General features: G+C 43.3%; 2 protein-coding genes, 1 long non-coding RNA gene and 1 pseudogene across 5 annotated transcripts; 2 read left to right on the plus strand and 2 right to left on the minus strand.

The window, feature by feature from the left end:
* Positions 1–5,146: 5,146 nt before the first annotated feature.
* Positions 5,147–7,256, minus strand: TXNDC2 (thioredoxin domain containing 2). 3 transcript variants are annotated; one of them, XM_054537627.2, is made up of 3 exons: positions 7,112–7,186; positions 6,716–7,037; positions 5,147–6,415 (listed from the first exon to the last, which is right to left on the minus strand). In XM_054537627.2, exons 2-3 carry the CDS (start codon positions 6,822–6,824, stop codon positions 5,178–5,180), a joined length of 1,347 nt encoding a protein of 448 aa, XP_054393602.1. In that variant the 5' UTR covers positions 6,825–7,037; positions 7,112–7,186; the 3' UTR covers positions 5,147–5,177. The 3 variants fall into 3 exon arrangements, with proteins under 3 accessions (XP_054393602.1, XP_002828078.4, XP_054393603.1); XM_002828032.6 differs by having other exon boundaries at positions 6,716–7,256; XM_054537628.2 differs by having other exon boundaries at positions 6,919–7,223.
* Positions 7,257–30,230: 22,974 nt separating this feature from the next.
* RAB31 (RAB31, member RAS oncogene family) lies at positions 30,231–184,679 on the minus strand. The gene is made up of 7 exons (XM_024235838.3): positions 184,461–184,679; positions 116,717–116,796; positions 100,118–100,199; positions 78,205–78,276; positions 77,072–77,178; positions 46,947–47,056; positions 30,231–33,570 (listed from the first exon to the last, which is right to left on the minus strand). The coding sequence occupies exons 1-7, from the start codon at positions 184,497–184,499 to the stop codon at positions 33,473–33,475; spliced, it is 588 nt and encodes a 195-aa protein (XP_024091606.1). The 5' UTR covers positions 184,500–184,679; the 3' UTR covers positions 30,231–33,472.
* LOC129051502 (uncharacterized) lies at positions 180,425–197,151 on the plus strand. Its single transcript, XR_008515816.2, has 3 exons — positions 180,425–184,198; positions 188,924–189,034; positions 195,882–197,151. It is a non-coding gene; the product is annotated as an uncharacterized LOC129051502 (long non-coding RNA).
* A 7,326-nt stretch (positions 197,152–204,477) lies between these two features.
* On the plus strand, positions 204,478–214,590 carry LOC112129971 (keratin, type I cytoskeletal 18-like; annotated as a pseudogene).
* Positions 214,591–271,657: the final 57,067 nt, after the last annotated feature.

Genomic DNA, 271,657 nt, shown 5'->3' on the forward strand with positions numbered 1-271,657 from the left:
AGTCTGGGCAACAGAGGGAGACCCTGTCTCAAAAACATTTTTAAAAACTCCAACTGGCCGGGCGCGGTGGCTCATGCCTATAATACCAGCACTTTGGGAGGCTGAGGTGGACGGATCACGAGGTCAGGAGATCAAGGCCATCCTGGCTAACATGGTGAAACCCTGTCTCTATTTAAAATACAAAAAATTAGCCGGGCGTGGTGGCGGGCACCTGTAGTCCCAGCTACTCTGGAGGCTGAGGCAGGAGAATGGCCGAACCCAGGAGGTGGAGCTTGCAGTGAGCCGAGGTGGCGCCACTGCAGTCCAGCCTGGGTGACAGAGCGAGACTCCGTCTCAAAAAAAACAAAAACAAAAACAAAACAAAACAAAAAAACTTCAACTAAATTTTCTTCTATTTTTTAATCATTCCATATTTTGTTTTTTACCATTTAATTCAGCTTATATTTATTTTAGTGTCTGGTGTGGGATTGGAATATAAATTGATTTTTCCCCTCAAATATTAAAATTTTGCCAATTTTTTGAAAGAAATCCACTCACTGTCCATCAAATTGAAATGTTTCCTTGTCATATATTACTACTTACATGCCAATGTGTGGTTCTTGCTTACTATTATGTTTCATTGCTCTCTTTTCCCTTCATTAATATTGTTTTATAATTAATGTACCAACTACACATGTAACTCTCTGATAGGGCACATATCTCTTCATTACTTCTCATTTGAGACTTTTCCTACCTATTCTTGTCTATTATTATCAGTGAAGTTTTAAATATTTTGTCAAGTTCTATCAAATATCCCATTGAGATATTGGTTGGAATTACATTGTCTACTAATTAAGTGGAAAGCATCACTGTCTTTCAGTCTTTTCTCCAATGAGAAAAATGGACTGTCTCACTTTATTCAAACCTACTTATATACATCTCAGAATGTTTTAATTTACTCTTAATCATCCTTACTTCTCATTAGGACTATTGCTAGACATTTTATTTTGTTGCTATTGTGAATAAGACTTTTTTTTCACAGATTCCCAATTATTTGCCACAGAATCACATGGAAGCTGTTGATTTTTAGATATTACTCCAATTACTGCCACTTTGTTGAGTTTTCTTGTTAATTCTAACAGATTTTCCATTGATTCTTAAGGCTCTGGTTAGATTATCATTGTTCACAGCTCATACGATTATCTGGGATCTTCTCATTAGAACTGCTTCTTATTTGTCCTTCATGTTAAATATCAGAGATGAAAACAATTGCTTGGTTGATTTTTTTTTTTTTTTTTTGAGATGGAGTTTTGCTCTCATTGCCCAGGCTGGAGTGCAAGTGACTTGATCTTGGTTCACTGCAACCTCCGCCTCCCGGGTTCAAGCGATTCTCCTGCCTTAGCCTCTTGAATAGCTGGGATTATAGGTGCCTGCCACCATGCCCGGCTAATTTTTTTGTATTTTTAGTAGAGATTGGGTTTCACCATGTTGGCCAGGCTGGTCTCAAACTCCTGACCTCAGGTGATCCACCTGCCTTGGCTTCCCAAAGTGCTGAGATTACAGGCGTGAGTCACCACTCCCCGCTTGGTTGATTTTTTATTAAGTGCGTGCATCTTTCTTACTCAGCAAAAGAAAATGTCCATATGCAAGCCTTCTGCCAGAGAACATAACTTTGACCTGGCTGCTGTTCAACTATTATCCAAACAGTCAAAAGAAGTGGTTCTCACAATGGGTAATTTGAAGGGCACAAATTGATTATCTGCTAGTTTAGATTTTATCCCTGGATCAAACTAGATCATCAGAGAGCCACACACTTGCGTTGCTTTTTCTTGGCCCTACAGAATGCCTTCATAGAATTGTGCTTTGCCTCCTCCTTTGACTTATGTTAAGAATACTATTAAATCATCTTAAGAATCTACTATCACAATAATTTTTAAGGATATTTTGAGCTCATTGTCAATGACATCACTTAGTAACCTAAATATAAAAAGGGACCTTCGACAGAAATGTCTTTAATATTATGGTACCAGAAAAAGCAGTTAGTATAAGTCACTGATGTTAGATTTCAGGGGCCCTGGTCCTTAAAATTGCACAGTCTAAAGTGTCGTGGGAGGCTGGGTACAGTGGCTCATGCCTGTAATCTCAGCACTTTGGGAGGTCTGGGTGGGAGGATCTCATGAGATTAGGAGTCTGAGACCAGCCTGGGCAACATGGCAAGACGCCATCTCTACTAGAATATATATATTTTTAAATTAACCAAGTGTGGTGGCTTTATCTGTAGTCTCAGCTACTTGGGAGGCTGAGGCAGGAGGATCACTTGAGCCTAAGACCATAGTGAACTATGGTCATGCCACTGCACTCCAGCCTGGGCAACAGAGTGAGAATATGTCTCAAAATTAAATTTAAATTAAAAGTGTTGTGAGGCTCACTAAGTTATCCAAACAGGACTCTGGTAGCACAATGTTTGGGTTAACTGGTTAAAGTCTAGGCCTATATGTCTAGGCTGGTAGAGTCATGTTGAAGCTAACCTTGTTCATTATGGAAAATAAGAACAAATTTGATTGAAAAAGTCAGAAGAAGGTCTCTCTATCAGAGGGAAATAACAGGTGGATATATGCACTGTCACTAAAAGCCCATTTCTATGAAAATGCAGTACACTTGAATCTACAATCCTCTCGTTGAAAAGCCCTTTGCCATTATGGCTTCAGCTTTTACTAAAGAGTCTTACCAAGAATATCCACATGAAAAACTGTCCTGAATTTATTACAGAAAAATCTTGTCAAGAACTTCATTCATCATCAAAGTCTCAAACTTAGGATTCCAGATGAGAAATGTCATTCAGGAATTTAGTTAAGGAAAAGCTTTGACTCTTTTGCAAATTCCAAAGCCTGCTTATTTTTGGTGATGACATCTGGGTATTATTGAATTTATCTTTTCTCTCTCACTTGACAAGAGTTCAGAACAAAATTTGCTGCTCTATCAGAGCCATGATACGAGCCCACAGAGTTGACACGTTACTCACTTCGTGGCTCTGATTGCTCTTTCTGGTTCGTTAGCTTCATCATTAATCCTTTTGTAGGCAATTCCAAATCTTTTTTGGAAAAAAGGCCAAGCATATAGCGTATTTCATTTTGTTTGCAGTTGTTAGGCCATTGTTAAGGGTGCAAATGAAGCCTACAACTGAGGTACCACTAAGGAGAGTCACAATAGGCACATGATGGAAGGAGATGGGGCAGTCTCGGTCCTTTTTTTTTTTTTTTTTTTTTTGAGACACAGTGTCACTCTATCGCCCAGGCTGGAGTGCAGGGGCACGATCTCGGCTCACTGCAACCTCTGCCTCCCCGGTTCAAGCGATTCTCCTGCCTCCTCAGCCTCCTGAGTAGCTAGGATTACAGGTACCCCCCACCACACCTGGCTAACTTTTGTATTTTTAGTAGAGACAGGGTTTCACCATGTTGGCCAGGTTGGTCTCGAACTCCTGACCTCAGGTGATCCATCCACCTTGGCCTCCCAAAGTGCTGGGATTACAGGTGTGAGCCACCGCGCCCAGTCCCAGTCTTGAACTTAAGATAGGGATTGCAATTCAGCTGGCTAAGTGAAGAAGCCAGCCAGGTTCTGCAGCAGAAGACTGGAGAGAGTGCGCCCTATCAGATGGAGGCAGCTGCCGCTCAGACCCCAAGGTTAGATTGGTTTTCTTGAGGTAAGTCAAGCCTGGATTGCCAGATCTTACAATTTTTCAAGAAAAGCTAGACATCTAGATTTTTTTAAAAAAATCCTGATGTTTGAAATGTTGGCAACAAATTCAAATTTTTAAAAACACTCTGGACCAGCAAAAAGTAGAATGGTGACTGCGAGAGGGTGGGGGAAGGGGCAACGGGGAGTTGTTCGATGGGTGTTAAATTTCAGCCACACGGATGAGTAAGTTCCACGGATCTGCTGTGCGGCATCATGCCCCTAGTTAACAGTACAGTACTGGGCACTTAAAAATGTGTTAGGAGAGCAGATCTGTTAAGTGCTTTTACCATGATAGTAATAACAATAAAGCACAGTGACACAAGGAAACTTCTGGAAGCAATGAAGGTGTTAATTACTTTGATGGTGGAGATGGCAATCAAGGGCATATGCAACACGTCCAAACTCATCCAACTCCCTCCATTAAATATATGCAGTTCTTTGTATATCAATTATACCTAATGAAGCTCGTTTTATTCATTTTTAAAAACCCACTCTGGACTAAGCCTCCATCTATGGTTCAGACCTGGGACTTTGGGCTCATAGACACCTGGGGCTCACTAAGTTGTCCAAACAAGACTCTGGTAGCACTGTGATTAGGTTAATTCATTAAAGTCTAGGCTTATATGTCTAAGCTGGTAGAGTCATGTTAAAGGCTGGCTTGTTCAATATTGAAAATAAGAACAAATTTAAGTAAAAAAGTCAGAGGAAGGTCTAGGTATTAGGAACCCAGTTACCAGGGAGACGAACCAGGAACTCTGCCATCAGGGCACTGATGTCATAAAGGCAGCAAAGATCCAGAGGACTTCAACCTCCGAGAAACCTGAAGTTCTGAGCTCTTGTCTGAGATTTTGTGAGCGTAGATTACAGTAGGTAGAGCCCTGGACTTGAAATCTGGAAGCAGCCTTGATCTCACTTCTGTCACCAACAAATCAGGTCTTGGAAAACCCACTGAATTTCCCAAGGCCTCCATAGCACTTCCAGCACAAGAAGGAGGTTAGCTAAGACGTGAATCTTTCAAATTCCTTATTTCCAAACATATCTTATCAGAATCCCCAAAGATATGTGAGCATGAGAAAAGAAGTCTCCATTCGCCTTTCAGTCATCTACCTCTATAGAAAAATTATCTAAATTTTCAGTCTTGCTGCAAACACTAAATGCGTGGAATTTTCAAAGACAAGTGAAAAAGAAATACATATCAAGATTGAAAAATAGGAGACCATGGGACTTAGCAATCTTCACCAGAGGAATTTCTAATTTTATACTCTCCCACCAACAGAAACACAGTCACAATGTACTTTAATGCTTGGACTGTTTTTTGAAAAGGGTAGAGTTAATATTATCATGTACAAGCAGTGCCATTTGGACATACACTTTTGTTATACCTGATCACTTTGTGTAAATAATAAAAGAGAACTCAAAAGCTATAAACATCTGACTGTCTGCAATGTTTTCAGAATACATGTTTACTTTAATTCTGCAATGACTGCTTCAAGTTTTTCCTTAAGGGCGCCGCAAAGCTCATCCACCTTTTCTTCTTTTTTATAAAACTGAAAGGTTGGGACACACATGATAGCGCAGTCTCTCACCACCTCCTCACAGTTGTCAGCGTCCACCTCCAGGAACACCACGTCCTCATGCTTCACAGACAGCGCATGGAAGAATGGTCTGATGGTCCTGCAAGGCCCACACCACGTGGCCGAGAAGTCCACAGCCACCAGCCTCTCCCCGGCCTCCTTCAGTGATACCTCAAAGTCCTCCTTGCTCAGGATCACTTTCACCTTGTCCCCCTCCAGGAACTCCGTTGTTTCTTCTTCAGGCTTTAGGATGTCACCCTCCTTGGGTGGGGTGGCTTCTTCTAGGGACTTGGGGCCGTCATCCTCCTTGGCCTGGATGGTTTCTTCTGGGGAATTTGGGATGTCAACCTCCTTGGGTGGGATGGCTTCCTCTAGGGACTTGCGGATGTCACCTTCCTTGGGCTGGATGGCTTCTTCTGGGGACTTGGGGATGTCACCCTCCTTGGGCTGGATGGCTTCTTCTGGGGACTTGGGGATGTCACCCTCCTTGGGCTGGATGGCTTCTTCTGGGGACTTGGGGAGGTCATCCTTCTTGGATTGGATGATTTCTTCTGGGGACTTGGAGATGTCACCCTCCTTGGGCTGGCTGGGCTTCACTGAGGCCTTGGGAATATTGCCCAGCTTGGGCTGGATGGGCTTTGCTGAGGACTTGGTGATGTCACCCTCCTTGGGCTGGATGGTTTCTTCTGGGGACTTGGGGATATCACCCTCCTTGGGCTGGCTGGGCTTCACTGAGGTCTTGGGAATATTGCCCAGCTTGGGCTGGATGAGTTGTGCTGAGGACTTGGGGATGTCACCCTCTTTGGGCTGGATGGCTTCTTCTGAGGACTTGGGGAGGTCCTCCTTCTTGGATTGGATGGTTTCTTCTGGGGACTTGCGGATGTCACCCTCCTTGGGCTGGATGGTTTCTTCTGGGGACTTGGGAATGTCACCCTGCTTGGGATGGCTGGTGTTTGCTGAGGACTTGGGTAGGTCATCGCCCTCCTGTGGGGCATCAGACTCCTCTGTGCGCATGTGGAACGTGTGGCTGACCATGGGGAGAAAGGCCTTCTCTTTGGCCTGGGCTGTGTCCAAGAACTCTAGGGCCAGGAGAGGCACGTTGCTGGACAGGACTTGTAATGAACTTTCTGTACCAAAAAACATAAAATAAAATAAAATAAATCAAATAGAAATGCAAAAGAAGAACCAAAGAAATTCTCTTCATATTCCAAGGAAGACTGACGTCACTCTTCGAGATCACGAATGAAGTCTGATGAATGATGTATTAATCTGAATAACTCATTCAGCAGAAGGGCAAACAGCGTGTGGTTACACGTATCTTCTGTATACATGTTCTTAAGCTACAACTTTCCCTTCTTCGTTCAACACCCTGCCCGCTCCCTAACTGCATAGGTCTTTAAGGCAACCCTCTTTCCTCCCCTACTTACCATTAGCATCACCTTCATTTGTTTCTTCCTGAGTGCCCAGCCTCATTTCTGGTTTTCCAGAGGCTCCAGCGTTAACACTTTCCATTACTAGTTCCTTGTCTACATCCATTCCTGATCCTTCATAGATGCCTCATAGTAAAGGCCGTACCCTCCAACTTTTTCCAAGCTATCCATCCTAACATCAAAATATGAGTAAAACTTACATTTGGGTAGCACGTTACAGTTCGTTTTCACTCTCTGTATTCACAACAGTGATATTTGAGAGCTTCAAGGTGGCTGCTCTGTGCTGAGGCTGGGACTACGCATTCACTGGCATCATTTCCTAGAACACAACAAACCACTGAGGTCAGAACCATTATGATGAGTAGTTTACACATGAGAAGCTATGTAGCTCACTTAAGGTGACAAAGCTAGGATGGCGGCAGTCTCCAAAGCTCATGCTCTGCACTGTGAGGCTGTGCTGGACTGCTCGCCACAAGTCCCGTCCAGCCTGGGTTCTGTGAATCAACCTTCTTATCATCTCTCTCCAGGATCCCCCAGCCTCCAACTTTCTCTTTATGACTCACCCATTGTGACCAGCTCCTAAGTATCTCCTCGAAACCATGTTAACCTCCTCTGCAAAGTGTCCCACAATGTCAAATGTTCAGCTCCTGCCAGACAGCTTCTTTCCCCACCTCCCCCACCTCCCAGGCCCACCAGCCCAGCCTGTGCCCTCCCCCATGCAGACACATCCAAGTTCACGGCTCTTCCAGCCTTTACATACAGGAGAACAACCTCTTTGTGAATAATCCTGGTTCCATAAGCCATATCTACCCCATCCTGTGGAATGGGAAGCCATATACCTGTCCCCCAGGGAGACTTATTTTATTAGTTCAGGACCACTGGCTCATTTTCCACCCTCACTCTGCACAACACATCCAGTCCAAGGCGGGAAGAATCAGTGTGGAATTTTGCCTTCTCTACATATACTTTGAACAAATCCTCATATGTTTCAGTTTCACCCCAACAATATAAGTGTTGAAGGTGGTCAGGCATGGTGGCTCACACCTGTAAACTCAGTACTTTGGGAGGCCAAGGTGGGAGGATTTCTTGAGCCCGGGAGTTCGAGATCAGCCTGGGCAACATAGCAAGACCCCATCTCTAGAAAAAATACAAAACCTAGCCAGGCACAGTGGCGCACACCTGTCCCAGCTACTCGGGAAGCTGAGGTGGGAGGCTTGCTTGAGCCAGTGAGTTCAAGGCTGCAGTGAGCCATGATCACTACATTGTACTCCAGCCTGGGCAACAGAGCAAAGCCCCGTCTCTAAAAACTAAAAATAAAAGTGTTGAAATCTAAATGATAAGACCTCCACATTGTCAATAGAAACCTCGAAACATCTAATGGCAATGGTTCAATTATCTGGATTTTTATACCAAAACACATTTTACTAAGGGGTAGAGAGACTATTGGCCTTAGCAAATCCATAGTTCCTTTTTTTTTCTTTGAGACAGTCTTGCCCTGTCACCCAGGCTGGAGTGCAGTGGCACAATCTCGACTCACTGCAACCTCTGCCTCCCAGGTTCAAGCAATTCTCTTTCCTCACCCTCTCGAGTAGCTGGGATTACAGGCATTCACCACCACACCCGGCTAATTTTTGTATTTTTTTAGTCGAGACAGGGTTTCACCATGTTAGCAAGGCTGGTCTCTAACTCCTGACCTCAAATGATCCACCTGCCTCAGCCTCCCAAATTGCTGAAATTATGGGCGTGAGCCACCGTGCCTGGCCCAGCAAATCCATAGTTCTTGATGACATGAATCCTATTCCAGGAAGAGCTCATTCTTCCACTCTGTTTCCTCAGATATTGCCAAAGAAAGCTCTTCCCTCTCTCACTGGGAGACTTGGGGACTTTCTTACGTGATACTTTAAAGGACGGGAGATTGTCTTCACTCTCCAATGCCAACAGCTTCCACAGCTGACACGACTCTTTTTCATTGTGCCCTATTTTAAAGCAGAGGATGAAAATAAACATCAGGCACTTATCCGGGTAACGTCTTCTTTCTTAGTAAGTGTTAGGAGAAAGGAGGTGAAGCAGGGAGGATGGGCATCATTTGCAGAAATCATCATGAGCAGATTTTATTAGCACAAAGTGGGCAGCATCTTTGGCCCTTGCTCATTGGTAAGTTAATTTACTTCCTGGGACCGTATCTTGTACAGAGTCCCTGCTGTTTGGAAGGGAGTGGATGAGGACACAGAGGAATTCCATCACTGAGAGGCAGAAGTGAAAATATCACCCCTGCCATCCCAGTAGATGTGGAGGCAAGGGGACAGATGCCTGTGTCCCGGCCTCCTTTCTCCAGGTTGATTGCCAGCACAGATGATCAGATGTGCAGCCAGGCGCAGTGGCTCACATCTGTCATCCCAGCACTTTGGGAGGCCGAGGCAGGCAGCTCACCTGAGGTCAGGAGTTCAAGACCAGCCTGGACAACATGGCGGAACGCTATCTCTACTAAAAATACAAAAGTTAGCCGGACATGGTGATGAATGTCTGTAATCTCAGCTACTCAGGAGGCTGAGGCAGGAGAATCGCTTGAACCTGGGAGGCAGAGGTTGCAGTGAGCCGAGATGGTGCCACTGCATTCTAGCCTGAGCAACAGAGCAAGACTGTCTCAAAAAAACAAAAGAGAAAAAAAGACTTGCAGCTGAAAGCAGAGGGGCATCTGCCTCCTGCTCCACCTGGAAGGCTAGGATGAGCCCACGTGGACTCCACATCCAACACAGCACTGTCCTCGTGCAGCATGGCCCCTAGTAGAGGGTAAGAATGGATGTGTGGACCTGGGGCAGGCCCCACAGCCTGCAGGGAGGAGGTTAAGGATCTAGCAATCATGTACACCCTAGAGAGTGGCTGGGAGTACTCTGAGACTGGTGAAAGATAGAGGCCTAGAGGAAGAAGACATAGAGGAGGAGGATCTGTGATCAGAGGCAAGGACTGGAATCACAGACTCCAGCAGTGAGTAACATCACAATGCCCCTGTCCTAAATGGAATCAGTGAGTCCTTCAAGAGATCTCAGGGTGGGGACCAGGCCAGACCAGCCAATTCACATGGGAAACCAGCACGGGACGAGAGCACCCGGTACATTTATCCACATAGCCCTGGGCATCCAGACACTATGGAGAAACTGAGAACTCTGAAAGATTGCACCGCTACACCATGGAAAAGGGTTCTTTGAGCCAAAATTCCACAAACAGGCAAACTTAATTCGGTTTCCCTGCTCCTCACCATCCCACCCCAAAATCCATTGAGATAAGGCTCATGGGAAGAATGAGCCATTCTAGAGAAATGTATAAGTGATATTGTACTTGAATGTCTTAGTAAAAGAGAGGAAATCTGTGATCCTGTTACATTTATACTTGGAGATCTTCGTTGTGTTTTAGGTTTGGAACTTGTTCCTGATATTTTTACTCTTCCTTCTGCAATTCAGATGAATTCCAAGCAACTTGAAATATTAATTCTTCCATTGACTTGTCATAAAATGTATGTTTTCCTTCAGCAGAAGCTCATTCCCAAATAGCTCATGAGCCCTTATGTCAGTCAGGTTGTGTCTCAGGAAACAGAAACAACCAGCTATTTTAGGCCTAGAATGATTTGGGCAATTATAAAACTGCTGGCGAGGCTGCCTGTTTAGGCTAGATATCCCAGAATGATTCCCAGAACACTGAGCAGTGATACAGAACAGGCTTGCCAGGATCACTACAACCTCCAGGATATCAGGAAGATACGGAATTAGAAGGCCACCACCCAAACTGTTAGCTTTAATAACCTTCTGCTACAGCCACCATCCAGGGATGAGTCTGCCCCAGCCCCAACTCCCTCTGAGCCCAGAGACGGAGATGAGTTCTGGTGATCTGTTCCAACCCCCACTGAGCCCGTGCAGACAGAGGCAGAGCTGATACTGTGGCCTCCTTCTCAAGAAGGTTCATCTACTGGTGGATGCTAATTCATACCCAGCGACTCAGCTGCAAGGGAGTCAAGAAAACGTGACTTTTTGTTCCCAGAAGGAACAAAGAAGGACACCAGAAGGAAGTTGGAATAAACACCGCATGTAAAGCCATTTCTACCACACCCTTACAAGGACAATATTATGCACAAAAATTTTTGTTTTTTGAGATGGAATTTCACTCTTGTCGCCCAGGCTGGAGTGCAATAGTGCAGTCTCGGCTCACTGCAACCTCTGCCTCCCGGGTTCAAGCAATTCTCCTGCCTCAGTCTCCCCAGTAGCCAGGATAACAGGCGCCCGCCACCACGCCAGGCCAATTTTTGTATTTTTAGTAGAGACGGGGTTTCACCACATTGGCCAGGCTGGTCTTGAACTGCAGACTTCAGGTGATCTGCCCAGCTCAGCCTCCCAAAGTGCTAGAATTACAGGCCTGAGCCACTGTGCCCAGCCTATGTATGAATTTTTTATATCTTTTGCTGGCATACATTTTTGGTTTATAATTACAAAAATAATGTGTTCATAATATAAAAATTAGAAAACAGATAAGTAAAAAGAGAATAAAAATTACTCATAGTGCTTCATACCTCAGGAATCATTGCTATAATAGTGTGATGTACATTCTTTGTCTTTTGTCTATTCACATGTAGTTTTTTTTTTTTTTTTTTTAAGAGGTAGGGCTCACTGTGTCACCCAGGCTGCAGTGCAGTGGTGCCATCATTAGTCACTGCAGCCTCAAACTCTTGGGCTCCAGCAATCTTCCTGCCTCAGCCTCCCAAGTACCTGGGACTATAGGTGAGGACCATCATGTCCAGCAAATTGTTTTTTGTTTGTTTGTTTGTTTTGAGACGGAGTCTCACTCTGTTGCCCCGGGCTGGAAGGCAATGGCGCAATTGCAACCTCTGCCTCCCGAGTTCGAGCGATTCTCTCACCTCTGCCTCCTGAGTAGCTGGGATTACAGGCACGTGCCACCATTCCTGGCTCATTTTTGTATTTTTAGTAAAGATGGGGTTTCACCATGTTGGCCAGGCTGGTCTTGAACTCCTGACCTCAAGTGATCTGACAGCCTCAGCTTCCCAAAGTGCTGGGATTACAGGTGTAAGCCACCGTGCCCAGCCTGTTTTGTTGTTGTTGCTGTTGTTGTTGTTGTTTTAAAAAAATTTTATAGATACAGGGTCTCACTATGTTGCCCAGGCTGGTCTCAAACTCTGGGTTCAAGCAGTCCTCCTGCCTTGGCCTCCCAAAGTGCTTAGATTACATGTATGAGCCACCGCACCTGGCTGATATTTTCAGATGAGATAATTTTCCAGAAAAGATACTATTTTGTAATCATTTTCGCTTAAGAATGTGTTTCCATGTTTCCTCCAGTGAAGGTCACCGGGCGCCTGCATGCCGGTAGGGCAGGGAATGGGGAGGGCACCTCAGGGCCTTGGGCCTTTCCTCAATTTTTCCTCCCTTGTACCTTGAGTCCCTCGGTCTATGCTTGTGCAGAGAACACAGTGCTTATTTTATTATGAGATGTTATTTCTGAATTTTGGCGAAAATCCTTAGGCTTAACCTATTGGCGTCAAAAACACTGGGCAGTTGTGTTATGTGTCTCCCTCCTTATTACTTATTTTAGTCATTGTCCAGGAACTGGCCAATGTGTTTGGAATTAACATGACGAGTCCCTCTCCACTCAACTCCATTCATGCAATCACAGATTACTGAACTAAAAATCAACAGTGGAAGAAATACCAGGAAGAGGCCATCCCAGCATTAAGAGATACCCTTATCATCAAAGTAAACCAAATGTTCTTTCTTGCAGCCAAATAACTTTTTTTTTTTTCTTTTTTTGAGACAGAGTCTCACTGTATCACCCAGGCTGGAGTGCAGGGGCGTGATCTCGACTCACTGCAACCTCCACCTCCTGGGTTCAAGTGATTCTCCTGCCTCAGCCTCCCAAGCAGCTGGGATTACAGGCACGCGCCACCACACTCCGTTAATTTTTCTATTTTTAGTAAAGGCAGGGTTCCACCATGTTGGCCAGGCTGGTCTCAAACTCCTGACCTCAGGTGATCCACCCGCCTTGGCCTCCCAAAGTGTGGGGATTACAAGCATGAGCCTAAAAATACAAAAATTAGCCAGGCATGGTGGCAGGCACCTATAGTCCCAGCTACTCAGGAGGCCGAGGCAGAAGAAGCGCCTGAACCCGGGAGGTGCAGGTTGCAGTAAGCCGAGATCACACCACTGCATTCCAGCCTGGGCGACAGAGCAAGACTCTACCTCAAAGAAAAAAAAATTAATTTGAACTTCTCCTAGATTAAGTCTCATTAATATTGTAAATGTTCTCAAATATTAGTTAATAATGAACAGAATAAGTGAAATATTATATTACCATAAAAATAAATGTTTTTGGCCCAGCAGGATAGCACATGCCTGTAGTCTCAGCTATGCTGGAGGCTGAGGCAGGAGGATTGCTTGAGCCCAGGAATTGGAGTCCAGCCTAGGCAACATAGCAAGATCCTGTCTATAAATAAGTAAATAAATAAATGTTCTTTAGAACAGATTTTGAGTATTTTTCATGTCAAAACATGCTCACCTATAGCAGGAGTCAGCAACTTTTTCCGTAAGGAGCAGGTAACTATTTCAGACTTCACAGACCACACTTCTGTCAGAACTACTCAACTCTGCTGTTGAGTACGAACACATGAAACAGTAGCACAAAAGCAGCTAATATGGGTTCAACGTGTCTCCCCAAAATTCATATACTGGAGTCTTAATCCCCAGTACCTCAGAATGTGACCTTGTTTTTGGAAATAGGGTGATTGCAGATATAACTAGTTAAGATGAAGTTATAGAAGAATAGAGTGGAGCCCCTCATCCAGTATGACTGATATCCTTATAAAGAGGGGGAAATGTGGACGCAGACATACACAGTGAGAAGACAACGTGAAGAGGCATGGGGAGAAGACAGCCATCTACAAGCCAAGGAGAGAGGCCTGGAACAGATCCTTCACTCACAGCTCTCAGAACACCTTCATTGGATTTCTAGCCTCCAGAACTGTGAGACAATCCATTTCTGTTGTTGAAGCCACCCCATTTGTGGTGGTTTGTTACAGCGGCCCTAGCAAACTAGCAGCAAATATAGAAGCCACACACAGTACATAAATGGATGGGCACGGCTGTGTCCCAATAAAACTTTATTTACAAAAAAGGGCAGCTGACCAATGGGCCATAGTTTGCCAACCCCTGACCTATATAACCATTTTTAATGGCTGATTAGTGTTCTTTTGAATGGATGAATTATAGTTTATTTAAATAATTTTCTATTGTTGGGTAAAAGTTGGTTTTGATTCTTTACTATTATAAACAATATAGTAATAAACATATTTATGAAGAAGTCTTTCCACATACTAATTTTCTTCTTAGAAAAATTATAAAAATGGAATCCCTAGATCAACTGGCAGACATTCCAGAGACTTTTTGATAGATATTGCCAAAATATTCTTAAGAAAAGCTGTTCTATCAGCAAGGTATTAAAGTGCAAGTGATGGACAAAAAAGTCGTCATTATTAACAATTTGCATTTCTTGATTGAACATTAGTATTAGTAACAATTTGCATTTCTTTATTGAAATTTTAAAAATATTTATCATCAATTTCCATTTCTTTCTTTACAAATTGCTATATCATGGCCTTTGCTTAATATTTCTTGAAGGGAAGGCATATCCATATATATTAATTTTCTTAATATATGTAATTATATATAATTTCCTTTTACCAGTCATTGTCATAGTTTTTTTCTCAGTTTCCCTTTTAATTTCGTTGATGATATTTTGGGAACAATACATAGATGCTTCCATTTTTGTGTAGTCAAATCTATCAATTTTTTCTGATTTCTCCTGGTGATATATTTAAATATAAACTTCTGAACTTTTGATTCTGAGACTGCCTCCTTTACAGCCCCAAACCAGTAATAATAGTAACATCAATAAAAATAATAGTACTAAAACTTTGGAGGATTTAATTCAATGAGAATTCTATTACGAGGAAATGGTTTAAAGTGAAGTTAGTCTACAATTCACTCCTTTTGCTAACTTATTAAAAATTCAACCATCTCAGAGAGTTAAAGAGAGCATGTTTATACATTAAGGGCTTTTTTTTTTTAGTACTACATATACTCCAGTGCCCACCAATTTACTGTGGAATAATAAAAATATTCTCCCTATAAAGATTCAGACTCTTGGTTATTTAGCCTAATGGATAGGCAATGGGGAGGGGGAAATTTAATATGGATCACCACTAATCAACACAGTAAGATGCAAAGTGGGTGCATTTTGTGGAATTTTGTAAGAAAAGAGCCCTGCTAGAAATCATATCTCCAAATTAAGATTTGGAGGTAAAAGAATCTTAACCCTATTATCAAGTAAAAAAGAGTAATGTCTGATGCGCTAGAAGGCAGTACTATGAAAAAGCAAAGCTTTTTATTGCAAGTCAACTAGCAAAGAGACCAACCCAGCTCAAATTTGTCTCCCTGTGCTGGTTTCAAGGCAGTAATCTTATTAGGAAAGGATTAGGGGGTGGATTCCGGGATTAGTAGATAATTGGTGGAAGGAAAGGGGAGGTCTGGAAACTCCTCGGACATGCACAGTTATCTCTTGATAACTGCCACCTCACGAGTTGCATGTATAAATTTCAGGGGGAGTTAGTAGGAAACACGTGGTGGAAACATGGGCTGTGACATCAGCAAGCTTGTTCTGTGCAAAATCCAGTTGGCCATTTTGGTTCCAACCGACTTCAGCCAGTTTTGAAATCTCACAAGCTGAGGGAGTTTCAGCATTTCAACAAATGGTTTCTTTTATCTGCCATCCTGCAAACTCAAGAATTTCTGTTAGTCACTGGTTTCTTACTCTTTGGGGCGTAGTTTCAGTTTAAACTTTGTTTCTTTTCTTATCTGCTATCCTGTAAGCCCAAGAATTTCTGTTAGTCATTGTTTCTTTAACTCTCTGGGGGCAGTTTTAACCCCAAGCTCTCTATCCTAGTTACAGTACTAACTGGGGCACACAGGCAGCTGTCCCTTACCTCTGACATTCCTTCCAATCTTTACTCCAGAGAGAGGCAGCCCTTTGGGCATAATAATGTGTTTTTACATAAACTTTTAATTTTAGAATACACATGATCATAGAAAAGTTTCAAGGGTAGTACAGAGTTCCCATACACCCCACATCCAATTTTCTCCATTGTTAACATCTTAGATTACTATGGTATGTTTGTCACAACTAAGGAACCAACACTGACGTATTAGTATTCAGTAAAACCCGTACTTTATTTGGATTCCATCAGTTTTTCCCTAACATCATTTTTTCCTTTGTTCCAGGACCCCATCCAGGACCCCATCCAGGACCCCATCCAAGATACCAACTTATATTTCATTGTCATGTTTCCTTAGGCTTCTCTCAGCTGTGACAGCTTCTCAGACTTTCCTTTTTTGATTGTCTTGACAGTTTTCAGAAGTACTGGTCAGATAGTTTGAAAAATGTCCCTCAACTGGGGTTTGTCTGGTGCGTTTCTCATGGTTAGACCAGGGTTACATGTTTTTAGAAGGAAGACCACAGAGGTAAAGTGTCATTTTCATCAACTTCATCATAAATTAAACATATCAAGGGTTGATACTATCAACATGACTTATCACTGATGATGTTGACCTTGACCACTTGACTGAGGTGGTGTTTGTCAGGTTTCTTCAGAGTGAATGATTTTACTGTGAATAATTTTACCGTTTCCTTACAGTATGTACCCTTTGGAAGGAAATCACCATGCACAGCCCATGCCCAAGGGTGGAGATTATGCTCTACTTCTTCGAGGCAGGAGTAGCCACAGAAATGATTTGGAATTCTTCTGTTTGGGAGATTTGCCTCCCCCCAACAATTTATTAATTCGATTATATATTAATATCAGTGTGGATTATGGGTATTTATTTATTTATTTATTTGAGACAGAGTCTCACTCTGTCGCCCAGGCTGGAGTGCAGTGGCACAATCTCAGCTCACTGCAAGCTCCACCTCCCGGGTTCAAGCAATTCTCCTGCCTCAGCCTCCCGAGTAGCTGGGATTACAGGCGCCTACCACCACGCCCGGCTAATTTTTTGTACTTTTAGTAGAGATGGGGTTTCACTGTGTTAGCCAGGATGGTCTCAATCTCCTGACCTTGTGATCCGCCCGCCTCGGCCTCCCAAAGTGCTGGGATTACAGGCATGAGCCACCGTGCCCGGCCGATTATGGATGTTTATTTTGTACTTTGGGTTATAATCCAATACTATGTTTTTATTTTCTGCTCAAATTGTCAGCTTTGGTCATTGAGAGCTCTTTCTGATGGCTTCTATGTCTTATTTGATATATACCTGCTGATTTGCTTTGTAAGCACTTCCTTACTTTCTGGCTCTGCAGGATACTCCTGGTTCATCCTGTATATTCACTGCCCCAGCCATAGAATCATCCATTTCTAGGTTTTCTAAAACTGGAGAATAGTATTTAGAAACCAAGACCTAGGCTAGGTGTGTTCATTGATGCTGGGTATCGTTGTCTCTAGACCCTCCCAGTGAACATGATTAGGAAGTATATACATATGTGTATGTGTATATATATGTATATATAGTAACCCTTGCATACACACAAATTATAATTACTTCTATATCTGCCTATCAGTATCTATATTAAGCCAAACATGAGTTCATACGATGTCCTCAAGTCTAATTCAGTACCACGTGGCTTCTTTCAGCCTTTCTCTCTTGCTTGTCTGTAACCTTCTACTCCAAAAGTGACTTGGTTCCCACCATCCACCAACCATTTACCTATTTGCCCAATCCCAGTATGCATGTAGAAAGGTTTCAGAATAGTTAACCTATACCTCCACGGTTAGCAACTTTATCAACTAGAGCACAGTACTTGTATATATAGTTCCTTTTATCTTTAGTTTTATAGTTTCCAGCATTTCCAAAGTTACTTAACGTCAGCATTTCTTTCTCCCGACACCTTTAGTGAAGTTATATCACACATTTGTAATATAGTTAAAGTCATGCACCACATAATGACATTTGGTCAGTGATGGACCGCACATACAACAGTGGTCCCATAAGATTATTACAGAACTGAAAAATTCCTATTAGCCAGTGGCATCATGGCTGCCCTAATGTCATGGCAAAATTATTTTTAAAATAAATTTGGTGTAGACTAAAGGTACAGTGTTTATAAAGTACACAATAATGTACAGGCATGTCTCAGGCTTTTATGTTCACTACTCACTCACCGACTCACCCAGAGCAACTTCCTATGTACGGAAAGTGCCCTATGAAGGTGTGCCATTTTATTTATTTATTTATTTTTTTGAGATGGAGTTTCGCTCTTGGCATCCAGGCTGGAGTGCAACGGCACGATCTTGGCTCACTGCAACCTCCACCTCCCAGGTTCAACTGATTCTTCTGCCTCAGCCTCCCAAGTAGCTGGGATTACAGACGCCCACCATCACACCTGGCTATTTTTGTATTTTCAGTAGAGACAGAGTTTCACCATGTTGGCCAGGCTGTTCTTGAACTCCTGACCTCAGGTGATCTGCCCGACTCTGCCTCCCAAAGTGCTGGGATTACAGGAGTGAGCCACCACGCCCGGCCATTTCAATCTTTTATAGCATATTTTTACTGCATATTTTCTATGTTTACATATGGGTTAGGCACACAAATACCATTAAGTTATAATTGCCTACAGTATTCAGTATGGTAACATGCTCTAGGGGTTTATAGCCTAGGAGCAATAGGCTCTACTGTCTACGTTTGTGTAAGTTCACTCTATGATGTTCACGCTATGATGAAATCACCTAATGACACATTTTTCAGAATGTATCCCTGTCATTAAGTGATGCATGACTGTATATTCTTTTTTGTTTTCTTTTTTTGAGACAGGGTCTTACTTTGTTGCCCAGTCTGGAGTGCAGTGGTGTGAACACAGGCTCACTGTAGCCTCAACCTCCCAAGCTCAAGCAATCCTGCCACCTCAGTCCCCCAAGTAGCTGGGACTACAGTTGTGCACCACTATGCCTGGCTAATTTTTGTATTTTTTTTGTAGAGACAGGGTATCGCTATGTTACCCAGGCTATGACTGTATATTCTTTTGTCACAATCTTCATTACATCCTAGAATCCTGTTCTGTTGGTTGATTTTTTTCAAATTTGCATATATTATTTTGTGCTGTGGAGTCCTTTGGGTTTTGACAAATGTATGGTTTTTTGTTTGTTTGTTTGTTTTTTGTTTTTTGTGGGTTTTTTTGTTGGAGTTTCACTCCTGTTTCCCAGGCTGGAGTGCAGTGGCATGATCTTGGCTCACTGCAACCTCCACCTCCCAGGTTCAAGCGATTCTCCTGCCTCAGCCTCTTGAGCAGCTGGGATTACAGGCGTCTGCCACCACGCCTAGCTAATTTTTTGTGTTTTTAGTAGAGACAGGGTTTCACCATGTTGGCCAGGCTGGTCTCGAACTCCTGACCTTGTGATCTGCCCACCTTGGCCTCCCAAAGTGCTGGGATTACAGGCCTGAGCCACTGCTCCCAGCCAATAGATGGTATTCTTCACCACCACTACAGTACCATACAGAATAGTTTCATGGCCCTAAAAAAATATGTGCTTCACCTAGTCAACCCTCATCCTTCTGCAAACCCACAGCAACCACTGATTTGCTCATTGTCTCTATAGTTTTGTCTTTCCAGAATGTCAAAAAATGGAATCATATAGTATGCAACCTTCTCAGATTGACTTCTTTCACTTAGCAATACGCATTTATGGCATTCCCATGTTGTTTTGTGTATTGTTTATTTCATCACTGAATAAAAAATTATCCACTTTAGTTAAACTCTGAAAAGCAGATCCTAAGACAAAAATTTGAGTGCAAGTAGTTTATTTGGGAGATAATCCCAGGAGACATTGGAGGGGGAGTTGGGAGGTGATCAAGTCAGTTGCCACTGTGCACAACTGAAGCTCACACCCAAGGCAAGCTGGGAGGGAGTAATGCCAACTCTCTAGCCTTCATTGGAACACTTTGTCTAGGGGCAGTAAGCCTGGCACCTCTGTTTGCCCTAGGCACAGGCCCTGCATGTCCCCACAACCACCCTGAAAGAACCACAGGTGTTTGCAGTGAGCAGTCATCTGAGAATAGAGGCCAGTGCTAAGAAACTGTGTTTGGAGAGGGTACCTGCAATGTCTATTACAAGAGGTGAGCAGTATTAGCAGAAGAAAGATTTCTCTTCTAGATTCCACTCTAAAGAGTCTGAAAATCTAACTGAGGATCCATGGGTACCCTGCCAAGATAGAGCTGTGAGCAGTGGTCCTACTCTGACCACTTCTGACTTTCTAGTGTAATGTTTAAAGTTCTCTGGTGTGAGTATTTACCGAAAAATTCCGTTTGGAGCTGCTTTGGTAAGATTCAGGGTAGGTGTAAGTTTGTTGATGTTTTAATACAAATATGCTACTAAAAAGACTTATCAAATGCACCATAGTTCATGGTGTAAAGACGTTGCTTTCTGCATGCTGTTCTTTGAATACCAACGCCCACCTTCTAAAGAAGCCAGACAAGTGAGCAGACTACTAAAGGCTACACCTGCCTTCAGAACAAATGGCGCCACAGTGGGGTGGAGCAGGTAGAAAGAAGCAAAGCAGCAGGTCCCAGTAATCATCTTTTAGTGTATTGTAGCTTCAACGTTCAGACAATGTTTAGATATTCAGACAGATGGTCAATACCTTCCTTCCTGGGAAGGGTCCAAGCTCATTCTTGCCGTAAGTGAATGTGGCATTCAGTGGGCCCTTAATGCATGAATGAATAAAGGCGTGGATGGATTACAGCTCGTATAATGGAAAACAGTTGAAGAAGGTTTATACTAAAACACTTAATTTAAAAAATATTTTTGCTGAAATAATCTTTATGAACATCTGGCAGACCACCATCTCCACCTTAGCCTCTGAGTAAAGAAAAAGGAGAATCACTATATATTGTATGTATCAAAACATCACTATGTACCCCAAAAATTTGTGCAATTATTATGCGTTAATTTTAAAAAATAAAGGAAATTGGAGAGAGGTGAAAGGCACTATTCCCATGTTTCCAATACATCCAAAGTTTAAAATCATAATACTGAAAAACAAATGTTTTAACCAAAAAAAGAGTAAAATGTCACAGATTAACACAGTCCTGTCAGCACCACACATTTCATGAAATGATGTTATATGGTACAAATCTCTCTTTCCCAGTCCAAATATAGGCTTCTTGAGGGTAAGATATGCCTTGGTATCTGCAGTCTTTACAGCCCAGTGTGGAATAACCCAGACACTCAATGAAAACTTGCACGATAGGATCAAAGTGCCCATATCTTGTGAGTTTCTCTTTTTTGACTCACGAAGGTAATCACAATTAACTTCCTGGTCTCCTGTTACAACACTGAATGTAGAGAAGAAAAATGACATTTTAATACTAGACTCATGATGTTTAGTGCAAAAAATGCACTATCTCTGGTGAACACGATTTGACCCTAATTTATAGGCTAACCTGCTGCCCCTAATTCTATGTGACTATGATTCCTCCTGGGGAGATCCAGGAAAGCCTCCTAAAATTGCTTCCCAGCCTCCGACACAGGGTGGTATATTGCCAGGCAGAGAGGAGCAAAGGGGGATGGGCTTCCAGTTAGGAGAAAGCAACCAGGGTGTGACACGGGCAGGAGCAGGGACCCTGGGCAGCGATGGGGCCAGGATGGAGGCTGAGCTAAATGAAAGGGGCATTTCACCACAGGTTACAGAGTTGCAATTTTACTTAATTTGCAATAAGAGTCTCACGGAAAGTTTTCAGGAAATGGTATGATTTGCTCTGTACCTATATCACTCACTGCTAGCATATTCTATGCTAGCTCTGAGAGCCAAAGATAACATTCAAAGAGATCTATTGAGAAACTATCACTATAATCAAGATGGAACATATTAAAAGCCTATGCTAGGACAGTGGAAAGAAGGTGAAAACGTTTGAGAAATTCAGAAATAGAATTTCCATGGTTTGGTCAGTGCTTGAAAGGAGCTGAAACTGGCTCTCAAATTTGAAGCCTGAGCCTCTGAGAGACTGCAGGGCAGGAATGGCATTGTTAACAAGGTGCAACACTATTTGCATGCAAGAGGGGACTTCAGTACACCCATTCCGCAGCTGGAAATCAAGCTCTGATCTCTGGAAAGCAGTCAGGCTAGACAACAGTTTAGAAGCCAGACACCCAGAGGCAATAGTTGAAGCCATAAAGTTGGATGAAATCAGAAGGAAGGTGGTGTACTGAGGAGGAATAGGAACACACATTTGCAGGAAGTACCTGCATTTAAGCTCTAAGAAGAGCCAGCAAAGGAAAATGAAAAGGGCAGTAAAAGAAGTGCAGAAACCACAGAGCCAGCTTCTGGACTGGAGAAGGAGTGTCCAGGAGGGAGGGAGGGGCCCACAGCTTCACCTGCCTTCTGGGAGTGGAGAGTGGAAAGAGGGGATAGGCTTTGAAAGTGCAGAGCTGGGGGAGGGACTGAATTCAGGGGAGCAGTGACTAGATGATCGAGTACATCATGATTCTCATTTAAGAATTTCTTTAGTGAGACGGGAAGAGAGGGTAGCTTGGAGGAGGAAAAAAAGACAACTGATCAAAACTAGAGAAGATTTATGCATATAGGTAGGTTGATGGGAGGGGTAAAACAGTGCATGGGTGATTTTAAGATGAAAATAAAAACAAATAAACAAAAGGCTTGGGGCATGCCTTAGCAATGAGAGAAAAAGTACGCATACATCCAGAGAGAAGTGAAGTGAAGGAGAACCGAGAAAGCTGCCACCTATGGTCTGCCAGGCCCACCTGGGGACACCAGTTTGGGCACTGGGTTCTCAGAAGCTAATTCAGGGCATCAGGCCCTACAAAGTCAAGATGGCTGGACCTTGATGCATGAGTCATTTCAAAAAAGCCAGTTAAGAACTTCACTGAGGGTTGAGTAATGGTTTCAACATCAAGGTCAGGGATACAGAAAAGATAAATCAAGCTGGCCAAGCAGTAGGGTCAAGGAGAGTCACCCCAGCAGTTTTGGATCAGACCTTCCCATCAAAGCAGCGTCTCCTTTAATTGGGTGATTCAGCACTTCCAGCCTGAGCTGGTTAACCCTTAACTCCCCTGTCAAAACTTCCTCTTGAGATGCAAGAATGGGTTTTGGAATAGGACATAGGACGGACCTCGGCATGAATGCACTTGCCCTCGTTACGTCTCTTAAGCTCTCCATGCTCCTTCTGTAAAAGGAGAACAGTTTCACATCTATCTCAGATTTGTTTTGCGGATAAAATGAGATACAGTTTGAAAGTAGCTCCAGAGAAATTTTCATTAATCATGGATCTCCTTTTCTTCATTCTTTTATTATGTGCAGCACTTATAATGAGAGGAAAGAAAGGAGAAAACAGTAGTAGCTAATCTTCAACTTCTGTCTCTCTTGATCAGAAAGTCTTGGGTAATTTACTTAACCTTCTGTGTCTGGGTTTCCTCACTTGTAAAGTGGAGATAATAGTGTCTGCCTCATAAAGGCTGTTGTAAAGATAAAAAGAGATAATATGATGTAAAGCCCCTAGAACTGTGTCTGGCACATAGCAAGCCCCTGTATTCATGTTGGCTGTTACTGTTTTTGAGCGCTTGCTGGGTGCCAGGGCCATAACAATTCTTCTGTAGCATAAACCCCATGGCTCCACTTGGGAGGCACCATGAGTGTGTCACCTTCCATGTGAATAGCATTCCCAAGAGCTGCCTGGGGCTCCCCGTGTGAAAGCCTCATCACACGCACCCTCTCACTCGGTCCTCAGGACACACCTGAGGGTAAATACCACAGGCTGACAATACTTTATACTTTGAGGGCAGATGTTTTCAGAACTCAGAACTTTGGATTTTACAAAGTAACATAGTATATCTATCACAGAACATTCCAGCAGTCAGCGGGAGGATCCTATCATCAAACACAGTAGTATTTCTGCAGCTAGATATACAAATACTCACTCCTGGTTGGATAAATAATGATTATAAATAGCATCACGTCAGTTCAGGTTTGGTCCTGCTGCCAAATGAGTCCATGTCAAACCCAGGAAAAAAAATCTGTTTACAAAGCTTTTGGATTCTAGAAGTGTGTATGTGTGTGCATAAGAATTACTACCTGCATTTTGCATATGAGGAAACTGAGGCTTAGAGGGACCAATCTGCCAGCAGTCTCACTGACAGCAGATTACAGAGCTGGGAGTCAGACATGGGTGGTCTGACTCTAGATGTCTTACTCTGCACAATGCATTGCCTCCCAATAAAAGAAAAAGGAAGAGAACAAAAAAGAATATAGCAACTAAAAACCACAATGAGATAACATCTCACGCCAGTCAGAATGGTGGTTATTCAAAAGTCAGGAAACAATAGATGCTGGCGAGGCTGTGGAGAAATAGGAATGCTTTTACACTGTTGACGAGAGTGTAAATTACTTCAACCATTGTGGAATAGAGTGGGACGATTCCTCAAGAATCTAGAACCAGAAATACCATTTGACTCAGCAATCCCATTGCTGAGTATATACCCAAAGGATTATAAATCATTCTACTATAAAGGCACACACTCACCTATGTTTATTGCAGCACTATTTACAATAGCAAAGACTTGGAACCAACCCAAATGCGGCTGGGCACGGTGGCCCACACCTGTAATCCCAGCACTTTGGGAGGCCGAGGCGGGCGGATCACGAGGTCAGGAGATCGAGACAATCCTGGCTAGCGCAGTGAAACCCTGTCTCTACTAAAAATGCAAAAATAAAAAATTAGTCAGGCGTGGTGGTGGGCGTCTCTAGTCCCAGCTGCTCGGGAGGCTGAGGCAGGAGAATGGTGTGAACCAAGGAGGCAGAGCTTGCAGTGAGCTGAGATTGTGCCACTGCACTCCAGCCTGGGCGACAGAGAGAGACTCTGTCTAAAAAAAAAAAAAAGAAAAAGAAAATGTGGCACATACACACCATGGAATACTATGCAGCCATAAAAAAGAATGAGTTCATGTCCTTTTCAGGGACATGGATGAAACTGGAAGCCATCATTCTCAGCAAACTAACACAGGAACAGAAAATCAAACACTACGTATTCTCACTCATGAGTGGGAGTTGAACAATGAGAACACATAGACCAGGGAGGGGTACAACACACACCAGGGCTTGTTGTGGGGTGGGGGGAAAGGGGAGGGTCAGCATTAGGACAAATACCTAGTGCATGCGGGGCTTAAAACCTAGATGGTGGGTTGATAGGTACAGCAAACCACCATGGCACATGTACACCTATGTAACAAACCTGCACATCCTGCACATGTATCCTGGAACTTAAAGTATTAAAAAAAAAAAAAAAAGAAAGAAAGAAAAGAAAAGAAAGAATGTAGCAACTAAGAGGACAGGGAAAAAGAACCCTTCTCAGCTTCAGGGCAAAGGCTGAAACCTAGGACATCATCATAGCCACTCAGTTCCCTGTCGTAAGTGTCTTGCAAACAATGATTTCACTTCACGTTGACATTAACCCGTGATGTGGATACTATTCCCATTTTATAAGAGGTAACTGAGGTTCAGAGAAACAAGTAACTTGCTCAGAATCATTTGATGAATAAGGGGTGGGGCTGACTCCCCAGTCCCTGGTTCCTACCCATGTGGTCAGAGTGCCTCCTCCAGTCATGCTGCCCTGTCTGCAGTTGAATGAATGCCTCATTCTTGCCATTCTCAGTTGTCTTGTCTTTTCCCTTCTCTTCCTTCCCTCCTTTGTAAGCTTGGTAATTGCAGAAATCTCATGGAGCATGAAAAATTAGTTCACCAGCCAACTCATAGTAGCACCCAATAAACACTTGTTGGATGGATGGATGGATGGACAATTTTACAAAGATAGGTGATAAGGTGCTTACCCAGGAACTCATGAGTTTTCTGTCCCCCAACACACCCTCCCCCATTGCCAGATGTGTAGAAGGTTAGACCAGAATTATCCCACATCCCAGTATGCTCAGAACTACCCTTTACACTTACTGTCCCAGCAGCCCTTTTCACTCTCTAAAGTGCCCCAGACTAGGGAAAGAGTCTGGAACTAAACAGAAGATTCAGGAACCTAAAAGAGCAAGACTGGGTGAAGTTGCTGTAAAGACATACTCCACCCACCACCCTCCTCCCACTGGCTGCAGCAAGAAAAGCACTGGAGAGGCCCAGGCAGCTGACACTCAAGACGCCATCTAGGTGAGGCCCTGGAAGGCAGGCCCAGCCCCAGCTCTTCAAAAGGGATTCAGTCCCAGCTCTCCACTACCTCCTGGAACGGGGCCCATCTCTAGCTCTCCACCACCTCCTGGAAAGGGGCCCATCTCCAGTTCTCCACCACCTCCTGGAAAGGGATCCAGCCCCAGCTTTTCACCACCTCCTGGAAGGGAGCCCATCTCCAGCTCTCCACCACCCCTTGGAAGGTGACCCATCTCCACTTCTCCACCACCTCCTGGAAGGTGACCCATCTCCAGCTCCCCACCACCTCCTGGAAGGGGACCCATCTCCAGCTTTCCACCACCCCCTGGAAGGGATGCATCTCCAGCTCTCCACCACCTCCTGGAAGTGATCCATCTCCAGCTCTCTGCCACCTCCTGCAGGGGACCCATCTCCAGCCCTCTGCCACCTCCTGGAAGGAGACCTACATCTCCAGCTGATATGGTTTGGCTTTGTCCTCACCCAAATCTCCTCTTGAATTGTAACTTCCACAATTCCCATGTGTCATGGGAGGAACCCAGTGGGACCTGACTGAATTATGGGGGCAGATGTTTCCTGTGTTGTTTTCATGATGGTGAGTTGGTCTCATAAGAGCTGATGGTTTTAAAGTGGGAGTTTCTTTGCACAAGCTGTCTCTTTGCCATCCACATAAGATGTGACTTGCTCCTTGCCTTCCACCATGATTGTGGGGCCTCCCCAGCCATGTGGAACTGTAAGTCCATTAAACCTCTTTCTTTTGTAAATTGCCTAGTCTCGGATATGTCTTTATCAGCAGCATGAAAATGGACTAATGCAAAGAATTGGTACCAGGAGTGGGGTGCTGCTGAAAAGGTACCCAAAAATGTGGAAGTGACTTTGGAACTGGATAATAGCAGAGACTGGAACAGCTTGGAGGGCTCAGAAGAGGAAGGGAAAATGTGGGAAAGTCTGGAACTTCCTAGAGACTTGTTGAATGGCTTTGCCCAAAATGCTGATAGCAATATGGACAATAAAGTCCAGGCAGAGGTGGTCTTAGATGGAGATGAGGAACTTGTTGGCAACTGGAGCAAAGGTGACTCTTGTTATGTTTTAGCAAAGAGACTGGCAGCATTTTTCCCTTGCCCTAGAGATTTCTGGAATTTTCAACTTGAGAGAGATAATTTAGGGTATCTGGCAGAAGAAATTTCTAAGCAGAAAAGCATTCAAGAGGTGACTTGGGTGCTGTTAAAGGCATTTGGTTTTATAAGGGAAGCAGAGCATAAAAGTTTAGAAAATTTGCAGCCTGGCAATGTGATAGAAAAGAAAATCCCATTTTCTGAGGAGAAGTCCAAGCTGGCTGCAGAAATTTGCATAAGTAATGTGGAGCCAAATGTTCACACTCCCACCCAGTATCTCCCAGGTACTCTAAATGGGGCATGGAAGTGAACCTAGGGAGCCAAATGTGTAAGATGGGGGGACAGAAGAGAGACCACTGTGGACCCTGTGACCAGAGGTGAGAGTGGGCATGGGGCTGATCACCAGAGACCAGGCTGGATGAGTCAGACCTTCACAGAAGGCAAGAGGTGCCAATGAGGGGCAGCAATTAGATACATCCCCTCCCTGTGGGTGCAATAAGCCCTCCGGAAGCTTCAACACATCCTTCTTTCCCATTCAGTCATCCTGGAAGAAAGAGCAGAGGGTTAAATCCTGACAACAAGTTGAAGCCTAAGACAATAGAAGCCACTGTGAACAGCTGGAAGACTACCTTCAGCTTTCTGCATCAGACAGAATGGGGCTCATGCCACATCACGAGGCCATGAAGCAGCACATGGAGAGGCCCACCTGGTGAGGAATGGAGGCTTCCTGCCAACAGCCAGTGAGTGAGCCACTTCAGCAGCAGAATCCCAGCCCCAGTTCAGCCTTCAGATGACTGTAGCCCCAGATGACATCTGAAGACCCCTAGCCAGAACACTTAGCTAAGCCATTTTCAACTTCCGCCCCTCAGAAACTGTAAGATAATAATTGTTTATTGTTTTATGCCAATTTAAGTTTGGGGCAAAACAAATGTGTTTTGCAGTAATAGATAATATTTCTGTTATACAGACACACATAAAGGTAAAATTAATTTCCAGAAATAGAAAAGTAGAATTAGTGTTGGGAGGCCGAGGCGGGCGGATCACGAGGTCAGGAGACTGAGACCACCCTGGCTAACACGGTGAAACCCCATCTCTAATAAAAATACAAAAGATTAGCCGGGTGTGGTGGTGGGCACCTGTAGTCCCAGCTACTCGGGAGGCTGAGGCAGGAGAATGGCCTGAACCCGGGAGGCAGAGCTTGCAGTGAGTGGAGATCGCGCCACTGCACTCCAGCCTGGACAACAGCATGAGACTCTGTCTCAAAAAAAAAAAAAAAAAAAAGAAAGAAAAATAGAATTAGTGGCTTATAGGATATGATAATTTCAAATGTTTTTGACATACATTTCCAAGCTGCTTTCTAGAAAGATTACACCAATTTATACTCTGACCAGCATATATGGGACTGCCTATTTTCAGGATATCAGGCAACACTTGGTGTTATCTTTTCAGTTTTTTAATAGAACACTGGAACGGAAGGGAGAAGATGGCTTCACATATGTACAAAAAGCCAGTTGCTGCAGTTGTGTCTAGAAACTTGAGAGGAGACACTCTTGGAGATGAATGCTCATGAAATTGGGATGAAGTCTCTCTCCTCTTCCAACCTGCAAATCTTGCTCTCTGGACAATACCTGCCAGAACAGGAACTATTTGAAGGAACAGGAACTATTTAGAGCAACCACAGGGAATGCTGGAGTCCAGCTGAACACAGCCTGAGCTCCTTGTCCTTGCTCTCCAGGGCGCCCTCAATCCACCAGAGTTGTTTTGTAAAAATGTGCAAGTTGCCATGAAGGCCTCCCAGCCTCAGGGCATAACTCCTCAGACACTGGTTCTATTAAATACACCTTGAGGTGGGACAAAACAGTCGTGCGGGAGGGGGTGGTAGAAACCGTGTGCAGAGTGCTATTGACATAGAAGTCTGGGCTGCACAAAATCTGCCATCTGAATCCAATCACGGGATTATTTCCAAAAACATCTCCCAAAGTTGCTATACACAGGTAACTGCTTCTTAGTAAATGCAAAAGAAAGGCATGTTTTCTCATAAAATTGGGTCTCTTGTTGGTGATGGTGGGTGTTTCTACTTTGATTACATATTGGAAGCATTTCCTAGCAGGGGCCTCAGACAGCGTCTCCAATGCTGAGAACATGAAGGTGCTGCTTCTCTCCTCTTCACCTCCCACTTTCCCAGTCTTCGAGATGTCGAATGAAGCTCTGCAGAGAAAACATAAACCCCACAAGGGCATGAATGTGAAAGTGTGTGTGTGTGTGTGTTTGTTGGTGTCAGGTAGTGGGGGCTGAGACAATGGAGGAGACGGGATGGGAGTGAGTATACCTCATCAAAGTAACTGACTTGGCAAATACACTTATGATGTCTTTCTTGCATATTAAAGAAGTCACCCTCATCCTTTATTATTTTTCTTGTCTCCATTCCCCTTCCTCTTTGAAAAACAAAACACACAGAAAAATATAAAGGCTAATAAAACACACACCTTGAAATAACCAAATGTTATCCTTTTGTCGTATTGGCTTCAGATTTTTCTATCATGAAGTAAATACAAATGACAGATAGTTACATCTCCTTTGTTCTCCCTGATCCTGTTCACTTCTCTCCCTCCCCTCAGGTAAGGACCATGATGAAGTTCGTGTTTTACTTTCTAATTCTTTTAGCACACAAACACATTCATAAACAATGTGTGAATTATTGTTCTGTGTGAGTTGACATGCATTGGTACTTATTCAGCTTGCTGTATTCACTCAGCCAGGGCCACAGGTTGGTTGCCCAGGCGATGCACTGCACAGTTCCTGAGGGTTGCATTCATACAGGCCACTATGATGGCTCCCTTGGGGATGTGCAGGATGGCAGCCTGCACTCCAAACTCTGTTTTTGAGATCCATGTTGATGCATGATAGTGAGTTCATTTTCATTACCTGATAACTTTCATCATGTGGCTGGGCCGCATTTCATTTTTCCACTTCCTTAGTGGAAGGCAACATTTTGCTACTGCAAACAGTGTTTCAGGGAACATCCTTATGCATGCATGTCTGCATATGTTCAGGTGCACACATTTCCCTGGGGAATCATCATTCTCTGTTTGAATTAACTGTGATTTTTAAAAAATGATTCTACTGAACAGTGTAATAAGAAAAAGACAAACGATAAAACTTAAAATATTTATTAGTATGAATCAGTGTGTGTTAAACAAAAAATAACATACAATTGGGCATTGTTGATGGAAATGCTTTACTACAGAATAGAATACATGGTGGAAAGGTCCTAGCTGACTGCAGTGGTGTCTTGTATGTGCAAGAACTGGGTCCAGCCCAGACGGAAGCTCTTTACAAAAACACGAGAAAAGGGAGCAGTTTGCACAACAGGGCAGCGCCACTGGATTACGGGGTCTGGTTTCAACAATAATGTTAAAACAGTAAGCTAGATATCCAGTCGGTCTGAATACAGTTCAGAGCTCTTTAGTTTATAAGCTAGCTCACCATTCAACTTGCCATGAGCATTGCAGAACAGTGAGAACTAGAGCCCACACAAAAAAGCTCAGTTTCAGCCACCACATGCCAAGGTCCTTGACTGTAGAGGAGATATTTCACTCATCCAAACCTTTCTCAGAAAATGAACTTAGTTCCCATTGGGGCACAGCCCTTATTGTTAGCTAAAAGTTAGTTTCGGGTCTTCAACCTTTTAATCTGCAAGGTAACGTCATATTCAACAGCCTAATGTGCCATTTTTAACCATAAAATGGCAAGTCAATTATGTGGCGATGTAAAATGCTTGGACAACTCCACTGCCATTCTCAGAGATTTCCATTGGGAAGCCATCCCTCTGAGAAGCCATGCCTACCTTATATTAACACATGGCTAGGGGCCGAACTCAGCCAGTGAAATGGATTACATGTCGGAGTAACACATATACAATCATATTTACACAGATACACACTCATGCCACACATGAAAGAAAAAAAAAGGGAGAAGGAACAAATTTTGGAAAATGATGCCAAGGATGCTACATCACATGAAACTACCTGAATTTTTTTAGCAACAGTAATTTCCAGGCCTTTACATAATATTACATGGTTATGGTTCAATTATTAGACAGCCAGGAAGTAATCCCGAGCCAAAACAAAGGAAGGTTGTAAAGCCTCGTTGTAGACAAGGCCTGAGCATCCACAGAGAAGATACAATGTTTATGTGAATCCTGGTGTGCCCAAGTGTGATCTACTCTCTTCACTGACTACTCTGAGTGCTGATGAGAATATATATATTATCCTCTGACTGGCTTGAATAGCTAAGGCAATACAGAAAGGTAACACAGTGGTTTCACACCCTCATGTGCTTTTGAAATAAAACCATGGGCTTATTAGTGGGTAGCTCACTATGTGTGGCTAAGACTAGACATTTTATGCAAAACACAACCACCGCAAACCCAGCCCAAAGATGCAAAACTCTCAGCTAGGATACTTACCCCTCAGCTAAAAAACCTGAACAGCTGTCTAGGGATAAACCCAGGTTCTCAGGGAAAACTGGATGAGGAAAGGTTACAAAATAAGCCTGCACGTCAGCTGGAAAGAGGTCACTTCAATTTTCAACTCAATTTTTTTTTTTTTTTTTTTTTTACCTTTGGCAAGGGGTATGATCATTTCTTGGCCTGTAAGCACAATCATGCCAACCATTAATGTGGACAATGTGGAAAAAACCCTAAAAATCCCTGCAAAGGCCCTGTCAAAACATCCAAATGCCACTTGCTAACAGTTTTTGAGGTACCTATTTGGGAGAGCCAAGTGGAACTCTTGAAGCAAAATAAATGTTTCCCAGCCTTCACATCCTAACACTGTCAATGAACTCTCTTAAGTTGAGTGAAGTGGAAGCGTGCTGAGTTACTGAAGTGCCAGGTCTTTAATCCAATCAGCTCACGACCTCTTTCCTGACTTTCGCAATATAGATTGTCAACAAAGGTTAGCTGTCCCTTGAATGCTCATGGCAAAGAAGGTACCAACTGGCCCTGGTTAGCACACAGCATGATTAACCATTTCTGAGCACCAATCCTAATGTCCTTTAAGAATCACCCCCTAATATAAGCCCTGGCAGGAAATCAACTGCTTCTTGATCTCAACTTTTTGTGAAAGTTAGAATGGTAAGAGAATTTGAATTTTCAGTAGGAATCAGTTCTCTTCCTTCCCACGCTTTTTCTTCCTTGACTTCCTTTGGCTTCAAACATCTTTAATTAATTGAGCAGACAGGGAATCTGAAAAGGAAGGTTTTCATCGGAGCCCATTCTCAGTTCCTTGGCATTCCAGGGTCGGACCTCTGGTTAGCCCTAAAACCCTTCTCCTCAAGCTAGAAATATAAAAATACTTTTTCTGATTTTGTAGTTTTTTTGGGTCTAGAATTTTAAAGTGCTGATACTTCCTCTGGCTGACTTTCCTGTAACCTATTATTAATTGCTATTATTAGAAGTTTGCCCAATGATTTAGATTCAAACATTAAATTTAATTCTAGTTCATTCTCTTCCCCTAGACATGACACCAAGAGATATTCTCTTAGTAAAATAATACTAGGTGCATTAAACTTCTCTAAGAGAGGAGGAATGTATTCCTGCGGAGGAGATGCATGTCAGGTGGTCTCTTGAATAATGTGTATATCCTGCATCTCTCACCACTTACATAGTGATTACTTAAATCACTCTTTCAAACTAGGCCACCCAATCCTAAAATTATATGGAATAATTTAGTTCGATTTGGTTTGTTTGGGTATATATGACCATAACTTAGAAAAATGTTCACCAATTAAAAGTGGTGTAGACCACAGTTTCTAATACACTTTTCCTGGCTTCTGTAATAGCTCAAGTCTCAGTCTGCGTGATGGTCCATTGACACTTCTCTGATTTCCTTCCAAAAAGTAATAAATAAAGGCTTACTTCCAAAGCTAGCTAAAAACTAATCTCCTGAACTAAATTTGCCTTTCAGTGAAGGTTGGTTAGGTAACAAAGGCAATGACACTGAAGTAGTTACTGGAATTTGGATAGGTAGCACAGGAAATCCGAGTGGAATGCCACTTTAGAATCTCATACACATAATAAGGCAGTAAGACTTTTGTACACATCCAAGAATTTTTAAAGGTATTTTTTTAAGCAAAAATGCAACTACATCCCTTCCATGTGCATTTCATACACTAAAGGCCATTTTGTGGTGGTGTGGTGGGTTTTCCCAGGGTTTTCTAAAATCCTTCTCAGGAACATTTCCTGTCCCGCCCCCTGCAGGTCTTCCAGGATGCAAAGCCAGTGTGCTCACTCTTCTCAAAGTGAGGTGCCAGGCCACTGAGCGTAGGGTCCTTCAGCAGCGCACAGGATGTGGGCTCTGGCTTCTTCAAGTACCATGGACCACGGCCCTTGGGTCAACAGCACCGGCGGCTGGCTTGAGTGGTTGGCTTCTCAACTTTGATTATTCCATTGTTTCCATTTTCATGGGGGTCCAAGGGTGGGATCTGGCGGCCTGGAACAAAAAGGAGGCCAAAGGTGAGTTCCCTTTCTTACAGCCAACACTGCACACACAGATTTTCACCCTGCTTCAACACTCCTGCTTAATATTTGGGCTGTGCAGAAAATAAAGGTGTTCCCGGAGGGGGTCCTTTCTCCTTCCTTCCTTTCCTCCCTCCCTTCCTTCTTCCTATTCTTTCCTCCCTAGTTCTGCTGCATGAAGCCCAATTCATGGGCTTAGGAAGTTCAGGTAAGGAACAGTCCAGCAGTTTCCTGATGGTGTGGAATTTCTGGGCTAGGAAGATGCACTCCTGGGGGCAGTTCCCATCCAGCCTCCGCTCATCAGTGCACTCTTCCCTCCCTGCCTTCCCAGAGACCCATCCTGATTTAATGAGCGGCTTTCATGGTACCGTGACTCCAACAGTAACAGTGAGTACTCATCCATCTTTTCTGCTTCTCAAAATAGAAACAGATTTGAATTGTAATCTTCCTAGCAGTGTCATTTATTAACACTTAGCCCATCATCCCTCATCCTGCCAATGCATTTAGATCATTAACTGGAAAGCCCTATAGAGACACCTTTCATAGGAAACAGTATTTTAATGTCATCCACAAGTAATCTTATTTTTACTTAATTTAATTTTAAAAATTATCAGAGAGTCTCTATAAATAAACACGAAATAAAAATTAAACAGGCAATGGAAGGGGCCAGGGAGATGATAGCTAAAGGGTATGGGTTTCTTTATGAGGTGATTTTTCTAAAATTGACTGTGCTGATGGCTGCAAAGATCTGTGAATATACCAAACACCACCGAATTGTACACTTGAAATGGGTGAAATGTATGGTATGTGAATTTTATCTCAATAAAGTTGTTTTCTGAAAAAAGGCAATGGAATCTGGAAATAACCTTAGTAGCTCCCAGTTTTCAAAGATTTTCACAAACACCATCCTCACCTCCCCCTGTGAATTTGATGTAATGGTCGTTATTATCACCATTTCACCGTGACTCGAGAACTTGAGCGCTTTGCTGAAGGTCCCATCAATAACAGGCAGTAGCATAGCTGGTGCTTTGATTATAATCTACGCCTTGACTTCCTGATGGGTCCCAAGGCCTGTGCTCTTCCCACTGAACCACATTAGCTCTCTCTGCTACTTTTCTATCCCCCTTGAAAAAGGCATGAAACACTAGCTCTAAAATGAGGATTTTGTTTTATTCTTGAGACAGCGTCTCACTCTGTCACCCAGGCTGAAGTACAGTGGCTTGATCATGGCTTACTGCAACCTCAAATTCTGGGGCTAAAGGGATCCTCCCACCTCAACCTTATGAATATCTGTGACTATAGGCGTGTGCCACCATGCCCCGATACATTTTTTTTTTTGGTAGAGATAGGGTCTTGCTATGTTGCCCAGGCTGGTCTCAAACTCCTGGCCTCAAGTGATCCTCTCACCTTGGTCTCCTAAAGTGCTGAGATTACAGGTATGAGCCACCAGGCCTAGGCTAAAATGAATATCTATATCTATCTATCTATCTATCTATCTATATATTTTGTTATTGGCTAGTTAGTGTGTTCATTTGCTAAGGAACCAGTAATTAGAAGTGGAAGGGAAATTGGTTCTAAAGACAAAGTCTTTTTTTTTTAGTTGTGGTATCTATTTATTTTTCCCCAGCACATCTTAAAAATCACACATGGGCATTTGCTTAGAGAACAGTACAGTCTAAGAAAACCAGTAAGAGGAGAATCTGAACACACACTGAAAGCACGGAATACTGACTATGTGTTGGGCCCTAACAAAGTCTTTTAATGCAAGTGGATGTTACCTAATGACCATATAGAGCGCCAAAACACCCCAGCAGAGGTGCATTTCCACAACGGACAAAAAGAGTTGATTTCAAAGGTAATAATACATTGTGTAGATCAGATGGTATAGACAGTCACCAAAGCTTAAGCATAAAGATTAAGGTCACCAGCATTTAACTCCAAACTCAAAAGTAATAGTAGAGATCTTCATTTGATGATGAAGCAAATGAAAAGTTTGCAACAATTTCTGCAGCTGTGGCTTTTGCCATTTTGTGTAGCCAACAGAGATCTACAGAGTTTTTGCAGGCCATCCCCAAAACACTTCAGTCCTAATCCCGGAGCAAAGGAGACCGTAAGTATGAATTTTCCTTTTCTGGACATGCTATTCTTTTAAATTTATCACAATTAAAAGGGAGTAAACAAAATGCCTCTTCTACTTGGTCAACCTTAAGTGATAAATAGAGAAGGAAGTCTCCAATGACTACCAGTACTCTTTAAATATCTAGCCAAGTCAGATCTTGCCAATAAAGTTACTTACTCCTGAAGAGAAAGGGGTGACAGTGTCGAGTTACATCATTATTGAAGTTAGTAATATTTCAGGAGCCTCCTGAGTGTGTTATACACTGCAATCAGGACTTTTGCTTTTGCACCTGAAATAATTTTGGACAGTACTATAATTCTCATGGGTCCAGCTGTTGCCCTAGTTAGCCAAGAGCTGTTTACTTATCAGTAAAAGGAGTTGACATTTTAGCATTTTTTACTGTATCAAAATCAACATCCTATGTTAACGTCAACTTTGTGGTGTCCTTATGCTAACTCTAATGTTAGCAAAACAGCATTAGCTTTTTAGCTCTCCATGACTTTACTTCCCTCATGTCTTGTTTTCATAAGTTTTTTGCTTTGGAAAGTACACAAATTAAAGAAAAAGTTTATATGTAAGACAGTTATTAAAGTGACAAAAGTATAGTGAAAATCTAGAAACAAAGAGCGTACAGATAGCAAAGTAGGATGCCAGGAAGGTCTGTCCACACCTTTCCTCGCTTTCCACCACCTCCTTCCACTTTGCTCTTCTCATTTCTCTCCCCAGTCAACAATGAGCACTGATGCATAGAATGCAAATTGAGGAAGGCTTGGCTCTGTCTCAAGGAGACTCCCCTCCTGCATGTTGTGAACTCTTAGCAGCACTCCTAAATCAGCTGTTGAACATGGCTTCTTAGGAGTGCCACGTTCTTTTATCTTCAGAATATTCAAAATTTCACTTATTAGAGTAAAATATTTCTCAAACTTCATTTTTCTCCTTTGGTAGAAAGAGTTTTGAGATGTGAGAGAGTCAGCATTCCAGTTCAATGAACTTGGACCAGTTATTTAAAACCTCCGAGCCTTCCTTTCCTCACCTATAGAACGAATGTGGGAAAGGAACACACACAGCCGTCACTAAAAGGGGAGGAACCAATGATGATGGAGGGAGTTCCCAGCAGTTGAGGGCTTCTGGGCATGGCTCATGGGTTTTGCATGGCGGGGAGAAATGCTGTGTGATTCATGGTCACGGTCAATTCTCAGGGTTCAGTTAGTGGACCGGGACCCACCCTGCTCATCTACAAAACTCTCAGCCTGGGATGAGTCACACACATGCCAACCTCAAACACAGGGAGAAGGAAATGCTTCCACACAGGGAAAGAGAAAAGCCAGATCATAACAATGAGGCCGGCACCTTTAAAAGGAGAAGGGAGCCTGCACCAGGAAACCAGAACGCAAAACCAGAAAGCAAACCCCGATCTTAGGGCCTAAGGTATTCAGAACTTACCGGAAGGTTCAAGGCACTTACACAAAGACATGGTTTTGGAAAATGGCCATGGCATTCTGTACCAAGGTGATCACCTTGGAACACTGTTGAATCAGTATTATTTACACAGGCATAGAGCAGGACAAAAATATATACACAAACATCTGAAAAGGCTCTGAGCCTCGTCTGTAGGTTTCCACTCTTATAAAATGTGCTCTAAGTAGTCAGCCTCCAGAACAAGTTGTCCTTGAGCACCAATTTGAGGCCAGAGTGTTTATTTTAATAGGGTTTGGATTTTGTAAGATGCTGTCTAGGAGAAGTTTAAAAGACTTTTTTTTTTGAAGTTCAGTTTTCCTGAAAGTTGACAGTCTAGAGGAAACGCAGGTTTTAGAAATGATTCCACAGGAACACAGTATGTGAAAACAAATTCCTAGCCTGTAAGTTTTATCCTGGCTCTGAACTGGGCTTTCATGCATTTACACACAACAAAAATAAAACAGCAAGCTTAGCTGGGGCTGTTCCCTTTCCCTGTGGACCAGCCATTTCCTGCGCGAGCGCTGATTCTCCCGCTAACCATTCCGCTGTATGTAATTCTTCTCTCCTTTCATTCCAGTTCCAGTATTTACCTGGCTTGGTTATCTTTTGTTTGGTGTTAGCAATGCTGGCAGTTGCTGTGTAACATCCATTTCTTGATCTGATTTTCTGACTCATCCAGATGAGTAACTTGACCAAGTTTGCTAGGACTTGGCAGTACTCACTCTTGATAATGACCTCTAGCCTCTAGCCTCTAGCCATGTAGAGAGGGGGTCTCTGGAACACAACAATGACTCACGATCATGGAACATTGCCCTAATAACGTAGAACAGGGGGACACACACATGCTACTTGAAGTTATTCCCTATCACTCTCCTCTTGCTGCCATAAAGAAGCCAATATTAGGATTACTAGAAGGCCCTGAATATTAGGATAAAGAGGAACGCGCTACCTGCTATAAAGGACCGGAATGGATTCTCAGGTGGGAAGCTCATTGGGTCAGGAGGCCTGGAAAGCCCAGGTCAGGGGTTAGGTGAGCCTTAAGTGTGCCACGGGGAAGCAGGAAGCACAGATGGAAAGGGACACTGTGGAAGATGCTTGGCAGGAGGTGACAACTGCCTGGAGGCGGGAGAGTCGAGACAGAGACCAAAAAACCTGAAGTTAAAAGTCTAGGGAGGTAAAGAAGTGGTGATGCACCTGCACGAGGGGAAACAGGGGAGGCCACGATTGCTCCAAAATGCTGAGGTGTCCAACACAGAGGGACTTAAGCTACTTTAAAATCATTAGGCTTCCCCCCTCATTCTCAGCAAACTAACACAGGAACAGAAAACCAAACACCACGTGTTCTCACTCATAAGTGGGAGTTGAACAATGAGAACACATGGACACAGGGAGGGGAACATCACACACCAGGACCTGTCGAGGGGTTGGGGGCGAGGGGAGCGAGAGTATTAGGACAAATACCTAATGCATGCAGGGCTTAAAACCTAGATGATGGGTTGATACGTGCAGCAAACCACTATGGCATATGTATACCTGTGTAACAAACCTGCATGTTCTGCACATGTATCCTGGAATTTGAAGTTAAAAAAAAAAAAAGAAAAGAAAAGAAAAAAAGAAAACCTTTAAAAAAATCATTAGGCTTCCCTACCACTCAAAGGCACCTTTCCCTTTCTCTTTTTAATTGATAAACTTTATTTATTTATTTTTTGAGCAGTTTTTGGTTTACAGAAAAAAATTGAGTGAAAAATAGAGAGTTGGCATATACCTTCCTCTCCTCATCTTCAATTTCTCCCATTTTTAACATCTTGCTTTAGTGGAACATTTGTAACAACTGATGAACAAACATTTGCTGAAGACATTACTATTAAGGATAGTCTATAGTTCACAGGAGGGTTCACTTTTGGCACTGTATATTTTATGGGTTTTGATAAACGTATAATAATATGTATCCTCCTTTATAGTATCAGACAGAACAGTTTCACTGCCCCAAAAATCCTGTGACCTACCAATTCATCCCTCCCCCAACAACCCACAGCAACCACTGATCTTTTCACTGACTCCACAATTTTGTCTCCTCCAGAGTGTCATGTAGTTAGAGTCACACAGTATGTAGCCTTTTCAGATTGGCTCCTTTCACTCAGCAATATGCATTTAAGGTTCTTCCACATTTTTTATGGTTTGATAGCTCATTTTCTTTTAATCCCTTATAATATTCCATTATATGGATGTATCCCTTTATTTTTTTAACACTTAGAAATTATAAGACAGAAAAAGCACAAATCAAAAGGGAAAAAATCTGACAAACTACACTTCATCAATAATTAACCTCTTTTCTCCAAACAACACTGTCAAGAAAATGAAGACAAGCCACAGCCTGGGAGAAAATAATTGAAAAACAAATATCTGATAAAAAATATGTATCCAAAATATATAAGTAACCTTTAGAACTCAACAATAAGAAGACAAACGACCCATTACAAAATGGGTAAAATTTGAAGAGGCTCTTCACCAAGTTATACAAATTGAAAACAAGCTCATGAAAAGACACTCAACATTACTAGTCATTAGGAAAATGCAAACAAAAATCACAAGGAGATACCACTATACTTCCTTTTGAATGGTTAATATTTTACAAACCGACAGTACCAAGTGTTGACAAGGACTTGGAGCAACTGGAACTCCCACACATTGGTGGTGGTAACATACTGTAGTAAAACCACTTGGAAGACAGTTTGGCATTCTAATCTTAGAAAGTTAAAAACACACCTACCAGATAAACCAGCCATTCCATTCCTTAGTACTTATACACACAAAGACTTGTACATGAATACTCATAGCACCCTTACTGGTTATCACCCAAAACTGAAAACAATCCAAATGTTAGGTGAATAGATTAACAAATTGTGGTTTATGCATGCAATGGAATACTATTCAGGAAAAAAAAAAAAAGGAACTCAGCAAAATCCATATTGTCTTAAACTCTGCAGGAAAACTGATCTAATTTCTTGGATAAACAAATTGCATAAGGGGAAAAAAAGAAAGATGGAATGGAAAGCTATTGCTTAAGAGAGGCCTAAAAGACACACCAACTAATTCCAGCATGTGGAGATTATTTCCATTCTGATGTAAACAAATGGTAACATGCAAACAAAGAAACCACTTATGACAACTATGAGCTTTTCGGAAATTTGACCACCAACTGTTTATTTGATGATAGTAATTAATATGATAACAGCATTCTGGTTATTAATATGAGAACATAGTTGTCATTGTTTAAAAAAATTATGGACAAAATATTTACAGATTAAATTAGATGTCTGAGATTCTCTTCAAAATAATACAGGTGGTGAGCACAGGATGGGATAGAGATGACACAAGCTTGGTTTTGAGTATACAATGGTTCACTATATTATTCAGTGTACTTGTGTATATGTTTGAAATTTTACATAATAAAGTGTTTTTAAGTTCCCTGGAATCTGACCATCATGAAACAACCACTGTTAACATTTTGATATGTGTCCTTCCAAGAAGGATATATTCTTGGAATAATATTTATCATTACATATATTTCATATATTATGAAATATATGAAATATATTGAAATAGATGATGAAATATTATGAAATATGAAATATATTATGAAATAAGGATATTATATGAACTGCTCTGTAACTTCCATTTCACACTCAATGACTGATCTTTTTATGTCAGTAAACAAAGATTTATGTCATCCTTTTGAATCACTTGTTTATATGAGTGTACCACGATTTCTTAAAAACTATTTCCTAACTTTTGGACAGTTCAGTAATTTCCTGTTTTCTGCTATCATGAATAATGTTACAATAAACCACGCTGTGCAATGAGACATGATATAGACAAGCTAAGAGCATGTGCCCCAGAGCCTGCCTGCCTCTCACTTATTAGCTGTGTGCCCTGGGGAAAGTTACAAGCTCTCCAGGCCTCAATTTCCTCACCTGTAAAACAGGGATGATAGCAGTGCCTACTTCATAGGATCAAGGGTGCATTAATGAGCTGAGTATATATTTCAGCAATTGCAACAAAAGCACAGAATCAGAGCTCCATACATATTAAACCTTGTTATTATGCTTGCACATCTGAACAATTTCTTCTTTAGAATTGCTGGAATAAAAGACATGCCTTTTGAGACCCAACTTGCCCATATGCTGAAATGACATTATTTTACATTCACTAAATTAACTTTTTTGGGGTAAGAAAGTCTGTCCATTTTCTTAAGTGGATTGCATTTGGTAAATTAACCTTTTTTGGGGTAAGAAAGTGGACAAACTTTGTCTTTGTCCTTTCCTTGTCCCTCAACTGCTAAACTTACCTTCACCTGACAGCTTGCTGTACTATTATAAAATCTGCAAACCTTTTGCTTTGCTTTAAAATTTCTTTAACCTGCTATTAACCAAAGATGCCTAGAGCACAACACTCTTGTGAACAAATGTTTCCAGAACAAGACATGATCGCTACCCACAAGTCTTAACTTGTTGTCTTTCATATTAACACCCTATTCCAATTTTCCAAGCCAATATGCTTGTACCTCTAAATATATTTACCTTATTTATTCATTTATTTTAGAGATAGGATCTCGTTCTGTTGCCCAGGCTGCAGGGCGGTGGCACAGTCATAGCTCACTGCAGCCTCAAACTCCTGGGCCCAAGTGATCCTCCTGCCTCAGTCTCCAGAGTAGCTGGGACTACAGGTGCACACCACCATGCCCATATATTCACCTTAATAAAACAAATGTTTCTCACCTTGCTCTCAAACTAACAACAAATATAAAACCTAGTCTAATGTCTCTAGTGTCTCCAAGTGTAATTTTCAGGAGAAAGTCCTGCTTTCTCTGCCACAGTCAACATTTAAATTAACTGGAGCAAAATGCATAGCTATTTTGCTGGGTTCCACCCAATCCAGACATTTTTCTGCTGAGCCTGTAGCTCCATGGGACTCTCTTTGCCGTCAGGAAAAGTTAAAACACTTCTAAAGAAATATTTGAGTTGAGTAATTAAAATCCACAAACCAGCTGGCCATGGTGGCACACACCTGTAATCCCAGCACTTTGGGAAGCCAAGGCGGGAGGACCACTTGAGCCCAGGAGTTCAAGACCAGCCTGGACAATACAGCGAGACCTCATCTCTAAAAATAAAAAAATAATAATAATCTACAAACCAAAACGTGGGTTCACCACATCCAGAATCCTATATGCTAGGCTCATAACCAAATCCAGCCCAGAGCACTTGTTCCTATGCCAATCCTCCTCATTCTGGGAAACAGAACCCGGGGATGACTCTTGGTAACGCTGTCTTCCTCATTCCCCATCTCCTTCCAGTGTTATTGGTTATTCTTCCAGAAGATTTCTGAAATCCAGCTCCACTTCCTCCACCCTCGTCCAAGCCACTTCTCTCCCTGATTATGACAATCGCATGCCAACTGATTGAGACATGTGGAGACTTTCCTCCTTCTAAGTGTGATCTTTTTTGTAAATGTAAATTGGACACTCTGCACTCCTGCTTTAAAAGCTTGAGGGGCTTCCAATTGTTTCAGAGTATCACCCTGACACCCACGGCAAGGCCCTGCTGAGTCTGTAACCACAACTTCCCACGGCACTCCTTGCTCTTCCTCAAAAGCACCACGCCATTTCCTGCCTTGGGACTTGGCTCCTGCAGTTTGCTCTGCCTGATAGCTCTTTGCCCACTGGCCTTTTCTCGTTTTTCAGGTCCAGCTTAAAATCATTTCCTCAGGGAGGCCTTCCCCACCCAATCTAAAGCCACTCCCTCGCCCCACAGTAACCTCTCACAGTCCGCTCCTTCGCCGGGCAGCACTGATTACCAAGAGTCACCAGACAGCGATCTGACTGTGCCCACAGCTGTCTCCCCCTCTCCACTGTCACTGTGCTTTGTCACCGTGCTGTCCCCAGGGTCTAGCATGGCACCTACCCATAAAAGAGTACAGTATATATTTGTGAATAAACGAAACAAGAGTAAGTAGGCTTGTCTAATTTGCTGTTCTTCAACCTTAAATTCCCAGAGAAAAGTGAATACATTTCACTTTATATCATGAGATGAGGACGGAGATCCAAATTCAAAGCCCCGAATTTAGCACCATTCCATTTATTAGTCTCAGCTTTATAGGTAATACAAAAGACAAGCTCCCAAAGAACTTGCAGTCTCCCTAGAAGAACAGACACATACCTAAACGCTTGGAGAATCATTTAAAGATAGAATATGTTTAAGTGTCAAAATGGCAGAACAAACCAAAAGTAACCTCAAGTTTTTACTTTTCTTCCTTGGGTGTAAGAACCCAAGGAAAAAAAATAAACAAACCCTGGGTAGAAATGCATGGAAGAGAATTAGCCACATGCAGGCAGATAAAGTAGGTCTAAAAATGTGATTTAGAAAAGGGTGTCTGGAGGAATACCAATCAGACGACAATATATTATATGAGGAGGACAAACTGCACAGATCACCCCAAACAGAGAAGCACCTAAATCCTTTACAGGGTAGCTTCAATCTTTAAAAAGATAACATATTTTTGTAAGCAGTCTCTGGTTAGACACTGTATTTGCCAATGTTCAGAAAACACAGTTGTCTCATTTCTGGTTTATGAACACTATGGGACTGTAAAAGAGAAACATTCATCTCTTCATCCGAGTCAATGTGAATTAATTTTGTTTAAGCACACCTTTTTAAAGGGCTTTTATTTTCACAGCTCCTTAACTTTTTATTGCATCTTTTCCCCAGGCATAGGCGACTGTGGAACATTGCTTTGGGGAGCTTAGGTGTCAGCAATATGTAGTTCTATTTTAAGCTCAAGGAGGGGCACATGTAATATAAGTAGGAACAGGGAAAAGAAAAATAAATGAAAATTCTGCGCAATATATTTAGGTGTACTTGGAATTGTCTTTTAAATTAACCTGCAATTAGGCTACAGAACCCCATTCTGAAGAAATTCACCTGAAGGAGAAAAGAGGCAAAAGATAGGCACCAGTGCTTACACATGCAGACAGACAGGCGGACAGATGGACAGATGGACAGACAGACGGATGGATAGATAGACAGATGAATAGACAGATGTACAGATGAATAGATAGATAGACGGACAGATGGATAGACAGACAGATGGACAGCTAGAGAGATGGATATACACACAGATGGACAGAAGCACAGACAGAGACAAATGGGCAGATGGACAGATAGACAAATGGACAGATGGACAGACGGATGGAAAGATGGATAGACAGACAGATGGATAGCCAGACAGATGGACAGACTGAGGTTTTGCCATGGCTGTGTATTTACAAGCTTTCTTTGTCAAGGCAGTTACAACCAAAGTATAATAAAACAGAAACAAACAATTGCTTATGTGACATGAAAGATGAGGTGATATGGGTATTTGATGGCTTATATAGGAATTAATTACTTTGAAACCATAATTACCCATGTTTAAGCAAAGCACTTGTTTTTTCATAAAGTAGACCACCAGGATCTGAGGAATTAATCTGTTCAAAGTCCCTGTCACACACAAGAAGGGATTTAGACTGGATAAATGTCTTTTAAGTTATTACTACAAGCCATGTGTGGTGGCTCACACCTGTAATCCTGGCACTTTGGGAGGCCGATGGGGGAAGACTGCTTGAGCTCAGGAGTTTGAGACCAACCTAGGCAACATGGCGAGACCTTGATTCTACTAAAAATCCAAAAATTTGGCTGGGTGTGGTGGTGCACACCTGTAGTCCCAGCTACCCAGGTGGCTGAGGTGGGAGGATTGCTTGAGCCCAGGAGGTGGAGGCTGCAGTGAGCTATGATTGCACCACTGCACTCCAGCCTGAGCAACAAAGACTCTGTCTCAGAAAAAAAAAGAAAAAAGATATTAGTACAGTACTTCCTACTCAGGCTTCTTTTCCTTCGGGTCCTTATTTGATATTTTTAAATTTTAATAATGACTTTCATAAACTTCAGAAAGACTCCCAGCTGGTGCAGAGACCTCAAGCTGAAGTTCAGGTCATACAAGGCACCAGGCTCCCCTGGCTGACCACTGCTATCTGTGCTGGGGGTCTTCCAAGGCCAGGGAGCTAAGGAAGAGGAGGGGGCTCTGCGGAATACGTGGGGCTGTAAGGACGGAAGGTGCTAAGGCAATCGTCCTCAGGAGCTATCTAGCTTCATTCGTTAAAACCACCTGTAAAAATAAAATGTTTCACAGCTGAACATAGCAGAAGAGCCTCACGCCACCAGAAGAGAATGAGTTTAATCTGAGGAAATGTGAGGCTAATGTAATGAGTTTGAGCCCAAACTTAGATGTCACCCAGAGTGACACAACTCCAGAGAGCACCTGCACCCACTGACCATGATGGAGAAGGGAGAGGAATGTGGGGACATGGGGTTTCCCACATGAAATTCCAGCCCCAGCCTGCTAGAGTTCAGCCATTCAGGGCAAGGAGCCTGAAACCATTCTGTTGAGAGTAAGAAATCAAAGGAGGAAAGAAAGGGAAGGTGGAAAGAGGGGAAGGGGGTGAGGAAACCAGTGAAGGAAAGGGCCAGCGGCTGGAGAGGGGAGGCTCCAAGCCATTCTTTTGCACATTTCTTTTGCATATCTCTGCATAGTGTAGGTAAGGCAGGCAGAATTCCCCATCTCCAGTGAATTCTCCATCAAGTCAACATAAACAAAAGATTCCCTCCTGTGGGTTCTTGGAGCCTAAAGCAAAGCACTCAAACCAGTTAAACAGAAATCAAAACTGTTCTGGGAAGCCACGGCTTCTCTGACTTTGAGAGCTCTGCCAAAAAGGATCTCAGGCAGGAAAGAGATCAAACCATCAGTTTCCCTTCTGGAGTTGTCTGGAGCTAAGATATTTGAGGACAATTACTGTTTTGGGGTTCAACTTCTCCTAAGGTGGATATTCCAGGAACTTCAAGGCTAGCATTTCATCAAACACCTGTACTTCTCCCAATGTCCCTGATAATGCTCCGGTCGAACTTTCCTGAGGGTGTCTCAGAGCACTTTTCCCAGATGGCTGTCAGCAGGGACTTCTCTGGCAGAATCCAGAACAGAATGACACAACCAGAGAACTTATGAAGGTTAAATCTGTTAAGCTGGAAGCCTCACAGCTGCAGATAGATGTGTTGGCAGGGCCACTAGCTGGGAACCAGCTCTGGTTGATAAGGTTATTGCCGGGGAGCCGGTATACAGTGAGCATAACAGGACCCAGCACTGGGACCTGGAAGGAGGCTATCACCCTCCCTAATTAGCTCACCAGACACAAGGGGTACCTGTACACACCAATCCTGTATCCAATTCCCAATTTCAGGTCGCACAGGATGGAAACATTACTTTTTGTAGGAGATTATCAGGCAAAAAAAGTTACTGGAAGGTTCCCTCAGTTTACCTAGAGTCATCCCATCTAATGGGTGACCTTGAGTTCTATACCTTGTCTATTTTATCTCTCCTCCTAACATAAAATGCTACAGAATGCATAATTTTCAATTAAAATAAATTTTATTTTTGCAACAGGATTACTTCATTTTAATTTACAGAACTCAGAGTGAACAGGTTCCAGTACAGAATCATGGAAATCTAGAATCGAGAGGATAATAGAAGTGGGTATTAACAACTGCACAGCTGTAGATTTTGTATCCATGGCATCCGATAAATTCACACAGAGGAAAAGTTCACTTCAGAGTTCTAAAATGTTATCCTTTGGCTCCCAGAAGCATAAAAATGCAAGTTGGGCTGAAAACCCAATTTCAGGTACTTACTGATTCCTTGAAAGAGCTCTTCGATATTAATAGCATTTTTTGCACTTGTCTCAACCACGATGGCACCTATGGATTCAGCGTATTCCTTAGCATCCTTCAGGGGAACCTCCCTGGAAAAGAGGTCAAATATAGACAGGAAATGAATGCTTTTTTTGTAAAATACAAATCACCCAAAAGACCAAACAGCTTGTGCGGCAACAGCTCCCTTATCTTCTTGTAGAATAATAATTCAATCACCTAGTATGGTGATCGAATGGACACCTAGTATGAGTGAGACTTTTTAAAGTTTGAAACCCAGTCTCTGGCATCCATGAAGAAAAGACATGCATATATAAAATAGTGTTCCTGCTCCCTCAGAAGAATTCCAGAACAGCAGGGAAAACCACGATGAATATGGCAGTACACATTTCAGCTTTCAGAGCTACAGCTGATTTCAACTTTTTTCCCCATTACCTGACTCAATATTAAAAAACACCAAACCTCTGTTAGTATGTTTGTGCACACATGCTTTTGTGAAACTTTTTACATCTTATCTTTCACAAATCAGAGAAAATATGTAATGTGCTGTGACAGTTTAGAAACGAGCATAGTTATACCGACCATGGCTACAATACAGGATGGCATATCTGGACTTCATCTGTAAAAGGATGTTCTCGCAAAGGTTTTAGGGCATGAACTCTATTTAAATGAACAATTAAAAAAAAATCTCCTCGGGAGGCTGAGGCAGGAGAATGGCATGAACCCGGGAAGCGGAGCTTGCAGTGAGCCGAGATTGCACCACTGCACTCCAGCCTGGGCAACAAGCAAGACTCCGTCTCAAAAAAACCAAACCAAAACAAAACAAAACTCACCCTGAATGCACCCGATTTCATCTGATCTTGGAAGCTAGGCAGGGTCAGGCCTGGCTAGTACTTGGATAGGGTCTACGGCCATACCACCCTAAAAAAATCTATTGACCTCTTTTCAATGTGAAAATGCTGTGGTGGATCCAAAGATAAAAAAGATGCAGTTCCTATTCTCCAGCAGCTGCTGCATGCCAGTCCCTCTCCCAGGGGCCAGGGAAAACACAGGTTCTGCCTTCTGGCACCTGTGCTTTAGAACACAGACAAACAGGGCTCATCCAGGGGCACTCTAATCCACAACACTGCCACATAAAGTGCTTCAGGAGCAGAGGGGGAGAAAGTGATGTGTTCTGTTCAATGGCCCCCAGGAAGATGCCCAGAGGTGGTCACCTTAAGTGTGGCCATGAAGGCTAGGCAAACGCAGGTCAGAATCTGGGATGGGACAGCCTGAGCAGAAGCCCAGAGACAGGAGAGTACACACATTCCCGGAGATTATTAAAAGTTGATTCTGCACCCAGCACTGCTGGGGGTGTTATGGTGGATTTGCAAATGAATAACACGGGCCTGATTGGAGAGAATGTCAGAGTGGTTGGAGCTGAGAGAGGGAGGCACACCATGTCTGTCTATACCCAGAGGCCACTGAAGGACAGGAAGTAACAGGGTCAGCTCCACAGTCTAGGAAAAAATGGTGCATAGAATGGATGCAGGTGAGGAGAAGAATCTGGAAGTTCCTCTAATGCTGCAGGCAAGAGGTAACACAATCCTCGACCAGAAGGATGGCTATTGGAAAAGAGAAGAAGGAGGACACAAAATCAAAACAGAGACAGAGAGTGATGGGACAGTGCCCACCTCCCCGCCCCTTCCTCTACCTGCCTCAGAGCCTGTAAATGGCTTCAAGAGGTTTAAAGTTACCAAGGAAATTCTACTTTGGCATTCAAATTCCTATGGGACTCAAATCATATGCAGGGAAGACCCTTCAGTCCTAGCTGGAAAAAGCACCTAACTAGGGTCTACCATGTTAAAGGCGATGGCCCCGGCCTCTCAGCCAAAGGAAATATGTCCCTGGAGCCAAGTCAGCGGATACCTGTGCTTTCAAACTGCAGGGAAAAGTACACCCCAACATTCACTCTCTTGTTTGTAACAGACAAGTCCTAGGCCTGTCACAGGGATTATGCTTGAGTTTTTCTGGCAACAGAACTTTTATATTTGAAAGATTACAGAAAAGTGCTTTTCTCTGTGCAGTTTGGCATGATATCTTTTTTTTTACTTCCTCCTGAAGTTTTTTTTTTTTTTTTGACAGTGTCTTGCTCTGTCGCCCAGGCTGGAGTGCAGTGGCATGATCTCGGCTCACTGCAACCTCCGCCTCCTGGGTTCAAGCAATTCTCGTGCCTCATCCTCCTGAGTAGGTGGGATTACAGGTGTGCACCACCACGCCTGGCTAATTTTTGTATTTTTTGGTAAAGACGGGGTTTCGCCACGTTGCCCAGTCTGGTCTTGAACTCTTGGCCTCAAGTAATCCGCCTGCCTCAGCCTCCCAAAGTGCTGGGATTACAGGCTTGCGCCACTGCACCCAGTCTCTTCCTGAAGTCTTTATCAAAGCACAGATAAAGGGTGGGGCTCATCTCTGCCCACAATGTGGTGCAGGAGGAGATGTCACCTACTACCCTACTGGGGGTGGGGTGAGGAGCACCTGGCAAGCAAGGATGCCTCTGGGCCCGCAGGTGAGAGGAAATCACATTCACAGGTGAAGCACTTCCTCAGCCCCTCTAATCAGTCCAACTGCAGGACAAGGAGGAGCGGCACAGGTTCACCAGGCTTACAAGAGAGCAGTTATCATGTACCACAGCCCATCATCTCCATCCTGAGGATGACCATGGCCAACAGGCTAATTCCTTCACAGTCTACAACATAGATATGGAGATGGGAAGATAAGAAAAGCACACCCTCAGACTCCTTCCACGACTAGAGGTGGGTCTCATTAAATCATCGGCCTGCCAAAGTGACAAGCCTAATGAGAGGTGAGACAGGGCTTAACCCAAACCCGTCAATCTGTCCACCTCCCTCTCATGGGGCTACAATGGCACAAGCACCCACCGGCACCACATGCCAGAGGCTGTTATTTCCATCTTGATAGACACATGCGGGGCTCAAAATGTTTCAAACTGTCATATGCACTGGAGTTGGGGTGGAGTGGGGCAGGAGCCTACTCCATCCTCCTAAAGAACAGGTGCTTACAGGAAGAATCTGGAGGGCCAGTGAAACTCCCTCTAATGTGAACTAAGATTAGAAGGACCAACCACTCTTGAGTCTGCCAAAATATGTCCCCATTACTGTGGCATAATAAAAAATACAGATTCGGTCTTTGCCCTGGTTCCCAGCACAGTTCTCCCCAAACCCTCAGAGTTTCCTGCGTGATAGGAGTGTCTTCTGGTATCCTTGAAAAGCCCCTTCAACCATGCCTGAGTTTGATAGGGTGTGGCCCTAGACCATCCTGTGGCCTCTTCAGGATGAGCCTGATTGCTGGAGGAATCAACCACATGGTTAGAGGGTTGAACCTTTCAGCCCCAACCCCGGCCTCTGGGGCTGGAGATTTAATCAATCTTCATTAGTCATCTAAGTAAGGAAGCCTCAATACGAACTACTGAACACAAGGCTTGAGAGGGTCCGGGCTGCTGAGCACACTGGTGAGCTGGGAGTGGTACCCCCGAGAGGCTGGAAACTCCTTGTCCCACTCCCACCCCTCGCCCTCGCTGTCTCTTCCATTTAGCTACTCCTGAGTTGTGTTCATAACAACAGAACTGTATGTCAAATTAATATTATAGGAGGCCTTTGCTTCGGACTAAGCTCCTGCATTAGGTCCCACGAGACCAGACTGAAAATAAAAGCAGTCACCCATGCTTAAGTTCCCCTTCACCAAACCCAAACTAAGTAGTTACCTGACCTTCTGAGAAGTCACAAGAGGTAACAGCCAATTTCCCAAATAGGCCAGCTGAAATCTTCAGTAGCCATGGAATGAAGTTCCCTTCGCTTTAATCCTTACATAAAATGTTAACTAATCTGATATTCCACTGTTCTGTTTCCCTGTCCCTCCCTCTGCCTGTCCCCCAAGAAAAGTATCTTTGAAACGACTAGCAGGCTACTGTTCCTTGTTCCTGCTTTCTTCAGCCCTTCTCTGTCTATAAAGCCCCTCTGCTTAGCCCATGGGAACACTTATTCTATTTTATGGAATGATTCATTGCCAATTCTAGAATCATGAATAAAGCCAATTGATTTTTTTTTTTTTTTTTTGAGACAGAGTCTCGCTGTGTCGCCCAGGCTGGAATGCAGTGGCGCGATCTCGGCTCACTGCAAGCTCTGCCTCCCAGGTTCACGCCATTCTCCTGCCTCAGCCTCCCAAATAGCTGGGACTACAGGCACCTGCCACCACGCTCGGCTAATTTTTTGTATTTTTAGTAGAGACGGGGTTTCACCATGTTAGTCAGGATGGTCTTGATCTCCTGACCTCGTGATCCACCCACCTCGGCCTCCCAAAGTGCTGGGATTACAGGTGTGAGCCACTGCGCCTGGCCCAATTGAGATCTTTAAACTAAATTTGGGCCATGCACAGTGGCTCCTGCTTGTAATCCCAGCACTTTGGGAGGTCAAGGCAGGAGCATCACTCCAGAGCAGGAGTTCATGACCAGCCTCAGCAGCATAGCAAGGCCCCATCTCTACAAAAAATAGGAAAAATTAGCCAGGTGTGATGGTGTGTGCTTGTGGACTCAGCTACTCAGGAGCTACTGAGATGGGAAGATTGCTTGAGCCTGGTGAGTTTGGGGCTGCAGTGAGCTATGATTGTACCACTGCACTCTAGCTTGGGTGACAGAGTGAGATACTGTCTCATTCATATTTAAAAATAAATTTATTGTAATTCCTTCCTTTGACAGTAATCATAATTCCTTCCTTTGACAGTACACTGCTTTCCTGAGTTCTGTGAGTCCATTCTAGTGAATTACTGAATTTGAGGGGAGGTCATAGGAGACCCCAAATTTGTAGTCTGTTGGGCAGAAATGCAGATAACTTGGGGATACTGGAAACTTGCAGCTCTAGTCTGAAATGGGAGGCAGTCTTGCAGTATTGAGCTCTTAACTCGCAGGGTCTACACTAACTCCAGGTAGTCAGTGTCTGAATTGAACTGAATAGTAGGACATCCAGTTAGTGTCAGATAAATTGCTGTCGGAACAAGTGGTGTGACTACAATCTGTGAGGGGAGTTTTGCGAAGGTGAGAATTCACTTCCCAGAATGTCTTGCAAACATGTAAAACCAGGAACACTTGAGAACTCCAGCTGCACTTCGGGAGAGGCCACTGCACAGACCCATGAGGCAGAAAGACTGCCACCACAGGCCTCCTGTCATTACGATTATGGGAGGGTACGGCATCCAGTGACTTTTGTTTATTTTTTTTTTCAACAGGTGTATAGTGTTTACTATATGCTGGGCATTGGGCTAGGCGTTGAAACAGGTAAACTGAAACGAGTTCACCCAAGCCAAGATATAAACACGCAGAGAGTTAGTTTTGACGGTAAAGACTATTTTTAGACTTTCTAGACCAACCTATATGCAGAAATCACTGAGAATTACTGCGACTGCGGGAAGTGTGGATGCAGATCCCCTCAGGCCAGCCCCGGCCCCTGGCTGCTCCTTCACAGACGTTCCCGGAGCTGATCATAGTCTGCGTGGCCCATCAATATCAGCATTACTCAGGGTTTCGAAACTCCCTGACTATCTGAAGCCCACCCCCATCCCAAAGCAGCAGCGGCGGCCAGCTCCAGGCAGGCCGAGTGGTCAGGATGGAGGGTGGAGTCCAGAACCCAGCTGGAGTCCCTCCTGAGCCACTGCAGGATGGGGTGAGCGGGAGAACTGGGAAAGCTGGAGACCGCAGGAACAGCTGCGGGACCACAAAAGAGACCAATCAGGCTCAGGTGATGGGGATGAAAGCACTGAGTCAGGATGAAGGATGGGTGACTGCCTCCCACGGTGGACACTGTCCTGCAGAGCATCTTAGGGACCTGCTGTTCATGCTGTGTGGTTACAGGCTTGGGGGCCACAGACTCCACCCTTTCTCTTCCACGTCTGGACACATCTGCCCATTGAGCTAGCTAGCTGCTGCTCATGGCAAATGGACTTCACAAATGCAACTTGTCAAAGCCGCACCAACCACCTCTCACCCACGGATCTGCCACTCTTCTCACAAACCTGCTGCTTCCCAGGCCAGAAACCACTGAGTTCCCCCGCACAGCTTCTCCTCTAGAACACCTCAGTGCTCTGTGATAAAGCCTGCTTATCCTCCCTCCAGCCTCACTGCCAACCTGCTGCCTCTGCTGCAGTCACCCCCTCTTCGCTTCTCACAGGGACTCCCGCAGTTGCCTTTCCTGGTCCTCTAGCCTCCTGCAATCCATGTGCCCACGGTGGGGACTCTTCAAACTGCGAATCTACCAAGTATTCCTATGAATAGGATTCTCCAACATCTTCTGATTGCTGGAGAATCAAACCAACGCCTTAGCAGGACGGGGCTTCATGCCTTACTCTTCCCCTGTTCACCCCCGAAGCCACAGCCATTTTAAATCAGCTGCTGGTGGTGGAACTTTGGGTTCTTGCACCCACTTCTCCCTGTTCAGGTGGCAACATCTCACACAGCCTCCTAGAGAGCTCAGTCTGGCAACCCCTCCACCAGGCTAGATGCTCTTCCCCTCTTCCTGTCATACTCCTATCATCATACAATCTCCTTGTGAAGCTGTCTCTCTGTTCAAACAGGCTGTGGATGTCTTCGGACCAGGACCATGGCTTTTGTTTTCACGTCCAGGGATCCTCACTACCTGGCTCTCGGGAGGCAATCAGTAAGCATCTGCTGAACGACTAGATGACAAAAATCACCCCAAGTCGCCTTCAGCAGAAAAGAGGAGTGGGTAGTGGAGGGACCTATGGACTTAGTGGGAAGTGTGGTGAGTGCTGAGACAGTAAACTGGAAAAGATCTGGGACTAGAGGCACTAGAGGCTCACCCAGCCTTCCAAGTGGGCTGAGAGGGAGGCTTCAAGGGTGAAAACAACATGAAAGGAAGCCTCCTCCAAGTCCCAGGCTCTGATGTTAACCAGCCTGTATTCCAGCGAGGTCCAGGCAGTGCCCTGTCGTGTCTCTTGGACACAGGAGGAGCCCTGAGCTGGTCCCTGGCACTCAGAGGCTTCTCAGCAGGGGAGGGGATCAGGAAACAACATTCTTGTGGGCTCCAGCATTTCCAACAGGCCTGTGCTACCCAATAGGGGTGCTTGTTTTGTTGTTTGTGGAAGTAACCTGGCAACATGGCAGCTGCCTCGATCTAATTTCAGGGCTGGTTAAATTCTTTGTGGTCCTCCTTCACTGATGGCTGGGGGAAAGGAAGACAGGTACACCAGAAGGAATCCTGAAGCCCTGCCTGTGAGGGAAGGGAATCAAATCCACAGGCTAAGGGTAGAAGAATGCTTTTCTCTATGGAGGTTTGCTGGGAAGGTTCCTTTGGAGAGAGATGAGCTCCACCTCCACTCCCGTCTGCCTGAGTACACTCAGGCATCCTGGCCGTGGGTTTTGGCTCAGAGTCGTTCCCAGGTGGCCCAGATGAGCACCTCACATGAGAGGGTAAATACAGGCGGCAGCCCAAGTGCACTGCTCACAGAAAGAAAGCGATCGTCTCCACCAGTAAATACCCTTCAGTGCTCACCTCCCTCAGGTCTATGTCATCCATGCATTCCACGAGGCTGGGTGGACATTTTACAGCAATGCTCAGTGTTTACGTAAGGGAAAAGGAGGTTGATATTATAAAGTGCTCAGAATAATGCCGGGCACACCATAAGTGTTATATCAATGTTTCTTAAATGAATCTTTGCAAAGCCGTCTCAGCGAGGATGACAGCATGGCACTATTTTCTTACAGAATGCCAAAAAGACTGAGGAAATGATGCGAGTAGAAGAAACAAGTAAAGGCCCTTCATAGTGTTATCCGACTCAATCCCTTCATTTTATGCCCAGGAGAGCTCCCAGTCCAATTATCAACATTCCACAGAAGCATGAGGGGAGCACAGGCCAGATCAGCCAACTTGACAAGTATATTAATGTTCATAAGTCACCCCAAGAGTAGAACTGCATTGTACTTTGAAGTCCTTTCTCAATGAAAAAAATCTGACATTAATCCTGAGAAACTTTTATTCAAGGATGGTGAATAACTTTTTAGAAGCCATGAGTGTTTCTTGTTCCATGACATTCTTGTACATGTTCTCTGCCCAGGTTGGTTTTGGATTATTTGAGGGTTTTTTCCTCTTATTTATTTGTAACTGTTCTTTGCATATTATGGAACCTAGCCCCTTGTAATACATTTTCCGAATTTTTTTCAACCTGCTATTTGTATTTGATTCCTGTTTATGGCATTTATGCCACTCAGAAGTTTTCATATAGTCAGGCTTATTCATCATTTTCAGCCATGGCTTCTGAGTTTTGTATCATGATTAAATAATTCATTCCATTTTGAAGATTATTTAAAAAATTATTCATCTTCTGTAAGTCTCATGATTTCATTGTTTTACATTTAAATCCTTGTTCCATTTTGAATTTATCTTCTCTTATTTTTCCTTCTTGTATTTATTCCACCACTATTTACTGAATTACCTCTTTTTTGCACAGATTTCAAATATTTTTATATACACTAAATCTCCCTATGTATTTCACACCGTTCCTCAAACTGACTCTCTTCATGTTTTCCCCGTTCCTCACATACTGAATCTCCCTGTGTGTCTCACCCCGTTCCTCACACTGACTCTCCGCAGGTGTCTCACCCCATTCCTCACACTGACTCTCCCCGTGTGTCTCACCCCGTTTCTCACACACTGAATCTTCCCCATGTTTCCCCCTGTTCCTCACACACTGAATCTCCCCATGTGTTTCACCCCATTCCACACACAGACTCTCCACTTCGTGTTTCACCCCGTTCCTCGCACACTGACTCTTCCCGTCTATTTCACCCCATTCCTCCTGCTGACTCTCCCCATGTGTTTCACCCCGTTCCTCACACACTGAATCTCCCCATGCTTCACCCTGTTCCTCACACACTGACTCTCCCTGTGTGTTTCCCCCCGCTCCTCACACACTGAATCTCCCCATGTTTCACCCTGTTCCTCACACACTGACTCTTCCCGTCTATTTCACCCCATTCCTCCTGCTGACTCTCCCCATGTGCTTCACCCCGTTCCTCACACACTGACTCTCCCCGTGTGTTTCACCCCGTTCCTCACACTGACTCTCCCCGTCTATTGCACCCCGTTCCTCACACACTGACTCTACCCATGTGCTTCACCGTTCCTCACACTGACTCTCCCTGTGTGTCTCACCCCATTTCTCACAGACTGAATCTCCCCATGTTTCACCCCGTTCCTCACACACTGACTCTCCCCATGTGTTTCACCCCATTCCTCACACACAGACTCTCCCCTTGTGTTTCACCCCGTTCCTCACAAACTGACTCTTCCCATGTGTTTCACCCCGTTCCTCACACACTGACTCTCCCCATGTGTTCCACTCCATTCTTCATATACTAAATCTCCCCAGACCTACAGAATCGGAATGTCTACTGGGCAAGCCCCAGAAATCTACATTGTAGCAAGCCTCCCAACAGCTCTCAAGCCTGCTAAAGATGGAGAACAATTCTTGTAGGGGGGACTATAAAATTCAAGTCTGATATTTTTTCACTCTATCCAATTCATAATCTGACACTATGAAGCCAGTAGTTTGGAAATCTGTATCAAGATGACTATACCTAGGGCACAATAAAATATACACTGCTCAGGCACCATTTTACAGTTAAAAAATAAAAATAAAAATAAAAAGAAGAGTGGACTCATTAGCGCTTCCTAAAACAAATTCTCTGGTGGTTCATATGTGTTCCAGCATGCATATTATAGTTCTAAAATACTGTAACAGAAAAAACTAAGTATGTTATATTCTGCCAGACTCCTGGAATGTAACATTTAACATCTCATTAAATTTTTTTTGCATTATCTTTTTACTCTGTCCCCGATCCACAGCCCCCTTCCAAGGTCAAGCATAAAAGACCAACTAAGCCGGCCACGAGCAGCACAGCAGCGGTGAGCGGGAGATGGCTGTTAACTGTGTGATAGAATTATTTTCTGTCAAAACCATCCCACATGTTTAAGGTATTGCAGCCAAAAGCAAGGGAAATCATTCACAACATTTCATCAAAATCAAGCAGAGGAGGGCTGCAGGGCTGTGTGTGCTCTGACGCATTCTCACAGCAGGCCCCGTTCCGGCAAGCACCCACTGAAATGAATAATCAGAGTTTGTTATGCTCCCCCTAGCTCATATTTTCTCTAAATACCCAAGATGTCTATGTAACACACAGATGAGGCAACCATTTTAACAATAATTAAAGCAGCAAAATCTCTGTTTAAAATGCTAGTTCTTACAGACACTTGGATTTTTACCTGTGAGATGGAAAAAAACTTCTTTGAAAGAAAATAAACTTCTTTGAAAAAAACAAAGAATAGCCACTCCCTTCACAGCAAATATCTGAGACAATAACACATTGCAATGATCTAAGCACTTACAGCTAAAGCACTTGACAACCGTGTACCCGGGAAGAATTTCTGCTCCCAAGGGGCCTCACCTACTTAATAACACATGTCCTTAACTGCTATTCACCTGGGGCTAAATTCCTGGTGTCAAGTTCAAACGAGCAGTGTCAGGTTCTCGCCACAGATTTAAATGGGTTGTTTCTCATGGAAAACATACCAGAATTTGGAATCCAACAGGGACTGGGCAGAAAACAGGTTCTCTAGGGGACTTGGTCATTTCTTTGCCTCTTAATCCCCTTCTCCCGAAATTCAGCCTAGTCCTGAAGAGGCCAGAGAAAGAACCACTGGAAAGAGTTGTCAGCTGCAAATCCTCTGAGCAGGATCACATCAGCTGCCATTTTCTCTTGGGGCAGTTTGGGAGTGTTCCTGTTTGTACTGTGGGTCCTGTTTGTACTTCTCAGCAGATGCAAGATAACATGACGGTCAAGAACACAGGCTCTGGGATAGACCACTTAGGTCAGAAGCTGGACCCTACACCATCTTAGCTACAGGACCTAGGATGGACTCCTTGACCCACCTGTGTCTCGGTTTCCTTACTGATAAGATAGGAAAAGGATAGTAACTTCATGGGATGGGAGGATTGACATGAACTACACACATGTACACAGTAGGCACTCAGTTAGGGTTGGCAGTGATAATAAATAACTTGTTTACAACCCACTTCCTAAGTAAACAGGAGACAGATCAACTATAAGTAAAAATTGTGCCATTTGAAAGTAATCACTAAGATAGTTGTAGTTCTTAATATTAATATAAGTTACATTATGAAATGCTGAAACTTCCGGGCAGTATGTGAAGTGAAGGCAAAAGAGATTACTCTGTCTTGGAAGAAAATCCCCAGGAACAGAAGCTTACCATTCTGTTTAATGATTCAGTAGTTGATGGCTTTTAACATCCTTTCCCCACCGCCAAAGGTTAGAATAGGGCCTGTGATTCTGGATTAGAGTTAGAGGCATCAATAAGAACTTATGTTCATTCTTTTTTTGAACTTTGAATATTTCTTTATGACTGCTTTTTTTATGTCTCTGTAAATATTGTCTGAAGTTGGTAGAAGCTTCCCCTTCAACCCCAGAAGAAATTTATTGCTAATTGTCACAATAGGACTGACAGCTGAATTAGTGAGGACATCCACATGACTATAGGAAAGGTGTTTTTGAGCCTACCACCTGCTGTTCAGGTTTGTCCCCTTATTAAAAGGCTGCATAGTGGGCTGGGCACAGTGGCTCAAACCTGTAATCCCAGCACTTTGGGAGGCTGAGGTGGGTGGATCACCTGAGGTCAGGAGTTCAAGACCAGCCTGGCCAACATGGCAAAACCCCATCTCTACTAAAAATACAAAAATTAGCTAGGCGTGGTGGCGGGCGCCTGTAGTCCCAGCTACTAGGGAGGCTGAGGCAAGAGTTTTGCTTGAACTTGGGAGGCGCAGGTTGCAGTGAGCCAAGATTACACCATTGTACTCTAGCCTGGGCAACAACAGTGAAACTGCATCTCAAAAAAAAAAAAAAAAAAAAAAAGGCTGCATAGTGGAGAACTATTTGTTGGACAAAAGACTATATTATTTGTTCAACGTATCTACCACTGAATCTCAAGAACTTCCCTTAAACCTCATTAATTGGCTCTATTCCAGACGGTCATATCTCTATCAGTATCCCATCTGTCTCATAAAAAGCATGAAAGGATTGACTTTACCCTATTTATAAGTCAATAAAATCATCTGATATAGTCAATGGATGCTGACAGAAGACCCAAGAATTCTGGGTCAGAGACAAAGAATTTTATGACACTTTTGGCACTGTTTTAAAACCAAAGTTTATTCCAGCCAATTTACTGTACTATTTTCTAATAACAGCTCATAGATCAGATATGGCCTATGTCTTCCTAACCATAACAAACACAATGATGTTGAGGTAAAAGAGGCCCTTTTTCTAAATGAAAATGAAATACTTATCCTGCGTACTTATGGAGGGTCCAGAGATGTGGAAATTGTGTATTGGCAAGAATTATATTAAACAATCTTTATCTGAAAAATAGTACCTTACAATCCTAATGCCATCTATCAAACATCAATATAAGCAACTTCAGCATCAACCAATGAACTAAACTAACAAGAGATCAATCAAAAGTGCCTTAAAGGGAGCAGCACTGGCTGATGTTCTGCTGAGGCTCTGGGCGTTCAGGACCTGGTCAGGGAAAACAGAATCAAACCAGCAGGTACTCTGGACCCAAACCCTCACATTGTGACCTGCCTCCCTTCTGGAGGCCCTGTCGGCCCATGGTCCCCCTGACACTTCTGGGCCCTTGTGGGCTGCGCGCAGAACCCCAGGAGCCAAAGCACCACCCCAGAGAGGCTGGAACTTGGCCTCAAAATCAGCCGGCTTCTGCCTGCTGTGGTCGTTTTCTTCCCAGAGCGCCTGGAGCGGTGTCTCAGTGGACACAGCGACCATCCAGCTTTCCTGGGCCATTTTCTCACAAAAGAAGATCTCCCTCTGAAAATTGGAAGTGTCTTTTTTCGATTCCTGGGCCAAGTCTTGGGCCATCTTCTTGCAGTGGTTGCAAGTCTGACACGCGCGGTTCACGTTTTCGTGCACCTTTCGAAGTCTCTGGTCGAGGTCCAGACAGTAGGCGTCCTCCTCCGTGGACTCCCGTGAGACCCCACCATGGGTTCTCGGTGCAGTGTAGGCAGCGGGAACCCTCAGCTGCGGTTTTGGGAGCTCCCTCTCCAGCTGAGCCCTTGTGCCCTGCAGAGAGGCCTGCCCGCTGGGCAGACTTTGGACTTCCGCTGTGAGTTCTTTACACCTTTGGATTTCTTCCCAGGATTGCATGTCTGCTTTTCCGATCTCCCCCTCAGGATATTCAAAAGACACACCTAAGTCACCATCATCATTCACTCTTCAGAGTGACTTCTGGCCGGGATGCTGAGGGACTGCCATGTCCTGATTCCCTGTTCCCCACCATTGCCAAGTCCTTGTCCTCCATGTGGTCCCTACTGCCCTCGAGCAGATGTTCGGAGGGGTGTGGGCCAGGAAGGTCTGCACTTCACTCTAACATTTGCAGCCTGTTCCACTCCTGCCCCTGCCTGCTCCGGCCTTTCCTTCTTCTTCTCCTTTGCCTGCAAGCGTTGCTTCCGTCTGGTAATTTCTTGGCCAGGCAGCTCTGCAGGTGGCTGACGGTCCGTGCCATCAATCAGATCGTCCGCGGTTTGCCCCGATGATCTTTGTGCTGTGAACCGTGTGGGGTGTACTTTGCATCGGTCATTCCAGGATGTTCGGGAGGTTGTTTTGTCATGCTTTTTTTCAGAAGCTCATCTGGGCCCTGATGGGAAGACCTGCTCATTTCCTTTTGAACCCTTGAGCAGAGGGTTTGGAGCAATCGAGGACTGACCTCTGGCATAGGTGATGTGAGGCCACCACCGGCCTGGGGTGCTGGCTGCATCTTGGCCCTGGCCTTTCCGTGGACCTCACCCTGGGCTGAATCCCTTTGGGCCAGTTCTTCCCTTCTTCTCACCGCATGTCGCCTCCTGACCATAAAGGCCACCACAGCAGTGCACACCCAGATCACTCAGCGTATCCACAGAGTCATTGGCACTAGTCCCAGGATTCTGTACATCACTAGCACTGCTGTCCACAGGGGGCCAGTAACAGCGGAGTAGGCATTTTGTGACGGATGGCAGGCCCTCTATGGCTCCTGAGGGCTCCACAGCTCTGCCTCCACTTGCCAGTGGACTGTGGGCCACAACTGACCACTCAGAATCCTGCAGAGCGTTCTGTCTCTAACACAAACAAGGGCCCACCACCCAGGGTAGACCATCATGGGCTGCAGGGAGGGGAGGCACCCCATGTTCTAGAAAACTGTGTCCCTGATTTTGCTGTGCAAGTAGAAAGTGACATTACTTATGCAATGCCCTGGGGAGTGAAAAGAGTTCACGGCAGTCCCCAGCTCAGGCCACTCCAGGCTCCACCTGGCCCTACAACATAGCTAGAGGGTCAAAGCAGGGCCATGCCACAGCGCTGTGCCCACACACGATCCTCTCAGGGCAGCGTGGTGGCCCGTCCCTGCTGAGGCTCATTACCCTGATTTCAAGTTCCCTTCTGCTGCAGGGAAGCCTGGTCCTGCCTACAAAGAAGCTGTCTACTGCTAGGCTGAGCTCCTTGAAGAAGGGACTGTGTTTCCTGTGGAGTCCTAATTAGGGAAAAGGAGTCAGGCTGACTATAGGGCCAGAGCCAAAAATATTCAAGATAAATCTGAAACAGCTTGTTGTGGCAGAAAGTAAGGAAGTGCTCAAAAACCAAAATGATAGGCATATGTCAAAGGGACAGATGAGCCAACAGAAAGAAACCCCAGTGGCCAAAGTTGGAACCATTTGAGCAATGAAATAGATAACATAGTTCTGCGTCATAACCCAAAGTACAACATAAGCCCAGTCTCCACCAGACCATAACATGTCCACACCCACACTTCTATGTGCTCATAAAATCTTTTCTGGGGCCCACAAGTATTGATTAAAGATCCCAGAGCGTAAGTCCAGACTGTTTATCAAGACTCACAATAAAGGTGTCATAATTAAGTTAGTGCAGTGTTGATTTAAGGATGGCTAAGTCAGCCGATGGAAACGAAGAGACAGCCCAAGAAACACTGTGCACATGACACGCGACGTACGACAGCTAATACTACAGGTCAGTAGGAAAACAGTGGACTTCACATCCAATAATACTGAGACAACTGGGTGTCTACATAGGAAAAATTAAGCAGCATACATATCAAAATCCATTTCAAGTGATTTGAAGACAGATAGGAAAACCAAAACTGTAAAGCTTATGAAAGATAGTTAATATTAGGGGAGTAAGTTAATATTAGGGGAATAACTTCCTGATCTTGGAGGTATGGAAATATTTTTAAAATAAGATTTCTTAAAATTAGGCTCTTCCCCCCAAAATAAACCATAAAGAAAAAAACTGATAAATCATGTTACATAAAAATTAAGGACTTCTGATGATGAAAAAACAACACAGCCAGGCATGGTGGCATGCACCCGTAGTCTTAGCTACTCGGGAGGCTGAGGCAGGAGAATCACTTAGCCTTAGAGTTCTGGGCTGTAGTGCACTATGTCAATTGGGTGTCTGCACTAAGTTTCATGGCAATATAGTGACCTCCAAGCGGTGACGGACAATCAGGTTGCCTAAGGAGGGGTGAACTGGCCCAGGTAGGAAATAGAGAAGGTCGAAACTTCAGTGCTGATCAGTGGTGGGATTAGGCCTGTGAATAGCCACTGCACTCCAGCCTGGGCAACATGGCAAGACCCTATCTCTTAAAAAATGAAAAAAAGAACTGAGTGCGGTGGTTCATGCCTATAATCCCAGAGCTTTAGGAGGTCAAGGTGCGAGGATCCCTTGAGGACAGAAGTTTGAGACCAGCCTTGGCAACATAGCAACATCCCCATCTCTACAAACACATAAAATTTTTTTAAAAAATTGGCTGGGTATGGTGGTGCACACCTATAGTCCTAGCTACTTGAGAGGCTGAGGCAGGAGGATCGCTTGAGCCCAGGAGTTCAAGGCTGCAGTGAGCTATGCAGTCCAGCTGGGCAACTACATAAGACCCTATCTCTAAAATAATAATGATAATAATAATATTTTTTAAAAGCAAAAGACAACATAAAGAAAATGAAAAGATAAGACCTAAATTTGAAGATGATAGCTTCAACACATAGAGATAACAAAAAATAGCATCAAGTATATATTTTTAAACATCCTAAAAATAAACAAGATTACAGTAAACAATCCAATAGAAAAAAATGGCAAAGATTTGAGCAGGCACTTCACAGAAGAGGAAACTTAAATGGCCAATAAATATATAAAAAGATGACAACTTTATAGGTAATTAGGAAAATGCACATTGAAATGACTGTCAGATAGCACTATATGCCCTGAAGGATCACAATTCTGAAGCCTGGCAAGGGTGCAGAGCCACAGAAGTCTCACAAACGATTGGCATATTCCATGCCGCCGTGAAAGACATTGGCATTACCTAGTAAGACTGAGGGTGTGCACACCCTGTAACTCAGCAATTCAACTCTTACCTACCCCAGTCCAGAGAAATGCTTACACATGTGCAAGAACGTTCAAGCAGCAATGTTCATAATAACACCATGCCAGAAATAACTCAAATATCGACCAATAGAATGAATAGATAAACTGTGTTCCACTCATAAAACAGAACAGTAGACAGCAATGAATATGTAGAAACCACAGCTAACCCCTATCAGGTGAATCTGACAGGCATGCTGAGTGAAAGACACGTCATCACATGACACATACAGTCTCATTCCGCTTACAAAGTTCAAAAACGGGCAAATCTACTGCTTGGGAAATGCAAACTTAGGTGTAAAGCATAACAAAAACAAGTGGTTATCACCAAAGTCAGCAGGGTGGTTACTTCTGGGTGGAGAAAAGGGGATATGATTGGGGAAGGGTGCTCTGTGGCACAGTTACACGGCTGTTCATTTTATTACCACAATATTCCTTACGATATGCATGTTTTATATATTCTTCTTTAAGAATGTTTTTAATTAAGAAAGAGAGATTCCAGATGCCTTTGATGGGCTCTCTGGGCAGCTGAGTCTTCAGCTCCCTCCCTCCTCCTGTGATAGTAGCAGGTAAATGGGCGGGGCCACCCGCACCACATCAGTCGCAGAACACGGACAAGCACATCTCAGAGCACACACATTTTAACAGCACAGACTGTATTCTTCCTCGTTATCTCACATAAGGAAAACGCATTGTGCATTTAACACTTGCCATGATTTTTTAGGCCTTTTGATGTTCACTGGCTTTAGTGCTTTCAGTATTTGGAATAAATTGGATTTTTAAGGTCCAGCATTTCAAATTCTGTTATTTGGTTTGTATAATTTCTAAGAAATTCCCCTACTCAACTGCGGCTCACTATCAGGACTGGAATGAGTTTGAGAGTCACATGTAAGAGATGAAAGCAATGTAATTTATTATTCTTAGTAAAAAGTATTTATTTCCAAATATATTTTTAATCTGCTAAAAACCACAACTTTATCCAAAAATGTAAAACAAGTGAGGAGATGGCTGGTGGTGTTTCTAACTTGACTTTGTACACTGTGGAAGTACAGGCCCACCCTGGTTTCCAGCTATAGATTGCACAGGAAATTGCATGAATCACGCACTTACTCAAGGCACTAGAACGGCTCCCACAGCCTCCCTGGAGGATGGCCAATAGGTTTGATCTCTTTAACTGGTAGTGGCTACCTGAGGCATTGCATTAAGGAGGAGCCTGGGGCCACAACAGGCTCAGAAGAAAACAGTGTTCTGACTGCCTGGCAACGGGGAAGCCGAGGCAGGCGCCATCCTGGCCAGCACATCAAGCCCACCCACTCTGCATGCTTTTGAGACCCACACCATCCCGCCGTCTTTCCCACTATTCCCCAGGGCAGCCACAGGGTAGATATTCTTGAAGGCCCCTCCCTGCCAACACGTGCCAAGCTTACTCCCACCTCCAGGCCTTTGTCCCAGATCTTCCCCCTTCCTGGAATTTCCTCCTCCAACACATCCGTAACTGCCTGTGGCACATACCTCACCTGGGACACATGTCATTCCATGCCTTTCCTAGTCACAACAGATGATTCTGACCTCTCCCTTTCCTGAACTCCTCTGTCCTTTCTGGACTGCATCAGACCAACTGGAACTTCATTAAATACAGTCTTATATTGCTCATCAGATATTTCCCCACCCCCTTTCTTGGCTGCCCAAATAGAAGTAAACATTAATAGCTCAAAGGAAAAGATTGTCTCTTTTCTATTCTCACAGCACTTTGCTGCCACAAAAGAACCAACAAAACGTATTTGCTAATCGAATGACTGAGAGCTGATAGGACTAATTTCCTTCCTCCTACCCTACCCTACCCTATTTTCACTTCTAACCCTAGATGCCCTTTGTCTTGGTGTACAACCTCTACTCCAGGAAGGAATTCTGGACTCCCTGGCAGCAGTCCCACCCATCCCTCCCAGTGTTTCTGTAAGAGGCACCAGAGTGCTTCCGTAAGATGTTAGAGACCACGATTCCATCCCTCAGAAGAGTGCTTCCGTAAGATGTTAGAGACCATGATTCCATCCCTCAGAAGAGGCGAGAGTGCATGAGAACAGCCCCTGATCATCTCCTGGGTTATATTTATGGGGAGGGTAGGAGGAATCTTGGGCAGAGGCAGCCAGTGACAGCAGAGCCATCTCAAGGTCATTACCCACCACCTATGAGAAGAAAGTTCTCCCACTTCCCAACCCAGCCCCCGTCGTCACTATTGTTGGGTAACTTCCCACTGCTACCACTTGTAAGATAAAATAAACTAGGTCTGAGGGGTCTTCTCCCATCGGCACTTCCTGATCCCTCCCTCATCCTTCTGATTCATTCGTGGCCCTAAATACACCAGTGAGAGGTGGAATTTCAAGGAAATGCCAACAGGAGACTCCTGAGCTTGAAAAGCAGTTCCATCAGAAGCCATGAAATGAAGGCCAATGTCCAAAAATGACCAGGAAAGCCTGAAAGAGTTTCAAATTGGGAAGAGTCAAAGGGGATTTGTGTAGAGCCAAGAATTCAAAATCAGGAAAACAAGATCAAGCAGAAGAAATGTAGAACTAGAACCTGCTATGTGGAATGTATGGGGTTGGAGTAATTTCTCCCAAGAAATGACTTATTATGGCAGCTATAGGTTGCCCATGCTTGTCAGAGGAAGTGTGAGGGAGCGATTCTTGCTTAAGGGCCAGGGTGGGATAGGATATGCTCTTCTTCCTCTGACCTTCCCTCCTTCTCGGAGGATCCTGGCCACATGGCCCTAAAGCAGATGGGTCCTGAAATACCTGCAGATCCTCTCACAGAGGTGCCAAAGCCAGGTGACCTTAACCCCTTACCCAAGCCAAAGGCAACCAAGCACAGGCTGGATATAAGGGAGTCGAACCATCCAGAAGGGGGATCATACATTACTTCAGTTTCACAATAATTTGAGTAGAGGAAGATTTTGTTTAGGGTTGTTCAAAATAGGAAAATCTTTCACCAAGATCAGGAACCTAGAAAAAGATCCAAGCTAAATAGGGTAGCCTCATATTAATTTGAACCCAATCACATCTCTTCTCCTGGTGATTATGAATGTGGGGTGTGAAGAGGTCGGGGCAGAGAAGCCCTAGAAATGTTTGGAAGAGATTAAAAACGAAGGGCCAATGGTGTCACTTTTGTGTTTTGTGTGTTTGTTTTTTTAAATAATTTCAACTTTTTTGTTTGTTTGTTTGTTTGTATTTTGAGACAGAGTCTCGCTCTGTCACCCAGGCTGGAATGCAGTGGTGCGATCTCAGCTCACTGCAACCTCTGCCTCCTGGGTTCAAGCAATTCTTGTGTCAGCCTCCCAAGTAGCTGGGATTACAGGCGTGTGCCACCACACCCGGCTAATTTTTGTATTTTTAGTAGAGAGGGGGTTTTGCCATGTTGGCCAGGCTGGTCCTGAACTCCCAACCTCAAGTAAGCTGCCCACCTCAGCCTCCCAACATTTTGGGATTATAGGTGTGAGCCACCCTGCCCAGCCAATAATTTCGACTTTTATTTTAGATTCAGAGGGGTACGTGTGCAGGTTTGTTACATGGGTATGTTGGGTGACGCTGAGGTTTGGGGTACAATTGATTCTGTCACCCACGTACTGAGCACAAGAGGAAGTTTTGCAACCGTTCCCCACTCCTTCCTGCCTCTGAAGCCCCCAGTGTCTGTTCCCATCTTTATGTCCATGAGTGCCCAATGCTTACTTCCCCTTATAAGTAAGAACATACAGTATTTGATTTTCTGTTCCTGGATTAATTTGCTTAGGATAATGGGTGACACTTTTGAATCCTGAAAGATGATGAGTCATTGTTTTCATTCTCCAGGAGGCCTGAAGGGCAAGAGAGAAGCCCAAACAGTGCAGCCTGCAGTTAGAGACCTGGACAGATGCCAGGATAGATTCTGGGACTTCCTCATTCTTCTCTACCATAAACTCCTACTGCTGAAAGCAATGCTTTTCCGAGAATGACCCTTGGACCACTTGTAAAAGGATCACTTTTTAAAATGCACATACCCTCGCCTCACTCTTCCTATTGAATCAGAATCTCTGGACCTGGTTCCTAGAACTGGAATTTTTAACAAGTACACTATGGTTTCTTGAATTCATGAAACTTTTAAAACCACTGAGGCAAGGTTACAACCTATTTCTCTTTTTTTCTTTGCAAGACTCAACTGCCCTGTTTTTTCCGCCAGACCCAGGAAAAGGCTGTGCAGTGTCCTGCTGGGCTCCCCAGACTTTCTGAGACAAAGCTTTCTTTTCTATTTAGACCCTAGGCCAATCTGCTCTCCTAGAATAGCACAGACCTTGAATTAGCCCCATGCCATGTGCTACTTGTTCAGAAACTTGCTGCCAGCCCCAGCTCAGCACACAGACTAGGTTCTCCTGCCATCTTGACCAGGCAAGTCAGCTGGTACCCCAGATCCTGTGGATTCAATCCATTTGAGGTTCTTATTTTCTTGCAACTCTGTCAATCCCTTAAATGTCCCCAACTTTGCAAGCCTAACTCCAGCATCAGCAGATGGTGGAGAGAACAGAATGGCCTGCCCCATCAGGAACTGCACAGTCTCCACCCCTGGGAGCTGTGACCAGAACATTCATGGGGAGGGAGAAGAGCGGCAGGAAGGATGGGGGGTTACACCCCTGAGCACCTACTCTGTGCAAGTCCAGGACAGTCTTCTCACATTCCACTTTGCTTTCATGCCTTGAATTCAGAGGGACCATACATTACTTCAGTTTCACAATAATTTGAGCAGAGGGAGATTTTGTTTAGGGTTGTTCAAGACAGGAAAATCTCTCACCAAGATCAGGAACCTAGAAAAAAATCCAAGCTAAAAATCCTGAGTGTACCTGACCGGATGCCTCTGAATGCCTTCCACTCTGGGAGTGGGGCGGACCTTTATACCATCTTCTGGAACATGCAAGAAGATGAAACACACTGAACAGGCATCTATGCCAAGTACTTCTGCACTCAAATGCCTTAAGTGGGCTGAGCCAAGGTTGGAGGGCTAATTCCATTTCCATCCAGCACATTCTCAAAATAGGCCAGGCAGAGCTCCTTCCAAGAATTGACAAGCTTACACAACCAAAGTGTGTTGGATGAGATCAGTTCCACCAACACACACACACCCCTACACACACACTCATACACACACACCTACACACACACTCATACACACATACATCTACACACACACACATCTACACACACATTCATACACACACATCTACACACACATACACATCTACACACACACATACACACACATCTACATACACACATACACATCTACACACACACACATACACACATACATCTACACACACACATACACACACTCACATACACATACATCTACACCCACACATATCTACACACACATATCTACATACTGTCCTGCTACAACCCCCAGTTAACCAGTTAAAAATCAAATACAGTTTTCTGGGAATTACAGGCGAGCAAAGTACTTTGGGATTAGAGTAAAAGAAGGTCAAGCTCTGAATAAGGTCTGGGGTTTAGAGGTTTGGCTAACTCCCCAGAAAAATTTTATCAGCAGGCAGAATCTGGAGCAGCCAGATTGCTGACCAAGAACCAATTCCCCCACCATAAAAACTTGTCAACCGGCAACTGTCAACAAGCCGGTGCCCACTAGGTTCCCAGGCCCTATCACTTACCGACTATTCCTGTCTCACAGGAGACAGACACTCTGGGCAGAGACCCAGGCAGCAGGCTTCCCTTTCCCTCTTTCCTAAATGGGAATTTTTAATGCTGTTACCCTGTTTATCTTTTGTACCTTGGGTGTGCTGGAGATGGTTAATTTAATCATTTGGCCCAGTGTGTTTACAAAACTTTTGTCAAATACATCCCCCTTGGTAATTTTTGCCATATGTATATAATATATATAATGCATATATATTACACATACCCTCACCTCACTGTTCTAATATTTATTATTTTTATCTAAATCAACTTTTTGTTAATCAGATTTTTTACTGAGATAACCGTAGATTCGTTTACATGCAGTTGTAAGAAACGGTACCAAGCGACTCCTCATACACTTCGCCCAGTTTCCCTAATGGTCACATCTTGAAAAACTATAGTATAATATCACAAAGAGGACATTGTCATTGATGCATTCTATCTTATTCCGATTTCTCCAGTTTTACTTGTATGCACTTATGCATGTGAGTTAAGCTCTATACAATTTTATCACCTGTGTAGGTTCCTGTGTCCACCACCACAGAGAAGATACCAAGCAGTGCCGACACCACAGGGTCCCTTATGTTGCTCTTTCAAATCCATGCTCACTTTCCTCCCCGTCCCCCACCCCTACTTCCCCTTACGATAGGCCCTGGCAATCAGTAATCTATCCTCTATTTCTAAAATGTTATATAAATGGAACCATGCAATGTGAAACCTTTGGGACTGGCTTCATTCACTCAGCATGATTCCCCTGAAGATGCATCCGAGCTGTGCTTCCTTTTAGCGCTGAGTAGTAGTCCACGGTATGGGTGCACCACAGTTTGTTTAGCCATTCGTAGCTGAAGGACATCTGGGCTGATCCCAGTTTAGGACCATTACAAATAACGTGTCTATGAATATTCATGTGCAGGTTTTGTGTGAACACAAGTTTTCATTTCTCCAGGATAAATGCCCGTGAATGTGATTGCTAGGCCATATGGTAACTGCATGTTTAGTTTTATAAGAAACTGCCAAACTGTTTTCCAGAGCGGCTGTGCCATTTTGCATTCACACCGGCAACGTATGGATGACTCAGTTTTTCTATATCCTCACCAGCATTAGGTGTTGTCGCTGATTTTTATTTTAGCCATTCTGATAGGTTTGATGATGATATTGAATGTCGTTTTATATCCTTCCTCACCATCTTCCTATTCTCTCAGGTGAAATGTCTGTTTATGTCTTTTGCCATTTTCAAATTTTTTTCATGTAAATTTTGTGAGTTCTTTATATAGTCTGCATACTAGTCCCTTATAGATATATAGTTTGCAAATATTTCCTCCTAGTCTGTAGCTTGTCTTTCATCCTCTTCACACATCAATATTTCACAGAGCAAATATTTTTAAGTTTTTAAATTTTAAGGGTGTCCAATTTATCAGTATTTCCTTATATGAATCGTGCTTTTAATGATAAGTCTAAGAAATCTTTGCCTAACCCCAGATCTTTAAATTTATTTTCTTTTAAAAGTTTTTCTAAAAGTTTTATGGGTTAACATTTTACATTAAAGCCTGTGATTCATTTTAGACTAATTTTATATAAGGTTGAGGTTTGTTTTTGTTTTGCCTATTGATGTCCGATTACTCTATTTGTTGAAAAGGTCATTGGTTGAATTGCTTCTTCCGTTGAACTACCTTTGCATCTCTGTCAAAAAATCAATTGAGCATATTTGTGTAGATTTATTTCTGGGTTCTCTATTCTGTTCCATTGATCTATGTATGCACCCATCTCACTGCCAATACCATACTGTCTCGATTACTGTAGCTATATAGTAAGCCTTCATATAGAACAGAGTGATTCTTTCCATTATATTCTTCTTTGTCAATATCGTTTTAGCTATTCAGTGTCTGTGATTTTCCACATAAATTTTACAATAGGCTTATTTATGTTTACAAAAAACCTTGCTAAGATCTGACAAAAATTTCATTTAAACCTATAATTCAATTTGAAGAGAATGAACATCTTTACTATGTTGAGACTTTCAATTCATAAACATAATATGTCTCTCCATTTATTCAACTCTTACATGACTTCTTTCACGAACATTTTGTACTTTTCAGCATACAGCTCCTATATATGTTTTGTTAAATATATGCCCAAGTATTTCATTTTCTTTGGAGCAATTGTAAAGAATATTGTGTTTTAAATTTCAGTTTCTGCATATTTATTGTTAGTATTAATATATAGATATCTGATTGATTTTTCCACGTTGCTTTTGTATCCCACAACTTTGCTGAACCCACTTGGTATTTTTAGAACTTTTTTGGTATATTCTTTGGGCTTTTCTGTGTAGATAATCATGTCATGTGCATAAATCAACTTTTTTAACATTTTAAAAGAAATTTGATATCACTGTCATAAATGCAACACTAGTGTCAACTATCATAAAAAGAACGTAATCCTAAAAAATAAATATGACAAAGACAAAATATAATTAAACTCTAGTTAGATACAGTTGTCTGCAGAGGGCCCTCAACCTTAGACTTTCTCTCTCTCTAAGGGAGAATAGCAAGTATAAAAATAGGTGTCAAAAACTTAGTGTCATCGGGCTCACTTGGAACATTCCCCAGACAGACCATATACTAAGCCATAAAACAAGCCTCAATAAATGTAAAATAATTAAAATCATACAAAGTATGTTTCAGATTACAATGGAATTAAATTAGAAATGATCAAAAGTCAAAATTTGGGAATTGCATATGCTATTAAATAAATAATCGGTTAGAACACAAATTAGAAAATATTTTGAGGCTAGTTAAAAACAACATATCAAAACCTAGGAGATGCAGCTAGAGCAGTGCTTACAGGAAAATTTATAATTATAAATGCCTACATTTAAAGAGATCTCGAATAAATATGCTAACCTTTCTCCTTAGCGAATTAGAAAAAGAGGAACAAAGCAAATCCAAAGCAAACAGGAGGAAGGAAATAACAATTAGAGGATAAATAAATGAAAGAGAAAAACAATGAAAAGAAATAAACCAAAAACACTGGTTCTTTGAAAAGGTCAGCAAAACTGACAAACTATCGACTAGACTGAATGAGAAAAAAAGAGAAAAGTTTCAAATTTCTAAAATTAGGAATGGAAAAGGAGACATCACTACTGACCTTACACAAATTAGAAGTATTATTTAATTGGTCATGGGATTAAGAAAAAAAGATTATAAGATAATACTATGAACTACACAGCAAATTAGATAACACTTATAGAACTGACATCATGGAGATCAAGTTGACGTAGAAAAACAAAGAGAAATCACACCAATCCTTCACAAACTCTTCTAGAAAACAGAGGAGGTGGGAACACTTACTAACTCATTCTACAAGACTGTTATTGCCCTGATACCAATGCCAGACAAAGATATTCTAAGAAATGGAAACTACAGACTAATACCCTTTATGAATATAGACATAAAAATCCTTAACAAAACACTAGCAAACTAAACCCAGCAATGTATAAAAAGGATTATGCATCATGACCAACTGTGATTTATCCCAGCAATGCAAGACTAGTTTAACATCCAAAAATCAATTAACATATAATTACATATGCAAAAATTTTTTTGAAAAAATCCAACATTCGGTCATGACAAAAAACCTTCAACAAACTAGGAGCAGAAGGGAATTTCTTCAACAGAATAAAAAGGATATATGTAAAACCAGTTAGTGTGATATTTACTGGAGCAAGACTAAATGCTTTATCCTTAAGATCAGGAAGAAACAAGAATGTGCACTCTCATTACTTTTATTCCAGGCTGTTTTAGAGATTCCAGCCAGAGAAATTCGTCAAGAAAAAGAACTAAAAGGCACCCATATTGGAAAGGAAGAAGTAAAATAGTCTTTATTCTCAGATAATATAATTTTGTATATAGAAAACTCCGGATAATTTACTAAAAAACAACTAATAGTATAACACTGGTGTCAGGACAGATGTGTAGATCAACTAATAAATGAGTTCAGGAAAGTTATAGGATACAAGATAAACATACAAAAGTCAATTGCATTTCTACACACTAACAACAAGCAATGCCATAAATAAGAAAACAATCCCATTCACAATACCATCAAAAAAATCAAATACTGAAGAATAAATAAAACAAATGCAAGACTTGTAAACTGAAAGCTATAAAACATTGCTAAAAGAAATTAAAGAAGACCTAATAAAATGAAAAGACATTTCACATTGATGGATCGGAAGACTTAAAATTGTTAAGATGGGAATAATACCTGAATTGGCCTAAAGATTCAACACAATTTCTATTAAAATCAAAGTTGCCTTTTGTTTTTCAGAAATTAAGAAATAGATCCTAAAATTCATATGAAAATGTTAAGGGTCCAGAATAGTCAAACAATCTTGAAAAAAAGAACAAAGTTGAAGGACTCACAATTTTAAATTTCAAACTTACTACAAAGCTACAGCAATCAAAATAGTATAACACTGGTGTCAGGACAGACGTGTAGATCAACTAATAAAGTTAAGAGCACAAAAATAAGACCCCATTTATGGTTGACTACTTTTGGGCAAAAGTGCCCCCAAAAGATTCAATGGGAAAGAAACCATCTCTTCAACAACTGGTGCAGGGGTAATTAGATATCCACATGGAAAAAGATGAATTTGGACCCGTATCTTACATTACATACAAAAAGTAACTCAAAATGGATGGCAGACCTAAATGTAAGCACTAAGAAAACATTAATAAATATTTGTGATGTTCAATTAGCCAATCACTTGTGAACAAGAGATAAAAGAAAAGCATGATAAGCTGGACATAAACTTTTGCACACGGTAAAAATTGTGAAAAGATAATCCACAGAATGAGAGGAAATATTTGCGAATTATATGTTTGATAAGAGACTTTTATTCAGAATACATAAAGAACTCTTAAAACTCGATAATAAAAAGACAATCCAACTAAAAATTAGGCAAAAGATTTGAAGAGACATTTCTCCAAAGAAGATATACAAATGGCCAATAAACATATGAAAAGATATTTATTAACATCATTAGTCATTAGGAAAACCACAATGACACAATCTCACACCCACTAGGATGCCTATAATCAAAAAGACAGGCAATAAATGTTGGTGAGGATGTAGATATCTTGCAGTTACTTTGGAAAACAGTCTGTGAGTTCCCAAAATTATTAAAAAGAGTTATCATATGACACAGAAATTCCACTCCTAAGTACATATCCTAGAGAGATGAAAACATACATCCACACAAAATTTGTACATGATTGTTCATAGGAACATTTTTCATAATAGAAAAAAGTAGAAATAATTCAAATGTTAATGTGTTAATGAATAAATAAAATGTGGCATATCCATACAATGAAATATTATTCAGCCATAAAAATGAATGCATCACTGACATTTGCTTAACTGAAAGAAGATGGTCACAAAAGACCACATATGGTACGATTCCATTTATGCAAAATGTCCAGAAAAAGCAAATTTAGAGGAAAAAAAAGGTAGATTAGTGACTACCAGGGCTGGAAGGAGGTGGAAATTGAGAGCAAGTATAAATGGGCAGATGTTCTTCACAGAGTGATAGAAATGTTCTAAAATTAGATATGAGATGATTGTACAACTCTAAAAATATACTAACAGTCGTTGAACTGTATACACTTAAAACAGGTGATCGTGATGTTTTGTAATTTACCTCAATACAACATATTAAATGTTTAAAAATTAAAAATGAATTAGTGTACAACTAGTCTTTCTCATTGACCTAATCAGAGTTTTAAAGGCAGTCAGCTTCTAGTTGCCTGATTCAATAACAAGTACCATCTAAAATAACTGTGTATAACAAAAGATATACATGCCACACTTTAAAACACAACTGCAGGATCTTGAGGAGCCACATTCAGACCTCACCAAGGCCAAACAAGAGGAGAAAAGATACTACCAGGGAGGCTGGATGCATATGGGACAGTGGCCCCATGACACTACCACTAGAGGTAGCAGCTGGATGGCCCTGCATTTTCTCCCACTGGGGATAGAGAGGCTGTGAGTAAATTCACAGTTGGAAGTGAGATGAATAGATTGTGTTAGCTGGGGCACTATGAAAATTGCACATATAAGAATCAGCTGAGCACAAATCAGGACACCCATCAAGAAGAATGCCGTACCTGTGCATAAAAGGCAAATTCCACCCCGAAACACAGCATATCTTTGGGTGCTGGTAGCCACATCTATATGTCACAGATATGTTTTATCTGGCCAGGCTACACTTTTCTAGGAACTGTCCCTCTTCAAGACCACCTGCCTTCCCATTCTAATAGTAATGTTGGGAAATATCATCTCGTACTACCAATCCCCTCTTGGCCACACACGCCTGTTCTTAACGTGGGGAATTCCTCCCTGGCATTTTAGACTGGAAATGAAGAGAATGCCAGGCCAGTATCTCTCCAGAGACTAACTCTGGAACATGTCAAATGCCAGAGCTGAGGGCAGTTCTGTTTTTACCATGTGGATACCAGTACCTTCCAATAAATTCCCCTTTCTTCTGAATTTCAGTTGTGCTTTGGTTCCACATAACCAAGAATCCTAAGTGATACTATTCAAGTTTAAAGCGTTTTCTGCTTAAATTCTAGTCCACCAGCATTCCCACAATACATAAGACTTGGTTCTCCTTAAAGGCGCACATTAGTCCCATAATTAGGGGGTTTTAGTGATAGCACCTTCTCTCAGCAAAGGTCGTCTCTACCCACCCACCTCACCCTTCCCATGACAAAGGTTAAGGTGATTCTGCTGGGAACACTAGATGAGTAAGCTGTTTGAGAATTACAGTAAAGAAGGGAGATATCTGAACTAAGTCTGGGAAGTTTGAAGATTTGTCCAAATCCCAGAAAAACAAACGATTAAGTGGTGTTTATGGCTGTTATTATAAACCAACCAGATGCAAGTTGATACAAACTTTTGAAATCCTAAAGAAACAGAACAATTTGTTAAATGCTACGTTAAGAGCTTTTGCAAGATCCACTTCCATCCATTATTTATTTTGCTTTGGTTTAATCACATTTTGATTAGCAAAACCAGAAGCATGATGTAGTTGTATTTATGAAAATCAACTACTAGAATTCCTGAGAATTAAATTAACCAAGAGAATGGAGATACCACAAATTCACTATTTCCTTTTTTAAATAATGTATTTATTTAGTAAAACAGCTAGCTTACCAGGCTAGGTAAAGCTATCATCAAATCTCTAATTCATGTGTACTGGATCCCCACAACCTCCTTCCAGATACAAGAAGTTCAATAACCCAATACCACTGGGGGAAGTCAAGGTACTCACATACAATGTGTCGTATTCTGATTTTAGAACGAAATAGTGAGATTATGTACTTGACTCTATCCTTAAGATAAAATCTAGAACTAAAACAAACAGGTATGCTATGAAAAATATTAAGAATTCTAATGGTCATTACCATAGGAAAGTGTTACTAAAATTGAGCTAGTAGTCATAATGATAATAATAATGGAAAAAGTAACAACAGAAATAATAAAACCATCTAGCCTAAAGATATGTAGAGTCAGGGATGTAACTGTGTTATGTACAGGAGTTATAATTTTAACATTTATCATTGTATGATACATCAGATCTGTATTTCCCTATCATTTTCCCTTATTTCTTCTCTGGTTGAATCAATGCCACATTGACTACCACAAGTGAAAGGCCATTAATTAAGTTATTACACTGAGGGCAGACATAACAAAGGCGTGATACCTTTGTACACTCAGGGATGACATTCAGGGATGGAGGATAATATCTACACAAAAGAGATTTAAATGCATCTTACCTAATATCTGAGAGGTCGCACTTGTTTCCAGCGATGGCCATTACAATGTTTTCTGGACCATGTTCTTTCAGCTCCTTGACCCATTTCTTCAAGGTATAAAATGAATCCTAAACCAACAGTATACACGAATCATTAGAAAGACCCCTCAATATAATATTTCAACTAAGCAGAAATACAAGCCCAGTACAATTTAATGGAAAAAAATATTTTTAGGTGACTCATGCAGATTAACATACTACCTCTGCCTAGGCACAAAAGTTAATGTTAGCTGAAATATACTTAAATAGACCATATAAAGTTTTCTAAAATTAAAACGATCTAGTTAAGAAAATCATATCAGTGATTTTTCTCCTATAAATAACATTAATTTAAAATGATAGCCTGGGCTCCACATGAATAAGAATAACAGGACTAAGTAAATGCTCATGCTTACACCAAGAAAGAAACATATATATTTAGAGTCCTGTCTTCTTGTTGGCCCTTCACTCACAATTGTCCTCTAGAAAACAGGCCAAGGGCAACACACCACATTGAGGTAGAAGTGGTCAGGAACTTGTGGAAAGTAACAGTGATGGGTCATTAAACTAACAGTCTTATGTGCTGAGTCAACACTCCAGAGAAAAAAAGTAAATAATTCAATTTGCAGGAGTGGGAAAAAATGTCATCAAACTACTGCAGTTATTTGTTGATGGAAGTCTAAGACCTTCAACGTGATAACTAAAAATATACTTATATTATATATACACACACACAGATTTACTTACATACACACGAATGTTATGCTTGGCATTTTAAGTATGTAGTATGATTGAAACAGTAACAAAAATAAGTATTCTGTAATTATAAAGCATGCAGAAATTAAAAATGATTTTCCTTTTCTTTAAAAGCTGACATTCTGCAGAATAGTACTAGCAGGCATGACTTTGCCTCTACAGTCAATTTTAAGAATGAATGGTCATTATTGTTTAATTTAGCAGATAAATATGGGATGCTTTGTTACATATACATAAAATAAACTCAATATATAGTGGCACGCTACTGGCAAGATGCAAGCAGTGACGTCTCTGCTCCAGTCTCTCTAAGTGAGAGAACCACCATAAATGACATCTAAATTCTGAAGGAGACATTCTTACCTGCTTGGTAATATCATACACGATAACAGCTGCAGCTGAGCCTCGATAGTACATGGGAGCCAATGAATGAAACTGTTTAAGAACAATGAACAGTTTTAGGCCAAAGTGAACAGACTTTATTCAATCCCAAATTAAACATAAACGTTTTATCCTACATCATCCTTATAGGATCCCTAAATTCCTTCCCTATATAATTTTTCCATGGTTCATATTATTTATTTATTTATTTATTTATTTATTTATTTATTTGAGATGGAGTTTCACTCTTGTCACCCAGGCTAGAGTGCAATGGCATAATCTTGGCTCACTGCAACCTCCACCTCCTGGGTTCAAGCGATTCTCATGCCTTGGCTTCCTGAGTAGCCAGGATTACAGGCATGCACCACCACATCTGGATCATTTTTGCATTTTTATTAGAGACAGAGTTTCACCATGCTGGCTAGGCTGGTCTCAAACTCCTGACCTCAGGTGATCCACCTGCCTCAGCCTCCCAAAGTGCTGGTATTACAGGTGTGAGCCACTGCACCCAGCCCCAGAGTTCATATTAAATAATAAATTTTCCTCCTCATCAACACATATATATGCTTGTGGTTTATTGACCATGAAATCTACTCTTGGGTAAAGGCCAAAAACAAATTTTATTTTAAATGTTACCATCTTGTGAATTTTCTTTTCTCTGCTGCTCATCATTTCTCTAATATGACTGACCGACCCAGGGCAATCTCATTAGAATTATGCAGCAGTAAAGGAGAGATGTATGGCAAGGAGAGGGAAAGGGAACACTGGCAAAGATCACAGGACCCTTGCTGAGCCATTAATGAGGACCAGTCAGCAAGGGCAGCCTTGGCAGCAGCTGCCTCAGGTCTGGAGGGGCTGCCACCTCTCCAATGCGGGGCTTCCTCACCTACCTAAGGTCCACAAATGACAAGACAGCAGAGGAGCTCCATTCCAAAATGTCAACAAAGCAAGTGCCGCTGGTCACTAGCGTCGTTCATCCCCAGACAGGAGAGCTCATTAGTCTCAGAACGCATACATTTTATGTATATTTTGGAGAAGGGTCCAGTCTTAATCTGCATACTTTTTTAAATTAAAAAGTATCCTGGAGGGGCCGAGTGTGGTGGCTCACGCCTGTAATCCCAACACTTGGGAGGCTGAGGCAGGCAGGATCACCTGAGGTCAGGAGTTTGAGAACAGCCTGGCCAATATGGTGACACCCGTCTCTACTAAAAATACAAAAATTAGCTGCGCATGGTGGCAGGCGCCTGTAATCCCAGCTACTCGGGAGGCTGAGGCAGGAGAAACGCTAGAACCCGGGAGGCAGAGGTTGCAGTGAGCTAAGATTGCAAAACTGCACTCCTGCCTGGAAGACAGAGTGAGACTCCATCTCAAAAAAAAAAAAAAAAAAATAGTATCCTGGAGGGGTTTTGAAAGTCAATAAGAAAAAGATGGCTTAATAGAAAAATGGACAAAGATATATATAAAGGTAAATCACAGAAGACATATAAATTGCCAACAAATATTTTAAAACATGTTCAATTAGAATTGGAAGAACACCAATAAAAATGAGGAGACACTTATAAATTATTAAATTGTAAAAAGATTTGTGCTGTTCAGTGTTGGTGTAGGTTTGGGAAGGGAGGCACACATACTCTACATGGAATGTGCTGAATATCTTCTTTCAAAGCAACTGTTGGTAATATAATCAAAAGTTGAAATGTGCGTCCCATTTGACCCAGCAATTCCACTTAGAGGAATATATACTGGAGTGACCATCACACACAGGAAGACACATCCCTGTGCTGTTTATGGGAGCAAACGGGAATTGACTCATGGTATAATGTTATGAACTGAATGTTTGTGTCTCCCCTAAAATCCATGTATTGAAACCCTAACTCCCAACGTGGTGGTATTAGGAGGTGGGGCCTTTAGGAGGTAATTAGGGTTAGATGAGGTCACAGATGGGACTAGTCCCTTATAAGGAGAGAAGGAGACCAGATCTCTCTTCTCTCCCTGCCCTGCCCTTATGGGAGATACAGCAAGAAGGCGAGCATCTGCATACCAGAAAGGGGGCCTTCACAGGCACTGAATCTGCCAGCACCTTGATCTTGGACTTCCCAGCTCCCAAATGGTAAGAAATCAACGTGTGTTGTTTAAGCCACCCAGTCTATGTTATTTTGTGCACAGATTAATACATATATGTATGTAATGATATTCTATAGCCATTAAAATGATGATTTTTATTTATAGGAAAAGAGATCTTTGACATACCGTTAGATGAAAAATAGTCTCAAAACAGCACATATAGCATATAATTTATCATTTATTATGTGGTTAATTTATCATTATATGATAATATAATGTACGGTAAAATGTATGTGGGAGTGTGTCTCTGTGAGCAGGAATAACAGGAGGTTCCTCTAAATCTTAACACGTGGGATTTCCAGCGATTTTTACATTTTCCTTATAAGCATCTGTATAGCATAAATTTTTACAATGAGTTTTAAATAATATGGTTTTTAAGTTTTGAACAAAGCAGCTGTTTTTATTGGGCAGCGGGGAGAGAGCAGGGAGGAAGGAGAAGTGGATCCTGAAGCTTTTCCGGCAAGCGACAAAACCCTAACTCATTATTTTCTTTCCCACGATACTCATCATTGGATCAATGCTTGCCAAACTGAAATGATGGTATTTGGAAATCTGAGTCCCCAGGTTTCCCTGTTACTGCACTGAGGAATGCCAGTGAGGCACTCACGACAGTGTGGAAAGGAAGTGGGCCACCCTCCCTGCCTCCAGTCCCTCCATGCAGGTCTCCATCCTGAAGAGAAAGGACTCTGGAGCCTCTGCGGGTTTCAGAAAAGGGAGAAGGTTGGACAAAGCTCAGGGTGAACCAAGGAGTTCACAGCTGAACTGTGCAGTGGCCGAAGATGCTGAAGGGCCGGCGCCACCCACTGCCCCCATTCCAGAACACACTTGGGGACAGCGACATTTGCCATGCATGCCTTTCCGTACTCACTGACTGCCCAACACTGTGTTTGGCATAATTATTAGGCATCCATAAATCTATTTTTAACCCACCATTTGGCAATCTACTCCTTACACTTAAAAAACAAAATCAGAATTCCTTTCCAAAGGAAGGAAAAAGCAATAATTTTTTTGAAACATTCCTACTTTTCAAAGGGTAAGGACCGCAGATAAAGTCTCCTTTTACCCCAATTATACAAAATGCCCATTTTTTTCAAAATAGCCTCCATATAAGAGTGGTTCACGTAAACACACAAAGTAGCAGTCAATACAAACTTTATTTCCCAAAAGTAAAGATATTCATGGACTCAAGCTCAAAGAGGAGCAAACTGCGGGTGTCTTCTAAGACAGAGAGAGTTCATTTTAGGCTAAAACACCATGAACTGAATCTAAAATGGTCACTGGCGTGGAGGTCTCATGAATTATTGAAGAGATCTTGGTATATAATGCATTACTCATTCTTTCCTTCCTCCAAATGGAATCACTTTGAAATAAATCTCTGTTGGTGAAGCCACTTAAATGACTTTATTGCTGGGGACTTGACGGTTTTAATGAGTTAGAAGTTCACGTCTCAGTTCCAAACCCAATAATGCATTGACCAAAGGGTGATCTTGGTGGAGGACAAAAAGATAAATCACTTCTAGTCTACAACGTTTATGCTTTTCCCCCTTACAAATAGAAAACAAAAGCACCACAATCAGCCTCAGTCCTCTACATGACATAATTCAATTCCTGTGGGGTCAGAATTAAGACTGATGGAATGCTCACATAAAAAGATTCTTCTAGAAATAAAGTTTACAGTCACGGGAGGCTGATAAAACTTTATTTTTACATCTTACCTTGAGAGGTTATTTGAAAATTAGCACACCAGATGCCAATTCAAAATCCCTTCTTCTCTGACTACCCAGAAAAACATCTAGAAGACCAAATTAAAATGTTGACAAATTTTTCAGATGTCATTCAATTATTTAGACACGGCACAGGGAACTGTGAAAACCCAGTGTGTCTCCTCAAAAGAAATAGCTGTTTATGTCCTTAGTGTGTGTGATTATTTGTTTTCTAATTGCTGGAGGTCCCTGTGGTAGGGGAGACGGGAATGGCCTTCTTCAGGCTCTTGGAGCTTCTCAGGCTGCTCAGCTTTCACAGATGGACATTAACCCTGCCCGCAGCTGGTAGAAAATAAACGAGCATGACCTTTCTGGAAAGCGGCTGGACAATGTGTTTCAAGAATCTTGCAAATGTTCAGATACTTTGATTTGACAATTCCATCTCTTAAGGGAATAATCAGAGATGGTTACAAAGTAACCAGAATTCATTTGAGAATTATCAATGATGCTGAAAAATTGTAAGCAATCTCAATGTTTGACAATTAAGGAATGGACACATAAATTTTGGCTTAGCCATATGATGGAATATCCAGCAGCAATTAGACTTAGGTGTTTGTAAAATATTAAATGGCACATGAGGCAAGACAGCCTAGTGTGGTATTTTCCTGAGGGTCTTCTGCAGAGCACTAGGCCACGTAGAGGTGGCTAGGAAAAAAGGTTTCCTGGCCAAATAAGTTTGAGAAACACCACATATAATAATGCTTCCCTGGAGGTTTACAAAGCATAATTAGTGCCTTAAAGGCTCTGAAAATTTTCTACAGTAAAGAAACCTATTTATTTTGGTTTTAGTTCAGAATTCCAACTCATTTTTAAAATCTCTTTTTCAAGTAGTATTTATTAACATCTAGGGACTAAGCGTGATCAAGAATCACCTTAGGGGAAGTGAAGAGAACTGGACTCAAAGAGAGTCCTGAGGCTTGGCTTGGCTCTATCCTACTTTTCTTATTTTGTGAAACTGGTGCAGTGGGTGGGGTCAGAGACAAAGCTGAGGTTTTTCCAGCTCTGTGACAACCCTCCAGAGTTCACGGCCAAGGTGAAAACAGGCTCAGGATGGAGGCTCTCGCCTTCCCTGTAGCGCACACCTCTTGTTTTCCCATCCTGTACTGCCCTATGTGCGCGCACGCACACACACACACACACACACACACATACACCTCAGCAGCACAGTGGAAAGTCTTATTCCAGGAAATCTCCTAATCCTTTAGGCCACCTACTCTGCCAAACGCAACATTCCTTAAATGCAGGTTTGTGGCATCATAAATTCTACAGCAGCAAAATCCTGCAAGGTGGGAATGAGCAGTGGTGGAAAATACATGAAGTTTCCCAACAAGCACAGCTCCAGCTGGGCTCTGCCTCCCAGATGAGAATTATCCAAGCCAGAATGCTCTGGCATCAGGTCCAGGAACTCGGAGTGATGGGCTTTGTATTATGATTTCCAGAGGACGCTCTGTCCCTGTTGAGTCGCTCAGGCTCAGCCTGGGCGCCTATGCTGCTCTGTGGCGGGTCAGGTGCAAGGCCACCATAAGGGAGAGTCAAGGGCAGATGCCAAAAAGAGCCCAAGGTCCACTGGGATTCAAACAAAGAGAGAAGGGGTAGAAGAAAATTCCTGAAATTCTCAACATTCTCAGCTGGCAAAAGTTGAATGGAAAAACACATTACTGAATGTTCTTTCTGTGCCATTCAGAAGAACGCTTCCGACTTTTACATAGACCCTCTCTCTCCACAGAAAAGCAGAGGCCTAGTTAATATGCCTACTCAGATGTCCTAAAACCCGAGTGTATGCAGAGTTGAATGAAACGGGACTGGGAGACAATACATCGAACTGTTAAGATGTTCTCTCTAAATAATGGCAGTACAGACAAACCACCTCTTGCTTTGCTGTTTCTGAATTATTCAAAAAACGTTTCTATTATATCATGATACATTACTTCTGCAATGACAGGGTTATCTTTTTCTTTTTTTCCCTTTCTTTCATTTTTCTTTGAATGTGTTGTTAGAGCCAAAAAGCCTTCTCAGCATTCAGAGATCCAAGGGTTGAAGCAACAGTATCAGGAGGAAGCTGGGTTTTAGAAGAGACCTGATGAGCACCTGACTCCTTTCTGACAAATGTGCTGCAAGCCTTATTTAGCAGAAAATGACACAACACAAATCCAAACATCTTTCCACAAAAATGATGTTGGGAGGAAGGCATGGATTACTTTTATTGATTGACTGGGACAGGGTCTCGCTCTGTCATCCAGGATGGAGTGCAGTGGTGCCACTACGGCTCACTGCAGCCTCAACCTCCTGGGCTCAAGTAATCCTCTCATCTCAGGTACCTGAGACTACAGGTGTGTGCCACCATATCCGGTTAATTTTTTAAAAAAGTTTTTATAGAGACAAGTTCACGCTATGTTGCCCAGGCTGGCTTCAAACTCCGAGGCTCAAGTGATCTTTTTGCCTTGGCCTCCCAAAGTGCTGGAATTAAAGGCATGAGCCACTGCACCCCGCTGGATTAGTGTTTTTTTAAAAGATAATATAATGAACTGGAATATTCCAATCCCTAGAATAATGTATAAAAAAGAAATCAATGATTTAATATGCTGTAGAAATGCATTTTTTCCCACCCATGAAATTGTCCAAGGGCAGTGAATCTCAGCTCATATACCTGCATGTTGGCAAACAAGTGGAATTTCCTAAAACTCCAGAACTATGCCCCAACCCACTCCTAGGTATGTCTATTCACATCATACACAGCTACCATGCTACGCATTTGCGGCGAAAGCCAGGATGGCCACGACGATCATAGAAAGTTAGTCTCATCTTGCCTTCTCTCCGCTCTGCCCAGGTTGGTTTGGTCTCTCCCATCCTTAGCCTCAGGGTCACAGTAAGCGTACCATGTTCAAGACAAGACCCCACTGTGTGGGACAGTATCTTCGCTGCACAGCCCTGAGGAGGCCTCCAAACAGGCCCCATCACACCAGATGCACTCAAAAACATACAGTGTCATCTACCCCAATGTGCCTAGAGCCCCAGACTCTGCACTTTGCTGTGTGCCAACCCAGGCTAGCTAGCACGGCCTTCAGACCCAGCCCCAGCTCTCACGCAGCCGCACCTCCCTCCTGTCCAAGCAAAGTTCGTCTTGCCTTGACTGGACGTCCAAAGTTTCCACAAGAGCCTTCAGATATCCAGTGAGCTCCAAACTGGCCACACAGCCACCAGAGAGATCCTGTTTTGAAGTGCTGGATTACGATATTTATTTACACTGACCACAGAATGTATTTATTTTTAACTTTCACTGTGGAAATTTTCAAGCATATCCACAAGCAGAGAGACTAGAATAATGGACTTCCATCTTCTCATTCCCTGACTTCAAGATCACCAATAACACATGGACCACTGGCTTCCTTTCCACCTCGTCTCACCTCCCGCTCCATTCCTACCCCTGGAGTCTTTTGAAGCAAATACTTGACATCATCTTATGTTAACTGAACATCAGAGTGATTGATTTCTTCCTACAGAAATCCAATTGTTTCACTTCCCTGTTCAGAATCCTTCAAACTTAGTATAAAAGCCAAGCTCCATTCTGTAGCGTCTTGGGTGGGCCTTGGTCCCTTCTCGGGCCCCCACCGCTTGTCTCCAGCCCCTGCCTTCTTGCTGCTCCCTAAACACAGGGGCAGGCCCACCGAGCCTCCGCACCTTCCCTGATGCCTTCTAGCAGCCTGGACCCTCCTCCACCAGCATCCTGAAGGCCCCTCCCTCACTTCTGTAACACCTTTAATCAACTGCCACCTTCCCTGAGAATCCTTCCCTGAATCCCTATCTGGACCATAGCAAGGACTCAACAAATATTTAATGACTGAATGCATGTAATAAAAGTCAATAACCCTGTGAAACCAGGGAGAGAAGACAGAGTTGTTCCTGTTATTCAGATGAGAAAACTGAGGCTCAGCATGGTTAAATGAATTGCCCAAAGACACACAGCTCTTTTTTTTTTTTTTTTTTTTTTGAGATGGAGTCTCTCTGTGTTGCCCAGGCTGGAGTGCAGTGGCGTGATCTGGGCTCACTGCAAGCTCCGCCTCCCAGGTTCACGCCGTTCTCCTGCCTCAGCCTCCCAAGTAGCTGGGACTACAGACACCTGCCACCACGCCTGGCTACTTTTTTTATATTTTTTTAGTAGAGATGGGGTTTCACCGTGTTAGCCAGGATGGTCCCAGTCTCCTGACCTCGTGATCTGCCCGCCTTGGCCTCCCAAAGTGCTGGGATTACAGGCGTGAGCCACCGTGCCCAGTCGACACACAGCTCTTAAATGGTGGAAAAGACTTTGAACACGGGTCTTGACTCCAAATTCCACGCATTTTCCATTCCTGTGTTGCTTCTCTGAAATGAAACATTGCTTCAGTTGATATGATTAAGACACAGGTTTACAGCAAATGTATTCATTCATTCAACAAACAGTATCTCGCTGTTTGAACACTCAGTAGGTGGCAGGCACTGTTCTGAGCAGCAGAGAAACTGGAGTGTGGTGGGCAGAATAGTGTCCCCCAAAGAGGTCCATGTCCTAATCCCCATCACCTGTGACTATGTTAGGGTACATGGGAAGGGGAATAGGGCTCATCAGCTGACCTTCATATGAGGACATTATCTTGCATTCTTTGGGTGGGCCCAGTGTCCTCACAAGGCTCCTCAACAGTGAAAGAGAGAGGCAGGGGAGTGGGAGAGAGATTTAAAATGCTACTCTGCTGGCTCTGAAGACAAAGGAAGGGGCTACAAGCCAAGGAATGCGAGTGTTCTCTGAAAAAGGCAAGGAAACAAGATTCTGCCCTTGTATCTCCAGGAAGGATTAAGGCCTGCAGATATTTTAATCTTATTCCAGTGATACCTATTTCTTTTTTTTTCAATCTTTTTATGTTTTTGTTTTTGTTTTGAGACAAGGTCTCATTCTGTTGCCCAGGCTGGAGTGCAGTGGTGCAATCTCAGCTCACTGCAGCCTCAACCTCCTGGGCTCCAGTGATCCTCCTGTCTCGGTCTCCTGAGTAGCTGGGACTACAGCTGCATGTCACCACACCTGGCTAATTTTTAAAAAACTTTTTGTAGAGATGGGAGTCTCATTATGTTGCCCAGGCTGGTCTTGAACTCCTGGGCTCAAGTGATCCTCCCATCTCAGCCTCCAAGTAGCTGGGACCACAGGCATGAGACCCACTTCTGACTTCCGACCTTCATAGCTCTAAGGGAGTCTCTCTGTGTTGTTTTAAGCCACCGAGTGTGTGGCAATCTGTTACAGCAACAACTGGAAACAAAAAGAGAAAGTGAAGACGGTAACAAGGTCCCTGCCCTCAAAAAGCGTCCTCTTTTCTTGGAGTGAGGGGGAGTCTGGCACCTTCCACGGGGCCACTCTGGATGCAGAGGTCTTCCTACGGCAGGTCCGTGCTCACTGCAGCCCAGCTGCCTCTGTTAGGACAGGCTGTCAGCGCCTCAGAAGCAGGTTCTTCTGTTACCAAAGTCTATTTGCTAATTTCCTATTCAAGAATGACGCTCATAGGCTTTATGGGGCTTTTCTACTGTATTTTAGCCAGACTTAGGAAATTAGCTCCATAAAAGAAAAGAAGAGGACAGAAGGGAAAGGGAGGGGAAGGGAGGAGAGGAAACAAAATTAGTTGAAGTGCTTCTTAGATTCTCGGCAAATCCACCTCCGGACCCCCTGAAACTCCTGTCTCAGCGGTGCTGTGTCTTGGCCCCACGTCCTCTGAGAGTTGGCAGAACGGAAACTTGGCCTCCACCCAAGAGGCACAGACAGTGCCTCATAATTAGAAGCTACTCGGGGCATCCCAGACTAAAACACACGCCAGCAAAATGTCATTGCCTGACCTGGGAGGGTGTTCATCTAGCGCAGTCACTGTACCTCCCAGAGCAGCCTGTCCCCACCAAGGAGGGGGCATATGGAAGAAGGGGACACGCACTGGAGAGTAAAGGCAACAGCAGGGTCTCCAGTGACAAAAGAACCCCCGAGGGGCAAGAGCAGGGCGGGAGCCTGTGTGTAAGCAGAAGAAGCCTGTCCACGCAGCTCTGAGGCTTTCCCCTCTGCCCACCTCTGTGTCCCCACAGCCCAGGCCACCTCCCTCACTGCCAGCATGGCCAACTCCCTCACTGCCAGCATGGCCACATCCCTCACTGCCAGTATGGCCACATCCCTCACTGCCAGCATGGCCACCTCCCGGGCTCAGGGCAGAGTTGTTTACAGTGTTTCCCTAAGAACTCCCGAAAGATATCTTCGTATATGAACATGTCCTTCCTCCTTCTCTCCTGTCACTGGCATTCTGACACCCAGGAGGGCTGTTCTGCACCTAGATTCCTATTTTCTTACAGGACACAACCCCCACAAATGGCACGACAGTTCTGGGGGCCACGTCTGTGGACCGAGGCAGTCCCCGCTCCACCTGCACAGCTGCCGTCAGGGTCCCCTCATGCCCCTCTCCAATACCTCTGCTCATACTTCGCTTTTGTAGTTTCCAGCACCAATTTTCAAATATCAATGAAACTCTTCAGCTGTAAAGCGCTTAATGAAGGATTCCTGGGGCTTCTCCTTAAAGGAGCTCAGCAGGCATGGCCCTCACCACAGCTGTTTATCTCACTTTAACAGCATAAACCCTATCTTCAAGCTCCAGGCCTGCCTCCTCCCCACACAATCGTCACTCAGTTTTCTCTTTCAAGAGAGTTACTAGGGGCATGGAGGAAGGGAATATTTCCAATGCCGGGATCTCAGTTTGCATTGGTTGAAAGCACAGTCATCCCAGCCTGGACAGTATAGTGAGACCTTGTCTCTGAACAAAAAACAAGCAAAAAATATTAGCCAGGCATAGTGGCTGGTGCCTATAGTCCCAGCTACTCGGGAGGTTAAGGCAGGAGGATTGCTTGAGTCCAGGAGGTCAAGGCTGCAGTGAGCTATGATCGCACCACTGCATTCCAGCCTGGGTGACACAGCAAGACCCTGTCTTAAAAAAAAAAAAAATGAAAGGAAAAAGAGAAGAAAAGAAAGCACAGTGCTCTTGTGAAAGGGGTGGGAGGAGAGCAAAAACTCGTATATACTCTATCCTCTCCCATGAGGAGGAATGCCTACAAAAACGTTCTATCGTAGGCTGGTGGGGATGGTGCAGGTCAGGAGCAGGATTCCGGGCTGTGCTGCTGGCTGGTGTTGCAGCTGGGACTGTATTTCCAATGCCTTCAGGAGAAAGAAAGGAGCTGCTCATTCTGAGCTTGTGAGAGGCTCCATTCTTCAAGAACTTCCAAAGGTCAAAATTTCCTCTGACTTTACTAATGGCCTATGAATAGTGAACCACTTTTTTGACCATAGATGCTGGGGCCCTGAAGAAAGCAGGAAAGACAGCAAAAGAGTTTCTTTGGATGTCTGTAAAGCCTGAATTTGACCTCAGCTATCTGCTGCTTCCAGTTCCTTTGCTTTCTCAAGGACCCATTCAGACCCAGCGATTCCACACAGCTTTGCGCCAGTGCATCCCAGCCCTCTGGGCACATGATCTCCAAACACCTAACCTTTCAAACCATGCAGACTGGCAGTCACTTGCAAAATTAATCTGAAGGAGGTGAACAAGTGGTATGGCTGAACAGCCTGGGGTGGCCAGATCTCCTGACTGCATGCATTAAGCCGTGGGCTCCTGGACGATGTGAGTGTGGCTCCCTCTTACAGGCATGCACCACCACACCCAGGTAGTTTTTTATTTTTTGTAGAGAGAGGGTCTCACTACGCTGCCCAGGCTTATCTTGAACTCCTGGGCTCAAGCTGTCCTTCTACCTTGGCCTCCCAATGTACTGGGATTAAAGGTATGATTCACTGTGCCTGACCTAACTCTTTATTCAAAATTTTTTCTCTGAGGTCAGCATTTCTAACCTACATGTAAATTCCAAAGAGTTGAAAGACAGCTGGCAACTTGCTTATCGTTGATAATTTACAGGTTTAAGGAGCAGGTAACCCCAAAGTCATCTACAAAGTCAACATAATCCTGACCAAAATCCCAGTTGGATTCTTTTGATAAATATTTACAAGCTGATCCTAAAATTCATTTGGAAATGCAACATACACAGAATAGCTAAAACAATTTTGAAAAAGAACAAATTTGGAGAACTCACATTTTCCAATTTGAAAGCTTACTACAAAGCTACAGTAATCAAGACAATGTGGTATTGGCATAAGGAGAAAAAATGTATATCAAAGGAATAGAACTAGGAGTCCAGAATCAGAGCCTCAAATTTATGGTCAGGTGATTTTCAATAAAGGTGCCAAGACAATCGGGCGAAGAATAGTCTTTTCAATAAACTGTGTTGGGACAACTGGACAGCTGCCTGCAAGGAATGAAGCTGGATCCTGTCCTTACAACATGCACAGAAATTAACTCCAAATGCATCACAGGGATAAAAGTGAGAGCTAAGACTATAAAACTCTCAGAAGAAAATGCAGGAGTAAACCTTTACGACCTTAGGTTAGGCTAAGACAAGTGTTGGTGAGAATATGGAGAAACTAAAGCGTTATACACAGCTGGTTTTCCACTTTGGAAAACAGTTTGGCAGTTCCTCTAAATGCTAATCATAGAGTTACCATATGACCCATCAATTTCACTTCTAGATACATACCTAAGAGATTTTTAAAAACATACATCTGGACGGGCACGGTGGCTTACGCCTGTAATCCCAACACTTTGGGAGGCCGAGGCAGGTGGACCACCTGAGGTCAGGAGTTTGAGACCAGTCTGGCCAACATGGTAAAACCCTGTCTCTACTAAAAATACAAAAAATTAGCCGGGCATGGTGGCAGCTGGCTGTAATCCCAGCTACTGGGGAGGCTGAGGCAGGAGAATCGCTTGAAAGCAGGAGGTGGAGGATGCAGTGAGCCAAGATCATGCCACTGTACTCCAGCCTAGGCGACAGAGAAGACTCCATCTCAGAAAAAAAAAAAAATACATCTACACAAAGAATTGTACGTGAATGTTCACAGCTATTCATAGTAGCCAAAAAGTTGGGGGAAAGTGGATATCCATCAACTGATGAGTGGCTAAACAAAATGTGGTCTATCCATACAATGGAATATTATTCTGCCATAAAAAGGAAATACTTTTATGACCCACACCACAATGTGAACCTTGATAATCTTATCCTAAGTGAAAGGATCCAGTCACAAACAACCACAGGTTGTATGATTCCATTTGTATGAAATGTCCAGATTAGGCAAATCTAGAGACAGAAAGTATCCCAGGGCTGGGGGATGTAGAGGGAGAACTGGGAGTGACTGCTAATTCATAAGCATTTCTTTCTGGACTGATAAAAATGCTCTAAAATGGATTGTGCTGATGGTTGAACAATTCGGAACACATCAGAACCCACCAAGGTGCGTACTTTAGATGGATGAATTGTATGGTACGTGAATCAGATCTCAGTAAAGCTGTTTTTAAATAAAGAAAAGAGGCTGGTAATACTCCACATACTGATAGTCAACACAGAAACAAATGTGGACAAAAGCAATTTTCAGTGAATGTGATTTCTAACTGCTAAAGCTCCAGAGTGGGTTATCCAGAAAAGATGAAAGTTGGCTCATCTGCTTCCAAGGCCGACAGAGAATGAGGACAGAAAGCACAGAGACAGAAGCTTGAGTGGGTCTAGAACAGGTAAGAAGGGGGTCAGGGAAAGAACTCCCTGCCAAGGAAAAAGTACAGAGAATTCCACTACTGCTGCTTCACTGGGCTCTTTTTAGAAACCATTTTCCAACATGGGGAGGGGCCGTCTGAGCCCAGAGGAAGGAATAAATATATCTTCAGAGCCATGGAAAGTCAAACATTAGCTCTACAGCTTCAGGTTTTTTAATGGGAAATTTGTGTTGGAATGTCATGAACTATGTAAAAGTATAGCACGGTGGAAAAAAATGGAAGGGAGATGGCTAAAGAAAGTTTCAGGTTGGAAGAAGTCAGTCCTCCATGGTATATAGAGAAAGAGAACCCAGGAGGGGCCTCTGGCAGATTAAAGTATTATCCCCAGCTCTTTACCTCTCCATGAACCCATGCCTTATTTATGCCAATGTTGCTTTTCAGTTCCTCTCGCTAAAAGCCACTCTATGTGTTGACTCTAGGCTCCTGCAGGGAGCTGGGCAGGTAAATTACCTTCTGTCGGCTGTGGACCGCTCTAGGCACGGCTCCTGTGTACATCCTTGCAAAGGTGCCTGCTGACCTGCTACTCTGTACTGTTCACAGCTTGGTGTGAAGCAGAAACCAGCACAATAACCCATTCCAAGAGGACAGGATAAAAACTTCCCAAAGGCTACACTGATGGTACAACAGAGGGAGCCCAATGGCACTCTTCCCCTCTTCATAGCCTTTGGTGGTACCAACACACCATGCACAAATCTTACTAATGTCAAGCTTCCAACAAATGGGATTCAACTGGGAAATGGTTAAATTTTTCAAAAAACATTTTTGTTAATAGACGCACCCTATGAATTACCATATCGCCACTGAATGAATGAGATAGGATGCCCATGACACACAGTTGGATTAAAAAAGCAACATTCAGACAGAGTATCAAGAATGAATAGGCTGGGCACGGTGGCGTGCCTGTAGTCCCAGCTACTCTGGAGGCTGAGGCAGGAGAATCGCTTGAGCCTAGGAATTCAAGACTACAGTGAGCTATGACCATGCCATGGCACTCCAGCCTGGGTGACAGAGTGAGACCCTGTCTCTAAAATAAATAAATAAAAATAAATAGAACGAATACTCTCTTATACAAAGAGAAGGAGGATCCTTTGAGATTCCTGTGCTCAGGAGAAGAAAAAACAATTTTCCAAGAGTACAAATTTGTACCACAAATATAAGACAGAATTATTACTGGGCAGTAAGTAGGGCATTAACCAGAATTCTGTGTATGTTAGGCAGAACTTGGTGCAATCATTCCACAAATAAATAAATATTGAATCATGAACACAAGCAAAGCACTGAGTGGAGCTTTCTTCCTTTAAAGACACAGAAATCTATGTCTTTGGCCAGGCTTGGTGGCTCACGCCTATAATCCCAACACTTTGGGAAGCCAAGTGAAATGGATTGCTTGAGGCCAGGAGTTCAAGACCAGCCTGCACAACATAGCAAGACCTCATCTCTACCAAATTTTTTTTTTGAGATGGAGTCTTGCTCTTTCACCCAGATTGGGGTACAGTGGTGTAATCTCAGCTCACTGCAACCTTCACCTTCTGGGTTCAAGTGATTCTCTCACCTCAGCCTCCCAAGTAACTGGGACTACATGTGCCACCACGCCCAGCTACTTTTTCTATTTTTAGTAGAAATGGGGTTTCACCATGTTGGCCAGGCTGGTCTCGTACTCCTGACCTCGTGATCTGCCCGCCTCGGACTCCCAAAGTGCTGGGATTACAGGCGTGAGCAACCGTGCCTGGCCCAAGTTTTTGTTGTTTTTTTTTTAAATTAGCTGCGCATGGTGGCATACACTGGTAGTCTCAGCTACTCAGGAGGCTGGAGCAGGAGGATTGACTAGGCCTGGGAGTTTGAGGTTGCAGTGAGCTATGATTGCATCACTGTACTCCAGCCTGGGTGACAGAGTGTGACCCTGTCTTAAAAAGATAAAATAAAATAAAATAAGAAAGAAAAAAAGAAATCTGTCTTTATATTGTCAAATCATAAACCCAAAGTGATTGTTTGTTTAAAATTATGAAAACTAAAAGAACGATAACATTTCTATGATGATAAAGAGGGGTAATAAAATTCACTGGACTCCAATAATTAATGAGACAGAACAAATAGCAATAGGCACAAGCAACAGCAGGGAATTTATTTTTAGCTCAAACATTAGGCAACATCATTACAAGCACAATTAAAGCCAGCAACAAGCTGCCAAAACAATTGAAAAATTGCCATTACTGGAGAGATGCAAGACTCCACCAGGGGACACCAGACAAGGACAGCCCAAGGATAACGAAATCAGGCCGTCGAGGGCTGGGGAGATCAGATGACCACATAGCCATATGGATATCAGTCACACACTCTCCACAAATCTAGACTCTAAAAATGTTCACTTTGAAATCGTTATCCCAAACTAAATCCGTCTTCCTCGAAGTATAGAGAAAGAATATCCCTACTGTGGAGTCATGCCTTGCACGTATAATACTAGTGGTTTCTTTAAAATTACGGATGTATCAATGGAGTCAGATGTCTACAACCTCTAAAAGTCAAATTTTAGGAAAAGCAATCACAATAATTAGAAATATCGTCATCTGAAAACTTCCCACTGGTATTCTTCTTTGTGATGGTAAATGGAACAAACTACAAACTACAATAGTCATTTTCGCAGATTTCAAGTTTCATCAAAAGACTATTCCCTGAATAGCCTGTTAGAGATAAGTGTTAAACATTCTGTTTTGATCACACAGAAATCTTTCCTTTGTGACACTGTAATATCAAATGAAAACAGCAGGTTATAAAGAATCACAATCCCATTGATATAAAATTATCAATCACGTACAGATATCTGAAGAATGATCATCTAATATCCATAGTGGAAATATCTGGGTAGTGGGAGTTTGGATAGTTTTACTTTCAACCATATGGTTTTTTGTGTGATTTTTCAATCAAAATAAAACTACAAAGCTCAGGACCCAGACTGCTGGATTCAATTTTCAGCTTTACACCTTATTAGCTCTGCGACATTGTGCAAGTTACTTGATGTCTCTGTGTCTCAATGACCTCACCTGCAAATGGGAATAACGACAGTTTCTACCTCAAAGTGCTTTTGCAAGGAGGGCTGAATGCATCAGTACACACAGGCACTCAGAACAGTACATGGAACACAGCAAGTCATCAGGGAACGTCAGCCAGGAGGAGAAGCAGAAGCATCGCTGACATTAAGCCAGCGATTCGCAAAATTGACTTATTGTGTTCATTAAAGGCAGCTGCAAAAGCAACTATTTCATAGCCAGAGGTAAAAAGGGAATCAAGAAACTCTCTCTGCTTAAGTTTACATAACAATACAAACAAAAAACCAGCAGATCAACTACAAGTAACACACACGTATATCAAGAAGTGAGGTCTCTTAAGTCGACATTTTTCCTTGAATGGGTCACCTCATTTGAGGAATAGGCAGGCACAGCTGATGGAGTTAAGGAGGTGCCCCAGGCAGCTGCTTCCCGTGCACAGAAGTCTGTGTTCTCAATTTAGCAGAAAAATAGAAGACTTTCTAATGAGGTTAGCATTTGTAGGCCAGAATATTCATCCTAATTTATTTCTTAAAACTGTTTAAAATGTATTTTTTAAGAAAATGTGTTTGATTTAAATATTTAATATAACTTTAATTAACATTTACTTTAGCATTCTGAAGGTGTTTTAAAGCATGTATTCTAAAGCAGAATTCATAAAAGACAAGATTATTGATTTGACCCTAAAAAACAAGTTTGACCATTAGAAACCTAAAATAGAAATTAAAATATAAATAACAAATGGAGACATTATGTATAATTTAATGTTAAGAGATTCTTACAAATTACCCAAGAAAAAAGTGGGTAAAGCTATAATCATTCAATTATTAAGATAAGAAATGAAATGGCTAAAAAATATGAAAAAAGTTTAAAGTCATTAGAAAGCAAATATATATTTTTTAAAGGATTATTTTTTCTTTCTCATTTTAATATAATACTTAGTTTGGGTACAAGTGAAAGAACATAACAGTGAAACACTGTGGGTCCAAATAACAGGTGGATTTTACAGTATGTATCAGAGACTCTGAACTAGCAATTCCACATCTACAATTTTAGATTAAGATTAGGTGCTTATTTTAGCACGCTTCTTTTAGCTTTATTTTATTATTATTTTTTAAATTTCAGTAGGTTTTTGGGGAACAGGTGGTGTTTGCTTACAAGAGTAAATTCTCTAGTGGTAATTTCTGAGATTTTGGTGCACCCATCACCCAAGCAGTGTACACTGTACCCAGTGTGTAGTTTTTATCCCTCACCCCCACTCCCACCCTTTCCTGCAAGTCACCGAAGTCCATTGCATCATTCTTAGGCTACTGCATCCTCATAGCTTAGCTCCCACTTATGAGTGAGAACATACGATGTTTAGTTTTCTATTCCTCAGTTACTTCATTTAGAATAATGGTCTCCAGTCGCATCCAGGTTGCTGTGAATGTCATTATTTAGTTCCTTTTTATGGCTGAGTAGTATTCAGTAGTATTGTATGGTGTGTGTGTATATATATATGTATATACACCACATTTTCTTTATTCACTCATTGATTGATGGGCATTTGGGCTGGTTCCATATTTTTACAATTGCAGATTGTGCTGCAATAAACATGCATGTGCAAGTATCTTTTCTGTGTAATGACTTCTTTTCCTCTGTGTTGATACGCAGGAGTGGGGTTACTGAATCAAATGGTAGATCTACTTTTAGTTCTTTAAGGAATCTCCATACTGTTTTCCACAGTGGTTATACTAGTTTACAATCCCATCAAGAGTGTAAAACTGTTCCCTTTTCACCACATCCATGCCAACATCTATTATATTTTGATTTTATGATTATGGTCATTCTTGCAAGAGTAAGGCCATATCGTATTGTGGTTTTGATTTTCATTTCCCTGATAATTAGTGATGTTGAGCATTTTTTCATGTTCATTGGTCATTTGTATAAATTCTTTTGAGAAATGTCTATTCATGTCCTTATACCACATTTTGATGGGATTGTTTGTTTTGTTCTTGCTGATTTTGTTGAGTTCCATGTAGATCTGGATATTAGTACTTTGTCAGATGTATGGATTGTGAAGATTTTCTCCCACTCTGGATTGTCTGTTTACTCTGCAGATTATTTCTTTCGCTGTGCAGAAGCTTTTTAGTTTAATTAAGTCCCATCTATTTATCTTTTTCTTTGTTGCATTCACTTTTGGGTTTTTGGTCATGATTCCTTTGCCTAAGTCAATGTCTTGAAGGGCTTCTCCAATGTTATCTTCTAGAATTTTATGACTTCAGGCCTTAGATTTAAGTCTTTGATCCATCTTGCACTGATTTTTGCATAGGGTGGGAGATGAGAATCCAGTTTCATTCTTCTACATGTGGCTTGCCAATTATCCCAGCACCATTTGTTGAATAGGATGTCCATTTCCCACTTTATGTTTTTGTTTGTTTTGTCAAAGATCAGTTGACTGTAAGCATTTGGCTTATTTCTGGGTTCTCTATTCTGTTCCATTTGTCTATATGCCTATTTTTATACCAGTACCATGCTGTTTTGATGACTATGCCGTAATAGTATAGTTTGAGGTCAGGTAATGTGATGCCTCCAGATTTGTTCTTTTTGCTTAGTCTTGCTTTGGCTATGCAGGCTCTTCTTTGGTTCCATATGAATTTTAGGATTTTTTTTTCTGGTTCTGTGAAGAATGACGGTGGTTGCTTTTTTTGTTTTTTTGTTTTTTGTTTTTTTTGAGACAGAGTCTCTCTCTGTCACCCAGGCTGGAGTGCAGTGGCATGATCTCAGCTCACTGCAACCTCCGCCTCCCGGGTTCAAGTGATTCTTCTGCCTCAGCCTCCCAAGTAGTTGGGACTACAGGCGCATGCCACCACACCCGACTGATTTTTGTATTTTTAGTAGAGACAAGGTTTCACCATATTGGCCAGGCTGGTCTCGAACTCCTGACCTCATGATCCACTCACGTTGGCCTCCCAAAGTGCTGGGATTACAGGCATGAGCCACCGCGCCCGGCCTGAATGATGGTGTTATTTTGATGGGAATTGCATTGAATTTGTAGATTGCTCTTGGCAGTATGTTCATTTTCACAATATTGATTCTAATCATCCATGAGCATAGGATGTGTTTCCATTTGTTCGTGTCTATGTCTATGATTTCTTTCAGCAGTGTTTTAAAAATGTTTTAATCTACAAATATGGGAACTTTTGTTTTAAAAGGGAATTTAGGTAAACTGAAAATTATATAAATTACCACTTGATTAGTTAGGAGATGATAATGAAAATTATAGATTATCCTGAATCCTGGATTCTTCCTTTTAGAAAGACAATAAACAGATCAATAATTGAATTAAGGCCCCAAACAGTAGCTCACACCTGTAATTCCAGCACTTTGGAAGGCCAAGGCAGGAGGACTGCTTGAGCCCAGGAATTCAAGACCAGCCTGGGCAACACAGCAAGACCTTGTCTCTACAAAAAAAATTTAAAAATTACCCTAGAGTGGTGGTGAGCACCTGTGGTCCCTGCTACTCGGGAGGCTGAGGTGAGCTGTGATTGCACCACTGCACTCCAGCCTGGGTGACAGAGCAAGACCCTGTCTCAAAATAAAGTGAATTAAATAATATATTGGAAGATGATAAGAACTGTGGAGAAAAATGAAGCAGGAAGTGAGTGGAGTAGGGCAAGAAAATGAGGTGGTGACATTTTAAACAGGGAGGTAGAGAAGGTGACATTTGAGTTTGGATCAGACAAGGGAAAATTCTACCAATTTACTCCATAGTCATCAACTCTGATAATTTCAATCAAGCTAACAGCTCTTGGCTAAGACAAGGTATTGGTTATCTCTGCTTGGCTATCCGTTTCAACTTTTTTTTTTTTTTGAGCTGGAATCTCGCTCTGTCGCCTGGGCTGGAGTGCAGTGGCGTGATCTTGGCTCACTGCAACCTCCGCCTCCTGGGTTCACGTCATTCTCCTGCCTCAGCCTCCCGAGTAGCTGGGACTACAGACGCCCACCACCACACCCGGCTAATTTTTTGTATTTTTAGTAGAGACGGGGTTTCACTGTGTTAGCCAGAATGGTCTCGATTTCCTGACCTCATGATCTGCCCACCTTGGCCTCCCAAAGTGTTGGGATTACAGGCGTGAGACACCGCGTCCAGCCTCAACTTTTATATTATGACTGACACCTGCAATCCCAGCACTTTGGGAGGCCAAGGTGGGAGGATTACTTGAGGCCAGGAGTTCAAGACCAGCTTGGGCAACATAGCGAGACCCCCGGCTCTACAAAAGAAAAAAAAAATCAGCCAGGTGCAGTGGCTTGTGCCTGTAGCCCAGCTACTCAGGAAGCTGAGGCAGGAGGGTCTCTTGAGCCCAGGAGGTCAAGCGTGCAGTGAGCCATGATTGTGCCACTGCACTCCGGCTTGGGAGACACAGCAAGACACAGCAACTTTTATAATATACGCTCTAGTTATTATGCAAGTATCCAGCAATAGACACTGTGTTAGTATTCGTCATTTCCCTTTTCTGAATCTAAAGCCATGACCTTCTAAAATATATAGTCTTCTCCATAAGTATTTTCAGCAAATAAAGAGAATTAGGAGTAAAAGAGAAGTCATCCACTGTTTTGATAACCCAGCTGTTTTAATTGACCCATTTTTCCAGTAAGAGACCTCAGATTTTCCTTGGGGCGCTAAGCCTACCTGACTTCCAGACAACGTGGTTCAGGTGGGGCTGACACCAGCCCTTGCCTCTAGGGGTCAATGTACTGCCGGGTCCCACCAGTAGGGGCACCAAACCCTCCAGAACAAGGTACCACCTGAAGTTCAGGAGTGAGCACGGGGCCTAAGGCAGGCCAATGAGAACTCAGAGGCACTAAGATGTATGTTCCCACTTGCAGAAGAGGTGCATGCTCACCCAGTAGTTGCTAAAAAGGCTGAAGGTAGGTGTAGAGATGCTTTTGGGGCCATCCTTACCACCCTTGAGGTAAGGAGGGAGGGTGAGTCTGCCTAAAAATGAACCAAATCGACAGTGCAACCACAATTGCACTAAATGGAAAGAAACAGAAATAAAGAGAGATGGGCTCCTCTCACAACATGTTTGGGGACCTGAACTCAGCCCCGCCTCACCCTAGGTACCCACTTAGACTTTTCACATAGCTAATGAGTACATTTTCTTTTTGCTTACATCATTTCAAGCTAGGTTTCTGCCACCTGCAACCAAGAGTCTTGTCTAATGCAAACAAACCTTCAGAAGCTGATCTTATTTTCACTGGATCTTGTTTTCACCAAAAAACAGCATATACTCACCCGTTCCTGACCAGCAGTGTCCCAGATGAGGAACTTGTGAAGTTCATTTCCACAAGGCACAGTTTTGGTCATAAAAGATGCCCTGAAAAAAGAGAGTCAGCATCTCCACATTACTGCATTGTTTCTTCACAAAGATTCACAAATCAAACAAGTTAAATGCTACACCTCAGCAGGACCCCAAAAAGCCCTGGTCCTTGGGAACCACTAAGACGAGAAAAGGGCTAGAAGACTCATGACACCCAAAAGAAAATATTTCTCATTTTCTGTTAGTTCAACTGGGGGTTTTGAAACAAAACAAAACAAAACAAAGGAGGCATTCAAAAGACTGTTTCCGGCCGGGCGCGGTGGTTCATGCCTGTAATCCCAGCACTTTGGGAGGCCAAGGTGAGCAGATTACAAGGTCAGGAGTTCAAGACCAGCCTGGCCAATATGGTGAAACCCCATCTCTACTAAAAATACAAAAAATTAGCCAGGCCTGGTGGCGGCGTGGTGGCAGGCACCTGCAGTCCCTTGCAGTGGTGGCAGGCACCTGCAGTCCCTTGCAGTGAGCCAAGATCGCACCATGGCACTCCAGCCTAGGTGACAGTATGAGACTTCATCTCAAAAAAAATGTATATAATAATAAAATAAAATAAAAATAATACAAAAACTAGCCGGGCATGGTGGTGGGTGCCTGTAGTCCCAGCTACTTGGGAGGCTGAGGCAGGAGAATCACTTGAACCCGGGAGGCAGAGGCTGCAGTGAGCCAAAATCGCACCACTGCACTCCAGCCTGGGTGACAGAGCAAGACTCCGTCTCAAAAAAAAAAAGATCATGTTTCTAAAACCAGTTAGCTTCAATTATTAAAATACCCCCAGATCTCAGGAAAGAATACAACCTCGGATTTTAAAAACTTAAAATAATTAAGAGTGAAAATGGCAGCTGGTATGTTGGCACGTAATGTTTTTGGTCTTACAATGGCATAAAGAAAAAGTTGTCTTACATATTTACTATGCTAATATGAATCCAACACTAGTAGCAACTAATAGAATACTACATCTAAGTCCCAACCTGCTTGCATAAATGCAAGGACGAAGATTGGCAGCTTAACACATATTTATGTTTTCTCTATAAAAAAGGAAGGATTCTTTTTTCCTCCCTTTTAAGTCCAAAAAGAAAGGATTTTAAAGCCTCAGTAGATCATGAAACACTATTTTATTTTTTGCATATTTCCTTTTAAAAAGCATTTTCTTTGTGCTCATGAACGGTATAAAAATACCAGGAATGTTCAACAGCCTTGACTTTTATGACAGAAAGTTTCCTATTCATTAAAAAATAGCAAGCATCCCCAGTAGTGGGACAACCTGGTATGAGAGCCTCCTGAAGTGATGGAATAAGAAGTAGATACATCACCTATACAGCATTCTGGCCACAAATGTTTAGTCTGAATTTAATTGTAAGAAAACAATCAGACAAATGTAGAATGTGAAACATTCTGTAAGACAAGCTGGCCTGAATGCTTCAAATAAGTCAATGTCATGAGAAGCAAACCAGAAAAATACAGGGAGATTCTTCTAGAATCTAGATTGAGAGGAAAGAGACAAAACAACCAAATGCAATATATGAATCTTGGCTGGATCCCAGATTAGGGGGAAAACAGCTTTAAAATATATTTGGCCAGGTGTGGTGGCTCTTTTTTCTGTAATCCTACCCCTTTGGGAAGCTGAAGCAGGAGGATGGCTTGAGGCCAGGATTTCGAGACCAGCTTGGGCAACAGAGTAAGACTCCTTCTTTACAAAAAAAAAAAAAATTTTTTTTAAATCGGCTGAGCATTATGGCACAGCCTGTAGTTCTGGCAGCTCGGAAGACTGAGGCAGAAGGACAGCTTGAACCCAGGAGTTTGAGGCTGGTAGTGAAGCGCCAAGATTGCCCTAGTGCACTGCAGTCTAGATGACATAGTGAGACCCTGTACCCCCTAACCCCCACAAAAAGATATTTTAAAAACAACTCAAAAATTTTAAATTCACACTGTATGCAAAATATTATCACTGATTCAAATTAATTTTGTAGGTATGATCATGGTGTCCTCATTATGTTCTTATTAGGAGATGGACCCTGGGGTTTTCGGGGTAAAGAGTCAGGGGTTCTTTACCTTACTTTCATATAGTCCAGCCTGGTCCACTAGCATTCATCATAGTAATATTTCCTCAGCCTCTAAATCTTCTAAGAATAAGAGCCAATTACAGAAGTCCCAAGTAGAAAAGTCTACTGCAATTCCCACACTATCTCCACAAAAACCAAAGGCTAATAATAGTTAGAGAGTTCTAATTACCAACCTACAATTGCACTAAATGAAAATTCTAAGTATTCTAAGTGACAAATCCAGTATTATCAAAATCACATCTATTCTTTTATTTCTTTAAAAGTGTTTAAAATGTATATTCAGACTACTGGGAAGACCTAATATATTCCAAAAATGTTAATATCTTTATTACTTTTCCCATTTTAAAAGCAACATATGTATTTCATAAAAAAGAAATTCAAAAAAACAAAAAGGAAATCAAAACCAATCGTATTTCACCACCCAGCCATAGTCACTGCTAATAAATTGGTATATGTCCTTCCCAATTATTTGTATATGACTTTTAAAATGGGATTATTCATTCAGTTCTTTGTTTCCTTTTATTTTTAGCTGATACACAATAATTATGCATCTTATGGGATACAGAGTGATAAGTACATACATGTATGCAATGTGTAATTATCAAATCAGGGTAATTGGCATATTCATCACCTTGAACATTTATCATTTCTTGGTGTTGTGAACATCCAAAATTCTCTCTTCAAGCTTTTCGAAAATATACACTAAATTATTGTTAGCCTTATTCATCCTACAGTGCTACAGAACACTAGAATATTTTCCTCCCATCTAGCTATAACTTTGTGACTGTTGACCAACCTCTCCCTACCCTTCCTTCCCCCAACCCTTCCCAGCTTCTAATAACTACAATTCTACTCTACTTCTATGAGCTCTTTTTTTAGCTCTCGCATATGAGTGAGAACATGTAGTATTTCTCTTTCTGTGTCTGGATTATTTCACTTAACGAAATGTCCACCAGGTTCATCCATGTTGCCATGAACGACAGGATTTCATTCTTTTTTATGGCTGAATAGTATTCCAGTGTGTATATATACCACATTTTCTTTACCCATTAATTCATTTTACTTTGTTTTGTTTTTTTGAGATGGGGTCTTACTCTGCCAACCAGGCTGGAGTGCAGTGGCGCAGTCTCAGCTCACTGCAACCTCCGTATCCCAGGTTCACGTGATTCTCCTGCCCCAGCCTCCCAAGTAGCTGGGATTACAGGCATGTGCCACCATGCCCAGCTAATTTTTGTAATTTACTTTAGTAGAGATAGGGTTTCACCATGTTGGCCAGGCTGGTCTCAAACTCCTGACCTCACCCTCCTTGGCCTCCCAAAGTGCTGGGATTACAGGTGTGAGCCACCAAGCCAGCCTCCATTCATTTGTTGATGGACACTTGGGTTGATTTCATAGCTTGGCTGTTGTGGATAGTGCAGCAATAAATCTGTGAGTGCAGGTATCCCTTTGATATACTGATTCACTCTCCTTTGCATAAATACCCAGTAGTAGAACTGCTGGATTGTATGGCAGTTCTATTTTTAGCTTTTTTGAGAAACCTCCATGCTGTCTTCTATAATGTCTGTACTAACGTACACAGTGCTTAATTTACCAACAGAGTACAAGAATTCCCTTTTCTCTTCACCCTTGCTAGCATTCGTTATTTTTTGTATTTTTAATGATAGCCATTCTAACTGGAGAGAGATGATATCTTCCTGTGGTTTTTAATTTGCATTTCCCTGATGATAGTGATGTTGAGCATTTTTCCATAAACTTGTTGGCCATTTGTATGTCTTCTTTTTAGAAATGTCTACTCAGATTCCTTGCCCAATTTAAATCATTTTATTTGGGTTTTCTTTGCTGTTGAGTTGAGTTGCTTGTATATTCTGGATTTTTGTCCCTTTTATTTCAAAGTTCAAGTTGAAAGTCATAAGTAGTAAAGTAGCCTTTCAAGAATCTTCAAATAATTGAATAAAATATTTTATAACCTGAAGGTAACTGGCCACTGCCCAACATCCGGGTACCTTTGATAGATATCATGTCATGAGTTTTAACACATTTTGACTTGTAATTGTTCTGCAGTATGGAATGTCGAAAGTTAATGTTGGAGAACTAAAGACTGAGTCATTCCTCATCTGACTCCTCTGTTGTTCTACAGTTTTGATCTTTGGGCGACAGCCTCAGCAGGCACATTACATTTCTGTGGTTTCATCAAAAATGCTTATTTCGATGTCTAGTGAGTGTGAAATCTGGATAAAGCCTCTCCTACATACATTATGGTTCTATGGTTTTTCTTTAGTATGAACTCTCTGATGTCAATTAATGCTTGAACTCACGATGAAGGGTTTGCCATAATCATTGTGTTTGTAAGGATTCTCCCAAGAATGAATTATTGGATGCTGTGGGAGAAGTGAATTGTGCATGAAGACCTTTGCCACACTCATTTCATTTGGAAGGCTTCTCTCCAGTACAGACCACCTGATGGTAAGTGCTGACTGCACACTGAAGGCTTTGCCACACTCATTACACTTGTAAGGTTCTTCTCCAGTGTGAATTCTCCAATGTCTTGCAAGTTGTGAATTGCGACAGAAAACCTTGTCACATTCATTACATTTGTAGAGTTTCTCTCCAGTATAAACTCTCTCCAATGATGTGCAAGGTTTTACTTTTGACTAATAACCCTGCTACAAAAATCACATTTATGTCATTTCTCTCTGGGATGGATTATCTAATATACAGCATAGAGTGAGTCATGATTAAAGGTTTTGCCACACTCATTTCATTTGTAAGGTTTTTCCCTAATGTGTGCTTTTTGTTTTGTGTAAGGAAGAATAGATTAAGTAAGCCCCATACTTGTTAGAAATATGGATTTGGGCTTAGAAGGAATTATTTGGGGTGGTGAAACTGAGGAACCATTGCTGATAGACTTTTCAACTTGATGACATTCATAAATTTTCCCTTTAGCTTGAAATAGCTGTAGTTCAGGCAGATATGACTGAAAGCTTAATCCAAGCTGATTTTTAATAGGCTTGTTGCCTGCATCCCTTCTATCATGTCGGTCTCTTCTAACAGTGAGATTTTTTTTGAGGCACTCTCGTAACTGCTTTCATCACTTCTCCACTGACACTCAAAGTAGTGTCTATTTTTCCGGATTTCCCTGAAGCAAGTCTTCAACTTCATGGCTTCACGTCTTTCCAATGACACTGTGTGGAATATTTCTCCTGTATTACTTTTCCCTTTGGGGGATAATTCCTTGATTGCACATACAGGAAAGATATCCCTCTGAGAGAAGGAAGCAGAGTTCCCAGAAGCCAGATGTGTAGGGGATAACTCTCTAGAATCATGTTTTTCCTCTGCTCTCACACCACAACCATCAACACAGAAGAGAACTTCTATGACCAAATCTGTTGGGGGTTCTCCCACCACCAGCAGCAGATACCAGCTAGGTGTCCTCCAATTCAATTCTGACACTCTCTCCCTGGAGATGCTGTCAGATCTCACAGGTTGAGGGCTCAGTACCCAAGAGTGCTCCTCCACAGACACCAGTCCCAAGTCCGGGCCTCTAGAACTTCTGATCGACAGGCTTCAGGTTGGGGTTCCCACCGACCCCTCTTTGGGTTCGATTAATTTGCTACAGCGGCTCACAGAACCCAAGGAAACACTTACTTATACTGACCAGTTTCTCATAAAGGATACTGCAAAGGATTCAGACGAAGAGACGCTTAGGGCAAGGTAAGCAGACAGAGGCACAGAGCTGCCACGACCTCCCTGGACGCCACTCTCCAGGAACCTTAGCTCTCCAGAAGCGCCCTGAACACTTTTCTTTTAAGTTTTTATGGAGGCTTCATTACATAGGCATTCTCTTTTCTTTCTCTTTCTTTCTTTCTTTCCTTTTCTTTTTTTGATAGAGGCTTCATTACACAGGCATTCTCTTTTCTTTCTTTTCTCTCTTTCTCTCTTTCTTTCTTTCTTTCTCAGAGTCTGACTCTGTCACCCAGGCTAGAGTGCAGTCACATGATTTCGGCTCACTGCAACTGGGTTCAAGCAATTCTCCTGCCTCAGCCCCCTGAGTAGCTGGGATTACAGGGATGCACCACCACACCTGGCTAATTTTTGTAATTTTAGTAGAGAAGGGGTTTCACCATGTTGGTCAGGCTGGCCTCGAACCCCTGACTTCAGGTGATCCACCCACCTCGGCCTCCCAAAGTGATGGGATAACAGGCGTGAGCCACTGTGCCCGACCTACACAAGCATTCTTAACAATCTTGTAAAAATGTGATTGGACAAAAAGTGCATGATCAAAACCCAGCAAGGCCTGTGTGTTCAGGTTCTTCTTGGCCTCTCTGAGTAGCATCCTTCCTCTAGAAGATGGGGCAGGACTCTCTCTGGAAGGACCTGCGATCAGATTAGAGTCCTGCCTTGGGCAGGTAAAAGGAGGACAGGAGAAGGTCAGATAGTGATTCTGTTTTCTGAGGCTAAAGTGCCCCAAGATTATAACAAGGGTTTGGGAGTTAGGAGCCAGGAACCGTAGGTGAAAACCTATATATATGCAAATATGATATATGTATCATGACACCCTACCAGATGAAAGCTGTCCACCATGATAAGATCTTTGCATGTGTTTCTGTTTGAGCTGCAGCACCACTCTGATCACACCTTTGATATGTTCCCATTCTTTTGGCTTTCTTGCTATTTTCACGTGACTCTCCACTGACCAGTGGTCTTTCCCTTGCTCCACCATGAAGATAATATTCGGGTCAGGAAGAGAATTTCCTGCCATGGAGACCAGGTTCCTGCAGCTCTCCAACATCAGGTCCCTATATAGACGATGCTGTGCAGGGTCCAAGCATTCCCACTCATCCTCAGAGAATTTTACAGCCACATCCCTGAAAGTCCAGCATCCCTGAGTAAGAGCTGTTCCCGACTCTTTTTCTTTCCTCTTCCTCCTCTTCCAGGCTTCTTCCCAAGTAACATCAGTCTTTATGTCAATCACACTGCATGCAGTGTGACCACCCCTTGTGATCTGCTTCCGAGTTTGCAGGACGCTCTATTTTAACATAAGTTTTGCTCTGAAAATTGATCATACTCTATCTAAATTTTGCTGTTCCTCAACTTTATATATCCCGGAAATCTTTCCTTTTCTATGAATATAGATCAATATCATCTAAAATCGGCTGGGCGCAGTGGCTCACACCTGTAATCCCAGCACTTTGGGAGGTTGATGGGGGCGGATCACTTGAGGTCAGGAGTTCGAAACCAGCCTGGCCAACATGGCAAAACCACTTCTCTACTAAAAATACAAAAATTACCCAGGTGTGGTGGCGTGTGCCTGTAATCCCAGCTACGTCGGGGACTGAGGCAGGAGAATCACTTGAGCCTAGGAGTCAGAGGTTGCAGTGAGCTAAGATCACACCACTACACTCCAGCCTGGGTGACAGAGCAAGACTCTGTCTCAAAAAAAAAAAAAAATCACCTAAAATCTTTCCATTTCTATGAATATACATCAATATCATCTAAAATGACTGAAGATCATACATCATGTTATGGAATTATTCAATACCCTAACGATGGACATTTTGGTTATCTATTGTTCACTATTACGACAATGATTCAGTGAATATCCTTATAATTACATCTTTGTGTCCCTGTACAACTATATCCTTAGACTTAATTTTTAAAAAGTAGAGCCGAGCATGGTGGCTGACACCTGTAATCCCAGCACTTTGGGAGGCCAAGGTGGCAGGATCACTTGAGGCCAGGAGTTCAAGACCAGCCTTGGCAACATAGCAAGACCCCTGGCTCTACAAAAGAAAAAAAAAAATCAGCCAGGCACAGTGGCTTGTGCATGTAGTCCCAGCTACTCAGGAAGCAGGAGGATCCCTTGAGCCCAGGAGGTCAAGGGTACAGTGAGGCATGATTGTGCCTCTGCACTCCAGCTTGGGTGACACAGCAATGCTCTGTCTCTAAAAATATATAAATATATAAAAATATATAAATAAACAAATAAAACAAAAATAGATACACTCCACTTTCGCTACATGTGCCAAACTTAGTTTGTACCAACCTACATGGCCCTAGTGGTGTATGAGATGGCCTTTTCCTCAACCATTATTAATCTTTCAAATCTCTTTCAATGTATTAGGTAGAAAATATCTTATTCTTATATTCATTATGCTTATCGCAAGCTTAAACATCATTTTAACATTTGTTGTTCACTTGCATTTTTCTTTGTAAAGGAATTTTTCTCGAGTTCATGACCGTGGCCCACTTTTCAACTGAGGTATTCATCCTTTTCTTACTCGTTTTTTGAGTATTTTCCACTAAACTTTTGTAGTAGTATATTTTAAATATTTTTCCAGTTTAACATTTGCCCTTTAACTTTGTTCTAGATTTTTTTCCATAAACTCATTTAAAAATTTTATTAGACAACTCTATCAAAATTTTGTTTTTGTTTTCACTTTTGATGTTAGTCAGATTTTCATTTATTCTTCAGTATACTCTAGGTGCTGGGATAAATAATACAGCAACCCTACTACCCTTAAAAAGTTCTCCTCAGGGTTAGAAAACAAAGTTCATGCCTTTAAAATCTTGGAAAAAATATAAAATATCCAGTCCAACCCCTCCACAGGGCAGGTAAGGGGGGGAAAACCCAAATCCCAGAAGACTGCCTGGTTCCTGGTGAAAGAAGAGTGTAGTGGCCTAACCAGGAAGAGGAAGCAGAGGCCCTTGCTGCCAGACTCAATTAAACAGCCCGTAAAGCCCCTTGGTTTCCTGTTCTGTGAAATGGGGCCAATACCTACTCTGCATTAAACAGAAGGTGTTTGTAGGGACAAGTAGGGAAATGGATACCTGTGAAATTCCCCTTGGTTCACAGTGAGCTGTGAGGAGGAACTTTAGTAATAGTAGGAAGGCATTGCTTTGTTTGGTTGACTGAGATTTGTTGTTGGTTTTTAAGTCTTTGCTAGCTTTTGATCTTAAGAACCTTATCCAGCCTAGGCAACAACACAGTGAGACCTCATCTCCACAAAAATAAAAAGATTTAATTAAAAACAAAAATTTAAAAATAGCCAGGTGTGGTGGCTCACACCTGTGGTCCCAGCTACTCAGGAGGCTAAGGTGGGAGGATCGCTTGAGCCTGGGAGGTGGAGGCTGCAGTGAGTCATGATTGCGCCACTGCACTCCAGCCTGGGTGACACAGCAAGACCCTGTCTCAAACAAACAAAACAAATAAGAACCTCAGGCATCTTTTCTTCTGTGTAGATCACCCTCCGAAGTGGTGGAGGAGGCGCACTGGCCCTACTAAACTGACTTCATTATCTGTGGAAACCAAAATCTGGCAGAGAAGTTACATAATTTCCTTACAAAAGTTGAAATAAAAAGGGAGACACACACATACACACACACTCAAGATGTTAATGCAATCTGCTTGAATAGCAGAGCCAAGGTTTTTCAGTGTGAGTCAGACAGGCCATAAGAATTAACTCTTTTAATGCTGAAGCAATGGCATTTTACAGCCCATGGCATTTTACCAATGGTCGTGTGATTCCAGTGGGAAGAACAAGGGTGGGCTTTGAGAGTGGACTCACTGGTGTGAGCCATGAGTGGGCTGCTCACGGGCTGCATGCACCTAGGCAAGTCCCCTAACCGCCCTGGGCCTGGGGGCGGCCAGCAGGGTTACCGCCAAGAAGGCAGTGCCAGGGCCAGGAACTAAAATGTCTACGGACCAGGCAGGACATATAAATGAGTGAAGCGGGCTAGGTGTGAACGTTAATACTGATGAACATAATAGTAACAATACCTAGCGGGAATGGCATGAAGCCGAGAGGCCTGGCCACCCATGCGGAGCGGCACCTGCTGGCTCCCACCACACAGGAATGGGCACCAGGGCTGCAAATCCACTGATTTTTCAAGAGAAACCAGGAATGCAAGTTTATTACGCGCAAGTCTCCTGATTCTCTATTGGCTTAAAGTCTTTACAGCACTGTGAAGGCTGAACAAAACAAATATATTAATATAAGCCAGTTCCTCAGCCCACCGAATCTACCAGCTTTTGGAAAATCACTCAAATGTTTTAAAAGTGTTCCATTTATGCCACCTTCCAGGAAAACTGCATGTGTCACTTAGAAAGTGTTCCCACTAGCTTTATTTTTCTGTAACTGGTGTTTGAAAACATTTTCTCAAAATTTCAGAGGGAAAATTTTCATCAATTTTTAAATCAAGAAGTTAAATTATATCAAGAAGACAATACATAAGGGTGGAGGGGCTGAGCCTAACATTGACTCCAGAGGAAAAGCAAGGGACGAGCTAGAAAGCGAACAGGGCCGGGCGCGGTGGCTCACGCCTGTAAACTCCTTTGGGAGGCCGAGGTGGGCGGATCACCTGAGGTAAGGAGCTCGAGACCAGCCTGGCCAACATGGTGAAACCCTGTCTCTACTAAAAATACATCAGCCAGGTGTGGTGGCACGTGCCTGTAATCCCAGCTACTTGGGAGGCCGAGGCATGAGAATTGCTTGAACCTGGGAGGTAAAGGTTGCAGTGAGCCAAGATCGCGTCACTGTGCTCCAGCATGGGCAACAGAGAAGACTCTGTCTCAAAAAAAAGAAAAAAAAAGAAAAAAGAACAGCACACAATACCATGCTGCCATCATGTAAAATTGTGTTAACAAAGAAACATTAAGCCATGAGAAAATGCGAACATTTGAAGTTAGAGGAAAAGAATAGAATTCAAAATCATACAAACTTTTACAATTTTATAAAGTTAAAAATTGTAAAAAAAATATATATATATACCTAAAGCTGGTACAGAGATAACCTTTCTGAAAAACAATTTGGCAATATCCATTGAGAGCCTTAAATATATTTTTATTCTCTATTCCATTGCTAAGAGTTTACCCTAAAGAAATAATCAGCAGTATACACGGGTATCTATGCCCAACGAGGTACATCGTAACATTATTTATTTATGTTTTGTTTTGTTTTTTGAGACAAGAGTCTCACTCTGTCACCCAGGCTGGAGTGCGGTGGCACAATCTCGTCTCACTGCAACCTTTGCCTCCCGGGTTCAAGCGATTCTCTTGCCTCAGCCTCCCAAGATAGCTGGGATTACAGGCGTACACCACCATGCCTGGCTAATTTTGCATTTTTAGTAGAGATGGGGTTTCACCATGTTGGCCAGGCTGGTCTTGAACTCCTGACTTCAGGTGATCCATTTGCCTTGGCCTCCCAAAGTGCTGGGATTACAGGCGTGAGCCACCGTGTCTAGCCTCATAACATTATTTATAAAAGTACAAAAGTGTTTAAACAACCTAAATGCCTGAAGTGAAAAATACAACCATTAAAAATTGTTTTTAAAGACTATTTAATGGCATGAAATTCACAAAATGATGTTGAATAAATAACACATACACACACTTATACAGGAAAAGGACTGGAAGAAAATAACAAAATGTTTACAGTAATTACCTCTAAGAGGTAGATTATGGGTTTTTAACATATTTTTCCTCATGATTTTTTTTCATTTTCAGTTGTTTGTGATGAGTATATAATACTTTTATAATCAGAAAAAATACTTTCAACATGTTTTTGAAGATTATGTGCCACTGTAAAAAATGTTCAAAATATATTAAGTAGAAAACACAGAGTAAAAAAAAAAACTGTATGTACACTAAGATTCCTAGTTTCACGAATTCTGTGTTCTTTGGGTTTTTTTAGAGTGAACACGAACTTTTTTTTTTTTTGGAACAGTATTTCACTCTATTGCCCTGGCTGGAGTAGAGTGGCACAATCATAGCTCACTGCAGCCTCAACCTCCAGGTCTCAGGTGATCCTCCTACCTCAGCCTCCCAAGTAGCTAGGACTCCAGGCACATGCCACTACACCCAGTTAATTTTTGTATTTTTTTGTAGAGACCAAGTTTCGCCCTGTTGCCCAGGCTGGTCTCAAACTCCTGGGCTCAAATGATCGACCTGCCTCAGCCTCCCACAGTGCTGGGATTATAGGCAGGAGCCACCACGCCCAGTCGAACATGAACTTTTATAATCAAAACAATTAGACTTTAATCTTGCCTGTGTCACAATTAAAGTTGAGTCACCTGTCTAAGCCCCTATTGCACAACTGCCTGCTTCTATTACAACCAGCTTGGCTTAAGCCAAAGGAGGGGTGAGGTAAGGGTTGTGACATTCAGCAAATACAAATACAGGATGCTAGTTCAATTTGAATTTCAGATAAAGAACTAATAAATTTTTAGTATACACATGTCCCAAATATTGCACGGGGCATACTTGTATTATATCCTAATTGCAGCCTGCAACTTAATAACAAGTTAACAGTCATCACTTGGCAGCCTGACTCAGTTTCCCAGAGGCTGGCAACCAGCAGTGAAAAAGAATAAGGAGGACCTAAATGGGCTGGGAATGTATGTTGTGGCTTGTTAGGTAAAGTGTGATACGTTTTCATTTTTAGCTTGTATACCTGCATGTCCACAGAAAGTACTTATAAGAAATATGTTAAACATGCACTTTGGACTCTAAATATGTAAATTGAAGAATATGGGATTGAAGAGCTAGCAAAATCCTCTGACGTCACTTTTTATTTTATATATTGCTGCATAGTATAAATTTTTTCATAATTTTAAAAACTAAGACATAATTTTTAAACTAATAACAGTTTTTTAGAGCACTTTTAGTTTACAGGAAAAACTGAGAAGAAAGTGCAGAGAGTTTCCATAGACCGTTGACCCTTGAACATGGGTTTGAATGGCACGGGCCCACTTCTAATTCGATCTCTTCTGCCTCTCCCACCCTCAAGACAGCAAGACCAACTCCTCCTCTTCCTGCTCCTCCTCCGCCTACTCAATGTGAAGACAATGAGGATGAAGACCTCTATGATGGTCCATTTCCACGTAATGAATAGTAAATACATTTTCTCTTCCTTATGATGTTCTTAGTAATGTTTTCTTTTATCTAGCTTACTTTATTGTAAGAATACAGTATATAATACACATCACTTACAAAATATGTGTGAATTGACTATGCTCTCCATAAGGCTTCAGGTCAATGGTCAGGTATTAGCAGGTAAGTTCTGAGAGAGTCAAAAGTTATACGTGGGGCCGGGCACAGTGGCTCACGTCTATAATCCCAGCACTTTGGGAGGCCAAGGCGGGTGGATCACCTGAGGTCAGGAGTTCAAGACCAGCCTGGCCAACATGGTGAAACCCTGTCCCTACTAAAAATACAAAAATTAGCTGGGCATGGTGGCATGCACCTGTAATCCCAGCTACCTGTGAGGCTGAGGCAGGAGAATCGCTTGAACTCGGGAGGCGGAGGTTGCAGTGAGCTGAGACCTTGGCACTGCACTCCAGCCTGAGTGACAGAGCAAGACTTTTGAGCCAAGTACTGTTTCAAAAAAAAAAAGTTACAGGTGGTTTTTCAACCGTTCGGGGGTCAGCACCCTTAATCCCTGAGTTGTTCAAGGGTCAATTGTAATACATAAGTTTTTAAAACTCCAAACCACCGAAATGCATTTACTAGACAAAACACTGTCAACTGTGTTTGTCTCCAAAATGGTACCAGCAACCCATCCCCGACCCTCAGTCCACGCACACACGGCTCCTCCCACCACAAGGCAGCCTGTGTCTCCTCCCCCTTTAATCTGGGCTGGCACAGCAACTTTCTTTGACCAACAGATTGTGACCAAAATTATGTAACTACCCTATTTATGATGCCTATACCTATGCTTAACACTTACGCTTGTCATTTTTATGGACTGCCCATAATTTGTGGTATAAGTATGCACTGTCTTTTTACTTTAAAAAAGGTCATTACAGGCCGGGCGCGGTGGCTCCCAGCACTTTGGGAGGCTGAGGCGGGTGGATCACAAGGTCAAGAGATTGAGACCATCCTGGCCAACATGGTGAAACCCTGTCTCTATTAAAAGTATAAAAATTAGCTGGGCGTGGTGGCGGGCACCTGTAGTCCCAGCTACTCGGGAGGCTGAGGCAGGAGAATCGCTTGAACCCGGGAGGCGGAGGTTACAGTGAGCTGAGATCGCGCCATTGCACTCCAGCCTGGGCGACAGAGCGAGACGCCATCTCAGAAAAAAAAAAAAAAAAAAAAAAGCTCATTACAAAAGGAATTTATTTTAAAAAATTTTTTAAACAAAAGTTTAGAAAGTAGAAAGCACAAATCTCTCCTCCATCTTCTGGAACCGTACTTCACAGTTAATCACTCTTATCAGTTCTGCTCTTTATTATAAAAAACACACACAAAGTGAAAAATAAGAGAGAAAAGAGTACATTCCAGAGCAGAGTGAAACCAATTTCTTCCATAAAAAGTATACCTATCATACAAGTGCCTATGTTGGGAGCCAATTCTTTATGGTCTCTCACAACGTGCACATCTTGCAAGTAAACACTTTTTTCTGGATAGCGTTTTCAAGGATGCCTGTACATGTTGAGTATCCCTTATCCAAAATGTCTGGTACCACAAGTATTTCGAATTTTGGATTTATTTATTTATTTGAGATGGAGTTTTGCTCTGTTGCCCAGGCTGGAGTGCAGTGATACAATCTCAGCTCACTGCAACCATCACCTTCTCTTGCCTCAGCCTCCCGAGTAGCTGGGACTATAGGCGCGTGCCACCACATCTGGTTAATTTTTATAATTTTAGTAGAGACGGGGTTTCACCATGTTGGCCAGGCTGGTTTGAACTCCTGACCTCATGTGATCTGCCCACCTAAGCCTCCCAAAGAGCTAGAATTACAGGCGTGAACCACCGCTGGATATACATTTTTTTTAATTTTGCAGTAATTGCATTATACTTACCCAGTTGAGCATCCCAAAGCTGAAATTCCAAAATCTGAAATATCCCAATGAGCATTTTGAGTATTACCTTTGAGCGTCACGTTGGCACTCAAAAGTTTCAGATTTGGGAGCATTCTGGATTTCAGGTTTTTGGATTAGGGATGCTCAACCTGCACAGCAAGCATCCTTGGAGGGGGGAGTCTCTCTCTGTAGCCGAGGACAGACATACTCACTGCCCCATGTAGAAGACTTGCGTTCCCTCAGCTTGGGGTTCCGCTCCCGTAACACAGCCCCCTGCATGTGAGGTGTCTGACTCTAATGTGACCCTATTTTGCGAATACTCTGGCTATTGCTATTGCCTCTGTCTCTGACTCGGGGGTCTTCTGTCTTCTGCCAGCATCCCTGAAACTGAGTCAGGCTGACAAGTCACAACTGCTAACTTGTTAACAAGTTGCAGGCTGCAATTAGGGTAAAATCTCAGACCTTTCCTAATTCTTGAGATTTTCATGAGTATGTTTCTTTAAGTCATTTTTAAACTACAAAATGTGGGTTTTCTCAGCTACACAGTTCCAACCCCTGGCCTATCAGCCAAGTACTCTTGAGCATCTATTTATTCCCCGCCATGATTTTTCTCCACTTCTGATACAGTCTCCCATTCTCAACAATCTTACAGGTTTCCCAAAACATACAGACAAAGACATACATCGCCTACAAAAACTTGAAATCTTCAGGGTGAAAAGTAAGCAGAGGCCAAGTTCTAAGAGTGAAAAAGCAGGCACTTCCCGAACAGCAGAGCCAAAGCACACGCGGCCAAGGAGCCCACTGGAAAGGGGAGATGAACAGGAAAAGAATTTTGCATCCCAAGCTCAGGAGAATTGAACAATGCACTTCCACCCCTCCCCACACATGACAGTGGAAACGCTGGCATTAGATAATTCCAGAAAAGGGGCCGGGCGCAGTGACCCATGCCTGTAATTTCAACACTTTGGGAAGCTGAGGCAGGTGGACTACTTTCAGTCAGAAATTCAAGACCAGCCTGACCAACATGGTGAAACCCCATCTCTACTAAAAATACAAAAAAAATAGCCAGGTGTGGTGGCGTGCACCTGTAATCCCAGCTACTCAGGAGGCTGAGGCAAGAGAATCCACCCCGGAGGTGGAGGTTGCAGTGAGCCAAGATCACCCCACTGCGCTCCAGCCTGGGCAACATGACAGAGCAACACTCAGTCTCAAGAAAAAAAAAAAAAAAGATAATTCCAGAAAAGGAAAGTCAATCTGCTCCACAGACTTTGCAGACAGTGCTGAGGTACGGGTGGATGGCATTTTCAGGGTTTACTAGCAGGCAACTTAGAGCAGAACTATTGGGATTTGCTCTGCGTATCGTCTTCCATCTTGAAATAATGCCAAGATTTGCAGAATAATGCTCTCAGAGATCAAGGAAATGACCTTAGGAGGTAGCATGAGGAAGGATGACTAGGAAAAAAAAATGACTGACAGGGACAGTAAGCCTGGACACATACTCAGAAGCCCCTGAATTTCTGTCGGTCTACAGCTAGGATTGATTCTCACGGGCTGGGATGAAAACTGTGGCCCTGCCTGAAGGCTCAGGCACAGACAGAGTGGCCATTCTGATGCTGTGAAAGGAAGCAACGCGAAGGAGAACGACATATAGGAACTTACCCAATAGTAGGGCTGATGTTGTGGTCAAAGTGATCCTGGACAAATCGACACACGATGCTTGATTTCCCAACCCCAGTGTCCTAGGAAAGAATGAGGATACAACCATGAAGATGAAGGGCGGCAACTCTGACCTCACAGATAACCGGAGGACAAGACTGGCTATTTCCGGTTGATGAGACTGGGAGAGGGAGTGGGGGGATATTTTCTTCTATTTCTTACCAATATTTTCTATAATAAAATTGTATTGCTTTCACAGAAATAAAAGAAGTATGGTAAAAATAAGTTTCAGAAACATGTCTGACATGTATATAATATTTAACCAAAAATGAACATGTTCACTATGGATGTATTTTCAGAAATTTTGAAATCTTGGGAGGGATCTAGAGAAGAAGTATGTGAACATATCACATTGTTTGGGCACAAACAGAATTCATTCTGTTCAAAACCTTGCATTCAAAAGACACGTAATCTGTTTCCCTAGGTGTCACCCTTTAAGAACCATTAATTCTAGTTTGTATGTTTCTAGCATTTTCTCTTTAGAATCTGATGGTTGGGTAATAACTTCCAAATTTTGCTTAATTATATAATGGTCTTGTCTTAGTTCTTTCTCTCTTAAATAAATCTTTAAAGCTGATTAGGACGAGGGTCCAGTTACACACTGGGAATTCAATGCACACATTTATATCCACTCCCTTCCAAAGCCCTTGTAAAGTGGTTTAAGAAATAAAAGACACAAATTCACAAGGTCAAAGAGATAGGAGAAGAGACAACACCAGACAAGTGATATCAACAAAATCCAGGAGGACAAGCAGTCCCTGAGAATGAAGAAGCTGAAACCAAACTGCTGGCAGGGAGACAAGCCAATAAAGAAGCAAGTCAATTCATGCCGCAGAATCTCAGAAAACATCAAGCATTGGAGGGTATGGCTGAAAACAGATCAGTTGAAAGGCCACACAACAACATAACCTTGGAACCCCAGGCCACATAACCTTTACTCAGAGCTTTACTCTCCAGGAAGCCTGCATCAGACGGAGCTGGGCTTGGGGACATCAGGCACAGGTGAGGGGCCAGGTGCTGTTCACCCTAAGCTGGATAAGCCCACACAGAAGCAGTGAAGACTCCCCTTTAGGTAAGAGGAAAAAAAGCTCCAGAGTTCCTGATATTTGGGATCCCCTAACTAAAGGCCATGTGTGCAGCAGTTGACAAGCCCCAATACAAACAGAGCTTTCAACTTACATTTTTAACTTTTTCAATATAAACACTCACTAAGAAATACCAGACATTTATATGCTCCCCTCCACACACACACACCCACACAAAACAGCAGGATGTTATTTTAAAAGATCGTTCAGAGAATACAACCAACCTCTTAGAAATTTAAAATATGGCTAGGAGTAGTGGCTCACACCAGTAATCCCAGCACTTTGGGAGGCCAAAGCAGGTTGAACACTTGAGGCCAGGAGTTCAAGACCAGCCTGGGCAACATAGCAAGACCCCTGACTCTACAAAAAAATGTAAAAATTAGCCGGGTGTGGCGACATGGGCCTGTAGTCCCAGCTACTTGGGAGGCTGAGGCAGGAAGATGGCTTGAGCCCGGGAGTTCAAGGGTGCAGTGAGCTATGATTGTGCCACTGCACTCAGCCTGGGTGACAGAGTGAGATTCTGTCTCAAAAAATATATATATTAAAAATACGACGGTAGAAATTAAAATTTCATGGAGGAGTTAGAAAATAAAGTCAGGAAGTTGCCCAAAAAGTAGAAGAAAGTAGAAAAAAAATCTGCCCTCAGTTGCTAATTGCTGCTGTTCTGAGAGAGGCAGGAAGGGCAGAGGACACAGGATCCGAGGCTTTATCAACACAGATCGCCATCGCCAACATGTTCCTACTGAAAGGATCATGGAGGCGTTCTGAAAACTATAAACAAAACGGGAACAAGTGATTTATCGACAGAATGAAAAAATAGTTGATTCGGTTCTCTTACATTAAAGGTATAAATTTAAAGCCAAAAGATCAAGGATGAAATGTTGAAATTCAGAGAAATGTGGTTTTCTTCAGACACTGAAATATGAAGTGGGATTTGAAATACCAGTTGGCAATCTGAATTATTTTTACTCCTTCTCAGCCCTGTGTTTGGGGGACAATTCCAGCAAACCTGGGGCAACAGGGGACTTGGCTTTTAATACTCATCAGAAAACCCCCCTCCAGAAGGTCTCGCCTCCCAAGGAGAGCAGCCTGCACTGACTCTGAGCCCTAACAAACACAGCACCAAAGCTGCTGTTTATCTGCATCGTGCAAATCAATGCATAGAGTTCAAAGAGGTGACGGCAGAATCAAAACAGCAGCTCCTGAGATGCCAATCGATGCCGCTGCTATTTCTGAGCTGCACCTCAAGTATGGATTCTGGCTCATGTTCCCTCGCAGTCCCCCAAACCACAACTCTTCTCATCTCAATTGTTCTTAAGACCCCCTGTGGAGGAGCAAATCCTTGCCAGACTTTAGCCCACGTAGCCCCCAAGAAACTGGACACTGAGGAACTGTGACGGCCTGCCCTGCCCTGCCCTTGAAGATTAGGAAAATGCCCCTTGCAGCAGGCAGCACACTTTCATGAGGCCAACTGATTCCTACAAACTGCCAAGGAGGCAGGGTGGGGACCTCTCCCCAACACCGACCACGCTCATTTCTACCTTTCTCCATCACAGTTGAGGAATTCTCTTTCTCAGGGCTCTTCCATTCATTCGTTCATTCACTCATTCTTCACTCGCCCAACAGGCATTCCCCAAACCCTCCCTTTCCCATGCCAACAGCAGGTTAGACCCCATTGGCGGGGAGATACCATTCCACCCTCCCTGGCCTCCAGGAGTTCTTAAGCAGGGCCAGGCACACGGCAGGAGGACCAGCACACAGTGGTGATGGGGCTGCCCCACCTGTGGCCCCTCTGAGCTCAGGAGACAACTCCTCGATTTGCTCCTTTGTTCCTTCCTTGATACCCAGGCTCACCCTATCACCCAGCGAGAAACCTCGCCTGGTTTCTCTCTGCCCCGGGGCCTTCCTCCTTAGGCTGCAGGTGCTTGCTCAGTTCCCTCACGTGCCCTTGGGGCACAGGGCTGAGGGTACATCTTCTCGGTGGGGGCACTGGTCTGGAAAGCATCCCTTTGGAATCTATCATTTACTCTCCCAAGGGATGTGCTCAAAACAATGGACACAAGTCTCAAAGCAGCCAACAAACAAATCCTGCAAGGCCAGCCCCAAAATGCCCTTGAAGGTGGAAAAGGAAAAAGTCGCTTGACAATGCTCAATGTTCAGCTCTACTCATCATCCTCTACAAAGGGCTCAAGCGTCAACGCCAACTTGTCTGAAGAGTTACAGCAGCAAGTCTGCTCAAATTTAGATATAAGCACTGATTTTTCAAACAACCAAGTCACTGTTTCTTTATTTTAAAACATTTTAACCCTCACCTCTTTTATAACACACTGTCAAAGGTACACTCTTACACACTTGATAGGAAAGAAATAACAGGACGAAAGGATAGACAAAGTTTTAGTTTGTCTCAGAAAGGGAAACATTTCTGCAAAGAACAACACCATCGAATCCTCTCTGACCCGTGGCTTGGGACCGCTCAAGTGGACGCAGTTCCCGACCTCCAGGGGCGACTGCTGTTCCTCGGCTGGCCACCAGGGGCACACCCTACCCGCGGTTTGCTGAGGACAAGCCAGGAGCCAGGCTAAGGAGTCACTCCGCGCTGGGACTGCCCTTCCCCGCAGGAACCTCGCTAGGGCTGTGACACACACACAAGGAAAGTGCCAGGGGAATAGTGGCTGTCGCATGTGAAGACACAGAGGTAGGACTCAGAAAAGAGAATGAAGCCTACTGGGTGAAGAAGGAGCCTTGGAAGAGAGAGACAGAACCAGAGAGGCCTGTCTTTAGGGCCACATTGATGGAAACCCATCTATGTATATATTTTTCCATTTCATAAGATTCTGAGAATACCACAGGCCATCTTGTCCAGTCCCCTCGTTTTGGTAAAGAGGAAACAGTGTGACTTCCTCAAGGTCACGTAGCTGGTTCTTAGAGTCAGAACTAAACTCTTTTGGGTCCTAGTCAAAACCTCTTAAGGCTCTTACTAGGTTAAATCAACTTCCCTGCTAAGTGTACATTTTTCCTTTATTTTTTTAAGAGAGAGGGTCTTGCTCTGTCACCCAGGCTGGAATGCAGTGGTGCAATAGCTCACTGCAGCCTCGAACTCCTGAGCTCAAGTGATCCTCTCGCTTCAGCCTCTCCGGTAGCCGAGACTACAGGTGTGCACCACCACACCCAGCTATTTTTAAATGTTAGGGGTTTTTTTGCAGAGACAAGGTCTTGCTATGTGGGCCAGGCTAACGCAAACTCCCAGGCTCAAATGATCCTCCGGCCTCAGCCTCCCAAAGTGCTGCAATTACAGGCTTGAGTCACCACACCGGCCTAAATTTCTCAAAAAAAAAAAAAAAGGTCAAACTTCTAGAACTCACAAGTACTTTATTAGTGCTTTCTGGTTTCACGTTGCATAGCTCAAGTTACTCATAGCCTGACAGGCTCTGAAGATAGCCGCTGCAGCCTTAACAGTAATGAAAGGGGCTCAAATTATTGACTGCTGGGGAGACATTAGAATAAACCCGATTCTGACTCCAGAACCTGAAATAAAGTACAGTAAAACCCTACCTGTGGGCCTAATAGTGTTTCATTGTATATTCATTTGTATAGTTGATATCAGAGAGGTGCTCATGGCCAGCAATTAGTTCCATCTACTTCCTGGGAAATGGATCCCTCATGTGAGATTCCTCTCTGAGAGCAACCACTTATTGTGAAATGACAACCTCTGCTGTTGGAATTGTCACACTTATTAATCACATGTAAATCTATAATTATGAAATCAGGAACCACAAACGTTTGGCTGCTGCCACACAAAACGCTAGGCACCACCAATCCGTGAAAACCAAGCACTAATACTTGATTCATTCCTGGACTCCTACAATGGCCTTCAAGCTTCCTACCCCTCCGGATTAAGAATGATACCTCCCAGTACAAAGAGGAGCTGCTAACATTCCTTTTGAAACTATTCCAAACAACAGAAAAAGAGGGACTCCTCCCTAACTCATTTTATGAGGCCAGCATCATCCTGATACCAAAACCTGGCAGAGACACAACAAAAAAAGAAAATTTCAGGCCCATATCCCTGATGAACACCAATGCAAAAATCCTCAATAAAATACTGGCAAACTGTATCCAGCAGCATATCAAAAAGCTTATCCACCACAATCAAGTCGGCTTTATCCCCGGGACGCAAGGCTGGTTCAACATATGCAAATCAATAATCGTAATCCATCACATAAACAGAACCAATCACCAAAACTACATGATATGATTATCTCAATAGATGCAGAAAAGGCCTTCAATAAAATTCAACACGACTTCATGCTAAAAACTCTCAATAAACTAGGTATTGATGGAATGTATCTCAAAATAATAAGAGCTATTTATGACAAACCCACAGCCAGTATCACACTGAATGGGCAAAAGCTGGAAGCATTCCCTTTGAAAACTGGCACAAGACAAGGATGCCCTCTCTCACCACTCCTATTCAACATAGTATTGGAAGTTCTAGCCAGGGCAACCAGGCAAGAGAAAGAAATAAAGGGTATTCAATTAGGAAAAGAGGAAGTCAAATTGTCTCTGTTTGCAGATGACATGATTGCATATTTAGAAAACCCCATTGTCTCAGCCCAAAATCTCCTTAAGCTGATAAGCAACTTCAGCAAAGTCTCAGGATACAAAATCAGTGTGCAAAAATCACAAGCATTTTTATACACCAATAATAAACAAACAGCCAAATCATGAGTGAACTCCCATTCACAATTGCTCCAAAGAGAATAAAATACCTAGAAATACAACTTACAAGGGATGTGAAGGACCTCTTCAAAGAGAACTACAAACCACCACTCAACAAAATAAGAGAGGACACATACAAATGGAAAAACATTCCATGCTCATGGATAGGAAGAATCAATATCGTGAAAATGGCCATACTGCCCAAAGTAATTTATAGATTCAATGCCATCCCCATCAAGCTACCAATGACTTTCTTCACAGAATTAGAAAAAACTACTTTAAATTTCATATGGAACAAAAAAAGGGCCCGTATAGCCAAGACAATCCTAAGCAAAAGGAACAAAGCTGGAGGCATCACGCTACCTGACTTCAAACTATACTACAAGGCTACAGTAACCAAAACAGTATGGTACTGGTATGAAAACAGATATATAGACCAATGGAACAGAACAGAGGCCTCAGAAATAATGCCACACATCTACAACTATCTGATCTTTGACAAACCAGAGAAAAACAAGCAATGGGGAAAGGATTCCCTATTTAATAAATGGTGCTGGGAAAACTGGCTAGACATATGTAGAAAGCTGAAACTGAATCCCTTCCTTACACCTTATACAAAAATTAATTCAAGATGGATTAAAGACTTAAATGTTAGACCTAAAACCATAAAAACCCTAGAAGAAAACCTAGGCATTACCATTCAGGACATGGGCATGGGCAAGGACTTCATGTCTAAAACACCAAAAGCAATGGTAACAAAAGCCAAAATTGACAAATGGGATCTAATTAAACTAAAGAGCTTCTGCACAGCAAAATAAACTACCATCAGAGTGAACAGGCAACCTACAGAATGGAAGAAAATTTTCACAACCTACTCATCTGACAAAGGGCTAATATCCAGAATCTACAATGAACTCAAACAAATTTACAAGAAAAAAACAAACAACCCCATCAAAAAGTGGGCAAAGGATATGAACAGACACTTCTCAAAAGAAGACATTTATGCAGCCAAAAGACACATGAAAAAATGCTCATCATCACTGGTCATCAGAGAAATGCAAATCAAAACCACAATGAGATACCATTTCACACCAGTTAGAATGGCAATCATTAAAAAGTCAGGAAACAACAGGTGCTGGAGAGGATGTGGAGAAATAGGAACACTTTTACACTGTTGGTGGGACTGTAAACTAGTTCAACCATTGTGGAAGTCAGTGTGGCGATTCCTCAGGGATCTAGAACTAGAAATACCATTTGACCCGGCCATCCCATTACTGGGTATATACCCAAAGGACTGTAAATCATGCTGCTATAAAGACACATGCACAGGTATGTTTATTGTGGCACTATTCACAATAGCAAAGACTTGGAACCAACCCAAATGTCCAACAATGATAGACTGGATTAAGAAAATGTGGCACATATACACCATGGAATACTATGCAGCCATAAAAAAGGATGAGTTCATGTCCTTTGTAGGGACATGGATGAAATTGGAAATCATCATTCTCAGTAAACTATCACAAGGACAAAAAACCAAACACCACATGTTCTCACTCATAGGTGGGAATTGAACAATGAGAACACATGGACACAGGAAGGGGAACATCACACTCTGGGGACTGTTGTGGGGTGGGGGGAGGGGGGAGGGATAGCATTAGGAGACATACCTAATGCTAAATGGCGAGTTAATGGGTGCAGCACACCAGCATGGCACATGTATACATATGTAACTAACCTGCACGTTGTGCACATGTAACCTAAAACTTAAAGTATAATAATAAAAAAAAATTAATAACTAATATTATTAAAAATGACATTAATAGTAATAATTAATTTTAATCATGCAGAATCATATCTTTAAAAAATTATTAATGATTAATAAGGTTATACTATTAATTAATATCACCACTGATAATTATTAATAAGACTGATGTTTATTAGGAGTCATAATTTTTTTTAGGTTGTTAATCTAAAATGTTAATGTAAAAATGTTAATGATTACTATTAATAATTAATAGCAATATCACTATTAATCATAAAATAATGATATCAGTAATTAATGTTACTTAAATCAATCATAAGTGATGTTGGTAATAAAACAATGATAAAAAAAAGAAAAAAACAACCCCATCAAAAAGTGGGCAAAGGATATGAACAGACACTTCTCAAAAAAAAGACATTTATGTGGCCAAAAAACATATGAAAAACAGTTCATTATCACTGGTCATTAGAGAAATGCAAATCAAAACCACAATGAATTGCCATCTCACACCAGTTAGAATGCGATCATTAAAAAGTCAGGAAACAACAGATGCTGAAGAGCATGTGGAGAAATAGGAACACTTTTACACTGTTGGTGGGAGTGTAAGTTCAAACATTGTGGAAGACAGTGTGGCGATTCCTAAAGGATCTAGAACCAGAAATACCATTTGATCCAGCAATCCCATGACTGGGTATATACACAAAGGATTATAAATCATTCTACTATAAAGACAAATGCACACGTATGTTTATTGCAGCACTGTTCACAATAGCAAAGACTTGCCCATCAATGATAGACTTGATAAAGAAAATGTGGCACATATACACCATGGAATACTATGAAGCCATAAAAAAGGATGAGTTCATGTCCTTTGCAGGGACACCGATGAAGCTGGAAACCATCATTCTCAGCAAACTAACACAGGAACAGAAAACCAAACACTGCATGTTGTCACTCATAAATGGGATTTGAACAATGAGAACACATAGACACAGGGAGGGGAGCATCACACACTGGGGCCTGTTGGAGGGTGGGGGGCTAGGGGAGGGATAGCATTAGGAGAAATACCTAATGTAGATGACGGATTGATGGGTGCGGCAAACCACCATGGCACGTGTATACCTATGCAACAAACCTGCACGTTCTGCACATGTGTCCCAGAACTTAAAGTATAATAATAATAATAAAAATAATAATTTAAAAAAAGAATGATACCTCCCAGGCAAATAGATCGTGACTACTTAATCCTGCTCTCATGGCAGACATCAGTAATCAATTCAAGACACATTATCTTATTGAACCTGAAAAGGGCCTTAAAATCTTTTCAACCCAGCCCTGCAGGGAATAATTGTGACTCGATCAAAGTGGGCACTGAGAAGAAAAGGCTGTCCTCGCTGGTCTCTCTTCACGACATCCACCATACTCCTACTGACTCCTTTACTACAAACTCACTAAGCACTGCTCCGCAGACTTTCAGAAATCTTCAGGTGATGAGGTGTTTTAGTAAACTGGTAAGGAATATACATTGCTGATAACATTATAAATCAACGTGATTCTTATGGACAGGAAATAACAACGAACAAGACCCATAAACTCAGGGATTCCATTCCTCAGAATGTAGTTAAATAAGAAAAAAAACTAAGCACAAAAATTATGGCATACATGATAGTCTTTCAAACCTTGAGTTCATTCTTCTCAGAATGTTCAGAAAGAGAGAGAATATGATTTGCCTATAATGTACACTACAGAACTGACCCTGTGCGTCACATCCCATTGGGGGGTCACTGATAATTCCAGCATCTCTTTCTGGTCTTGGAATCAGAGATAATCTGTATGACAAGGATTTTTGCATTTTTATCTTATTCAGTCATCCATTTAGTTGAATGTTTAGACTTTAAGGCTTACATACTTCTTTTTGTTTGTTTTGGCTTGGGGTTTTGTTTGTTTTGAGATAAGATCTCACTCTGTCACCCAGGCTGGAGTACAGTGGCACAACATCGGCTCACTGCAACCTACTGGTTCCAGGCTCAAGAAATCCTCCTGTCTCAGCCTCCCAAGTAGCTAAGACTACAGGTGCACACCACCATGCTAGGCTAATTTTTCATTTTTATTTTGGTAGAGATGAGGTCTCACTATATTGCCCAGGCTGGTCTCAAACTCCTGGCCTCAAGCGATCCCCACCTCAGCCTCCCAAAGTGCTGAGATTACCAGCGTGAGCCATGCGCCCAGCCACATGCTTCTAAAACGTCTTCAGCATCTTCAGCATTGACAAGGAGTTAAGTTAGGGAATTCAGGAGACCTGTACAGGGCAGCAGACCTTGTGGGCATAAAGAAATAACATAAAGAGAGAAACAGGCAGAAGTTTGCATGGTTAACAGTTTGGATTGTTCTGACTCCAAAGGTGACCAAAAGAAGTAAAGGTCCCATCAGGCACCTTGGACACCAGCATACACACCCCACCCGCCCCGCCTCAGCCTGCCCCGCCTGCCAGGCAGGTGGCCTTGTGTGGAGATGCCTGCAAGCAAAGGCAGTGCAGAGTAATGAGGGCAGTGCCACGCTTGCCTGGCTCACCCACTGCGGGGGCAGATGGAGCTCGCAGATGCAGAGATGAGGTCATGCAGGAAGGCGCCTCCACATCTTGGAGCAGGAGGGTGCCTCAGCCCTGTCTGGAAAGAGTGAGAGCCCAGCTCCTGGGCCCCGGCCTTAGCAATCCAGGCCAGGGTTACTGGATGGCTACTCCTTCCCTTTCTACAGCCCCAAAACCAGGGTCAACTCAGAGCAGAAGACAAACCGGCTCAGGAAGCTCAATCCAGGAAGCGCTGGACCTGCCCTTTTTGATTTCAAAGAAACCCCACAGAAGTATGGCACAAATTCCATATTAACTCACAAAGCACTATTTTGAAGCTTTGCCTAAGGGGAAGAGAATATACTCCTCCCACCCACTCTCCCCTACCCCCTACACCCAGCCCCCTGCACTAGGTTTGTTACAAAGCAATCAACAGAAAACCCCAGTCGTATATATCCAACAAGAGTCTCAGGTCCCCAAAGTGAAGTATTCTATCAGTTGACTGGACCAAAGACTGGAGGTTAGAACAATGAACATCACTCCTAAAACTACCAGTAAACTCCCTGGAGAGTTCCAGTTCATTCCTCACTTGAGTCTGTGTCTAGGCCTCCCTTTGCGTCAAAGAGAACAGAAGTACTTTGCACCTGGATCCCATTCCAGGGCTTATCAGATTACGGACTTACTGGGCCTGTTTGCTCTGGGCCCTAAATACTATGATGGTGGTATAAAATAATTCCTCTTCACCTCAAGCACTTTTCACCAGAGGGACAATTATGCACTGAAGAGAAAAAGGTCTGATTTTTACAAGTCACAGTAACCACTACCAAAAATAAGGTACCATAAAAGCAGAAAACATTATGAAACTCAAGTCCATCCTGTGCTGTTGTTATTACCACCCATTCTATAAGATTCCTTTTGGTGGTGGAGAGAGCAGATCTCACTCAAGCAGAGTAAATCTCAGTCTTCACACTCTGTTCTAGGAAAAACTGAGCTAGCACTGCAAGAAAATGCAACTCCAGGCCTGTTACTGTAGTGAGAAAACCATGCCACAAAATTATTTGAGGAAAACACAGTATCAATAAAAAGCTCTGGGCAGCCAGGTGTAGTGGCTCACACCTGTAATTCCCAGCACTTTAGGAGACCAAGGGGGTCAGATCATTTGAGGCCAGGAGTTCAAGACCAGCCTGGCCTACATGGCGAAACCCTGTCTCTACTAAAAATACAAAAATTAGCCAGGCTTGGTGGCGAGAGCCTGTAATCCCAGCTACATGGGAGGCTGAGGCAAGAGAATTGCTTGAACCCAGGAGGCGTAGGTTGCAGTGAGCCAAGATCGGCATTGCACTCCAGCCTGGGTAACGGAGTGAGACTCTGTCTCCAAAAAAAAGAAAGAAAGAAAGAAAAAGGTGGGTTCTGCACTGGGTCTGAGTCACTAGACTTCGTTTTATCTATCTACCTCATGAGGGAAAATATTCCTTACAGAAGTAAATTTAAACTAATACATGGCATAAGTGAACTCAAGTATTTAGATTAATGTCCCGTGGACATTAATGAGCATAGCTTGGAAATGTCCACAGTTCCCTCCATGAAAGAATCAGAAGCCCACATACAGAGAATAAGGTGCCACATTTGAGATACAAAAAAATGGCCAGGAGAGATGTAAAACATCCTACCAGAGAATATGAAAAAATAAGCAGAAAGGAAAGGCATGGAAGCCACAAAAACAAGATGATTCGATGGTGCAAATGGGAGCCCGTGCACCCATGTTCACACACTTATCTCACTTGGTCCTCACAGCAGCCCTTTGTCAAGGGGAGGAGAGATGGCTTCATCCTCAATTCCTGCATAAGGAAAACATGGATTTCTCCTAGTGGGCCTGTAACTAGCAAGGGCAGAGTCAAGACTCAGACTTCCCATTCCCCATATGCAGTGCACTGTTCACCAGCCAAACCATCTCTCCAGGAGGCACACACAAATGCATGCACGAATTCATCCACTGATTCACCGTCCGTGCAGTCAGCAGTACCCAAGGACAGGGGATAAAAAGATTATGTCCTGATTCCTGCAGTGAGGACGCTTACAAATGAGACTTAAACTTTACAAAGGAATCAAAGGCAGGAGGTTAGGGTGACAGTGACCGAACTAATTGTACAGGCAATCCCCACTCCATCAACTGGATTGCTGATGGCTGAGTTCCAAGTGAGCATTTGTTGGCTACACATGTGAAACTGAAATATGCGTTTTTCCATTGAACTGATGCTGTAAATAAAGAATGATTATTTCCCAAGCTTGCTGCTGAGCTACAGCACTCTACAGTGGACACCCACATTCACTGACAACATTGTTTCCATAGGAAAACTTATTCTAATTTCATATCAGATTTCAACCAGTGTGACCCCAACTCCAGGCCTTTAGTAGAAGCAGAAGCTCCAGGACTGTAAGACCTTTGGTGAACAAAAGGCCTAGTGGATTTGGACTCTCATAAAACTGCCATCAGTGTAAATCTTCCACAGGAGCAAAGATGAGCAAAATAATAATATTGATGATGAGAAAAGCTGACATTTACTAACCATATAAAAAGTTCTAGGCACCAAGCTAAGCACTTCCTATAGAAAAGTATCAGCTATTATCCGATCTAACAATGTTAGATATTGTTTCTGCTCCATTAAGTCTCTTCTATCCTACTGGAACTCCAATTATGCCTACGTTAAACTTTTTCACCATATATATATATATATATATATATATATATATATAATTTTTTTTCTTTATTTTCGATCTCTCTGAGTTTCTCTGAGTTTGGAGATTTTCTTCCAGTTCTTTCTACAGATGTATCATATATGATAACCCTATTTATTGATTTCCTAATATCAATTATTATAGTTTTCAGTTATAAATATTTCGTTTTATTCATTTTCTAGTTTTCAATTCCTTGATGAATTTTTAAATCTTGATTTTTATTTCCTTGAACATATTAAACATTCATCTTTTAAAGTCCATGTCTGATAATCTCATTCTTTAGATTCTCTGTGGGTCTGCTTCTATTGTCTGTTGAAAGGTTTTCGTTTGAGTTGCCTTGTCTCCTCATCTCTCTGATCATGTTTGATTAGGCCTTAGCATAAGTTTAAAGGAAGAAATTAAAGCAACTTGTCCAAGGACACATGTTAAGGCCAGGACACTTTCCAGATCTTTTCAGACTCTGAGATGAAGGTTTAAAAAGAACAGATGGTCTTGGTGCTGGGACCTCATCCACCCTAAAGAAACTGTTCCTAATAAGAAAATATTTGTAATATTTAAAAATACTGTCCCTTTCTGCTATTGTTAAATTTATTTTTCTCTCATTCTCGCAGAGCTGGCCTATTTGGTGGATTCCCAAGTTCAGCAATCTTTCAGCCACTGAGCGTTCTGGCCTCAATGGTGGTAGCTCCCCTCCCCTGCTGGTGACAAAGGAAATTCCTGCTGCCAAGTTCTAGGAAAGCCAGGCCACTGACGTTATCAGGAGCGAAAAACCAAAGTGCCAGAGGCTCCATGTCTCTTCTAGCCCAGCTCTTAAGGAAGACTGCACCACCACTCTCTCCTCCTCCCCTACTCTTCAGATCAGTTAAAGAAGGAAGACGACTTTTAAATGGGGAAGAAGAGCAAGTTCCATAACTCCTTCAGTTCCGTTTTTCTTATAATAGCCCCACTGCTTCTTGGCGTTTCCAGAAAGCAGTTTGTCCCGATGTACAAACTCTGTGCAGCTAAGCAGAAATAGAGAATGTGGCCTTAACTGTTAAAAAAATAATAATTAACACAGTTTCTCACTTAAATCATACTTCCTATCCATAGAAACACCTGGTTTTTTGCCACCTTTCTTCACAAGCAACACATGTGTGAGCTCCTCACTGGGCAAGATGGGTCACTGATGAGTGATACAGGCACCCACCTCCTGGAGGGAGCATTCGCAGATCATATGGAATAACCTGGCTTACCAAGCAAGGCACCACGCTCCAAACTTTGGATTTTTTATTGCTACATTCTGCAATTTTTTACAGGACAATCTTTACTGTTCCTGAGTTGCATATCTAGCAAAAAAGGATGAAGAGTCATGACAATTGCAGTAGGCAGCTTCTAAAATGGCTCCCAATAATCCCCACCTCCCAGTATTCACTCCCTTATGGCCTGGACCCAATGACTTGCTCCTAAGAAATGGAATGCAGCAAAAGCGGCAGATGTCACTTCCAAGGGGGAGGTTATAAAAGGTACTGGTGGCCGGGCACGGTGGCTCACACGTGTAATCCTAGCACTTTTGGAGGCCGAGGCAGGTGGATCACCCGAGCTCAGGAGTTTGAGACCACCCTGGCCAACATGGTGAAACCCCATCTCTACTAAAAATATTAAAAATTAACCAGGCATGGTGGTGTGCACCTGTAATCCTAGCTACTTGGGAGGCTGAGGCACGAGAATCTTTTGAACCCAAGAGGCAGAGGTTGCAGTGAGCCAAGATCACACCACTGCACTCCAGCCTGGGCAACAGAGCGAGACTCTGTCTTAAATAAATAAATAAATAAACAAATGAAAGATGCTTGCGGCCCTCTTTTTTCATACCCCCTCTCTCCCTCTTGTCTGCTTGCTCTTGCAAGCTGCCATGCATGAAGAGGATGCAAGGCAGGGAGCTGAGAGAGGCCTCAGGGCACCAGGAACTGCATCCTGGTGACAACCACCAAGGGAGCTTGAAAGCAGACCTTGCCCCGGTTCCATCATGAGATGACTGCAGCCCCAGCTAACACCTGTTGTAGCCTTGTAAGAGATCCCCCAGCCCGAGGACCTACTAAGCCATGCCCAATTCCTGACCCACAAAAACCATGACATAATCAGTGCATGTTGTTTTAAGCTGTTAGGTTTTGGGACAACAGCAATGGGCAACTAATACAGACATAATGGAAGGCGTTTAGTAAGCACTGACTCTCCAGGCTTGTTACATGTTTAATCTTTCAACAACCCTACTGAGGTAGGGTTATCCTCATTTTGCAAATCAGGACATTAAGGTTTAGGGTAGGTCAGCAGTGTGAGGGGTTGATGAGAGCATTACGAGGTTCTGCTCTGCAAGTAGTGATTCTGAATATTCCAATATTCCTACAGGAGTGTACTCTCTGGGCTGTAAGAAAGGACAGATATGACATCGCTTTAACTGACAAAACCTATTTAGAGTGATTTAAGCACTAGTGATAAAGCTGCAATCAGCGAATGAAGTTAGCATGGCTACAGAGCTACCATGAAATACAGTCATTCCGTCTAAGAGTAAATCTCTGGGGAAGATATCACAGCATCCAAGATCAGAAAGAAGAGAATTGGGGATTTCAGAACTTGCTTTTAGGATCTCATTATAGACATTTCAGAGTTGCTTTCAGTAACCATTAAAACAGCTCCCTGTGAAGTGTTATGTCATTTTATTAAGTGCCTTTTCATCTCAGTAGAAAAACTCTCCTTCATTTGATATCATTTCCACACACTGTGACTCAACAGGGAACCTAACACCAGGATGGGGCTGTTTCAGTTCCTCCCATCTCACCTCCCCATTCCACGTGTCCTTAGTGGGGGCCTTGGGAACTGTGACAAGACATGTTAGGGGAAACAGGATTGTTCTTCCACCCTGCAGATTGCCCACAGCCAGGATCCTTAGTCCTGGGACCCAACAGACAGAGGGAGAAGGGAAGCATGAACACCTCCCGGAGCTCACTGCCTCATCTCTCGACTTTAAATAATCCTACTGACCCTTCTCATAAGATCGTTCTATTTGAAATGCAGGGAAGATTAAATGAAAAAAGAATTTCTTTAAAAAGAATGAAAAAAAAATTGTTCTGAAGAACAGCTGATGGCCCAGCATGGTGGCTTCAGGTCTGTAATCCCAGCACTTTGGGAGGCTTACGTGGGAGGACTGCTTGAGCTCAGAAGTTCGAGACCAGCCTGCACTACATGGCAAGACCTTGTCTCTACAAAAAATAAAAAATTAGCTGGTGCACGCCTGTAGTCCCAGCTACTTGGGAGGCTGGGGTAGGAGGATCGCTTGAGGCTGGGAGGTCGTGGCTGCAGTGAGCTGTGATTGTGCCATTACACTCCAGCCTGGGTGACAGAGTGAGACTTTATCTCAAAAACAAAAACAAAAAAAAAGAAAGAAAGAAAGAAAGAAAAAGCTCATTTCATTAAATGAATTCTAAAGCACCAGAGAAAATGTGGAAGATGCATATTTTTAACCCAGGTTAAAAAAATAAAATTAAAATAATCTTTTTTTAAAAAAATGGAAATGTGGAATAGCAAAGTCTTCAATGCAAGGCAAGAAACAGGGACCATTTACCCACCCTCACACTTCCCGAGAATGTGCTCACGGGGACCACCTTAGTCTGGTGCCCCCTTTTCTCACCATGTTGTCCCCTCTGAAGCGGACACAATCCTGATAACTCATGCATCATCTGTCAGATCCCCCAGCACCCCAGGATCCTCTGTGGTGCTTTCCCCTTATAAAAACTTGATGTCACTGACACTATTTCTACCACCTTACTGAGGCAAAATTAAACTTTCCATTCAAGTTGAGAGGCCCGACCATGTATGGAAACAGGTCTCGAGATAGCCTTGCCCTTGTCACCCCTCCTTGTCTCCGTCTTGACCTCAGGCAAGCATATGCCTTGTTGGTCCTCATCACCACACCTCTGGGATGAGGCTTAGAAACAGATCATAGACCTCAGACATCTAATATCCCCCTAAATCATATGGAAACCTTTGTGAGCAGGTAATTTTTTTTTTGGTGAGAGGGTCCCTCATGAGATTCGCAAAGCAATCTATGACCTAAATAGTTTTAAGATCTGCTAGATAGGACAGGTGCTGTGGCTTACTCTTATAATCCCAATACTTTGGGAGGCTGAGGTGGGAGCTTTACTTGAAGCCAGGAGGTTGAGAACAGCCTGGACAACATAGTGAGACACTGTCTTTACGAAAAATCAAAAAATTAGCCAGGCATGGTGGCGTGTGCCTGGTGTCCAAGGTACATGGGAGGCTGAGACAGGAGGATTGCTTGAGCCCAGGAGGTTGAGGCTGCACTACACTCAAGCCTTAGTGACAGAACAAGACTTTGTCTCAAACAAAAACAAAGACAAAAACAAAAAGACCCGCTGGATAGATAAATGTCCTCTAAGTGCCCTCCACTCTACATAGCCGAGCCGCCATGTTTCAGGCCACCTTCCTCATGTCTGAACGTCTATTCCCAAGGCAGCCCTGGGTTCAAACGCTGGGAAGGACAAAGCTACTACTGCTTCTCCATCTCAAAGCCGCACACTGCTTGATCTCAAAGATTATCAATTCTGTCTAATCTTCTACTGCCCTACTTCCTGTCCCACCCGACAGAGCACACTGGTTGAATTCTGCAGACGTCATCGGTTACACTGTCTTGCGGTCCCACCCACCGTGCTGCACTTTCAGAGCAAAGGCCTCAGCAGCGGTGGTCATTTTTGTAGTCACCCTTGCTTTTGTCCTCATGGGGAGATAGAGAGGGGGATGGATGAAAGGTCATGCCACACTCGCACACAGCTGAGACTCAGAATCAGATGCACCAGACCATGTCTCACTTGTGTGACATTGGGAAGGGAAGCACATGGCTATTGCTGTAAGTCCCAGTAAGATCCCATGTGTCTACCCTCACAGGCTCCTGGTTCAGTGAGGAACACAGACAAGTAAACTGGGAAGTGGCATCAACTATGACAAGTGCTGTGATGGGGATGCACAGGGACACCTGCCCACATTTGACAATCAGGAAAGGCTTCATGGAGGCAGGGGCGCTAAATCTGAAACCAAAAGGATGCACTAGCCAAGCAAAGAGACAGGCAGGACTGGTGAATGGAGAAGGGAGGAGGAGGGAGGAGAACACAAGCAGAGGCCACAGAGAAGGAAGGCTGTCCGAGTGAGTCAGCGTGGTCAGACATTTGAAGCTTTTCCCCCCAGGAGGCAAAGAAGCCAGCACCTCCCCATGAACATGTGGATGGAGGGGCCTGGGTTATGCTTTCCACTCCCCCATCCTGCCGATCCCACTCTGACTGGAATGAGCTGGTTCCGTGGTGAGCAGGTCATTTTGCAAACCTACTGCCAAAAGCCAAGGAAACTGAGAGGTCGAAGAAAGAGGCAACAAATCCAGTTTCTCAGAGAGCAACATTTAATGGGACGTATGAACAGGAGCCGCGTCTCGGGTGGCCCACAGATGAAATGGGGGATCCCTGCGCTACCATCCCCAGGCCCAGGGCTTATGCACCACAGGGGGACAGTGTCCGTGCTTCAGAAGGGATATGCGGAACAATTGCTTTACAGCAAGATTTACGGTAAGTACGATAACATCAAGGTTGTTTTGACCTAAGGACAAGATTTATGGTAAGTACATGCTCTTACACAACGAACAGGATGAAATAGAAATCTTGGAGGCATTGCCAGAACTGGAGTTAATCAGAAGCCGACATGATGGATTAGCATCCAGGATGGAGTCATCTTAGCCCCACACAGGTGGCCTCAAAGAGGGCCTCTCACCCTCTGCCCTAACCCAGTGGCTCTACCTCCCTACTTCTGACATTCCTGCACATTCCCCAAAGGGGATCTGAAGCACACACATGAACACACACATACATGCACATGCATACATGTGCACACACATGCCCACACAGCCCATAGAGACACTGTTACACAGACCCAGCATGCAATGTCCTGGATCATCCTAGGTTCAATGTGGCTAAAGCTAGGAACACCACTCACTTCCCAGAAGCCCCTTCTCCATAGAGTTCTGGACTAGAGTTGACCAAAAAAGGAATTTGCAGGAAGTAAAGACTGGGCATTATTCTCTGAAGGTCTTTAGCACACAGAGATGACGAGGTTCCCAGCAGAGCCCCACTTGTTCCCACTCCTCTCTTCTGTGTCTGACTCTTCTCCCAACAGCGGCCCTCCCAATGTAGGGTGTAGAGGCAGGAGCTACACAGAGCAGTGGCTGCCCGCAGGCACCTGCTCCATGTCCCCACTGCAGGCCAGCTTCCCTGCTGGGCACCTCTGGCTTCTCAGAGCTTCCTTGAGAGCCACAACCGTCCACCATGCCGGCTGCTGCTGTTTTGAGATGTTTCTCTGATCTTCCGGCTCTGACTCCCAGGCATCCCCTTCCCCAGCCACCCACACTGGTATCAAGTGGGATTACTGTAATAAATTCCTTTTCCCATAACACTCAGAGTAGCTCTGCTTCCTGACTGAACCCCAACTCATACCGACATGCCCACCAAGGAGAAATAACCCAGAAACAAGAGAGGAATGAATGTGCTGCAGGCTAAGACGTAAACTCTGGTAGGAGCATGTCAGAGGGTAGCCTGAATGTGCTGCAGGCTAAGACGTAAACTCTGGTAGGAGCATGTCAGCTAAACCCATAGCGCAGAAAGGCACCAATCAATCAGAACAGACTCCTAAACTTACACAACTGGAGCCGAGGGCACCATCGGTCACTTCGTTAGGGAGTTTGGACTTTGTTCTGAGGGCAATGGGAGCCAATGAGACCACACAGTGGTGGAATTTTAAGAGGAAAGCAAAACTGGAAACAGGCCATTCAGGAGCTGTTCACTCATTTGCTGCATTTTTATTGAGCACCTACTATGTGCCAAGCATTATCACAGATGACAGTGGCCTGATTTAAAGTACCAGAGTCTATAGTATCAACGCTAAGACTCTACAGTGACAGCTTGGCCTACATTCCACGCTCACTTCTATAGAGCAGACAAAAGAAACAGTTCATAAATCCCAACCATAATAAATCTGAAAAGTCAGCATCCTCAGACCACTCACAAATATGAATTAATGCTCAAGGCTTTGCCGACTGCCAAGCCAAGGTCCTGTGCAATACAGTTAACTGCCGTAATCCCTTAATCAGGGCACTAGATTACAGCAGATGTGATTTAATCAAATGAGATATATGCATACTTGCAAACCGTACAGAGAAGAGCAAGCAGTCAATACACTTCCACATTATTTATAAGCTGGGGATATTACAGTCTGCCCACAACTTACCTGCTTTCCTGACTCTATCACTGTTCTAGTTAAATAATAATGGTTTTTGACCCACGATGTATTAGGAATTGTCTTATACTTATGAAGGTTAACTATATCAGGGTCTAGACTTGATCACACTGCATGAGGAAAGGAATGTGGAAGCAAGGGAGGGAGTACGGAGTTTGAGAAAACCCTCACTCCCTGTCTACCGCATCCCCACAACTACCGTGCTCATATGACTTTCTCATGGTTTAAAGCTTCTCCAATCATCCAGCACTTCTGCAAGTATTTAACAGACATTACAAAATATAAATAAAAGTCATCAATGAATTTCCAACTCAAGGGAAATTACTAAGCCCTCATCTTCCATCTATGCTCTTTGGAGAAAAGTGCTAAAATATTACTCTTAGTTTAAGAAATTTTACCAGGAAACACAAGGCAGCCTAAACCACAGCTGCCAGAAGAATCCATGCCACATTGCAGCCTCTGAGCAGAGGGCAGCAAAAGCCCCCACTTCCTCTTCTATTGTCCAGGCCTCCTGAGGTCAGAGATGAGGCACGCTAGCGTCTTTCATTCATTCAAAGGAGAGAGGGGGTGTGATGGCTGGGACTGACAATGAAAACAGAGACAGCCTCAGATGTGGACAAACCTCCTGATAACAACCTAAATCCACGGACTGCTGCCATGAGGCCATGGAAATTCAGTCTCTGGTTCCTGGACAGTGTCCTCAACTGTTCCCCAGCCCAAGAAGAGCTGAAGCTCAAAGAGGAGAGCAAGTGACTGCAGATCAGCTCCTTACTGCTATGCTGGATATCACAGCAATGAGCTAAAATTGACAGCGTGTCATTAGTCCTCAAGTACAGCCCTAGCTTACCAAAAATGCCTCCAACTCCTCCAGCACAGAAAACTAATCTGAAACCTTGCTAGAGAGTAGGAAGCTCCTGCTCACAGAGGGTAAGGCCAAGGGCACTGATGGGAACCTGGACTACAAAGCAGGTACATGTGGCCGGTTGGGTTGAAAATGCAGTAAAAGATGGTGACTAAGGGAAAATTCAAGAGAAGGCAGTCACAGATATCAAGACAAAATGGAGCTAATGAGATTCCAAGTTCCACATCATGAATATCTATGAATTATTAAGACCATTAATCATGTTATTAGTAATGATGGTGATGATAGTTAACATTCTGTTAAGCTTTCCTGTATGCTAGACTCTGTTAATTTGCATCACCTCATTTAATCTTCAATCCAATTCTATGACAGACGTACTAGTGTGACGCCTTACAGTTGGGAAAACAGGCTTAGGGAGGTGATACAATTGAATCTGGTCTGTGCCTCAGAAACCCAAGCTCTAGACCTCCATACTGTACCTACTCCTGCCTCTTCACAAACACCAACTGGGTTTGCAATCCTGTGACAAGTGCCAGAGAGACAAGCAGGTATGGTAATTCTTCCACTCACTAAACACATATTCCATGTCTAGGCCACACCAGGCACTGTGTTAGACAATGGAGGTTCAACAGTACATACAGATGTCCCTTGGTATCCCTGGAGCATTGGTTCCAGGACCTCCTGCAGATACCAAAATCTGAGAATGTTCAAGTCCTGATATAAAATGTTACAGTATTTGCATATAACCCATGCGCCTCCTCCTGTACACTTTAAATCATCTCTGGATTACTTATAATACCTATACAACATAAATGCTATGTAAATAGTTGTTATGCCATATTGCTTAAGGAATAATGACAAGAAAAAAGTCTGGGCTGGGTGCAGTGACTCACACCTGTAATCTCAGCACTTTGGGAGGCCTAGGCAGGTGGATCACTTGAGGTCAGAAGTTCGAGACCAGCCTGACCAACATGGTGAAACCCCGTCTCTACTAAAAATACAAAAATTAGCCGGGCGTGGTGGCGGGCACCTGTAATCCCAGCTACTCAGGAGGCTAAGGCAGGAGAATCTCTTGAACCCAGGAGGCAGAGGTTGCAGTGAGCCAAGATAGCACCATTGCACTCCAGCCTGGGCAACAGAGTGAGACTCCATCTCAAAAAAAAAGAAAAAAGTCTGTACTTGTTCAGTACAGACACAATTTTTTTCCCAGTATTTTAAATCCAAGGTTGTTAAGTCCACAAACATGGAACCCACAGATACTGAGGGCTGAGAGTACCTTATCGCATAAGCACGTAAGATGCACAAACAGGGACAAGATATATTGCTAGACCTCAAGGTTTCAATGGGATGGAGTTTTGTTTTCAATTCCTCTTCATGATGCAGAGAGGCAGGAGCCCTGTGCCCCTCCGGTCTTGGGTGGGACTGCTCATGGCCAGTGGTGATGCACTTGGCACTGCATAGTTTTTCTCGGGCTTGGAAAGGATTCCTTACGCATGATACACTAGAACACGCCCTGCATCAGAAGTTCATGAGAAACTCAACAATGGCTTTTCTTCATCTTAAGCTACCTATCTTTTAGGAATTACAGCTCATAGAGCACAAACACGTTCATGGTTGTATTTGATCTTCATGATGACGCTGGGAGGTATCATTGTTCCCATTTTACACATTGAGAACTTGAGCCCCACCACAATTCACAGTCACGCTACTTGTAGAAATGGGGTTAGAGCCAATTCCCATGCCTTCCTCTCCTAGTACATACTTTCTTCAATGCTAAAAGACCTTCATTCCAGCTCTTGAGTCTTAAAGAAGTCAAAAAAGCTTTATAGAATCCACACAGGACCAGGAGAGGCCTTCAAAAGCCAAGGAAGAAAAAAGTTCAGAGCCAAGGTATCTGTCTCCATCCATTTTCTGTTATTTATAATACCTGAAACTGAGTAATTTATAAAGAAAAGTAATTTATTTCTTACGGCTATGGAGACTGAGAGTCCAAGGTTGAGGAGCTGCATCTGGTGAGGGCCTTCCTGCTGGTGAGGACTCTGTAGAGTCCTAAGGTGGAGCAGGGCATCACATGGCAAAGGGGATAAGTTAGCTCAGGTCTTTCTTTCTCCCCTTATAAAGCCATTAATGCCACTCCTGTGATAACCCATTAATCCCATTAATACCACTCCTGTCACAGATTAACCCATTCATGACAGTAGAGCCCTCATGACCCAATTACCTCCTACAGGCCCCACTTCTCAATATACTGGGAATTAAGTTTCAACGTGAGTTTTAGAGGGGACAAACATTCAAATCATAGCAGTATCACAAATAAAGCCACTCATTTCTTACAATTGAGCAACTTTGGTTAATTTTATATTAAAAATCATTTTATGCAAATAAGTATAGACAACTTAATAACAATTCCACAGCACAATCCCAGCCTTCTTTCTCATGATAATGTGAGAATATCAGTAAATGTTTGAAACATGAAATTCCACTGTACATATCTGAAGATCTACGGACACAAATGTCTTTAAGTTTTTTTGGAGTCAAGAAAGAAAATGTGTAGTATGTGTTTATCAAGATATGATCTGTCCCTTGTATGAACCACTGCATATTCCCACAGATATTCTGGATAAACATCCTATACGTAGTGTAGACATTTCATAAAGTAAAAGTCTCCAAACTTCTTTGATTGCACATCCCTAGTTGTAAAAGGGTTTGTGTGCATCCTCAAATATGTGTGTATTCATTTATAAATTGCATACATGTACTACTAAAGTGTCATAGAATATATAAAACATACAGAAATAGAAACTTTAGAAGAATGATGTTATATCGGTCAGGATCTGCTCAATACTGAGCCACCCGACACAGATGTCAATGGGATGCTGGAGCTGATGAAAGCTGCAGCTGCCCTCAGACCTCCAGGTTGCACCGTTTTGTCCATTTAAAGGGCCGAGCTGGGCCAGGTGCGGTGGCTCACGCCTGTAATCCCAGCACTTTGGGTGGCCGAGGCGGGCAGATCACCTGAGGTCATAAGTTCGAGACCAGCCTGGCCAACATGGCGAAACCCCGTCCCTACTAAAAATACAAAACTTAGCCAGGCGTGGTGGCAGGCACCTGTTATCCCAGCTACTCAGGAGGCTGAGACAGGAGAATCACTTGATCCCGGGAGGCACAGGTTGTATTGAGCCAAGATCACACCACTGCACTCCAGCCTGTGCGACAGAGCAAGACTCCGTCTCAAAAAAAAAATAAAAAATAAAAAATAAAACGGCCAAGCTGGTGTCACAGGCAGACATGTAATCAGTCAGTGCAAGCACGGTGGAGAAAGGGCTCTCAGCATGTCCTTCCACGCAGAGGCTGGGAAACACGCAGAAACAAAGCTGTGTGAGTGGAAGCTGGAGGCAGCCTCTTTTACTCCCTACAGGAGAGTCGGCAAGGCGAGAGGAAGGTGGGGTGCAGAGAGGAGCTAAGCCAAGCAGCCAGAAGACAGCACTCTCAGGACTGCAAGGGATTCTAGTACAATCTCTGTCTTCCTGGGGCCCAGCTGTGTTCCTGCCTTTGGGTTGCAAGGGATGCTGTTTTGCTCTGTTAACGGAACCTGGGGGTATGCTGTGACCCTCTGATGTTCTCTCGTGGCTGGGAAGCAGGCATCTAAAGCTTGACCCCCAGGAGGAAATGTCCCAAAGATTTTGTAGATGAGCCCTGGGCACACCCCTTTCCATTTGGTCCCTTCACTTTGCCATTACATCATTAAATGAACCACTCTTTTACGTGCACCAGCTCAAGTTTCTGCTACAAGTATTGTTTATATGTCTAACCATGACGTAATCATGTGCTGCTCTACCATTGCGGTTGGAGAGCAATACATCAAAAGAATGATGTCTGCTACCTAGAAAAACATGGACATGCAGAGTCTGGGAAAGATCGCTGTGGCCCGATGTCAGGGCCTTGCCAACATCCAAGTCCTGCCTCTAGCCGAAGCACCAGGAGCACTCATTCAGCCACGGTTGTGCTCAGTGTATCAAATCTGCACCGCGGGCCAAGGTCATTGTTTAAAGGCACTGTTGCACATGCACTCAGCATTTCAGTTACAGAAAGCTGTGTGTATCCTCTAATCCATCAGAAAATGTTTGTTTTTACATTCGAGCTTCATAACTGACTGACTTTATTTTAAAAAGAAAAATGAACTTGCAGGGCTGAGGCGGGAGGATCACTTAGGCCCAGGAATTCAAGGCCAGCCTGGGCAACACAGCAAGACCTCATCACTACAAAAAATAAAAAATAAATAAATTAGACGGGCATGGTGGTGCATGCCTATAGTCCCAGCTACTTGGGAGGCTGAGGCAGGAGGACTACTTGAGCCAGAAGTTCAAGGTTGCAGTGAGCTATGATCACACCACTGCACTCCAGCCCGGGGGACCATGCGAGACTCAAAAAGACTAAAATTAAAAAACGAAAAAAGAAAAGAGGCATGAAAGAAAAATACATGTGCTAGGAAAGATGATGCCTCGTTCCAGGAGTGAAGTCATTCTGGTTTCCATCTGGACACTTTGGTCTGTTCACGTTTTGACCCTGGGGAGCAACAGTACATTGCCCCCACTCCCCTGACACCCAGTTCTCTCTCAAGCAGGCAGGAAGATTGCAGTTAGATTGAGGCAACAAGGCCAAAAGTTTGCAGATGACAATTTGGTCAGATGAACCAAAGGAAGTATGTTTCTTCACTTAGTGGTTTGGACAACTTCAGAGGTCAGGAAAAATATTGCAGACCTTCTCCGAACTCATAGCTTCAACTTCTGCTCTGCTGTGATCTGACTCTACAACCTCAGCACCTAATTTCAAACACTGGTTTCCTACCCATGAATCTGTTGTCTTATCCAAACTGGCACAAAGGCGCCTTTCCACAGTGCCCGCCACACGTAAGAATGCACTGGCCAATCCGCCAGAGCAGTGCCCAGTTTTGCATGCAACTGCCGGCACCTCTCCCCCAGAAAAGGATTCATATATTTAAGAATGACTTCCCAGGGCCCCAGTGCATGCCAAGCCTGCATTTTTACAAGGCAGGATCCTTCTAGACGAATGTCCTTTTCTGCTAAATGGATCTAAATGGCAAACTGTATTGGCAGTGGCCAAGAACACCAGGGTCAGCCGGGACGCAGACAGCAGTATCCTGCCGTTTTGCTGACCTAAGGATAAAGGCAGCCCAGGTTTTCTATTACGCTTCATCTTGATCCTAGATCCAAACCAGCTAGTTGTTTACACTCCCGCAAACCAGTCGCAGCAAGGCTGGCATCAGCGTGTTTCCCATTTCTTCCCTTATTCACAAAAGCCAGAACACAGATCCCGGTAGACAACCATCTCGCTGCCCACGCCTCCACAGAGTCACAAAATAGACTCACCCTGTACCTTTCGACCTGTTCAAGGGAAGCCTGTTTGTTAGCTGGGGTAACAGCTACGTTTCAATCTGGAGCTGAGTTCAGGGAGATGTGATGACACAGTGAGAAGAAAAGAAAGAATGAACCAAAGGGCCCACTGGACGGAGGTCACAAGCTCAACTTTCTTGTCCCCACTTTCACGCTGGGACCTGTTCACTCGTGGCAGGGCCACCCATAAAGCCTCAGTGTGCTGCTCTTTCATGTTGCATCCCAGAGGAACAACGAGGACTTTTCTCCCCTACAGGACAGAACCGTCTATAAAGACTTACTGTTGTGTGCAGTCCAAGCTATTAAAAGTATAGATTTTCTGTGCTCTGGACTAATATATCAAGAGCTAGTAGCCATTCTTGGGAACAATTCTGCAAACCTCAATCATAACTGTTTTAGTCTTCTTGGTTCTTCCTTTTCTTTTCTAATTTAAGGAAGACAAAATCAAGAAAACCCAGTAACGTAGAGCCCCTGGGAGACTGAAATGTGAAACCTAGGGCACACACACCTTAGGGAACTGGGCCAGAAAACAGCAAAACATAGAAGCTGTGTAAACTATAAATTACAATAAATCCCAGCTCTGCCACAAACTAACTGTGTAGAGGAGTAGAATTTTGTGTTGATGAGAGCCTGGGCTCTGGAATCAGACGCACAGAACTTAAATCTCTTCCTGGGTGTCCCTGCACTTCTGTTCCCTCCGTTCCGTAAAATGGGGCAATGGTAGCACCTCCCTTAGAGGGCTGTGGTGAAGATTAACGACAACGATGTGTCCACAGCACTTAAAACAGTGCTGGCACATAGCAAATGTTCAATAAGCCCTGATTATTATCGTGATGATGCAGCCACTTAAATGAATAAAGTACATCCTTAGGTGCTGATACGTGTGGAAAAGGCTTCAAGGTATATCAAGTGAAAAAAGCCGTAGGCAAATATGTAATGACGCCTCTATTTTTTTTAATTATGTAAGCATATGCACATAACCATAAAATGGTTCTTTGAAGAAAACAAACAGAAATCACAAGAACACATTAACAGCAACTGTACTAAGTAGAGAAGCCTTCACTTTCCAGTCTGTACCTTTCTATACTATTTGAATCTTGTAATTCTATACAATATATTTCTTATATTTATTTTTATTATTATTATTTGTTTGAGACAGAGTCTCACTCTGTCGCCCAGGCTGGAGTGCAATGGTGCAATCTCGGCTCACTGCAACCTCCACCTCCCGGGTTCAAGTGATTCTCTTGCCTCAGCCTCCTGAGTAGCTGGGATTACAGGTGCATGCCACCACACCCAGCTAATTTTTGTATTTTTATTAAAAACGGGGTTTCACCATATTGGCCAGACTGGTCTCTAACTCCTGACCTCGTGATCCACCCGCCTCGACCTCCCAAAGTGCTGGGATTACAGGCATGAGCCACCGCATCTGGCCCCCTTATATTTATTTTTAAATGTCAACAGATGTGATCTAAGTAGAGGAATTAGGGTACAAATTTTATGTTCTTTAGGCTAATCTATATAAATATAGTTTTTTGTTTTTGAGACAGGGTCTTGCTCTGTCACCTAGGCTGGAGTGCAGTGGTGCAATCATGGCTTACTGTAGCCTCAACCTTCTGGGCTCAAGCAAGCATTCCTCCCACCTCAGCCTCCTGAGTAGCTGGGACTACCGGTGCATGCCTCCACGCCTGGGTAATTATTATTATTTTGGGGTAGGGGGTAGAGATAGGGTCTCACTGTGTTGTCCAGGCTGGTCTCAAACTCCTGTGCTCAAGCGATCCTCCTGCTTTGGCCTCCTAAGGTGCTGAGATTACAGGCTTGAGCCACTGCACCCAGATAAATGTAACGTTTTACACTAGTATTTTCTCCCCACACTGCTGTCCCTCAAAATTATCAAAAGTTAGAATGACCATCACCTAATCACCTCACCTTGCTTCTTCGAGATACGCCACCAGTAACTTGTAATTAAACAGAGTTAACATAACAAAGTGGTATTCAGGAAACTCATGGAAATTGTGCATAATCCTGGGAGTTCCTGGGACTATGTTTCCTGTGTGGATGCCGTTGACTGTAGGTGTTATATGTGCCATGTGTTTTCAGTGGGAGAGTATTTATTTAATACTGTTGATCTAAACCCTCTTCCTGCTAGGAACTAATTACTCACATATAAACCATATCAATTTTTGTATGTGCTGCAATTCACATAACATAAAATTTACCATTTTAAAGTGAACAACTCAGTGGCATTTAGTACATCCACAATGGTGGCAACCGCCACCCTTATCTAACTCCAAAACGCTTTCTTCATCCCCAAATCACTCCATATTCATTAAGCAGTTATTCCCCATTGCCCCTTCTCCACCCCTGGCAATCACAAATCTACTTAATCTCCATGTACTGACTTACCCTGCACAAGCCCTATGAATGGAATCACACAATATGTGACCTTTTGTGTCTGGTTTCTTTCATTTAGTATAATGTTTTCAAGGTTCATCCACATTGTACCGTGTGTCGGTATTTTATTCATTTTTATAGCTGAATAATTTTTCATTGTATGTATATATCACAATTTGCTCATCCATTCATCACAGACATTTGGGTTGCTACCACCTTTTGGCTATTATGAATGTACAAGTATTTGAGTACCTCTTTTCAGTTCTTCGTGGCATATACCTAGGAGTAGAATTGCTGGGTCATATAGTAACTCTATGTTTAACTTCTTGAGGAACCACCAAAGCACTGTTTTCCACAGAGACTGGACCATTTTACATCCCCACCAGTGTTCCAATCTCTGCACATCCTCACCAACATTTTTTTAAATAGCCATCCTGGTGGTTATAAAGTGATATTTTACTGTGGTTTTAATCTGCATTTACCTAATGACTAATGATGTTAAGCAGCTTTTCATGTGCTTCTTGGCCATCTGTATGTCTTCTCTGGAGAAGGTCTATTCAAATCCTTTGCTCATTGCTTAACTGAGTAGTTTTTCTTTTTGTGTTGAATTGTAAAAGTACTTTATATCTGGATAGTAGGCCCTTAACAGATATTTGACTTGTAAATATTTTCTCCCATTCTGTAGGCTGTCTTTTCACTTTCTTAATACTGTCCTTTGATGCACGTTTTTAATTTTGATGAAGTCCAATTTATGCATTTTCTTTTGTTACTTATGCTTTTGCTTTCATGTCTAAGAATCCATTGTCAAAAACAAAGTCATGGAGATTTCACTCTATGTTTTCCATTAGAAGTTTTATAGACTTAGCTCCTATATTTAGGTCATTGAGCATTTTGAATTGATTTTTGTATAAAGGGTATGCAAATGTGTAAGTAGGGATTAAACTTAAACATGTGGATATCTGGTTGTCCCAACACCATTGGTTGAACAGACTATTTTTTCCCTATTGACTGATCTTAGTACTCTTATTGAAAATCAGTCGCCATAAACGTATGAATTTATTTCTGAAATCTCAATTCTATTTCCTTGGTCTGTATGGCTTATCTTTATGTCAGTACCACACTATTTTGATTACCATAGTTTTGTAGTAAGTTTTGAAATCAGGAAGTGTTGAGTCCTTCAACTTTGTTCTTTATCAAGATTGTTTTGGCTATTTGGGGCCGTTTGCAATTCTGAATGTATTTGAGAGTCAGCATTTCCATTTCTGCAAGAAACCCATTTGGAATTTTGATAGATATTGCATTGAATCTGTTGATCGCTTTGGGTAGTATTGCCATCTTACCCATAAGAAGTCTTCCAATCCATGAATAGGGATTTATTTCAATTTACTTATGTCTTCTTTGATTTCTTTCAGCAATGCGAAATGTTTTTTAGTTTTCATTGTATATGTTTTTCACCTCTTTGGTTAAATGTATTCCTAGGTATGTTATTCTTCTAATTGCTATTATAAATGGAATCATTTTGGTAATTTCAAATTGTTCATTGCTGGTGTAAAAACATACAACTTATTTTTGCATGTTTAACTTGTATCCTGTGACTTCACTGAATGTATTAGTTCTAGTAGTTGTTTTTCGTGAATTCTTTGAAATTTTCTATATCTAGGACCATATCACCTGCAACAGAGATAGTTTTACTTCTTTCTTCTCTATTCAGATGCCATTTACTTCTTTTACCTGCGTAATTGCTCTGGCTAAGACTTCCTATGTTGAATAGCCATGGTGAAAGTGGGCATCCTTGTCTTGTTCCTGATCTTTGAGGAAATGCTTTCAAGTCTTTTGCCATTGAACAGGATGCTAGCTGTGGGTTTTTCACAAATGTCCTTTAACATGTTGAGGCAGTTCCCCTCTTTCTCTAGTTTCCTGAGTGGTTTTATCATGAAAGAGTGTTGGAATGTGTCAATACTTTTTCAGCATCAATTGAAAGGATCAGGTGGTGTTTTTCCCTCATTCTATTAATATGGTGTATTACACTGATCCATTTTAGTATGTCAAACCACCCTGCACTCCTGGGATAAACCCCATCTGGTCATGGTGTATAATCCTTTTAATATACTTCTGGGTTCAGTTTGCCAGTATTTCATTCAGGATTTTTGCTTCTATATCGTAATGGATATTAGTCTATAGTGTTCTTGTAATATCTTTGTCAGGCTTAATCAGTATAATGCTGGCCTCATAAAATAAATTAGATGTATTCCCTCCTCTTCTATATTTGGAAGAGATTAAGAGCGACTGACGTTATGCTTCTTTAAATGTTTGGTAGAATTTACCAGTAGAGTGATCTGGTCCTGAGCCTTTCTTTTGGGAGGTTTTTGATTACTGATTCTCCTTACTTGTTTTAAGTCTATTCAGATTTTCTGTTTCTTCTTGAGACAGTTTGGTAGTTGTGTGTCTAGGAATTTGTCTATTTCTTCTAGGTTATCTAACCTGTTGGCTTACAAGTGATCATAGTATTCTCTTAAAATCTTTTTCATTTCTGTAAGGTCAGTAGTAATGTCCCATTTTTTTAATTTTAGTGATTTACTTCTTTTCTCTTTTTTTCTTAGTAATATAGCTTTAAGATATGTTGATTTTGTTGATCTTCAAAGAACCAACTTTTGGTTTCACTGATTTTCCCTATTATTTTTCTATTCTGTACTTCATTTCTCTTCACTCTGTATTTCCTACCATTTGTAACTTTGAGTTTATTTTGCTCTTCTTCTTCTAGTTCCCTATGTTGTAAAACTGGGTTATTGATTTGAAGTCTTTCTCTTTTTTTAATGTAGGTGTTTATGGCTGTTAAGTTTCCCTCTGAGCACTGCTCTGAAGTTTTGGAATGTTGTGCTTTTGTCTTCATTCATCTCAAGGTTAATTTCCAATTTCCATTGTAATTTCTTCTTTGACTATTGGTTGTTTATGAGTCTACTCGTTTTTACAATATTAAGAGAAAAACTTCCAATGTCTTAAGCCCTCAGGATTAATTCATTCTGCTTTTTGCATCCAAGTTCCTCTTGTTAGGGCCCACTCTTGTCACTGGTTAACCAGGAAGCACAGTACCTTTGTTATTTTTAATAGGGACCATAAAATATTACGTTAAAAATAATGATCAAAGGTAAAATCAACTCTCATACAGATACAAAATGAACATGTTAAAGATTTTATTGACTTCACTGTTAATTAGGGAATTAATAAGATGTTACAACCAGTTAAAAGGAGAAGTCAGAGAAGCATAAGTATATATGGAGTAAAGGAATGTTGAAATGAATTTACAAATATGAACTTGGCTTTTCCTACGGCTTGGAGGGGGTCATTTTAGCCATGCCAACAGACATTTTTGCATGTCTACAGGCAATAGTTGTTTTGCATTGCTACCAATTATCTACAACTTACAGAGGTATGAAATGGATCAAAGGCTACAATCAGATACCTTGGAAGGGTATGCTCTACACAATGCATAGTTTTCCACTGGAAATATTCAGTAATGTTTTCTGCTAATTCCAAATTTCCTCCTACTATGACATGGAAAATAAAAAGAGAAAAACTAAAGGTGTGGCTGAGAAAACAAATTCATGGAGGCAACTCCACCGCTAAATAAAAATGCAAACTAAAATGAGGAAAGACTAATGCACTCACTGTGCACCATGATTAAAGCACCCACTGCGCCTACAGGGTCATATAGAGGAGGTAAGTGGAGCCTGGGACCACAGAAGATGGGTGAGGGGATGGCAGTGAAGTGAGTCAGCTGCCCACCTTCCCAACAGGCACAGACCGCACCCGGGAGTCCACAGTTAGATCTGTCTGCAAACTGAGACCAACAATCAAAAGAGAGAGGTCCTGGAGGTGCCAAAGGCAGACAAATAAACAGACTTGGCTGCAAGATGGCGAAACATGGTGCTGCGGTGGCTTCAGCCAAGGTCTCCCTGTGGCTTCCCAGAGGGTGGTGGTGACTCAGAGTGTGTCAGGGATGACTAACAACTGGTTTTGCATGTGGCCTGAGAACACAGATCCCCTGAAGCCCTGGGGCAGGAAGCATATCTGGGAGGGCCAGACCCAGGAGCTTTCCCAAACCCACCCAGCGCCCAACTCCATGTCCATCTGGGAGCTGTGAGAGGGTGGCAGCTCGGGTGCTACCTCCCTAACCAACTAGCCCTCCAGTGAATCAACCCGCTAGGAAATCTAGAAAATAACAGTAACTTTAAATACTTTTCAGATAGGCACTATATAAACATTGAGGTATTATTATTTGAATTAAGGCAATACTTTATTTTCAAGGGATCAAGATGTTTATAATCCAGGTATTACACTATCTGCTTATTTTCAGTAACACACATATTGTTTTATAGTTTTCAAGTACATTTAAGTTATTTGTACATCTGTTAATCATTCTTCCTCAGGTGCTGGTCATGCCTATACAGGGAAGGTGACCAGACAGAACTGAAGAAATAAAAATCAAAAAACTCAAGGAAAATAAATGATTTCAAGCAAAACTATTTCTATCAAAAGTAGGTCTAGGGGCTGAATTCTTAAAGCTTTGCCACATGTCCTCATTTCCCTTGGTACAATGGCATTTCAGAGCCTGTTTACACTGCTTTCTAAATGGATAAGTCCAAACCTTGTTTGCTACAGTCCGAGAATATCAACATGTTGAAAGACAGCTTTGGTTTTTTAAAATCCTACTATATTTCATTTGCGACTCTGAAAAACATTCATGCTTTAGTGGACTGGACTTTTTTTAAAAAAGAAGAAGGAAAAAGAGCCAAGTTGTGGCTCCACCCCTCTGCCACTTGCTGCCATGAGCTTTCCTGTTCCATTTCGCTGGGGAAAAAGCACTCTGCACAGGTCAAGCCAAACTGTCCGGAGAAGGCCGTCTGCACTGCTCATGAGTAAAAGAGACGGATTTCATTCCCTTTCCTTCCCACATCAAAGAGGGCACTCAGGGAGGAAATAAACTGTAATTGGGCATGAGCCAGCAATCAGACTGCCCCCTTCCTCAGCCTTCCCCATCCCTGCCCTCCAAAATAAAACAAATAGACATTATCTTCATCTACAACACTTATGAATAGAAACATCTTTTATTAGAAAATAAAAAGCCATGAAGAAGAAAACACGTAGAACATCCCTAGCGTGGAAACAGGCCGAGCCAAGCAGCCCCCACACTCAGGCTGGCGCTGAGAACTGAGGCCCCTTCCTGTGGGCTTGAACGGGACTTGCTATTCCTCTGTCTCATTAGCATGTCTTTGCTCTTCCGGACCATCCGCCCAGACAAATGGGAGGACTGTTCCTGCCAGGAACTTCCCTGAAGGCCCATCCACTCTTCAGTGGTAAGCAGTAGAAGTTTGCCCCCAGGAGTCTTTGAAGTCCTCGAAACCCTTGCTTGCTATTTCCACCAACTCTGTGCTGCAGTATCACAATTCTTACCCAATCCTCACCAAGAGCCTGCTTTGAAAGACCACCTTCAATCAAAGTTGCAACTCTCAATCCAGTCTGACCTTGCCTTCCCACTTTGAGACCTGTCAGTGCTTTGCCGGGTGGTCTTCCCCGAGACCACAGTGACAGTCAACTCAACTCTGTCTTCTCAACGGCCTGTGCTGGGAGGGCTGGGGACAGCTTGAGACAGGACAAAAGGCAGACAGCAGCAGCCCTATGACACCACAGGCCAGGCAGCCACTTTGGGAAGCCACTGACTCACATTCCCTGGCTCCCTCTAGGTCCCTGGGGACCCTGCCACACCAGGAAACCTGGATGAGGCAGTGGATGAGGGGTATGTCCCGCTCATAAAGGAGACAGAGGAACCGCATGGGAAGTGAGGCGAGCATTTCCAAATGAAATCTCCACCCTCGATGGCAGGCCTGGGTTCATGGGAAAAGTCAAGTGCCCCTGAGGGGGCTGCTGGAGCAGCAGCACAGCCTAGCAGTGGCCTCCACCCCTGCCCACAGCCCTGAGATCCAGCCGAGGGCTGCCATGGACATGTACGTGCTGCACACAGGCTGAGAGAGGCTGGCACTGGCGCAGGACAAGGGGTCCTGCCGGCCCCTTCCTCCCAGCACAGAAAGGACTTCCCACTGGACAGACGGTGCATGGCTGGCAGGAAAGCTCCATCAGCTCTGACTCTGCAACTCCAGCCCTTGTGATCCATCCACGGTGGTTTTGTCTTGGTCACTTAGCACTGACACCCAATTCTGAAGTTTGCCACAATCCAGGGGTGCCCAGAGCAGCTGCCTCTTTTTTTTTTTTTTTTTTTTTTGAGACGGGGTTTTACTCTGTTGCCCAGGCTGGAGTGCAGTAGCGTTATCTCGGCTCACTGCAACCTCTGCCCCACCAGGTTCAAGCAATTCTCCTGCCTCAGCCTCCCGAATAGACGGGATTACAGGCGCCCGCCACCACACCCGGCTAATTTTTGTGCTTTTAGTGGAGACGGAGTTTCACCATGTTGGCCGGGCTGGTCTCGAACTCCTGACCTCAAGTGATCCGCCCACCTCGGCCTTCCAAAGTGCTGGGATTACAGGCGTGAGCCACCATGCTGAGCCTAGAGCGGCTGCCTCTTACACTGTGCAGCACACAATGCCCCCGCAGGAGTCACCAGCCTCAATGCAGCCCCTGCCAGAGGTTTTCCCAAGTCCAGCATCTTACACAATAGGGTCTTGTTTTAAGAACCCAGAGGCCACTTACTACAAGCAAAGAAGGCACTGCAGTGTGTGCTGCTACTGCTGACCATATCAAAGCCCCCTGGAGGCACCTCTGCCATTAGAGACCCCTATGCAGCAACTTCCATATGTCATTTTCCAAGAAAACCTGTTTTTCTGTTTACCCCCTTTATTCTAGCATTGGTATGATGTGGACAGAAGATGTGTGAGCACAGTATGATCTGCTTCTGGGTAACATCAACCCACCAAAAGAATTTTTTTTGTTTTTTGAGACGGAGTCTCACTCTGTTGCCCAGGCTGGAGTGCAGTGGTACAATCTCGGCTCACTGCAACCTCCACCTCCCAGATTCAAGCAATTCTCCTGCCTCAGCCTCCTGAGTAGCTGGGATTACAGGTGTGTGCCACCACGCCCAGCTAATTTTTGCATTTTTAGTAGAGACAGGGTTTCACCATGTTGCCAGGCTGGTCTCGAACTCCTGACCTCAAGTGATCCGCCCTCTTCGGCCTCCCAAAGTGCTGGGATTACAGGCGTGAGCCACCACATCCAGCCAAAATAATTTTAAATTTTGCATTTGGAGAAGTATAAATAACTTTACTGTAAAGAGGTGTCATCCTGATGCAATAATGCAAATTAAATCAGGTTCTGAGCAAATTAACCTGTCTCACTGGAAGCGTTAGGTAAGTAGATGATTTCTATGATTCATCCTATAGAGGAAGGAACAAAGGAACTTTTACTGAAAACTCATCATATAACTGGCATTATCCTGGATGTTCTCAAAATACTTGTTACAATGACTGTGTGAGACAGTTATCATTACCAGTGAATCGGAATGTCAGAGAGGCTCAACAGCCCAACTGAAGGCCACACAAACAGCAAGTGAGGGAGTCAGGATTCATCCATTAGGCTGGTCTAACTAGAATCATAGAGCTCCTCTCGTCACCCCAGGGTCTGAGGTCAGAATCAGCTCCAAGTTTGCAGATCAAAGCTCTAGCCAAGGAAGACACAACTGGCCTGGCAGTGTCTTCATTGGAAAATAAAAGATGCTTAGGAGAGAAACTGCTGGGGCTCTGTGATACTCACTGTCCCTTTCAACTATTAGAAAAAGAACGCTGAGTTTTAGCTGGGCCCTTGGTTACCTAGCTAACGATGACATTTTCCCATCCTCCTTGCAGTCAGGGGTGGCCATGTGACCAGGTGCTGGCACACAGGACAGGAGAGTATACAATGTGATGACCCCATAAGCCGCCAAACAAGACCTGAACCAGCCACCAGGAGGACTGAAAAAGCTGAAGCCACTGTAATCTGGGATCTCCTGTTTCAGCAGCTTAGCCTGTATCCTCATCAATACAGTGTGTCTAAGAAACTTAAAAACCTGTGCTTTACTCTCCATAAGCTAAGAATCATCTGAATAGTTTGTTTGATTTACTTTCTTTTTTTTTTTTTAGCACATTACATCTTCCTAAGCAGTAAATTCATCCTGTACCCCGAGTCTGAATTCTTACAAATTCTTTTTTTTGAGACGGAGTCTCCCTCTGTTGCCAAGGCTGGAGTGCAGTGGCACGATCTCAGCCCACTGCAAGCTCTGCCTCCCGGGTTCACACCATTCTCCTGCTTCAGCCTCCTGAGTAGCTGGAACTACAGGTGCCCGCCACCACACCCAGCTAATTTTTTATTTTTAGTAGAGACGGAGTTTCACTGTGTTAGCCAGGATGGTCTCGATCTCCTGACCTCATGATCCGCCTGCCTTGGCCTCCCAAAGTGCTGGGATTACAGGTGTGAGCCACCGCGCCCGGCCGAATTCTTACAAATTCTAAGGCAGTGAAATCCAAATTTATGAGATTTATTAATATAGTATGCAACCATATCATGCATTACAATCCGTTTCTTTAAACTCATATTCTTTCCAGTGTTTTTATTTGGAACATGCCACCTGAGTAGAAAAACAAAATGTTTTTTCTCCTACTCTACTCTGACAACACAAAATGCTTCTGTGACCAAATGTACAGGAGGTTTTCCCCACACACCGAGCAAGCCACTGATTCTTCAGCGGACACCAGCGTTCTCTAGTTCTCTGAGTGTTCTCTAGTTCAACTCAATTGTGAAGCTACCTACCTGGAGATAATGTCATATCCCACAGCGGGAGGCTGAGTCCTACAAGGCTGCCTCCTCCTACTCCAGAGGCCTAGCACAAGGAGGAAGGTGTCCTGTGCTTCTGACTGATCAGCTGCAAATCAGGGTTCCCATGACCCCTTCCTCAGGTTTGATTAATTTGCTAGAGTGGCTCACGGAACCCCGGGAAACGCTTACTGACATTCACCAGTTTATTACAAAGGATGTTACACAGGATGCAGATGAAGAGACTTGTAGGGCAAGGCATGTGGGAAGGGGTGTGGGACTTCCCTGCCCTCCCCAGTGTGCCCCTGCACCACCCTCCAGGAGCCTCCACATGTTCAGCTATCCAGAAGCTCTCCAAACTCACCCTTTTGGGTTTTTATGGAAACTTCATCATGCAGGCATGCCTGATTAAACCAATGGCCACTGGTGATCAACTCAACCTTCAGCCCCTTCCCTTCCCTGGAGGTCTCTTCCTGGAGGTTGGTGGTGGGGCTAAAAGTCCCAACCCTCCCATCTTGCCTTGGTCTTTCCTGTAACCAGCCCCATCCTAAAGCTACCTGGGGGCTGCCAGCTATCAGTCAGTCATGGGCAGGCAAAAAATGCTCTCACTCCAGAGATTCTAAGGGTTTTAGGAAACAGGGACGAAGACCAAATATACACTTCACAATATCCCACCACACACCCCACAGTTAGCCCCTCGCCAGGGGGTCTGTCTGCCACGCTGGTCTTGCAGTGGCCCAGGCGGCATTAAGTCATCGGAACCAGGGCTGTGCTTGCACCGCTGCCTTCCATGTTGCACTTGGCCTTCAGCTGCTGCATCCACGCTCACCCATTAAAGGCCCGTGGGGTTGCCACAGCAGCAAGCATCATTTAAATGCCGGCCGGCTGGCTGCCTGCCAGGACCACGTTGTTGGTAAGCCTGTCTTGTTGGTTAGCGTGGGGGGCAGACAAAACTCTCTTTATGACCATTCAGTAACAAGAGCTTTTAAAAGAAGCAGAAGGGGGTGGGGTATCTGTTAGAACCCTCTGACCTATTTAGAGACCCCTGCTTGGTTTCCTTATGCTATGGACTATTTCAGCCCCTCCGTGCAAAACCAACCATCATTACTTGAGATTCTATAATGGGCATAGGACAATTTGCTCTAGCCTGCAATTTTCTGCCTTCGTGACAACCTATTACCAATCCAAGATTGATTCACTGTGACACCTGGTGCTAACCCATGACCAGAATAATAAACACAAGCAATTCACTGTGGCGACTCATTTCTGCAGAAGAGCTGCAGGAGAGGAGGACAGTCATCTGCTCATTAGTGTAGCAGATAAGTAACTGCATTATTTCCCCACCCAAAACCAAGCAGTGTATGGAAAACAAATGGTTTCACAAAGGAAAAACAGCTTTATACTGTAAATATTGAATTGCAGATGCTCTATTATACCACCGACTCAGCCTCTACTACAATGTAAATATATTTATATTCTATATAACTATATATTTATATTACATATTTACATCATGTATGTTACATAAGGAAACTGTGAGTGGGTGTGGGTGTGTGTGCACATGTGTGTGCACGTGTGTGTGCGTGTCACCTGCTACAGAGGCATGGCTGGGGTGAGTGAATCTTAAATTAAAACAGATGGAGTCGCCAGCTATGCTGACAAAAAAGACTGCTATAGAATTAAACTGACCTATGAAACTGTGCTTTTTATGTTATCTGATTGGAATTTTTATGGGCTTGACCTTGTCGCAGGGGCAGAATCTGTCATCCATGGAAAGTCATAACGCTGAGTCACCTTGGCACGCTATTCCAAACTCATTAACCGATTCTCTGCTAGACACAGAAATCTACTGATCCATTTTTTAAATTGGTACATAAAACATTTATAAGTGCAAATACATAATAAATTTTAATAGCTATTTGAAAGAGATAATACATATCTGAAAACAAAAATAACGAGTCCTTGCCCCTACCACCCAATAACATCTGAGAACACTCGCACCAAAAGCTTTTCAAATGACAGGGGCAAACTTGGAAATTTACCACAAAAGTGTACTGTGCTTTTAAAATAAATTAGCATCTTCTAATACAAATTACACAAAATTTACAAAGCAAGTTTTTTTACCACCACAATCTGAAGGCTTTTTAGAAACTGTAGGCATAACCCACTTAAGACTTCTCTTGCTTTCGGCAAATCTTATTATTAATAAACATTTGCTGAATTGACTTTGGATATTTAATGTGATATTACACACTGAGCAAATAATTACAAAATACTCCCAAGAGGAATGCCATTATTTTGATGTACAGAGTTGTCAAGGGGTTTACAAATGAACAAAACCAAATTCACATACACTGGGAAATCTCAGCTCTGCCAATCAACAAATGAAAAAAAGGGGAGGTGGGAGGGCAGGGGCTTCCCCACAGTCACCAGAGAAAGTCCCTGCGTTCCAGCATCCAGCATCCTGAGCATCATCTGTGAGGGAGGCCCAGCCAACTCTGGTCCTCAAGGGTCTGGACAGGGAATAAGGTTAGCAGCAAAAGTGGGCAGTGCAATTCTAGGGCAACAGTTTTAGGTTTAGGACCTAAATGCTAGAATCAAAAGGAAATGTTTTCAGGCTAGGCATGGTGGTTCACATCTGTAATCCCATCACTTTGGGAAGCTGAGGGGAGAGGATCACTTGAGGCAAGTAGTTCAAGACCAGTCTGGGCAACCTAGAAAGACCCTCTGAAAAAATTTTTTAATAAAAAATTAGCCAGGCATGGTGGTGTGCACCTGTGATCCCAACTACTCAGGAGGCTGAGGCATGAGGGTTGTGTGAGCCCAGGAGTTCCAGACCAGCTGGGACAACCTAGTGAGACCCCACCTCTGCAAAAATTTTAAAAATTAGCCAGGCTTGGTGGTGCATGTCTGTAGTCCCACCTACTCAGGAGGATGAGGCAGGAGGATCCCTTGCGCTCAGGAGTTCAAGGCTGCCGTAAGCTATGATCTCACCACTGCACTCCAATCTGGCTGACAGCAAGACTCTGCTTAAAGAAAAACATGTTTTCATATTGGCAAAGAAGATGTTACTGATTTTCTACATCAAAATGATAATGAAAGAAAAATTGCCCTTTGCCCAAGCTGATCTCAAACTCCTGGGCTCAAGCGATCCTCCCACCTCAGCCTCCCAAGTAGCTGGGATTATGGGCATGCACAACTGTGCTCAGCTTGCCCGTTTTTAAAAGGAGAAATAGGTGATCAATACCTTAAGAGACTTTGTAGAAACCTTCCTCTTTCGTCTGGCATGCCATCCAGACTGAGGAAGAGCCGGAAACTTCAGGGCCACGCGAGCCACGGCCATGGCCACATCACCAAGTGCGGAAGCACCGTGGAGGCTGTGGTAACGCAGGTGGTGTGCATCACCACAGGATCAACTTTGACAAATGTCACCCAGGTTATGTGGGAAACTTGGTGTGAGGCATTACCACTTAAAGAGGAAACAGAGCTTCAGCCCAACTGTCAACTTTGACCAACTGTGGACTATGATCCGTGAGCAGACACAGGTAAATGCTGCTAAAAACAAGACTGAGGGCCGGGTGCGGTGGCTTACACCTATAATCCCTACACTTTGGGAGGCCAAGGCAGGCGGATCACTTGAGGTCAGGAGTTCGAGACCAGCCTGGCCAACATGGTGAAACTATGTCTCTACTAAAAATACAAATATTAGGCAGGCATGGTGGCAGGCGCCTATAATCCCAGCTACTTGAGAGGCTGAGGCAGAAGAATCACTTGAACCCAGGAGGCAGAGGTTGCAGTGAGCCGAGATCGCGCCACTGCACTCCAGCCTGGGCGACAGAGCGAGACTCCATCTCAAAAAAAAACAAAACAACAACAACAACAAAAAAAAACCACCGCCACCACCAAGAGGCTACTCCCATCACTGCTGTGGGGCAACTGGTTTACTATAAAGTTCTGGGAAAGGGAAAGCTCCCAAAGCAGTCTGTCATCGTGAAGGCCCAATTCTGATGAGATGAGAAGATTAAGAATGCTGGGGGGCCTGTGTCCCGGTGGCTTGAAGCCGCATGGAAGGAGGTTAATTAAATGCTAAATACTTTTTAAAAACAAAACAAAACAAAAAGAAATGGATATGGAGAGAATCAAACCACACACAACTTGTCTCTCATCTGGCACACAGTGCTGAGGCGCCAGAGACTCGAGTCCTTCCCCACCCCACTGCTTCCCCGCAGGGGCTTGGGCCCCGCTTTGTTCATTGTATCCGGGGTCCTTTCTGCACCCTTCCTGCCTTTCCTTTCTGCTGTTCCTCACCTTCACTGACAATTCACCCCTCCACACCTGCAGATAGGCTCCCCAGGCTGCCAGCCTTGGCTACAATCATCCTCTCGGCTCACCCTTAGCTCACTCACAACTTAAACTCGCAAGTTTTTGCCCATGTTCTCCTCGTTAGGTATGTAACACTTCCTGTCCGAGTTGAGGAAAGGCAGCGGGTGTGGTGGCTTCACAACACAATTGCTGGAGTCCGCAGGCCAGGAGGTAAGCACAGGTCCTGCCACTTACTGGCTGCGGGGCCCTGAGCAAGTATTTCACTTCTCCAGGCTTCCGTCTCAATTGCACAATAGTGACAGGAAGAGCAACACCTCACACGGCTGTGACAGTGCAGGGAAGGAGTTCATCCAGTGTCAGTATATAGAGTGCGATAGATACTAGCTCTTATGTACCTGAGGACCTGAGTGCATGACCTTAGTTTAGCCTTCCTTCCTTCCTTCCTCCCTCCCTCCCTCCCTCCTCCCTGCCACCCTGCCCCCCAGCTTCCATCTCACATAACTGGGCACAGATTCCTGACTACAGGGCATGCCTCTCCCATATAACAGAACACATTTTCTCCCCCCTTTACATTTGTATTAATAGATACTCCCCTCTTTTTAGTTAGGAGGAATTTGACCCACGCCAGCAAAATTCACTTATTTTTACCAACCAACGCCCCCCCCCCCCAGTAACCATGCCTCCTATTTTTTTCTAGTCTCTTCTTTCTAACAGCTACTGCCTCAAATTTCAAGGATCACTAGAAAACAACGGTACAATGTCTCTGAGGGAGTCTTGAGGGAAGGATGAGCAAGGGTTTGCAGGCAACGGAGAGGCTGGCTGCAGAAGGGCTGCAGATGGTGTCTGAGCCCAAGAACCTCATCAACAGAGCAGGGAACCAAGGCTGTGGTCCCAGCAGTCTTGTCCACACCCACCTGTGGACCGAATCCTGGAGGGAACCAGAGCCCAGGAAAATGGAATGAGGCTTGGAGTTTGGACTGGGTCTCCAGGCACAGAATAGGAATGAGAATTCTAGGCCGAGCTATTAAGCAGAATGAAGGAGAACCTGGGCTTCCAGAATGGCTGTGGACACTGAAGGGTGGGACAGCTCTGGGAACAGGAAGAGCCATCTTCCAGGACACCTGCCCCTGGTCGGCCTGGCAGCAAGCAATGCTGGAGCCACACTGCAGTCAGGGGTCGTCATTTTGTCCCTCAGAGCATACACCATATGTGCCACATCTGCACACGTCGGATGGTTCTAACCTGGTGGGAGGAGTGACTCCCTCACAGCTCACTGTTTGGAAAGAGGAAGGATCCAGGATCTAGGATCATTTCCAATATATTGCATGTTAAGCTCAATTTATTCCTAACTTGTAGACTCACAATTCCCACTGACTTAGCAATTTCTGGATTAGATCCAATGGAAGTGATCCCACTCACACCAAAGTGGAAAAAATAAAGATTTACAGCATGGAAAACACGCAAGTGCTGTGCGCAGTGGAAACTAACTCACCATTCTATTTGCTTGTTTTCTACCACTGATCCAAACACATCAGCATCCAGAGCCAGGTGCCACCCGGTGAAAGCTCAGCTCATTGCCATTGCTTCCCTTAACCTACCCTCAAGTTTCATTCCTTTAAGCATCCTGCAGTAACCACCAAGTGAATTCAATATAGGTCATGCTCCAGGTTATTATGCTCAGTAAGATGAGCATTAGCACAGACGATGAAAACTCACAATACACTCAGCACCCAGCAAAACTCTTGTGTGTTTACAGTGGCTCAATCAATACTGTTGCATGAGGAAAGCAATGCATTCAGACTCCAGCCCAGGGTGTTCACGGCATCCTGCAAAGTTCAGCGCCAACCAGCTGATTCCTTCAGGGAATTTTTAAATTTGTCTGAGATGCTGTCACTGTATCATGACAGTTAAGGGGAGAAGGGAAAAGAAAGACCTTGCAGTAGCACCAAGCACTAGGGAGAAGTTGGAGACACGGCTGTGGTGGAGAGCATGGGCTCTGGTGTCAGACAAGCCTGGGTACAAGTTCCAGGACCCACCTTCTCACTGCATGCCCGCACCTAACCCGCTAACAGGGCCGTTGTGAGGACCAGAGACTGTGAACAGAGCACTGAGCATGAACTAATGTCACCACTGGGTCTAATGTATTCCAGGAGAGGATTCTGCCCTCTGCTCACCTGGCTGCAGCCCTGCCCTGCTGCAGTGGGTGCAGGACTTGGGCCTCTGCCACTAGGGAGGTTTCTCTGGAGACAGAGCAGACCGAGGGCTCTGATGAAACCCCTGCCCCAGGGGCCCAGCCTCATCCAGTGACCAGCCCTCTCCTTGTTGCCTGCATGCATGTGGCTCCACGTCCCCCTGAACGCAGATGGTCTGGTACCTGCATAGGCAGGGCAGAGCCCATGCTGGATGAACCCAAGAGCTCTGAGGGCATTACTAGTGACTGGTGCTCCTGGGGAGAGGAGTGGCAGAGCTGAGGGAGATGGAGGCAGGGCATTGTTTCTCGCTGCTCATCCTGTGTGTCTTCTGCATTTTGTCCTCTGCGCACGTAAATATATAAAAGAGAAAGTGAATGAAAAATGCAAGCCTACCTTTGCAAATGTGTGCACATTAAAATTTGTCTGAGTTCAATTCCCATCTGTTTGGGGGAGGAGCTTAGTATCATAGATTAAAAAGCAAATTTAGGCCAGGTATGGTGGCTCCTGCCTGTAATCCCAGCACTTTGGGAGCTGAGGCAGGCAGATCACTTGAGGCCAGGAGTTCGAGACCAGCCTGGCCAACATGGCAAAACCCTGTCTCTACTAAAAATACAAAAATCAGCTGGGCGTGATGCCACACGCCTGTAATCCCAGCTACTCAGGAGGCTGAGGCAGGAGAATTGTGAATCCGGAAGGCAGAGGCTGCAGTGAGCCAAGATCACACCACTGCACTCCAGCCAGGGTGACAGAGCAAGACTCTGCCTCAAAAAAAAAAAAGCAAATTCCCAGAAAGGTTCTCATCTTTATATCATCACACAGGAACACCTTGTGAGATCCACTCAGAAAGGGCAGATTCCCTCCCATACAGTTGAATCACTAGTTACCCTCATGACCACTGGATGAATCAACAGCAGAGAGAATTTCACGTCACCTTGCACAAGTTAATTTTCTAACATAATGATTCTCTCTTTTACTTTATTCTGTCCAAGCACCTGGTAGAGGTAATAAATTATTTAACGTCCAAAAAAACAGCAAAATGGAAGAAAAGACCAAGGGAAGCTTAGGGAAGACCTGACAATGCCAAGTGGTTAAACTGCCCCAAAAACAAAAGAGCCAGCTTGTAGCTGGGCACAGTGGCACATATCTGTAGTCCCAACTACTCGGGAAGCTAAGGCGGGAGGATCACTTGAGTCCAGGAGTTCGAGAACAGCCTGATCAACACAGTGAGAACCCCCATCTCAAAAACAAAAAACTGGCTTGATATGCAGCTATGTGAAACAGCAGATATGCTGTTAAGAAGACAGAAGCCAGATGGAGTGGAGAAAGAGCATTCGCTCACCCTGTGGTTCTGACTTAGTATCTAGTGAGGCTCACATGGAACTCTCAAAACTCAGAGTTGTTGGCTACAGATCCTGCACACTCAACTCATGGGAGATGATAAACACTGAGACCTCTTCCCTCTCTCCACCAGAACAGAGCTTAAATGCAGGTGTCTTCCCCCAAACTCATCACATACCATACAGGAGGAAAGAGAGAGGCTTATGGAAATGAATGCCTGCCGCCCAGCCACTCTGTGCAGAACTTCCATCTCACTGGGCATCTCACATTGACGATACAGAATGTCCTGAGCACCAAACCCTTTGATATCTTCTCTGCTGTCACTTCATACACTTTGCATTAGGAGAACGCTGGTAATCAGGAAACAGGATTTACATATAGCATTTCAGCTTCTCCACATGCAACTAACTCTGTAACCATGTTTTCAAAAATACAGTGAGGGCCGGGTGTGGTGGCTCATGCCTGTAATCCCAGCACTTTGGGAGGCCAACGTGGGGGAACACGTGAGGTCAGGAGTACAAGACCAGCGTGGCTAACATGGTGAAACCCTGTCTCTACTAAAAAAAATACAAAAATTAGCTGGGCATGGTGGCACATGCCTGTAATTCCAGCTACCTGGGAGGCTGAGGCGGGTGAATTGTCTGAGCCCGAGAGGCAGAGGCTGCAGTGAGCCAAGATCATGCCACTGCACTCCAGCCTGGGCAACAGAGCAAGACTCTGTGTCAAAAAAAATAAATAAATAAATAAGGGGAGGTTCAAAGGACTTTGTAAAATACTAAGACACTAAATGCGTATTTTAAATTTGCCCATTAAGTTTTGGGCTGCATGAGAAATTAGTAAAAAATATTTCCAAATAACATGCAGAAGTTGTTTTTAAACTTAAAATCTCATATTTTTTAGCTACACCCACAGCGATGCTGTAGAGAGGAGCTGGATTTCGGTGCATCTGAATGGCTCAGATTATGTTCCTTCCAAAAAAGTTATTTTATGTACGATCATTTTTTATGTGAAGCATATGAAAAATCACCCAGAATCTACCACGTATTTACCACATAGACAAATGCCCATCTTTAGATCTGTCATTCAACACCATGTTATTCCTTTCATGCAACCGAATGCACTGTATGAGAAGTACGTCAAGAGACGAGTGAAAAAACAACCAGGGGTAAATTCATAATTCAGACAGTACTGGCTCTGATTTTTCTTAAATTCAGAAATTAATTAAAATTTTAATAGAACATAGAGTCCAAAAACAGACGCACATACACATGGAAATTTCATTTATGACAAAGATAACATGTCAGACCAGTAGATAATGATTATGAATTAATCAATACATGGTATTAAAACAACCAGCTAGGCATTTAGAGGGGGATGGGGGAGGGGAGACTAAATCCCTAGCTGGTTCTTTATCCCAAAATCCACGTGCTCAAATAATTTAAAATGTAAAAAAGAAAATATGAAAGTACTAGGACAAAATACAGCTAAATACTTTTTGTGTGTGTGTGTGTGTCGTCCAGGCTGGAGTGCAGTGGTGCGATCTCGGCTCGCTGAAAGCTCCACCTCCCTGGTTCACGCCATTCTCCTGCCTCAGCCTCCCAAGTAGCTGGGACTACAGGCGCCCGCCACCATGCCTGGCTAATTTTTTGTATTTTTAGTAGAGACGAGGTTTCACCATGTTAGACAGGATGGTCTCGATCTCCTGACCTCGTGATCCGCCCACCTCAAACTTCCAAAGTGCTGGGATTACAGACATGAGCCTTCACACCCCGCCACTAAATACTTTTATAATATTAGAGTGGAAAAGGATTTTCTAAGCAAGACATAAAACATCAAAATCACAAAAGACTGATATAGTTAACTAAATGAAGATTTCTAAATATCGGTATGATTTTTTTAAAAGACAGTAAACAAAGTGAAACACGAAACAACAAACTGAGGAAAAACATATGCAATACGAATAACAAGAGAGTTTAGCTTCTTAATATACAAAGATTTCTCACAAATCAGTAACAAAAACAACCCAATTGAAAATGGGTAAACGATGTGAAGAGGCAGGTAACAGAAAAATATAGTCAGTCAATAAACAAATTTTTTAAATATCCATTGTCATTATAAAGAACTGCAAATTAAAATAGATTATCATTTTTAATCTACAACATTAGCAAAAATAAAAAATTTGATTATATTCATGGCCAGGCGGGGCGGCTCACGCCTGTAATCCCAGCACTTAGGGAGGCCAAGGCGGGTGGATCACGTGAGGCCAGGAGTTCGAGACCAGCCTGGCCAACATGGTGAAACCCCATTTCTACTAAAAATACAAAAATTAGCCAGGTGTGGTGGCAAACGCCTGTAATCCCAGCTACTCGGTAGGCTGAGGCATGAGAATCGCTAGAACCTGGGAGGCGGAGGTTGTAGTGAGCCGAGATTGCACCACTGCACCCCTGCCTAGGTGATGGAATGAGCCCCTGTCTCAAAACAAACAAACAAACAAAAAATTAGGTTATATTCTGTGTTGTAAGGATGTAGGAAATCATATCAAACATTTAAAGGGAGTGTAAATTGGTGCAATATTTGAGGTTGGTTTTGCAATGTCTTTTTAGATATCAATCTCCTATTCTCTGACCCAGCGTTCTATTTCTAGAAAATCTCAGAAATACATTTCATTCATGTACATTAAGATTCAGGTACAAAGATTTTTATTGCAGAATTGTTTGTAAAGCCAAAAAATGAAAACTACCTCAACATTTATCATTAGGGCACCAGTTAAGTAAATCATGATATACTGTGGTGACAGAACACTATGTGACTTTTAAAATAAATGGGAGTGCTCTATACATGGTGCCAAGGTTTACCTTTAGAGGAAAAAGGCAAGAAAATAATGTTTGCATATGCATAGACCACAGCTTAAAAAATACACAAGAAATAGAAGACATTAGTAGAGAAAGGTGGTCTTTTTTACTTTTCATTTTACACCTATGTGTACCTTTTTTATTCTTTACAAGTATACATTAACTCTAGTCATTAAAAACAACTTTAAAAAGACGGATCTATTTACTAAGAGAGTAGATCTCGAAGTATTCTTACCACAAAAAAGATAACTATGTGAGAGAATGAATGTGTTAATTAGCTTAACTGTGGTAATCATTTCATAATGTATACAATCAAAACATCATATTGCACACCTTAAAAGTGGACATTCAATTTTTACTTGTCAACTATACCTCAGTAAAGCTGGGGTAAAAGGAAAGACTAATCTTAGCAAAGATTTTCTTCATAGAAAGGTTTTGTTCATTAAAAATGGAAACAAGACTTTTTAATATTTGAGAGAACTGTTTTCAAACACCCTTGAGCACTTTAAAATGGCTTAATTATACACAATTAACATGCTTCTCAGGCTGGACACAGTGGTTCATGCCTATAATCCCAGCACTTTGGGAGGCCAAGGCAAAAGGATCCCTTGAGGCCAGGAGTTCGAGACCAGCCTCGACAACATAGCGAGAACACTGTCTCTACAAAAAATTTAAAAATTAGCCAAGCGTGCTGGAGGACCTGTGGTCCCAGCTGCTCAGGACACTGAGGTAGGAGGATCGTGTGAGCCCAGGAGTTCGAGACTGCAGTGAGCTATGATTACACCACTGCACTCTTGCCTAGATGACAGAGACAGACCCTGTCTCTAAACAAAACAAAACAAAATAAAAGTAATACGCTTCTCATTTTAATTGATTTTACAAGGCCTCTGAAGACACTGCTTTCCAACCTTATTCACATCCCAGCAAAGAGAGAAAGTGCTATTATCTACATAGCACCAGGGCATATGGGCACACGTGGCTACAGCTGGAAGAAGCCAAGAGGCCCCAGCCTACCCAGCCCATCTCCCCAGGCCAGCATCCGTGTCTCTGCACACTTGTGGCCCAATGGCAGCACATTCTGCCCCAGCCCTTTGGCGGGGAAACTTCTGTCCTAAGAACGTCTATTAATGCCATCTCAGTATAAGTACCTAAAAAAAACAAAGATCCTACAGTAAGCATATGCTACAACTTGAAAACAAGCAAAAATAAATGTTACAGTGTTAGAAGTCAAGACAACTAGTTACTTTTTTTTTTAAGGTAATGCTTGGAAGGGGGAACAGGGTGGGCTTCTGGACAGCTGGTAATATTATTTCTTGCCCCAGGTGTTTACATAGGTCTGTTCCATTTGTGAAAGTCCATCATGCATTAAACTGAAGATTAGTGCACTTTGTATGTTATACTTCAATATAAAAATTTAGAGGATGTTATAAATTTAGTCGAATGAATGAAAATAATGATGTTCTACAGTATTCATTTGGTGAATTGAAAGCTATTACTCAGCACCTTTTACTTGCCAGACCCCGTAGCAAAGTACATAAAGAAAACAGCTCAGCCAGAGCTCCTCTTGTGGAAAGAATCTACTTAAACTCCCTTAAGCCTTAAAGTTATGAGGATGTAAAACAATTTGGGAGAAGAGGCTGGTAAGATTAATATTTTGAATATGACATGCCAGGCAAGGTTCCCTGTTAGAGGCGTTATCTACGCAAACTGTCAGTATTTTGCAATGAGAAAACTGAGCCCCAGAGATTACATGATTTGCCACAGCGAATATGTGCCCAAGTCCACCTGCTGCCAGGGCTCATCTACCCTCCACTGTGCCACCCTGGCAGCAGCGCTTGCACAGTGACCCAACAGCTGTAATAGCTGACCTGGGAACCTCTGATATCTAACAGGCCCCTGCAGTCCAGCAGGTTGGCCTTCTGGATTGATCACATTTCACAAACTGACAATTCCTGAACCCAATTTATAGTGCTTAAAAAGTATCCTATGAGAAAGTAAAGGCAGAAAAGAACTGGAAACGGTTGCCTCCTGCACTCTGGAGCTGGGAACCCTGGAGCAGTCACACTGCCTGGCTTAGGGTCCACTTCCCGCATGGCCTTTATGACATTGAGCAAAAACATTTCACATGGCTAAGCCTCTGTCCTTCACACCTGCAGATCGAAGACAAAAAGCCAACCACATAGAGTTATTTGAGGACTAAATGAAATAACATGAGGACAGTTCACTGTAAACTGTAAAGTGCTAAACAAATAGGTTGTTGTCACTGCTGCTGTTGGTGTTATTATAAATGCATTTGAGTCTTTTACTGCCATCAAGGTGAGACCATCTCTGATACTGGACTTTGCCTCTGCACATCTCACACATTCCCAGAAATGACAAACAGTTATCTGTAACTCCAAAGAACCTGACCAGGACCCTAACATTGTGGGAATTTGCATGTTTTCCTTCCATGGAAATGCTTCAAACCTGGTTCAAATTATTCAATAAAATTATTAAGTTATGTTTTTAATACAAGACCCCTTATTTTTAAAAAGTCCGTCTATCAGACCAGTGGTGCTCTCCCTACTACATGCCAGTTTTGAACAAATAATTTGTAACATATAACAATAACAATAATAACTGGTTTGTGGCACAGTTAAGTCATTATGTGCATTGGGATTTAGAATCATACAAAGCTAGTTCTATTGCTGGAAGCATCATTTATTAGCAGTCAGTCCTTGAGCATGTTACTTAAATCCCTGCACTGCAGTCTCCTCATTAGCAAGATAAAGATAAGAATAGAACTTGCCCTTATAAGCCTATTAATGTCATAATGTATGTAAAGCACTTATTCAGTAGGGTAGATTAAGGATGACCACAAATTCTTGCTATTCCTCCCGTCAAGAGGTGGAGTCTAATTCTCCTCTCTTTGCTTCTGGGCTGACCTTGGTAAAATGCTTGATCAATAAAATGTGGTAGAAATGGCATTCTGGGATCTGTGAGGCTAGGTCAGAAGAAGTCTTTTAGCACCCACCTCCCAAGGCTCTGGAACACTTGCTGTGAACTCAGCCAGCCACCATGTGACAAGACTGGCCACCCTGAGACTCCATGCTATGAGGAAGCCCAAGCTACCCAGGTAGAGGGGCCGCTTGGAGAGAGATGCTTGATTAGCACCCAACTGACCCAGCCTGCCCGGCCCACTCACCAGACGGGTAAGCGACAAAGCCTTCAGATAACTAACAACTGCTCATCTGAGCCCAGTCAACCCACAGAACTGTGAGAAATATTAACAAGTTGTTATTTGGAGCCACTGAGGTTGGGGCAGTTTGTTATGCGGCAATAGGTAGCAAACACTGAGCACAGTCCCTGGCACATGAGTTATACTCAGTACAAGTCTACGTGCTTAGGATTATGGGGCTATTACCTTTTTCAAACACTAGAACAATTACAAGCTCATCTGCATAATGACATCCTTCTTAATCAAAGGCATTCTGAAGCGCTTCCTTAAAAGAAAGGCGTGCATTCCAGGGCTATGTACCAATCCTTCTCAACCATTCCTGATGTTGCCGAGATTCACAGCAGAAGCAATTACAAATTATTATAGTGCCTGTGAGTCTACAATTACTGTTTTTCTTTCACCCATGGATATTTTTAATAAGGAAGAAGCCAAGGGCATATAAAGAAGGCACAAGTAGAGTGTAACTACTTTGTTCATAAGCACAAATAAGAATGTGCTTATCTGGTTATTTGTGACACAACAGTTAAGATTAACAAGTCAGAAGCAAAGCGCTGATGCAAGTGCAATTCTCATTAACAGTAGCAACATGTGTAAATCAGTACATCATGTGAAGTATCATTTCAATAATGTTTTTTACTTATATTTTGATTATACAATATTACACACTAGGTTCTTGCTATGCTTTAGATGTAGTCTGTTTGTCCCCATCAAAACTCGTGTTGAAATTTGATCACCAGTGTAACAGTGTTGGGAGGTGGGCCTAGTGGGAGGTGTTTGGGTTATAGGGATGGATCATTATGAATACACTAATGCCGTTCCACTGGGGTGGGTGAGTTCTGACTCTAGCAGGAATGGATTAGTTCCAGAAACAATTGGTTGGTAAAAAGAGTCTGGCTTATTTGGTTTTGCTCTCTTGTATCCTCTCTCACCATGTGATCTCTTTGCACACACCCAGTTCGCTTCCACTTTCTGCCATGAGTGGAAGCAGTCTGAGGCTCTCACCAGATGCAGCTGCCCAATCCTGGACTTTCCAGCCACCAGAATCGTGAGCCAATTTCTTTATATATTACCCAGTCACAGGTGTTCTGTTACCAAACACAAAATGGACTAAGAAAACTGTCTTGCTAAGATTAATCTATGAAAAATAATATATATAACTCATCTTTTTAAATAGAGGTATTTAAAAAATTTTTTATTTGCCATATTTACTAACAATTCCCTAACAAATGAATTGTTTTGGAAGATCTTGAAATGACTGAGTTCATTATTCACATGCTCATAAAAATGCTTTTACGGGCCAGGCACGGTGGCTCACGCCTGTAATCCCAGCACTTTGGGAGGCTGAGGCAGGGAGATCACCTGAGGTCAGGAGTTTGAGACCAGCCTGGCCAACATGGTGAAACCCCATCTCTACCAAAAACACAAAAATCAGCCGGGCGTGGTGCCGCACGCCTGTAATCCCAGCTACTCGGGAGGATGAGGCATGAGAATTGCTTGAACCTGGGAGGCAGAGGTTGCAGTGAGCCAAGACCACACCACTGCACTCCAGCCTGGGTGGCAGAACGAGACTTGGTCTCAAAAAAAATGCTTTTATGAACAAAGCCTAATGCATTCTTTGCTTTATTTTGCAACACAGACTTCTGAGGTTTCAATAGTATCTGCATCTAGTCATGGGAGTAGCTAGGATTTGCAAGGTTATCTATTAGTTGTGTCATACCAGAAAAAGTAGTAAAACTGTAGAGCTGAGGAATAGCATCTCGGCAGACACTGGCCATACCTGAGAACATACCTCCATCTTCCACCTGGTGGTGCCGCAGGAACGCAGCCTTCCTTGTCCTTGTCCAGAGTCCTGCCAATACTGTGACACTTCGTAAGGGAACAGATCGGTTCCATCAGTCCCTGGCTAATCGCAGTGGTTAGAGCAGGATTTCTCAGGCCCCTTTAAGATTCCACATACTTTCATAAGGGGAAAAACAATCTCATGAACCCTGAGGTAGTCATTAACTATTCTACACTGTGTAAATATACACAAACAATAAGGGTACACATAAACTGTGCTATTCTGAAACTACAAAATAGACACAGATACATTGATTAAATACAAATGAAACTATAAAGCCAATGACCTTCCACTTGACATTAGTTTCACATGATGGACAGTGTTGCTCCACTGTGGCTGGATTCCGAGGTACACATCATGCACCATGTCATGGTTTAATTCCCTTGTGCTCCATACACAGTCCATCAGCAACGTTTGTCAGCTCTACCTTCAAAACACAGCTCACATGGGATCATGTGCACCACCTTGCTGCTACACTCTGGAAGTCACCACCGTCTCCCATGTTTCTTCTGCATCTTCCTGTGGTCAGCCCTCACACAGCTGCCAGGGCAATCTCATAAAAGCTAAGTCAGATCATGTCCTTGCCCTGTACCAAAACCTTAGCAAGCTCTCTCACTTGATTCCAAGGAAATGCCAAAGTTCCTACACCAGCCCGCAAGACCCCACCTGATCCGGCCCCAAACCTCCCTGACCTAACCCCCTTCTACACCCTCCTCTCCCTCTCTTCTCTTTCCTGCCCCAGTCACACTGCTCACCTGCTGTTCCTCAGACTCACCAGGCACACCCACCCTACTCCAGCCTCACAGACCCCTCTGTCTGGTGGCACACATGGCTGCCCTGAGTACTGTCACTTTAGTCTTCACTCAGATGCCTCCTTTCAGAGATGCCTTCTCAAGCCCCTACCTGAAACCACACTCCTCCCAACCAGCATGCCCAGGGCCCTTCCTCACTTTCCTTTTCTCCACAGCACCCCTCACCATCTGCCACACTCGGTATTCGTGCGCCGCCTGTCACCCCTACTAGAATATCAGCTCCATGAGGTCAGGAACAGTCCATGTTGTTACCTGCTATTCCCCCAACCCCTAGAAACTGCCTGGTATACAGCAGGCACTCAATAAACACCTGCTGTATGTGCTGCAGAATCACACGGTCTTCACATGGCCCCAGTTATTTCTTTTTTTTTTTTTTTTTTTTTTTTTTTTTATTTAGATGGAGTCTCGCTCTGTCAGCCAGGTTGGAGTGCAGTGGTGCAATCTCAGCTCACTGCAACCTCCACCTCCCATGTTAAAACAATTCTCCTGCCTCAGCCTCCTGAGTAGCTGGGATTACAAGCATGCACCACCACACCCAGCTAATTTTTTATATTTTTTGGTAGAGATAGGGTTTCACCATGTTGGCCAGGCTGGTCTGGAACTCCTGACCTCAGGTGATCTGCCTGCCTTGGCCTCCCGAAGTGCTGGGATTACTACAGGCATGAGCCACTGTCCCCAGTCGACCCTAGTTATTTCTATACTAACTCTACATCGGTTATTTTCTCCTTAGCCAGTATTAATGACGTTAACGTTGTCACACAGAGTTCTGTGACAGGATGATGACCTGGAAGATCCAGGATATAATTTTATTTATTTTTCAAATAACAGCACACAGAAAACAGATATGCCACACACAGAAAACCTGTAGAACCCTAAGAACAGATAGGCTCATAACTTTCCTAGACCCCATTTTGAGGAATAGGAAATTAGAGAATGGTGAAAAAGCCCAAATATCACCCCATGAAGAGGTCACCATTCCCCAAAAGGAGGTGGCTGCCCTCCCATGATGGACCACGGACCCCAGAGAATGGCCTGCACAAGTGAAAGCACAGCACTACCTGATAAGCCAAATCTGCATCCTGTTGATGCCAGACCTGTCATTTCACCGAAGCTATAAACTCAAACTGCAAGGCCCCTTTATAATCGGACCCAGAGTTACTTTCCAATTTCATTACCAGTGTACCACTTATTTCCAGTAAGAACCAAAGGGATCTCGCCCTGTCAAGCATCTCCTTGTCCCCTGCAACACATTTTGCAGGTTTTAACGTAATTACACAAAGTAATACATGCTCACTAAATAAACCAATACAGAGAAGCACAAAAAAAAAAAAAAAAGAACAAATTACTTATAGGCCCAAATCTACCCCCCGCACTAGGCAGGTAACCACTCTGACACCAAGTCTTGGGGAACCTTCTCCCTGTGTGTGTATGTCTCATGTAAGTGAAGCCACTCCCACTGGCTCCCAGACACGCCCCTTCCGCACCTCACCTGACATCAGCCCTTCTTCTGGTTCATTAGCAGACACCACACGCTCTCCCTGGTCACCCCAAACTCCACCAGCCCTCACCTTCTGAACATCTGGCAACTAAGCATCTGGCAATATCCCACTGGGATATCTGGTGTTGTTACCTAACTTTTCCCATGTACACCCTAGCAGGCCAAGGGCATTGCTAGACTGTAAACCTCAAGGACAGAAACTACCGCATAGCACCCATGTAATACAACTCTGATAACTAAAGATTTCAGGCTGGGTGTGGCGGCTCACGCCTGTAATCCTAGCACTTTGGGAGGTCGAGGCGGGCGGATCACTTGAAGTCAGGAGTTCGAGACCAGCCTGGCCAACATGGCGAAACCCCATCTCTACTAAAAACAGAAAAATTAGCAGGGCGTGGTGGTGCATGCCTGTAATTCCAACTACTTGGGAGGCTGAGGCAGGAGAATTGCTTGAACCCAGGAGGCAGAAGTTGCAGTGAGCCGAGACTGTGCCACCGCACTCCAGCCTGGGTGACAGAGCAAGACTCCATCTAAAAAAAAAAAGGTGAGCCTGACCAGGCTTGACAGCAACCCTGGCAGCGCCCTGCTGTGCCCCGCGGCTTGCTGAGTGCCTGCTGTGGCACGGCGGGAAGGAGTTTGGCACACTCCCACTGAAAGGGTGGGAGCAAGTGAAAAGCAGGGTTATAAACACTTTCCTGTAAAAGCGAAGCCTTGGATGCCTCTTTCAAAGAGGTCGGGCTGATGACTCATCGTGTGAAGTGGAGAGAATAAGAAAATAAATTAAAATGATGGAAGAAAATGATCCCGCAGGGGCAGAAAAAAGCAGCGACATAACAGAAGAAATACAGGGCAGGATGGTGAGGTTGACATTGGTCCTAAAATATAAAACCTTCCTCTGAACATGAAACAAAAGACAGAAAAAAAAGAAGTTAAATGAGGAGGTGAGTGTTACAGAAAAGGAGGGCAAGCAGGATGAATTCTCTTTGGCTGTGGGATTGCAAACAAACTAAAGAGGAGAACAAATAGGATATTGCCAGCTAGTACAATGATGTGTCATTATTAAGAAATGGGATTAAAGCCATCATCCTGTATTCCTCACCTCTGCAGTCTAAAACTACAATCAGCACGTATCATTTCACTACTTGCTCATTTCCCTTCCCTCATAATTAGATCAAATTTTATTTTATATATATATATATTTTTTTTTTTTTTTTTTTTGAGACAGAGTCTTGCTCTGTCGCCCGGGCTGGAGTACAGTGGCACAATCTCGGCTCCCTGCAACCTCCACCTCCTAGGTTCAAGCGATTCTCATGCTCCAGCCTCCCTAGTAGCTGGGATTATAGGCACACGCCACCACGCTCAGCTAATTTTTATATTTTTAGCAGAGAGTGGGTTTCACCATGTTGGCCAGGCTGGTCTTGAACTCCTGACCTCAAGTGATCCACCATCCTTGGCTTTCCAAAGTGCTGGCATTACAGGTGTGAGTCACCATGCCTGGCCTTCAAATTGTAATCAGCATGCATCACTTTATGTTATGGTCTGAATATTTGTGATCCCCAAAATTCGTACGTTGAAATCCTGACCTCCAAAGTGATAATACTAGGAGGTAGAGCCTTTGGAAGGTGATTAGGTCAGAAGGCTAGAGCTCTCGTGAATGGGATTAGTGCCCTTATGGAAGAGGCCCCAGGGAGCTCCCTTACCCAAAGGGAAGACTCAGTCTGCAACCCCTTAGAGAGCCCTCACCAGAACCTGCCCGTATTGGCACCCTGATGGTGGACTTCCAGCCTCCAGAACTGCAGGAAATACACTTCTCTTGTTTTTCAGCCCCCAGTCTATGGTGCTTTACTATAACAGCCCAAAAAGACTAAACTACTTGATAATTTAAAAAATTAGCTCTTTAGAAGTTTATTATGAAAGTTCAGAAAATAAGGCTGGTTGCAGTGGCTCATGCCTGTAATCCCAGCACTTTGGGAGGCCGAGGCAGGTGGGTCACCTGAGGTCAGGAGTTCAAGACCAGCCTGACCAACACAGTGAAACCCCATCTCTACTAAAAATACAAAATTAGCCAGGCATGGTGGCGCATGCCTGTAATCCCAGCTACCTGGGAGGCTGACGCAAGAGAACTGCTTGAACCCAGGAGGCAGAGGTTGCAGTGAGTCGAGATCACACCATTACACTCCAGCCTTGGTAACAAAAGCAAAACTCCATCTCAAACAAAAAAAAAATTCAGAAAATATTTTAGCTGCTAAAATGAAGTATAAATTAACTATGTAGTATTTATGCCATGAGATGAACTTTAAAAAACACTTTCTAATCCCAGCACTTTGGGAGGCTGAGGCAGGTGGATCACTTGAGCCCAGGAGTTCAAGACCAGCCTGGGCAACGTGGCAAGCCCCGTCTCTACAAAAGAAACCAAAAAAATTATCGAAGTGTGGTGGTGGGCACCTATAGTCCCAGCTACTCGGGAGGCTGAGGTAGGAGGATTGCTTGAACCCGGGAGGTCGAGGCTGCAGTGAGCTGCGATTGCACCACTGCACTCCAGCCTGGGCAAGACCCTGTCTCAAAAAAAGTAAATAAAATAAATAAAAAGTAAATAAATAAAACTTTCTTAATTAACTTTACCATAAATGTAAATGCTCTGGCCAATAATCTGATTATTTAAAAAACAAACAAACAAACAAACAAGAACACCTTGCTCTTTCTCCTTGCCAGCAGAGGGCAAATTTTATGTGATACTCCACATACTGTGTGTGCGTGTGTCTGTATGTGTACATGCGCGTCTGTCTTTCTCCTTCGTTTCTCTTCTTTCTCTCTTCGTCTCTCCCACTTTCTCCCTCTGTCCTTCCCTCCCAGAGCTACACATTATATTTGCAGATCCTAGTTAGGAAAGTGATTCCATGAGGGCAGAGAGTAGTCCTGGAGAATGCAAGTATCTTTTTCTTCAAAAAAAATACATTGATATAAAGGCATCTAACTCTCTGTGACATCCTGTTCAAAGAAGAGAAAATAGAAGGGAAACGACCTCCCTGTGTTCTGTTTGCTGTCCTGCAGGCCCCTTCAATTTTCTGATAACTCGAGTCTCCTAGGCACGTCTGGGGGAACTGAAAGTAGCCTAAGAGATCTTCTGGGTTAAATATGGTGCAAACAGAAGCCACATTCATGACTTCTAGAGAATTCAAGCAGGTCTGAGACATCTAAACCAAAGAAATGTATTCGAAAAAAACTCATCAAAAGATCCCACAGTGAAAAACCCATTTGGTGACCTGATGTTAAATCCCACTTTTCGGAAGCAGGAGGATCACTTGAGACTGGGAGGTTGAGGCTGCAGTGAGCTGTGATTGTACCATTGCACTCCAGCCTGGGTGACAGAGTGAGATCCTGTCTCAAAAATAAAAACAAAAAAGAAGCCCACTTTTTGGCTGGGCAAAGTGACTCACACCTGTAATCCCAATATTTTGGGGGAGGCTGAGGTGGGAGGATTGCTTGAGCCCATGAATTCAAGACTAGCCTGGACAACACAGCAAGACCCCATCTCTACCAAAAAAAAAAGAAAGAAAGAAAAGAAAGAAAGAAAGAAAATCAGCCAAATGTGGTGGCACGCCTGTAGTCCCAGCTACTCAGGAAGCTGAGGCAGGAGGATCACTTGAGCCCAGGAGTTCGAGGCTATAATGAGTTACGATCACACCACTGCATTCCAGCCTGGGTGACAGAGCAAGACTCCGTCTCAAAAATTCCACTTTTCTTTTCCTCATTTCTGCTGACAAAGTTAGGCAACAAGAAAGACCACTCTGGCTCCTTAGGACATACTCTCCTCTCCACAGCTCAGCAGCTTACCACAGGAGGAAGCTGTAGGACCAGCGTCAATCTCCGGGTAAACAAGAGGCAGAAGCCTCCATCCTGGGCTCTGAAGACACTGAGCACACTCAATTGTCACCCCCGCCAGCCCACTCCCACCTCTTGCCTTCTTTTCCCATAAAGCACATACCACCTCCTAACAGACTATATGATTTATTTTCCCCACTTTCCTACTAAAATGTAGGCTCCAAGAGGTCAAAGTCCTGTGTCAGACACACCAGTGCCTGACACTTGCAGAAGCTAAGAAATTTTTTTAAATAAATGCCACAGAGATAAGTGGGAAAAAGTATTTTAATATTATACATGATCACGTTAAAAAATAAGACCACTCAAGATCGCCTGCGTTGTATTCTCACCAAAACAATGAACCTGAAAGAAGTAATGAGGAAACAATCAGACACTTCCAGATCTTGGGACCGCCTACAAGACAACTGGCCTGGATTCCTCAAAAATGCCAGAGTCATGGGGAAAAAAGAAGGGGAACTGTTTTAGATGCACAGTGACTAAAGAGACAGGACAACCAAATGAAATACATGATCTCTAACTGGACCCTTTAAACAGCTGGAAAGGACATTTGGGGGCAACTGGAAACATCCGAACATGGACCATATGTTTGATACTATTATTGTACCTGTGTTCAATTTAGGGGATGGGAGCATAGTATTGTGGTTACATAGGAGAATGCCCTTTTTCCTAAAAGACACATACCGAAGTATTTGGGGGTAAAGTGCCATCATGTCTGCAACTTACTTTTAAATGGTTCAAAAAAAATGTTTAGTATTATTTATAAACAGAAAGACAGGCTGGGCGCGGTGGCTCACGCCTGTAATCCCAACACTTTGGGAGGTCAAGGCAGGCAGATTGCTTGAGGCCAGGAGTTCGAGACCAGCTGGCCAACATGGTGAAACACCATCTCTACTAAAAAAAATACAAAAATTAGCTGGGCGTGGTGTTGCACACTTGTGATCCCAGCTGCTCAGGAGACTGAGGCAAGAGAATTGCTTGAACCCAGGAGGTGGAGGTTGCAGTGAGCCGAGATTGTGCCACTGCACCCCAGGATGGTTGACAGAGCGAGACTCCATGTCAAAAAAAAAAGAGAGAGAGAGACAAAGGACAAGTGATAAAATGTTATTCCTGCTGAATCTAGGGGACATTCATAGTCCTTTCAACTGTTGTCTAAGTTTTAAATTTAAAAAAAAAATGGGGCAAAGGGAATTAAAAATAAAAGACCCAGTGCTACAGAGACAGGGAGTAGGGGGTGTCAATGGAAGAGTGGGCAGGCTGGGAGAGGAGGGACTGTGCCAGAAAATACAGTGAGATCCAAGCCCCCTGCCAGGGCCTGGAGTGCACATCCACCTTTCCTTCCCTGTCCATTTAGGCACTGTTCAAATCCTTCCTACTCCAAGAAACCTTCCCAGCTCCCTACTTCACAGCCCCCACTGTATATGACTCCCACCATATCCCACTGTACATGCAACACCTCCTGCATCACACCCATCAGCAAGGGCCGTGTTCCTGTGTGTGTGGCACAGGAACCAACCAGAAGCCCTCTCCATCCCAGGCAGGGACCAGATCCCTGCCTGACCTACTTTCTGTCTCTAGCAGAGTTAGCACAGCACTGTGCAACAGCAGGTACCCAAGACAGACCTGGAGCAAGAACTTTCTGTCCCTCCCATGCCATCAAGTCTACTAAGCGGGATGACAGTCAGTATTTCTCATCATCACACACACTACTTCTGTTCTGCATGGTGGGCCATGGTAAGCACCATAATAAGAATCCAGTCAGTGCCACAGAGCTCACCGCTGGTGTGTTCGTGTCCTTGGGAAGGCAGCAATCACTGCCATCCTGTCTACACGCAGCCACCTACAGCTCCCAGCATAAAAGAAACACTCCACAAATGGTGAATGGCTGAATGAATGAATACCTATTCCATTTTCAAACACATGTCATAAATGATAAAAACTAAGATAAATGAAAGTGTAAAATCTGCACAGGCATGCAAACACCAAATAAGTGTTATCTACCAGGCTTAATTAAATTTTAAAGGTCTTTTCCAATTAGTGAACTCAAAATCTTTTGCGTTCTAGCACAGAGGTCCCCAACCCCTGGGGCGGTACTGACCCATGGCTTGTTAGGAACCAGGTTGCACAGCGGGAGGTGAACAGTGAGTGAGCATTACCAGCTGAACTCTGCCTCCTGTCAAATCAACGGTGGCATTAGATTCTCACAGGAGCGCAAACCCTGTTGTGAACTGCGCATGTGAGGGATCTAGGTTGCATGCTCCTTGTGAGAATCTAACTAATGCCTGATGATCTGACGTGGAACAGTTTCATCCTAAAACCATCTCCCGCCTTCTGCTCCCATCTGTGGAAAAATCGTCTTCCATGAAACTGATCCCTGGTGCCAAAAAGGTTGGGGACCACTGTCCTAGCATCTTAAAATGTAAAGTTTCCTATTTTCTCATGGCCATGGCCTTAGAGCAGACCTAAGGGATATATCACACTCACTAAAACAGCGTCATTGGGCCAGGGCAAAAATAGAGGCCACATGCCTGAACACTATTGACAAGGTACTATGGAATTAATATTTGTGTCCCTCCAACAAAATTCACATTTTGAAGCCTAACCTCCAATGTGAGGATATTAGGAGGTGGGCCTTTGGGAGGTGCTTAGGTTGTGAGGGTAGAGCCTTCATGAATGGGGTTGGCATCCTTATAAGAAGAGAAAGAGACCGAGTACTCTCTCGTTCATGTGAAGTTACAGCAAGAAGGCAGCTGTCTGCAAACCAGAAATCGAGCCCTCACCAGGCACTAGATCTGCCAGCACCTTGGTCTTAGACTTCCCAACCTCCAGAACTGTGAGAATTAAATGTCTATTGTTTAAACCCTCCAGCCTATGGTATTTTTGTGACAGCAGCTCAAATTAAGGCATAGGGGATGGGGGAAGGGACCATGAGAAGCTTGAAAATGCTCCTCAAATGATTCTGATACACACTCCAGAGATGCACTGAGCTCTGAAAGCTGAGGGAGAATGAAAGCAGCAATGTTGACCCTGAACAAAAGAGGAACAAAGGGACCCTGATGGATTCCATCAGCCTGGGATGGGTGCATAAGACACAGTGTTACCACATGCCAGGCACTGCTGGGAAGACAGCCCACTATATCATATTTATTCTTGTGTAACATAGAAGGTACCCAGAGTCACCAATGCTGAACATACTTTCCACAAATGGTTCAATTTAGTAGAGGAATCAGTTGTGCCAAGAAATAAATGCTGTGCCTAGCCACTCAACCCTCCCCACCATCCCCTTTCCCCAAGAAATGCCAGTCTCGGGGGGCAAAAAATAGTAAGTTACTAGAATCTCAGACTTGGAAAGCAAATGTGATCATTACCTAGCCCAACCCACTATCCTATGCATTACTTCCTTCCACAATAACACTAACAAATTCTTATCACCTTATTGGATACTCTGTCATACAGTGCTCAAAGCAGCTCATGTGAGGTTGCACAGTTCTGATGATCTGCCTTACTGTGAGTATAAATCTGTTCTACTCTTGCGTCCTAGTGTCTCTGGGGAGACAAGAGGCCTTCCAGGCGAAGGCCCTGGACACAGGTGAAGTCCCCATTACCCAGATGTCTCACCAAATCCCAGGTATTTGACTGCTCTTTGATGAGCCACCCTATAGATTCCAACAAAGACGCTTCAACAAGCTCCTTACCAGAAGCAGGGAAGCCATCGGCTCTTCTAACTGATCACTCAGCTATTGAGGAAGTGGTAGGAATTTCTAAATTGTTGTCAAGACAACCAAAGTCCAAATATAAATCTCTTTGGGATTCCATCAGGAAGCAGTTTTTAAGTGCACGCACACAAATACCCCAAGGAAATAACAAAACAAAGGTCCCCTCCTTCTCTTTCTCCTCCTCCCCACTCTCTCCCTTCCTCTTGCTTCTTGCCACGTGGTGATGTTTGTTAAAAATGCATACTGGGAAACTTTTCCACCTTTGGGGCTGAAGCAGCTGCTGCCTCAGTGTTGTTTTTGTTAAGTTTTTTTGTTGTTGTTGTTGTTAACATACTTTGTTGCCTTTAAGCTTCATGTTTCATAATACCAGTTCAGATCACAAAGTGGGACGAATGACACTTTCCTGGTAAGAAGGAAACTCACGGGGTCCTGCCCAGGGTGCTTCCCCCCATCAAGCACACCCTCCTGCATGGCTGACTTCCACAGGTGACAAGGCTCAGGCCAGGAAAGGGCGTTCACAAAGGCTTGCTGGGCTGTCCCCATGTGGAATAAACCCAAGAAAGTCCACACATGAAATGTGAGCCAAGAATTTATAACAGGTAACCTAAACAAACCCAGTGCTCTTCAGTCCTTGGTTTCCAAGAACACAAAGCATTCAGAGAATGTTCCACAGGCCATTGTCCATCCCATGTGGGAGCATTCACCAAAGAAATAAGCTTGGACATTCCTAACATGCCAGGAGGACAGGAGGAGTTCAGGTAAAGAAGACCTGGCACCCGGCCCACTTTCACTCCCACCTGCTGCAAATGACTCTAACGTCAGGAGGTAAGACCTCCAACCCCATGGATGGAGCAGGAAACTACAGCAAAGAGTGACCAGCAGGGAGCCTGTGCTGAAAGTGCCTACTGCCCATGCCTAAAACAACCTATACCTTAAATGGGAAGCATGTCCCCAAGTCCTCACTGAGCACAGGACCAGGCACAAAAAGACCAACCCCTCAGCCTTCCCAGTGAGAGTGAGATTTTGTTATGAAGTCTATGTTCTCTATCACCTTATAAGGGAAACCCAACAGAAAGTGATTGTAACAGGGAGAAAGAAGGTGTGGCTGTCAGGGTCTTGGTCATACCAAGACTTCAGGGAGGTGTCTCATGGCTAAAAAACAGGAAGCTGAGTGCCAGCCACACACAAAACTTCACCCAGAAAAGACAGACCTCCCTACGCAAAGCACAAATGAGCCCAAAGTTCCTGTTAAAATGTTGAAAGAGGCTGGGCAACATAGGGAGACCCCATCTCTACAAAAATAATAAAAAGTATTAGCTGGGCTGGGTGGTGCACACCTGTGGTCCCAGCTACTTGGCAGGCTGAGGTGGGAGGACCACCTAAGCTTGGGAGGCTGAGGCTGCAGTGAGCCATGATGGCACCATTGCACTCCAGCCTGGGTGACAGAGTGAGACCCTATCTCAAAAATGTATATTTTTTTAAAGGACTTTTGGACTTAGCACTGGCTGATCCATAGGGTCTCTCAAATCAAGAGAATAAGCCTAGGCTGATGCAGAAGGATCCACTGAGCCCAGGAGTTGGAGGGTGCGGTGAGCTATGATGGCACCACTGCACTCCAGCCTGGATGACAGAACGTGACCTTGTCTCAAAACAAAAGAGAGAGAGAGAGAGAAGAGAGTAAACCGAAGACAGTCAAATGGTTTTGATCTCCCTCAAATTTTATCCCACCCAGAGAATCAGCCTAATTGGATGAGCAGCTAGAAACACAGCCTGCTGCACACATCTCACCCAGGAAAGAGCCAGCCAAACGAGGGGATGTGGCAACTCTTACTCAGTGTGGACAATAAGGTCATTTGGTCTTTCAAATAAAATGTCCTCTGATTTCAATAAAACTGAAACTTACAGCCACCCTCAAAAAAAAAAAAAGGGAAGCCACAGATGTGGTGTGATATGATCGATGTTTCTTTTCTTTTTTTTTTTTTTTTTTTTTTGAGATAGAGTCTCACTCTGTTGCCTGGACTGGAGTGCAGTGGCGTGATTTCAGCTCACTGCAACCTCCACCTCCCAGGCTCAAGCGATTCTCCTGCCTCAGCCTCCCGAGTAGCTGGGATTACAAGCATGCGCTGCTACCACCTAGCTAACTTTTTTTTGTATTTTTAGTAGAGACGGGGTTTCACCATGTTGGCCAGGCTGGTCTTGAACTCCTGACCTCAAATGATCCCCCCGCCTCAGCCTCCCAAAGTGCTGGGATGACAGGTGTGAGCCACCGCGACCGGCCACGATTGATGTTTCAAAGCCTCTGTCTGCCCAGAAACCTCTTCCTTCTCTGCTTTGGCATGGTTCTTCCAAGTTCAAATTCCTACACACAGAATTGGCAAAGGTAAAGCACTGTCTGCAGGAAGCCACTCAAAGAGTGTGTGTCATTCTTGGAGATAAAAGAAGAGATTTCCTCCAGCTTCCTCCTCTCCCAAGTTTGCTAATTGGCACCCTGAACTCATACATTAGCAGGAAATGGTAACATGTATCTTAAGAGATCATCTGGTATAGTCCTCTGCCTTAAGGGGGAACATGTTATTATGCCCATTTCATAGATGAGGCCACTGAGTTGCTTTGCTAAAACGACACAGCTCGTTGGTGGGGAAGAATGAGAGCCTAGGTTTCCTGCCTCTTGACACAGGGTTCTTGCCACCTGATCAGTGTCCTGGTAGGAGGATATAGAGACCTGTCCCTAAACACCGAAATTGAAAATAAGGGGTCCTGCGATAGGGCAGGGCTTGGACCACGTCAGTAAAAGTCAAGAGAAAGAGTTTAAGAAAAAAAGGCAAAAATATGTCCTATTTCACCTTTCCCAAGGCCAGTCTTGACAAACACCGCACATCAAGGCTTCATTCCTTGGAACACGACATTCCTTCTCAGTCTCTGAAGGCCTTTCCTGAGGCTGAAATGGCCCCTCAAGAGGGAAGCATGGGATTCCTGGAATTTATGTCTGGAAATATTAGAGGGCCTGGGGAACAGGAAAACCCACTCCTGCCATACAAAAAAGTCAACAGAGAAACACCAGACTAGATCCTGGCTGTGGCTGAGCAAGTCGGGGGAGGTGGGGATCTGTGCGGTCTGTGCCAGGGGCTACCAGGGAGGGCAGGGCCTTCCCAGATCCTCTGGAATTATAAGCCAACCGGACAATCGAGTTAGGGTAAGGGATGGTTTTGGAAGAGGCCAGTGATGGGAGCCGGTGATGGGAGCCTGCCGGAGGTTCCAGAAGAGCCTAGAGGAAGCCTAGAGACGCTGGCACAATTCAGTCCTCACCGAAATCATTTCCTCTTTCTACAGTTCTTGTACCCCCATCTTGACAGATCAGTTCGCACAAGAATGCGACCCTTTCGCTGCCCTTTTTTAGGAAATGGTTTTCATGAGACCACCTTTGCCAATGACACGGGCGGGTACACCAGATGCCAAAGGCTGCTGAAAACGCCCTTAGAACCGGCTCTTCTTTTAGAAGAAGGAATTCTGGAATGCGATGTGGGCCCCCGAAAGGAAGCGACCCTACGTTTATCTGAATTCCCAGGGGCGGTTCGCCAGCGGGTCCCTGCGTCCTCGCCGGGTCCTCTGTCTGCAGTCCCCGGGCCGCACAGATTGACTGCTTCTTTGTTTCTGGCTGCTTTAAGGCTTGTTCGGGCGGAGAAAACCCCACTTTAGGGGAGTGGTGGTGGGGAGGACTTTCCCAGGCTGCTTCTTTCACCCGCAGCAGGGAAGTTTGCTGGGCGCGCTCCGCACAGGTCACTGCCTCACCTTCCACCCCGGCCGCGCCCTCGGCTTTCACCCCCTTGGCTGGGTTCGCTTTTGGTTTTATTTTTCTGTTTTAAGTGAATAAATCAATTGCCCCCAGGAGGCAAAAGAGCACTCAGCGACTTGGCTGAGCAACTTAAACTTTCTGCCGGAAGGAAACTATCAAAAGCGGAGGAGAAAGCCCTCGGGGCCCCAGACTCGCCGCCACTGCCCCGTCCCCGCCGGGGGTCCCCGCGAGGTCGCCGCGGATCCGGGGACTCGCGGGCCGGGAGGAAAGAGCGGAGAAAGCCCGAGGCAGGCTGGGACCCGGACCCCAGCAGGGTGAGAGCGGGGGCGGACCAGAGGGGCGCACGGACGTGGGGGAGGCGGGGAACAAGAGGGGTGCGGAGAGCGAGGGGCGCACGGACTAGGGGAGCGAGGGGGACCCGGGGAACCAGGGGGCGCGCGGACGAGGGGGACGGGGGCTACGAGAGGGGTGCGGAGAGCGAGGGGATCACGGGGACTGAGCGCGCAGGGAATAGGGGAGCGAAGCGGAGCGAGAGCGCGGGCCGGGGTCCGCCGGCGGGTGGCGGCCAGGACTCACCCCGAGAAGGCACACTTTGAGCTCCCGTATCGCCATCATGTGCTCGCGGCCAGGCAGTGCCGGGGCTCAGCAGCATCCTCCGGGGCCGCCGCGCCCGCGCCCCGCCGGCGTCTCCCGCCTCAGCCACTCGCTCGCGCCGCCCGCGGGCGGAACCGCCGCCGCTGCTATTTCTGGGCCGCCGGCCCCGCCGCGGTGGATCACGTGGCCGCCGGCCGGCTCCTCCCGGGCGCGTCGGGTCCAGCCTCGCCGGCCCCCAGCTCCCAGGAACGCCCCCGGACGGCGTCAGCCACCCGGGACCTGCGGCGTCGCCGGCGGGTTGCCTCCGCCCTCGGACCAGCCCCGCGCGGGTCGGCCTCCCCCAGCGCCCTCCGGCATCCGCCCCTCCCGGCCCCGCCTGGCCGCAGGGCCCGGGTGGGTAGGAAGGACTGGACCGGCCCTGTGGAGACCTGGCCCCACTACCAGCGGGTCCCTGAAGATGCCATTCTCATCTGGAAAGCGGATGCTCTCGGCCGAGGCCGTTTGCGTGGCAGCGCGTGGAGGTCTGCGGGTAGTCCCATCCTCAAGCGACATTCTGGGTCCCAAGCAGAAAAAGTCAGGCCACTGAAGGGGCCGCTGTGAGGACAGGGGTGAGGAGAAGGGGGCTAACTTTTCGGCCTGCCTTTCTCGACGTTCCTAATACCCGAGCTTCCGTTGAACATGTGTAGCTCTTCAGCTCAGCCAAGTTCATTTTTCTGTATGTAGCTGAAAATGATTCTAGAAGCAAAACTCGCTGTCCGTGTCTGAAACAGGAAACTTGCTTTCTGGAGCAAAACTCTTTTTCTCAGTAGAGCAAATCCTGCAACTTGTGTGGGCAGAAACCCAGTCCTCAGAAGTACAGGTAGAAACATGGAGATCCCAGCAGACCCCTGCATCCTTCCTAACTGGGAAATGAGCAGAGTCTGTGGCCGCACACAGTCAGGGGAGGCTTGGGTAACTGTGTTCTCTTCTCCATGTATGGCCTAGAGCACCTCATCCACTCAGATGACTTCATTCGTTGCTGCTACAGAAATGTCAGCCTTTTCAGTGTAATCTATCTGAACAATTCACTGGCATTTCAGATGGGAAATGTTTTTTTAAAAACTGATTTTTTAAAACTTCATCTCCTATCCCAAACTCTCAGGCCTCTCTCCTAACCTTCCAATTTTAATCAATGGCATTTCCATTCTCCTAGCAGACCACCCACCGTGATCATCTGGCTTTGTTCTTATAGAAGCCAGGTTGAAGCTACCCAGTATGCAAGTAGCCCCATCCAATGGGAAATGCCAAATCAAGGCCTCCAAAGAGATAAGTCCTGGAATACTGGAGTCAAAATGGGCCCAGAAACAGACAATTCACAGTTAAATTCCCCAGAAGAGCAGGAACTTTGCCCTGGAGGTGCAGGCTTGTGGAGGTTACTCAAATGGACTAAATTGTTCAAAAGGCAGCCATGGGCAAGTTACAGGTCCACTGTATCCGTATCCGTCCTTGACTTTGTATCCAAAGCAGAGTCTTCTATGTGGGCAGGGTAAAAAGAGGCTTGCCCAGAATCAAACAGTCTTGATCACAATATCTCCCTGCCCTCAGATTTGCTAATCAGAAAACCACCCCTACACAGTTGCAAAGACACCTCCCCCAAGGCCTTCGCCGGCCCTCAGGGCACCTACTAAGACTTGGATCTCCACACTGGAACGTGTCCTTTTGGCTTTCCAGCTTGATTCCGAAAAGCCAGTCAAACCAGAGTGGAAGCCTCCGCTGTGTTCTACATCCTGTGCGGTGAGTGGAGCTTTGTGAAGTTGCCTTAGATTGCCAAGGGCAGAACTGTGTCCAGACAGAAATAGGCAAACCGAATTTCTCTTGTGTTCCCTTACTCTTTTTCATGACTGCTCTCATTCTGCTCTCTTCTCCACTAGCCCGGGTGTCTGGGACACTTGTGTTGTTTCTAGGCTCTCCCAAGAGTCCCCTATCTAGCCCTTCCCTCCCTGAGAATCGCCCCAGTCTATTTGTCTTTCTCCCCTCCCCTAGTTCTGTTAAAAATGACCTCATTTGTGTCTCATTCTGATCAGGCCTTGGGCTCTTCTTTACAAAGTGGCAATCCTAGTCTGTCAACTGACTCGTGTTCATGGGTTTATACCCTCTCCCCAGCCAGGTCACCCCTGAGCTTAACCATGGCCTCATGAAAACCAGGTCCCCAGGATCACCCTAAGGTAACCTATAAACCTCTAGCCCAGGAAGGCAGGAAGATGACTGCTAGGAGACATATTTTAAGAGTGACAGGTCAGAGGCAGCTCTCGACTTTTTAAAAAAGTGCCATGTTCTCTATTGTTACACTCTATGATTACTGTACTAATGAGGCCCATCCTGACTCCTCTGGAATTTTCTGCAAATATGGAGTTCTGATGTAACTTCAGCAGGGATAAAAATTCAATGGTACATAACTGACAATTTATCAGATTAAGAAATAGAACATGCAAGTTTTTCTTATGAGAATTTTGTAACGTAAATGGTCATTGTGCTAATTCAGACCTCCACTTCTCTGCTGCTATAAAGTCTCCAACAGAAAAAGCCAGTAATGGTCATAAAACTGATCATGTTTTTTGATTCAGGAAATCCTTTTTTGAACAATAACATACAAAGACGAAAAGTAAACAAAGCTGCCTGTTTGAATATAAACACATATGCAGACAAAGAAACAAATAAATGGGTTAGAGAAACAACAACAAAAAAATTATATCCATGGAGGTAAAGGGAGGATTGTTGCATTAATTGTAACTCAAACCTCTTAACATTTGAGGAATGATTAAGCAAGCCAGGGGTCTTTACTGGGTGTATTTAATGGTGTGCAATAGTATATGTTACTTAGATATTAAATGAAATGTGTATACTATGTAGATTTATAGAGATGTTTATAGTAAATAAGATTCTGTGAAAACAATATGACTCAAAATGTTAAATAGGATAAGCAATATAAATGTGTTACAACACCCTGGAGTGCAGGCTGATCCCTGGAGACCAGTACTGAGTCATCTGGTCTGCTCAAGGGCCAATTAAGGAAAAATAAAAATGTTTACAAACCTTGTTTTTCATAATTTATCTTTTTTATGGAACTATAGTGTCTGCAATATCAGTTAAACAGCCTTTTAGTATTTCTCATTTACGTAACAACTCCTTCCTTCCTTCTTTCCTTCCTTCTTTCGTTCTCTTTCTGAAACTGTCTAAATAGCATGTGCTACCTAACCTTATTTGTAACTCATGCCCTTTAAACAAATTTTGAGGAGATGAATCCTGGACATACCAGGGTAGGAAAGGGATTTGAGGGATTTAGAAAAACAGAGATGAGTGGACCCCACAATTCACCCACAGACTTGAAAAAGGAGATAGTAGCTGGCGGGGGGAGGCGGGAAACTGAAGGAACCTGTCTGTGGGAAAGGGAGTGTCCCTGAGAACCCCAAGGAAGGTGGCTGCTCGGTGTAGGGGCTATTAGGTAAGCGGATAGAAACTGCACAGCCTCCTTTGCAACTCCAGATGTCTTCATGTGGAAAGTGTGGTGACATCTTAGATGGGAGATGGGGAGGGTGGGGGCTCGCCTCCTCCTCGTCTCCATCGCCTCAAATGGGAGTGCTCAGAAGTGTTCCAGAACAAGTAGACAGCTCTCACTGAAGACAAGGAAGGCTCTGTTGGGACCTCACAAAGGATTGGTGTCAGGTGATAATGTTTAAATTTTCCAGATTCCTGAGAGCCAGCACTGGGCAACTTAAGCCATCCTCAACATCCAACTGGCCTCTTTACTGACACTCCTGCCCAGTAACCTCCACCGTCCCTTGGATCTCTGGCTGAGCTTAAAGTGTTGGGTTAAAAGAAAATAAGCAATAAGATATATATTAACACCTCCCATGGAAGGTAAACGGATTAATTCAGCTGTGACCACCTCCCGAAAGCCCTAAGTAACATGTAGTTCAGTCAGTCCTGTTCATTTTCATTGCTTACTTGTAAAACTGAGAAATTAAACTACAATGATGCAGATCAAAGTCACCACAACCCCAGTTTTGTTTCATAGACTGTCTTGGGTTGTTCCTTCTGGCGAGTCATGTAAGTTTTCCTGCAAGCTCAGAGTAATACACGGAGTTTAGGATTTCTTTTTCTTAAAAGGAGTTGTGCTTCACTTTTTTGTACCTTAATATTATTTGCTAGCAAACTAAAAATTGGTTTAATTTTAGATGTTGGCAACGATTCTCATATCGCAGGGATTTCTGTGTTTAGCTGTTTACCCACCCATTCGGCAAATAGCAGACACTGTGCTAGACACTGGAAGAATGGAGCAAGAGGACCCACATTGACGTCGAGCTATAAACGAAAGAGACAAACATATAAACAGGAGACTATTGTATGATGTGAAATGTCTGAGGCTTGGTGTAGTTGCTTCATTTTTGTAACTCTTCTTATTCAAGAAATGGGTATAAATTCCAGAGATGCCAAACCTTAAATTCAATGGAAATCAACCCCCAAGTAAAGGAGAAGATGATCAGGATGGCTGGAGTTTGAACCTAGTCAACTGGTAGGTGAGTGTGTGTGTTTGTGATGGGGGGAAAATAGATCTTTGTTTTGTTTGAATTCCCAAGACTGCCCTAGATGAGGAAGAACCTAATGCAGACTCTTCCTAATCTGAAGTGCCTCTAAGAATATCTGCGTACAAGTTGAGTATCTGTCATCCAAAATGCTTGGGACCAGGAGCATTTTTCCGATTTTGGAATATTTGCATTATACTTACCAGTGGAGCACCTCTAATCCAAAAATCCCGAATCCAAAATGCTCCAATGAGCATTTCTTTTGAGCATTGTGTCAGCAGTCAAAAAGTTTCGAATTTTGGAGCATTTTGGATTTCAAATTAGGGATGCTTAACCTGTACTAAGAGTACTGAACTACTGTACTAAGTATTTAATGGTGTTGCCTTAAGGCTCCAATTACATTAGAACTCTTGCAAATTTTATTTCTACTGAGGTTATTATTGTTAAAAAAACAAAATTTCAACAACGTTAAAGATTTAATTGGCTTTTATTACTGATTAATGAATCAGGCAGCATCCCATCCAAAAATTGAGAAAATGTGCTCCAATGAGCTAGGCAAAGGACTTGTCTTTATAGGCAGGAAAGGCTGAAGAAGCAGAAACAGGGAACGAAAGGCAGATTGGCATTTCAGAGTTACTTCCCTTGTAGGGTTAAAGCATGGGGGACTTCCTCATCAAACCTGCTCAGGTAAACTGGGCCCCTTCTGATTAGCTGCTGTGCATCTCCTATTTTTATGGAAAGCTGCCCTTTTTAAAGTTCCATTGGACAGCCTGGCACCTAGCAGGAGTGACTCCATTCTGGTTTGGTCTGGTCCGTTGGGCCTAGTGTAAGAGTTCAGTCCTCCCATAAATTTTATTTAAGATTATTCTTGAACTACTATTCTCCTTGCTATTCATGGGCTTTCCCAATTACCAATATAGCAGAGCCTGTTCTGAATCATCCATAATCCAATCCTTCGCATAGCACATATTCTGCACTCTGAAAATATGTGGTGAGTGGTTGGGTGAGAGAGTGAGTTCACCGACCCGACCGATAAATCCCAAGCATGGAGGGTAGAAAGGGCCCTCTGACATCAGATGGAACCAGGTTTACATGCAGGCTCCTTTATGCCCAGTTTGTGTGAATTTAAGGGAGTCTCTTCAACCTGTAGTTCCATCTTCTGTCAAAGATGGATATTGAAAGGCTGTTGCATTATTTTGGGGGAGGGTTACACACATTCGTTTAGAGTGTGTGTGTGTGTGTGTGTGTGTGTGTGTGTGTGTACAGCAAGTCCAGATAACAAAACTTCCCAGTTTGCATGGGACTGTCCAGGTTTTAGCCCTGATTGTCCCGCATTCTGGGAAACTTCACTCACATGTAAACTGCAATTGTTGTCACCTTGTCCCCTTCCCTAAGCCCATAAAACTGTTTTGGGTTGTTACTATCCATTAAAAAGGAAGTGCTGACTTCCAAACATCCTCACTTCCTTCCTCAGTTTTTCTGAATGTAAAAACGACTCCAGATTTAGAAAACAGCGTAACTACTTCATGCATAGCTATGCACATCTAAATTACTTATGATTCTCCATCTTATACTCAGTTCACGTGGGAGGCTTAAATATGCAAATTCTAACTTCAGCTAAATAACCATTGTTTTACTGAAAGACATACTGGGTCTAAAAAAGGAACAAAAATAGGAAATAAGAAAAGAGCGCTTGGTTTCCCAGTCTCCTGGTGGGGCCCCAGCCCCTTTTGTGGCTCTCTCCTGACTCCCCGCCCTTCCCCCTCCTGCACGCTTGTGTTCAATGTCATATTCTTCTACTGAACTGAACCTTACCCTAAGAATCAACCCTCAGTAGCTCTGGTAGAGGGCATTTTAAGGACTTTAAGGCAGAACCCTCCCTTGGGTAAAGATTTGTGGGAAGCTGGCCTTCCTCCAGATAGTTCTTCCCCTAGCCCACATGTGGTTCCTGAGTTTCAGGCTATGGAACCTCCCCTGGTTCTACTGTCAGCAGATGTTCAAAAGTGGGGCATCAAGATTAGCCAGTGGCAGGCCGGGCGCGGTGACTCACACCTGTAATCTCAGCACTTTGGGAGGCAGAGGCGGGTGGATTACCTGAGGTCAGGAGTTCAAGACCAGCCTGCGCAACATGGTGAAACACCATCTCTACTAAAAATACAAAAATTAGCCAGGCGTGGTGGTGGGCATCTGTAATCGCAGCTACTCAGGAGGCTGAGGCAGGAGAATCGCTTGAACTCAGGAGGCGGAGGTTGCACAGAGCCAAAATCACGCCATTGCACTCCAGCTTGTGCGATAGAGTGAGACTCCGTCTCAAAAAAAAAAAAAAGATTAGCTGAGGGTTTACTGTGGTTAGCCCGAGGACAGAGAGGCCCTGGCTCCATTTCTCCTAAATGGGGGAGGAAGCGGGGAGAAGGAAATGCAGATTTACTCTCAAAAATCACAGGGAGAAAGACTGACATGCCCATGCACTTCAGTAAAAGTTAACACTTGCTTAATGGAAGAAATATCATAGACACAATTTTTAAAACTACAATCTGGGAAAATATTTGGCATAAATATGACTCGGTTAATAATCAATATAGAAAGAACTAATAGATTATTATTTATCATTATTATTTTTCACAAAACCACCAAGGTTCACTAGGAAAAATGAGCAGATGCAATCAGGGAGTTCACAAGTAGGAAATGTATGTATGAAGAAGGTGTTCAATTTCACAAGTAAGTAAACATGCAGATTAAAGCATCAAGAAATAATTTTGGGCTGGGTGCAGTGGTTCACACCTGTAATCCCAGCACTTTGGGAGGCCAAGGTGGGCGGATCACTTGAAGCCAGGAGTTTGAGACCAGCCTGGCCAACATGGTGAAACCCCATCTCTACTAAAAACACAAAAATTAGCCAGGCGTGGTAGTGCATGCCTGTAATCCCACCTACTCGGGAGGCTGAGGCAGGAGAATCGCTTGAACCTGGGAGGCAGAGACTGCAGTGAGCTGAGATTGCACCACTGCACTCCAGCCTGAGCAACAGAACAAGACTCTGTCACGAAAAAAAAAAAAAAGAATTTTTCACTTATCAACTTATCAAAGTTGTAAAACCTAGAGCTCCGTGCTGGTTAGAGTGTAACAGAAAGGAGAAGGCCCGGTCAGGCTGCTCAAACAATAATAAACTGTTCTTTTAGAATCATACTTTCTGACTTTATGTATGTTCATATCCTTACAGACATTCTCTGTCACGTGGGTGCCTTCACATGTCCTTCCCCCAATGCAATATTTATTTTATTTTTTACTCTCCATGAACAAAATTAGGTTCTGGTGGGTGTGAGAGATAAGGAATCTGAAAGCTCCCTGCTGGTTGCCAAATGTATATTTGCATATAGAGGATAAGGAAGGGAAGAAAAGGAAACTTAAACAGAAGGTTTAAGGATTATCTAGGAGTACTCTTCTCTTTTGACTGTGAACGTCTGGAAGGGAGCATGATGCAAGTAACCACAGCAACACTTACTCAGTGTTAATTACTAGCTAGGTTCCAGGTACCCATGGGCCCTGCCAGGCTTCTTATGTCAGTGATGTCACTGTCCCCTGCCAAAGGAAGGTGCCATTGTTCTTGAAACTGAGGCAGAGTCCCTGCAAAGGTCTGCCTTGATGGGCTGCAGACAGGATTTAAGCCCATGCACTTCAGTAAACATGTAAATTACCATCCCATGCGTTCAGTTTTTAGCTTGAGGCCTTAGTAGGGATATGCAGGAAAAAAATGTTGAACAGACTGGGAAATAAAATATCAAAGCTTGACATAGAGAATCAGCTGCAAAGATGAGCGGGTCAGTGCTGGCTGGCATAATCACACACACACTGGTCCTATTGCTCCCTGGTGACTGGAGGGGATTCAGAAAATACATTTTGGTATTTTCTCTGCAGGGCTGAGGAATTTCTCCCAAAGAGTAAAAATAATAAATATTTGTAGAACATGTGAGATCACGTCTGTGAAACACATTTCCCTCTCAACTAGGTTATTTTTCGTGCCGTACAGTTCTTACCTAAAGAGTAAACAGTAAACCCAACAATTTTATATATATATATATATATTGAGATGGAGTCTCGCTCCGTTGCCCAGGCCAGAGTGCAATGACACGATCTTGGCTCACTGCAACCTTCGCCTCCCAGGTTCAAGGGATTCTCCTGCCTCAGCCTCCCAAGTAGCTGGGACTACAGGCACACGCCACCACACCTAGCTAATTTTTGTATTTTTTAGTAGAGACAGGGTTTCACCATTTTGGCCAGGATGGTTTCGATCTCTTGACCTTGTGATCTGCCTGCCTCAGCTTCCCAAAGTGCTGGGATTACTGGCGTGAGCCACCGCACCCAGCCTGTGATGGTTACTTTTATGTATCAACTTGGCTAGGCCATAGACATTTCATCAAACATTATTCTAAATGCTTCTGTGAAGATAGCTTACATGAGACTAACATTTAATCAGTGGACTTGCAGTAAACCAGGGTATTCTGCTAATGTAGGTGGGCCTCATCCAATCAGTTGAAAGTCTTTTTTTTTTTTTTGAGACGGAGTCTCACTCTGTCACCGAGGCTGGAGTGCAGTGGCGCTATCTCAGCTCACTGCAAGCTCCGCCTCCCAGGTTCACGCCATTCTCTTGCCTCAGCCTCCTGAGTAGCTGGGACTACAGGTGCCTGCCACCATACCCGGCTATCAGTTGAAGGTCTTAAGAGAAAAAGACTGACCTCCTTAGAGGAAAAGGGAATTCTGCCAGCGGAGGGCCTTCAGACTCAAGCTGCAGCAGCAACTCTCCCAAGAGCTTCCAGCCTGCAGCCTGCCCTGCAGATTTTGGATTTGCCAACCTCCATAATAGCATGAGCCAATTCCCTAAAATCAATCTATCTATCTACCTATCTATCTATCTATCTATCTGTCATCTATCTATTCATCTCCTATTAGTTCATGCTTCTCTAGAGAACCCCAATTAATATAATATTCAGCTAATATTTTTTGTCCTGACTCCCCCACTCAGGATGCACACATACTGGTTCTGACTTTGCTCTCCCAAATATGAATTAGGTACTGCTATGTGCCAGACATGCAGCCAGGAGCTAGAGATGGCAAAAGATCATCGAGGAGTCCTGGCCTCAGGAAGCCTGCAGTCTGAGCTCACCTCTGCACCCTGACCCTTTTAGGAAATAGGCTGTTTCCCAGACTTCTGTTGCTGTGGCCCCAGTGTGAGAATTCATGTGTATAAACACGGATTTGGTCCCATTAATGTTATGAGGAAAGGGCGGTAATGATTAAAAAATAAAAATAAAAATGTGAGAAGACAGATCCAGGTCCAAAGCAGAAAAGCTGTGGTCCATAAGGTTAACCTAGTGTTCATGAAGTGGCAGAACCAGAAAGAAGGGCCCGGTGGAGAGGCAGAGTTAAGTCAGAGCTGAAGACAATGGTTCAGAACAAAATAGCAAGGCCACTGAGTGGGGCTGTGGGCCAGAGGGGGAGAAGGCCACACATTGGGGAGATTTCACTGACCGTGCTATCACCCGTCCAGGTCCTTGTCTGGACTGCATTATCTAGCCTAACCCCAGGGCATGATCCAGAGAAAAGAAATGAAAAAGGCATTACTTCCTTACTATCCAAGAGATTTGAGAAGGAGGGCTGTAGCTCAGACCAGGAATAGAAAACAGGTGTATCTAGAAAATGAAAAAGAAACAATATAAGCATCTGGTGTGTTAAACCAGCCCCAGCTGGCCACGATAACAAGACGTGCTTGCACCAGGATGTACCCTAGATGCTCAGAAAATATTTGTTGAGAAAAATGAATGGAATCATACAATATGTGTCTTTTTGTGTCTGGTTTCATTCACTTAACATAATGTTTCCAAGGTTCATCTATGTTCTAGAATATACTCACACTTCACTCCTTCTTATGTGATACTGGTTTAAACTCTACTCTTGGTCGGACGAGATGGCTCACACTGTAATCCTAGCACTTTGGGAGGCCAAGGTGGGTGGATCATTTGAGGTCAGGAGTTCGAAACCAGCCTGGCCAACATGGTGAAACCCCATCTCTACTAAGAATACAAAAATTAGTTGGACGTGGTGGCCATGTGCCTGTAATGCCAGCTACTTGGGAGGATTGTTTGAACCCAGGAGGCAGAGGTTGCAGTGAGCCAAGATTGTACCACTGCCCTCAAGCCTGGGCTACAGAGGAAAACTCCATCTCAAAAAAAAGAGAAGATTTTAAATTCTATTCTTCTGTTCAAAACTCTTGTACACCTTCCCATTGCCCATCCAAGTAAAGTCTAAACTCTTTAGCATAGCATTCACTATTCTACAGAATCCCACCTACCCACCTTCCTTGCACCAACCCACCCTACCTTTTGGCCTCTGTACCTTTGCTGAAGTCCCAAATCTCTGGACATCTAAATTGGTGATTCTCAAAGCATAGTCTCCAAACCAGGCTCGGCAGAAATGGTTTGGGAACATTTTATCAATATCCTGCTGGGCAGCAAGTCATACTGCTCGCTGAGAAATGGTTACAAGTTCAAATATGCAGGCTCCTCCTTAGACTACTGATTTGGAAACTGGATTCTGTGTGTTCACAAGCCCTCCAGGTAATTCTGACATACAGTAAAGTTGGAGAAGCATTGGCCTAAATCACAGCACTCCTCAATGTCTAGTTTATATGCGGCTTCTTCAAGCCTCCCTGCTTTCTCTTTCCTCTGCCCAGTTCAGAGTATTCCTATTGGACATTTCCATTCCTCCTTGAGAGGATTTCCACATTTTACACTGTGTCATGGTTGTGGCTCCATTATTAGACCTCAGCTGTGTCATTTCTTTCATCTAGACACTGAGAAGGAGCTTGGACAAGATGCCATTCAAGATTGCCTCCAGCTGAGATCCTGGGGATGAGCTCGCGGAGGGCAGACCTGGCCCTTCTCCTATCTCCCATTGCACATCACGCCTAAAACATGGCTCCCAAGTTGCCGATGACAAACTGCCACCAATCTGCAGCAAAATGAGAGGGGGGACAAGTAATGTGATAAACTTTAATTGGCAGGAAATGTATCCAATTATATTATTCTGAGAGTATGACTTTCCTACTTGTGGGTATGAAAATGTCCTTTCTAGGCCAGCAGCGGTAGCTTACGTCTGTAATCCCAGCAGTTTGGGAGGTTGAGGCAGGTGCCTGTTGTAAACTGTCTCAGAGCCACAGCTCAGAGAAGGTCAGAGAAAAAGAGAAAACACAGCACAGAGAAGGCCCACCACCGGGACTGTTAGGTTTTGAAGGGAAGGCGAGGGTGAAAGAAAGACACACACAGAGGGAGAGGGCAGCTTAAACAGACACCTGCAGAAGTGGGGACCAGCTTAACACCAGAGCCCACCGCTGCTTACAGGCTGGGGGTACTTATAAGTATGGGTGGAAGGTGTCTGGGCAGTATGGCTTGCTACCTGGCAGGATACTGATAAAATGTTCCCATGATGAGGCGGTTTTGGCCCTTGTTCTGGCAGAATGTGGTGTTCCTTGCCCTTTCTCCCAGCAGAATATGATAGGGGTGTTTCTTTAGTTGGGCCTTTGCCTGTCTGCCTTGTGGTCAGGTGGTTAGGCAGGATGTTTCTTGTGGCCCAAACCCTCGTGAAATGTTTCATTTTGACCAAGGTCTGCAAAATAGCATGGAGCTTACAAAATGGTGCAGTTTGGGCTAACAGGAATAATGAGGACCTGCCACATGCACACGCAGGGCATTTTGAAAGCATGCAAACCTCCTTCCTTCCAGCCTTGCAACATAACTCACACATGCGCCAACTAGAACTAAGGAGACAACTTTTGAGTGCTTTTTGAGAATTTACAGACAAAGTGTCTGCAGAAATCCCTGAAATTTGTTTTAATCCTAACGCCTGGGCCCATTCCAGCAGAGATCAGCATGTGGGACCCCACCAGAGATTAAGCAAAAGGAAAGATAGGCTTAGCAGGAAGGGCGGGACAGCTGTCATCCTCCCAGCCGCCGTCGGGGCCAGCCACAGACTGTGTGTGGTGTTTCTGTTTAATTGTTTGATACACTGAGTGTACCATTCCAAAGTGAGTCCAATTTTTCCTATTTATTCCTTTTTCTATATTTACAGAGTCATAAGTTAAAGAATCTTATAGCAGATGCTTTCATGAAGACTCTGCCCAGTTCAGAAAAACTCTTTCCTCCGAAGAATGCTCCTTCTGAAAAAAAAACCGGGGGAGGGTGGGGCGGGAGACCTGGCCGATACTGCTTTAATACCACCCCAACTGCTTGGCCACAGGTAGGCATGGGTAAATGTCTGATCCAAGGCAGACCAGTGAAATTCTCTTGCAGGAATTTGGACCTGAGGTCCTGAGGGTCCACTTGGCTTCTATGTGCAACTGGAACTAAGGTGATGTAGACTCAGGTGCTGTGGGGTGGGTTTCAGACATGAGGTGAGAGAGGGCCTGGAGCCAATGTGCAGAGAGAGAAACAGATGTGTGACCCTGTGGGAGCAAGAGTCTGAGGACACAGCTGTCATTGGTGCCTCTCGTGAAGACAGCCACATCCCCTCACTGAGGATCTCTGAGCCACCCATGAAATGCCTAACAGGTCCCCTTCACTGAGCATGTCACTACAATGCCGTGGAGACACCACAGGGCCCCACAGGTAGCCTAGCACCATGCTAGTCCTGGCACCTTGTGGTTGACCAAGAAATATGTAACAAATCACCAGTCACCAGACTAAGAAGAATCTTTGAAAGACTGGTATGTTCCATCTGGAGAGGATTAAGAAAAGCATAACAGCAACCTTCAAATAGTGCAAGCATACTCATCAAAGAAGAGAAAGATCAGCTCCTGGCTTACTTCTTTTCATATTCATACCTGACCTTACTTGGGAAGCAAAATTGAGGTGCCTCTAAATTCTGAGATGCTCCATATGGCAGAGTAACAAAGTGTGGACGCAACAGAGCAACTCATCCCAACTCATCTAAAGGAGTGGCTCACTCTCTCTCTCTCTTTTTTTTTTTTTTTTTTGAGACAATCTCACTTCGTTGCCCAGGCTGGAGTGCAGTGGCACAATCTCAGCTCACTGCAACCTCCACCATTCAGGTTCAAGCAATTCTTCTGCCTCAGCCTCCCGAGTAGCTGGGATTATAGGTGCCCACCACCACGCCCCACTAATTTTTTATATTTTTAGTAGAGACAGGGTTTCACCATGTTGTCCAGGCTGGTTTTGAACTCCTGACCTCAAGTGATCCTCCCGCCTCAGCCTCCCAAAGTGCTGTGATTACAGGTGTGAGCCACCATGCCCAGCCGACTCACTCTTGACAGAGATGTCCAGGTAGAAGAGCTTCTGGGGAAAAGAGTTAGCTGTCCTTCTCCTCTAGGGGCCGACTTGCCACCTGTCAGGACGTCAGCCACATGACCCCCATAGGAGGAACTGCTCCCCAGAACCTATGTGGCGACTCAGCAGCCTGCCACCCCTTTCCTGTCCAGCCTGACCCATGAGTGAGCTAGAGACCTGCTGGGCAACGTGCTGACTACATAGTTAACAGCAATGGATCTTATGCTTAAACACTGCTTGGAATAGATCTTGAATAGTCTCACCCCCCAAAAATGATAGGCATATAAAGTAAAGGATACATTAGCTTGATTTCACCATTCCACAATGTATACATATATCAAAACATCATGTTGTACACCATAACTATATACAGTTTTTATTTGTCAATAAGGGAAGGAAAGAAGGAAGGGAGGAAGGACAAGGTGTGTGTTCACGGGGCTGAATGTTGCCAATTTTTTAAAAACTTAACTCTGAGAATAATAGATTGCCTTTTTGTGGTAAAAATGACATTTTTAATGACATAAGTATGAAAACAGAATGATATATGGGTTTTTTTAATTTTTATGTCAGTCATTACTAGACAAAATGGATTAGCAACTTGATGTCAGTCCCTTCATTTTTTGTTTTATTTTGTTCTGTGTGTGTATATATACATATCTTTTAAACTTATATTAGTGTATAAAATCCAAGAGTCTGGAACCGCTGAACTATATGACTTTAAGCCCCTTTCCAACTCTGGATTCTGGACTGTAGGAATGAACTTTATTTCCAACAAACTTTACAGTCTGTCTTAAAACTTTATGTGAACAAGCAGGGAAAAGCAATATGGTTTCTCTCTAGAGGCTCTCTGGACTCACTCTAATGTTCTAGCCAGGCGGCTGCTGCCAGAAAGGAGACTGGTGGTATTGGCAGTATTATACCACAAGTCACCTTGGAGTTTTGCCCCAACTTTTTATTTTGAAATTTTTCAAAGCTACAGAGGAATGGAAAAAATAGAACAAATCATTCAGATACCCTTCACTTCCATTCACCAATTGATCGCATTTGCCACCTTTGCTTTCTCTTTCTCTCTGTATAGATATAGATATATGGCTAAACCACACATACATTTTTGGTTGAACCTTTTACAAATAAATTAGAGTTCTCATCACATTTCACCCCTAAGTACTTCAGCATGTATGTGCCATAAACATAAACATTCTCTTATAAAACTATAATAACATTATCACTCCCAAGATATTTCACGTTGATATTAATACATTAATTAATGTCATCTAATAGACACTCTACAGTCACATTTCTCCATCTATCCTAATAATAGTCTTTAAAACCTGGAACCAACCCAAACGTCCAACAATGATAGACTGGATTAAGAAAATGTGGCACATATACACCATGGAATACTATGCAGCCATAAAAATGATGAGTTCATGTCCTTTGTAGGGACATGGATGAAGCTGGAAACCATCATTCTCAGTAAACTATCACAAGGACAAAAAACCAAACATCGAATGTTCTCACTCATAGGTGGGAAATGAACAATGAGAACACTTGGACACAGGAAGGGGGACATCACACACCGGCGCCTTTTGTGGGTTGGGGGAGGGGGAAGGGATAGCATTAGGAGATATACCTAATGTAAATGACGAGTTAATGGGTGCAGCACACCAACATGGCACATGTATACGTATGTAACTAACCTGCACGTTGTGCACATGTACCCTAGAACTTAAAGTATAATAATAAAAAAATTAAAATAAAAAAAGAATAAATAAATAAATAAATAAAATAATAGTCTTTAAAATTTTTTTTGTTGTTATGGTTGAGCCAAGATCCAATCAAGGATCTAGCATTTATCATGTCTCTTTGAATCTCATTTTATGTATTTGTTTGTTTGTTTGTTTATTTGAGACAGAGTCTCGCTCTGTTGCGCCCAGACTGGAGCGTGCTGGGCTGCCCAGTGGCACGATCTCGGCTCACTGCAACCTCCACCTCCCAGGCTCAAGCAATTCTCCTGCCTCAGTCTCCCAAGTAGCTAGGATTACAGGAGCCCGCCACCACACCCGGCTAATTTTTTGTATTTTTAGTAGAGGTGGGGTTTCTCCATATTGGCCAGGCTGGTCTTGAACTCCTGACCTCAGGTGATCCATCTGCTCGACCTCCCAAAGTGCTGGGATTACAGGCCTGAGCCAACGCATCCAGCCTGAATCTCTTTTAATCTTGAAGAATTTCATGGCTTGTATTATCGTCCAAGATTTTTAACATGTTTAAAGAGCTAGTTGTCTTATAGAGTGTCACACAATCTGTATTTGACTGCTTGTTTCCTTCTAATAAGATTCAGGTTAACATTTTGGCAAGAATACTGCAAAGGTAATATTGTATCCTTCCCATTGTATCATAGCAGAGAGCACAGAGGTAAATTTATCCCATTGTTGGTGAAGCTGACTGGGTTAAGGTATGTCTGCTAGATTTCTCATTGTAAAGGTCCCTTTTCCCTTGGTATTTAATATGTATCTGACATAGTAAAGGTTTCAGGGCCGGGTGTGGTGGCTCACACCTGTAATCCCAGCACTTCGGGTGGCTGAGGTAGGCGGATCTCCTGAGGTCAGGAGTTCAAGACCAGCCTGGCCAACATGGTGAAACACTGTCTCTGCAAAAATACAAAAATTAGCCAGGCATGATGGTGGGTGCCTGTAATCCCAGCTACTTGGGAGGCTGAGGCGGCAGAATCGCTTGAACCCAGGAGGCGGAGATTGCAATGAGCCAAGATCTCACCATTGCACTCCAGCCTGGGTGACAGATTGAGATTCTGTCTCAATAAAAAAAAAAAAAAGGTTTCAGATCACCTTTTACTTTACCTGTCAGCTATAGCTGTCAGCTATTTCTCTAAGGACCTGTGATTCCTCTTAATGGGAAATGGTATTTAGACATCAAGATTTTTGTGCTAGGTATGTCGATGATATTGGAGAGGGTATATAGGCCCTTTCAATGGATAAGATTGAAACGACAATCATGAGTCCACACTAATACAACCACAGCTCTTCTTTCTCACCTTTCCCCATGACCTACTGGTATTTCCCTCTCCCCTCAGGGAGAACCCTGGCTCCCTACAATATGTAACTTATCTATTCCTCAATATACAGAAAATAATTTCAGTATCACTCAACCAATGCCGCTTCCAACAATGAAACTACCAAGTAAATTCAAAATTTCTCCACAGTCTTTTTTTCTTTCTATCTACCAAGGCTGTAAATCAGAGCACGGGGTTCAGAGGCTAATTTAGTTATTTATTATTTCTGTGTGGTGATGTAATCATTTGATGTACAGTTAGATTTATTTGTTTCTGTTTATATTCAGTTTTAGGTGTCTTTGTTTTGCTTTGTTCCTTTACATATTATTGATTTCTTATAGGAGTCAGGGATTTTGGCTTTTCTGGAAGACTGGGGTCATGGCCAGAATGAACATACAAATAAATAATGAAACCAATCAGCAAGCATATGTGCTCCAGATGTCTCTGCATAAATTGTGGTTATTAATACTTCACAGGACTGTAGGAGCAAATCAGATCATATGTGAGGTAATTCAGTAGGGAAACCAAGCCTGAAGGGAGAGGTTAACCTGAAATGTCAGTGAGGCAGCAATGAAACCAGGATTGAAAGTCACGTTTGTCCTAGATCCAAAGCTTGTGACTTTAAATACCATGATATATGCAAGAAATAACCAAAGTTATTCATCCGGCCTGGGCAACATGGTGAAACTCTTATCACTACAAAAAAAAAAAAAAAAAAAAACCCAGAAAATTAGCGGGGCATGGTGGCATGGGCCTGTGGTCCCAGCTGAGGCTGAGGTGGGAGGATCACCTGATCCCAGGGAGGTCAAGGCTGCAGTGAGCTGTGATTGTGCCACCACACTCCAGCCTGGTCAACAGAATGAGACCTTGTCTTGAAAAATAAAAATAGAGGCCGGGCACAGTGGCTCATACCTGTAATCTCAGCACTTTGGGAGGCTGAGGCGGGTGGATTGCCTGAGCTAAGGAGTTCACGACCAGCCTGGGCAACACAATGAAACCTCGTCTCTACTAAAATACAAAAAATTAGCCAGGCATGGTGGCATGTGCCTGTAGTTTCAGCTACTTGGGAGGCTGAGGCAGGAGAATTGCTTGAACCCAGGAGGCAGAGGTTGCAGTGAGCCAAGATTGCACCATTGGACTCCAGCCTGGGCAACAGAGCAAGACTCCATCTCAAAAAAAAAAGAATAAAAAAATTAATGTTAAAAAGACCAGGCACAGCAGCTCACGCCTGTAATCCCAGCACTTTGGGAGGTCGAGGCGGGCGGATCACCTGAGGTCTGGAGTTTGAGACCAGCCTAGCCAACATGGTGAAACCCCGTCTCTACTAAAAATACAAAAAATTAGCCAGGCATGGTGGTGGACACCTGTAATCCCAGCTACTGGGGAGGCTGAGGCAGGAGAATCGCTTGAACCCGGGAGGCAGAGGTTGCAGTGAGTTGAGATTGCACCACTGCACTCCAGCCTGGGTGACAGAATGAGACCTTGCCTCAAAAAAAAAAAAAAATTAATATTTAAAGAGAAACTTTAGACAAATTAAATCAAATAGTGTTTAACTGAGCAAAGAATGATTCATGAATCAGGCAGCCCCCAGAACCCTCAGAGCAACTCCAGGGCTGCCACATGGCTGGATAACACATATAGACAGAAAAATCAAGGTGACATACAGAAAATGGAAGGGAGGTACAGAAATAGGCAGATTGGTCCCAGCTTGGAGTTTGCTTTATTTGAACACAGTTTGAACAGTTGGCTGCCTGTGATTGGCAGAAACTTGGCCAATTGTTACCAAAATAGGTTAGAGTCTTGTCTACTCATAGGTCACTATGTATGGAGAAACCTTCAGGCCTAACTTAAAATAAATAAGGAGGCAGCTTTAGGCTAAACTTCATTTAATATTAATAAGAATAACAATTTCAGTGATTCATCAATGATAGACTGGATAAAGAAAATGTGGTGTATATATGCCAGGAATACTATGCAGCCATAAAAAGGAATGAGATCATGTCCTTTGCAGAGACACGGATCAAGGTGGAAGCCATCATCCTTGGCATACTAACACAGGAGTAGAAAACCAAACACCGCATGTTCTCACTTATAAGTGGGAGCTGAACAATGAGAACACATAGACTCGAGGAGGGGAACAGCACACACCGGGGCCTGTTGGGGGAGGGCCTAGGGGAGGGAGAGCATCGGGACAAATAGCTAATGCATTTGGGGCTTAAAACCTAGGTGACGGGTTGATAGGTGCAGCAAACCACCATGGCACATGTATACCTATGTAAAAAACCTGCACGTTCTGCACATGTATCCCGGAACTTGAAGTTAAATTTTTTTAAAAATGAGTTTCAGGGATTTCAATGAGTCAGAAGAAAAACCATTCACTATGCATTTATAAATAATAGATAAACATATGCATGTGTATAGTCATGCACCACATAACATTTTAGTCAACAATGGGCTGCATAAATGACGGTGCTCCCAAAATTATAATACTGTATTTTTACTGCATTTTTCCTATGTTGAGATATGCTTAGATGCACAAATACTTACCATTGTGTTACAACTGCCCACAGTATTCAGGACAGTAATCTGCTGCAGGTTTGTACTTTAGGAGCAGTAGGCTATACCAGATAGCACTATCTAGGTTTGCCTAAGTACACTCTATGATGTTCGCACAATGATAAAATCGCCTAAGGACACATTTCCCAGATCATATTCCCATTGGGAAGCAATGCATGACTGTATATTTTTTTCTCTTATGCATAGGAAAAACTGAACAGGCTGACTTGGATTTATCTGCATAAAGGCAAGGGCATGACTGAACACACTGAGTCGATGACTCAGTGGGACTGAACCTCCCGGTTGGCCTCTCAGCGATGCATCTGTTGAGAAAGAGTGCAGCTGAGGAGAGAAAGAATTGATATATCCAAGTCAATCCAGGAGAGCTCAGTGTCGCTTCCATTTCCCCATTTCAGAGAGGTGGGAAGGTCTGTGATGACCACACCCACATCCCGCATGGGAGGAGAGAGGGATGGCGCATGCGCGTGAAAGCTGCTTCAGGGAGCATGGTCCGGGCTGTGAAAACTCAAGAGGAGACAGCATTCATACGGGAGAGTTTTAAGCCTGGGGAACCCAGGTCTGGCCCTTTTCTTGGTAACTGTTTCGGCAGAACAGAAATGCCAACACCTGGTTACGGATCCGAGAGACAGAGGGAATAGAGTGTCTAAGTCCAAGGTTGCAGCTGTTCCCCAGGACCAGATCACCTCTGCCTTGCCTCAGCACGTGCCAATAAATTCCCCCTCGGAGCTTAGGCTTGTTGAGGTTGAGCTTTTCACTTGCAAACGAAGCCCCTGACGCGCACGTGCATCATTTTTAACCCTCACAATAACCCCGTGGGGAAGCTAGTAATATCTTGCCGTTTGGAGATAAGAAACCAAATTTCAGATACCTCAAGGAACTCATTCAAGGACAAATATTTTGCAAATGGCAGATAGGATTTGAATCAAGGTCCTCCGATGATGTATCACATCTCATTAGAATATGCCATTGAAGATACTATATATTCAACAACTCTGTGAACAAAAATTTATACCTGGAAAAATGTAGATTGTAATGTGTATTATCCTCGTGTCTCAGTTATGAAAGGGACAAGGAGAATGTTTATTGAACATCCACTACATGTCAACTGCTTTTGAATCTGTGAGGTCATTATCCCCTCCAGCAAGCCAGTGAAGCATCCACTTGTTGTATTTGTTTTTATCATTAGTACTATTTTGAGACTTGGTCTCACTCTATCACCCAGACTGGACTGTAGTGGCGCAGTCTCTGCTCACTGCAGCCTCCACCTCCCGGGCTCAAGTGATCCTCCCACCTCAGCCTCCCGAGTAGCTGGGACTACAGGCACGCACCACCACACCCGGCTAATTTTTGTAATTTTTTGTAGAGACGGAGTTTTGCCATGTTACCCAGTCTGGCATCCACATGTTTTAGTTGAGGACGCAGAAGTTCGAGGGTGCAATTAGTAATTACCTTTGGTCACACAGAAACAGGACTGGCATACAATTTCTTCTGACTAAAATTCTGGTGGTGTTTTTTGTTGTTGTTGTTGTTAGTTTGTTTGTTTTGTTTTGTTTGAGACAGAGTTTCGCTCTTGTAGCCCAGGCTGGAGTGCAATGGCACAATCTCGGCTCACTGCAACCTCCGCCTCCCAGGTTTAAGCAATTCTCCTGCCTCAGCCTCTGGAGTAGCTGGGATTACAGGCGCCCACCACCACACCCAGCTAATTTTTGTATTTTTAGTAGAGATGGGGTTTCACCATGTTGGCCAGGCTGGTCTCGAACTCCTTACTTCTGCTTACCTTGGCCTCCCAAAGTGCTGGGGTTACAGACGCGAGCCACCGTGCCCAGCCTCTGGTGTTCTTTTTACTACACTAAATTCCTTCTTCCTAGTGTAGGATTGTATTGTTTGACCCCAATTCCATAATTCAAGGCACTAATATTCACCTAGTGGCTTCTAGCCAGGGAGTGAAGAAAGAGCTGGTGAGACACTCACCAGCCGCTATGAACAACTCTTCTCCTTCACCCTTATTTCCGTGGTGGAAACTATCACAGCACTTCTAAGCAATCGCCTAAAGTTCTGCTAAGAGCTATTCATGAGTTTCTTTAATATTCATCAGCAACAATGTGTTTACAAAAACCAGAATAAGGGTTCAGGCTAATAAATCATTTTATTTGCATGTCATAACTAAGTGTCTTGGATACAAAAGTTTACATTGACAAGAACTAATTGTAGGGCTCTGTATGGTGGCTCACACCAGTAATCCCAGCACTTTGGGAGGCCGCGGCAGGAGAATCATGTGAGCCCAGGAAATTGAGACCAGCCTGGACAACATAGGGAGATTCTGTCACTACAAAAAAAAAAAAAAAACAAACAAACAAACCTAGCCAGGCACAGTGAGAGGCGCCTGTGATCCCAACTACTCAGGAGGCTGAGGTGGGAGGATCGATTGAGCCTGGGAGGTCGGGGCTACAGTGAGCCGTGATTGTGCCACTGCACTCCAGCCTGGGCGAGAGTAAGAACTGTCTCTAAAAAAAGAACTGATAATAGAACACAGTTTGAAGGCCCAGATGTTCTTTTCTCATCTTGGATATATTGGGTTAAGTAAAATATATTATTAAGATGAGTTTAACCTGCTTAATTTTACTTTTTCAAATGTGGCTACTAGATAATTTAAAGTAACATATGATTCACATTGTATTCTTATTGGACAGCACTTTTCTAGCACATAACTTTTTTTCTTTTTTGAGACGGAGTCTTGTTCTGTCACCCAGGCTGGAGTGCAGTGGCACGATCTCGGCTCATTGCAACCTCCGCCCCCCAGGTTCAAGTGATTCTTCAGCCTCAGCCTCACGAGTAGCTACAGTTCCAGATCTGCACCACCATGCCCGGCTAATTTTTGTGTTTTTAGTAGAGACAGGGTTTCACCATATTTGTCAGGCTGGTCTTGAACTCCTGACCTCAGGTGATCCACCTGCCTCAGCCTCCTAAAGTGCTAGGATTACAGGCATGAGCCACCCCGCCCGGCCTAGCACATAACTTTCAAAACCTAGAAAATATTACTTCATTAACTTCCCCCAAGCAATTAGAATTGATTTTTTAAAAATAATAACTGCCATGTAATAGGAACCAACTAGAGAGCTAGATTAGGCCAGAAAAAAATGGTAGCTGAGAGGAGACAGTTATCGAGCAGCTTCAATGATATCTCCTAACGTCAAGGAGATGAAACATCTGGGTGTCAGGAAGGGGCTTGCTTTAGAAGTGCAAAGTCCTCCTCCTTTTTCGCTTCTGTTCTTTCTGTCTACAGGCTGGCCTTCTCTGCCTCTCCTGTCTCCACTGCAGGACCTGACCAGGACACCACTCCTGAGATCTACCTACCACAGTTGTAGCCACATGCAAACGAAGAGGCTGGATCTGGGCATCTCCTGCAGTGCATGTGGACCGTGCAGAGAGAAGGAGTCCCTTGGAGTGGGACACTTACAACAGAGGCCACCCAGAACCGGGGACCATGAGAGAGGAGTCTCAAAACAGGACACAAAGGGAGTGCTTCACCACGTCACAGTGCACACTGCAGCTAAGCCTCCGGCTCTGCTGGGGTCAGGCCAACATGGAAAGAACCCAGGGACACCCACTCTTCCTGGGCACAGCTAAGAAGAGATTAGGAGCCAGAGAAAGGCCTCCAGGAAACCCAGGGCAGACCAGTAAGAATCCAGAAGCCCAGTCCAAACTGAGGCAGAAAGAGGACTGACGTGTCTAACACCTGGACTTCACTACCTCCGAAGAGAGACAGACCAAGAACAAACGAACCAAAAAGGTGAAATGGTTAAATGTGGCGCCTAAGCCTTTCTTTTCCAGGAACTGACATAACTTCTGTCTGTCTGCCTACACGGAGTTGTGGTTAGGAACACATTTCTGGGGGATTGGTTTGGTTTCAATGTTTTCCAGCATCTGGTAAAAACAGAATTATGAAAGTTAAGTATTCAAAGATTGTTGTTTGGGTTTTGAAACAGAAACATTTTGAAATACTGATATGTTTTGCTTTCATAGTATTATTTTACTGAAAGAGATACGCTTGAAGTAAAACCGAATTCTCAGCTACTAACATAAACACTTTAGTCTTCCTTGTTGCCCGAAAGCCAGTTCGAGATTCGGCAATTTTAGGAGAGAAGGAGGGAGAGAGAGAGGAAGGACACACCACAGATAAAAAGGAAGTTTGAGACAGTTGTGCCTGTTCTTATTGAATGTTTTGGGTGATTCCTATATCCCTTTTCTTCCTTCAGCTGGGGAGATCTTTCCAGAAAATGCAGCCCACCAGGAGAAGTTAGAATTTATCCAGAGCAGCTATTTGCACTTGGTTTTTGACATCTTGAAGTAATGTGTTCGTCTAAGTGCTTTTCTTATTTATACATAAATAATCTTACTATCTATGCTTTTTGCTTTCTTACTAGCATGTAGATCTAATGTAGTTCCATTTACTGGATTCTGAGAGAAATATAGACATTGAAAGGGGGACTCTAGACTCCTTCCTCTGGCCAAAATGCAGTAACAGGGGCCAGATTTGTGTTCTTGCCCGAAACAGTAACAACAACAAAAGATGAGACTTAAAAAAAAAAAGTTTCAAAACATGGATTTAGGCAACGAAGGTCAATGAGTGATCCCTAAGCTACTGCCCCATCTTGTGGCCTTGAGACAGTTTCCAGGCTGTGGTGCAGAGTGGAGGACAGAGGCAGAGCCTGGTAGATCCCTGACTTGCAGAGACAGAGGTGAGAGTCGGGAGATCAAGGCAGCTAGAGTTCATGGGAATCAGCACGAGAGAAGAGAGAGCTCCGTAAAGAGAGGACTTGGGAGATCTGCAGAGGATCCTTGAATATTCATCAGAGGACCTTCACGCGTAGGAGTCATCAGAGACAAGGGAGAGAACCACTTGAAAGGATTGGAGGTTTACAGTGCTCACTCAGAGCAAGGAATCGTGCTTATTCCCACCAGCCAGACCAGAAAACCTCATAGTTCATTGATATTAGTAGTGTTAAACTAAGTTAAGCCTAAAGCTACCTCCTTACATATTTTAAGTTCAGGCTAAATGTTTTTCCATACACAGAGAACTGTAACCTAACTGAACATGTGACCAGATTGTAAGGCACTCCTGTAACAAGTAGTCAAGTCTCAGCCGAATTATAGCAGCCGAATTTTGGCCACTCAAAGGCAGACAACTGTTGAAACCATGTTTGACTAAGTGCCAAACCGTCGCCAGCCAGCTGTCTGTGCTTCACCTCCATTTTCTGTAAGTCACTGCCCTTTTACTGTCCATAAATGTTATCCAGCCACATGGTGGCCCTGGAGTTGCGCTGCTGGTTCTGGGGATGCCCAATTCATGAATCATTCTTTGCTCAATTAAACTCTGTTCAATTTAATTTGCCTAAAGTTTTCCTTTTAACAGGATGGTACATAGTAAAAGGGAATAATTAGACTAAGTGCTAATCGGTCCTGCCGAACTAATTCAAAAAGAAAGACCTGAAAAGATCAAATTGTTTACAAGTAACACAATTGTGTTCTAGAACAAATATTTATATAAACATAAAAATGTCCATCACCCTACCAAGTAAAGTTCATAAAGTCTGGCATCCAATCAAAAATTACCAGTTAAGCAAAGATCCCTGAGAATAAAACCTATAATGAGAAAAACAAACTAAATTTGATCCATAACTGACACAGATGTTAGAATTAGAAGACAAGGCACTAAACTGTATTACATATGTTCAAAAGGTAAGTAGAGACAACGAAAATATCAAAAAGACTCAAAGCAAGCTTCTATAGATGAAAACTGCAATGTTCAATATGAAAAATTCACTGGCTAGAATTAAAGGCAGATTAATTACCTGGTTGGTCCTGCTAATAAAAACAAATTTAAAAAATAAAATAAAGACTAGCTAGACATTACATAAGAAAAGATCACTGAACTTGAAGACATAAAAATAGGAATTATCAATAATGAAACCCAGAGGAGCAAGAGAATTTTAAAATATGAACAGGCTGGGCACAGTGGCTCCTGCTTATAATCCCAGCACTTTGGGAGGCTGAGGTGGGAGGACCACTAGAGGCTAGGAACTTGAAACCAGCCGGGGCAACATAGCAAGATCCCATTTCCAAACACAAAAAATTTTTTTAAATCCAGGCATGGTAGCATGTGCCTATAGTTCCAGCTACTTAGGAGGCTGAGATGGGATGATAGCTTAAGCCCAGGTATTTGAGGCTACAGTGAGCTATGATTGCCACTGCACTCCAGCCTGGATCACAGAGTGAGACCCTGTCTCAAATAAGTAAGTACATAAAAATGAACAGTCAGATGACACCCAGAATGATGATATGAGGCCACCACTCCATGGATTCATCCCCTGGCAAAACAACCAAAACTGGTGAAAGTTATAAAACAATGACCACTGAAAGTCTCTGAAACTTGTCCTAAGTCATACAGCAAACAAACAAACATTCAAGAAAATCTACCTAATCTCACTATAGACAGCAAGACTCTGTGGCACTCAGGCATAACCTGTTCCCTCCCTTCCCATCAGCCCAGCATGATGGAAGCCTGGCCCTAGGTAGGCATGGCCGAAAAGATGAGGCTCCTTTTCCTCAAAGCTCCCAGTCAAGGGCTAGGGTATCTTTCTGGGAGAGAAAGTTTGCCAGCATCTCTCATCCTCTTTCTCCATGTTCTTTGTTACAGAGGCTAAATTATAGGTTAATCCACCCAAAAAGTTAGAGGCTCTCTTCTTTCATGACTTCTTATTCATAGGAAAGTGGTGCTACCATAGTCATGGCAATCTGATATTGGGCCCCTTAATGTCCTGACCCTCATTTGCTCACATGGTAGTAGTTTTAAGTTGGGAGAGAGAAGGTGAGAAGACCAGAGACTACCACCCATATCCACCAACTCACTCATAAAGCAAGGATGCTACTCCAAGAAAAGTGGCCCATTGTCCCTACCCTTAGGTCTGAAGCAGGTACTCAGAGATTTTTCCTAGTGGGAGAGTCAGGCCATAAGGACAGAGAACTCTGAAACTCTCCCCAAAGAAACTGACTTTATTTAGAGCACAGTGTCAGGGAGTTCAAGCCTAAGACCACTCTCAAAAACAATGGAGAGTTTGGTGATAAGCAATTAAGAAGAAGCAGTAGCTCCATGAGAGCAGCAAGCTAAATTATAGACCAGCTAGTTTACCAGAGAGGACTGAAAAAAGAGATAGCTAAGAAGAACCCTCCTAGAATCAGAACAAACCTCAAAGACTGGCTTCAAAAACTATCCCTGCAAATGTGTCTGAATTTAATAGGATCAACCAGTGGAGCAATTAATCCACAGGGTACTATTGAACACAATAAAGAATTCGATTGGTAATTAGTACAGCCTAAGAGCTGGTTGTGATTCAAACAAAGGCAGATAGCTTAACAGAAAGATTAAGGAAAAAGACAGTTGAAAGTGCCCTGCTAAACTACTGTCATCCCAGGGTGACTGTGCATGTGACCAAGTCTGTGTCCTCTGAAGAATGACATCAGAAGCTTTATGCTATGAGGGAAATAGACTTCACTAAAATAGTACAGCCAACTTACTAAATAAATAAACAAACAAATAGCAACAAGCCTAGGAATGAAGAGGGGAAGGGAAAAATCAGTATGCAAAATTGCTACAATATCCAAAAGTTTGTTTTTTTAACAAAAATTGTAACTCTTGCCAAACAACAACCATCAGTAAAGTATAAACCATATACAAGTAAAAAAAAGAAAGACAACAGAAATTACCTTTGAGAAGGTACAGGTGTCAGATTTAACTGATTTCAAAGCAGCCATTATAAATATATTTTAAAAACTAAAGAAAACCATGACTAAAGAAATGAAGGAAGATATGATGACAATGTCTCCTCATGTAAAGTAAATAAAAAGATAGAATATATATTTTAAAATTGATCTATAGATTCAACGTAATCTCTATTAAAATCCTAGCTGACTTCTTTGCAGAAATTGACAAGGTGATAAAATTCATATGGAAATTTAAAGTACCCCAGAATAACCAAAACAATCTTGAATAAAAGAACAAATTTGGAGGAATTTCACTTCCTTATTTTAAAACTTACTACAATGAGACAATTAAGACAGTGTGGCACTGGCATAGGGATAGACACATGTATATATATAAATGGATTAGAATTCAAAGTCAAAAAATAAACCCTTATTTACAGTCAACTGATTTTCCACAAGGGTGAAAGAATAGTCTTTTCAACAAATGGTGCTGAGACAATTGCATATCCATATGCAAAAGGATGAAATTAGACCTTTCTTCACATAATACACAAAAATGTACTCAAAATATATCATAGACCAAAATGTAAGAGTTAAAATTATAAAACTCTTAGAAGAAAATATAAAGGACTAAACCTTTGTGACCTAGGGTTTCTCCATCAATGCACATCATAACAAAATTGATCAGAACCAGAGATAAAGAGCAAAAGGTAAAAACAGCCAGAGGAAAAAAAAAGACATGTCTACAAAGAGCAACAAAGATAAGAACAGCAGATTATTTGTGATAAACAATGCAAGCCAGAAGAAAGTTGAGTAACATGTTTAACAAATTGAAGTTAAAAATGTATTAACCTAAAATTCTATACACAGTGATAGTTATCTTTTTAAAATAAGGATGAAATAAAGACTTTTCAGATGCACAAAAGCTGAAAGACATCTTCACTAGCACATATGCAACACAAGAAATATTAAAGAAAGTCCTCAGGCAGAAGTAAAATTATATCAACTGGAGCAGAAGTTTGTTAAAATGCAGATTCCTCGGCTCAGACCCCAAGGATTTATCTCTATAGTTCTGCAGTATGGCTTAGGCACGTGGTATTTTATTTTCATAATTTTTTTCTATTTATTTTAATATATAAAACATACACATGCCAGAAAATATAAAAAGTACAAAAGTATTGGTAATCACTGGAAGTAGGTAATAGATACATGGTTCACTATACTGTTCTCTCTACTTTTATCTACTCTGAAATTTTCCATAATAAAAAGTTCTTTTGACTTAAAAAAAAAAACAAACCTGATAACAGGCAGAAATTCAGATCTACACAAAGGAAGAAAGACCACCATGTATGGTTCATTAAATGAGTAAGTTTATAATATGTCATTCTTTTAATATATATAAATATATATACAAATATATTTTAAAGATAAATTACTATTTAAAAATGCATTATATATAACATATATAAAAACAAAATGTTTGTCAATAGTAGATTAAGACTAAGAAGGGGTCGTCGGCAAAGCCTGAGTCCTGTCCTCTCACCCTCCTCCCCGAACAGCATGAGCTTCACCACTTGCTCCACCATCTCCACCAACTACCAGTCTCTGGGCTCTGCCCAGGCACGACCAGCGTCTATGCAGGTGCTGGGGGCTCTGGTTCCCGGATCTCCATGTCCCGCTCCACCAGCTTCCGGGGTGGCATGGGGTCCGGGGGCCTGGCCGCAGGGATGGCCGGGGGTCTGGCAGGAATGGGAGGCATCCAGAACGAGAAGAAGAACTTACAAAGCCTGAACGACTGTCTGGCCTACTACCTGGACAGAGTGAGGAGCCTGGAGACTGAGAACCAGAGGCTAGAGAGCAAAATCCAGGAGAACTTGGAGAAGAAAGGACCCCAGGTCAAGAGACTGGAGCCATTACTTCAAGAATATCAAGGACCTGAGGGCTCAGATCTTCGCAAATACCGTGGACAATGCCTGCATCGTTCTGCAGATTGACAATGCCCGTCTTGCTGCTGATGACTTTAGAGTCAAGTATGAGACAGAGCTGGCCATGCGCCAGTCTGTGGAGAGTGACATCCATGGGCTCTGCAAGGTCATTGATGACATCAGCAGCTGGAAACAGAGATCGAGGCTCTCAAGGAGGAACTGCTCTTCATGAAGAAGAACCATGAGGAGGAAGTAAAAGGCCTACAAGCCCAGATTGCCAGCTCTGGGTTGACCGCGGAGGTAGATGCCCCCAAATCTCAGGACTTCGCCAAGATCATGGCAGACATCCGGGCTCAATATGACAAGCTGGCTCCGAAGAACCGAGAGGAGTTGGACAAGTACTGGTCTCAGCAGATTGAGGAGAGCACCACAGTGGTCACCATGCAGTCTTCCAAGGTTGGAGCTGCTGAGATGACACTCACGGAGCTGAGACGTACAGTCCAGTCCTTGGAGATTGACCTAGACTCCATGAGAAATCTGAAGGCCAGCTTGGAGAACAGCCTGAGGGAGGTGGAGGCCCGTTACACCCTACAGATAGAACAGCGCAACGGGATCCTGCTGCACCTGGAGTCAGAGCTGGCACAGACCTGGGCAGAGGGACAGCGCCAGGCCCAGGAGTAGGAGGCCCTGCTGAACATCAAGGGCAAGCTAGAGGCTGAGATCACCACCTACTGCTGCCTGCTGGAAGATGGCGAGGACTTCAATCTTTGTGATGCCCTGGACAGCTGCAACTCCACACAAACCTTCCAAAAGACCACCAGCCGCCGGATAGTGGATGGCAAAGTGGTGTCTGAGACCAACGACACCAAAGTTCTGAGGCATTAAGCCAGCAGCAGCAGGGTACCCTTTGGGTAGCACAAGGCCAATAAAAAGTTCAGAGTTAAAAAAAAAAAAAAAAAAGCCTAAGAAGGAAGAAATGAAAGTATACTATTGTAATACTATACATGAATAGTATAATATTACTTAAAGGTAGATAGTGATAAGTTAAAGATGTATACCATAAACCCTAACATTTAGAGTTGGCCAGGCACAGTGACACAGGCCTATAATCCCAGTACTTTGGGAGGCTAAGGCAGGTGGATCACTTGAGGTCAGGAGTTTGAGCCTGGCCAACAAGGTGAAACCTCATGTTTACTAAAAATACAAAAATTAGCCGGGCATGGTGGTAGGTGCCTGTAATCCCAGCTACTCAAGAGGCTGAGGCATGAGAATAGCTTGAGCCTGGGAGACAGAGGTTGCAGTGAGCCCAGATAGCGCCACTGCACTCCAGCCTGGGTGACAGAGTAAGACCCTGTCTCAATAAATAAATAAATAAATAAAATTTAGAGTTTATCACTTAAATACCACAACAAAGAGTTATAGCTAATAAGCCAACAAAGAAGGCAAAATAGAATCATAAAAAGTATTCAATTAAACCAAAGGAAGACAGAAGAGAAGAAAAAAGGAATAAAGAAACATGGGTCAAATACCAAACAGAGGGCAAGATGATAGAGTTAATAAAATCATTTCAGCAATTACTTTAAATGTAAATGGTCTAAACACCCTAAATCAAAAGCAAAGATTTTCAGATTGGATTAAAAACTAAGATTCAGGGCCCTTCACCATGGCTTACGCCTGTAATCCCAGCATTTTGAGAGGCCGAAGTGGGCAGATCACCTGAGGTTGGGAGTCCGAGACCAGCCTGGCCAACATGGCAAAACCACATCTCTACCAAAAATTCAAAAATTAGCTGGGCTTGGTGGCACATGCCTGTAATCCCAGCTTCTGGGGAGGCTGAGGCAGGAGAATCATTTGAACCCAGGAGGCAGAGGCTGCAGTGAGCCGAGATAGAGCTACTGCACCCCAGCCTGGGTGACAGAGCAAGACTCTATCTCAAAAAATAAAAAATAAATAAGATTCAACTATATGCTGCCTATAAGAGACAGTACTTTATATATATAAACACAAGGAGTTAAAAGTAAAATAATGGAGAAAGATACACCATGAAAGTCAAAAGAAAGATGAATTGGCTATATTAGTACCAGATAAAGCAGATTTCAGAGAAAATATTACCAGGGAAAAAGAAGATCATTTCATAATGATAAAAGCATCAATTCATAAAAGGACAGAATAATGCTAAATGTTTAGGCACACAGTAACAGAGCTTAAAAACATATGAAATGAAAACTGAGATAATTTCAGGGAGGGCCAGGCACAGTGGCTCACGCCTGTAATCCCAGCACTTTGGAAGGCCAAGGTGGGCGGATCACCTGAGGTCAAGAGTTCAAGACCAGCCTGGCCAACGTGGTGAAACCCTGTCTCTACTAAAAATACAAAAATTAGCCAGGCAGTAGTGGTGAGCACCTGTAATCCCAGCTACTCAGGAGGCTGAGGCAGGAGAATCGCTTGAGCCTGGGAGGTGGAGGTTGCAGTAAGCTGAGATTGCACTACTGCACTACAATCTGGGCAACAGAGGGAGACCCTGTATCAAAAAATATTTTTAAAATTGCAGGGAGAAATACACAAATCTACAATTATAGTTAGAGATTTCTACAACCCTCTCTCTATAATTGGGAGAACAAGTAAACAGAAAGTAAGTGTATAGAATACTTGAAAAACACAATCAACTAATTTGACATATTTAACCCATCACAGTCCACTTTCAAGTAGTAATATATCACGGCCACTCTTGATAAAAACTGTTGGCAAACTAGGAATAGAAGGAAATGTCCTCAACCTGATAAAGGGCATCTTCAAAAACCGACAGCTAACATCATACTTAATAGTGAAAGACTAAATTCTTTCCCCCTAAGAAACAACTGGATATCCACATGGGAAAAAAAGAATTTTGTTCCATACCTGACACCATAATCAAAACATTACTCAAAGTGAATCAGATGTAAATGCAAAACCTAAAAGTATTAAACTTCTAGAAAAACAATAGAAGAAAATCTATCTGATCTTGGGTTAATCAAAGGATTTTGAGATACAACACCAAAAGCATGACCTATTAAAAAAAAACTGATAAATTAGACTTTATTAACATTTAAAGTTTCTGCTCTTCAAAAGACAGTGTTAAGTGAATGAAAAGCCAAGCTACAGACTCAGAGAAAATATTTGCAAGTCATATCTGACAAATAGCTTGTATGTAGAATATATAAAAACTTTCAGAACTCAGGAAAAAACATTTAAAAATGGACAAAAGATCTGAACAAAGATTCACTAAAAAAAAACAATAGCAAACAAATATTCAATAGAAAAGATGTTCAACATCACTACACATTAAAGTAATGCAAATTAAAACCCCAGTAAGATTCCACTACCCACTTATTAGAATGACTAAAGTCACGACTGATCATTCCGGCTGGGCACGGTGGCTCACGCCTGTAATCCCAGCACTTTGGGAGGCTGAGGCGGGCAGATGACCTGAGGCGGGAGTTCGAGACCAACCTGACCAACATGGAGAAACCCCATTTCTACTAAAAATACAAAATTAGCCGGGCGTGGTGGCACATGCCTGTAATCCCGGCTACTCGGGAGGCTGAAGCAGGAGAATTGCTTGAACCTGGGAGGCGGAGGTTGTGGTGAGCTGAGATTGCGCCATCACACGCCAGCCTGAGCAACAAGAGCGAAACTCCATCTCAAAAACTAAACAAAACAAAACAAAACAAAAAAACGACTGATCATTCCAAGTACTGGTGAAGATATAGAGCAACTGGAACCCTCATACACTGCTGGTGGGAATGTAAAATGCTACAACCCTTTTGGAAAAGAGTTTGGCATTTTTAAAAAATCTTAAACATTCACCTGCCATATGAGACAGACACTACACTCCTAGGTATTTATCAAGAGAAACAAACACACATGCTCAGAGCACCCTATTTCTAATTGCCCCGAATGGGAAACAACCCAAATTCAACAGGTGAATGGATAAACAAATTGCGCTACGTCTGCCAAATCCACTGCCCACTCCTCACTGTGCTCCAAATACAAGCAACCAAGATTGGTCATTGTCTCGACATAAGCAGAGGCACAGGCATTGTCCATTCACTGCACATTCTTTTGGAGTCTCATCTATGTGGAAAAAGAGGATATTCAAATGACATCGGGGTGAGCCACACTGGGTAACCAGTTTAAGGAGCAGAAGACGGTAGTCAAAAGCTATTTCAAGTCCTCCTTAGCCAGTATTCTACTTCCTGTCATATCTGGATAGGTTTTTGTATCTCTTTTTAGCAACTAACATTCTCATTTTTAGGGGGACTTCATTTTTCCCCATGTATTTTCAATAGACCGTGGCCCTATCTATTATTTTTGAAGAGGAAAACTCCTGGTGCCAGAAAGTCCACTGATCCTTGGTTCAGACAAGGGCTTTCAATTGCTTAATGTCAGATGAATATTGAAAGATCACCAGAGGATACACCAGGGTGAAAACCCTATGAACTCGATACTGAAATTTTCTTGTTAAACTGATGTTGGAAGGCGGGAGAGTAGAAAATAAGTTGTAAAATGGCCCAGGGCCTAATTTATTTAAAGCTTTGGTTAAAAACGTTTGCTGCTTTGAATTGTTTTAAGAGAAACCACAAAGATGTTCAGTAGTGGAAGAAAAGAATTCCACTGAGAGGGCTTTAACTACCCTGTTACCTCATAGCACCTCCCAGCAGTAATCCACAAAAATGATATTTTTTGTATGGAAAGTTGACTTTTTTCTCAATATAATGCAAATTGAATAAAAATCTGTGCTGTTTTAGATGCTATGTAAGTTAACATGATATCCAAGTAAAAACTCTGAGTTTGCTATGAAATACATCTGTGATTACAGCCAGATTGCTACCTCTGAATATTTCTTAGGTAGAAAAAATGTAGCCAGCTCATTGGTTTTCTGAGATAAATACCTAAATTTTTGCAACCCAAGACTGTTCTATTTTCTTTACCATCTGGTTCTAGGAACACAGGGACACCATGACTATTGAAGTGTTGAAGATCCCAGATAAACGTTTTTTAAAATGTAAGCCTACACTGCAGGGCATGGTGGTGTGCCTGGAGTCCCAGCTACGTGGGAGGCTGAGGTGGGAGGATCCCTTGAGCCCAGAAATTCTAGTGCAACCTGAGCAACACAGTGCAACCTCATTTTTAATAAAATATTTTTTAAGCCTACACTTCCTAAATTTTGTATAGTGACTGCACTAAGCACATTATATATTTTCTTCTTTAGTACTCACACTAATAGTATTCAATAATGCCAATGCTTCCTGTTTGGACAGATGAGGAATATGGGGCATGACGGGAATGGCAAGTGTTGGGAATAAGGGTGTGTCACCACCCTCTTCTCCCAGATGCCTGTGCCCTTGAGCAATCTGCTCTTTGCAAAGAGGTTGGACCAGCCTCTGGGTGATTTCTAACCTCTAACATTAGAGGGCAGTGACTCTAAGCTAAAACGCCCTTGTGGGATCCACTGTGCTGGTATCAAGCCGTGAAGAGGAAGCATGTGTGCTACAGAAACTCACAGGTGAAAGCAGCATCTTTTACTGCCTTATACACTTGTAGAGTAGGAAGTTTTCGTTCTGGTTGACATCATGTGCAACACGTAAGAGAAATGGTTAGACTGTTTGAGGAAGTGCACACTAAAATGCCTGACCCCTGCACAGAGGTGAGTGGATGCCATCTGGCCGAGAGGTTCCTGTTATTAGTATCTAATCAGGTTTCCCTGGTAGCTAGAGAATGGCATGACTTGTTGACTGTAAGGCCTCCTACCTCACAAGGGTGTGGTTTCAGAGGTTTCTGAAGAACAAGTGTGAGAGAACTAACTATGACTAAGGCATCTCAGGTCAATGCACGTGAATGATTAACCCCAGCTCTTTTTTTTTTTTTTTTTTGAGACAGAGTCTTACTCTGTCACCAGGCTGAAGTGCAGCGGCACGATCTCGGCTCACTGCAACCTTCGCCTCCCGGGTTCAAGCAATTCTCCTGCCTCAGCCTCCCAAGTAGCTGGAACTACAGGCGCGTGCCACCACGCCTGGCTGATTTTTGTATTTTTAGTAGAGATGGGGTTTCACCATGTTGGCCAGGATGGTCTCCATCTCTTGACCTCATGATCCCCCTGCCTCGGCCTCCCAAAGTGCTGGGATTACAGGCGTGAGCCACTGCGCCCAGCCGACCCCAGTTCTAAGAACTCTTGTTCCATTATGGGTAGGGAGATCATAACTAGGGAAACCATCCAGGTGGTGAGGATGCAAGCCAGAACCTGCCAATTCAGCTTTGGAATGTTCCAGAAAAGCATTCCTGAGACTCCGATAGCATTTATATGCTGGAATGATTTATATTTCCCTATATAAAGGATCTTTTTATTTTCCTACTGGCTGTACCAAATTCAGAACGTGGAGGCTTTAAAAATTATTCGGTGAATAAATGAAAGAAAAAAACCCTTCATTTACATTGAAAACAGGTATTTCTTATATACAATCATTTTTTTCTTCTAATTTATTTTTTCCTAAAAGGAACAAAGGGAAAAAATAATAAAGTCAAGAGCAAAAAATGGATAAATTAGAAAACATAAAACAACACATTTGGTAGACAAATCCAAGAGCTGATTCTCTGAAGAAAATAGACAATTTGTGTACAAATGTTACCAAGAAAACAAGAGGAGAGTCAACATACATTTGTTGTTAAACAGTAAGTTAATAAGTGAGATTTTGGTGAAAAAAACATTTACTGTGTGTGGAATAGATAATTTTCTAAGAAAATATAAGTGATCAAAACTGATGTTACCGATAAAACTATCAACAGGATTTTTAAAAGTAAACTGATGAATTCTAAATTTCATAGGAAGGACAAACAAACAATAAAGGTCAGACAAAATCTAAAAAAAATGGTATAAGAGGAGAGTGGCCCTATCAGATATTTTAATATATTTTAAAGCTACAGTGATTAAAATGGTGTGGTACTGACACTTGAATACAAAAATCAGCCAAACATGGTGGCATGCACCTGTAGTCCCAACTACCTGGGAGGCTAAGGAGGGAGTATCACTTGAGTCCAGGAGTTCAAGGCTGCAGCAAACCATGACTATGCTACCACACTCCAACCTGGGCAACAGAGTGAGATGCTGCCTTTAAAAAAAAAATGAATAAAAAGAAGATCATCTGGAACATCATGTCCAGACTAGACCAAAAGAAATATAGAAATTTAGTATAAGACATAAGCAACATTTCAAATCAGGGAGGAAAGATGTTTTATCTAAATATATTGTGTTGGAGACAAAAAGAATCACAAAGAAATCTTAAATTATGTTGATATTAGTACTAATGTTAGTATTGATATTTTAAAATTATTTCATACACACAGAAAGATATACACATTGTATGTATGATGTATATACATAAATACTAGCCAGGATGCAATCGGAGAAGCAGAATTGCTAGAAATAATAGAGCATGAAGGATTCCTAAAGGGATTTGACCTTACACAGTTGTGGGATCTGGCTAGACAGCCTCCGTTTGGCTCTTTATGCCTGACACTGAGCCTGAAGTCATAAGGAAGTGGTCCGGAAGGAAAAATGCATGTGAAATGGGGCCGAGCAGAAATTCCCTTGCCTCACCCCACTGCTACCTCTCCCGTCTTCACACCTGGCCCAGAACTTGGAGAAGCTGCAGGAAGAGATCACATGGGGCCTGGAGGATTCCGCCTCCGGACGCTGTCTGCACAACAGAGGAGCCGGCAGGCCTGCACATGCCGTGAGTTCCAACAGGGCACAGCCTAGCCCAGCCCAACATTCAGAGGGTGAGCACTGCTACTTCTTGACTGCTACCTTTCAAATCTCACAAATTTCCCTGTGTCCAACTCTAACCGAACGTCTACCAGGAAGGGAATTCTGGAAAATGTAGTTCTGTTTAACCAAATTGACGTATTATTAAACCACCATTATATACATTCATGTGTACTCACACACAAACACACACACATAATCTATTTATCTCTACATATGAAATAATTAAGTTAATTTTATTAGAAACCAAGCTATATGATGTAAGAAGAAAAAGATATAAATATAAAATTACAAAATAAAAACCATGAGATATTTTATTTGAATTGAAAAGTAAGTATGGGCTTGGTGTGGTGGCTCATGCTTGCAATCCCAGCACTGTGGGAGACCAAGGCAGGAGGATCACTTGAGCCCAGGAGTCTGAGACCAGCCCTTGGCAACACAGCAAGACTCCATCTCTACTGAAAATACAAAAAAATTAGCTGGGCATGGTGGTGGGCGCCTGTATTTCCAGCCACTCAGGAGGCTGAGGCAGGAGAATCACTTGAAACCAAGAGGCAGAGGTTGCAGTGAGCTAATATTGTGCCATTGCACTCCAGCCTGGGTGACAAGAGTGAAATTCCCTCTCAAAAAGAAAAAAAAAGTAAGTATGAACTCACGATGTATATCTCTTTTGAAAAAAAAAAACATTAATAGGCTTTTCCCAGCTCTGGAAGCTTGAGAGGCCTAGAAGCCAAGACAATGCTGTAGCAGTAAGTATACCTAGCATTCATTTTGTGGTCTCTAAACACCATTTTCCATTGAAAGGAACCAGGGCTTCTTGGAGAAATACTCTTTTATTTATTTATTTATTTTTATTTTGAGACACTGTCTCACTCTTTCACTCAGGCTGGATTGCAGTGGAACGATCTTGGCTCACTACAGCCTCTACCTCCCAGGCTCAAGCGATCCTCCCCACTCAGCCTCCCAAGTAGCTGGAACTACAGGCTTGTGCCTCCACACCTGTTTAATTTTTATATTTTTTGTAGAGACAGAGTTTCATTATGTTGCCCAGACTGTTCTCAAAGTGCTGGGACTACAGGCATGCAGAAATATTGAATGTCTTTTTTTTTTCTTTTTTTAAAAATGGGGGTCTCAGCCAGGCGCAGTGGCTCATGCTGTAATCCCAGCACTTCGGGAGGCCGAGGTGGGTGGATCACTTGAGGTCAGTAGTTCAAGACCAGCCTGATCAACAGGGTGAAACTCCGTCCCTACTAAAAATACAAAAATCAGCTGGGTGTGGTGGCACACACCTGTAATCCCAGCTACTCGGGAGGCTGAGTCAGGAGAATTGCTTGAACCCAGGAGGTGGAGGTTGCAGTGAGCCAAGATCGTGCCACTGCACTCCAGCCTAGGTGACAGAGCGAGACTCCGTCTGAAAAAAAAAAGAAAAAAGAAAAAGAAAAGAAAGAAATGGGAGTCTCACTTTGTCACCCAGCCTGGGGTGCAGTGGAATGATCATAGTTCACTGCCACCTCCAATTTCTGGGCTCAAGTGATCCCCTTGAGCCTCAGCCTCCCAAGTAGCTAGGACTACAGGTACATGCCACTGCACTCAGCTAATTTTTAAATTTTTTGTAGAGACAGGGTCTTGCCATCTTGTCTAGGCTGGTCTCAAATTCCTGGGCTGAAGCAATCCTCCTACCTCAGCCACCCAAAGTGCTGGAATTACAGATGTGAGCCACTGTGCCCAACCCTGAATCTCTTATATCAGAAAGCAAGAAATCTCTGAGACTGCAAGGTTAACGCCAAAGGACACAGGAACTAGCTTGAAGAGAAGATTGAAGCATATTGAGTAAAAACTCGTCAGTTTATCATCGTAGTAAACGAGAAAAACGGGGTAAAAAAAACCTCAACAACACTGCTAGAAACAAAAATGAACAAGTCGTTGGAGGATGTGCTGTTAATTTTCTGCGTCAGTTTGACTGTGCTGAATGTTGCCTGGATAGCTGGTGAAACATGACTTCTGGGTGTCTGTGAGAGTGTTCTGGAGGAGGGTACCATGTGAACTACACTGAGTAGAGCAGTTGGCCCTCCCCAGCATGAGGGGGCATTGTTCAATCCATTGAAGGCCTGAATAGAACAAGAAGGGCAGAAGAAGGAAGGTGGATTTGCTTCCTGTTTGAGCTGGAACCTCCATCTCCTGCTGCCTTCAGCCATCCGCACTCATGGTTCTTGAGCCTTCAGAGTTGGACTGGGGCTTACATGACTGGCTCCCCTGAAATACACCACGGGTCTTCCTGGTTCTCTGCCTGCAGATGGTAGATCAGGGGAATTTAGGACCTCCATAATCACAAGACCCAATTCTTGGGCTCTACGTATTCTATTGGTTCCGTTTCTCTGGAGAACCCTGACTAATAAGAGAACTCTCCCCAAAAAAAGGAAAAAATGGAAAATGAAACAATTCATTTCATGAAAAGATACCCTAACACTAACATAAAACCTGACAAAAACACAGAAAAGTAAACTGACACCTGTCATGTATGATAGCAGTGAAGTATTAATAAAACATTAACCAATGGAAGATAGTTACGTTAGAAGACTAATACAAAGTCAGTCATTCTGAGAGAACCCTGACATAGTTTGAAATTACAAAAACAGGCCAGGCATAGTGGCTCATTGCTGTAATCCCAGTGTGTCTGGAGTTGGATCCTTCCAGTGGGTTCGTGGTCTCGCTGACTTCGAGAATGAAGCCGTGGACCTTTGCGGTGAGTATTACAGCTCTTAAAGGTGGCATGGACCCAAAGAATGAACAGCAGCAAGATTTATTGAGAAGAGCAAAAGAACAAAACTTCCACAGCATGGAATGGGACCTGAGGGAGTTGCCAGAGCTGGCTGGAGTGGCCAGCTTTTATTCCCTTATTTGTCCCTGCCCATGTCCTGCTGATGGTCCATTTTACAGAGTGCTAATTGGTCCATTTTACAGAGTGCTGATTGGTCCATTTTACAAACCTCTAGCTAGCTACAGAGCACTGACTGGTGTGTTTTCACAGAGCACTGATTGGTGCATTTTACAAACCTCTAGCTAGCTACAGAGTGCTGATTGGTGCGTTTTACAAACCTCTTGTAAGACAGAAAAGTTCTCCAAGTCCCCACTTGACCCAGGAAGCCCAGCTGGCTTCACCTCTCACCAGCACTTTGGGAGGCTGAGACGGGTGGATCACCTGAGGTCAAGAGTTCAAGACCAGCCTGGGCAACAATGGTGAAACCCCGTCTCTACTAAAAATACAAAAATTAGCCGGACATAATGCAGGTGCCCGTAATCCCAGCTACTCGGGAGGCTGAGGCAGGAGAATCACTTGAATCCAGGAGGCGGAGGTTGCGGTGAGCCGAGATCGCACCACTGCACTCCAGCCTGGGCGACAAGAGTGAAACTCCGTCTCAAAAAAAAAAAAGAAAAAGAAATTACAAAAACAATTTTCCCATGGTTTCTTCCTTTTCTGGTTTCAGTTTTTACAATTAAGGCTTCCTTATCCCAGAATAGGGTGAGATATATACCTTTTCTTCTCAATACTATTCTTTATTGTGAAAATGTTCAAACATACACAAAAGTAGATTTTGCATGTGGAGAAGAATGATGACTTCTTGTCACTCAGCTTTAACAATTACATCAATATTTGACCAATCTTATTTTATCTATACCACCCATCAAGCACATCCCTCCCCTTCAATTCAAATATTTCAGTCACTCCAGAAAAGATAGCATTTCTTTCTTTCTTTTTTTTTTCTTGAGACGGAGTCTCACTCTGTTGTCCAGGCTGGAGTGCGGTGGCGCAATATCGGCTCACTGCAACATCCGCCTCCTGGGTTCAAGTTATTCTCCTGCCTCAGCCTCCCAAGTAGCTGGGATTACAAACACGCAGTACCACGCTGGCTAATTTTGTATTTTTAGTTGAGACGGGGTTTCACCATGTTGGCCAGGCTGGTCTCAAACTCCTGACCTCAAGTGATCTGCCTGTCTCAGCCTTCCAAAGTGCTGGAATTATAGGCATGAGTCACTGTCCCGGGCCAGAAAACATAGCATTTCATCAGAAATACTTTGGTATGTATCTCTAAGAAATAAGAATTCTTTTTAAAAAAAAACCTAACCACCATGCATAGTCTTCTCTTTTTAAAGAGGTTATTTAATAATATTGAATATAGAGCCAGTGTGTAAATATCCCTGATTGTCTTATAAATGTCTTTTATTAATCAGTTTGTTCAAATCAGGACTCAAACTGGGTCCAGACAATGCAGCTGATGAATGGTCTCAAGACTCCTGTAGTCTTTAACAATTTTCCTCTCCTCTCCTTTTTATACCTGCCATTTGTTGAAGACATCTGGACAATTTTTCTGTAGAATTTCTCCCAGTCGGGATTTGGTTGATTATATTCTTGTAGATTGTTTAATATGCTCCATGTTTCCTGGAAATGGATGGTTGGATTCGGAGGTTTGTTGGTACTCTATTCAGGTTCATTTTGGTTGGGGACAAAAATACTTCAAAGATAGTGCTTGTAGTTCCTATTGCATCTCATGAGGAAGTGCCTTCTTGTCTGTCTGACAATTAGTGGTTCATTGTTGTTAGCCTGACCTGTTCCCCACCGCCTGTTCACCTACCGGCTTTAGAAGACGGGCTTCATCATTGCCTCTATCCATTATTTCATTAGCAGAGGTAACGTGGTAATTTTCAAATTCTATCTGCCTCACATCCCCTGCAATGATTAACTTTGATTCTTCTATAAAGAAGAACTTCTTTGGCCAGGTGTGGTGTCTCACGCCTGTAATCCCAGTACTTTGGGAGGCTGAGGCTGGAGGATTGCTTTATCCCAGGGTTTAAGACTAACCTGAGCAACATATTGAGACCCTGTCTCTGTTATTAAAATCATAAATAATTTTGTTTTAAAAAGAAGCACTTCTCCCATCAACTGTTTACTCTGAAATACAGCTAATTAAAGAGGCAGGATAAATGCTTGGTGCTGTCCGTTTACATATCATTTCTGTCCCTTTATGTATCCAGAGCAGTTAAGGATATTTTAGTTGCAGATAACAGACCCCAATTTGGGACAGCTTAAGAAAACATGTAATTTATTGGGAAGCTCTTGATAAGTACAGAATCAAAGGAAGAGAGAAGCAGAAAGTGGAGACGTGAGGGCAGCTCTGAGCACCCCAGCAGCAGGCTTCGTGGGCTTCTCCCTAGAGTCGACCTCTGTGCAACTCAACAACATTGACTTCCAGAAGCAGGGTGCATGCTTAACCACTGCAATTAGAGAGGACAGTCCCCACAAGAGACTGTCCTTACTCTGACACCAGTTGAAAGTTTGGGGGGGTGTTCCCAAAACCACCCTCAGTTTTGATAATTCACTAGCTAGAAGGACTCACAGTGCTCACCAAAAGCTGTTATACTCATGGTATGATTTCTTACAGAGAAAGGAAATGGATTAAGATCTGCCAAGGGCAGAGATTCGTGGGGTGGAGTCCAGAAAGGGGTCCATCCGTGGAGCTTCTGACCATCCTCTCTGCGTTGTTATGAGCACTGTGAGCTCCTCCCAGCCATGATGGGATAATGCACATGGAGTGTGGCCAACCAGGGAAGCTCGCCAGAGCCTGGGTGCCTACTGTTTCCATTGGTGCTCCATAGCATAGAATACTGACCACTGGCTGGCCTGTAGTCTCTACCCCCTCCTGGAGATCAGTCTGGTAACTTTAGTCTCCAGTCCCTTCTGGAGACAGAATCCATCCTATGTAGCCCATGTCCCCCATCATAAATCACATTGTTAGACTGTCTGGTGGTGAAAACCTCCAGCCAGACAAAGGCAGGACATTCCAGCGGCCTAGAAACCACCTCCCAGTAGCTGAGGGCAAAGGCCAGTCTTCTCTTTGAGTAAGGTTCATTCTTCACTGCACACTGGGTCTCTTCATTCCAAGTTTAAAATTACAAAAAAAACAAAGACTAATTGGTCCAGTTTATACAAAATCAGTTCAGACATGGACCCTGGAGAAAGATCTTGAGAAAGAGCCTTCTATATTTTACATACACACCCCTTTCTCCAGCTGTTTAGATATGCCCCTAACACAACTGACCTAAACTCCTATGCACCCCTCACTCTCTCAAAAAACATAACACCAAGTTAGACTCGGCAGCTGCCTGTGAAAGTCACGTCGCGAAGCCATAGCCCCCAAAGCCAGATCACAGGCCTGGCCCATGCTCCTCCAGCTCTGCTGAGATCCTGTTTCACTGTTCTGCACCTTAGAGACATTAGTACATCAGCCAACAAGATCACATCCAATATCAAAAAGAAGAAAGGAAAAAAGACAAACTATAATCACATCTTTAAAAAAAGGGAAAAGGGTAGCAATTAGCTCCCACTGGCAATAAGATAGCGATGGAAGCATTCCATTTATTTTTCCACAGCATTATTCACAGTAGCAAAAGGTGGAGACGACTCAGGTGTCCTTTGATGGATGCATGGATAAACTCAATGTGGTGGATTCGTATACAGAGGAATATTATTCAGCCTTCAAAAGAAGGGAATTCCGACACATGCTACAATGTGGATGGACATTGAAGACATTACGCTAAGTGAAATCAGCCAGACATCAAAAGGACAAATATTTTGTGATTCCACTTATACGAGGTATATGAGTAGTCAAATTCACGGAGACAGAGAGTAGGAAGGTGGTTGTCAGGGGCTGGGGCAGAGGGGATGGCAGTTATTGTTTAATGGGTGCAGAGTTTCAATTTAGAAACATAGAAAGTTCTGGAGGTGGATGGTGGTGATGGTTGCACAACAGTGTCAATGTACATAATGCCATTCAACTGTGCACTTGGAAATGGTTAAAAAGGTAAATTTTATATTATGTAGTTTATGTATTATGTATTTTAGAACAATTTTTTAAAAGGCTTTTTAAAATGTCCTCTATTGCAAATTGTCTATTCTTGTTTCATGTGAATGAATTCTGAATAAAATATGAACTATTTTTCTTTCATATTTACTTAGAATATAGCTCTGAATTTGTAATTTATTTCCTTTGTTGTTTCGAAAATATGGGTTTTTTTGGACTTAAACATTTATCATAATTATGTAATTGTTTAAAATGTTCCTGTAGGATTTCTCCCACAACGTTTAAGCTTCTGAAGTGGCCTACCCCTCTCCATGTTTTAATTTTTTTAAGTCTTTTACACGGTTTTAAATTTTTAAATTTTTTATTTTTTGTAGCAACAGGATCTCACTACATTACCCAGGCTGGTCTCAAACTCCTGGACCTCAGACTCCCAAAGTGCTGGGATTACAGGCATGAGCCACTGCACCTGGTCTCGATTTATTTTTTTTTAAACATTGAATTCCTTGATGCATCTATTGTCATAACATAATTAATTGAATAATTTTTCTATCTCATTAAGTTGAGATTGATGTGATTTTAATCACATATTAAAATGTAAATATATTCGGTCCAGTTTTCTGGCTTTTCTTGTGTCATTGATCAGCTTCATTTTTCATTACTATAATGCTATTTAATTATTTTAGTTTTATGTGGCTGACTGTCTTTTGCAAAAGTGGCTGCAATAATATTTCCCATCCCACATGAACCTTCTAAAACCTTCACAAACCTTCACATTCCTCCAAAAAGATGGAGAGGCTGTGTTCCCTCCCCTTCAAACTGGGCAGGCCCTTTTGACTGCCTCAGGAGTACTTTGCAGTGCAGGTGACTCATGTGACTTTTGAGACTAGCCTAGAGAAGGTCACAAAGCTTATTCTAGGCTCCCTTGAGACACGGGCGTTTGAGCAGGAGCCACATTTAAGAAGCGCAGCCGCCCTGAAAGCCCTGAAACTGCCATGTTGGAACCACACAGGGGCAGGGGCGGCCCGGGGCCCAGCAGGTCCAGCCTCAGCCCTTTGAGTCTTCCTAGCGGACACAGCTGCCCAGCCTGGGAGGGAGCAAGTCTTTAGCCATCCCAGCCCAGCTCCCACCTCACTGCCCCCACATGCGGAACCTCAAGGAAGAGCCACCTAGCCCAGCCCAGTCACCCTCCAGATTCATAAGACATGGGACGTAAAATCACTATTGTTACTTACGCTACTGCATTTGGAGTGATTTATTATGCAGCAATAATCGCCAGAACCCTTTAAAACATGTTTTAGAGTAGTCCTGCTTCTTTGTTTTTTTCAGAATTGACATTACTATTTGCATCTATTTATTCTTCCTGCGAATTTCAGATTCTTTTGGTCACATTCCTACTACCTTCCGATTTCTTTCTTGGAATCTATTAACATACATGTGACCATGTCTATATAGAATTGTATTATCTTTTTTTTTTTTTTGAGATGGAGTCTTGCTCTGTCGCCCAGGCTGGAGTGCAGTGGCATGATCTCAGCTCACTGCAAGCTCCGCCTCCCGGGTTCACGCCATTCTCCTGCCTCAGCCTCCTGAGTAGCTGGGACTACAGACGCCCGCCACCACGCCTGGCTAATTTTTTGTATTTTTAGTAGAGACGGGTTTTCACCGTGTTAGCCAGGATGGTCTCGATCTCCTGACCTCATGATCCGCTCTCCTCGGCCTCCCAAAGTGCTGGGATTACAGGCGTGAGCCACCGCGCCCGGCCTGTATTATCTTTTAAATAGCATATTTAAAACCTTTTTCTACATAGCTATATAACTTCATAATTATATTTACTTAAATTTTGTCTCTATTATTGGACATTTAAGTTGTAGCATTTTTTCACAATTATAAATAGTACCATGCCATTTTACAATAATGCATATTTGTGTACCTCCAAAATTCATAAGTTGAAACTTAACTCCTAGTAGGATGGTACTAGGAAGTGGAGACTTTGGGAAGTACTTAGATCATGAGGGTGGAGCCCCCATGATAGGATTAGAAGAAGACAGAGAGCTGACCCTCTTCTTTCTCTTTCTTTCTTTCCTTTCTTTCTTTCCTTCCTTCCTTCCTTCCTTTCTTTCTTCCTTTCTTCCTTTCTTCCTTTCTTCCTTTCTTGTGATGGAGTCTTGCTGTGTCTCCCAGGCTGGAGTGTAGTGGCACAATCTCAGCTTACTGCAACCTCCACCTTCCGGGTTCAATCAATTCTCATGCCTCAGCTTCCTGAGTAGCTGGGACTACAGGCACCTGCCACCCTGCCCAGCTAATTTTTGTATGTTTAGTAGAGACGGGTTTCACCATGTTGTCAAAGCTGATCTCGAACACCCTACCTCAGGTGATCTGCCTGCCTCAGTCTCCCAAAGTGCTTGGATTACAGGCGTGAGCCACCGCACCTGGAGCTGGCCCTCTTCTTTCCTCCACATGAGGATACAACGAGAAGTCAGCTGTCTGCCTCCTGAAAGAGGGCTCTCACCAAAACCTGACCATGCTGGCACCCTGATCACAGACGTCCAGCGTTCAGCACTGTGAGAAATAAACTTCTGTTGTTTACAATAATAATAATAATAATAGTGCTATAACACGTATCTTCATGCATATAACCTTTTCAAATAATGTATTGTCTCTCTGGGGAGACTTTCTTGAGGTGGAAATCACTGGGTCAAAGAGCAAGAGCACTTTTAATGGTGTAATACACAATGCCAAATGGTTATAACTATTTATTGACCCCACCAGGAATGTGCACAGGCAGACCCACAGTGTCTCTAGGACTCCCTATTATGTTTTGTGTATTTGACTTAGCAAACAATTATATTTCATTATTTTTGTTTGACTTGTACTTCTTTCATTACTAGTGATGTTGGGCATTTTCCTATTTATAAATTAAGAATTATCTATTTGCCTCCTTTATTAATGTGTGTATTACTACAGTCATCATTTTTTCTGTTAATTTTATGAGCCCTTTAGATAATTACAGTGAATTCTAGGGTAAGCCACCCAGACCCCCCTTGAAGATGGATGCTGTCCTTCCCACAGCTGCCAGGAGGATGAGCTGCTGACTTTTGCAACTGCTTCCAGATGCCTTCAGGAAAAGGTGCTGCCTTGCCCATGGTTAGGCTCCCAATCAGGGGCCACCCAAAGATCCATCCAGTGGACACCGACCCCCTTGCCTCAGTTTGGAATGATTCTGAAAGACAAGCTGAAGCCTCAGTCACTCTTGCATCCTAGGCCAGCTTTGCTCTCTGCTCAGTCCTGCAGCCCTCACTGCCTCACAGACACTGTTTCTAGAACCCTCCCTAATAAACTTCTTGTGTGCAAAGCTTCCTCTGAGGTGGTTTCCAGGGAACCTGATCTAAGACAATTGATCATTTGTTTCTCATTGACTTTTCATTACTTCCCAGCCATTTTTTTTTGCAAATATTGAATTTCAAAATATCATTTAAACACATCTATACTATTTCTATGTGATTTCTTCTAAACTTAAAAGATGCCACCCCCAACACACATACCAGCAGTTTCACTAATACTCAGTTGTATTCTCTTCTAGCTTTCCGTTTTTGTCTTTTTCTTTTTTTTTTTTTCTCAGATTCTTCTGGCTTTTCTATGGTTGTTGCCATTTTATTATTGGCTTCTAATTCTAATGAAATTCATTTTAGTGAAGGATTTGAAGCAAATGAGTAAACGCCATTTGTTGACTATGTCTCTCTCCCATCGTTCATTTGCAATGCCTATCCTTCATTACATATTAAATGGAGGCAATGTTCTCACCATATTCTGCAGCTGTAAGTAGACAGCTGAGGAACCGCTGCTTCGAAATGATTTCTGAAGCTATCCACAATCTCCTCCATGTGTGTGGGCTTTTCAAATATTCCTGCCTATGCAGTGGAGACTTTGGGCCAAGCTCTGGCCTCTCTTCCCGGTCAGCACAGCCCAGCACATCACCATGTTTAAGACAAAGCCTGGATCCCAACACTGAATGAACCTCACTGATTTCCTAGGAAAATTGCCCATACATTAGTGAGCTGGTAACTTTGCCCCCAATACCAAATAGATCTTTATAGTCAACATTGATGTCCACATGGATAGCCAAATTGCCAAGAAAACATTCACAATTACCTACCTTCCTTCTTTCCTTCCTTCCCTCTTTCCTTCCTTCCTTCGTTTTTATTTTGAGATAGGGTCTGCTCAGTCGCCCAGGCTGGAGTGCATTGGCACAATCACGGGCTCACTGCAGCCTTGACCTTCCAGGCTCCAGCAATCCTCCCGCCTCAGCCTCCTGAGTAGCTGGGACTACTGGCATGTGCCACCATGCCTGGCTAATTTAAAAAAAAAATGTTTTTATAGAGACAAAGCCTCACTATGCTGCCCAGGCTGGTCACGAACTCCTGGCCTCAAGCAATCCTGCTGCCTCAGCCTCCCAAAATGTTGGGACTACAGGCTCGAGCCACCATGCCTGGCTTAGACTTCTTAATTAAATCAAATATTATAAATGAAAAATAGAAAAAAAGAGTGTTAAGTTAAGGTCAGTGTTTCCTTGTCCAATAAGCACGCTTTTTGTGTGAATAATACACTCTTAGTTCAGTCAGCACTTCCGTTTTGCCAGGCAGGCAGGAGGCTTACTTCAAAACCTCCCAGTGTATTTGGTGCCAACAAGAATTTTTTATTCAGGTCTGTCTTCACAGCCTTAGCCAATGAGTACCTTTACATGTGTGCATTTTTTCCCCATAAGTGTACATGAGAAATCTATTTATAACTTTTCCCAAACTAGAATTTTTAAACAGATTTGGGTGGAATTCACACATTTAAACCTTAGGTGCGGTGTGAACAGCCCGCGTAACCAAGCAAGGGGCCGTAAAACTCAAAGACCTTGGTGTCCGCAAAGCTCCTCCATGCTCTAGGAGCCGTGCACGCCTGCGCAGCCCATCCTCCTCCTGGGCTGGGGCTCTGGGCTCTGATGGTGCAGTGCACTGGAGTGTGGGGTCTCGTCTTTACAGTGTCTCCAGTGAGTGGATACAGTACTGCTTTCGCCCACTCTGAAGGGGTCTCCCCCAGCATGCGGACAGAAAGGTGGAAGCACTTCCCGACTCCGGCTCTTCCGGACCCCGAGTGCACTCCTGCACGCCACACTCACCTCTTCATCTCAGGGTCCCCAGCGCTGCAGCCCATGAGTTGGAGGCATTAAGAGAGGGTGATGAGGCCGGCGGTCTGGGCTTTCTCTTCTCACAAGTGCACCCCGTGTGTCCTACTAGAGAGCCTGCTTTGCTACCTCAACTTGCCTCAGTAACAGTTCACAGGTAAACCCCTTTTCTCCACATGGGCCCCACCTGTTTCCTCCCCCAGTACCATCTGTCCTTTTAATTCTTTTTCTTCTCCCAGAGTTCCTGCCTCCCCCATGTCCTGAAAGCTTCGCATCACCCTCTCTCCCAAAGGTTAGTAGGTCTCGAAGCTTCTCTGGCGACATTTTCCCAGCCCCTTCCTTGATCTGTACATCGAGGCTCTTTCTCCTCTCTGCCTACATCTGCTGCCAGGAAGAGAAGTACAAACTCAGACGCCCAAGATGAGAGCGGTGGGGAGGAAGGAGTTTGCGGTGATTCTCCATTCCCCACAGGTAGTTAGGGTTTTGCTTTTCTTTGGTTGCTTTCAAGTACATATATTTTTTAATTAGACATGGCTCACACTTCGAGATTTAATCTCTTTATCATCGAGTCTTCATTTGGACCCAAAACCCCAAACCCAGCTGGTGGAAGCATGAGTTCACTATTATAAAAGAGCATTAGTTCCACTCTGACCTTGAGTTACATAACAAAGCTTCTTCCAACCACTGGGTGTTGGTAGGATCCATGCCAAAGTACTATGCTCTAATTCCTGAATAATACAACCATATATTTTAGATCCCATCTACATAATTCTACTGGGAGACATGTTATCACTTCTTCCCACCTCATCGCTTGCTCCCTTCTCTAACTGTCGTGTAAGTGTGTGGAGTGGAGAAATTGGAGCACCGTCTCTGTGGCCTACAGATGTCCTTGGGTAGCCGCTATGCCCCGTCAGAGAAGTGGGGAAAAGCTTGTTCATGGGTGACCAAAGAGGCCTTGTTGAAACACTATGGCAACTTACTAGAAAAGTTTCAGCACCATATTGGCAGTGGTGTTAAAGAGTAAAGTGCCACCCACAGTATTTGATACAGGCATGACTCAGCCATCAGTACACCCATACCTTCAGCATTCTTCTCCAAGACCCAAATAAAACTACCCTACTCACCTTCCGGTCGTGCAGTTATTTACTGACAGCATGGAAAGGATTATCCTATAAATCCATTGTTGGAAAACCTCGCAGACCTGATCACCTCATGTGCTTGCCTGGGGGACAGGCTGAGCAAACGGCAGGAAACTGCCCCAGGCCCGGGCAACTAAAGGCAAGAGAGATCGGCTTGGCTGACTCAGTCACTCCTCACCCTGGGTGCCAGTCCACTTACGGGGCCGTGAAAGTCTCCCCTCCCAAAATCTACCAGGCCTGGTCAATAGCTTCATGTGGTGGAGACTGCTAGCAGTCAATTGCCCCTTCTTCTGTATTAATAGAGTGTAAACTGAACATGGGCTGCTCAGGAAGAGACAACATTTCCCAGACACCCTTGAGGCCAGGTGTGGCCAGGTGACTAAGTTGCTGCATGCCTGAGGAATGAACAACTTCCGTCTTATTGCTTAAAAGGAAATTGCTTCTGGACTTCTGCTGTTTGTCCTTCTCTTGGTTGGAAAGCGGAAGTGCCCAGTTTTGACCAGGCCTGTGAAGACCATGATCTAACGCAGGGGTCTTAGAGCCTTTTGTGCCATGAACTGCTTACAGTGTCTAGTGAAACCTATGAATCCCTTCTCAGAAAACTGTTTTTAAGTGCATAAAATAAAATACACCACAAAACATCCACTAGAGCAGACAAAGTTTGAAAGACTGATAATCTCTGCTATTAGTGACAACGTGGGACAACTGGAAGTCATACATTGCATGCTGGTAAGAGTATAGCCTCACTCAACCAACTTGAAAAATAGCTTGGCAGTCTCTACTAAAGCTAAACATATGGCTACCCTGTGACCCAGCAATCCCAGCCACAGCTTTATACCCAAGGGAAATGCATGCATGCGTATGCCAAAGATGTGTATGTGCGTGTGTATATATATGTGTGTGTGTGTGGAATATATATATATGTCATATACGTAATATATGACATATATAATGCAATATGTTATATATGTAATATAATATATATATAATGTATGTATTATATGTAATACATGTTTTATAAATATAAAAGAATGTCCACAGAGGCTTTGTTTATAATAATAAAAACAGGAAACGGCCAGGTGTGGTGGCTCACGCCTGTAATTCCAGCACTTTGGGAGGCCAAGGCAGGAGGATCATTTGAGTCCATGAGTTCAAGACTAGCCTGGGCAACATAGTGAGACCCCATCTCTACTTTTTAAAAATAAAAAAAAAAATGAAAACAGGAAACTATCCATATGTCCACCAATGGAAGAATAGACAAATAAATTGTGTCTATTCACAAAATGGAATACTACAAACAATAAAAGGGAATCAATTGCCAATACACAAAAACTTGAGTGCATCTCACAGGAATTATGTGGAGTGAAAGAAACCAACACAAAAGCATACGCATTGTATGTTTTCTTTTTTTTTTTTAAGACGGATTCTCATTTTTGTCGCCCAGGCTGGAGTGCAATGGTGTGATCTTGACTCACAGCGACCTCCGCCTCCCAGGTTCAAGTGATTGTCCTGCCTCAGCCTCCCAAGTAACTGGGATTACAAGTGTGCGCCACCACACCTGGCTAATTTTTGTATTTTTTAGTAGAGATGGGGTTTCACCATGTTGCCCAGGCTGGTCTCGAACTCCTGGCCTCAAAGAGATCCACCCGACTTGGCCTCCCAAAGTGCTGGGATTACAGGTGTGAGCCCCTGTGCCTGGCCCTGGGTGTCTATATATATACACATATATACGTATATATGTGTATATATATGTGTGTGTGTATATATATATATATTTTTTTTTGAGATGGAGTCTTGCTCTGTCGCCCAGGCTGGAGTGCGGTGGCATGATCTCGGCTCACTGCAACCTCCGCCTCCCGGGTTCACGCCATTCTCCTGCCTCAGCCTCCCGAGTAGCTGGGACTACAGGCGCCTGACACCACACCCAGCTAATTTTTTGTATTTTTAGTAGAGACAGGGTTTCACTGTGTTATCCAGGATGGGTGTCTATATTTTAAACGGGCTTCTCAGGTGACTCTCAGGCCTGTGCAGTGTGAGTCTCTCCCCTGACCTACAAACAAGAATTTCTGGGCAATTGGTTGTCAGGAATTGTGTCCCAGCCTTGTCTCGGTTAAATCAGAATTCTTGTTGATCTGTCAGGGATTTCCTTTGACTTTAAAAATTAACATGCAATTAATTAAAATTCATAAAAACCTAGTTATTTCTTAAGCATTTAAGTTCAATTCTCATATCTTGAACCTAGGAGGCGGAGGTTGCAGTGAGCCAAGATCATGCCACTTCACTCCAGCCTGGGCGACAGAGCCAGACTCTGTCTCAAAAAAAAAAAAAAAAAAAAAAAAAAAAAATATATATATATATATATATATATATAGACACCCCGCCTCCACTCCAAACTGAATCAGGGATCAAGGATCTGGGGATGAAGCCTGGGAACTGTGGGGTTCTTCTTCTTCTGTACCAAGGATGAGGAGATGTTGGTGCTTTGAAGGTTTTCATGTTAATTTCATTCATCACCATGCTTTCAGTGAGGAACTTAAAATGCTTTACATAACGTACCTGATTCATGCTAGTATGTGAATACAATTGTCTCTCAGTATCCATGGGGGATTGATTCCAGCAGGTAACCCAAAATCTGAGGATGCTCAAGTCTCTGATATAAAATGTCGTAGTATTTGCATATAACCTATGTACACTTTATAACCTCCTGTACACTTTACGCCATCTCTAGATTACTTATAATACCTAATGCAATGCCTAGACATCACTTCATTCTCATGGAGTTAACATAGTATTTGGTGTGGCAAATTCAAGTTTTGCTTTCTGGAAATTTTTGGATGATTTTTCTTAAATATTTTCAATCTATGGTTGGTTGAATTCACAGATGTAGAACCCACAGATACAAAGGGCCAACTGTATATGGTAATAATAACTCCAGGCATAGTGGACTTACAAATGTCTCCATGGCAACAATTCACTCTCTGGTTTCCATGGTGAGGTTTATAAGGACCCTCAAATTTACTTTATTTAAAATTCTAAATTACTTTGCTGTTGATCAGACATACATAAAGAGCTATGTTTTAAAAATAACTCTCTAGTATTGTTTCAGGACTTCTATAAAGAAAGAAAGGAAAAAAAGAGGAAATAGGAAGAAAAATAATAGTAATAAATCAGTACCTCCCATGAAAGCTCCTGTTATGTGGCAATGAATTAGAATATCAAGGTCAAACAATGTAAAACTGAATTAAACAGCCCACATAATTTCTCCATCTGACACCCATTTGTCAGAATTCATTTTTGTATTATTTAATACAGAAAATGAATCATTGTTCAACCAGGCATCATTTTTATGAATTAAAAATGCATAAATCAACTGAATGTCCTTTATTCAGGAAACATTTCTCTTTATATGATGTGCAGCTTACACAGATGTCTGATCATGGGAGAAACGACTGACAAAATGTTGCTGAGTCAAACTGTCATTCCCCAATAGGGAGAATGCCTCCCAGTTAAATACAAGATTTTAGAAGATGAGTTGTAACACTAATTGTTCCTTCAGAAATGTCACAAAGGAAGCACATCATTTTTTTCCCCTTTTGTTGCGATTTGGGAAGAACAAGGGCCTGGGAAAAGTGCTTGTACAGTCCTTCCTCAAGCAAGGGGCCTGCATGTCACTGGGTTCTGGGACTGGTAGGCTGGAAGCAGTGAGTTTCGTACCTCATCCTGGGATCTAGGGAGAGGGATGCACCCCTGTTTGCCCCTACTACCTTATCTGAGAGCAATTAGGACATGGCACTACCTGAGCTTCGCTGAGTACAGGATAGTGGATTATTCTGAATGCAGCCTTAACCATTATCTTCACCGTGTTACTTTATTTTATTTTACTACATCTTATCTTGCTTATACTTTTGAAACAAAGGACTTTCATTCTTTATTATCATGGGGCTCTAGCCTTGCAACACGTAAGAGACACTGACCTTGTTGAAAACAACTACTGTTGGCCAGGCACAATGGCTCACACCTGTAATCCCAGCACTTTGGGAGGCTGAGGTGGGCGGGTCACAAGGTTCAGGAGTTCAAGACCAGCCTGGCCAACATGGCAAAACCCCGTCTCTACTAAAAATACAAAAATTAGCCGGACGTGGTGGCATGCGCCTGTAATCCCAGCTACTCCAGAGGCTGAGCCAGGAGAATTGCTTAAACCCGGTGGGGCGGAGGTTGCAGTGAGCCGAGATCGCACCACTGCACTCCAGCCTGGGCGATGGAGCGAGACTCAGTCTCAGAAAAAAAAAACCAAAAAACTATTGTTGCAAAAGAATTATAAATGTTACCAGTGACAATTTGGAAAGAAAGCAGGGTAGGTTCCATTTGGCCCCTCAAAGATCTGCTTCTGAGCCAGGTGCAGTGGCTCACACCGGTAATCCCAGCCCTTTGGGAGGTCGAGGTGGTTGAATCACTTGAGGTCAGGAGTTTGAGACCAGCCTGGCCAACGTGGTGAAAACCCCGTCTCTACAAAAAAAAAAATTAGCCAGGTGTGGTGGTGCGCACCTGTAGTCCCAGCTACTCAGGAGGCTGAAGTGGCAGAATCACTTGAGCCAAGATTGCACCACTGCACTCCAGCCTGGGCAACAGGGCCAAAACTTGTCTCAAAAAAAAAAAAAAATCTGCTTCCAATCTGGTCTCTGACACTACCTATATGTCTTTTAAAAATTACTCAGCATCATGAGGCCTCATTTTCTTCATCTGTAAGATAAACTGCAAAAAAAAAGGATAATTTCTAAATTCCCTTCCAGCGTTAGAATTCTTGTCTCTGCTGTCCGTCTCCTGCACCTGGCACAATGCCAGTGGCCATGTTTGTGTTGGACGCTAAGGCCACGTCCCTTGGACACATGGTCTTCTGTGGCACAACTGGTGCCCTGGGGCTGAGTGGAGAACAAGGCCAGGGTTGTGCCGGGTCAACAGCAGTGACTTCTAAGTGTATAACATTGAGTCTGTTACCCGAGAGGCAGCATCACAAAGATCAGGAGTCTACCCCAGATCAGCAAGAGCGCTTCCTGGGTAGCCAGAAATCTGGAGCCTGTGGAAAAGCTAGGCTGTAAACTGATAGTGCTAAGAGCATGAGTGCTTCAGTCACCAGTTTGCTTAGACAAATTTCACTGAACAGCATCCAGTCCCTTGTATGGTTCTTATTAAATCAACCACTTCATGCTTGGGATATATTTCACCCTGGATATTCTTAAAAGTGACATTCAATCTCTAATATGGTGTGTGGCAGGTAGAATAATGGCCTCCAGAAATGTCCACATGCTAATCCCTGGAAACTGTGTGTATGTTGCATGGCAAGGGAGCATTAAAGTCACAGACGAAATTAAGGTTGCTAATCAGCTGACTGTAAAATAGGAGATTATCCTGGACTATGTTGGCCCAGTGGAATCTCAAGAGTCTTTTAAAGTGGAAGGTGGGCGGATGAAACAGGTCAGAGGCAGGGGGAGACTGGAAGATGCTGCACTGCTGATTTTGAAGATGGAGGAAGGGACCACTAACCAAGGGATGCAGGTGGCCTCCAGAAAAAGGCAGGGAGACAGATTCTCCCCTGAGCCTCTAGAGTGAGCTCAGCCCTGCCCACACCTTGGCTTTAGCTCAGAGAGACCCATTCCAGACTTCTGGCCTCCAGAACTGTAAGAGGATAAATGCATTTTACTTTAAGCCACTATATTTGTGGTAATTTTTAACAGCAGCAATAGGAAACTAATAGATACATGTATTCTAATGTCAGAGTCTAGATTACATATAATAATAAAAAATACAAACAAAAGGATAAATATACAAATTTTTAAAAGTGAAATACAATAAAATGCTTCAGAGATTTACAATAATGAATTCATTAAGATGACTGGAAATTGATACATTCAAAGCAAAAGAAATAGTACATTAAAAATTCCAGAATAAAACTACAAAGAAATGAAATGCACGTTATTCTCGTGAGTTGAAAATGCACAATTGTTTTTTTTTTCCTTCAGAGTCACTGTGAACTGTGAGCCCCTGTTAATCACGGAGACTGGTCAGGGGAGGATGGGAATTACGCACCAAGCATGAAATTGGGTTCAACCTGGGAGTTGCTTAATTGCCAGATTCCATATTCAAGGGAGAAGTCAGAAGACCAGAAGCACATGGGTAGTAAGTCCTCTGCAATGCATCTGGCCAAGCAGGTATGGGAGGTCGGATGAAGACTGTGAGTCAAGAACCAGGTCAGGCCAGCACGGTGGCTCACGCCTGTAATCCCAGCACCTTGGGAGGCTGACGTGGGCAGATCACGAGGTCAGGAGATCGAGACCATCCTGGCTAACACAGTGAAACCCTGTCTCTACTAAAAATACAAAAAATTACCTAGGCGTGGTGGCGGGCACCTGTAGTCCAAGCTACTGGGGAGGCCAAGGCAGGAGAATTGCTTGAACCTAGGAGGTGGAGGTTGCAGTGAGCCGAGATCGTGCCACTGCACTCCAGCCTGGGCAACAGAGCAAGACTCTGTCTCAAAAAAGAAAAAAGAACCAGGTCATACAGGAGTCCTGAAGCTCAAGGCAGGGGCAGGAACTAGAAGAGGATAATGACAGCAGACAAGGGCACCCCAACAAGTACACCTTCAAAGTAAGGGAACCTCTACATCAGCCAAGATGTCTCCTGCTGAGTCAACAGCGTTCCTAGGGCACAGAGGCAGAACTGTGTCAGAGGGATTAGGGAATGCCAGTGAGGTTAGTTTCGCAGGAGGGTGGGTGAGGGTCACAGAAAAGAATGCATCTTGACGTTTGCTTGATGATAGAATAAATGATTTTATTTATCTGATCATTTTTAAAACTTTACTTTGAAAAATTCCAGACATATACCAAAGAAGTGAGATGGCCACTTTTGTCAGTACCCTCAACCACTTGCCCCCTGGGGAAACAAATCCCAGCACATCACTTCACCTGTAAATATTTCAGTATTTGTCTCTAAAAGGATTCTATCTGACCAATTTTTAGTAAAAATACCCACACTAAGTTATTTCAGCTGACCTGCTTTCCTAGTAGTCCCTGTTCTCCAGCAATCTGATTACCTTTATCCTTTGGAAACACTGTACCTGGCTAGCAGCTGAAAACCTATGCACCATCTCTACAGTCAAGCTGACACCAACACGAATTCCCATTTGCATTGAATTTTACCACTTAACAAAAGACTTACGCAGACTTATATCTGTCCTCTCCATAATGCTTGATGTCCTTTCCAACACCAAAATTTCTTGCGGTCTCTTCTTCTTTTCGGGTGTAGAGATAAATGAACTAAAGTTACAAGCAGGAAAGTGAAGTTTTGCAAAGCTGTTTTCCATAGGTAGCATCACAGTCTCCAGACGTCTTGTCCCTGCGCATCGTTAAACATTTGCAGGGAGCAGGGGACTGTGCTAGGTATTTTATTTTATTTTTATTGTTTTGGAGATGGAGTCTCACTCTGTCACCCAGGCTGGAGTGCAGTGGCACAATCTTGGCTCACTGCAACCTCCACTTCCCGGGTTCAAGTGATTCTCCTGCCTCAGCCTCCTGAGCAGCTGGGATTATAGGCATGCACTACCACGTTCAGCTAATTTTTGTATTTTTAGTAGAGACGGGATTTCACCATGTTGGCCAGGCTGGTCTTGAACTCCTGACCTCAGGTGATCCGCCTCGCCTACCTCGGCCTCCCAAAGTGCTGGGATTACAGGTATGAGCTACTGCACCCAGCCTATGCTAGGTGTTTTAGACATGTTCTTTTATTGAAACTGCACCCTGAAGTTGGCATTATCACTTTTTATAAATGGGAAATCCCAGGCTTGAAAAGGTGGAGTCACTTGTCCTAGATCAATTCTGGAAAATTCTGGAATACCAGCCCAGGTCCCTTTGGCTCCTACACCTGTGCTATGATTGACTACACCAGGCCTCATGCTCACCCCAGTCTCCCTTCCTCCTCCTCTCTCCTCCCCTTTTCCCTCTACCCCAGGGACGGCAAAGGAGTTGGCTGTCGGAACCTAGTCCCTTTTCTCCCTAATACAAAACACTTGGGAGTCATCATATTTTAGTGAAGGACAAAGAATAAATAGATGTCTGGTCTCCAAGCATTTCAAATTTTGGAGCTCCAGATGTGGATTTTCTAGAAAGTTAATGAAGCTTAACTGACAAGAGTCTCTCACTTGCTGAGACTTTTGTGGGGCCCTGGGAGGAGCCCTAGCAATATGTTCATACAGACTTATATTTCTATAAAACTGGCAAAAGCTACAAAAAATTAGCCAGGCATGGTGGCAGGCGCCTGTAGTCCCAGCTACACGGGAGGCTGAGGCAGGAGAATCCCTTAAACCCGGGAGGCGGAGGTTGCAGTGAGCCGAGATCGCACCACTGCACTCCAGCCTGGGCGACAGAGCAAGACTTTGTCCCAAAAAAAAAAAAAAAAACACTGGTAAAAGCAAGGGATTTTTCAATTCCTCTTCTGAAAAGCCCCCCCACCCCCAATTTGTGTCAGCTACAGGCCCCACGACCCAGATCTTCCCTCGCCAATCTCACCCATCACAGAAACCTTCACTATCCTTGTGCCTTGGCTGAGACCCAAGGGGGCTGCAGCCAGGGAGGAAAGCTGGGGAGTGGGGACCCCCGCCCGGGGAGTGGGGACCCCTGCCCCTGAGCCTGAGCAGCAGGAAGCTGTGTGCATGGCTCCAAACGTGAGAAAACAGCCTGAATTTTCCCACAGGAACCCTGACACATTATTTATGCGTACAGTCAGGCATCACTTAATGATGGGGATTCTAAGAAATGTGTTCTAACAAATGTGTCCTGGGAGATGTTGCCATTCTGTGAACATCATTGAGCGCACTAACACAAACCTGGATGGCAGAGCCTAATACACACTGGGGCTGTTCGGTGTAGCCTATTGCAGCTAGGCTGCAAAGCTGTACAGCGGGTTACAGTCCTGAATTACAGCTGTAGGCAATTGTAACACAATTGTGTATTGAAACATATCTCAACATAGAAGAGGTACAGTAAAAATACGATATTATAATCTTATGGGACCACTGTTGTATATGCAGCACATGACTATAGTTGAAAGAATGTATTTATAATAGTTCTCAGGTACATTGTAGATTTGTGGGCATACCAGGAGACCAAAGACCACAATATTGTTTCCATGAGAAATATGTTCCAAATACCAATGGTCAATCCCAAAAGAAATTGTCCGGGCATCATTGATGAAAGTGGTTTTAAGCAACCCCACAGGTACAGATTCTGCCCATTCTTCAAAGCCAGACTAACTATCTGCCTGAGGAGGCCTCCCAGGATTGTCTCTGAGCTGAGTCCTACCCTTGTGTCCTGAAGTCCAAGCACACGTCTCTCTACCTCTCTGTGGCACGTATCACCTACAACCTAGATTTATAGTTATTTGTGGACATGACTTAGCTTGTCTACTTTACATAAGTCCCAGGGGCAGGTCCCTTTCTTACTCATCCTGAAATCCCCTTAGCACCCAAACACAGGAGTCCAGAAATACCGTCTGGCTGAATGAGTGAAGGAATTGGTGCTTGAATGAATGAAATCTGTTAGGGGTCCATCTCTCTTCTGAACTTCTAAATCACTTATTTGCCTCTTTCCTCTAGCAGTTAATTATTAAATATGTGACACATTCCCTATGTCAGCTCTTGTTTTGTTCACTTTTTCCCCAAGAAGAAGTTTAGCTTCTTAGGGAGAAATCATGGTCTCTATTTTTTGTATACTCCATGATGATGAACATCAAGATTTGCCCAGAGTAAGAGCTAAGCAAATGTTGGTTGGCTGAATGACTGATCTTCAGGTGGAGGTGCTTTAGAGTATGTAGAATCACACAATTACTAAGCATAAATAGGTCTTGATGTATCAGACAGGCATTTATTCTCAGGAAAAATGAACTACGGGAGATTTAGTACTGGTCAGCATAACAGACAATATTCCTGTCTCATTTAAATATCTTTATTACCAACTCTGGACCAAGATTGCGCTGAAATTCCTTGAACCGCTGGAAATAAAAGAAGTAACCCTTTTAACTCTCAAAATGAAATTTAAAAAATTAAAAATAAAAAAAATCAAGTAAAATCTAGTATCAAAAATGAAATTTAAAAAATTAAAAATAAAAAAAATCAAGTAAAATCTAGTATCAAAAATCATAAAACCAAAAGAGCATTTATGTTGGTCTGTGTCATTGTCTCAGGTGGGAAACTTTTCTTACAGGGAATTGATGTTTTTCTTGCAGGGAATAGGTGCCCTGAGTTTCTGTTCCCACAGACATGGCGATGAGTTGGCAGAATTCATTTCCTTTTCATGCCTGGGTAAAAATCTTAAGCAACAACACAGGGAGTTCAGGTCCTTGCAAAAGTAGGTCCGTCCTCCGACAGTTCGGAGACGAGGGCAGGGACCAGTGTGGTTCTGGAATAGGTATGAGGACGGGGACACCACACAGCTCATTCATGAGGATGGAATCGCTTTGGCTCTATGCCATTATCAGGACGTTCTTCTGCTTCAAACTGGTCTGAAGCAAAATGGTACTTGTTTAAAAAGAAAGAAATTCCATACATTTTTCAAAACAAGGTAAGAGCTAGATAAACAACTATCCAGTTCAGTTTGCATTACACAATATTCCAGGGGTTACAGATTTTGTGACCCAGGGAGGGTCCCTGGAAATCAAATCAGAACAAGAAACCCCAAGTCAGTGCCACAGGGACAGCGGGAGTGTATAGTTTGTCCGGACCCAGCAAGGCTGTGCATAGGCTCTGTCACAACAGGCTCATATTTGGGTCGGTGCCACTGTCTTGTTACCAGGCCAACCCCTAAGTTTGCAGATGAGGAAAGTCAGGCCTAGGTAGCTTGAGGTCTTGTTTGAACACTGTCAGTGCTAGAGGGAGAAGGAGGAGATAGAGATGAAGGGAGGAGGATGAGCAAGGGAACTGAAGCTCTGGCTAAACTCCATGCATTGCAAGTCTTCCTCTTCCATTACTCTAGTCATGCTCCTAGTGATTAAAGCTAGCAAAGGCCAGCCGGGCATGGTGGCTCACGCCTGTAATCCCAGCACTTTGGGAAGCTGAGGCAGGCTGATCACATGAGGTCAGGAGTTCGAGGCCAGCCTGGCCAACATGGTGAAACCCTGTCTCTACTAAAATACAAAAATTAGCTGGGCGTGGTGGCACATGTTTGTAATCCCAGCTGCTTGGGAGGCTGAGGCAGGAGAATCACTTGAACCCGGGAGGCAGAGGTTGCAATGAGCCGAGATCACACCACTGCACTCCAGCCTGTGTGACAGAGCCAGACTCTGTCTCAAAAAAAAAAAAAAAAGAAAAGAAAAAAAGCTAGCAAAGGCCTCACAATCAGACAGATCTAGGTGAGAACTTAGTTCTGACTCTTGCTAGCTAACTCTGCAACTCAGTTTGTCTCATCAATTTTCTTTCGTCAGAGATAGTACCTCCTCACAGAGTTCTTGTGAGCTTGAAATGCAATGTGCACAGAGCCTGAGACACAATAGACAATAAATGATATTCCCATCCCTCCATAGCCATATTTCAAAATAGAGCCATATGTTGTACAGCATCCAGCTTTGTGTATTTGTATTGAGTCCTTAGCCTGGAAGGATCTTTGGTCTTAGGGTATTGAGACGTGATGGAAAGCTCCAGACCCACTTCTTTGCATCTGCGCAAGTTGTCATGTGTAGGAGCCAGGAGGTGACTGAACATGGCTGCTGGGGACCCCCCTTATTCTCAGCAGCTTCTCTAGCCTGAGCCACTTCAGGTTTATCTCTCCCATAAAAAACAGGGGAGCAACAATCTCGCTATTCATATTGTTTGCCCTAGACTTTGCGATTGCCCAGGGCTGTGACGCATGGCACAGCCAATGGCCTGCTCCTAACACACTGGAGTTTCCTGGAGCACAATCACTTAGTGCGAAGCACTTACCGTCTCCTGACTGGAAAGGAGTCAATGAAGCACAAGAGATACTCAGCAACTTCATTGTCCTTGATGCCCAAGCTCGGTTGACTTTTGCAGCCTTACTTCAGTTATTTATGCAATTGGAGTAGCAAAAGACCTCCGCAATTGTGCAAAGAACCGTCACCAACTAAGGTTTAAAAGAGGGCAAGATACATGAGCAAGTGCACTAGGTCAAAGGAAAAATTCAATACAGACAACAAATAGGGAAAGAATTGTGAATGCCAAATAATATCACATGCTTTAAAGTGGCACGAGTCAATATTCTTCTTTGTGTGATCCAAATGGCTTGTTTTTAGTGTCCCGTGTTACTGACTGCATGTTGGTGCCAGTCTATTATCAGTGAAAGTGCCTAGGTTTTATTTTACAGAGATGGAGACAGCAGTATCTTGCCTAATTTCTTTATCTGTTATTTGAGAGACTGTCACCTTAAGAACTTTCATTTTTAAACATTCTGAAAGATGGGCATCTTGAAATTACCTAGGTAACTACTAGCAAGTACAGTTCTGACACTGTTGGCCCTAAATTCTGGATGCAGAGGTTGGGGGCTGGTCAGTGAGAAACAATGGTCATCTGTGAAAGAGAGGGCCCTGACTACTTGGTGTATTTATAACAGGAGGTAAAAGCATGTTGACCAATAGGGGTTCAAACCTTTATTTTATTCATTTATTTTTTTCAAACCTTTATTTAGTGAACTGAATGGTTAGGAAACAGAATAGGTTTGTAAGAGATCCATCCGTCAGAACAGAGCCACTCCAAAAATTTGGTATAAAAAGAAGTATGAGAGGAGAATTGCAAAGAGCAAGAGATTTCCTCAAATAACCGTGGCTTTGTGTAAGTATGAATACATTACAAGGAAGTATATTATTCTACTCTAAAATTGTTTAAATTTTTTTTTTTTTTTTTTTTTTTTGAGACGGAGTCTCGCCGTGTCCCCCAGGTTGGAGTGCAGTGGCACGATCTCAGCTCACTGCAAGCTCCGCCTCCCAGGTTCACGCCATTCTCCTGCCTCAGCCTCCCGAGTAGCTGGGACTACAGGCGCCCGCCACCACGCTCGGCTAATTTTTTGTATTTTTAGTAGAAACGGGGTTTCACCGTGTTAGCCAAGATGGTCTCGATCTCCTGACCTTGTGATCCGCCCATCTCGGCCTCCCAAAGTGCTAGGATTACAGGCATGAGCCACCGCGCCCGGCCGTGTTTAAAATTTTTAAAGAAAGGCTTGTTGACTTGTTGATTTACAGTGGATACATAGTTCTGGGAGTGATTTATTAGACTTCTAAAATGCGTCATTACCCAAGACCACTGAATATCAGTTTAGACCAGAAAACACTTGTATTTTTGCCTAGGAAATAATGTTCATTTTACTAATTATAAGCACGTTTTCTTTACAGATACACCCTTGAACAGCGTGTAGCGTGTTCTTGACCTTGACAAAAGGGCAGTAATGTATACAGAATGTTTACACTGCAGGCTGAGTTCAGCATTAATAGTTCAGTGTTGGCCAGGCGTGGTAGCTTATGCCTGTAATCCCAGCACTCTGGGAGGCCGAGATGGGCGGATCACCTGAGGTCAGGAGTTCAAGACCAGCCTGGCCAACATGATGAAACTCTGTCTCTACAAAAATACAAAAATACAAAAATTAGCCGGGCATGATGGCAGGTGCCTTAATCCCAGCTACTTGGGAGGCTGAGGCAGGAGAATCACTTGAACCCGGGAGGCGGTGGTTGTAGTGAGCCGAGATCACACCACTGTACTCCAGCCTGGGTGACAGAGCAAGACTACCTCTCCAAAAAACAGCTCAGTGTTAACAGTTGGGCCTTGTTAAAAGAGGGAGAGAAAGGGTTTCAGTCCCTTCCTAAAAACTTTTTTAGTCGTTTGGTTTGATTTAGAATATAAACACAAAAAAGTAACTTGAGCTGTAATAGAATTTTGCCTGAAAATTCCAATTCATAAACTTTTGCCTAAAAATTCTGATTCATGAAAATTCCAATTAATGAAAATTCCGATTACATAATCATTCAACTTTTCAATTTTTTGAAATTAAATATGTAATTTTAAATCCTTTACAGTAAGCAAGGGAAACTAATATTTGGAGAGTGGCTACCCTATGCTGGGCATTTTGCCAGAAACGTTAATACATTGTTCTATCTAATCCTCACCATCACTCTAGGAGATGTGATTGGAGCTGCCACAGAGAAGCTGTTATTGTACCGCTTCCAGTTGTATCAAAAAAAAGTCACAAGTTGCTATCCATCATTTTCCAGTATATCTATTACAAAAAGAAAATAAAATTAGGGAATTGAAGTGCTTTTCTCAGAGAACATGACTTTACCACTGTTAAACCATTTGTATCTTGTGTGATTTTAAAACTAATACAACAAAAATTTACCTAGGGAAACAAATAGATACAAGTTTTTCTAGACAAAACTGCACGTTTTTGTGTATCATCCTGAGGTTATAACTTAAACAATGGGTATTGAGGTAAATATAGTTATGATCAACCTTAACACACAAAAATAGGAAACATTATTCTTATAGGCTTTTGGCTTATTTTTAAAATGCATTTCCAAGTGTAATATTTGCTCCAATGATAATATTCTATCAAAACCGAACGATCCAACTATGAATTTATATAAACATTTCTTGGTCATGTTTTCTGTTAAATATATGGTTCTGACTTTGGAAGGACAGATGAAAGAAAAATCTAATAGGTTTGTGAAAGTGATCTCCAAATCCCTGAAGTGCTTGCATCCGTTCTTCATTCCTTAGGTCGTTTTTACAGAAGTGTATAAACATATGGGTGAGTACCCTAGCAACCAGAAGGAGCATGTCAGCAGAAAGTCATTCAACTGCATTCCACAGCCATTACTCTTCCCTGAGCATAAAGAGCTTGGAACATTCTTCCCTTCCCTAAATATGAAAACAATTAGATTATTTATTATGCAAATCTACCTAAATGCATAAGGAAGAAAAAAACTATACACATAAACCCCATATCTTTCACAAGATATGATTCTTTTATGGTTGCAAGGGAGGAATTGATTATGGATATTTTTGAATTATTAGAACTGGAAAAATCATAACTGAGAAAAAGACACATGGGGCATCCAGTTGATGGCTGATAGATGGAATTGATCCCTGCCCAGTGCTAACATGACATTTTTAACATGTTATTCTTTGTGAGGTATTTACATTTTGATCAAGAATGCTAGAAACCTAAAATCCCCTCAAGATTCAAAGGGACACACCCCAAATGGTGGAACTTTAGGTGTTTGATGCCTTGAGATGGCTGTCAGGGAGACATGTTGTGAAAAGCAGTTCTGCACCCTGTGCAGTCGCCCACTAATAAGCCCCTGGGCTGGCTCCACTGAGAATTCTCACTAGAAACAAGTACATTATTTCAATGTTTGGTGTGTCTGAAAGATTCCATGCAGAATATATTTTGACATAATCTTCGTATTTTACTTAACAATTGCTGCTTCAATAAACCTGTTCTCCAGGCAAGAAGATGACATTTCTTTTTTCTTTTTTTTTTTGAGAGTCTTGCTGTGTCGCACAAGCTGGAGTGCAATGGTGTGATCTCAGGTCATTGCAACCTCTGCCTCCCGTGTTCAAGTGATTCTCTTGCTTCAGCCTGAGTAGCTAAGATTACAGGCATGCGCCACCACATCCGGCTAATTCTTGTATTTTTGGTAGATATATTTTTGTATTTTGGGGTTTCACCATGTTGACCAGGCTGGTTTTGGACTCCTGACCTCAAGTGATCCGCCTGCCTCAGCCTCCCAAAGTGCTGAAATTACAGGTGTGAGCCACTGTGCCCAGCCAAGAAGATGAAATTTTTTAGATTAAATTGAAGTGAAATTTCTTCTATGAATGTGGATTGATGCTAACTTTTATCATAGAAAGTATACATGTGATATCCTAATCACATTTTTCTAATTGCACTTTCTGTGGCTGCTTTGTTCCATCGTCATGAATTCATTTATTTATTCATCCATATTTCCTTAGTGTTCAACCTCATGCCAGGCACTGCCCTAGTTACCAGGGTTACAGCAATAAAATAACAGAACCCGTTAGTACAAGAATGGGTCTTACATTCTTATTATGATGGAAAATAAGGAACTTACTATATTCTGTCTGAGGGTAAATTTGGATAGAAAGTTATAGGAAAGACACCAACAACATTTAGTTGGGTTTTTTTGTTTGTTCGTTTCTTTGTTTGTTTTCGGTTTTGGTTTTTTAGAGACAGGGTCTTGCTCTGTCACCCGGCTGGAGTGCAGTGGTACAATTGTAGTTCACTGCAGCTTTGAACTCCTGGGCTTAAGTGATCCTCCCACCTTAGCCTCCCAAACAGCTAGGACTACAGGCACATGCCACCACACTGGCAAAATTTTTGAAAATTTGTTTTGTACAGCCAGGGTCTTGTACATAGTTGTCCAGGCTGGTCTGCAACTCCTGACCTCAAGTGAACCACCTAGGCCTCCCAAAGTGTTGGAATTACAAGCGTGAGTCACCATGCCTAGTCCTTTTATTTTGAACCCCCTAAGTATTTCTTGCTGTTTGGAAAACTGTTACATCAAATGTTTCAGAGTAGAATCAATAGCAGGTCACTTTTGTGCAACTGCACAGGATTCTACAGAGTAAAACGCTAGATATCTCATCAATCAATGATTATGAAGCACTGTGATGGTTAATTTCATATGTCAACCTTGCTCAGCCACAGTATTTGGATCTATTTGTTCAGACATTACTCTAGCTGTTTCTGTGAAAGTATTTTTTAGATGAGATTAACATTTAAATCAGTAGACTTTGAGTAAAGCAGATCATCCTCTATAAAGTGGGCAGGCCTTATCCAACCAGTTCAAGGCCTTAATAGAAAAAAGCTGACCTGGCCTATAGGGGAGGGAATTCTGCCAGCAGACGGCCTTCAGATTTGAGCTACAGCATCATCTCTTCCCTGGGTCTCCAGCCTGCAGCCTACTCTGCTGATTTTGGACTTACCAGACTCCACACTCACATAAACCAATTCCTTAAAATCAGTTTCTATCTATCTATATCAATCTATCTATCTATCTATCTATCTATCTATCTATCTATCTATCATCTCCTATAAGTTCTGTTTCCCTGAACAACCCTGAGTAATCCGTGCATCACTTTGAGACATGATGTGTGTCTTTGGAATCTAGAGTTTCTTTCAAGACTTTTTTTTTTAATGGGGTCTTACTCTCTTGCCCAGGCTAGAGTGCAGTGGTACCATCATAGCCCACTGTAGCCTCAAATTCCTGGGTTCAAGCTATCCTCCACCTCACCCTCCCAAGTAGCTTGGACTATAGAGGTGCACCACCGCACCTGGCTAATTCTTATATTTTTTTGTAGAGACAGAGTCTCACTATGTTGACCACGCTGGCCAGGAAAGGCTACTAATAAGGCAAGACGAGCAACCTCAGGGACCTTCCAGGGAATTCTTCTCCCCTTTTTGACTCAAGAGCCTACCCCACAAATTATTGATTCCATTCAGATAATGTTTCCCATGTGAACCTTACCAAAAAGATCACTATCATTGTTCTTTAATTAAAAAAAAAAAAAACAGATTTCTTTACTCTTCCCTTCAAGAAAAAAGAGAAGATGAGGAAAGCTATATCCTAATTGTAGCCATCCATGTCATCTATTTTGCATTCTCATTGTACTGCTATCCAAGGTGTTGCTGGTTAGGGGAGGGGAAGGTCTTGGCCACAATGCCCTGGTCAAATCCTGAGGGCCTCTTTCCAGCCTAGTCGCATCCCAGCTGCCCGTTTAGCAAGGTCTGAAGGGATTCAGAACACAGACCTCCTGGTCTATTGCTTGCTTTTCTTTAATACAAAGGTGTCTTTTGGGGAAAGGATCATAGATTCTTACTATATGAAATTTTGAAAATCTCCCCAAAGGTGCCACCACTTCTATTTTTAAAACATGTTCATTGAAATTTAAAAAGAAGCAGTTATTCTTTAATGCAAATTTGTGAGATTTGTACAGGCTTTCACCACAAGCTTTATGTATGTCAGTGGTGCTCAAAGTGTGGTCTCCAGACCAGCAGCATCTGCAACACCTGAGAATGCACATTATCAGGCCCCACCTCAGACCTATGGAATTGGAAACTCTGCCAGTGAGGACCAGCAATCTGTGCTTTCAAAAGCCCTCCAGGGAGTGGAATGATAGTTGTCAGAGGCTGGGAAGGGGAGTGGGATGGAGAGAGGTTGGTTAATGGGTAGAAGCATACAGTTAGATAGAATAAGTTCGAATGTTCTACAGTACACCAGGGAAGCCATAGTTAACAATAATTTGGCTAGCGTGGTGGCTCATGCCTGTAATCCCAGCACTTTGGGAGGCCAAGGGGGGTGGATCACCTGAGGTCAGGAGTTCTAGACCAGCCTGGCCAACACGGTGAAACCCTGTCTCTACTAAAAATACAAAAATTAGCCGGGCTTGGTGGCGCGTGCCTGTAATCCCAGCTACATGGGGTGCTAAGGCAGGAGAATCGCTTGAACCCGGGAGGCGGAGATTGCAGTGAGCCGAGATCGTGCCATCCCACTCCAGCCTGGGGGACAAGAGCGAGACTTCATCTCAAAAATAATAATAATAATAATAATAATAATAATTTACTGTATATTTCAAAATAGCTAGAAGAGAAGATTTGAATTGTTCCCAGCACAAAGAAACAATGTTAGAGGGACAGTATATCTTAAATACTTTGATCACTATACCTTGTATGCATGTATCAAGATATCACATGTACCCCATACAATTATTATTATTATTATTTCGAGATGGAGTCTCGCTCTGTTGCCCAGGCTGGAGTACAGTGGTGCCATCTCGGCTTACTGCAACCTCCACCTCCCAGCTTCAAGCAATTCTCTTGCCTCAGCCTCCTAAGTAGCTGGGACTACATGTGCACACCACCAAGCTCAGCTAAACACCATGCAATTATTATGTATCAATTTTTAAAATTTCAAGCCCTCCGGGGGATTCTAAAGCATGCTATGGTTTGAGAACCCCTTATACATGTATTATGCAACTCACTCAGCAGGCAGCTAAGCTCCCTAACCCAAGGGGGTTGATTGAATTTGTGGTAAACTAAAGCATGTCAATTATACAATTTTCTCAATATGATACTTGTACAAATATGATACTTGTCCTTGAATAAACATCATCTCTTTAGTCATCAAATACAATTTTAATAAATATGCTACAGGAAATTGTTTGCACATTCTTGTGCTAGTCCTCTAGACAAAGGCAGGCAGAATAGAGTATTAGTGACATGGTGGCCACAGGTGGAGAGCTGAACACAGGGAAAAACACACCGATGAGCTCCAATCCATGCTCATTAGTTGCAAGAACAGACCTGCAGACAAACACCAGGTGTGCCGTTTCAGCAGACTTCACAATGAGGTGTGACTGTGTGTCCGTGCCCATGGATTAACTGAAATGTACTCAGAGGAAATCTGTTCGTCTTGCTAGACCAGGACTCCCTACAAGCGAACCTACAGACAGGCTCTCAGTGAATTCCATGAAATAAAATCCCTTTAAATTATCTACGTGGAAATGGTTATCTAGAATAAAAGTGGGGAAAAAACCACACTAAATAGACAAATTAGTTCATGTACATTTCACAGATTGAAAGTAAATTGGAAATGATAATTATTCACAATTCAAGGTTTATTAGGCTCACCTGTCTCCAGAAACGGTGTCTGAGCTGACCTGGGGCTTGGGCACAGAGGGTGGGGAGCTACAGGCAAGGCCACTTGGGTGCCCACAAATGGATGGTAGTGGGGGAGGTCACTTTATCCTCAAAGCACTATGCTCATAACTCGACCCCCTGCACATGGCTAAGGTGAGCGCTGAGCCTCCCCCAGGTCCATTTCCCTCACTAGGGAGGACACAGAAAACTGATGCCTGCTACTAGGCATGTTCAGCATTTACAAAAGACAACATGCTTCTCTTAGAATCTCTGACCAAGTATTTCTGCCCAGTCTTCTCAGATCCACCCTGTGTGTTCCCAGAGCACCTTCTGCTCCTTCTTTTACTCTGTTGTCTCTAGACTGTGAGCTCCTTTTTTATATTTTTAGAGACAAGGTCTCACTGTGTTGCCCAGCCTGGCAAGCAACGACACAATCAAGGCTCACTGCAGCCTCAAATTCCTTGGCTCAAGTGATCCTCCTGCCTTAGCCTCCTAAGTAGCTGGAACTACAGGTATGCCACCAGGCCTGGCTTATTTTATTTTATTTTATTTTATTTGAGACGGAGTCTTGCACTATCACCTGGGCTGAAGTACAATGGCGTGATCTTGGCTCACTGCAACCTCCGCCTCCCAGTTTCAAGCAATTCTCCTGCCTCAGCCTCCAGAGTAGCTGGGATTACAGGTGCCCGCCACTGTGCCTGGCTAATTTTTTGTATTTTTAGTAGAGATGGGGTTTCACTATGTTGGCCAGGCTGGTCTCAAACTCCTGACCTTGTGATCCACCTGCCTTGGCCTCCCAAAGTGCTGGGATTACAGGCATGAGCCACCGCGCCCGGCCAAATTTTTTAATTTTTGTAGAGACAGAGTCTCACTATGTTGCCCAGGCTGGTCCCAGACTCCTAGCCTCAAGTCATCCTCCTGCCTTGGCCTCCTGAACCCAAAGTGCTAAGATTACAGCAGCAAACCACTACTTTCGTAAGCCACTTCTTCTGGCCTAGACTGTGAACTCCTTGAACACTTTTTACCCCTACAGAACACTAATACTGGAGCAAAGGCACTCTGTAAATCATTTTCTGCATGAATAACACTTGTGTCATAAGCCTGGTTTTTTGGGCATTTGCCTGCTTTGAGACCAGGACTATCCTGAGAGTTGAGATAAAAGTGAAAGCTTATTTGCCCTTTTTTTCAAATAATATATATTTCCCACGTGAACCTTCAGTGCCTCTAGTGAGCATTGATGCTGTTTAACAAGAATGATGCTAAACCCTGTCCTAAAAGAATGAGTCGGGCCAGGGCTTGCTGGACAGTATTGGTTTACAGTGTTTCAGAGCTTGAGTTCAGAGGCCTGCATAGACCCAAGGCACAGCATTCTTGAGAGCTGATCTGCAGTCATGGAGATTGACCAAAGGGTCAGACACCCAGGGCTACGTCAGAGAGGAAGACCCCAGGCACAGGCTACGGGGTGAAGACTAGGGTGGTCAGGTGGCAAAGAAGCTTCAAGCAGAGGATGGGAGCCTGCGCCAGGAGGAACTCAGATGTCTGGGGGTGCTGCGGCCTTAAGCTTTCATGTAACTCAGTTTTTGACCTTGGGATCCCCCTTGAAGTCTCTGGTATGGATACATCCTTCATCCTTTTAGGCTTCCCAGCCCCTGGACCTAAAGGAATGTACTTGTCCTGGATGGAACTTTTTCATGTTCCCAACTGAAACTCTGTACCCGTTAAACTCCCATTACTTGCTCCCCCTTACCCCCTACCCCGGCATCCACTATTTATTCTTTCTTTCTTTCTCTTTCTTTCTTTTCTTTCTCTCTCTCTCTCTTCCTTCCTTCCTTCATTCCTTCCTTCTTTCTTTCCCGCCCTTCCTTCCTTCCTTCCTTTCTCTCTCTTTCTTTCTTCTTTCTTTCTTTCTTTTTTTTTTTTTGAGATGGAGTCTTGCTCTGTCACCCAGGCTGGAGTGCAGTGGCATGATCTTGGCTCACTACAACCTCTGCTTCCTGGTTCAAGGGATTCTCCTGTCTCCACCTCCCGAGTAGCTGGGATTACAGGCATACAACACCAGGCCCAGCTAATTTTTGTATTTTTAGTAGAGATGGGGTTTCACCATGTTGGCCAGGCTGATCTTGAACTCCTGACTTCATGTGATCCGCCCACCTCAGCCTCCCAAAGTGCTGGGATTATAGGCGTGAGCCACTGTGCTCGGCCCCATTCTTCCTTTCTCCATAAATTTGACTACTATAGGCACCTCATCTGAGTGGCATCATACAGTATTTGTCCTTTTATAACTGGTTTATTTCACTTAGCATTATGTCCTCAAGTTTCATCCATGATGTAGCCTGTGTGAGAATTTCCTTCCTCTTAAAAGCTGAGTCTCATTCCATTGTATAGATATGCCACATTTTGTTTATTCATTCGTCTATCAATGAACACTTGGCTGTTTCCACCTTTTGGCTGTTGTGAATAATACTGCTATGAGCATATAGGTGACATAGTCTGAATATTTGTCCCCACCAAAATCTCATGTTGAATTGTATTCCCCAGTCCTGAAGGTGGGGCCTGGTAGGAGATGTTTGGCTCATGGGGGTGGATTCCTCATGGCTTGGTAGTGTCTTCTTGACAGTGAGTGAGTTCTCAGAAGATCTGGTCATTTTATAGTGTGTGGCACCTCCCCCACAACTCTCTGTCTCTCTCTCTCGCTCACTTGCTCCTGTTTTGGCCATGTGAAGTGCCTGCTCCCACTTCACCTTTCACCATGAGTAAAAGCTCCCTGAGGCCTCCCCAGAAATCAAGCAGATGCTGGCACCATGCTTCCTGTGCAGTCTGCAGAACCTTGAGCCAATTTAACCTCTTTTCTTTTTACATCATCCAGCCTCAGGTATTTCTTTATAGCAATGCAAGAATGGCCTAATACAATGGATGTACAAATTTTTTTAGGGTCCCGGCTTTTAGTTATTTTGAGTAGATACCTAGAAGTGGAATTGCTGGGTCATATGGTTATTTCTATGTTGAATCTTTTGAGGAGTCACCATCCTCTCTTCCACAGCAGCTGTGCCATCTTAAATTTCTACCAGCAATGCACAAAAGTTCCAATTTTTCCACATCTTCACCAGCATTTTTTATTTTCTGTTCATTTGTTATTTATAATAGCCATTTGATACTGTTTGGCTGTGTCCCCACCCAAATCTCATCTTGTAGTTCCCATAATCCCCACGTGTCATGGGAGGGACATGGTAGAAGATAATTGAATCATGGGGGTCATTTCCCCCGTCCTGTCCTCATGATAGTGAGTGAGTTCTCACAAGATCTGATGCTTTTATAAGGGCTTTTCTCTCATTTGCTCAGCAATTATCTTTGCCACTGCCATGTGAAGAAGGACGTGTTTGCTTCCCCTTCCACCATGATTGTAAGTTTTCTGAGGCCTCCCCAGCCATGCTGAACCGAGTCAATCAAACCTCCTTCCTTTATAAATCACCCAGTCTTGGGTAATTAGCAGCATAAAAACGGACTAATACAGCATCCTAACGGGTGTGAAGTGATAGCTCCTTGTGCTTTTGATTTGCATTTCCCTTATAGCGGTATTGAGCATATTCTCATGCGCTTATTGGCCATTCATATATCCTCTTTGAAGAAATGTCTATTTGAGCGTTTTGTCCATTAAAAATATAAAATAATTTTTAGTCATTCAAGGAAACGCACTTCTTATAGTTCTTAATATAATCATAAAATATTCTGAGTTTTTTTTGTTTTTCAGTTTTTTTTGAGACGGAATATCACTCTGTCGCCCAGGCTAGAGTGCAGTGGTATGATCTCGGCTCACTACAACCTCCGCCTCCCGGGTTCAAGCGATTCTTCTGCCTCAGCCCCCAGAGTAGCTGGGACTACAGGCATGTGCCACCATGCCCGGCTAATTTTTATATTTTTAGTAGAGATGGGGTTTCGCCATGTTGGCCAGGCTGGTCTGGAACTACTGGCCTCAGGTGATCTGCCCACCTAAGCCTCCCAAAGTGCTGGGATTACAGGCATGAGCCACCGCACCCAGCCAATATTTCTGTCTTAATACAGACTAGACTTTTATCAACCCACATTGATTTTGCAGATGTTGAGGAAAAATGTAAAGAAACTGTAGATAAATCATGTAAGAAATATATAAATGTACATAAAGTACATAAATATAAATCATATATTATATACCATACATATTTATATATCCAATATATTCATTTATATTGCACATAGATTGAATATATAAATGAATATATTTAATATATTGAATATATATAAATCATATATATATGATTTGAACAGTACACTGAATATGTATCATGGCCAAATGACCAAATTTTTTTTCGAGACGGGGTTTTGCTCTTGTCATCCAGGCTGGAGTACAGTGGCACAATCTTGGCTCACTGCAACCTCCACCTCCCGGGTTCAAGCAGTTCTCCTGCCTCAGCCTCCTGAGTAGCTGGGATTACAGATGCCTGCCACCATGTCTGACTAAGTTTTTGTATTTTTAATAGAGACAGGGTTTCATCATGTTGGCTAGGCTGGTCTCGAACTCCTGACCTCAAGTGATCCGCCTGCTTCAGCCTCCCGAAGTGCATGGATTACAGGCGTGAGCCACCGCGCCCGGCTCAAATTACCAAATCTTAAAAACAATATTCAGCCAAAGCTAAGAGAGATCCAGGTTCTGTCAAAGCAGATGCAGAAGTTGAATACCACCATCACAGATTAAGCTTCTCAAGTACAAAGATAAACGGCATGTTATCAAAAAATTTAATTGATTATAATTTTACCCTTACATATTTTAATAACCAATGTTTTAGTTTGACATTATTGTGTAGGAACAAAATTTGTCAAAGCTGTCAGCTGTGAATTCGCTTCTGTAGTCACTCAAGTGCACCCTTATGAGACAGGATTGTCACCAGCACATTGGACAATGGCAGTAATCCTTCATCCGCAATTGAATATAACTCAAGAAAGGGACTTCAGTGCTGTATTTTCTCAAAGGAACTATGTGCCAAGACTGGGAAAATCTCAAAAGTACTTTTTAACTTCAACTACCAAAAAATAGTTGGGAGAACACAGCAAACATTTAGGCAAGCCTTTTAATGTTTAGTTTTTATGTTTAATGTTTAGTTTGATGAACTCAAATCTATGAGAAAACGTTCTTATGACATCTGTTTTTTTTAAGTTTATTAGAAGGAACAAAATGTGGGCTACCTAATTTTTCTCTAACACTTCCTTTTTTCCCTATTGTTCAAACTTTTTCATGTATGTATCTGGAATTTAAAAAGTTCATTATGGATTTAATGTAAGTTGTTTTGTACTTTTTTTCTCCCTGTAAAACTGAGATGGCAAAATTGACATTATGCTTTTAATATCTCAGTCTCATGATATGTAAAGAATTTTTCAAATAGAACTTAAGAAAAAAGACTTTTGGCCTAAAAGACATTTTTAAAAATTTAAAATACAGTTCTTACAGATTATTTTGTTTAATGATAAAATTGCAAGTATAGGGCCAGGCGCGGTGGCTCATGTCTGTAATCCCAGCACTTTGGGAGGCCGAGGCAGGCAGATTGCTTGAGCCCAGGAGTTAAAGACCAGCCTGGGCAACATTGGGAGAGCCTGTCTCTACAAAAGTACAAAAAATTAGCCAGGCATGGTGGTACACACCTGTAGTCCCAGCTACTCAAGAGGCTGAGGTGAGAGGATCACCTGGGCCTGGGAGGTCAAGGCCACAGTGAGCTGTAATCGTGCCACTGCACTCCAGCCTGGGCAACAGAACAAGACACTGTCTCAAAAAAAAAAAAATGCAAGTATAACAATTCTGAGAAGATTGGAATCATGATATAATCATGATTATGTTACCTTATGTGATTAATTAAATTTTTATACATATGTATTGGCTTCACTACTATATAGCATTCATTCTAAAACTGACTACCTAAAACACTCTTTTAAATAACAGCTTTCTAAATATGTATTAATATTGCAGCAGTTTCCCAGGCAATTATAAACTTATGTTGAACTTTAATTGACAGAATTTCAACATAGGAAGCACATGAGATTTCACTCTGCGTTATATTTAGAATGCTTAATTATATTTCAAAGGTTATATTCAAATACTAATAACAAATCCACGCCATGGTTATTCCTACGAGATTTCACTGTGACTAAATACGATGATAACCTGTGTACTTACCTGATCACCAAGCAGCAGAATCCCACATGCTAGAAATGATGTTGAAGCAGCACAGGGCTGCTTAGCCCTCCCAAGGCTGTGAAATTAAAGCTGAGATTAAACCACTGAAGTGAAATGCCATCACTTTCCTAATATATGCATTATTTTTATTTTTAAAATGGTGGAAAGATAGGAATGAGATCTTTGTGAACCTGTGAATCCCAGCCCGTCTTAAGTGCCATTAAATGTGAGGGATGGCATTTCCATTTCATAAAAAGCAGTGACGGCTAAAAATAGAAAGCCATCAGTGACAAAGTTAATTGGAATTCAGCTTGATCTACTAACATTGCTACCTACGTCACTAACTTTGGTTGCTCAGAATGAGTGATTGTTTAATAAGTTCTCTACTGAGTTTACTTACTGAGTTTATACCATGTACCAGCCACTGTCTCAGCACTTTACAGGTATTACTCCCTTCAATCCTCACAATGGCTCAATGAGAAAGGCACTTTTATTACATTCATTTTGCAAATGCGGAAACCAAATCAGAAAGAGGTGAAGCAATTCAACCAACTGCAGATCAAAAGTATTTGGAAAAAAAATGAAAAACCTAACTATATAATTTTAAAAACAGGTTGGGCATGGTGGCTCATGTCTGTAATCCCAGCACTTTGGGAGGCCACGGCAGGCAGATCACTTGAGGCCAGGAGCTCAAGACCAGCCTGGCCAACACAGTGAAAACTCATCTCTGCTAAAAATACAAAAATTAGCCGGGCACAGTGGCTCACGCCTGTAGTCCCAGCTACTTGGGAGGCTGAGACAGGAGAATCTGGGAAGCAAACGTTGCAGTGAGCCGAGATCGCTCCAATGCACTCCAGCCCAGGCAACAGAGCGAGACTCTGTTTCAAAATAATAATAATAATGATAATTTTAAAAACAAATTTTAACTGTTTGCCTAGCATTTATATTGTATTAGTTATTATAAGTAATCTCGAGACGATTTAAAGTGTACGGGAGGATGTGCGTAGTTTACATGCAAATACGGTAACATTTCATATAACAAATATGAGCATTTCAGGATTTTGGTATTCGATGGGGGTCCTGGCACCAATCCCCTCCAGATACCAAGGAACAACTGTACGTATTTATCCTATGCAAAATCAATATTGTATTTTAATTACCAAGCAAAAGTTACAACTGCTAAAATGGTACAGGGAAAGAAGAGATCATGAGTTCTATCTAGATAAGAAGTCAAAAGCCATGGCTCCCACCCCCAACCCTGCTCCTGACTCCTGTTGCTACCTTGAACAAATGGCTCTCTGCACCTTCGTTTCCTTGTCATGTAAATTAGGAGAAAGGTTGAACTAGAATTTTAAATTTCTGAGTGCAGGAATTATGTGTGGTTTGTTCATCACTGTATCCCCCAAAAGTGTTGAATGCATGACTAATAAAAGAGTAGATGGGGGAAATACAGAAAAGAAAGACGTGAAGTAATTGCTCAAAGACCACACATCTGAAAGTGGCAAAGCCAGTGTCCGTGGCAGCTGCCTGGCTGCAGAGTCCCCGCTTACCTCCCCACACTGCCCGGGTGTGGGTCACATGGAGATGAGTGGTTGTCACACAGCTAGCATTAAGGATTTCCTTTTCTCTCAACTTTCAGGTTAGAGGACTAAGTACCTTTGATTTAATCAGGACGCTACTGTAGTCCCAGTTCACTAGTGGTATCTACCCAAGGGGCTGGAGGTGCAGGGAGAGACAGAGAATTCTAAACTCGCAGCTGAGAGAAGGTAGGTTGAAGACTTAAAGGGGATGGAAAAAGTGAAGGGCGAGAGAGAAACAGTGGATGGGAAAAAAAAGATAAGGTGCACACCGATTTCTCCCATTTCCCTGGGGAAAGGCAAAGTTTTGCAACACTTTATTGCAAAAAGCAAAATAATTGGTTATTAAATAATCATAGTAAATCAGGTAAATATTTTCTTTTTCTATTCCTCCCCTCTTCATCCTCTTCTTCTTTCTCCTCTTCTTCTTCATTTTTTTCCTAAAGATGATATAGAGAAAAACTCAGTGTTTGAAATTCTTAGGTGTTGGTGCTGGGCTATATATTGTCACACAGGTCTTTCTGGATAAGGCCATTTTTTTTTGTTTCTTCTTAACACATTTTTATAAATTAAAAGTAAAATATGCATACAGAATATCACCCTAAAAAAAGACATTAGAGAAAAATATCTCCAAATATGTTGAGTTTATCTCGGAATGAGAAAAGAGGATTATAATCTGGACGCATGAAATGGCAAGCCACAATGCAGCCAGCTGGGGAAGGGCAAAGGGAAGTTCTATTGGCTGAAAGGGGGAAGTTTACATAAGCTGCTTAGAAACTGAGCTAATTGGTTCCAGAGGCTCAAAGCGAGTTGTCGTCAGTTCATTGGTGAAGATGGTGTTATTGAACAAGTGTTCTTTTGAGAGCATCTTATTTCAATTACTGCAGTCCTAAAGAATGTCTAGTGATAAACTTTGTCATAAAAATACATGTTTAGGCTGGGTGTGGTGGTTCATGGTTGTAATCTCAGCACTTTGGGAGGCTGAGGCAGGAGGATCGCTTGAGGCCATGAGTTTGAGATCAGGCTGGGCAACACAGCCAGACCCTGTCTCTACAAAAATTTTTTAAAATTGGCAGCGTGTGGTGGTGCACGCCTGTAGTCCCAGGGACTCAGGAAGCTGAGGTGGGAGGATCCCTTGAGCCCAGAAGTTTGAGGCTGCAGTGAGCTATCATTGTGCCACTGCATTCCAGCCTGGGTGACACAGCGAGACCCTATCTCAAAAAAAAAAAAGAGAAAGAAATAACATGTATATGTGTCAAACGTGCAAGCCATGCAAAGCAGGAGATGCATGTAGGATGTGGAGGGATTTCTTGTGGGTTTTTAGAAAGTGCTTAGAAACAGTTCTTATTTGAGATGCAAGCCTGAGCCCCTTTGTCTTCTCAGCCTTATTTTGTCTGGGTCTGACTAAAGCAATTTCATCTTGGTATCTGCAACTTTTATAAGAAAAAATAATCCCCAAATCATATGATACAGCATGAAAAATTATCAGAGGTTCACACATATGCAGATTAAGAACTAGAACTTTCCTGGCTGGGCACGGTGGCTCACTCCTGTAAACCAGCACTTTGGGAGGCCGAGGCGTGCGGATCACTGAGGTCAGGAGTTGGAGACCAGCCTGGAAAATACGACCAAACCCTATCTCTATGAAAAATACAAAAATTAGCCAGGTGTGGTGGCACACGCCTGTAGTCTCAGCTACTCAGGTGGCTAAGGTGGGAGAATTGCCCAGGAGGCAGAGGCTACAGTGAGCAAAGATTGTGCCACTGCACTCCAGCCTGGGTGACAAAATGAGACTCCGTCTAAAAAAGCAAAAAACAAACAAAAAAACGACTGGAACATTCCCAAGACCCAGAAGCCCTGCTCCAGGCCTGGAGTCATTTTCCACCCCACCGGCAAGGTCACCTCTAAACTGACTACTGACACCAAGGTTAGTTTTGCCAGTTTTAAAAATTTGAACAAATGGAATCACACAGAATGTATTCTTCAGTGTCCGGCTTCAGTTAACATTATGTTGGTGATATTTGTTCATTTCATAAAGTGTGGCAGTTGTTTATTCACTTTCATTTTTATATAGTATTCCATAATATGAATATACCACAGTTTTATTCATCCATTCTAAATGTTGATGGACACTAGAATTTCTTCTAGTCTGGGTGTTTTTTTTTTTACAAATAATGGTGATGTGAACACATTTTTTGGAGTGGAATTGTTAGATCATAGGTTCTGCATGTGTTCAGCTTCGGTAGATATTGCCAAATATCTTCTAAAACGGTTGTACCAATTTACATTCCAAACAGGATTGTATGATAGCTGTGTTAGGCTGGGCTTGGTGGCTCACACCTGTAATCCCAGCACTCTGGGAGGCCAAGGTGGGTGGATCACCTGAAGTCAGGAGTTCGAGACCAGCCTAGCCCATATGGTGAAACCCCATCTCTACTATAAATACAAAAATTAGCCGGGCATAGTGGTGCATGCCTGTAGTCCCAGCTACTTGGGAGGCTGAGGCAGGAGAATCACTTGAACCTGGGTGACGCAGGTTGCAGTGAACCAAGGTTGTGCCACTGCACTCCAGCCTGGGTGACACAGTGAGATTCCGTCTCAAAAAAAAAAAAAAAAAAAGAAAAAGAAAGCTGTGTTGTTCCATGTGGTAGGCAGAAAAATGTCCATATTCTCATCCCAAGAACCCGTGAATATGTTACCTCCCCTGGCAACAGAGTCTTTGCAGCTGTGATTAAATTAAAGCTATTGACAAGGGGAGATGATCCTTGTTTAGACAGGTGAACCCAATGCCATCGTAAAGTTCTTAAGGTAAAAGAGAGAGGAAGAGAGTTAAGAGGGTGACATAACTGTGGAGAAAGGGTCAGAGAGATGCAACAATGCTGAAGATGAAGAAAGGAGGCCATGAGTCACGGAAAGTGGAGGTATCCAGAAGCTGGAAAAGGAAAGGAAATGCGTTCTCCCCTAGGGCTTCCAGAAAGGAATGCAGCCCTGCTGACACTCTGACTTTAACTCAGTGAGATCCGTGTCAGACTTCTGACCTACAGAACTGTAAGATAACATATTTGAGTTGTTTTAAGCCCCTAAGTTTGTGGTAGTTTGTTACAGCATCAACAGAAAACTAAGAGACTCCACATTCTCAACACATTGCCTGTGTTTTAAGTTTTTTGCTATTCTGGTGGATGTGTTATGGTATCTCATTATGGTGTTTATGTTTCCCTGATGAGAAATGAGCTTGAGCACCTTTTCATATGGTTTTTAGCGATGTAGATATTCTCTTTATTTATAAAGTACCTGTTCGTACATACTGCCAATTTGCCTACCAGGTTGTCAGTCTTTTTCTCATTGGTTTATAGGCCTTTGTATATTCTGAATATAAACCTTTTTTCAGTTATGTGTATTGCAGATATCTTCCACTTTATAGCTTGTGTTTTCATTCTGTTAATAGTGTCTTTGTCTAACATAACTTCTTAATTTTAATATCATTCAACTTATCTTTTCCTTCATGGTCAGTGTTATGTGTCTGTTTAAGGAATCATTCTCTGCTGGGTGTGGTGGCTAATGCCTGTAATCCCAGCACTGTGGGAGGCTGAGGCAGGAGGATTGCTTGAGCCCAGGAGTTGGAGACCAATCTGAGAAACATAGTGAGACCCTGCCTCTAGTAATTAACAAAAAAAAAAAAGAAAGAAAGAAATCATTCCATACCCCAAAGCCAAGAAGATATTCCCCTATGTTATCTTTTTCTTTTGTCAATTTTCTTTCTTTTTTTTTTTTTTTGAGATAGAGCATCACTTTGTTGCCCAGGCTGGAGTGCAGTGGCACAATCTCAGCTCACTGCAACCTCCGCCTCCCAGGTTCAAGTGATTCTCATGCCTCAGCTTCCCAAGTAGCCGAGATTACAGGTGCCCACCACCATGCCCAGCTAAGTTTTTTTGTATTTTTAGTAGAGACAGGGTTTCACCATGTTGGCCAAGCTGGTTTTGAACTCCTGACCTCAAGTGATCTGCCCACCTCGGCCTCCCAAAGTGCTGGGATTACAGGCGTGAGCCACCATGCCTGGCCTATGTTATCTTGCAAAGCTTTATTTTTTTACCTTTCTTATTTGTAACTAAATTCATCTGGAATTGGTTTTTGTGTATGAAGCAAGGTAGTGACCAATTTGCTTTTTTTTTTTTTGGTCTCATATGGCACTCCAGCCCTCCCAGCCTCAGCTTTCTCCCACAGCTTTATGGTGCTACTTTTGTCTTTTAGTTCTCTACATACCTACTATTGTCACAAATCAGGTATTGATATATGTGTGAGCCTGTTTCTGTACTCTTCATTTTGCTTTATTGGTCTATTTGTTTATGTTCACTCCAACACTGCACTGTCTTAGTTATTGTAGCTTTAATGTAAGTCTAGATGTCCAGCAGGGTAAGTTTCTCCCACTCAGTGGCTGTTCTTTGAAACTGGTTATTCTTGGCTTGACCCTTTGCATTTCTACATATACCTTTAGAATCAGGTAGTCAATATCCACTATCAACTTTATGTCATCATAAAGTCCTTAAAAGTGCCAGGCGCAGTGGCTCACGCCTGTAATCCCAACACTCTGGGAGGCCAAGGCAGATGGATCACTCGAGGTCAGGAGTTTGAGACCAGCCTGGCCAACAAGGTGAAATCCCGTCTCTGCTAAAAATACAAAAATAAAAATTAGCCGAGTGTGGTGGCATGCGCCTGTAATTTCAGCTACTTGGGAGGTTGAGGCAGGAGAATCACTTGAACCCAGGAGGCAGAGGTTGCAGTGATCATGCCACTGCACTCCAGCCTGGGTGACAGAGTGAGACTCTGTCTCATAAATAAATAAACAAATAAATAATTAAATAAATAAAGTCCTTAAAAGTGGAAGAGAGAAAAAGAGACAGAGGGTGACTTGACTTTGGAGAAAGGGTTAGAGAGATGCAACGTTGCTGAAGATGAAGAAAGGAGGCCATGAGTCACGGAAAGTGGAGGTATGTAGAAGCTGGAAAAGGAAAGGAAATGCATTCTACCCTAGGGCTTCCAGAAAGGAATGCAGCCCTGCTGACACTCTGACTTTAACTCAGTGAGATCCGTGTCAGACTTCTGGCCACCCATAAAAAAATCTAGGCCGGGCACAGTGGCTCACACCTGTAATCCCAGCACTTTGGGAGGCCAAGGTGGTGAATCACCTGAGATCAGGAGTTCAAGACCAGCCGGGCCAACATGGTGAAACCCTGTCTCTACTAAAAATACAAAAATTAGATGGGTATGGTGGCACAAGCCTATAATCCCAGCTACTCGGGAGGCTGAGGTAGGAGAATTGCTTGAAGCTGGGAGGCGGGGGTTGCAGTGAGCCAAGATCGCACCACTGCATTCCAGCCTAGGAGACACAGCAAGACTCCATCTCAAAACAACAACAATAACAACAACAACAAAATCGGCTCAGATTTTAATCAGGAATGAATTGAATCTATAAATCAATTTGAAAGACAATTGACCTTTCATAAAATTGAGCTTTCTAATCTGTGGTCTTGATGTAGCCTATCATTTTCTTTTTTTGTTTTTTAGATGGAGTCTCGCTCTGTCGCCCAGGCTGAAGTGCAGTGGTGAAATTTCGGCTCACTGCAACCTCTGCCTCCTGAGTTCAAGAGATTCTCCTGTCTCAGCCTCCAGAGTAGTTGGGATTACAGGCACCCACCACCACGCCCAGCTAATTTTTGTATTTTTAGTAGAGACAGGGGTTTCACCATGTTGGCCAGGCTGGTCTCGAACTCCTGACCTCAGGTGATCTGCTCACCTCGGCCTCCCAAAGTGCTGGGATTACAGGCGTGAGCCACCACGCCCAGCCAGGCTACCATTTTCTTAAGAATTCATCAAGTTAATTTCTTTGATAATGTTTTATAGTTTTCTATGTAATGGTCCTGCACATCTTTTATTAGGATTCATTCTGAGGATTCAACCTTCTTAATGCTATTGCAAGTAACATTAAAATTTTTAATTCTATTTATAATTATTGAGTGGTTATATAATACATACGGAACTGATCTTGTGTCTAATGACTGCTAAATTTACTTTTAAACTTTAAGTTTATTATTATTATTATTTTGAGATAAAGTCTTGCTCTGTCACTCAGGATGCAGTGCAGTGGCATGATCATAGCTCACTGCAGCCTCGAACTCCTGGGCTTCAAGTAATCCTCCTACCTCAGTTTCCTGAATAGCTAGTACTACAGGCATGTGCTACCACGCATGGCTATTTTTTACATTTCTTTAGAAATGGGTCTTGCTATATTGTTTAGGCTGGTCTTGAACTCCTGGCCTCAAGTGGTTCTACTGCCTTGGCCTCCCAAAGTGCTGGGATTATAGGTGTGAGCCACCACACTCAGCCTATTTTCACTTTTTTTTTTGAGACAGAGTCTCACTCTGTCGCCCAGGCTGGAGTGCAGTGGCACGATCTCGACTCACTGCAAGCTCCGCCTCCCAGGTTCACGCCATTCTCCTGCCTCAGCCTCCCAAGTAGCTGGGACCACAGACGCCCGCCACCATGCCCGGCTAATTTTTTGTATTTTTAGTAGAGACGGGGTTTCACCGTGTTAGCCAAGATGGTCTCAATCTCCTGACCTCATGATCCGCCTGCCTTGGCCTCCCAAAGTGCTAGGATACCTATTTTCACTTTTTATAGTTTATTTGTAGATTCTTGTATCTTCCACATATATAATCATGTCATTTGTGAATACTGACAGCTTGACTTTGAATGAGACACATTTTACATAGGAAGATGTGGAGAAATTAGAACCCTCATACATTGCTAATGAAAATGCAAAATAGTGTGGCTGCATTGGACAATTGCCAGTTCCTCAAAGTAGTAAAGACGGAGTTAACAGCCGGGCACGGTGGCTCACGCCTGTAATCCTAGCACTTTGGGAGGCCGAGGCGGGCGGATCACGAGGTCAGGAGATCAAGACCATCCTGGCTAACACGGTGAAACCCCGTCTCTACTAAAACTACAAAAAATTAGCAGGGCGTGGTGGCACGTGCCTGTAGTCCCAGCTACTCGGGAGGCTGAGGCAGGAGAATGACATGAACCTGGGAGGTGGAGGTTGCAGTGAGCCAAGATCACGCCACTGCACTCCAGCCTGGGCAACAGTGCAAGACTCCATCTCAAATAAAAAAAAAAAAAATGGAGTTAACAGATAACCCAGCCAAAGCTGCAGTGAGCCTTGATTGTGCCACTGCACTTCAACGTAGGCAACAGAGTGAGACCCTGTTTCAAACAAAACAAAACAAACAAATGAAAAAAACACACAACCCAGCAATTCCACTTCTCGGGATATACCCAAGAGAACTGAAAGCATATATCCACACAAAAACTTGTAGATGAATGTTTATAGCAGCCTTATTCATAATAACTAAAACAAGGAAACAATCCAAATGTCCATCAACTGGTGAAGGCATAAATACAATGTGATATATCCATACAATGGACTATTATTCATTAATAAAAAGAATTTTTTAAAAAAAGAATGAAATACTGATACATGCTAAAACATAGATGAATATTAAACACATTCAGCTAAGTGAAAGAAGCCAGTCACAAAAGACCACGTATTATACAAATCCATTTATGTGAAATGTCCAGAATAGACAAATCCATAGGGACAGAAAATACATTAGTGGTTACGTAGGACCGGGGTTGTGTGTAGTGGCAATCAGGAGTGACTGTTAATGATACATGTTTCTTTTTGGGGTTATGAAAATGTTCTCAAATTAGATGTGATGGTCACATAACTGAATATTCTAAAAACTAAAGAATTGTACATTTTAAATGGGTAAATTTTATTTTATTTATTATTATTATTTTTTGAGGCAGGGTCTTATTCTGCCACCCAGGCTGGAGTGCAGTGGCACAATCACAGCTCACTACAGCCTCCACCTCCTGGGTTCAATCCATCCTCCCACCTCAGCCTCCTGAGCAGCTGGGACTACAGGCATGCATCACCACATCCAGCTAATTTTTGTATTTTTTGTAGAGATGGGGCCTTATCATGTTGCCTAGGCTGGTCTTGAACTTCTGGGCTCAAGCAATCCGCCTGCTTTGGCCTCCCAAAGTGTTGGGATTACAGGCATTGGCCACCTCGCCCAGCTAAATGGGTAAATTTTATAGTCTATAATTTATATCTCAATAAAGCTGTTTAAAGTTTTGGGTTTTTTTGTTTTTTATTGTTGTTGTTGTTGTTTTAAATGGAGTTTTGCTCCTTTTGCCCAGGCTGGAGTGCAATGGTACAATCTCGGCTCACTGCAACCTCTGCCTCCCAGGTTCAAGAGATTCTCCTGCCTCAACCTCCCAAGTAGCTGGGATTACAGGCATGTGCCACCACACCCGGCTAATTTTTTTTTATTATTTAGTAGAGACAGGGTTTCACCATGTTGGTCAGGCTGGTCTCGAGCTCCTGACCTCAGGTGATCCACCCTCCTCAGCCTCCTAAAGCGCTGGGATTACAGGCATGAGCCACCGCACCCGGCTAAACTTTTTTTCTTTTTTTCCCCCGAGACGGAATCTCCCACTGTCGCCCAGGCCGGAGTGCAGTGGCGTGATCTTGGATCACTGCAAGCTTTGCCTCCCAGATTAACGCCATTCTCATGCCTCAGCCTCCCGAGTAGCTGGGACTACAGGTGCCTGCCACCACGCCCGACTAATTTTTTGCATTTTTAGTAGAGACGGGGTTTCACCGTGTTAGCCAGGATGGTGTCAATCTCCTAACCTCGTGATCCGCCCACTTCGGCCTCCCAAAGTGCTGGGATTACAGGCGTGAGCCACCGCGCCTGCTCTAGGCTAACCTTTTTTAAATATAGGACTTTGAAAGCTTTAAAAAATAGGTAAACATACACTGTTTGGGGGTATAATCTCTAAATTTTTGGAGATTTTAATTTTTTCTTTATACTTTTCTGGGCACTCCAAGAACATGTATTTTTGTAATTGGAATATTCAGAAAAGAATAAATGTTACAAAGATGTAGAATTCCGGCCAGCCATGGTGGTTCACGCCTGTAATCCCAGCTCTTTGGGAGGCCGAAGTGGAAGGACTGCTTGAACCCAGCAGTTCGAGACTAGCCTGGGCAACAAAGTGAGACCCCATCTCAAAAAAAAAAAAAAAAAAAAGATGTGGAATTCCACCCCTCCCAACACCTGCCACATACCTACAAGCAGCAGCAACAACAAAACCTCTAAAAAACCAAGAACATCATTTGAGGGAGAAGTGAGTTGGCACCTGAGTTCAAGATTGTCTACCTGGATGACTTGTCTGAATCAGGAAACGGTGGCAAACTGCAGCTAAACAAGCCCAGGGCAGCTGGTGAGAAGACACTGTTAAGGCACTTGCTTGGGAATTTCACAGAAGTGTGATGAACAAAATATTATATGAGAAAGATAATTTTTGTATCCTTGGCCAGAATAATTGAAACAGGCTACTTAAAAAGTTATTAGTATGGTTTTGAAGTGGTTAACATCTTGGTC

The sequence above is a fragment of the Pongo abelii genome, chromosome 17 (assembly GCF_028885655.2).
Source record: "Pongo abelii isolate AG06213 chromosome 17, NHGRI_mPonAbe1-v2.0_pri, whole genome shotgun sequence".
Classification (NCBI taxonomy): domain Eukaryota; kingdom Metazoa; phylum Chordata; class Mammalia; order Primates; family Hominidae; genus Pongo; species Pongo abelii.

Excerpts from the sequence above, each read along its gene's own strand:
- TXNDC2 (XM_002828032.6), bottom strand. The coding sequence starts at position 6,824 with ATGGATGTAGACAAGGAACTAGTAATGGAAAGTGTTAACGCTGGAGCC. Across the intron at positions 6,416-6,715 it reads AAATGAAGGTGATGCTAATG|AAAGTTCATTACAAGTCCTG; the intron begins GTAAGTAGGGGA and ends TTTTTGGTACAG.
- RAB31 (XM_024235838.3), bottom strand. The coding sequence starts at position 184,499 with ATGATGGCGATACGGGAGCTCAAAGTGTGCCTTCTCGGG. Across the intron at positions 116,797-184,460 it reads TCAAAGTGTGCCTTCTCGGG|GACACTGGGGTTGGGAAATC; the intron begins GTGAGTCCTGGC and ends ATTCTTTCCTAG. Across the intron at positions 33,571-46,946 it reads AGAGCTCTTTCAAGGAATCA|GCCGCCAGATCCCACCCTTG; the intron begins GTAAGTACCTGA and ends TTTTTGTTCCAG.